Source organism: Sorex fumeus, unplaced genomic scaffold (genome assembly GCF_029834395.1).
Source record: "Sorex fumeus unplaced genomic scaffold, SorFum_2.1 ptg000003l, whole genome shotgun sequence".
Lineage (NCBI taxonomy): Eukaryota > Metazoa > Chordata > Mammalia > Eulipotyphla > Soricidae > Sorex > Sorex fumeus.
Window position 1 is genome coordinate 4,930,561 of NW_026606060.1, and position 263,336 is coordinate 5,193,896.

Sequence of the window (263,336 nt, forward strand, 5' to 3'; positions counted from 1 at the left end):
AAATCTAGACCCAACCCCAATGAGACAGAGCCTCTACAGCCAGTTTTCATCATGGAGTGATTCCCTAGGGATCGCTGTACCAAGTAAACTCTGGAGTCTCTGTATCAAGTAGAGTTCACAGGCAGTTCTGGGGAAAGAGATGAGGACATGGTGGCCAGGGAATTCAGAGCTGGACAGAGACGTTCTGTACCAACTGCCTCTGCCCCCATTCTGTTCACAGCTGTCACTATTAGGCAAATCAACTTGGTCCGGTCTCAAGTGTCTGACTAGAAAATCCTTGGCTGCCTCAGCCCATCCATCTCCACCACATCTCAGAGAAGTAGGAGTCAAAAGGGAAGAGATCGAAACATGGTGGGAAAGAACCTAATTCATGAACTTGACTTAATGAGCAAGCAGTGCTGCCAGGCATCGCCAGGCATGGGAGAAACAGAAAGAGATGGAGAAACTCTTGTCTGGACCCTTTGAGAAAGACAAATCCAGTTAAGAAAAGTTCTCTGCCTAAGCAGTCTACCAGCCTGGGAAACAATATAAAAACACTTCCCTTTAAGGCTGGAGGAGAAAAATACTGACCATTTCCTTGAGTACCTGTCTCTTTACAACAATATTATTTCAGAAGGCTTGGCTGGTGCTCATGATAAGTTTCGGCTACCACATGGTGACCACAAGTTAGCTATCATCACTTAATCACTTAACTTCCCGTTAGTCGTCGATTTGCTCGAGCGGGCGCCAGTAACGTCTCCATTTGTCCCTGTCGCGTGCTAGTGTAGCCCAATGGCATCTCTTCGCTCCGGGAACATGGAGGGCCTCAAACCGATCGTTCATGATCTTGACAAAGAAGTCTGACCATCTGGTAGGTGGGCGGCCACGCGGTCTCTTGACATCCCGTGGAATCCAATCAGTAACAGCTCTAGTCCAACGGTCGTCTTTAAATCTCATTACGTGACCAGCCCATCTGATTTTCGACACCTTGGCAAATGAGACAGCGTCCCTGATCCTTGATCGTCGACGGATGTCAGAACTCCGGATTCGTTCTCTCATTTGAGTGAAACGTGATATTCCAAGCATAGCTCTTTCTATTCTTCTTTGGGAGACCTGAATGGCGTTCTCATCTTGTTTGCGTAGGGCCCAGGTCTCTGAGGCATATGTTAATGCAGGAAGAACAGTGGAATCAAAGAGATGTGCCCGGAGCCGGAGGTTCTTCGTCCTCTTAGCTATTTCTTCGACGTTCTTGAAGGCGTTCCAAGCCGCTCTCTTCCTCCTGCGCAGCTCGGGTGCCAGGTCATTTGTCATGTTGACCTCTCGACCTAGGTACACATAGCTGTTGCATTCGGAGATGGTCGTTCCATTGAGAGCGAATGGGGCGTCAGGAACAAGGCTGTTTCTCATAAACATTGTCTTCGTAAGATTCAGCTGTAGTCCTACCTTTCCACACTCACGGTCAAAGTCGGCCAGCATTTGTGCCGCTTGGCTGATGTTTGGTGTTATTAAAACAATGTCATCAGCAAAGCGGAGGTGGTGTAGTTGCCGACCATCTATCTTCACTCCCATTCCTTCCCATTCCAGTCGTCGCATGATGTTCTCGAGGGTGGCACTGAAGAGTTTCGGTGAAATGGTATCACCCTGCCGCACCCCTCTCTTGACATCAACGATCACTTCTTTGTAGAATGGTGAGATCCTGGTAGTGAATCCGCAATACAGCTCACGGAGGATCCTGATGTATTGGGCTTGAATGCCCTGATTGGCTAGGGCTTCAATGACCGCTTCCGTCTCAACAGAATCAAAGGCCTTCTTTAAATCAATGAATGTTAAGCAGAGCGGCATCTTGAACTCCCGAGAAACCTCAATGAGCTTGGTTACCGTGTGGATATGGTCGATGGTGCTGAATCCTTTGCGGAACCCTGCTTGCTCGCATGGTTGTCCTTCATCTAGTGTTCTGCCAATCCTATTCGGGATGACTCGAGTGAACAGCTTGTAGATGACAGACAATAGGCAGATCGGGAGATAGTTGCCAATGTCATGGATGTCTCCCTTCTTGAACAGTAGTACGGTCCTGCTGGTTTTCCATTGGGACGGAACCTTGCATTCAGACAGGTAGTGAGTGAAGAGCCGAGCCAGTGTATTGATGAGTACTGACGGCAGGTTCTTCAGGTGTTCAGGTCTGACCTTGTCTGGGCCGGGTGCTGTTTGCTTCTTTACCAACGAAATGGCATGTCGGATTTCGAAAGGGAGAACGTTAGGAACGACATACCCATCCTGTGGAATTTGGTATGTCGGCAAGTGGACATGGCTATCGAAGAGATTTGAGTAGAAGTCATGGATAATCTTCTCCATTGCCGTTCTGGAGGATGTGATGGATCCATCAGGACGTCGGAGGGCAGTCATCTTGGTCTTATAGTTGGCGAAGGACAGGCGGGCATTACGAATACTTTTCCCGGCTTCTGCCGCATCTACCAGTACTTCTGCTCTTCTCTCTTTGAGGTCTTCCTTGATCGCATCTCTGCACTGCTTTGCGAGCTCGGACGTTAGCTTGCGGTTGCCTGAGGCATGCGCCAAACCACGCTGGCGAATTAGCTCAAGAGTTTTCGAAGATAGGCGACTTTTTGTGGCTATCTCTCTCTTGGCGTTCCTCGCACATTCATGGAGGTGCTGAACCAGTCGATCGTATTCCTCGTCAATGTTGTCAACAATGGCATCTTCCCATGTTGCCGCAATAGTACCAAAGAGTTCCCAGTTGGTGGTCATTCTGGGAGTTCTCTTTTTGAACTTTGCAGCCCTTTCTCCCTGCTCTGTGAAGTAGAATTTTGCACGAAGGAGACGGTGGTCCGATCCCGTTCGAAATTTTGGGACAACAGCGACATCAGTCAGGCAAAACCGTCGATTGAATATGATGTGGTCTATTTCGTTGTGGAATCGTCCACCGGGAGACTCCCATGTACATCGTTTAGATTCTGCCTTCTGGAACTGTGAGTTACCATGAATGGTCTTGGTCGACATGATGAACTCAGACAGTCTCTCACCCTGTTTGTTCCATTCTAGGCCATGGGTCCCGATGTGAAGTTCTTCAGCTGATCTTCTCGGTCCTATCTTGGCATTAAAATCACCCACAATGATCTTGTAGAAGGTGTGGTCTTCTTTATAGAACTTCTCTAGCTCCATGTAGAACTTCTCGATTTCTCTTTCATCATAATGAGATGTTGGTGCGTAGACAACGAAGATAGAAACTGCAGGCAGTGAGCCACATCTATTCAAATGTAAACGTCCGATTCGGGTTGTTAGGCATTCGAATGAATCAATGCTCTTGGCCAAGTTTGTGTTGACAAGGACACCGACGCCTCCAACACCTCTTTTATCGCATGTTCCGAGGAACAATTCTTCTCCGGTGTCGAAAACGGCATGGTGAGATTCGTGCCTTCTTGTCTCGGTCAGACCAATGATGTCGTACTTGATCATTCGCGCTTGTACCATCAGGTCCTCGATGGATGCATCTGATGATAGCGTACGTGCATTGAAAGTACAGACGATCATTTTTGTCTTCCTTCGTTGTGGCAGCCTAGGTCGGCCTTGAGATTTTGTCGGCCTCTCCTTTCTCATCCTTCTCAGTGCTGCCATGTCGGTGAAGCCTTCAGGGTCAGGTGAATGAGACCAGTTGTAGTTACTGGTTTTGGCATATCGAATACACAGCGGATAGCTTGACAGGCTCTTCCGTGCAGGCGGAATACTCTCGGTAGCTTGCCAGTCTTTCCGAGAGGTATAGAGGCTTTTGGGGTGACCTCTAATCACCCTTGTAGGTGTTACCATATTTGAACCCTATCAAATATGGTACGACAATTCCAGAAGATGGGTATTTAGTGTTTTATGATGTGTCGCGCAGCCGCTTGCGGCCGCGCGGGTCCGGAAAGCATCCTGGAGTGTGGCGACGGCTGGGTAGTGGAAGTAGTGTCGAGAGTGGAAATCTGCCAGTGGGGTATTTATCTGGGTAGGGTGGGTCTCCTGTGCACAATTCGATCCCTGGGTTGTTGGTGGAAGCAGACAGGGCAGGGTAGGGTGGGGCTCCTGATTAGAATCCCTTTGTCACCTGTGGTGGTGGGAGCAAGCAGAGAAGCTCTGTCCCTTGGTCCACCGAGCCTGGAGTCCAAGGTCTCAGAGAGTTCCACTTATCTTGTTCTGTGGGTCTTCAGTTGTGCGTGGGTCTCGGCCGGAGCTGCCGCGCGGGTCCGGAAAGCGTCCTGGAGTGTGGCGATGGCTGGGTAGTGGAAGTAGTGTCGAGAGTGGAAATCTGCCAGTGGGGTATTTATCTGGGTAGGGTGGGTCTCCTGTGCACAATTCGATCCCTGGGTGGTTGGTGGAAGCAGACAGGGCAGGGACACTACTTCCACTACCCAGCCGTCGCCACACTCCAGGACGCTTTCCGGACCCGCGCGGCAGCTCCGGCCAAGACCCACGCACAACTGAAGACCCACAGAACAAGATAAGTGGAACTCTCTGAGACCTTGGACTCCAGGCTCGGTGGACCAAGGGACGGAGCTTCTCTGCTTGCTCCCACCACCACAGGTGACAAAGGGATTCTAATCAGGAGCCCCACCCTACCCTGCCCTGTCTGCTTCCACCAACCACCCAGGGATCGAATTGTGCACAGGAGACCCACCCTACCCAGATAAATACCCCACTGGCAGATTTCCACTCTCGACACTACTTCCACTACCCAGCCGTCGCCACACTCCAGGACGCTTTCCGGACCCGCGTGGCAGCTCCGGCCGAGACCCACGCACAACTGAAGACCCACAGAACAAGATAAGTGGAACTCTCCGAGACCTTGGACTCCAGGCTCAGTGGACCAAGGGACAGAGCTTCTCTGCTTGCTCCCACCACCACAGGTGACAAAGGGATTCTAATCAGGAGCCCCACCCTACCCTGCCCTGTCTGCTTCCACCAACCACCCAGCTATCATGAGTCTCAGAAAATTGTTGTATGGCCCTTGAGTGACCGTCAATGTTCTAGTATTATAAAAGAGGATAGAGATTGGGACTCAGCTCTGACCTCAGGAAGACAAACACAGAGCCAGTGGTGAGCTATTATTACTCAGATAGGCATTTCATGGTAAAGCTGCCATGAGTGGGATCAACATTAATTAATAATGCTTTGGCGTACAGCAGGGAGTTGCTTGGTGGCCCAGAAAAGCTCTGAGAAGGCAGGAGAATGCCTGAGCATCAAGGTTGTAAATTTGTACCACGAGGCACCAGGAGGACCGGGGCAGATTAGGTCAGCTTGATGGAGATCACTGAATGATAGGCTCCGCCTGACTCTGAAGGACATGGGGAGAGGAAACTGTAGGGAACAGAGCATGTGGCTATGCCAGGTGTGGTATGCCACACAAATCAGCAGTATATTGATTCAGTGAGTGTCTTGTTTTTGTGTAATGATAGCTACTTACGCCACATATTTATATCCTGAGTGGTATTATTTTTTTCCAACGTGGATGAGACTGAGTATTTTAGGGATGGTGTTTTTATACCATCAGAGGGAGTTTATAGATAATGCATACATATGTACATATATTTATTTAAAGCTTTTTGACTCCTCAAATGAGGGGACTTTGGGAATTCATTGGATGGGTAAAGTTTTCATTCTCTGATATCTACCTCCTGGAAATATGCCCCAAATCATATTGTGCTTTTCACTAAAGCACAATTCCAAAAACAACAAATAGTTCCTGGGCTATAGGCACCTTGGTGCCTAAGCTTCCTTGGTGCTGGACTTTTGAAGTAGGCTAGAAACTCTTCTGAAAGCCCCTACCCTGTTTACTCCTTTATGAGATCCCCTGAATATTTTGGAACTCCTTTCCCTGGAGATGGTTTATCACCTGCTTCTCTGTCATGAAGTCTCTCCTAGGAAGCTAGAGTCTCCCTCACATTTGTGCTCACTGCCTTGTTAGCCAAGATTTCCCCAGAGCAGGACTCAGCTCTCTCGGACCCAGCCTTGCACGTGCAAGGGACTAGCTTCCGCTCCACTTCCTGCCTCCTCTCCCAGGCCCTTTCGGGTAGGGACTGCTGTTCAGTGGATCAAGCTCAAGGGACTGACCAACCAAATGGGTACAGCAGGGTCACAGCGAAATAGGCCTCCTCCTTTGAATGAGACAAACCCCATCATTCCAAGAATTGACCCACAGGCCATGAAAGCAAGGAGATTTCTGGGAGTTGTTTCTGGGTTCTCTGGAACATTCTTCTCCCTGTCCCCTTCTCTCTGACTCATGCTTATCTCCTGTAACCTAGTTCAGAATACCTTGAACATGGAAGAAAATCCTCTCTATCTGCCTTGTACACTTTGCACCAGCTAAAATAAAACAGAAACACAGAATAAAATACCCTGTGAGGCCCTGGCCCTTCCCTGGCGTCCTTGCAGTCAGTGGCATGGTGGTGCATGCGTATGAGAGTGTGGAAGCCTTTTCTCTGAGCTCCACTGTATCACACAGCCTGAAAGCATTTGGATGAATTTGGGGTGGGGGTAACTGTTGGCCTGGAATTGTTTCCTGAGTGCACATATATATATGAATATATATACATGCATATATATATATATAATTTTCAACGAATTGGCTGCATTTAGCAGAATAGAGTTAGTGTTTTTAATAGCCTGAAAAATGATATCCAGATGCTCCACACAGAGGAGGGGGCCCTTCCCTCTCATTCGGAGCCTGCCACCGAGATCCCTTGCCTCTCCCTCCCATCTGGACAGTTGCCCTGAGCTCCCTGGGGGTCTACCTTGGGAGACCGCCCAGGAGCTCTGACTGGCCCCAAAACTGGGGAAGGAAAGCGAACCATCTGGAATGCATTGTCCAGATCGGCTCCACACTGCCCAGGCACCCTGACAGATTTTTGGGTCTGTTTGAGGCTTGGATTGAATCCATCGGGCTCTCTAGTCAGAGGCCTGCAAACCTCTCTTTGTCTCCTTCCAGTATCTGGATTCTGCAGAGGCACAATCAGACCTACTTCTAAGTCTGTCTTTCTTAGGAAAAGGACAAAGGTGTGCTCCGAGATCCTTCCCAGCAGCTCCCGGATCAGGAATAGACACAGGACAGGGGAGAGTGCCCCTCGCCTTCCTCGGTATCCCCCCCGCCATATTCTGACCATCAACTTTAGCCCCAAGGATCGGCACTAACTTGGAGAAGAGAAAGAAAAATTTCCCCAATCCCGGACTCTAGCTGGGGCCTGGGGGCAGAGTTCAAGTCGGGGAACAAATGGCACACAGGTGTGACTCTGAGTTTGACCTCTGGCACCCAGGGCCCCTGGGTACCCTTAGGCCTGAGCAGCAGCATTGCTGTGTCTAACCTCTGAACCAGGAAGGGTGCACTACTTGGTCAAGGGTCTCTGGGAGCAGCCCCCTGCACCCCTAGAACAGTAGAGGGAGGGGGAAGGGTGAGAGGGAGGTGGGGGAGGGTCTTTAAAAAACAATGGCAACCTGGTTTCTAGATTCTCTCCCAGTGATGCAAGTTCTGTCTGGGGAGGTCTCATAGCCTGCAACAGGAGCGATGTTACCTTGCACACTGCCAACTTGGTTCATTCCTGCTCACCTCTATGGTCCCCTGAGCACTGTCAGGAGTGATCTCTGAGCACAGAGCAGGAGTAAGCCCTGAGTATCAGCAGCTGTGGGCAAGAAAAACTAAAACAAAAAACAAAAAAACCCCAAGAATTTTCAAAAACAAATCATAACGGCCTACAAACTATTTCTTGCTAATTATCATTTTGTACTTTGTTAGAATACAAAAAAAAAAAAAACAACACCAAAACCCAAAAACAAAGAAACAACAAAAAAAATCCCTTCAATGAACTGCTTCTTGACAAAGACTGGACATTCTTCCTCTCCGCTCATCTGCACTCCTGCTGTATTTCCTCACAGGTAACCAAAACAATTTCCCTTGAAGTCTTGACCCCCAGAGTCAGGGTCTGAGTTAGCTGGATCCCATGGAAGAGAGTCTCGGGAGTCTGGCTTCAGGCTGCTTCTCTCAGATGGTCAAGCCCCGTGACAAGGAGTCCCAGGATAACCCAGCACAACTCCCACGAGTGGCCTTGGGAGCTCAGAGTGTTTCCCAGACGGCGATGTGTCTCCTGCGGTTGCTTCTGCATCAAACACTCCTTCCTGCTTCTCCCAGCCCTGCTCTAGCCCTGCTTGCCTTCTGCAGTGTAGACCAACCCAGAACTGCACTTCGGGTCTGAATAGAGATCGGATCCAGGAGCTATTTCCGAGGGTCCAACAGGGGAGCCAAGCGCCCTGGTCTCTTCCTCTTGCATCCCCACCCCAAAAGCCCTGCAGATGTTCCAGTTTCCAGATGAAGGAGGGGGACCTGTGTCTCACCGCAAACACAGCAGTCCACACCGCCGGGGGGCTCGGGCCTGCTGCTCCTCCCACAGCTCCGTCTGTCCCCAGGATCCTCGCTCGCACTCCTTCCTTCCAGCCCGTCTCTCTCCAGGATCTTCCAATCCACTGTGCGAGCTATTTTGCTCACTGTTTGCAACCGGGTCTCGGGAACTCTGCTTGTTAGGGAAGAGAGGCCTCGCAAACCAGGAACGCATTCCTACTTCAAGTTGCGGGGAGGGCACCCTGAGTTCCATGACAGGGAATCTTCTGTGAGGAAGGTCTGACAGAGAGGGGGCCGACAACGGAGCAGGCATGAAGCTGGCGTGGGAAGGGCAGGTGCTGCAGGGATGAGCAGCTCCAGGCCGTGCCAACGTCAACTCGGGGTTGCAGTCTGGCAACAGAGCACAGCCCCTGGGGGAGAGCAAGGGGCGGTCAGGGCGAGAAGGCCTCTGGGTGGACCTCTCTCCCGGGGAGGCTTGCTCCTTGCCTGGTGTCCACCAGTTTGGATCCAGGCTAGTTCTACTGCTGGGAAACGGGACGACAGAAGCACAGTCCCGCTGGCGGCCGTGTGGAGCGGAAATGCAACCGCAGTGTAAGGTTGTCGCAAGGCAGAGTAAAGAAAGGAGATGCGTCCAGGCACCTGGGTCCAGCCTCTCGTGGACCAGGAGGGAGCAGGAAGACTGTACCTCGGGGCCAGTGATCCCGGCACTAGACTCCCTTCCCAGTAAGGACTCCTTCCTTCCAGTCCTTCTCTCTCTCTGAGGGAGGGAAGGACACTCCAGGCTCTGGCAGAGCTGAACCCATGCCAAATCCCAGTGGCTGGTGGGGTGAGTGCGCTGGGCCGGATTGTTTATCCACCAAAGCAGCAGTAAGGCCGGGGACGGAGGACTGCAGACCGGAGAAGAAGAACTAGTGCGGATACTGTGATCCTCAGCCCTTAGGGTAACGTGTTCATTATTGGGCCAGCACCTCCCTGGCCCTTGCACACACCAGCCTGAGGGGGTGCAGGAAGCACAGAACGAGAGAGAACCCCAAGTGTCTGGTCCCACCTGGATCTTCCCAGTCTGGGACTTGTATTTTGATGAGCTTCAGGGTGCCCCCCCGGCCCCATCCCCACCCCATGACATCAGGGGGTTGGGCCAAGTCAGCGGTTCTCAAAATCTGGTCTTTAGACCTGCAGCATCAGCTCCCCCTTGGAGTGTGAGAAACGCAGATTCCCAGGCCCAGCCCCGAACTAATGACACAGAAGACCTGGGAGCAGAAACCTATAGTCTGGTCTGCGCTTTAGTGAGTGTCCGGCGAGGCTGATGTGCCCTGACGATGGGGAAGGAGAGGACTGAATCATTCCGAAGTCTCTGATGGCCCTGTTCCAGGAGATGTCTCGGAAGGCCTGTCCCGGAGACGTCTTTCTCTCTTTTTTTTCTCTCTTTCCTTCTCCATTTCAGACACGCACACATGCGTGCACACACGCATGCCCACACACAAGCCACGAGGCACGGGTGACTCGGCCGGGAACACAGCCAGTCTTCTGATCTCCTGGTGCAAGCTGCCGGAGCGCATTTCCCCTCGGTGCCCAGAAACCCAGGCCACCCCCCGCCGTCCCCATCCCAGAACCCGCCTCAGAGAGGGATATTTTCATGTTTGACTTGGCAGGGGCCAATCCATGCTTGCCTCCTCTCCCTCCCGCCCAATTAGCCAGAGATAAGACAGGACGACTTCGCCTCTGACACAAGCAAGGTCACAACCTGAAGTGGGCAGAGAGGCTGGTTTCCATGCTGACTCGGGAGGCAGCTGCAGCCGATTGGCTGAAAGACAGGTGGATCTGCCTGGTAGCAGGGATTTAATAGGCAAAGCAGAGCAGAGGAAAGCTGAAAGGGAGGAAGAACTAAGCCTGTTACCTTCCACTTTAAAAAAACATTTTTTTATAGGTCTATTTATAGTCTGTCTTGCTCCATAAAGGACTGCGGGTGCTGCCTTGGTGGAAAATCCTTGATGCCTTGGCACCTGGCACCGTGGACTTACTGGCCTGGAGCAGAGGACCAGGTTTGGTTTGCACAGTTGCAAAGGGCAGTTCTAAACCTCTTCCTGCCCCAATCCTTCCTTCTGCCTGCTTCTACATAGAAGGAGTCCCCGTGATCCTCTTTTCAGTTTTACTTATTTGTTAGGGCAAGGGCATGGTTGGGTCACACCTGGAAGTATTCTGGTCTTCCTCTTTGATCTGTGCTCAGGGATCACTCCTGAGGTGCTCAGGAAAACTGGGATTGCAATTCAGGGAATCAAGCCAGGATCTGTCGCCTGCAAGGCAAACGCCTTAACCCCTGTACTCTCTGTTGAGCCCTTCTTTCTGTTTTTAAGCTGGGTAAACTGATTCTTCCTGTCTCCATTCAGGTCCAATATGTAAGATCCACTAGGGAGGATCTGAGAGCCCATTCGGGGAGTAGTTATCAAAGACTCGATCATAAAGAGAATTACCTAAGTACAGAGCAAAGAGATTACTTTTTCTTCAGTAATCTATTTCCTGTGAGAACATGCCAACTGACTAATTGCGGTGTGGAGGAGTAGGATTTAAATCAATGAAAAGAGAATTGGACCCATAGTGAATGCTTAGCAAGAGCTGCCTAAAATCCAACATACAATCCCAGACTGCACACGGATTTGGACTGAAACCATCTGTGTGTGCGTGTGTGAGCCTGTAACTTTTTTCTTCCCCTGTTAAGGACCCAACCCGCACAGGAAGGTACGAGTTCTACCGCTTGAGCCACATCATTGGCCTTTGATACCTGTTGAACTTCCCCAGACTCGCTGGTCTTGCTCTGGAGGCTGTGGCCCCTGGGCCTCGGGTGCTCAGCCCCTGGTATCACTAGTCATTGGCATCACAGCTCATGGTTTGGGCCCTACCCTGCCCATTTCTTTGCTCTGTTCTTAGGCAATCATCCCTCCTCCTTACCCAAGATGCTGCCCGCTGGATTCTTTTTGGGAACTTGATAAACCATTTAAACTTTTTACAGGGGAGAGCCAAGGCCAACGTCTAGACATTTTTTAAAAAGAGAAAAGAGGCTTACCCTAAAAGATATCAAAACTTGTTATTAAGCTAGAGAAATTAAATCTCTGTGGTGCAGGATATATAACTAGGCCGCTGGGATAGAAAAAGAACCCAGAACTAGACCCATATCCATTTACATGACAGAGATGGGACTATGGAACTCAGGGGAGACTCATTAAGTGGCTTATTATTAAGTGGTACTAGAAAATTGGTTTCCCTTATTATGAAAAGATGAATTCCTATTATATATAAAAATAAATTTCTGATAGAGTAAGAATTTAAATGTAAGGTAACATTTTTAAGTCTTTTAAAGGAAACTACTGAATAATTTTATAAATGCAGATTGGAAAAGAGAAACTTACATAAGTCACCAAAGGCAAAAGCTATAAAGGAAATTATTAATACGTTTTCTTCATAAAAAATTTAAACTTCTATTCATCGACACTCACCTTAAAAATAAGCTACAGAAGACAAGCAATAGACTGGGGAATATCTGCAGCATATATAAGCTGAAGATGAATAAGAGGGCTAAATGGAAAACACCAATAATCAAGAAGAAACACCCTAATAAGGGATAATTAATAGAGTCATTTGAAAAATATATATCAAATCTATAGTAAGATACCTGTTTTATACCCGCTATTCAAGCAAAATGGAAAAATTTTATGAAAATAAATGTTAGGAAGAATGTGGAGCAACCAGAATGCTCATTCTTATCAGCGTGAATCCAGATTGGTACAGATATGTCACTGGGTGACATTTCCTGCTAAGGGACAAGCTAGGAATAGCACGATAGCCCAGCAATTCTGCACCCAGATATGCACCGTAGCATCTATGTCTGTCTCTGTCTCCGCTTACATCTATATGTACATCCACAGCTACACTTAGAGGCATTATAAGAATGTTTTGTGCTATATGTTCAGAACTCACCTAAATAATCATCAACAGTAAATGAACATATACATTGTTCATTTGATGCAGCACTATGCAACACATAAAATGAACAATAGTGACACACATTACACAAAATATTGGATGAGAGAAATAGTACAAAAAGGACAAAATAGAAGAAAACACTGATATTTCCCATATGCAAAGATCAAAACCAGGAACGCTAAAAATAAATTTGTGGGGCATAGAAATATACTAATCAGGACCTTGGCAGTAAAGAGAGGACACGCTCAAATGAGGCGGCTGAGGACAATTTCTCTGCTTTTTGTTTTCTTTGGGTTTGGAGGTCACACCAGAGCTGGTTAGGGCTTACTCCTGGCTCTCCTGTTGGGGCTGAAGGTACCGCATGTGGTGCCAGAGATTGAACCTGGGTCCACCATGTGCCAGACAAGCATCTGACACTCTGTACTATCTCTCCATACTGAGAAAAAATTTAAAAGGGATTCTACAAGGATGTAAGATGGGTTGAAGATAGATTTAACATATTTTGCCTCTTTTTTCTCTTTTTTGAACACATTTTGAAATATTTTGGACATATTTTGCCTCTTTTTTCTCTTGAAGTGCTGGGGATCAAACCCAGATTTTCTGCATGCAAGGTATAATTAAAGTAATGGTTTGAGCCACTTCCCTAACTAACTGTGCATTCTTAGGGTAATATCACTCCCCCACATACACCAAAGGGAGTGAAAATTGGTGAAAATACAATATAAAGAGATCTATATCACATAACAGAGATACAGTATGTCCGTGGTTAACATTTCCAGGCAGGGAAGATGATTAGGAAAGGAAATTCTGGAAAAGCTGCTAAGAGGAGGTGAAAATGAAAAAGAAAAAAAAAGGAGAAGCACAAAATTGGTGGGAAAACCACATAGAATGTGCAGGAACTGGGAGATTGCTCCAAGGGTGAGAGCACAGACTTTACATGTTGAACTCCCAGCCCCAGCCTTGAGCACCACCAGGAATGATTCCTGAGCACCACAGGTGCAATCTAAACACCTACAGAAAGAGAAGTTTTCCTTATTCCTTTCCCACCCCTATGCTAGAAGGAGTAGGAAGATGCGGCCAGGGAAGGAATGGCCATCTGGAGGGGGCCCCCTGTCTTTGGCCCATCCAGGATGGAGGCAGGGTGCAATCACTTAATCTCATTCTGTCACCCTGTGGCCTCCTGGAAGTGCTTCATTCTGGGTAAAACCCATCAGGAGCCAGGGAAGGAGAGAGCCCCCAGTATAGACCACCCAGGGCAGCCTCATGGAGAAGGTTGAGGAACAGATCAGGAGGGTCAAGTGGAAATCAACCAGCAAACCCATGGGACCAAATGAGACAAGGGACTCCTTGGCTCCCATTTCAGGGTGGAAATTACCCCGGTAATCAGTGAGTGTGGGAGCCTTCAATCTTAAACGCATTTTCTCGTATATAAGTTGGCTAGTCACTTCCCAAGTGCTTATCCGAACCTTCCTCAACAATGCATAGCTATTCGTTACGGTCACTTGCATACATCACCCTCTTCCTGGAATGCTTTTAGACAGTGAATGGTGATGATGTAAATGAGGAGAAATAAAAGAAGCAATCTTGGAGGCAGAAAAGGATGGTGGCGCTGGAGTGATAGCATAGCGAGGAGGGCGTTTGCCTTGCACATGGCCAACCTGGGTTTGATCCCCAGCATCCTATATGGTCCCCCGAGCACAGCCAGGAATGATTCCTGAGTGCAGAGCCAGGAGTAACCCCTATGCGTTGCTAGGTGTGATCCAAAGAGCAAAAACTAAAAAATTAAAGTAAAAAATAAAGAAAGAAAAAGAAAAGGTGCTTGGAAGCAAGGCTTTACCATTAATTAGAATTCAGGGGATAGGAGCTTTTTTTCAGTATAGAGCCTTGGAATATTTAGAACATCACTCATGGCAGTCAGGCCATGGCAGGCCAATGAGAAGCATGTATGTGTGTTCTACCACCAGGGCCAGCCAAAGGATTTCATGGGCCTTATGTAGCCCACAGACCATATATTTCCCGTCTTTGATAGATGCTTGAGATTAATCAAAAAGTCTTTAATGAGCCCATTAGATGCCAAGGAGACGTGGTCTCCAGTCCCACTTGCTTTTGGGAATTTAGGATTCAGTAAAATGAAATATAATATAGGAATAATGCGGTACATTGAGTGGTGTGATTGAAGGTTTCCTCTTCCTATTCTACCTCTGCAACTCTGTGCCCTATTGTTTAGTGGTTTACGATTTTCTATGCCTCAACCAAACTGAGCACCACGCCCGGGCATGTGTCTGACTCTGCATCTACCCCAGCCTGGTCTTTATCCATCAGCCTGGCTCAAGTCCTACCTCAGTGGATGCCTTCTTCATTCCTCACAAATCGTAGGCACCAATAAAAATAGAGATGGAAATAATCTCGCGGACGCTGCCATCAAATGCCATTGGGACTCTTGTTGAAAAATTACATGAATATGTCGATGAGAGCAGATAAGCTCAAGAACAGTGAAAGGCAGCCTTAACCTTCCACTTTAACTGAAAACATAGCCATGTGGCTTTGCCAATCTTTGAATGAAGAGCCTCATTTTGAGTCTTCACTTGAGCGCAAATTCCTCAACATGTGAGAGCGTTGTTCCTCTCCCTCTAAGGTGAACTGTGAATGTGGGCCAGAAGCACAAGCTCACAGTGTTTGCGGCAGCCTGGCTCTGGCATGACTTTGTCACCCCAGGCATCATGCCATGCAGGGAGGAACACCCTATAAATTGAGGTGAATGGCACAGAATCATTTGGCTGGGTGCCCAGAGAGCATTGGAATGGGAACAGAGAAAACAGGAAGTGAGATTCGGGCAGGGCCTAAGGAGAGGGGACTTAAATGAAAACACTCAGGTGGACTCCCCCAGGGCACAGCTGCCCCACTGTGTGTCTGTGTGTCGACCCTGGTGTCCACATGTGCAAGCAGGCAGGTGCAATAGCTTCAAAGCATCTGTTTTCCTTTGGTGTGGCTGCTCACTAAGGTGGTGTGTGTGTGTGTGTGTGTGTGTGTGTGTGTGTTTAGGAGCTTTGGGCAGGGATGGTGAGGAGAAGAGGATTTGACCGCTTTCCTAAATTCAGATTTATGACCTCTCGTTCTCTGTATAGGCCATGTTCTGAGTTCAGAGAAACTGTTCCATAGATTCTCTAGAAGTCTTGGCTCCAGAATATTGACAAACTCTAGTAGAATAAGCTGCTCCTAAGGGTCTAAATTTCTGGCTTTCAAGTCTAGAGTGAATCACAATCTGTGAGAGAGACCTGCAGAGTCATGTGAGTCCTGGAGGACACATTGCCCCCACCCCAACCCGGCTGTGTCTGAGCTAGGGACACGTGTCTCCAGTCTCCGACATGAGCCACCCCAGAGCCACTCAACAACGCTGGGATCAGCCTCGGCAGCCGTGCCAGGATTGCGGGGCAATGGGGAGCAGCCTATGGATGTGGTAATACATAGGACACACACGTACAGAAACAAAAGCATCAGAACAATGTTCATCGGGAGGCCAGAGCAATAGTACAATGGGTAGGGTGCTGGCCTTGCACGCGGTCAGCCAGGGTTCGATACCCAGTATCCCATATGATGCCCTAGCAGCCACTGAGTAATTCCTTCGTGCAGAGCCAGGAGTAACCCTTGAGCATCGCTGCTGGGTGTGACCCCAAAACAAACAAAACAGAAAAACAAAACAAAGCAATGTTCATCTGACTTTTTTTCATAGCAGCAATGGAGAAGGCAAAGGTTCCACTATCCTGCTGTCTCATGCAGACTCTGTCACTCCATGCACCAGTTTGGGATCTTGCCTGCGTCTGCTTAGGCCAGGCGGCTGGTGGGAAACAGCTCACCGCACTCTGGCCACCAGTACTTCCAGATGCTTCTCTCCTGCACCTGTTGGTGGATCTTTTCTTAGTGATATTCTATTGGCAGCAACTTGCCTGCAGCCTGAGACCCCAGAAACCAGGTTTAAATGTCAAACACTGGAGGCACGAGAGACCCCAATGGATTGGAGCATGTGCTCTGCAGCACCTCAAAATCTCCTAAGCACCCTTGGGAGCAGTTCCAGGCCCTGATCCAGGGGTAGCCCCTGAGCTAGGTATGGATCCGAAACCAAGAAGAAAAAAGCGCATCAGACACCATCTGACCAGAGCATTGTCCCAAACACCGCCCCCCCCCCCCCCGCCCCGCAGGGAGCCCCAAGGTGAGGGCCCTGGGCTAAGGGAGTAATTTCGAAAGCAAGGGGGTAGATGAGGTCTATCACTTCCAGAGGCCAGTGATCTAGGGAAGGTGGCTTCCGAGGAGGGGGATGGAAATGAAAACCAGGAAGAGTTCAGTGCAGCCATCTCCTGAAAGACCTGGGAGAGTAGGAGAATCCATGTGGACACCAGCCACGCTGTGAGGAGGAATCTCTACGGCTACAGACTTGGCTGGACACAGGCATGCCTCAGTGCTCACTGCTCTGCCTGCTGGCCCTGGGAAAGGGTCACTGTGCTCTCCCTGATGACTCCGGCCCTCGAGGGGTTTCCAGAAGGAAGTGGAACGTGACTTCTGCGGGGTACCAGAAGAGCTTGGGGCTGGCAGTCCAGGGCGCTGGCCGCCCCATGGCCACCTCTCTTCTCAGAGAACTTCTTACCTCTTCAACCTTTGTCCCCAAAGAGCCTCTTTCCCCCACCCCAACTTGGGGCCCTGGGGTGACGGCTCTGTTTTGGAATCAGGAGGAACAACCAATCAGACTGGGTGCAGGGAGAGGGCTGACTCCAGCGAGGTCAAGGTGAGAGGGGACTTATGGAACCACGGAGAGGAGACTGAGGGAGTGGGGGGTCCAGCTGCAGAGCAGGAAGTGGAACCCAGCTTTCTGCAGCAGGAGGGAAGACACACCCTGCCCCGGCCCAGCCCCCCAATCCTGCATCTGTGGCCTTGAAGGACTGACTTCTCTCCAGAGGTCAGGACCCGCTGAGTACATGGAAATAAGACTTGGCCCCCGGGGCAGCTGTCAAAGTGCTCAAAGTGCTCTTCAGCATTGGCTCCCAAAGCTGCACATTCTCCCATGCAACGAAGATAGCTTAGTTGCTTTCCTCATCCTAATTTTTTTAAAATGTATCCCCATCCCACTACTTTTTTTGGAAATGACCAGATACATTTTTTAAAAAATAACATTGCAAGTCTATTTATTATTATTATTTTGCTTTTTGGGTCACACCTGGCGATGCTCAGGGGTTACTCCTGGCTCTGCACTCAGGAATTACTCCTGGCGGTGCTCAGGGGACCATATGGGATGCTGGGAATTGAAACCGGGTCGGCCACGTGCAAGGCAGACACCCTACCCGCTGTGCTATCGCTCTAGCCCCCTAGAGATACATTTTTTGAGGATTCAGGGAGGCCTCTCAAGTCCCAAGTTAGGGGACCCAGGGGCCACTTCTGGTGATTCTCAGCCAACAGGGTAGCAGGCCAAGGTGTAGGCCCGAGGATGTACTATCTCTCGGTTCCGGTGTCCTGGGGATTGCCTAGATCAGCCCTCAGTGCTGGGGACCTCTGAAAGATGCTTGGTAAGGCATTACCATCTCTGTGCTATCTCTCTGGCTTGAATATTTTTTGAGAATTGTAGCAGAGAGTATGTCTTGTCACTCCAATTCTGCAATAAGGTCCTATGTCCCCAATCCTTCACTTTGTGCATTGTATAGGTGGGGTAGGGCATTTGCCTTGCACGTGGCTGACACAGCCGACCTGCGTTCAATTCCTTTGCCCCTCTCGAAGAGCCCGGCAAGCTACCAAGAGTATCTGGCCCACACGGTAAAGCCTGGCAAGCTCCCCATGATGTATTCAATATGCCAAACACAGTAACAACAAGTCTCACAATGGAGACGTTACTGGGCCCGCTCGAGCAAATCAATGAACAACGGGAGGACAATGACAGTGACAGTGGATAGACAATGTCACCTCAGCAAATGATAAGCTAGGGGTTAGGCATGCCAACTTACTCTCTCTAGAGGGAACTCGGGAAAAAGACGTAAACAGAGGTGTCCAAAATTCCAGCGCCTCATCCCAGTCAGCAAGTCAGAGCTTGCCTGTGCCTCAGTCACCTCATCCCTAAAATGGGATGCTGAGCAATTCTTCATAGACAAGGTGTTTGGAGATTAAACAAGGTGCAAGAGGCAAAGGGCTCAGACCAGCATCTGGTCCACATGTGCTGTTGAACATAAATGAACATCCAAAGGAGAGCTGGGAGTGACCCAGGTGGCCCGCATGCCGCATATACAAATCTGTCACCCATGGCCCCTTTCCTGATCGAGATGGCCTGTTCTGCTTCTTCTCAAAGTGTTGGCAGGGTTCACTTTTACAAAGACAGGAAATGGCACAACGGAGGAAGTGATCAGGCCAGGACCACGCTGTGGCTTCTCTTTCTGAGAACTCCAAGATAAGACGTTGTTTTCCCCTGCATGGTGGTGCCAGCACCGAGGCTCACCCCATGCTACACATAGACTCTATCGCTGAGCCACCTGGCCGGCCCTGCCCTGTGACACTGGGTCTCCTGGGCCTGCATTATCTCAGCATTTTACACACAGTAACACACGCACAGCCCTGGGAGGGAGGGACTTGGATTCATCCTACAGAAGAAATAGGAGAAGAAGGCAAGGACCAGTCACTTGCTGCCATTATTTCCATTCACCCCCTGGGCCCTCTCTCAGGCCAGAGGCCAAGCAGATTTGTCCTCAGATCCCCAGCCAGGGCTCTGGGCTGGTAACCCGGGAATTTAGTATAGGAACTATTTTTTTTCTTTTTGGGTCACACCGGCTGATGCACAGGGATTACTCCTGGATTTGCACTCAGGAATTACTCCTGGTGGCACTTGGGGGACCATATGGGATGCTGGGAATTGAACCCGGGTCGTCCGCGTGCAAGGCAAACGCCCTCCCCGCTGTGCTGTCACTCCAGCCCCTAGCAAAGGAACTTTAACTGAAGAACAGATATCATCTTTGTCCCATTTTTTCTGCCTTGGTCTATGACCAAGCCCTCTGCTAGAACCCAGGTTTCAATGACAGACAGCTTTCTGGGTTCCACCCAATCTCCCAATTGGACTCACCTCTAAGGTGACCGCTATCATAGACTGCCCAGAAAAATTGGGCCACGCCTGGTGTGGCTCAGGGCTTACTCCTGATTCTGTGCTCAAGGTCACTCCTGGTAGAGCTCTGGGGCACACACTCATTGCTGGGGATCGAAGCAGAGCTGGCAGTTATAAGGCAAGTGCCTTAACCACTGTGCTATCTCCCTGGTTCCAGAGAAGCTCCAATTTTATGAAAATCTCCAAAATCTTTCACACCCTGGGTTAACCATGTTGAGTCTAGGGTCATCATTCTGATCCTGTGATCTTTTGCTCTAGGTAATCCTGGTGTCTGGCTCTAAGCCTCAAAAAAAAAAAAAAAAAAAAAAAAAAAAACCTCTCTTCTCCAAAGGATCCCCTGATCGGTTTAATTTAGCAACAGCTGCATCACATTTTAAGTCACAAGAGCTGAAGAACGTTACTAGGGAGACTTAGTTTCCCAAGGGAGAAGATCTCTTGGTATAATGACTTAAAAAAAACCCAAGGTGGTGGGTGCAACTACTCACATTGGCAGCTTCCTCCCTGCGCTCCACTCACGCCCCACCCAGCTTCTCTGTTCTTTTTCTTCACGTTTTCATGCCACCTTCCCCCAAGTTTTTCTCTGAACAGTTTCAGCCAGACTCCAGCAGCCTAAAGAGAGCTGGGTGTGGTGCTAGGGGGATGCTTGGGAAGAGAACAGACTCGCAGGGCGGAAAGATCGGGGTGGAGACCAGTCTCGGTGCAAGTTGCTTTTCCTCTCTCAAGACAGTCTGTGAAAGGATGCTCAGGCCAGATGGGTACAGTGGGGGTGGGGGTGGGGCGGGGCGATCAGTGCTAAGTGTTCGATGGAAGTGGTCAGGGCTCCGACTGGGGCTCCTGGGATGTGGCAGGACCCAGGCCAAGAGTAAATAGAAGGGGAGGTGTTCAGAGAAGGTTGCTGGGTGCTAGTACATGCCCGGGTGGGGGGGAGGGTCCTGCGGGCAACTTCTCTTGTGGCCAAGTCCACTCCGCAGGGAAGACCACTCCCCAGATCCTGTTCTTCTTTCTGCAGCTTTTTCATTGTTCGAATTCAAAATCATGTCTTCCCTACCTGGCCACAAACTCCCAGATGGCAGACACCACGTCTCTTGCTCACTGCTCCCCTTGCTGCAGTGAAACAAGCTCCTGACGTGTGGGAGACATCCAACACATGCTTGCTGAATGGCAGGAACAAATTGATCCCTGAGCTGGGCAGGGGTACTCGGGGGTAAGACATGGTTCTGTGAGGACGCCTAGGCCGTGGCAACCACTAGAGGGAGTGAATACCCTGCATCTAAGTATCCCAGGGGAGAAAGTAACAACTTCCTTAGCATACTGCAAGTAAGGCTGCTGAGATGATGAGGTTTAGTGATCACACGCTAAGCAATTATCTATAGGCATCAATTATAGTTCTCATAAGAACCACAGGAGGAAGCATCCTATTTTAGACATGAAGAAATAAACTTCCCGTAATTCAGAGTAACATTTCTAAGACAGCTTTTGTCCACTGGAGTCAGGCTCTGAATCCTGGCCTGTTGGCCTCTAAGCCCCCTTTTCCTTCCAACAAACACGCAGTGGTCCACACTTCCACCCCGGAAGTCTATGCAATTATTAAACATGCACTAAACCTGCCGTGATGTGCCCTTTTTAATTCTTTCCTTAGAGTCCTTTAATTCTTTGATCACATGGCCATTCCAAACTCTTCTGAGACCTCTGACTTCTAAAAAGTCAACATGCTTTTTATGTTGTGCATAATAGGCTTGATGCCGCACAATAAGCATTGAGGTCTTGAGCTTGTTGACAAGCTCATGGCAGAGTTCAGAGGAAGGAGGAAACAATCTTCATTTTGTCAATCATTTTTGTTGGATGTCTATGGCACATGCAAGGCTGAGCAAACACATATGGGCTTACAATCTGTCGTAGGCTCTAAGACATGTAGGCAGAGCATAAAATGCACAGAAGAAACTCTGTCCTATGGATGTATATCTGATAGGAAAAGGATGTCAGAGACCCACAGGATTCCATTCCTGCAGTGTGGTCATAGACCTGAAAATCAGGTTCACCTTCACAGAAAACCATTTACGAAAACATTAAATATTAGACACTTTCTGCTAAAGCTACAGACCAAGGGCCAGCATCACTGATGACTCTTGAGAGCATGTTAGGAATGCAGAACTTCAGCTCTGCTCAGACTCTCTGTCTCGGAGTCCACTGTATATGATCTGTATATGATCTCCAGGTGACTCACATGTCTTCGAGATTTTTAGGGACAAATTATTTGAATTCATCTGTCCCTTTAAAATGAAATAATAGTGCTGGAGAGACAGTTCACAGTTTAAGGCACTTGACTTTCATGCAGCTGACCCTGTTTAATTCCTACCATTGTGTGTGGTCCTCCAGGAGTGACCCCGCTGCAGGAGGAAGTCCTGAGCACTGCGGGGTGTGACCCCCAAATAAAGACAAATAAAGACAAACAGGCAGTTAGGACAGAGAAGGGACCACTATGACAATGATAGTTGGAAATGATCCCTCTGGACAAAAATTGAATGCTGAAAGGAGGTAAAGAGATATACATGATAACCTTTCAGTAATCTGTATTGAAAACCATAATGCCCAAAACAACAGAGAGAGAGAGAGAGAGAGAGAGAGAGAGAGAAAGCACATGCCATAGAGGCAGACTGGGCTAGGAGGATGGAAGGAGGGAAACTAGGGACATTGGTGGTGGGAAATGTACACTGGTGAAGGGACAGGTATTGGAACACTGAAAGACTGAAACCCAATCATGAACAACTTTGTAACTGTGTATCTCATGGTGATTCAATTTAAAAAATTAAAATTAAAAAAAGAAAAATGTCCTTTAATTTTTCAAAGTTTCTGCCTCTCTATAAAAAACCATCAAGATTTTTAATAGCTCACTTTTCTGTTCACCATCTTTCAGGTCCTAACACGTGCGCTCGTGGCCCACCTACCCGGCATGGCAGGCGAGACGGGGGATGGCAGGATGGGGGTGGGGGGCAGGGAAGGGGACGGGGATGTCCGGGAAAGCCCTAGCCACACAGGGTGTTCAAACTCTATACATCAAGATCCTCCGTGAGCTGTATTACGGTTTCACTAACAGGATGTCACCATTCTACAAGGAAGTGATCATCCAGGTCAAGAGAGGGTGTCGGCAGAGTGATACCATTTCACCAAAACTCTTCAGTGCCAACCTCGAGAATGTCATGCGATGACTGGAATGCGAAGGATGGGAGTGAAGAGAGATGGTCAGCAACTTCACCACCTCCGCTTTGCTGATGACATCGTTCTAATAACTCCAGACATTAGCCAAGAGGCACAAATGCTGAACGACTTTGACCGTGAATGTGGAAAGGTCGGACTACAGCTGAATCTCACAAAGACAATGTTTATGAGAAACAGTCTTGTTCCTGACATTCCTTTCGTTCTCAATGGGAAGAACATCTCTGAATGCAACAGTTATGTGTACCAAGGTCGAGAAGTCAACATGACAAATGACCTGGCACCTGAGTTACACAGGAGGAAGAGCGGCTTTGAACACCTTCAAGATCATGGAAGAAATAGCTAAGAGGGCGAAGAACCCCCAGCTCTGGGCACATCTCTTTGATTCCATTGTTCTTCCTGCATTAACATTTGCCTCAGAAACCTGGGCCCTACAAAAACAGGATGAGAGTACTATTCAGGTCTCCCAAAGAGGAATCCGAAAGAGCTATGTTTGGAGTATCACGTTTCACTCAAGTGAGAGGAAGAATTTGGAGTTCCGACCTCCATCGACAGTCGACAGTCGAGAATCAGGGAAGCCGTCGTTTGCCAAGGCGTCGAAAATCAGATGGGCTGGACACGTAATGAGATTTGGAGAGGACCGCTGGACTAGAGCCATTACTGACTGGATTCCATGGGATGTCAAAAGATCGTGTGGCCGTCCATCTACGAGGTGGTCAGACTTCTTCATCAAGACCCTGAACGATCAGTTTGAGGCTCTTTGTGTTCCTAGAATGAGCAGACGCCATTAGGCTACACTAGCATGCCACAGGGAAAAATGGAGACATTACTGGTGCCTGCTGAAGCAAATTGATGACTAATGGGATGTCAAGTGATCAAGTGATCACTTTGCTGTGGCTTGATGCTTTATCAGTAAAGGTAAAGGTAAAGGTAAAGGCCCTCCCGTTGATCATCGATTTGCTCGAGTGGGCCCAGGAACGTCTCCATTGGAGACTTTGTTGTTACTGTGTCTGGCATATTGAATACTCTCGGTAGCTTGCCGGGCTCTCCGAGAGGGGCGGAGGAATCGAACTCGGGTCGGCCATGTTGTCTGCGTGCAAGGCAAACGCCCTACCGCGCTTTATCAGTAATTGGGAGAAAATTTACACCAAAGCACCTTTCATGTACTTAAGCACTGTGGCACTGTCATCCCTGTTGTTCATCGATTTGCTCGAGCAGACACCAGTAATGTCTCCATTGTGAGACTTGTTGTTGTTGTTTTTGGCATGTTGAATACGCCATGGGAAGCTTGCCAGGCTCTGCCATGTGGGCGGGATATTCTCGGTAGCTTGCCATGCTCTCCGAGAGGAATGGAGCAATCGAACCTTGGTCAGCTGTGTGTAAAGCAAATGCCCTACCCACTGTGCTATTGCCCTTAAGCAGTGAAAATTATTGAGATATATATTGTTCAAAAACTGAGACCTTGAAAAATCCTAAACTTTTGCATCATGAAAGGATTGTGTTTGACCAAAGCTTGGTGCATTCTCATTATTTTTTTGTTTGTTTTTGGGCCATACCCAATGATACCTGGGGGTTACTCCTGCCTCTGCACTTCCCAAGTGGGGCTCACTCCTGGCAGTGCTGGGGGACCATATAGGACCATATATGACATAGAACCTGGGTTGGCTGCATGCAAGACAAGCTCCCTGCCCACTGTGCATCCCTCCAGCCCCTGGTACATTCTCATTCTTTGCCAATCAGTGTGTGGTAGATGATAAAACCATATGACTGTGCCAGGCCTCCTTAATTTCTTCCCTCTCCACGCTGTTCTTCTATCATCCTGGATAATTGAATGTTGCTGGACTATGAATTCCAAAACTCTGACTTAACTAAACATCAGCATGTTGATAAGATTTCATTTACAACCTCAACAAGAAGTGAGGGTGGTTCCAGGTCTAACGGGGTTCCCATTTCTCTTTTTCAGTTCCAGATATTGGTAGAGTCCATTGAGAAAGGAGGATGGGATAAAGGAAAGGGCTCTAGAGAATGAGGTGAAGAACCAGGCGCTCAGATCTGACATGTTGGCCATGTAGCATCACTTTTCTGAGTCTCCGGATGGATGAGCTTCTCATCCACACACCCAGAAGGCAGGGCCAGATCACTGCTAACGTTCTCTGCATGACACGAGTCTAGTGAACTAGGAGTGAGAACATGGGGGGTTATTCATTAGGCCCAAATTAAATATCCTCAAATGGAAATGGCCCACACTATCCTTAGAGATCTGAGTTGAGAAGGCTGGTTACCATAGTAACTCACCTTCACGGAGTCCTTCATAAATTCAGTTCTGTAAAGTGACAGCATTATGCACTGGCACCTGGCAAACTCTCTACCCCTTGCTTCCATTCGTACCCTGGGCCCCGGTGCCAAGAGTTGACTTAATCTGGCGAAACTGGGTTCTCCAGCAGCCTTTCAGTCTGGAACAGAAGGTGCTGACAGCGGTAGGAATGCAGGCAGGATCCTTTCAGTTTACTAATTCTGTAGCCGCCCTTCACAAACTCCAGCAAATATTTTGTGATGTTGCAAGGTGTTATGAGAAGTGAAAAGCAAGCTGTGATTCAGCTGGTATGAAGACTTTGCAAACACACAAGAGAGATCTGCTTTGCAGCAATCTATTATTTCTGGTTGAACTCTCATACTGGAGCACAAAGAGATACTTCTGCCAGGTATTACCATACTACATAGTGAATTTTCCCAAGAAGTCCAATTTCAAATTTACTGGCCGAGAAGACCAGACTCCTAAGACCTGGGGAATTCTTTCAAAGGATCTTCAAGTCTGTGGACATATTCTGAATGCAGCAAGGAGTGAAACAGGAACTCACCCACAGCCACCTGGGTTAGTTCTAATATCTGCATCAAAGTAATTGTGATGGATGAGACAAGAAATTAGCTTACAAGATTACGGACAATATCTTAGCTTTTTGTGCTATACTCTATTTATCCTCTGATACTAAAATAAAATAGATATCATGCTTGAATTTAATGGGGGTAAATTATCTGTGGATGTTGAAATGGTCTTCACATTTGTCAGATCAGCTGACCTGATTCTTGGGTAAATGTACACTGCATCATTAGGAGAGAAACTTCCCCCCAGTTCTTGGCTCTGCTTTCATGCCATATGTCAGAGAGTTACTTGTTCTTTGGCTTCTGAAGCCTTATAGAATCTGCTGGGAAGATGCGTTACAGCTTGAGCGTGCCCCCATAGGGGAAACGTCACCACAGCATATATGCTATGAGTCAGGGATACGTTTCTTAGCCTACACAGTTAGAGACGACCCAAAACTCTTTAATGTCAAGCTCCCAGTTCTGGGGGGATGTTTAGGATCTAGTTTTGTTTGGGTTGAGTGGAATTTGGGGACCACACCCAGCTGTGCTCAGGGATCACTCCTGGCTTGAGGGACCATATGGGGTGCCAGGGATCGATCCTGGGCTGGCCACATGCAAGGCCAACACCGCACCCCACCCCCACCATGCTGAAATATCGCTCTGACACTGGTGTTTAGAATCTGAATCTGTGTGAACTCATTGATTCCATCTTCCTCTTTTCTGGGAATTTTGGCTAGTCTCTGGTAGGGGCTTTGGAGGTACTTGGGCACGCACTGAGGAGCGGTGGGGAGGGGGTGTAAGAAATCTGGTCCTTGAGGTCATGCTTTCACCTTCATATTGATTGAACATGTTTGCATGAACAGAATCTCTGTTTTCCCATGTCCTCTTGGGAACAGGCAAGAAGCTTCTGTGTCTCACTAAGACAGTGAACAATTACAGCTTTGGGGAGCCCTCAGCATAGACCACACATGCACCCCTTTTTTTGGGGGTTCCACAGCCTCTCGGGTAGCTCACCAGGACACCAGAATTATGTCTCCTAGGTTCCTAGACCCCAAACAGATAGCGGCATTTTGTCCCTTCTCTGGGCATACTTGGTGATCTCTTTGCTCTTGGGGTTTCCTCCCATGGGCCCTTCAGTAGAGTCCTCAGGAATAGGGTATTCTTTCCTATTCTTATTTCTCCTCACTTCCTGATATGTTGTCCATGCCTCTAGTTTATTTTCCTTCGTGTTTCCCCTTTTTTTTCTTCCTCCCAGGGGCAGCTTCTGAAACCCTAGGTCGGAAGACACTCTTATTTCTCTGGTGCTCACTATCATAGCCTGGGCGGAGCTCAGCGGCGTGGCTGTGGTTAACCAGCCTCCTGGTGAGGCAGAGGACAGCAGGGAAGGGATGAGCAAAGGCCAGCTGATGGTGGTGTTCTGCAGTCCAGTTCCTGCACCCAGAGCCTGCTGGGGAGGAAGTTGCCTCACGTGAAATCAAGTGCTGAATGAAAGGAAACACTTTACAGAAGAACTAAAATAAGCCCTAAATGGGCATCATTATTTGGGGGGGGCTTTTTGGGGTCACACCCAGCAATCCTCAGTAGTTACTCTGGCTCTGCACTCAGAAATTACTCCTAGAGGTGCTCCAAACACCATATGAGATGCCGGGGATCAAGCCTGGGTAGGCCATGTGCAAGAAAAATGTTCCACCCACTCTACTATAATTCGGGCTCCCAGGGTACAGTTTTTCTAGGCAATTTCCCGGTCCGCAACACAAGGTGACTTTTGGATACAAAGGGTCTCTCCTGGTGATGGGCGAGCAATGAAAGCACCAGTGAGGAAGTTGGAGGCTCTCTGGCCAGTGAATGGACTCTGAGAGCAAAAGTGTGTGTGTGTGTGTGTGTGTGTGTGTGTGTGTGTGTGCGCGTGCACATGTGTATGTGTGTGTGCATGTGTATGTGTGAGTGTGTGTGTGTGTGTGTGCATGTGCATGTTATGTGCGTGTGTGCATGTGTGTATGTGCATGCCTGCATGTCGGGGGGATGGGGACAGGGCTCAGCTGCTGTCTTCTTGATCCCCTTCACTTAATCTTGTGCTCACACCCACCGAATTCTCTGCTGGACTTCATCCCTTCATCCATGAGAAACTACTTCAGCCAACTTGAGCCAAGAATCTTGTTGAAGTGAAACATAAGGACTCTGGATTTCAGGAATAAATAGGCTGGGTGAGGGAGGGGCGGCCCCCGGGAAGACAAGTCAGTCTCAGGATTAGGACGGGGGACATGCAGGGAACAGGGGACCTGAAGACGCTGGTCACATGTGGAGGAGTCAGAGAAGGCTTTCTGAGCAGGGAGAAGACACAGGCAGAGCTAGAGAGAAGGGGCACCAAAGTCTGGGGGGCCTAGCTGGGGGATCCTCGGACTAGACACCTCTTAAGTGTGACAGGGCTTGGGGAACAACGAATTTGGGCTAAATCAGACCCAAACTTCCAGCAGCAGTGCTGACTACACATTTCCAACCTGGTGATAATGAGCATGTGTCGCTTCTGTTCCAAAGAGCAAGGGCTGTGTGGGCAGGTGAGAAACAGACATTTCCCTGTTCCTGCTCATGAGTCAGGGAATGGGGGTGAGCCTGGGGTGGAGGGTCCTTCCCAACACAAGCAGCACAACTCTCCTCCCTCCAGCCCTGGAAAGAGTGGCAGCTGCCTTGAACAGTCCTGTGCTTCCGATGAATTTCTTGGCAAAGCCATGTCAGAGGCACCAGGCTGCTAAAGGCCAGCTTTGCAGCAGTGCATTTTAAAATCACTAACCCTTTGGCTAAAGCTCACGTGTGCCCTTCACTGAGGACACTCACTGAGATGTGCTCCTGAGATGTGTTCACTGCCAAGGGGCCACAAAGACACTGGGCTAGCATTTATCTTATAAAGGGAGCATGGTCCACGGAACTGAACGATGGAATAAGATTACACTTCTCCAGCTGTGAAGAATGAAAATCAATATCCACTGATTATATATTACGATCCACGTCACCTAAAGGCCAATTGCATGTGGTAAAAACAACTCAACTTGGCTGCATTTGGAGAAACTCAGACATTCCAGATTGCAAGGGAAGTAACTGCATACTATTATTCTTGAGTGAGTGTAGCAGGAAACTAGAATCCTTGAGCAAATAACCAGAACAGACTCAGACTGAACATTTGCATTAAACTGTGAACAATCATTTAGATCAAATTATTTAATAGTTTAAAGTTCCTGAACACAGAATAATATGTGCGCCATTTTTGCCAATAAGACAATCCTTTTAAAAAGAACTTATTGAGCTAACATCAGATTACATCTTTGTATGTATTTCAGGAGTTCTTTTTCGTACCTCTTCAAAAGTCGCATATCACTTCTGCCACCAAGGTGTTAACACCCCTCCATCCTGGAAAACCCCATCTTTAAAGATGTCTGAGTGATATGAGTCTTCAGTTTTGTCCACAAAGTGATGACAGTGTTAAGAAGCAATAAAAAGGGCCTGAGAAATCATTGTACTATGACTGAGTTGTGTCTAATCTTTTCCATTAGCCTAATATTTTCTTGAACATACTGAACATTTATCTCTAGGGGCTTCTAGAATAGTGGTCATCAAAGGATTTCTACAAAGGCCGGGTGGTCAATATTTTGGGTTTTGCAATTTTGCTTTTGTACCCAGAACAATGAAAAACAATCTGTTCGTGAATGGCTGGGTTCCATCGAACCTTTATTAGCAAAATAGGTGACTGATCTGTGGTTCATAGTTTGTTGATCCTCAATCTCAATTATGTAGATGTGGGAAAATGAGCGTTTTGGGAAAAACTTGGGATGTCTTTGGCGTTCCACAGCCTATTTGTTGTTCCACGACATTGGCAACTATCGCCCGATCTGCCTGTTGTCTGTCGTCTACAAGCTCTTCACTTGAGTGATCCTGAATAGGATTGGCAGAACACTAGATGAAGAACAACCATTCGAGCAAGCCAGGTTCCACAAAGGATTCAGGATCAACCATATCCACACGATAACCAAGCTCATTGAGGTTTCTTGGGAGTTCAAGATGCCGCTCTGTCTAATGTTCATTGATTTAAAGAAGGCCTTTGATTCTGTTGAGATGGAGGCGGTCATTGAAGCCCTAGCCAAACAGGGCGTTCAATCGTCAGAATCCTCCGTGAGCTCTATTACAGATTCACTACTAGGATATCACCATTCTACAAGGAAGTGATCATCCATGTCAAGAGAGGGGTTCGGCACAGTGATATCATTTCACCGAAACTCTTTAGTGCCACCCTTGAGAACTTCATGCAATGACTGTAATGGGAAGGAAAGGGAGTGAAGATAGATGGTCGGCAACTACACCACCTCTGCTTTACTGATGACATCATTCTAATAACACCAAACATTAGCCAAGCAGCACAAATGGTGGCTGACTTCGACCATGTGTGTGGAAAGGTCGGACTACAGCTGAATCTCACGAAGACAATGTTTGTGAGAAACAGTCTCGTTCTTGACGTTCCACTCGCTCTCAATGGAATGAACATCTCCGAATGCAACAGTTATGTGTACCTCGGTCGAGAAGTCAACATGACGAATGACCTGGCACCTGAGTTATGCAGGAGGAAGAGAGCGGCTTGGAACGCCTTCAAGACCATCGAAGAAATAGCAAAGAGGATGAAGAACCTCAGACTCTAGGCACATCTCTTCTATTCTGCCGTTCTTCCTGCATTAACATATGCCTCAGAGACCTGGGCCCTACAAAAAGAGGATGAGAAGACTATTCGGGTTCCCAAAGAGGAATCGAAAGAGCTATGCTTGGAGTATCATGCTTCACTCAAATGAGAGAAAGAATCCGGTGTTCTGACCTCCGTCGATGATCAAGAATCAGGGAAGCTGTCTCGTTTGCCAAGGTGTCGAAAATCAGATGGGCTGGACATGTAATGAGACTTGGAGATGACCGCTGGACTAGAGCCATTACTGACTGGATTTCACAGGACGTCAAAAGATTGAGGCTCTTTGTGTTCCTAGAATGAGGAGATGCCATTGGGCTACACTAGCATGCAACAGAGACAGGGACGCAAAGTGATCAAGTTATCAACCTATTTTTGTGGGACATGTGTGTGTGGGGGTGAGGGGTGGGGGTCCTGGTCTCCTGAGCTGTGAGCAATGGCCTTCAGCTCTGTACTATGCACAGGGCCTGCTGGAGGACCGTGGTGCTGAGAGGCCTGTGCCCAGCTGACTTTGAGGAGAGCTGCTGCTTGGAGGCATGGATTACTCATAGTGCTGCAATGAGCACACAAGGCCATCCTCACAGTTTCCTTTCAAGGACACTTTGACTTCTTTTGGGCAAGACCCCAAACATGCAAGACACAGTTACACTGAGTTAGGTCCCTGACTTAATACAATTACTTTGTGCGGGGGTGGGTGTGGGTGCAGGGGAAGGTACACCCAGCTATGCTCAGGACTTACTCCTGGCTTCTGTGCTTAGGGATCACTCCTGGTGGTGCTCAGGGAACCACATGGGATGCCGGGGATCAAACCCGGGTTGGTTACATGCAAGGCAAAGCCCTACATGCTGTACTATTTTTCTAGCACACTCAATACAATCTAAGTTAGTATTTGCTTAAAATACTTTTCGATCCATTTATTGTAAACATACATTCAGCCTATGCTGGACTTCTAAAGAAAAAATAATAGAAGTCAAAGTAACAATATTTGCATCCTTTACTTGGAATTTTATTATATTCATATCTACTGTGATTCGAAATAGTCTTGGATTTATTTACCCCATCATTCTTTGTCTCTTCCTTTCTTTATATTTCTTACCCTCTCTACTTTGATAACGTCCTTTCCACTGATCTTTTCTCTTATTCCATATAACTCTAATTTGGAAATTATAAAACTATATTGTTAAGAAATTTAAATATGTATTTTTAACATGACCAAGCTGAAAGTATATTAATCTTTTTTCTTTTTCTTGAATACTTAATCTGACCAATTTATTTTTTTTTTGTAGTATTTTCACTCCTATTAGCTATACTTATTAGATGTCACCTAATAACCAGTGTACCTGGTTACCTATTTTTTAGTTCCTGTGATTACCATCCTTTTTTTTTTTTACATTTTGCATTTTATAAGATGATAGAAAGTTCACTTTCTTCTTGAAGCAAACCATTTGGAATGGCCTCCAAGAATCTGTTGACTGTAAACTCATTAGCATACCAAAAATGTGTTCCATTTTAGAAAGCACTGTCCTCCCGTTGTTCATCGATTTGCTCAAGCGGGCCTAGTAACGTCTCCTTTGTGAGACATTGTTACTGTGTTTGGCATGTCGAATACATCACAGGTAGCTTGCTAGGCTCTGCCATGTGGGCAAGATACTCTCAGTAGCTTGCCAGGCTCTCGGAGAGGGGCAGAGGAATCGAACACGGGTTGGCCCAGTCGGCAGCGTGTAAGGCAAATGCCAGAGAATTTTTCTGTGTGACCATATCCTCACTATAGCCTTGGGACCAATGTCACTGTGACATTTTTGGGTCTCCCTTCACCTCTGCTTCCCCAATTTTCAAACTTAGTCACACAAGTAAAATTCAGGTATCTTCTAGGGAACCCAAAGTCTACTTACAGGAATCTCTACAAATATGAACTAAAATATTAAGCTCAACTTTTTCATATTAACTTTAACATTAAAATTGACTTCAATTTTATAAAAAGCTATTATAAAAATTATAAAATATAATGATCTGCAACTTTGTATGTATGTATGTATTTTCATGAGAGCTTCTCTTCCTACCTTTTATGTATGTGTGTATTTTCATGAGAGCTTCTCTTCCTACCTTTTATGTCTTAATTTCTATTTCATATTTTCAATCTCTGGATCTTTGGGTTTAGAGAAATTTTTTGTGTGTGGGGGCTCAGAGCTTATTCCTGGCTCTGCACTCAGGGCTTCTGGTGGAGCTCAGGAGATTGTTTGTGGTGTCAGGGATTGGACCCCGGTTGGTCACATAGAAGTCAAGTGCCTTATCCACTGTTGCAGTACAGGGCTTTGTCTGCCCTGTGTGTGATGCTCTTCAAAATGTGGGCTTTTCATCCAACAGACTGACAGATATTCCTGAAGGTAAGCACTGGGTTTGGTGCTAATTTCCCCTTTAAGTTAGCTCCTTTCTTCATTTCTGCCCTCTGAGGATCATCATTATTTTGTCAGTTTAACCACGCTCATATTCTAAAATTACTTACCTATAATAAACTTAGATAGGTTTCTGTATGTAAATGTCTTTTCCACGTTTTTTTTCTGACGGAGTGGTTAAGTTTCTCCACCACATTGACAGTACTGCTGGAAACTCAAGGTGATGCGCAGAGGTTACTCCTGGCAGTGCTGAACCATATGGGATGCCAGGGATTGAACCCAACTCGGCGATGTACAAGGTGAACACCCACCCCGCTGTACTATTGCTCCAGCCCGTTTGGTCTTTCATGTTGCTTATTACTACTGCAAATCTGCTAGGCTGGTAAACCAAAACCCAAGAAAGAGCAACTTTGCCATCTGGTGGACACACTCACCATTACAACACCTAAATGAGAGGGAAGCCTGGATTTACTCAATAACATCCTACCAATTTTTCTTTTACCACAGCACTGTAGCATGTCCTCCTGTTGTTCATCGATTTGCTCGAGCGGGCACCAGTAACGTCTCCATTGTGAGACTTGTTGTAACTGTTTTTGGCATATCGATACACCATGGGGAGCTTGCCAGGCTTTGCCGTGTGGGTGGAATACTCTCAGTAGCTTGCCTGACTCTCCGAGAGGGGTGGAGGAATCAACCCGGGTCGGCCGCGTGCAAGGCAAACACCCTACCCGCTATGCTATCGGTCTCCCCTTCCATGATCTTCGTGCCATCATAGTATAATTCCCAGTTCTAGGGTGTTTTGCTTGTTGTAAAATTGTTGCTTTTGAACCAACCTCTCTCAGTCTTTCAATACACACCTTCATTTAATTTTTCATCAGTTTGATGGGCTTCTTATCCAATTTTTTCTGGCAGCAGAAATTTGAAGTCAAGAACACCCAGGCTTACTAAAAATGAGAACAAAGCAGGGGGCACCATAACTGTGCTCAGGGCTCTGGGACCGTTTGTGCCGCAGGACACCCAACGCTGGCTGTACGCAGGGCAAGGCCAGCGCCTGGCTTCCTGTACAATCGCTGCAGCCCTTCAGAGCTGGTCTGAAACAGTCCTGAGTTTTCCCCTTTGGCACATTTTCTCGTTTGGCACATTTACCTGGTGGGCAGCACATGCAGAGAAGTTTCCAAACCTTCTCCTCTGTATTAATGGTTGGCGATTGACATTCGTGTGTAGAAAAACATGTTCAGAGTACCTCAGATGAGTGATGGGAACGATGAAGTTGGGAGTCATAGTTCTCACTGTGGAAAAAAGAGAAACCAGGGCTATGTGAGGAACCTGCTAATTCCAGGGCTGTGTTTGGGCCAAGGGCAGGGAAGAAAAGGTAACTGAATATTTTCTCTCGGAAAGCAAGGAATCCCTCAAGGAACATAAGAGCATGTCAAAAAAAGACTGGGAATCAGTGTACAAGGGTTCCTAATGGGGGGAAAATTGACGTTAAAAACAAATAAGCACATCAGGCTAATATAAATCAGTGAGCTCGTGAGAAGAAGAGAAAGTTTTTCCTTATGGAAAAATTCCAATTCATAAATGTAGAAGGAAGGAGAGAATTGGGCCACCACCAGTTGGCAGGCAGCAGAATAACAATTAACTCAGCCAAGAAATATCACTGGACGTTTGTGTGTGAAAGTCTGCTGAAAGAACATTTAGAGTGAAAGTATCTTCCCCCTAAATGCTGACTAACGGAAAAAAGACAAGAAACTTTTGCTGAGAGCAATCACTGAAGTTAGGAGAGGGACACAGAATGAGCTCGTCCATGTGGGACATAAAGAAATGTAGCAAGGGAATGACAAACGGGCAAAGTCAACAGAACTGCTCTGCAGAATTGAGTTTATTCTGGCAGGAGATGGGGTTGGGGACAGGGTGGGGCGAGGGGGGCAGAGCTCTGGGGCAGGGTGTGGTGTTGGAATGCTGCATGCATAAAATCCTCTCATTAACAGTCTTGTAGATCACAGTGCCTAAACTGCAAAGGAACTTCTACGGTGGAGAAATCGAGCAGACACAACTGAAATAAGCTTTCAAAACGACTCGCCTTGTCACGGGGCACTGTGGCCCTGTTCTGAGCACTGAGAAGTACGCACCTTCGCTTCCACGATGTTCCGGCCCCAAATTGCGTTTAAACGCAAGGTTATCGTGAAAAAAATCTCAGCAAACTCAAACGCAGGATCATTCTATAAAATAACTGGCTTGTGTGTTTCACAACCTGGACATTTCTAAAAGGCACACAGACCAGGGTGTGGCAAGTAAATGTGATGTGTTGCTCCGGATTGGGGCCTGGACCAGGTTTTGTTCTTCTACAAAGACCTACACTACTACAACTGGTGAAATAAGAGAACAGTATTTGCACTAAGGTTAAGTTTTGTGATTTTTTTTACTAACTGTGCTATGTTTTTGTAAGAATAACTAGATGGTTATTCTCAGGATATTTTATATCTTAAAATATAACTATTTTAGGATAAAGAGACTCCTTATCTGTAATGAACACTCTAATGGTCAGAAAAAAAGGCACTTGCTCTAAACTGATAAAGGGAACCATCCTCCCTAGAGTAGGAAGACATCTAACAATGATGTACTTAGAAAAGTGATAATTTTGTTAACAATTTAGCAAAACTATATTCAGCTACGAATCACCACTTGATTACTTGATCACTTGACATCCGTTACTCATCAATTTGCTCAAGGAGGCGCCAGTTAATGTCTCCATTTGTCGCAGTCGTGTGCTAGTGTAGCCCAATGGCGTCTGCTCATTCTAGAAACACGAACAGCCTCAAACCGATCATTTTGAAGAAGTCTGACCATCTCGTAGGTTGGCAGCCACGCGATCTTTTGATGTACTGTGGAATCCAGTCAGTAATGGCTCTAGTCCAGCTTTCGTCTCCAAATCTCATTACGTGTCCAGCCCATCTGATTTTCGATGCCTTGGCAAACGAGATAGCTTCCCTGATCATCGATGGAGGTCGGAACTCTGGATTCTTTCTCTCATTTGAGTGAAACATGATACTCCAAGCATGGCTCTTTCAATTCCTCTTTGGGAGACCCGAATAGTGTTCTCATCCTGTTTTTGTAGGGCCCAGGTCTCTGAGGTGTATGTTATTGCAGGAAGAACAGTGGAATCAAAGAGATGTGTCCAGAGCTGGGGGTTCTTCGCCTTCTTAGCTATTTATTCAAAGCTCTTGAAGGCATTCCAAGCTGCTCTCCTCCTCCTGTGCAACGCAGGTGCCAGGTCATTCGTCATGTTGACTTCTCGACCTAGGTACACATAACTGTTGCATTCAGAGATGTTCATAACATTGAGAGTGAATGGAGCGTCAGGAATGAGACCGTTTCTCATAAACATTGTCTTCGTGAGATTCAGCTGTAGTCCAACCTTTCCACACTCACGGTGGAAGTTGGCCAGCATTTGTGCCGCTTTGCTAATGTTTGGTGTTATTAGAATGATGTCATCAGCAAAGCGGAGGTGGTGTAGTTGCTGACAGTCTATCTTCACTCCTATTCCTTCCCATTCTAGTCGTCGCATGATATTCTTGAGGGTGGCACTGAAGAGTTTCGGTTAAATGGTATCACCCTGCCGAACCCCTCTCTTGACGTCAATGATCACCTCCCTGTATAATGGTGAGATCCTGGTAGTGAATCCGCAATACAGCTCATGAAGGACCCTGATGTATTGAGTTTGAATGCCCTGTTTTGTTAGGGCTTCGATGACCGCTTCCATCTCAACAGAATCAAAGGCCTTTAAATCAAAGAACGTTAGACAGAGTGGCATCTTGAACTCCAGAGAAACTTCAATGAGCTTGATTATTGTGTGGATATGGTCGATCGTGCTGAATCCTTTGTGGAACCTGGCTTGCTCGCACGGTTGTCCTTTATCTAGTGTTCTGCCAATCCTATTCAGGATGACTCAAATGAACAGCTTGTAGACGACAGACAACAGGCAGATGGGGCGATAGTTGCCAATGTTGTGGATGTCTGCCTTCTTGTACAGTAGTACAGTCCTGCTGGTTTTCCATTGGGATGGAAACTTGCATTCAGACAGGTAGCGTGTGAAGAGCTGAGTCAGTGTATTGATGAGTACTGATGGCAGGTTCTTCAGGTGTTCGGGTCTGACCTTGTATGGGCTGGGTGCTGTTCGCTTCTTTACCAAGGAAATGGTGTGTTGGATTACGAAAGGGAGAACCTTGGGAACGACATATCCATCCTGCAGAATTTGGTATGTGGGCAGGTGGACGTGGCTATCAAAGAGATCTGAGTAGAAGTCATGGATAATCTTCTCCATTGCCCTTCTGGAAGATGTCATAGATCCATCAGGATTTCGGAGTGCAGTCATCTTGGTCTCGTTATTGGTGAAGGACAGGCGGGCATTGTGAATGCTTTTCCTGGCTTCCGCTGCATCTGCCAGCAATGCTGCTCTTCTCTCTTTGAGGTCTTCCTTTATTGCTTCTCTGCACTGCTTTGTGAGTTCGGATGTTTGCTTGCGGTTGCCTGAGGCTTGCACCAAGTCACATTGGCGAGTAAGCTCAAGAGTTTTCGAAGACACGCGTTTTTTTGTGGCTCTCTCTCGGTGTTCCTCGCACAAACATGGAGGTGCTGAACCAGTTGATCGTATTCCTCGTCAATGTTGTCAATGACAGGATCTTCCCATGAGCCAAAGAGCAACAGTGCCAAAGAGCTCACAGTCCATGGTCATTCTGGGAGTTCTCTTCTTAAACGTTGCAGCCCTTTCTCCCCTTTCTGTGAAGTAGACTTTTTCATGAAGGAGACGGTGGTCTGATCGCATTTGAAATTTTGGGACAACAGTGACATCTGTCAGGCAAAACCATCGATTGAATTTTGTTGTGGAGATGCCCATGTCCAACGCTTAGATTTGGCCTTCTGGAACTGTTGAGTTACCATGGATGGTCCAGGATGACATGATGAATTCAAGATGGTCACTCACCCTGTTCGTTCCATTCTAGGCCATGTTCCATTCCCGATGTGGAGTTCTTTGGCTGATCTTCTTGAGAAGATCAGCCGAAGAATCACCAAAGGATGCTAAATCTACCATAAGCAGGTCTGAGGGGAAAAGAATCATCCTTAAGTCTCAATATATCTCCTCACAAAGTATCCTGATTGCAAAAGGGAAAATAGGAACTCCAGAGGAGGGATAATGGACATCTTAAGATTTCACGTCATCAATAAAGACAAATAATGGATTTTCTCTGAGTCTAGATGAGACAGTAGGACGGAACATCACTGTGTATTAGCCCCTACTGCATAAAATACCTACTTCAAAATGAAGGATGTTCTTTTTCTGCTTTGTCCTGTATTCCTTAAATATATGAATACTTCCAGACAAAAGAAAGGTCAAGGAACTGTTTCAATGAGGAATATGCTCCTGGCTACTCCACTGACAAAATTTACCAAGGACACACATGAAATTGCAACAGGAAAGGTGATCATGTGCAATAATTAATTAATTAGTAATGATACATCCCTGGAACCTATATGATGTTCCAATCCAGTGCAACATCATTGAGAAATAAAAGCAAGGGCAATAAAAATGAGGGAGAATTTAGGTGGAAAGACTAGGTGAAAGTATTGAATGCTCAATTAATAAATTTGACACTTGTACTGTGAATGTGGTTCTGAATAACAAATGATGTAGTAAAGAACAGAAGCGAAGAGGCCGGAGCAATAGTGCAGCAGGCAGGGTGCTTGTCTTGCTCATGGCTGACCTGGGTTTTATCCCTGGGACCTAGAGCTCACCAGGGGTGAGCCCTGAGCAACAGAAATCTCAGTGTCTGCAACACAGTCTCAAATGGGTCAAAGGGTGCAGAAAGGGAATGTGGTAGAACAAGTACAAGGAACAATAAAGACAGATGTTGAAGTGCAAAAAGATGTCTGTATTTCTTAAAATTCTCAGAACAGGTACATAGATGTGCAGTTAGTATTTACAGTTAGTATTCTTCGGCTCCCCCAGGTAAAGTATTAGGTGGCTGACAACTACAAACAGTCTCTCTCCACCTAAGTTCCACGCCACAGTTCTAAAAGCTTCAGTTTCCTACAAACACAAAGAAGGCTGCACATGTAATTCTTATACACTTGACAGCTCTATTTTCTATGATCCATATATAGGAGTGCTCTATTAGTATTTGCTCATATAGATATTCAAGTGCAGTCTGAGAGTCTATATTTTTCTTTTTTACTTTGATTACATTCAAGTTTTCGACAGAAGACCACTATTATTATTTGAAATTTCCCCCCCAACAATCAGACCTGCTGAAAAGGCATCATTAGATAATTTTTTTCTATTGCTGATAATGAAGAACATTTGATGTCGTGGCCACAAGATTCTGGATCTCTGGTATTTTAGTAATTAAGTCCAGAGGGATTTCTGCCAGAAGCTGCTGGGTTCCAAGATTGGCCCGTGTGCTTGTAGGATCACGGCCTTTCAAGAGCCAGAGGAGTTATTCGTGGGCGGCAACTTGGGGTCTCGTCTGGGCAGGGGGAAGGGCCGGTTGCGCCCCCCCTCCCCTATCCCGAGAGGCCCCACATGCCCTGTAACTGCAAGCCCATACCTCTCTGGCTCAGCTCTGAGAGATGGTGGTCACCATGCTGCAGCCGAAGAAGAAAAGGCTGAGGGACAAATACCCTTCCCCTCCTGGAGCAGCACAGGGCCATAGCTTAGTTCACAGTTCAGAAGCATTTCTGCCAGAAGCCGCTGGGTTCCGAAATTGGTTTGTGTTGAGTCTATTTTTTCATGTTTGTTTTGGGGACGTAGCCAGCAGCACTGAGGGTCTACTCTTGGCTCAGTGCTTGAGGTCCCTTCCAGCATAGGGACCAAACCTGGGCTCCTGCTTGCAAAGCGCATGCTCTAGTCTATTGTGCTATCTTGCCAAACACAATCTGAAATTCTGAAAAGTTTATCCTTTATTACTTTTACATTTATTTGGATAAAAGCTAACTCTGGCCTTAATTTCGTCTTAATGGATTCTTTTAAGTTCATGTTTGCTTTGGGAGCTTCCTTTAGGTACAAATCCTAGCTAATGTCTATGAAATGTACATTTTCCAAAGTTGGACAAATCAACTTCTAGTGGATCTGGACCACTCTTTATCTAAGTTCTTTATTAGCCCCTTAAGTTACTGGGGGGTGGGGGAGGCACGTCTGGGCCAGCAGTGCTCAGGGCTTACTCCTTGGTTCTGTGTTTGGGGATCTCTCCTTGTGCTCAGGGGACCAAATGCAGTGATGGGGATCGAACTAAGGGTCTATGGCAAGGTCCTTAACCTCTGTACTATCTCTCCAGGCCCTTAGGTTGATTTGAATTGGAAAAAATAGCACTGCACTGCACTGTCTTCCCGTTGTTTATTGATTTGCTCAAGCAGGCCCAGTAACATTTCCATTGTGAGACCTGTTGATACTGTGTTTGGCATATCGAATACATCACGGGTAGCTTGCCAGGCTTTGCCGTGCAGGCGAGATATTCTTGGTAGCCTGCCGGGCTCTCTGAGAGGGGCGGAGGAATCGAACTCGGCTCAGCTGGGCCAGCGGCTTGCAGGGCAACCGCCCTACTGCTGTGTTATTGCTCCAGCCTTCGAAAAAATAAAAAGTCCCAAATTGATTTACACATGAGAAAATGCTTCCTGTCCTCAGAGCTATTGCTATTACATTTTGCATTATTTTTGTCATCTTTCTGTAATAAGGTATCCTAGAAAAACACTTAAAAAACCTTCAGATAAAGTTAAAACGTTAAAAACTTTCTATAACAATTTAGGACAAATATGAGTACAGAATACCAAGCAGACCATATTGTCCATTCTATTACTGTGATACATACACAAGACTGCACTTGGTAATACAAATACTTTTTTTTGTTTTCCAAAATAGGTTTTAAAGGCCTAAGTTCTAAATCCCCAAAGGCAAGAAAGGAACAATCTTAGTTTGAAACATTAAATTTAGTTTATTATATATTTGAAAAAGTCAAAGTATTTGTCTTATTTATATATTTATTTCTTTATGGGGAGGAAAGGGAGGAGGAGGGAAAATGAAAGTTTAGGTTCTATTTAAAAGAGCTTTTCCAGAGAGTGGTGATAAGTTTTCATTACGCATCGTCGTGGAAGAACACTGTCCTCCTAGTTATCAAGAAACTTTGAATTTAACGTAATACAGATCATGTGTTTTTCTAAAATCCAGTGCATTTATTTGGGTATCCGTTGTGTTCTTGTTGATACCCATATGAAAGGTACTGACATTCTGGTTTCAAGAACAAATCTTAAAGGCCAATTAATATAGCATGTGTTTCATTGGGTCCAAGGTAATTACTGTGAAACCACTGGACAATAATGGTCTCAAATATTTAAATACCTTGTAAAACTACAACTAATCCAGCCACTACTGATTCGCAGGACTACTTAACCAACAAAGGCTAAGGATAAATTATAAATCTAAATGCCAAATCCAAAGCAAAATTTCAATAATATCCTGACTTTTGCATTAGCTATAGAGAAGACAAAAACTATATGAATAATGTTAAATAAAAAGTGCATACAGAACTGACAACATTTCCTTTTGTTAAATTTGCCACTCTTTCCAATCCAATAAAATACTTTTGAGGGAAAATGATGACCAATCAAGTACCCTGGAAAAACATAATTGTCATAAAGTGTTTTCTTTTGTAACTTGGGCATCTAAGTTATTTTCACAATTCAAAGCAAAAAATCATACAGAAAGCCAGGAGCGTCATCAGTACCACTAAACAGATGTTTGCTTGTAGTTTTTGGTATCCAAAACTTTTTTCCCACACATCGCACAGATGCCTAAAACAAAAGAAAACGTGAACAGTCAACTTAATACCAACAGTAACATCAAACATCTAATACCAATGACTTGGTCTATTTAAGCCACCCCTGAAATTGAACTTAATTTAAGACCAGAACACACATACATACATACAAATACTTTTTACTACGAACAAATTCTAAGTTATAATAAATCTTATGTTAAAAAAAAAAGGCCTTTGACTGTAGAATTTATAAAAAGCTAGCCCTTCCCCAAATCATTTAAATCAGTGCGGACTGAGGTATACTTGACACGAGCGGGGAAATGGGATGAACTTACCCTTCTTGTAGGCACAGCCCTGGCAGTAGTGAGAGCCAGGCTGGTGAACAGAACTTTTGCATATTCTGCAAGTGGAGAACTTGTTCTTTCCATATGGATCAAACCTAGATTTTTTTTTAGAAGGGGGGAAAAAAGGTTTTGAACAACAGAAACTCTTAAAAGAACCTCACTAAAGCAAATGAGCTTGACCCATGCTCCCCATTCCTTCTGTCAAACTCGACAACAGAGAGGCTTGGCCCTCTTTAGCTGACTACTCTCTGAAATGCCTGCCCACTCACAGCCATCTGAGCAAGCTGCATGCTGCCACAGAAGGTTCTACTTAATCGCAAACCTAGTTATTGCACACACATCCTGGTTATGATTAGAAAAATGAAACATTCTTTTGTCAGCATACTCAGCTGCAAAAGGTCTTATCTCAACATGAATGACTGATCAGTATGTAATGATGTATTTATTACAGTAGCAGATTCAACACAATGTCCTGTCCAAAGAGAGAATTTAGAATACTTAATTAATACTTAAGAGTATAAAGTAGCCAGATCTAACAAAAACTATGCAATCTAAATATAACAATGCTCAATAATCAAATGGTCGTAAAAGGGATCATCAGTAAGTTAGTGTGATACACTGCAGTGAAGACTAAGTCTGTCAAATTGTTTTAGGGTTGTTTTATGGTTTGGGGGCCACACTCAGTGGTGCTGAGCTCTGCGAGGGGCTGAACGGGGGAGTGGGGCATGTGCAAGGCAAGCACCTTCCTCCCTGCTGTCTTTTCTGGCTGTGTTGATTTTATGCCCATATTTGCTGAGCACCTTTATGCATGTGCAAGGCACCATATGAAGTAAAAGATCTGTCTTCACTTCTAAGCCTACGGACGATGTCAAGAAACAGGTATTTATGCATTCAACTTAGTGCCTGTGACTTGTCCTAAACAACAAAGAGGAATCTGATGACAATGAGCTGCCCTGACGAAGCTGACTTTATGGTGAAAGGAGATGGGAAATAAACATGTTTGAAAAGAAATGTTTCTCCAACAGTAGGTGAGGTTGACAATAGACATGCGTGCGGAAGCTGACTAGCGGCTCCGAAGGACGGGCTTTCTGCTGAGGCGACAGTATGGAGGAGGAGTCAGCTACACAGGCTGAGCAGGGCCTGAGTGTCTCCCCACAGGAGTGGGGCTGGCCAATCTGACGCAGGAGCGGGGAGGGCAGGAAGTCACAGAGGTGAAAGGGCCGGATCCTGGAGGACCTTGGAAGAACATGGTGGTGGGCTTTACATTTTATGCGAGAAAGAAAACCAACTGAGGGCTTGGAGCAAAGGAGCTATACGCTCTTTAAATAAGGAACCACTATGGTCACCACGAGACTGAACCCAGGGAAAACAGAGAGGAAGCAGGAAGGTAGAAACGCATTGCTGTGGCTTAGGAAGAAATACCGGGAGTCTGGAAGAGGGTCACAGCAGTGACACAAATGGAAGCAGGCACACAGGCAAGTTCTACTTTGGGGGAAGATGAGGATTTTGCTGACAGATACAGGATGTGAGGGAATGGGAGGAATCGAGGAATTGTAGCTGACAGAGCACAACTGCACTGGACAGAGGTGCACTAAGGCAAAAGACTATCAACGTGCGTCAGTCCACGCGGGTGTGTGTCTGAGGCTCAGGGGGCGTGAGCACTGAAGATGAACACCTGGGAAACACTGACGTAACAGTCTGAATTTCAGGCCATTGGATTAAAGTCAGTGGAGAAGAAATGATAAATTTATGTGAGAAAAATAAATATAGGACTAGTCCAAGTCCAGAGGAGCTCAGTAGACAAGGAATAGTCAATGAGCTGGGAGGAAAGAAGAAAGTAAGAAAAAAGAAAGAAAGATAGAAAGAAAGAAAATGAAATTAAAGGGCACTGAAAATGTACTAGATAGGCAGCTCTGTGTGTGTGTGTGTGTGTGTGTGTGTGTGTGTGTGTGTCTGTGTGTGAGAAAAGGCCAGAAGCCTGGAAATAAGGGTTGTAAAAGAGATGATGAAAGGTTTAAGAACTGAGAAGTAAGCAGCTCATGATCAATTTTAAGTCACGTGTGACCTTTACAATTAGTTTCAGGACATGGTGGGAATGAAAGCCTGACTGGTGCGGCTGGAGAAGAGAAGGGAGTGGAGGGGGACCAGAAAGTCCCCATGGCAAAGTCCCTGCCCTGACGACTGAGGATGACAGCTGGAGCTCTCGCACTGTCTGACACATGCTGTTATCCCAGAGACACTGGTGTGTGGAATTCCTGATGCCTCGACTAAATGCACAGGATCTGGCAAGCACTGTGACCAACAGCGTGGGAGCACCACCGTCAGGCATGTGGTCCCTAAGGAGCCCTGTGACCAAAACGTGCAGACGCACAACTGAAGACGCAATGGCCAGTGAGAACATGGGCAGCAACCAAAGCCCCAGGAGAACACACAACTGTGTGTGCGTGTGTGTGTGCATGTGCGTGTGCATGCGTGTCAAAAGGCTGGAGAATAAAAAAGAAAGAAAATGAAACTAAAGGGCACCAAAAACGTACCTAGATAGGATTTAAAAAACTTACTGTAAACAGAACAAGGAAATAGGGGAGCAAGTAGTAGGGTTTGTGGAATTTTTTAGATTAAGATACAATTGAGCATGGTATCAAAGCCTGATACTAAAACACGGAGGCCAGTGCTGTGACGTGCTAACTAACCCACGTCCAAGTGTGAGCTGGCAGTGCCACCAGAAGGCGGGAGACAGTTTTACAGTCATTTTCAGAGGGTAAAAAACAAGCCAGAAAGTTTAGAAATGGATTTAATTTGATGAAGGCCACAAAGGTAGGTAGAAACAGAGGAAAATTCAAATTGAGGTCTGACTCCAGGGCTTATGGTCGTCCTACATTTCTCTGTTGCCCCTGGTTTGCAGGATAATTAAGAACAAGCAAAAACAGAATCCATGTATTCTGGTGAAGTTATAAAAAAGATAAGAGCACTGGTTTCTTTGGATACTGATTCAGTGAGGAGGAAGAAAGCAAAAGCAGCAGATGGTAACAGACAGGCACTACTTGAGTCTTACTTCATCAAAGAGAACAGTACCACCCAATTCACTCCAGTAGGTTCAATATTACGGAAGACTGGGAATTCACAGGGCAGCTCTATGGATGGCCCCTCCCCCAAGCCCCACCTACCTTGCTTTTTTTGAAGTCAAAGCTTTATTTTCGTTCAGCTTTCTTCCACCACTTTCTGTATTGAAACACACACATTTTAGGGGCTTGTTGCAAGGGGGCTGGGGGTTGTTAGCTAAACATTTCTCATATAACATAGCACTGTAGCACCATATAACATATGCATATACATGTAACAATCAGCCTGCAAGTTCACTTTGTGTCTTCCAATCAACAGACTAAGTTTACATAAAAATTTTCAAAAACCCTTATTTAATGTCCAGGTTCTTAAGACACTCAAGAAAAATCAGCCCATATTTATTAGGAACATTTAAATTTGCAAAAATATGCATTGTGGTATTACTCAGATTCAAAATAATTACTTCCTACAATTAACTACTATAAATTCTAGGAGATAAAATTTAGCAGCCTGCACCACTTGCTCCCGGGGACAAGATATGTGAGAATCTTTGCACGAGACAAAAGGAGTAAGTGTACGAATTCGCCCGCACTGAGGAACAGGACAAAAGCCGCAGGGACCCCAAGCACATAAAATCACTCTAATCTCCCAGATGAGGATTTCATAGTTAAAACAATTAGGCTGTTGACTGAACCAGAGAAAACAACAGAGAGCTTCAAAAAATTAAAGTATAAGAAAACTTTTATCAGAAATCTCCGGTCTGAAAGGCATAATAGAACTAAAACCAAACCAAACCCAACCCAACAGAGAAAGAGAGACGGAGAGGAGCAAATCAGCATGCCAGAAGATGAGCTGCAGCATCCAGAAAGAAAAGGAGGGGGAAAAAAAAAGAAAAATGAATACAGCATCAGACATCTGTTGTCCTCTCCAGGGACAACCTGGAGAGAAATAACATCTGAATTTAGGGCCCCAGAAGGAAAGGAGAAACTGGGCAAGTAGTTCTGGTGAGAAAAATTACACTGAAACGTTCCAAATTTGTAGATAAGACAGATATCCAGCTCTAGGAAGCTATTCTGCCAGAATAATTCCAAACCAAAAAACACCAAGAGAAATGGTAATTAAAATGGCAAGAGCCAAAGATACATAAACTATTATTAGGGCAGCAAGAACACACCTGAACATTACTATAAGGGAACCCCCATAAAAATCAGAGTCGCTGATTTTATTTTTCAAATTTTATCTCAAATAAAATTCTACAAGAATTTTATGCATTTTTCTCTAAAGGGAAACATACCTGTGGTATTCCTAGCACCATCCTTCCAAGTGTCTGGAGTGATGACTCTACCAAGTTTCTTTTCACCTGTAACAAAAAAGATGGAAAAATTAAACCCACCACATCGTGTCGAAGGTTCAAAATTACATGAGTATCAAAGGAGAAGAGAAACCAGCTAATTCGGAGGTCAGGGCTAGTGAACCTGAAATTTTAACTGTGGCAAACAGTAATAGGATAATAGCACGCATAACTGACTAGAAGTAAAACTTATATATGGTTTGTGACTGCTTCCAACATACATGCATATTTTAAACAAATCTGACAAAACTATTCATTTCTTATTTGCTATGCTTCTATGGTGTATAAGCCTCTATAAAAATGCAAGAAAAAAGAAAAATCAGATGAAGGTTCTAGATTTCAAGGATCTTATAAGTATACTGAGATCTCTAAATGTAGTCCCCACAAGGTTTCATGGGTGAGTGCTGGAAGTTATCTGACTGGAAGCTGTAATTTATCCATACTGTTTTTGTACAGCCTGTTTTTCATCTGATTCTGGGGAAGGGCTCAGAGAAATTCACATCCCCCCAATTATTTTTCAAGAACCATTTAACTAAAATAGGTACTTGAATTTATAAACTTCTGTTGACAAAGGCAACAGTTTAGTCATGTGGCAGTGACACTGTGAAGAAAGAGGATAAAGGCAAAGTGGATAAAGCACATATCCTAATTAAAAAAAAAAGGCATATACTCCTCAAATAACCCTGAGGTTATTTCAAGTTACTCAGGTCATTCCAAGTAAAGATTCAATTTGATCCTTTGCCAGATCAATAATACACCAGTACTATACTCAATTTAGACACTGGTGGTGCTTACTCTCAGCCATGTCCTGGCATAGTGACGATAGTAAGGCAAGGTCCTTATCACTGGTCCTGATGTCTAGCTCTCTGTAAGAATACAATACTTTTTCCATGAATAAAATCGCAAGACGGAAGGTCTGGGTTTAATTGAGCAGTTTTATCTGCAAGAATTGATTAAAGATTCCAATAGAGATAAAAGAAAAGCAGCAACATAGGTTTTGGGAGCCCAGGATGTAGCCCTTGTCTGGCACTTTATCGGGGGGAGGGTAGGGGGCACACCTGGCAATGCGCAGGGGTTACCCCTGGCTCTGACTCAGCGATGACTCATTACTCCTGGCGGTGCCCAGGGAACCATATGGGATGCCGGGGATTGAAAGTGGGTCAGCCGCATGCAAGGCCAACTCCCTCCCTCTGTGCTACGGCTCTGCCTCCTTCTCTGGCTTTTTGAAGCCCTAATTTGGGGGAAGGAGGAGGACCTGGAAGAAACACGAAGGAACAGTGAAAAAGACAAACGTTAGAATTTGCCTTGAAAAAAGAAAGGGAGAGATAGATGAGCATGAGCGCAGATCTGTTTATGGGTATAGTATGGAATTGATAATGTGATAACCTTTTGATAACCTTTTCCTGCACCTGTAAGAAGGTATTTTTTTCCTTCTTTTCAAGAGAGGATGAAACAGCTGAGGGTCACTGTCACTGTCCTCCCGTTATTCACTGATTTTGCTTGAGCAGGCCCAGTAACGTCTCCATTGTGAGACAGTTGTTACTGTGTTTGGCATAATGAATACATCACGGGTAGCTTGCCAGGCTTTGCTGTGCGGGCAAGATACTCTTGGTAGGTTGCTGGGCTCTCCGAGAGGAGCGGAGGTATCGAACCCGGCTCAGCTGGGCTGGCTGCACGCAAGGCAAATGCCCTACTGCTGTGCTATCGCTCCAGACCCGTAGCTGAGGGTAGGATAAGTTTAAAAAGTTATTAGACGGTTTGTTTGGAATCTATACCAATGAGGAAGAATGAGAGAGCTGATTAAAGATGATTAATTGAGATCTTGAAGATTAGAAACTATGACGTTGTAGTAGCAGTGCGGACCAATTGGTACATCTGTGCAACTTCCCTTAAGAGCCCTTACTGGCATATAAAACAGCTCAGAGGACTAACCATGGAGCAGTGAGCAAACTATTCACGAGCAGGACTTCACCAATTCTGGGTTCTCATTTTTTGGGTGAAAAAATGGGACTAAGAAATATGAATTTGCTCTCTTGTCCAATCAGTATAAGAATTCACAGGTGTGTGGTCAGTTTCAGTTCTCAGGGAAATGTCACCTAGATTACGCTAATTCAATAGTAAAGGAAGAAGAATATTGGAACCTCTAGTCTGCAAGGCACCTGTTTCTAAACAGTCTGTGGATTGTGGATTCAAAAACACAATACAAAAAAGTCATACTATTTTCTAGAAATCTTTTTTTTTTTTTTGCTTTTTGGGTCACACCCAGTGATGCACAGGGGATACTCCTGGCTCTGCACTCAGGAATTACTCCTGGTGGATGCTGGGGATCGAACCCAGGTTGGCCATGTGCAAGGCAAACGCCCTACCCGCTGTGCTATTGCTCCAGCCCCTAGAAATCTTGAGTCTGCATTGGAACTGGAATAGGGACTAAGGGGTGGGTTCTAAGAGCCTGGGAGACTAAAGACAGATAGATTGGAAGGTGAAGTGAGCCCTCACTCTGGCCTCAGTGCTCAAGGGGCTGGCAAAAAGCACTCAGGCCACTCACGGTACTAGGCTTTTGACCCAGTGAAATGGCAATGATATCAGCATGAAAAGTATAATTAGTGCTATTATAAATCCTGATGATTCAATAAAAATGGTAATGCATTTTACCATTTTTACCAATATATACAATAAAAAAATAATGAGTGAACTATGTTCTAAAAGTAAATGCTTTAGGCCAAATCTTGGCTGTGGCATATGTATACTGAAATGTGACTCACTGTTTAGCTGAAATTCAAATTTAACCACGTCTGAGGTGTTTGCTCTGCCTGGCAAATTTATTTTTGATTTTTTTTAACTTTTTAATTGAATCACTATGAGACAGACGCTTACAAAGCTGTTCACGATTAGGTTTCGGCCATACAGTATTCCCACACCCATCCCTCCACCGATGTATATTTCCCAGCGCTCGTGTGCTCTCTCTCTCTCTGTCTCCTCTCTCCCCCTCTCCCTCCCTTCCTCCCTCCTTCCCTCCCTCTCGGTCTCTCTCCCTCTCTGTTTTCCTCTCCCCCCCCCACCCCCCCCGCCTTTAGAGTATTGTGGCTTGCAATATTGTTACTGAAAGGTTACCTTTACCTACTTTGAACCCTCAGAGCCTGTCCTGGTGACTGTTCCTGCCTGACAGCTTTAAATCCACGCTTCCGGTGGGGGCAGAGACTGGGGCTTGGAGGGGGCGAGGGGGATAAACAAAAGCAGGTGCAAAAAGAGGACACTCCCCCCAAGGCAAAACACACAGGCCTGGACAGGCACCGGGCGGGGCAGGAAGGGCCAAAGGGCACGGGCGGGGGGGACAGAGGCTGGCCTCGGAGATCCGGGCCGACGGAACAGAAAGGCCAGAGCTGCAGGCGACCCCCACCCCGGCCGGCCCCGGGAACTCACACTTCTCGCACACCATCCTGGCCCGACGCAGCCCACCAGCCCGCAGAGCCCCGACGCCCAGGCAGCGCTCGTCTTCCGGCCGCCGCCGCCACTTCCGGCCTCCGGCGCGCCGCCCCGCCTCCCCGCCTCCGGGGAACCAACCAGGAGGAACCAACCTCAGAGGGAAGGCGGGGTTGCCGCCTTCGCCCGCCCCTCCGCTCCTGCGATTGGCTTTCCGGCCCTGCGGCTCCGCCCCCGCGGGCCTGCGCCTGCGTGCAGGTCGGGGCGGCGGGTCGCGCTGATGCTGTACCTGGGGACCTCCCGTCCCTGCTCCGGGCGGGAGAGTTAGGTAAGCCCCGCGCGACCGCCTTCCCTCGGGTCGCTCCCCCCGTCGTCCAGTGCATCTGCCCAGCTGGCCGCGAGCCTCTCGGCCCTCCTGGCCCACCCGTCTTCCGGCGCAGGCACCCGGCCGTGGCCCGCAGGTGCGCCCCGCCCTCCACCCGGGCATTCCGCAGACGCGTGTCTGTCCCCTTCTCGCCTCTCGGCCCCCTGTGCTCCAGGTGCTCCCCCGGCTGCACGCCGACACGGGTTCCGCGAGAACCGTGCTCCGGAGCCCGCCGGGGCCTCCCGGGCTCCTGTCCGGGACCCGTTTCCCTGCTCGCTCATTCATCCGCCCTGCAAACTCGGGAGTGGGGCTGAACCGACTCGAGTCAGGTGGGATTTCAGGGTGGCGCGGACAGACGCCCAGAGTCGGGGTGTGTGTTGTGGGAGTGGATTCCGGATCCTCCCCCCAGCCCCTCAGGCTCCCTGGGGTGCAGACGGGCCCGGGAGCAAGGGCTGCGCTCCCTCGTGCCATCCGCCTCCTTCCCTGTGCCTCGCCCGTGCCGCCGGGGGCTGGCCCAGAACGTGCCCCAGCGCCGGGCAGCTGTGGAGTTTGGACTTCTTAGCCCTCCGCGGCGAGTTTTCCTTATCAGGAAACTGTTCCCCTTTGGAAGTTCCAGTGTGAATTGTTAGGAAGCTGTTAGGAGAAGGCTTGGATCCACCCTTTTGCACCAGTGGGTGTCCTCTGTGCTCTGTGCGTGCCTGCAAAAACGTGTTAGGATTTGTTTTGTTTCGCCACAGTGTAACACGTGCACTGTTAGTTGAAATCATTACGGTTTTGGCTGAACAAGTCTGTGCCATGTATATTCTCTCAGTAATTCATAAACAGAAAATACGTATTACGTAGAAGAGGAAGTAGATTGTCTGCCTCTCTGCTTTAGCTCGATAGTAGTCTAGCACTTTGCAACAAGACATTGCCAGTTCTGGAGACCTGGGATTCCTTAGTTTAGCATAATGTACATCCTAGCCACCACTGGTGTATTCATTTGTGCACTTGGTGTCATAGGTCAATTGCTAGGAACGATTGTCTTGTTGTTTGGACACGCCATCGAGACATAAATAGATCAAATTATTCAAAATTTGAGAGTTCCTGGGTTGCACAGGTTTCTTTTCCAGCAGGGGCAGACCAGTAATCCATTCAGTTTGTTTTTAATCTGTTATTGTACTCTTCTCGGCCTTCCACACGTGTGCACACGTAGGAGTAGGAATTACCCAGTTGTTCCCACATTGGCCCTAACACATGAGCCTTTTGCAGACACAAGTATTTAAGAAACTACTAAATTTGTTCTTTGAGGGATCTGGGAACTGTGTGTTTTTCTCCTATATATGTGCGGTTTACATGCATGCATTGTCCTTGCTTCTGAAACAGACTTGTCGAAAAGTCTGAAGAAAATTGACTTTGATTCATGGCTTATTTTTGAGTGCAGTTAGGAGAATGGAAAATCATTATTGCATATGCTTTTTTTTTAATGTTTTCATTAGATAGCCACTCAAGAAAACATCATGAAAGATACTGATATCAAGAGACTACTGTATACTCATCTTTTATGCATATTTTCAATTATCCTAAGCATCTTCATTCCATCATTCTTCTTGGAGAACTTCTCAATATTGGAAACACACTTGACTTGGTTGGGCTTCTGTTCAGTTTTTGTAACTGCCGTGAATCTAGTATTATACTTAGTTGTGAAACCAAATGTGTCCTCTAAAAGAAGTTCATTGTCACACAAGGTAAGGCTTATTTCTTTATACCTCATTTTTAGATTAAGGTTACATTTCTTGTCAGCAAGAATGAAGTACTAGTCAAGAACGCATTGGTTAATTTTTAATGAGCAAAGAGAGCCTAATGCTTCTTACATTAGTAGCCTCCTTTTGCTGAAAGACTGCCTACACATTTGATAGATGCTTGCCAGGCATCTGGTTGTAAAATTTGGATGCCTTCAGTAGATACGATAGCATTGAGTCATATTTTATTTCACATTGAAGATAAATACAGGTAGCAGTAAGATCTGAAAATCCCAGTTGTCTTCATTTATTTTTGCATTTTCAAAAGGCACGATATGTTTGTTTGTCTTTAATCATAAAATTAGCCTACTTGATCAGTCTCATTTCAAACATGGTTCTCCTTGAGTAAAGTTTGCTGATATAAGACTGTATTTTCAGTAGTATTCATCACAATGTAATACTTTGATTATTAGCTTAAATTAATATATCCTCACTTAAGATTCTTTAGTACCGTGTAAAAGCTCTGATAGCTTAAAGTGCATTCGCTTCTCTGTGAGTAAAAAGTCCAGTGTGTGTTTTATAATCATTCTTACGCTCCAAATCAAGTAGTCCCCGCACTGTATTACAGGCATAAAGATCTTTTTCACGTGGTTCATAGAGTTAAATGAAGATGATTTGATGAATTATTTAGTGTGCCTATTTGTCTCACTTTCCCTGTGAGTTTTGTTTTTAAGTGAAACAAATCATTGTCATTTTTTAGCATTTTTTGATGTCTTAGTGCATACTGTGATCTTTATCTGATCTTTATCTTACTTTGAATATTTCATTAATCTCGATGAACAATACAGAGGGAGGGATATGTGTGGGAGCTACAGGCCCTTTCTGCTTCTGATTTGGGTTGGGAGGGTGAGGGAAGGGGCTTGTTTCTGCTTTAGAGGCTTTTAAAAATAGGTAGGCCCATGTCCAAGCCCACAGCACCTAACTGGACTGAATCTGTCATCTGACGTGGATGTCCCTGAACCCAGAGAATGTTCCATTGCGTCCCATATTGTGGGGTACTTGATAATTTAAATCAAGCTTTTGTTGTCCTTTACGTGTTCTCTGGAGTTTTTAAATGTTTTGTTTCTTTTTTTAGATAACCAGACTCTTGAAGTGCTGTGTCTACTTTCTTATATCTTGTTGCTTCTTTCATATTATTTTTGTTCTATATGGAGCACCACTAATAGAGTAAGTTTTAAATTGTCATGGTAAGGTAATTATAATGTAAAGCAACCTTTTGTTGCTATTGTTTTGTTTGGGGGCCTCACCCAGTGGTTCTCAGGGCTTACTCCTGGCTCTACACTCAGGGATCACTCATGGTGCGGGTATTGAACCCACATGGCTGTGAGCAGGGCAAATGCTCAAGACCCCTAAAGCATTTTTATGAAACAAAGCACTGTAGTGGGGGGGGGAGGTTAGAGAAAAGCCCTAGGTGATGAGCTTACTGCATCACAGAAGAATACTAACATTGTTTTTCTTGCTTGATGGTATTATTTGCAATAAAAAAAGTATGATTTATGATGTGTAGATTGGCTTAATTTCAGAGCTAATTACTTAATTCCATTTGTATTCTTCTACTTCCTAGACTTCTACAATTTAATTGTATATGGGGTAGGATGGAGAAGTAGATGAGAAACCATGTGTATTTATGTATATATACAGACACATAAACACATGTATAGCTATGCATTATATATATATATATTTTTTTTTTTTTGCTTTTTGGGTCACACCTGGCAATGCACAGGGGTTATTCCTGGTTCTTCACTCAGGAATCACCCCTGACAGTGCTCGGGGGACCATATGGGATGCTGGGAATTGAACCCGGGTCAGCCGCGTGCAAGGCAAACGCCCTGCCCGCTGTGCTATTGCTCCAGCCCCCGATATGCATTATATTTTTAACTGAGCTAAGAATGCACAAACTAATACGTTATTTTTTGGAGAGGGGGGAAGAAAGATCTTTGTAATGGAAAATAGTACTTTTTGTCTAATCTGATTTAGACTAGAATGAATAAGTGGGGTAATGGTTGTCGAAAGTGTAGTTCTATAACCAGCAGCATTAGCATTTTTTCCAAATGCAAATCCTTGGGCCTTAAAACAATAGGTGAACTGTACCATCCTAATTTTAGTTTACCCAGCTCTCTAAGTAGTTTTGATAAAAGCTAATGTTAAACCACTAGTTGTAGAGGAATTTCCAGAGGTGGTTGAGGAAGAAGCTCATTTTCTAGAATTGAATTTTTTTTAAATGGAGAATTTTGTTATGGATTAATCATATGGTATTATGCTGTTCAGAATGCAAAAGTAAGATTTATGCTAGATCGTATTTTATAGTTTGTATTTTGATAATAAGTATAGTCATTAGGTTGGTCGGACTCATATTACTTTCAAAGTAACACTGTCATTGTCCTCCCATTATTCATCGATTTGCTCGATGTGGGCCCAGTGACGTCTCCATTTTGAGGCTTGTTGTTACTGCGTTTGGCATATTGAATATATTACGCTTAGCTTGCCAGGCTTTGCCACGCGGGCCAGATGCTCTCGGTAACTTGCCGGGCTCTCCGAGAGGGGTGGAGGAATCGAACCCGGCTCAGCCGAGCTGGCTGTGCACAAGGCAAATGCCCTATTGCTGTGCTATCGCTAAAGTATAAGAAAATATTTTTACATTAAATCTATGGAAGTCTCAAAGATTGTGTGTGTGTGGTGTGTGTGTTTACACTTTTGGAAATTAAAAAATTTAATGAAAGATTTTTTCTTCTCAGGTTGGTGTTGGAAACATTTTTATTTGCAGTTACATTGTCTACGTTTACCACTATTCCTTGTCTGTGTTTGTTAGGCCCAAACATCAAAGCATGGCTAAGAGTTTTCAGCAGAAATGGGTAAGTTTTAATTTTATGATTTTTTGACATTTGAAATTTCATAGCATTATGCAATATTTTTCTACTCATGATGGGTTGGTGGGTTTATGGTTCCAGAGGTACCTAGAGTCCTTACTTCCTTGGGGACTAGGACCAGGGAAGGGCTGATGTACATTTGAGGAGAACTTGGGGAAGCAGAAGTGTAGGTCCCTCCTTCTGCTTTAGAAAGCTTAGCTCTGCTTTCTTGATATGGTAGAATTCTACTTTGCCTTTTGTTAGAGAAAAGGTTTCTACCATCAAGCGAAAGCTTTGAAGATCATTCCTTAAGGGAATGACTGTCACTGTGAGAAAATTAGTTTCATTCCTCTTATTTTGTAAAATGTGGATCTGTGAAAAGGCTAAATGTATCAACTGAAGTTTCTTTTTCTTTTTTAGCATATGTTGTGGTAAGACTTTGAGTGCAAGTTTCATAGGACTAAGCAGTCATCTGTGTTTTCAGCATGCTGAGTTAAACTTGTAGCTTCTTGAAAGTCACTGATGGGATTTTTATAAGTCATTAAATTGTAACTAATAAAACTAATGTAAAGCTATCGCAGCAAACACTTGAGTATTTACTACTACTCTGTACTCCACGCTGTATAAAGTTGGTGTGGATCTGAGCAGTTTGTTTGATTCTCTCCCTGAGAACTTGCATGTTTAAGGGATAAGAATGAAATGAGCAAACAGCATGAGACATAAATTATATAAACCCAACTGGTAAATGTTTAACTGCTGTAGGAACTCAGAGAAGATCCTTGAAGAGTGTGGAGCTAGAGTGGGTGATGGGTATTCGCGGGTCAGGAGTGTAAGACTGGGTGACATTGAGGGGACAGGGAAGCAAAGTGTTAAAGCATGGAAACTGGAATGAGTGTGGCATTATTGTGTGACCTTGAGGTAGACAGCCCTGGAGAACAAAGGACACATGTTAGGGCGTTGAGCTCTGTGGATTATTTTTTTCTTTTTGAAATGAGTAGTTTGTTCCCCTTCAGAATCATCTACAGAGTCATAAAGTCTTTTTTTAAATTTACTCTTTTATTTATTTTTTTTCAAATACCCATCCCTCCACCAGTGCCCATTTCCCACCACCACAGATTCCAGTATCCCTCCCACCCTCCATGCCCCCAATCCCACCCTGCCCCTATGGCAGGGCATTCCCCTTTGTTCGCTCTCTCCTTTTGGGTGTTGTAGTTTGCAAAAGAGTTAAGCCTGATTTTCAGGGAGAAATGTTGGATGATTTAATTTCATTGATCACTTTGTATATATGGAGATGTCGCGTGGCCACGTACGGAAAAAATGTCCTGGTACCCGCATGCCAGAGCTATGCTTGTAGAAGCTCATGGTCACCGGGTTTCCATCTGGAGAAGGCGGGTCAGCAGCACCTACCCCATCTGGGACCTCCTGGTGATATTGGCTCTGTTTGGGACCTGGAGCATTCTCTGGGAGCTGTGGGGCCCTCCAACCGGTTTTCTTCTTTGTTGCTGTGTGCCGGTTTTCTTCTTTGTTGCTGTGTGTTTTCTTCTTTGTTGCTGTGTCTGTGTGCCCAGAGTCATAGTCTTTATGTAAGTCAGGAACTAGGAACTTTTCTCATGTTGGTATTGTAGCATCCCAAATAGAAGTAATGTTTCAGTTTGAAAATTTTGAACACTGAGGACTGGTCAACGCCTTATGGGTTTAGTTTGGTGACTTATCGAGCTTTGAGTTTTGTTTCGGTTGATGGCATTAATGGTTTGTTTAGTGGGGAAGAGATCTGATTCTACAGCTGCTTCTTCCACAGTGCAGTGTCTATTTTCCTGTAAATCTCAGTACTGTTAGGAAGGGGATGTCAAGAAGCAAGGTGTATCGGAAAGACGAAATTATGGGATAGTGTTGAAAAACAGTCAGTAATGTACTTAAAAGACGGGCACTTAATAAATGTGGTAGAACAGTATATATGTCAAATGGTTAAGAAATATACAAATAGTCCAGGATGGGAGTAGCAGACTGAAAGTAGACTATAGACCAAACATGATTGCCACTCAGTGCCTCTTTTGCAAACCACAACACCCAAAAGAAGAGAGAGAACAAAAGGGAATACCCTGCCACAGAGGCAGGGTGGGATGGGGGGATGGGGGGTGAGAGGGATACTGAAACCCGTGGTGGTGGAAAATGGGCACTGGTGGAGGGATAGGTGTTTGATCATTGTACAGTTTGAAGCCCAAGCACAAAAATTTGTAAATCTACAACTGTACCTCATGGTGTTTCACTAATAAAAATTAAAAAAAAAAGAAATATACAAATAGGTAAATCTGGCAATTTTTCTTCTATTTCCTCCTTTATTTAAACACCATGGCTTACAAAGTTGTTCATGATGGTTTGTTACAGGTAATCATTATCCCAACCCAAATCCCACCAACACAGTCACCTTCCCTCCACCATTGTCACCATTTTCCCAAAAACCTCTCAAGCCTGCCCCCACAGCAGGCTCACAACAATATTTTATATTGTTGTTACCATTAAATGGTTAAAAGAATGATCAAAACGTTATATATATATTAGAAGAAAATTTATGAAAATTGTTGTATTTCACCTTGGGGACATTATGTCCCTCTGAAGTTTTACTACGCTTTTGTTACAAGTTAAGCCTTCTGTGTTAATGTTTATTTATTTGACATTGGTTGGCTTCTGCGTTACGTTCAATCTAATTTGGTGGGCAAGTACTGGGATGTCAGCGTTGGAGAGTTCAGAGATGTCGTGTGGCTTCACACTCCAGAAAATCCAAAATATTGAACTGGGTAGTTAACTGGGCAGTTAAATACTTAACTGTGTGTGACTGATGGGTGGGTCTTCTGGAAGTATGGGTGGTGTGGGTTGGGGTCATCCACTGGCAATTTTTCTTGACAAACCCGGACATTTACATTTGGAAATAGATAGGGTTAGTGATGCCTTTGTGAATACTCAGGATAAAGACTGTCTGGAATCTGGTGGCAGGTTAAATCCATGTGTGAGAAGAGGCTTACTTTTTAGCATTCACTTCATCTCTCCCTCTGCTGTCCCCAAGCAACTATTGTCATTGCCTTGGAGAAGAGGGAGGGGTTTGGGAAGGGGTTTTCACTGAGGATGTCGTTGATTGTTGATTTCATTTTTCGGAATCTAACTAAGAATTTCATTATTCCTCTGTGGAACTGAAATCTGATTTATGCAGAAAGGTGTATTTCTGAAACGAAGCACAGTTTTCTCTCCACTTTGACCATTATTGTAACATTAAATTTACTTGTCATAAAAGTGGCCAGTCATTTTCTGTAGACACAGTAAGGGACTGAACGCATAATGCACATTTCTCTAACCTGTGACTTTCGATGTCCTCAAATCAGATAAGGCAGCTTTTCTCAAGGGCACCATGTCCCAGACTACAATACAGCCCCAAGCAGTCTGGTTTTGGGTCACATGACCCCTGAGAGTCCCTGGTGGGGGGAGATGTTGTGGCTGGAGGGGGATGATTGCCTGCCCAATCCTTTGAGTCCCCTGGCAGGACGCATGAGAGCTGTCAGAGAAACACAGACTAGAAATGGAGAAAAAACACATGTAAAGATTGTAGAAAATCTCCACTAATTTTTATTAAATACAGATCGGATAGAAATTTTGTACCCTGTTATAAGACTCTAGAGATGTGTGTTTCTCACTCAGCCACTGCATTTCCAGCCCATTTCATTTACTGGGCCAGATGCTTGAACAGCTCCGTGTAGGAACAAACCAAAAGTAAGAAGGCCGAACACTGTTAGACCCCAAAGGAACCCTTCGTTTTCATTAAAATTTCAGCTCCTCGTGAAAGAAAATACTGGAAGTGCCAGTGTTTGGATTTCATTTCAAGATGCTTCTCATTACTAATGCTGAAATTGTACCTTCATTTGTAAGATAAGCAGCCAGGCTCCTAATCAAAATTGACATGCAAGGTCAACCCTATAGCTATTGTTTTAGAGAAGGTCTTACTCTCAGTAGTTCCTAGACCCTTACCAGCCCATTTCACTTTTTTTCCAATCCTCAAAAGCTTTTCTTGAAAGTGGCCGTGCTCTCTGCTCTTTCTCCTTGGGCCTATGGCAGAGAGTAGGCCCTGCTGCTAGAGGCCTCCAGGAAAGGGTGAGAAATGAGCTGCTCCCTGGTCTTGAACTTGGGAGGCCCTGAATTTGGAGGATGGGTGTGTATCTGGCTTCTTTGGGGAAGATGATCTAATGGCAGCATGCTACTCCAAGTCTTGGGTAGTAGGACCTGAAAAATAACGGCACATTACATGAGCAAAGTGTGTGCTCCTGCTCAAATGGAACGATGATGCGGGCCCCCTGTGGGCATTCTTGTCTTTGGGCTGGTTAGGAGGCAGCAGCAGCCTCTGATTGAGTGCTCTTCGTTTAATTACTGGGAAAGAGAATGGGATTACCAGGATTTAATTAATCTAACCATCCGGAATGAGATGAAGCTTGGAAAATAATCATCACGAGTATTCTATGTTCCATGACTCATTTTATTTCCTATTGATGATTATAATCAAATTTTCTTAATGATAAATAATGTCATCAGGAGTGTCTTCGTGCCATTTAATTTTGTATATTTCTGTACTGGTTTCAGTGGCCTACTTGGAGTAGAATTCCCACCTCAAAGGAGTGTGATGGATGCTTTGTTCCACTGAAAATTCTAATTTGAAGAATATGTGAAGTGAACACCTCTGTATCTACTTACCTTTCCTCCTCCCCTTCCCTCCTCTTTATATATTTATCAATAGAGTTTATTCAGCTTTGCCCATGGGGCTATGTTGCAGTAGCTTCATCTGATTTCCTTTAGGATGTATAGGTCTGGTTTTAAAAAAAGATTAACTTTGATTTATGGAACAAGCATTTATTAGCTCTCTGCTGAATATTGCTAATTAAATTGCAGAGAATGTATTTCCTTTACCCTGCCTCCTTACCTCCATTCTTCCTTCTGCCTCTTGTTACGGAAAAGTCAGTAGAAAAATCACATCTAGTCCTCAACATGCCCCTCCAGGATAGGAAAGACTGGAGCTGGTTTAGCTGGGAAGATAACCTCCCTCGTTTCATCTACACACGGTCACTGCAGCCTCCCCAGGTGAAGCGTAAGGTGGAAAGAAATCATCTGTCAATGCTAAAAACACACAATTGAAGAAGAAAGACCAAAGACAAAGAATCCAGCCTGGAAAAAAAATGGAACTCAGGAACAAAAACCATCCAGCCACTCAGCTTCAAGGGCTCAGCCCCTGGAGCATCACCAAATAGACCGGCCTCTGGCACATGGTCCTAGCCCTGCAAGTGGGCTCCAGAGCCCTGGGCTGGCAGGTTCCTTCTGGGCGAAGACATGTCTGTGCCTTGAGGAAGAGTCAGGAGCAAAGCAAGGCCCTGGCTGCCGTGACAGAGGTCACGGACAAGAGGACGTGAATAAATGAAATCTTTCCCCAAAAATATAGAGATGAGTTCAATGAAACCAGAGCTCAGGCATAAGATAACAAAACAAGATATGTTGGAAGAGGTTGCGGGGCAAAGGAAAACTCTGCAAGTCCAAACCACACTGTCAGAAGCTATAAATCAGAAACACGGACTGGTCAGAAAAGCAAGTTCTTGAGTGGGAGAAATATATGAGGGGGAAGGAGATGAAGCTGAGAAGGAAGAAATGATTAGAAAAGAGCTGATAAAGGGAAAAAACAGAAAGGAGATTCAACTTAAGACCAGTTAATGCCCTGAAAAGACAAAGCAGAGAATAATTCTAAGATAAGAGCTTCCCCAAACAAAGGAATTCAATTTGTGTATTGTGGTTGCTTCTTCATGGTATCAAAAAAATTCATGGATTGGGGCTACAAAGCAGAATGCTAATGGTATATAAAGATAATAATAGAGTTAGTCAAAGTTACACAGTGGGGGAAGTGAAGATGGAAAAAACAAAATTGAACCTCCCGAGCCATTCACTCTGGCCCTCCCCAGGTTCCAGGCCTTGCTGGGCTTCAGGAAATAAGGGTGAAATAAAATATAAAATACTAAGCAGTTTCTTCTTCACCCTATCTCTAGTCCATTTTTCTTATTGTGTAGCCCAGGATACTGCTAGCAGGCTTATGCCATCTCTGCAGAATGCTGCATTATTTTCTTGCTGGGAATAAGAATACCACCCCAAAAGTTGCAAGCACCATATTTGGGGCTCCTCTAAAAAACCTGCTTCCTCCCCAGCTCCTGGTGCAGGTAAGCTCAGTGTGAACTTAGGCTACCTATGCAGTTAGAATCTTATTGTTTAAAAAGTTGAGATATAACTGCATACTATGAAATGCACCCATTTGAAGTGAGCATCTAATTGGTTATTGCTGAGTCCACCCATCATGTCTGATTTTAGAACACCTCATCACTCTCCAAAAGAAATCGTGGCTGTTAGCAACAGTCCTCCAGCCCCACTCTTCTCTTCCTCCTCCCATTGCCACTGCCCAGCCACACCCACACTATCTGCTGCATCTTCCGCCTCTGTAGACATGCCTGTTCTAGGATGCCCTACAAATGTTGGACTTTAAAAGGGAATAAGAAATCGAGAATCACAGGACATTTTATGACTACCTCTAAAATGAAATTACAAAGTGAAAATAACAAACTCAGTAGAAACAAAGAACTAAAACATCAAAGAATAGTTAAAAAAAATTGAATCCATTAAAAGCATTACACTCGTAAAAACCAAACAGGAGGCAATCAAAGGGCTATGCAGAGAATAAGCTTATGGCATTTAAAAAATATAATCAGAAAAAATTTCAACAGAATGGAGACAGAGTTAAAAAGATTCCTCAAAGTGATAAAATCAGAGGATTAATTCTAACTAAAAACATTCCACCAGAAAATTCAGGTTTTTAAAATGAAATTTTAAGAACAAGAGACCCAAAGTTCTGGATTAAGAAGATCCATACATTTCCACACATATCCAGCAAGATAGATGAAAAATAACTCACTCCAAGATGCATTATTTTTGAATTTTTCAACAAGAAGAACCAAGAGGAAAGAGGTGAACCCAAAGCCCCAAGGCGGCTGGGAGGGCACGTTGCCTGCAGAAGACTCGAGCCGGCGTGACGAATCGGAAAACAGTGGAGAGCCGAGGCAAAGTGATTTCCACTAATTAATAGTAATTTTCAGACTTAAAGTATCCCTGGGCTGGAAATGTAGCTCCGCAGTATGGCGGCTGCTTTGCACGTGAGAGCTCAGGGTTTGATCCTTGATGCTGCAGGAGAAAAAGGGGTCTATAAAATCTTTTCTTCATGTACCATTTCTTAGGGACTTATTGAATAATTTTTTTGTTTTAATGTCAGGATGGGAGTGGGGGAAAGAGGAAGTCTTGAAGAAGTAGGAGAGGTAGGAGGGCCTGACGTCCTGCGAGGGAAAGAGGACCTCACAAGCTGATGGGCAGGACTGACAGGGAGCAGCTGGGCCTCTGGCTCAGAGCGGCCAGTCCAGTGTGGAGCAGGGAAGATGCCTCCCAGGAGGGAGAGGGCAAATAGGGCACACACGTTTGGGGGTGATGGTAGTTTCCTTGGAATGTTTGAAGGCAGTTAAGTGAAGGAACGTGAATAAAGGATTCTTTCTTTAATGCAGTTGTGCAGAAGAGGTAGCCCAGGTGGGGAAGGTGCAAGAGGCCAACCCAAGTTCCATTTCTGGGACTGTATATGGTCCTCAGACCCCCCAGGAGTGATCCCTAAGCCAGGGATAAGCCCCAATACCTCCGGGTGCACCCCCCCTCCCAAATAATTGTTTATGTTCAAAGAAAATTACCTTCTTACTATAACAAAAGAGATGCAATCATGGCTCAATGTGTGGTTCAGCTGTGACTAATATTTTTATAATCAATAGAGATACCGTGTCATTGATTCTACTGTGGAAGAGACACAACCCTCAGGAGGCAGTGTAGATGAAGATGGGGAGGTTTGTGGGTGAAGATGCTAAATCTTCCATTGTAGAAAGAATGAATGTATTTTGAAAAATTCATATGTAATGCATGTTCTTTATTTTTTTTCTTTTTTATAAGTTTATTTATTGAATCACCGTGAGAACAGTTACAGACCTTTCGGGTTTATGTCTCCTCAGTCATACAATGATGAAACACCTGTCCCTTCACCAGTGCCCATTTTCCACCACCAAAAACCCCAGTATACACCCCATCCCACACCCTCCCCCTACCTGTGGGGCAGATGATTTCTACGTTACTCTCTCTTTACTTTGATTCAATATTTCGACCTCAGACACACCATTGTTATTTGGGATTTTACCCCAACACTCAGATCTGCCGAAAAGGCAACCATAGACAATTTGTTATAGACAATTTGTTTTCTATTGCTAATTATGAATAACATATGATATTGTGTGCCCAAAGTAATGGCCACATGATTTTGGATTTCTGAAATTTTAACAATTAAATCTGGAGGGATTTCTGCCAAAACCTGAGATTTGTTCCTGAATTTCTGGGATCATGGCCATTAAGCAGCTGGCTTGGGGGTCTCATTGTGGGGGGAGGAAAGGGCCAGCACCACCCCCATCCCGTGAGGCCCTGTGTGTCTCATCACTGTGGCCCAAACCTTATTGTCCAATGGCCTCTGGAGGATGGTGGCCACAGTTCTGCCAAGAGGGAGCAGGCGGAGGGACAGCGCCCTTTCCCCCTTGGAGTGACCTGGTGCTGGTAACCCACTGTGGGGACCGGACGCATTTCTGCCAAAAGCCGTTGGGTTCTAAGATTCGTTTCTGCATCTCAGGGATCATGACTCTTATGCAGTTTGATGAGGAATCGGAGGTCTTGCCTCCAATTATATAGCTGAGCCAAAGGTGGTTTCTGGGTGTGTCTCCCGCGTATCTAACTTTTGGCCATTTACTTTCTTGGTAAACTTGGCCCCAAGTTGTTGGGGTGTGGCCAAAGGCACAGCAGCAATTTTAGGGTCTCTAGAAGTCTGAAGGCACCATCAGGTTGCTGATGCACTCGCCTCCCAGGTACAGATTGACCTGCTGGTGGCACCATACCCCCATGTAATGCATGTTCTTTAAAATGCGAGGTATCTACACGAAGCAAGGAAGAGGAGGTGAAAGTTTCTGTTTCTGGAGCGGAAATCAGGATGGGGGAATGAGAGATCCAGGGGGGTGGTTTTTGTAGTAATGGTGCTGGTGATGATGGTGGCAATAGTAGTAGTAGTTGTTGTTTAAAACGTTTCAGCTTCAAGATATTTATAAATATTATTTTGATACATATAAATTTATTTTACAGTTAACAAAGTTAGTGTCTATTTCTATTTTTCCCTCAAAATTTTGTTTTATTAAAGCTCCATACATTACAAAGTTACTCATAGTTGGGTTTTTGACGTACAAGGAGGGAAATTGACACTGGTGGTGGGATTGTTGATACATCTGTATTTTTAAACAAAATTTTTAATCAAAAATTTTTTTTAAAGATACACTTGAGGATTATTCAGCAGTAGGCCTTTGATGTGTGAGGCTCTGGGTCTAATTCCTGGCACTGAAAAAAATATAAGCTACAGAGTTTTTCTGTCTTGGGTTCTTTTTTGTTTGTTTTGTTTTGGGTCACACCAGCAGTGCTCAGGGCTTACTCCTGGCTCTGAGCGCAGGGGATCACTCCTGGTGGCGCTCAGGGGAGCATATGGGGTACTGGGATCGAACCTGGGTGGGTCACATGCAAAGCAAACACCCTTCCCACTGGACTGTCGCTACAGCCCCAAAGAATTTTTCTGGTCTTAAACTAGATCTTGGTTCATTTTCTTTTTCTTGAGTTTATTATACATAGGATCATAAGTACTCTGTATACAGCACACGACATAGAGGAGAACCTTTTGGATGTTCTCACTTCTTATTTTGACATATAGCAGATGGTCACAAAGGTGCGTTGTGTAAAAAGGTATGACCATGCCTTGGAGTTCCTGGGACTTGGGATAAGAGCGTAAAGAAAATTCTTACGTTTCTGTTATTGGAACATGACTCAATCATAGTGCAGTCTTGATTTATAATCTTCAGTCTCTCCTTTACTTTGACTTTTTCTATATGCTCTTTATTTTTAAATTACTGGTGAGTTTTATCGCAGTTCCCATTGGTTTGAGTATTATTCTTGGATTCTCGGAACCCTGCACCATCACCCCCATCACTCGAGTGTCAGTACCCCTCCACTGCTCTGCACTCAGTGTTCTGCATTGAAAGGATCCATAAACTCCCTTCCTGTGTGTGTGTTGCATCCCCCCCCTCTCCCCTACATCCCAGGATCCCCTCTCTCCCTACCTCGGGCTTTGCAGCCTCAGTTCACAGCTCACTTTATACTATGTTTCTTTATACTACACATAATGAGTGAGAAGATCTGGCATTTCTCTTTTGCCTTCTGATTCACCTCACTTAGCATGACATCCTCGAACCTCATCCAAGATGCAGTGAACTGCAGTAGTTCATCTATTCTCATAGCTGAATAGTACTCCAGTGCTGTATATAAACCATAGTTTCTTTTTTCAAAATTGATTAATTTTTCATTGCCAAACCTCAGTTACAATAAATAGGAAAACACTTTGAAAGTATGCTTGAGGAGTGCAAAACATGATAGGAGAGATATCTTATCAATGATATCATGTTATCAAATGATATGCTATCAAATGATAGTAATATACTTCCTCCAATTTAAACTTAATAATATTTAGTATGTCTGAGTTTTAATGTCTCTACTTTTTTTTTTTTTGCTTTTTGGATCACACCCGGTGATGCACAGGAGTTACTTCTGGTTCATGCACTCAGGAATTACTCCTGGTGGTGCTCCGGGGACCATTCGGGATACTGGGAATTGATCCTGGATCAGCCGCGTGCAAGGCAAACGCCCTACCCGCTGTGCTATTGCTCCAGCCCCTTAATATGTCTACTTTTCAGCTATTTAACATTTTATAAACAAGTGCTTTAGCATTCTAGAAAGTTTTTAAAAATACGTAGTATATAAGTAGGGGCACACATTTTCCTCAGGGTCCAGCCTTGCATTATGGTGACAAGGCCAGATCTTATGGCAGCATCAAAGAAATTCACATGCTCCTTCGCTTGAGTCCACCGAGTACCACTGGGAAGATTTATCATTCGTGAAACTTGAGTGATGCCGGCCAGAGGTATCCACCATCTCAGCAACAGCCTGAGGATGTGTGACACAGGCAAGCCACAGCTGTTCACAGCTTCCCAGATCCTTTCCCCTGCCCTTTATTTCACACTGTGCTTTACAGAGTTCATGATACAGTTGTTTCAGGCATTCAGTGTTCCCGCACCAATCCCACCACTTTGTGTGATTTCCCTCCACCTCTGTCCTCAGTTCCCCTCCCTCCGCCTGAGCCTGCCCCCCCCTTCAGGCACAAAATAATTGATTTTATATTGTTTGTACAATAATGTGGTTAGTGGAGTTAAAAAAAAAACATACATCAGTTAAAGAAAAATGTGTGAAAATTGTTGTATCTCACCGAGGGTCTTTAATGACTTAAAGTCTGAGGGTTTACTAAGCAGTTTGTTGCTAGTTGAGCCTTCTGTGTCATTGTTTTTGTTTCTTGCGCTTAGTTGCCTCGATGATATTTTCCCATCTCATGTGGTGTGCTTCTACCGGGGTGTCAGGATCACGGAATTTGGAGATGTTGCGAGGACACATATGCAAGTGCACTCCGGGAATTCCAGGATCTGTAAAACTGGGCCAATGAGTTTCTGTGACTTGGGTTTGCTTGCATCTCTTCCAAGCTTTGCGGTGAAACCGTGGAGATGAGCTTGGAGGTAAAGCTGTGGAGGTGAAGCTGGGGAGATGAAATTGTGGAGATGAGCTGTGGAGATGAGCTGCAGAGGTGAAGCTGTGGAGAAGAGCTGTGGAGATGAGCTGTGGAGGTGAAACTGGCAATGGGCTGTGGAGATGAGCTGTTTCTCACCTGGAAGTGGGTGTGGGCGCTGGGGCTGTCAGCAGTAAGGGTGTCAGGGGAGACAGTCTGCCTCCACACCGAGAAGACCCCAGGGTTCTCAGCCCTAAAACTGGTGTACTTGGAATTTGTCTTTGGCTTGGAGTCTCTGCGGTGATTGGTTGTGAAGCATTGGAGTTGGGCTGTTTGTGTGGCTTGCATGGTGGCAGCTCTGTGGTGTGAGTGTGACTGAATGAGCCTCAGCAGGGCAGGGACTTGGCCTGAGTTGGCCTCAGGATACCCGGGAGTTTTCTCAGCTTGTCAGATTCGTAAACCATCATTTCTTTACTCACTTATCTTTGTTGGGCACTTGGTTACTTCCTGATCTTAGGTATTAAATAAGTATTGCTGCAGTAAACATATATATACATAGATCCTTGCAAGTTATGATTTTAGTGCTCTTGGGATCCCTGGATCATAAGGAAGTTAGTTCTATTCTTAATTTTTTTTTGTCTCCATACCATTTTCCATGAAGGCTGAAGCCACTCACAGTCCCACCGACAGTGAATCTGAATTCCTTTTCCATCACGTCCCTGCTGGCTTTGATGATCTCTGTACTCTTTGATATAGACCTTTCTCACCAGTGGGAGGTGATCAGTCAATGTTGCTTTGCTTGCCTTTCTCTGATACTCAGTCATGATGAGCACTTTCTCAAACACTGGTTGGCCATATGTATGTCTTCTTTGAGGGAGTGTTCTGTTCAACAGTGATAAAGAAATCAAGTGATCACTATCCACAGCTGACATGAGGTTGGACATAGTAAACCCTAAAGAGTTAAAAAACTCCTAGGAACAGTAAACATACAGCAAAGTAGCCAGCTGTAAAATCAGTGTACAGAAATCTGTGACATTTTAGAGGTAAGCAAGAAGATTTAAAAAAAAAAAGCCCATTCCCATTTATAGTTGTGTCAAAAAAACACTTGGGTAATAGTTGAGATAAGTACCAGGAGGTTTACTCCATGACTTGGAGGCCAGCCACATATGCTGGGGGAGAAGGCAGCTCAGATAGAGAGGGGAGCACCAAGTAAAGGGTGTTGGGAGGATCCTCCCAGGATGGGAGATGCATGCTGAAAGTAGACTATAAACCGAACATGATTGCCACTCAATGCCTCTTTTGCAAACCACAGCACCCAAAAGGAGAGAGAGAACAAAAGGGAATGCCCTGTCACAGAGGCATGGTGGGATGGAGGGGGGGTGGGGGGTGGGAGGGATACTGGGATCATTGGTGGTGGAGAATGGGCACTGGTGGAGGGATGGGTACTTGATCATTGTATAACTGAAGCCCATGCACAAAAATTTATAAGTCTACAACTGTACCTCATGGTGTTTCACTAATGAAAATTAAAAACAAAACAAACAGAAGAAAACCAATCCTTGGGTATCTAGGAATCATCTTAACAATAGAGATAAAAGAAGTGTTTAGTGAAAACTGAACTGTAAATCACTGAAGGAACTAAAAAGAAGACAAAATGAAATGGAAGCATTATTCCTTGTTCATGGATTAGAAGATTTGATATTGTTAAATGGACACCCTAATCAAAGAGATTTATAGATTTAACACAACCCCCATCAAAATTCTCAATGACATTCTTCAAGGCCATTGAACAGAATACCTGAACCATAAAATAGCTAAAGCAATTCTGAGAAAAGGGAAGATGCATTTTTCTGGCTTCCAGCTATATTATAAAGCTGCAGTAATCAAAACCACATGGTACTGGCATAAAGACAGACTCTTAGGAAAGTTGAATAGAACTAAGAGTTCGGGAGTAAAACCTTAGATGAATGAATAGTTAATCTATAGCATAGGGCAGGATAACAAAGTCGGGCTAAGAAAACCTCTTTAACAAATGATACTGGGAAAACTGATTAGCCTTGTGCCAAAAAAAAAAAAAAATCAGATCTGAATCACATCTTAATGAAGATATATAAGATAAAATGGATTAAAGACTCAACATCAGACCTTTATCTATAAAATACATGCCTTTTTTTTTTTTTGAGGAAAACATAAGCAGACATTTCAGTGATATTGACCCCAGTAGAGTCTAGGTGAGACAATTTCATTGGCCAAAAAAAAAAGGAAAGAAAGAAAAGCTATAATAAGGAATTACATCAAGCTAAAAATCTTCTGCTCTGCAAAAGAAATAATGGTTGAAGTCAAAACACCCAACTAAATGGGGAAAAGTAGTTACAACATACATCTGACAGAGGGCTAATACCTAACCATATAGTTTGACTTCTAAAATTACAAATATCAGGGCTGGAGAGATAGCACAGCAGATAGGGCATTTGCCTTGCACCAGGCCCGACCCCGGTTCAATTCCCAGCATCCCATATGGTCCCCTGAGTACCGCCAGGAGTAATTCCTGACTGCAGAGCCAGGAGTAACCCCTGTGCATCGCCAGGTGTGACCCAAAAAGCAAAAATAAATAAAACCTACCATAATGAGATACCACTTCAGACTTACATATGATATGCACAATAATAACATGTTAACAGGGTGTGGAAAAACTAGAATCCTCATTTGCCGGGAGTGTAAACAGATTCAGTTGCTTTGGAAAATAGATGGGCAATTCCTCAAAAGGTTAAGCACATAATTGCCCTATGATCATGCCCAAGATAAAGAGAACATATGTCTACACAAAACGTATACACGAATGATTATGGGATAACCATGCATAATGATCCAAAAGTGGAAACAGCTCACATGCCTATTAACCGATGGATGGAAAAGACAAAAATCTGGTATGCTTACACAGTCAAATATGATTTGGCAGCATAGCGCTACCAAATGAGTGAACCTTGAAGGCATTACGCTCAGAGGGAGAAGCCAAATAAGAGACCACATATTATATGCTTCTATTTGTATGAAATGTAGAATACGCAAATTTGTAGAAGCAAAAAGTAGGTGAGTGATTGCTTGGAAGGAGGGAGGAAAATAAGGAATGACTACTATTGGCTTGCATTTAGGCTTGGTGGTGGCACAGCTCTAAATACACTAAAAATGTTGAGTTGGAACACTTTAAATAAATGGCTTGGCTGGGAAAGAATTTTTGAAGGGAAAGTCTTTACTGAACTTAAAAGAGCTGTTGCCTTTTCAAAATCTTAACTCTCACATATTTTCCCAACATTATTTTTTTCAACTTTTTCACTCAGCCTCAACCAGTTTTACTTACATCCTTTTATTCTATATTTGCGGCTCCTCAGTCTTTAAGATCAAATGGTACCTGTTCTTCCAAATCCAGTTGGCTTTCTAAAATGAAAAAAGGAAACTCTTACTAGCAGAAAGAAAAAAAAGGTGTCTCTAGTCATGTCATCTTATTTATTGCAACGTGGAGAAGTTGTTTGTTAATTGAAGGCTAAACAGTATTTGTCAGCCAGATAAAAGAAAAATTATCATATTAAATTGTATGTATAGTATAGTTCTTTTTATTTTTTAATTGAATCACTGTGAGATACACGAAGTTGTTCAAGATTGAGTTTCAGTCATACAACGTTCCAACACCCAGTCTACATTTCCCACCTCCTGTGTTCCAGTCCGTCCGTCCGTCTATCCATCCGTCCATCCATCCCTCCCTCCCTCCCTCCTTCTCTCTCTCTCTCTCTCTCTCTCTCTCTCTCTCTCTCTCTCTCTCTCTCTTCTTTGGGGCATTATGGTTTGCAAAACAGATACTGAAAGGTCATCATGTATATCCCTTTACCTACTCTCAACACTCAGTTTTCATCCAGAGTGATCATTTCCAACTGTTATTGTATTGTCATAGTGGTCCCTTCCCTATTCTAACTCCCGCTCCCCTCCCCCCACCACCACCACTTGTAGCAAGCTCCCAATGGTGGACCAGTTCTCCTGCCCCCTGTTTTTCTGTCTTTGAATATTAGTCTCATACCATATTTTTTTAATAGCCCACAATGAATGCAGTCATTCTCTGTCTGTCCCTCTCCTCACTCATTTCACTCAGCATGATACGCTCCATGTCCATCCATTTATAAGCAAATTTCATGACCTCATTTTTCCTAACAGCTGCATAGTAGCAGTTTAGATATACCATTGTTTAGATACACCATAGTTTCTTTATCCAGTCATCTGTTCTTGGGCGCTCAGGTTGTTTCCAGATTCTGTCTATTGTGAGTAGTGAATTAGGAGTGCAGAGGGCGTTTCTGCTGTGTGTTTTGGGGTCCCCAGGGTATATCCCAGAAGTGGTATTGCTAGGTCAAATGGGAGCTCAACTTCTAGTTTTTTGAGGAAAGACAATATTATTTTCCAAAGAGTTTGGACCAGTCTGCATTCCCGCCAACAATGGATGAGAGTCCCTTTCTTCTCTTATCTGCGCCAGCACTGGTTGTTCTTGTTCTTTTGGATGCGTGCCAGTCTCTGTGGTGTGAGATGATATCTCATTGTTGTTTTGATTTGCATCTCCCTGTTGACTAGTGATGTAGAGCAATTTTTCATGTGCCTTTTGGTCATTTGAATTTCTTTGAAGAAGTTTCTGTTCATTTCTTCTTCCCCATTTTTGATGGGGTTGGATGTTTTTTCTTGTAAAGTTCTGCCAGTGTTAATATAGCGTTGATACCAACCCCTTATCAGTTAGGTACTGGGTGGGCTGCCTTTGGATCTTGGTCACCATTTCTTTTGAATTGCAAAACTTCTTAGTTTAATGTAGCCCTATTTGTTTCTTGAAACACCACTGACCAAACAAGTTGAATATAGTACAGTTCTTTATGTAAAACAAGCAACCAGACCAACCAAAAAAACCCTGCTGGATCTCTCTAGCAGACAAGTGACCCAGCACCACAACTAAATCTCCAAAAGTACATAATTCCATCAGATCTTCCCGGGGCTGACAACTCTGGGAGGGACCTTCTCAAGGTGGGAAGATTCCCCTTCCTCCTGAATGCACCGCAGGGACATCCCACATCCTTCAACATGGAAAGCCCCCAGCTCCACAACTGAACCCCGCCAAACTGCCAAACACCAAATCACCCAGCTCCATCGTGCCTGGACCACACAGCTGCATATGCCACTGCACAGTACCTCTGAAATTCATAGTTCTGTCAGAAAAGTAGGGGGACAGCAAATCTGATGGGAAAGTTGCATTTAAGACCACCGGGCTCAGCGAGTGAAAACAGTAATCCAGAAGGCTCAGTTCGCACCAACGAGCCCAGTTAATTTTCAGAAATTACATCAGTATTGTGAGATGTAATAATGATCAAAATTGACTTATTGATCCAAGTTTTGATAATTCCCTTTGCCTTTGTGCGGTAACCAAACAATATGAAGTACATTTATTTGTGCCTGCGAAGGGGGCAGGCTGGGGTTGCGGGTGGGTAATTGGGGACGTTGGTGGAGGTAAGGGCACACAAGTGGTGGAACATTGAATGCAACTGAAATCAACTCGATTCATGAACTTACGAACACCTTGGTAAATAATGGTGTTATAATAATTTTTGAAAAACTGCTGTGTTCTCCCTCCTCTCTCCCCAAAAAGGAGTAGAGCTCTATTCTACTGAACGCTAATTGGAGAAACTGACTGGCATTCTGAGGTACTGAGTAGCATAAAAAAGAATAAAGCCCAGCAAATACATCAATACATAAAACAAATATCTAGTGATTGGATCCTGCCTTTTCTCAGCTCTAGTTAGGTGGGGTGGGAGGGCAGGGAGATGGGGGAACAATGAGATGGGCAGTTGGTAAGTAAATTGGCTTAAGAACTGACTTGTCATTTGCAGCTTCCTTAGTTCAGTGTACATGTTGTGTGCAGTGGTTGGCATACATCTGATAAAACAAAAGTTTTCCCATTTGTTCCCCATGAGCTGCATGAAACTACTTTTCATTAACTTCATAATAAGTCCACCCTGCATTTTAAACACTGAATGATCAGATACCATTTCCTGTACTGTGTTTCATTCTGTTGTGACCAGACTCATCACACTATTAGCGGAACACCAAAATTAAGACCTACCAAGAGAATGGCAGAATTACATCTTTCTTCCTTTATACTCTAATATGTGCACTTAATAAATTGGAATGGAATTTGGATTGACAGTGGTAGCACTGTAGCACTGTTCACCTGTTGTGCCTTGATTTTCTTGAGCAGGCACCAGTAACGTCTCCATCGTGAGACTTGTTACTCTTTTAGGCGTATCGAATACATCACGGGTAGCTTGCCAGGCTTTGCCGTGCAGGCGTGATACTCTCGGTAGCTTGCCGCGATCTCCGAGAGGGGCGGAGGAATTGAACCCAGGTCGGCTGCGTGCAAGGCAATGCCCTACCCGCTATGTGTTGCTCCAGCCCAAACAGGAATGGGAGGTCAAACATTTATAGCATCTTCTAAAATACTTTGTTTTTGTTTTCTGCTCCTCCCCACAAAGTGGAGTTGATTTATTCTAACGGAATGTGTACGAGTTGAATTAATAGTGCTCCTTCCCCCACACAATGGAATACTAGTGTATTATTAACAAGGGAAATGCCAACTCAGGTGGTTATTGTTTAGAAGAATAGATACATGTGTACATATGTACACATACGAATATATTCTTCGAAACAGTTGAATGTGTCTCCGTTTGTACCTGTGTAAAGTAATTTTGGGAGCGAGAGCCCACACCAGGTGATGCTCAGGGCTCTGCAGGAATCATTCCTGGGTGGAATTCGGGGTTCATATGGGATGCTGGGGATCGAACTAGGGTTGGCTGCGTGTACCCGCTGTAGTGTCTCTCCGACTCTCCTGTGTAAAGTACTTCTGGAAGGTCATGTAATAAACTCATCACAGAATACAGAGTTGTGGGTGAAGGGGAGACTCATGCTCATCTGTGTTTTTGATTCTCACGATACATATGTCTTACTTACCACCTAAAAAACATGGTTAATAGTCATAGTAAATATTTGTCAATCTGAGACGCTTATTTTAAGTGAGTGTGGAAAAAAATGCATAGTGTTAATTTGTGCTATCGCATAAATTGTGTTTGGATCTTTAGCAGCTAAGATACTTCCCCATGACAGATTCGCGCATTTGTTTTTACAGAGTGACCTCCATTTGGGAGAACAGTCTCCAGATCACTACAGTTTCTAGTCTCCTGGGCAGCTGGCTGGGTGCGTTTCCTATTCCACTCGACTGGGAGAAACCATGGCAGGTTGGTTTTTCATCCTTAAAGCCATCGTATAAGGTACAGTGATAGACTGTTGAGACGAGAGCCAGCTAAGTAGGCCCTTGAATAGTGTCACTCTTAAAACGTTAAGGAGGAAAGGAAACTCTTGTCCGTGTGAAACAGAAGCATGCAACACCTGCTTTCATTGTAAGTTTTGCTCAGTGTCCCATGGTTTCTAACAGTATGCCAATAACCTACACTTGAACCTGGCTGTGTCTGTAAATTATTTCGTTCAGTCAAGTTGGGAATCCTTTTCCCCTGTCACTGCCAGAAGCATGACTCTTTTGTGGGTTTGTTTGTTTTGGTGTCATACCCAGTGATGCTCAGGGGTTCCTCTTGGCTCTAAGAGGTCTCCTGGGTTTGCTCTGTGCCCACTGTACTGTTACTCTGGGCCCAGACGGGTGACTTCTTTTGGGAGTGAGTCTTGGCGCCATAGGTGTCAGCTCATCTTGTTTCTGTCTGCCAGTACTATTTTTATGCCTGTGTAGTAAAGAAACTTTACTTTGTAATAGTGTAAAAGAAACTTACTTTGTAAATGTGTCTTGGAGTTTTCAAAATGACTAGAAGTTGAAGGAATTCATATCTATAATTTTTAGCAGATTTTTTCTCTCTTTCAAATTTTTAAATTACACCTGGTGATGCTCTGGGATCACTCCTGGCTCTGCACTTAGGAATTACTACTGGCAGTGCTTGGGGGACCATATGGGATGCTGGGGATTGAACCCAGGTCAGGTGTGTACAAGGCAAGCACCTTACCCACTGTACCCTTACCCACTGTACTATCTCTCCAGCCCCTGTATTTATAATTTTTATATATCCTACTCTTAAGGGCCTTAGATTCATAATTTCTTAACCTGGCTGATGCCATCTGAATTTGGTTTGTTTAGGTTTTGGGTTTTGTTTTGAGCCATACCCGGCAGTGCTCAGGGCTTACTTGTGGCTTTGCGTTCAGGAATTACTCCTGGAAGTATTCTGGGGACCATATGGGATGCTGGGGATCGAACTCGGGTAGGCTACATGTAAGGCAGCCCTCTTACCCGCTGTACTCTCTCTCCGGCCCCTCCAAAACGAATTAGGATCTTAAAATATATATATATATATATATATATATATATATATATATATTTCATTTAATTTTTGATTCACACCCGACAATCACAGGGTTACTCTAATTTAATTTTTGATTCACACCCGATGATCACAGGGTTACTCCTGGCTCTGCACTCAGGAATTATTCCTGGCAGTGCTCGGGGGACCATATGGGATGCTGGGAATCGAACCCAGGTGGGCTGCGTGCAAAGCAAACGCCCTACCTGCTGTGCTATTGCTCCAGCCCCTTGAAATATTTTTTTTAAAGCGAAAGGCAGGCTTTGAAATAGGGATATGTTGTGATACCAGAGGAAGCTGATAAACGTGGTCTTTTTGTATTCTTTGTCTCAATGTTCAGTGGGAGATAGGGATTCATATGTCGTCATCCCTTACCATCAGAGGACAGTCATTGAAGATGATGCACAGAAATTGTTCTGATTTACAGTAGATGCATTACTTTCGGATACACACAAAAAAATTTAAATACAAAGTAGTGACACATGCCATCAGTATGTCCTGAGTTGATAAGGAAATGTGCATTCATAGAATATATTCGAATGTGAAGGTTTGATGCCTTATACTTGGGGAAGCAGACATTCTTTTGTAAACTCTGGATTTTGGTTTGTGTAAAAAATATATTTCTCTTTACAATTCACTTATCCATCTTTTTTTATTCAGACTTTTAGTTCCTGACTTACTTTTCTACGTCAGTGCTTATTTACAATAAAAGAGATGAGCTGGACCCAAATCAGCAATATCAGATTTGTAAATGGAGCAGAATTTCCATTTTTTTTTTTTTTCGCTTTTTGGGTCACACCTGGCGATGCACAGGGGTTAGTTACTCCTGGGTCATGCACTCGGGAATTACTCCTGGAGGTGCTCAGGGGACCTTATGGGATGCTGGGAATCGAACCCAGGTCAGCACGTGCAAGGCAAACGCCCTACCCGCTGTGCTATCTATCACTCCAGCCCCCAGAGTTTCCATCTTAATGGCTTTTTAAAAAGACTTTTAGCTAGCTAATTTAAATATGTAACAAGTATTGGTCTTCATTAAAAAGTTTGATTTGATTGGATTACTGGTGGTTTAATTATCTTTGCAGTTGGGTTTTTAGAGTGTTTGAAACTGTTTTTCCACTTAATGTAACCGTTTAAAATTATTTTGTTGGTAGCTTAAATAGAATTAGTGTATAATTCATCATTGTTTGTTCAGTGATAATCACCTATACTCCCTTTTAGCCAGTTTCTTACTAATGAACTAGAGAAACTGAGGTTCCATTATTTTCTTTTGCTGCATTACTTTTAGCAAAGCTTTTTAGTTTTATTTCTCATAATTCTTAAACACAGAAAAAGTGATATAAGTAGGGAAACTGTCTTCTTTAGTAAGGCCTATGAGGCCGACAGAATCTGCCAGAGAAACAGATAATGGAATAAAAATATTTTGAGATTGGATATTTCTTTCTAGAAATTAAAGTTTCACAAAAGATACTAATATTTAGGCTTTATTATCAAAAATATAATATTGGCAATGTATTAAGAAATATTAAGATACTTTTAGTTTCCTGTTTCTTATAACCCAGATGTGATATGATCAGATAACAGCAAGTATTTCTGAACTGTAAGCTGGTTTATCTTCTAGACAGAGAAATAAGACTGGTTGAGCAGTTCCACCTTCTTTGAAGGCAGGGCAAGGGCTTACGGGGCTGGAGCATCTGGGCCCCAAATCGCCCCTGAGCACCAGACCAGGAGCACAGCCCTAAGGAACTGTCAGGTGTGGGCAAGACACTTAAAAAAGAATTATTTTTATGTGTTTTAGTTTAATTTTTTCTACTTGATACTCACATATGACTTTGTGTAAAGTTCCAAAAGCAAAACATAAGATTACAGTGTTTAATTTTGCATTCATAACTTTTTTTGTGCAATTTGTTCATCAGTAAATTCCCAGTAAGGCCCATTCAAAAGATGTAGTCTGAATGAAAACAATTTTTTTCCTCACTTGCTAACATGAATTTAGATAATTGGTAAGTAATGATAAGGAAGCCTTCCGTCTCAGAGGAGGGAAGAAGAGGATGTTATTATTAATCATCTTTGTTGTTTCTTAAAATCATCTTTTGTTCCTGCCTTAATGATTCTCCTTTAAATATTAGCAAGAAAAGAAGCATTTGAATTGCTCACAACTCAATTAGCCTTCTCCAGTCCTAGGGAGAACTTAATGATAGTTAATGCCAAAGTAAATATTTGGACTATGGAAAGTTGTACACTACAATTCAGTTTTTTATCTGATCTAATTGAATAGCTAGTCTATAACTATTTTAGTTTTCACTTGGTACAAAGCATATATATGTGTGTGTATACACATATATACATACATACATAATATGCATACATATACATACATATATGTGTATGTATATATATGTGTATACACATGTATACACACAGATATATCTTTCTGTAAGTATAACAGATGCTTAAATATTATATGGACTGGGATTTAACTATTTAATAGTCATTTAGAGCAAATCATTATTCATATTTTGTATGTTCTGAAAGATTTTATAGTCTAGATAATTGTGAGTTTTTTTGTGAAAAATGTCTTGTATCAAAACTAGCTGGTATTTTTATATTACAGAAAATAAATGGGTAATAAGAAATATTGGTTAATCTGAGCAAGGGAAATTGGCCATGAAAATCTTAAAACCATGTGTTTTATTAATATGTTGATATCTAAGATCTGTCACTTACTAGTGAGGAATAAATAGAATTATTTTTCAGGCTATCGAATGTAGCCTGCCCACAGGGCAGAGTCTGGCAAACTCCCCGTGGCCTACCAAATATGCCAAATACCAGTAACAATGATGGGTCTCATTCTCCTAAATAGCCGTGAATATAATCTCAGGGCTAGGATGAAAGAGACGTTACTGGGGCCTGCTCGAGGCAATCGACGATTAACAGGATGATGAAATGAAATGAAAAATTTTTCAGTTCAGCATCTGACACAGTTACTGCTTAATTAATGTTATATACAGTAGTGACCTATTAAATTGGTTACTATCTTTAGCAGTACAAAAATTCCATTTGAGTTCTCAAGTGTTGAGAGTGTCACTTGTCTATTCGACCATAGTCCTTCAGTTGCTAGAGTATATTGTTAAATTCATCTCTGTTTTCTCTGGAGAGGCTCAAGATATTTGCCCCTCACACAAGTGTCCCTTCTGACTGAGGTTTTTTATGGAATAGAAAGAAATGGAACCTTCGTGTATCTTCTGATGTTTCTAGTAGGCGGGACTCGGCACTGTCAGCGCAGTCACTTCATCCTCACAGCAGCTGTGCAAAGTGGGTTCCATTCCCGTTTCCACACACAAGAAATGTCAGAGGGGACAGAGGGAGGGGACATGTCCGCTTGGGGTTCCAGTCAGGGCCCCGTGTCACCATCCCTCCACAGCTGGAGACTCGACATCATTGCCTTTCTCCACACGAGAATCTTATTTAACTGGCGTGATATGTGTACATTTTAGATCTTTAAATTTAATAAATTCACATGTAGCACTTTGGCGCCTAAAAAAAAAATCCCAAACACCTTTGCACTCTGGGCTTCACCTGTTCTACCTCTTGGTGTGAGCCAGACAATCCTATCTCTTCTCTGTAGAAATAAAAAGGCAGAATTAAGTTTGGGCTGAGCACATGCGGGAGGGCTGGTTTGATGGATCCCCGCACCCTGCGGTCCTGGAGCACCCAGGGGCTACCCCAAGCCCAGAGCAGACCCTGCGCGTGCATCTGGAGTGGCCACTGCACCTCCAAGTTAAAAGCTGATTTAAGATTGTTTCAAATGACTTACCCTTATTCCCAGTCAATACAAAAATAGGTAAACACTGTTATTATGAAATACACTTTTTCCTTTTCCCTAGTTTTATTAGGTTAAAATTTGTCTGTGAAACATATTTTCGAAAGTCACAAGTCCCACAAGTAATGGTTTTATGAACCAAGACTAAAGATCGTAAGGATTAGAACTAAATGAATTGCTGCAAGTAATGCGGATGAGGGGTACAACTAACATTAATGGGCATACTTAAGAATTGCATGATTTTAGGGTAATTGGTATTTCTGATACATTATATGCAGTGATATTATACAGTGTTTGACAGGCCTGAAGATTAATGTGATTTGATTTGTATGATTATAATGTATGTTTCAGGCATGGGGAAAAGTTAGGGTGACTAATGAAGGGACTTGAGATCTAAAAGGTGGGTTCATTAGAGGATAATTACGATAATCGTAGTCCCAGCTGATAGGGCTCAGCTAGTAGGTCTTGCATCTGAGAGACTAGTGCTGGCCTAGCTGACTCTTTTGCATAGTCTTGGCAAGGACTATTGTCATTTGTTTTGTTCCGTTTTGGGGCCACAGCTAGATGAAGCTCATAGTTCACTTTTGGCGGTGCTCAGGGACCATATGGGATGCTTGGGATCGAACCCGGGCTTTTGCCACATTCAGCAAAAGTGTCCTACCTGTTTTACTCTCTGGCTCCACAAAAAGATTTTTTGAGTATTTAAAATTAGGGCAGGATCTTTCTCAAATAGTAGCAGCTTTAGAAATACCCTAGTGGGCAGCATTTAAGGAGGTGTATGATTCTGGGTAACAGTGTTCTAGACTAGCATGATAGCATTTAGCTCACATATCTTAGAACACCGTGAATGAAAAGCTTGTCATCACTAATAGCTTGCATGCATCAGGCTGGTGCTGTGCCAGAGAGGATTACCAGAATACACCCATTCACGTCACTGTCATAAGAGGAGAGTTTTAGGGTGGGGCCCATTGTGCAGATGAGACACCAAGGCCCAGAAAGTTCAGGAGACTTTCCCAGGGTCACACGTTTAACAAATGGCAGGGTCAAGACGCCTAATACAAAAGTCAAAGTTGTTCATTCTAATTCTACAGTATGTAAAATATGCTTGAAAATATAATTGAGAAATATAGAGTATTATAGTTAAATGAATACATTTTCCCTAAAATTATCAGCAGAATTTTATAGTGATCCCTGATTAGAATATGGAATCTTCTTCACATGTAAAAAATCTTGTATAACTAAAAAGTCTTTCCTGTGCCAATAATATTGATTTTAGAAAGATAGCATACATACCTATTTGTTTATTATGGATTTTTAGCTTACTTGGCTAGAATGTTGCTTGAGAAAAAAAACTTAATTATTGGTACCTGAACTCTGTAATATTAAGCCTTTGTTAATACTGATTATTTTGAGAACTTTTTTTTTTTTTTTTTTTTTTTTTTTTTGCTGATTGGATCATACCCGGTGATGCACATGGGTTACTCCTGGCTCATGCATTCAGGAATTACTCCTGGTGGTGGTTGGGGGACCTTATGGGATGCTGGGAATTGAACCCGGGTCAGCCTCATGCAAGGCAAACACTCTACCCACTGTGCTATTGCTCCAGGCCCAACACTTTTAAGTGATGAAAAATATAGGAAATGTTTGATGAGAGAAAGAATAAAAGTATTGCTTTAAGCCAGGGACCTTTTCATACTATGTAGCTATTCATTTTTGTAAACGGGCTTTGGTTTTTCACAGTAATTCAGCAATTTCATACTTTTATTGTATAACACTTTATTATGCAATAAGATTTTTACTTTTAGTGACTAAATAACCTTTAAAATTCATTTTTAAAATGGATAAATAGAAGATGGTCACTCTAGTGGCTAGCACCTTTGAATGACTTCCTTTACATGAATGTCTTTGTTCTGAGTTTTTCTGAAACAGGTGATTATAGGTAGCCACCTCAGATACCAGAATGCAGAGAAATACAGTAATGCAGATGAACTGTCCAATAGAAGATGCCATTTAAAAAAAATTCTATTTGTGTTATGAGAAATGTTAAATAGGAAGATCTGATGGTGAGATAAGGAGATTGTTCTTTAAGATCTAATTATGAAAATGCATGATTATACTTGGAGTGCTTGACAAATCAGAAATGAATTTTGTTGCCATGGTATATAGTTAAAAAACATTTAAGTGCAATTTCAGGTCGTAGGAAATAGTATTATTAGTGGACAATCTCTCCAATACCCTTTTCCTCTTCCCCTTCTTGATCCATATAAATCAGCAAAGTAGTCCTTTTATTTTAAAAAAATTCTTTTTTAAAAAACAAGTGTTCCAGTTGAGGACTTATTTTTTGAAGCCTGTCATGAGTAGACTCTTAAGTCATTCCATCATTTAAATTTGCTCATGGCAAGGGTTTCTTGAGATGCTGAGTATTAAATGTTCCCAATTCTAATCCCTCACTTACACTTGGTTTAGGTTTTTTGGGGGGGTACATCCGGCAGTTCTCAGGGGTTATGCCTAGCTCTGCACTCCAGGAATTACTTCTGGCGGTGCTGGGGGACCACCTGGGATGCTGGGGATGATACCCGGGTTGGCCGCGTGCAAGGCAAGCCCCCTCCCACCATGCTATCGCTCTGGCCCCTAGACAGCCCTTTCTAACCAATATTAAACTTTTGGCATTCATTTGGAGCCAAAGTATGGCAGCTTTTTAAAGAACATATATGGAAATATGTTTATGTGTTTGTAGACAAAGAGTCATACTGAAGTTAGAAAGTGACTGAAATAGAACTGAGTAACCAGGTGGGAATTTAGCTGATGTTCTTGAGGGCCAGTGACTCTCCCCACACGAAACAGTGCTCACCCGCACACAGGTGGACGCTCACATGTTGCCAAACAGTAAGAGGCCCAGACGGCCGCTGCAGGGGAGCTGGAGAGTGTCGTCCCCAGGGCTGACAGAGGATGCTGAGAAAGACTACTGAGGGAAGAAGTCCAGTGCTTGCCAGAGATAGTAAACTATGCAGATTATTTTATTTGCAACCCCATATATGAAGAAGGGACACTGTTAAAGTAACATTCAAGAAGCAACAACCAACAAACCAGTGACTTAAAATTAATAATTAAAAATCATATGGAAGCAATGCCTAAAGTAACTAAGATAATTCACAATAAAAACCATTAATTCAGGCTCAATGCATTGGAAATATGATAATTCAACATGAACTAACCGAAAAATGTACCTTTTGAGATAGAATAGGGGTAGCGGTTAGCAAAGTCTTAAAGAAAATCTCAGGGAGACCCAAGAATTATTTCTAAGAACTTTGTAATACCTATAAGCAAAAAAAAAAGGGAAAAAAAGCTTCTTTTATGTTCATACATGACCTTATTTGAAGCAACGTATCTGCATTCCCTCACAAAACTAGTATCAGTGAGATTTTTTGAAGTACTTTATTGACCAGAAGATTTCATTACTTTGATCTGTTTGTTCCAGCGATAAGTCTGAATTTCTACTGAAACCTAAAAATTATTTAATGAAGACATGCTTCTGAAAATAAGGCAGTTTTTCTACATTCCGCTCATGAATAGAAAACAAGTCTTTGGTTGTTTTTTTTTTCTGTTTTATTATGTTTTGTTTTTAGTTAAAGGGCAGAAAGTATTTTTGCAAAAAAGAAACTAAAGAACCGAAGCCATGGAAAGGTTCTTGATCAGCAACGGGAAACTCTACACCCCAGGAAGGTCAATAGAGCACCTAAGGCACCTCAGGTTCGGATGAGACAATCATCTTTGCTTAGAGTTGTCATAGTCTATGTACACAATATTTACCATCTTAGGAACGTGAAGCTAAAAAATGTGATGTCTAGCAACGGTTATAGTGAAGGAGGAGGAAAAGGAATCACGAGAGTCGATAAATGGGAGTGACCGTGTATCTGTTCTGCCTCCCTTTTCAATGGAGGAATCAATTAGAGCCCCGGTCCAGAAATGGGGGACATCCAGAAGTGACACTTCCAGACACTTAGTCCATTTCTCTTAGGACAGGAAAAATTCTAAATTTTAACTTCATTACCTAGTAAACCATGTGTGAAGAGTTTCTGAGGTGTGAATTTGAGGAGGAAAAAACCAAAACAAATCCCCATCAAACCCCCAAAGGCAGGTTGGAAATATATAATACTTTACTGTCTTAATTCTTTTATACCATGAATTGGACAATTTAACTAATATATGCTAGTCGGTGTATACAGTTCCTTTCAGTTCTATCTAAAATAGCAGACCAAAAGTAAATGAGAGAATTAGATATGATTTCATGTGCGCATACATAAGGTCATGACGCGTTATGTGAGCCGCTACTTCTTGGGAGAAAGGAGAAATCCACAGAGAAACCTCGGTCCATGTCCAGTGGAGAAAGCTCCTGTCAGGTATCCAGGGACCCCACTCTTCCGCAGGAGGACTGATGCTTGGATTTAAAAAAAAAGAATCTCTACAAAGCTTACATACAAGACAGTACATCCTAGATTTGTGACTGCTAGGAGCATTTAAGGCTGTCATTTTCAAGTATAGAAGTTTAGTGTTTCATTACCCAATCTGTGCAATAGGTAGAGCTTTCATCCTGGAAATCGATAGAAGCTCGCCAGAGACAATGTTATCCGTTAGTGCTACCCCACATTTGAAGGTGGGAAAAGCTGGGAGGGGGATTCTGGGTTAATTCTGCTTCTCTGAGCTGTAGTAGTTTGTTGACACTGAAACTTTCGTCTACCGCTGCTGTCTGTTGCGTGGTTTTTGAACTAAGGCAAAGACGCATTAAACAAAGATACTTAATCAGGTAAGTGTGATGGTGCGCCTCTGATACACATGTATGGCTCGTTCCCCCAAACAAAGCTTAGCATTGGTTCCTGTGACCAAATAAGCTTCACAATGAACACGGCAGTTTGGTCTCTATCTCTCCCTCTCTCTCTTAAGCAGTCTTTCACTAGGAACCAAATTGCACTGCTTGTGGGTGAGATAAATCAATATTATTTACTTCTAGCTTGATGATATAATATAGCTGGAGAAAACAGGTATTTGGAAGCCAGTATTGTGTTAACTTACACTCTAGAACATACATACATTGTGGTTCTACAGCTTCTGCGCTGGTTCCAAAATCTGTCCGCAAGGTGGCGTTTCATTAAGGAAGCAGTTGCTCTGAGCTTCATGTAGCATGCTTGAATTCTAAGGCTTTGCTTTCCAATTGATTTAAAGGAAGTTTGTTGCATTTTGCGTAGCATATACACTCCTCCTTTCATTTGATATACAAAGCCAATATGGAAACTAAAAAGATTTACCAAATTACCAACCGGTTCAGAGAGCTACATTGAGTCCAGAATTATGGCAAAGTCTGACCCAGATTTTTAATTTGTGATTTTTGCATGTGCCTCATGCATTTTGGGGAGCATCAGACTAACTCTACAGTTGCCAGAAGCCTGGTTACAGTTGCACGCATCTTAACTAAAACGTGTACATTTTTAGTGTTCATGGTAATGGATCTAGGACCTTACTACACTTTTGGCATTCTGTAGGAAAGCACATTAAACTGCAATATAGAAATATTTAGGTTACACTTAACTTGTGCTCAAGTAATAAGAAAACATTTGTTCTCTTCTCCTCATCTCATTTATTCTCTCCTCAGGTGTGGCCCATTTCCTGTACACTGGGAGCGACCTTTGGCTACGTGGCTGGCCTTGTCATCGCACCACTCTGGATATACTGGAATAGGAAGCATCTTACATACAAGAACAATTAATCTGTTGGTCTCAGGCAGGCAGTCCCATTTACAGCACTGCTGTTTTCTGTTTGTTTGTTTATGTAGTTACACTATGATGTGATTGTAGCTTTTTAAACTATGAAACCCTGAGAGATTGTACCTTCTAGCTGAAATAAAATATTTATAATAGATTGTGGCTTCAGGTGCTGTTGGCTGCTTCTTAGACCGATAAGAAACATTCTCAATGAACTTGATAGAATTTTGAAGAAAGGGTTGTTTTTGTTTTGTTCTGCTTCCTTCAAGTTTAAATTGCATCACTCTTAAGAGGTCTGGGTTCAGCTGTAGCCTTTCAGGTGCCTTCTAAGAGGAACAGACCTGTCTGCCACTGAAGACGTTTCTCACGTAATCAAACAACAGTTTATACATCTGGATCCTATTCTTTTTTTAACTGTGTGTTTCTTTGGAGTTAAAATGGCTATGATAGCCTCATCAAAAACAGTCTTCAATCCCTTCTGGGTTAAAGCTGAACATTCCACGTAGCAGCAAGCCCCTATCTGAGAGGGAGAGAAAGAAAAATCACACACACATAAAACTTACAATCTGATATGATGCAAACACACTCTTTCGATGGAAAATGATAAAATACAGCATTATAAAAAAAATGCAGTCATCATCCACAATTGCAATACCCTGGAGTAGATACATGCTTGTGATTGGTCTTTCAGAAATTTTCTATGAAAAAATGTATTAATTATTTACCGGGTACCGACTCTATGCCAAGCATAGTATTAGATGCTAGGGGTATGCCAGTGAACTGGATGGAAATGCGGGGTCCCACAGTGTGATGCTCTCGTCTGCTTAGTTCTTCCAGAGGAGGGAGCCACAAAAAAGGGAATTCAGGAAAGATGGGTAAGAAAAGGGAGAAAAAAAAGAGCAAGGGAGATGAGCACCTGGGGCAACTGTGGGAGGGAAACTCAGCCAAGCAGCGTCTAAGGGGTGCATGGGGAAAGGGTCCCAGGCAAATGGAGCCAGATGCCAAGCCCTGGGGGTGGGGGGTTTCAGCTGGGAGCCCTCGGGGAACAGCAGTGCAGCAGTGAGGGGGAGAGAGGCAAGAGAAGGTGCCAGGCGGCCTCTGTGCTCCTAAGCAGACCTGTGTCTGAGACCACCATTAATTCAGTCACTGAGAAGTACTCAGCACTTTGACTTAGCAGACAAGAAAATTCAGCAGGGAATAGACTTCAGTCACAATCCTGTTCTTTCAAAGCTTACACTTCATGGAGCAATGGGGGGAGGGGGCACTGGGGAGGAAGGGTGGGGGAGTTGGCTTTTATGGCTACCCTGGCAGTGCTCAGGAGACCAGATGTGATGCTGGGATTCAAGGTAAGTACGAGTATGAGGTCAGTGCCTTACCTATATCTCCCCTAGCTTACACGTTAAAGTGAAGACTATGAGCCAATATAGAGGAAGAATGTCAGGAAACAATACGTGGCCTGGAGAACAAAAGGAGAGATGCAGCCGGGGACCAGAGGTGGCAAGGTCTTGTTGAGAAATGTTCTTTTAGCGGAGATCGGAAAGGAGTCAGGGAGAAGAATGTCCACAGAAGGAAGAACATCCCAGATAAAGGGAACCACCCAAAACAGAGGCCTGAGGTTAGAAAGCCAGATGAATAGAAAAGAGTCTGCTCATAAGCAGGAAAGAACAGGCTACAGGGCCGTCTGCAGCACTACTCACAGTAGCCAGAAGCTGGAAACAACCCGAGTGCCCAAGAACAGACGACTGGATAAAGAAACTATGGTACATCTATACAATGGAGTACTATGCAGCTGTTAGGAAAACTGAGTCATGAAATTTGCTTATACGTGAATGGACATGGAGAGTATCACACTGAGTGAAATCAGACGTAGAGGGACAAACAGAATGATTGTGCTCATTTGTGGGATATTTAAAAACAACATAAGTATAATACCCAAAGACAGTAGAAACAAGGGTTAGGAGGACTGGTCCATAGTAGAAAACTTGCCACCAAGGGGTAGGGGGAGCATAGTTAGGACAGAGAAAGGGCCACTATGACAATGATAGTTGGAAATGATCACTCTAGACAAGAAGAACCGAGTGTTGAGGTAAAGGGATATACTTGATAACCTTTCATTAGCAATACCACAAATCACAATGCCGGAGAGGGAGGGAGGGAAGGAGGGAGAGAGAGAGAGAGAGAGAGAAAATCATGAACAATTTTGTAACTATCTCAGGATGATTCAAAATAAAAAAATAAAAAAAATTTTAAAGACTACGCCCCAGGAAAGACTTCAGCCTTATTTGCTCCGAGTGTGCTGGGAAACCACGGAAGGATTCTGCGCAGAACAGTGACCTGATTTGAGCTCCTGTTTTAAAAGATTTGATCTGGCCTTGTTGGAACCCGACTGACATGGAACACAGCAAGAGAAAGGTCAGTCAAGATGTTCAGAAATCCAGGCTTAGGAGAGATGGTGAGCAGGCTGAGGATGCTGGCTATATTCTACAGTAAAGCAATCTGGAGTGCCCAAGGTTTGACTGTGTTATGGTCTGAAAAACATCAAATGCGGCCAAGTGTTTGACCTGGGTAACTTGGAGGGTAAAATGAGAAACTCTCGGGTTTAGACACATTACATTTCAGTGCTTTGCTACTCAAATGGGATTATTAAGAGCTGAGAAATAAGTTCAGGAAATAGGTTCAGGCTCAATGCAGACATTTAGGGAACTTGAGACATCAACAGCAAGACAAGTTCAAGGGCTTGAGAATGAGGGGCACAGAAGGAAAAAGAGGAAGCTGAGTATTGATCCAACATTCAGAGATGGGGTTGAAGAAATGAAGACGAGACAATGAGAGTGGGGGAAACCTTCAGGGACCCTTTCAAGGAAGCATCCAAGGAAGCCCATTGAAGAAGTGTCTCAAGAAGGAAGTAACTGCTCAACGCAGCAGACAGATCTAGAATGGGACCATACTGTCTGGTAACCACTTAACTTTTTCCTTAGCAGATGATTAGTATGCATTTTTAGTAGATACACTGTTGTTGGGGTTTTTGTTTTTGCCTCTATAAACAATTCAGCATCTTCATAAGCCATCTCCCAAAACAAGATCCTTGCTAATTCTCTAAGAATAGAATGTCTGAAAGGATGTCTAACTTTTTTTTTCTGTTTTCCTTTGTGGGCCTCACTATAAGCTTCTTGCACATGTTCAATGATCATCAACGTGATCGTTAGTAATAGTACAACAGTGCTCATTTACTTACATGCTTGGAACAGAGCTGTTAAAAGACTTCTCCCCTTTTGGGTGATAATTTTGTACACAGAAGTTGAAGTTTTGACCAAGGTGTCTGAATCTACTTTCTCTCTTTAATTTTTAAGTAATTTTATTTAGGCAATGTAATTTACAAATTCATAGTTGGGTTTCAGGCATACAGTTTTTCAACACCTATCCCATCACCAGCGTAAACTCCCTCCAACCAATGTCACCAGTTATTCTTCCACTCCCAAATATACTTTCTGTCTTCAAGGTCAATCTGCAGTTTTTAACTGAGCTTCCCATTTATGGTCCTAGCCCATTTTTCTACTGGGGTATGCCTATCAGGTTTATTTCTGAGTAATCCACTGCAAAAGGTTTCTGTATACTAAAAATATTAATTCACACTTTTCTGCCATACCTGTCAAGTTTGTTATATGACTTAATTTTATTTCTGGCATTTCATGTGGTATTATATTTTTATGTAGTTAAAATCATCTACATAAAAATATAATACTACAAATATTTTTATTTTTATTTTTCCTTTATGACATTTAGACATTCCTTCTCTTCTCAAGATCAAAAAATTAAATATGTGGAGTTTCTAGCGTGATTTGTGAGTGAGGCTACTTATCTATGCCTTAGGAAAACCTGTCATCCAAAAAGTTTTCTTGGTTTCTTCTGCCTACTGATAGTACATTTTAAAAGAACTACTCTCGCCTGCACGGCAGAGCCTGGCAAGCTCCCCGTGATGTCTTCTATATGCCAAACACAGTAACAACAAAGTCTCCAATGGAGGCGTTACTGGGCCCGCTTGAGCAAACCGATGAACAACGGGAGGACAATGACAGTGACAGTGACTCAGCTAGACGCTGTCTCCACAAAAGTGCTATAAGAATCACAACATCTAAAAAATAGGATTCAATAATGTTAGTCACTTGGCAGAAAAGTAAGCTTAGCTTTGGGGTGAGGGAGAATATACGTTAGAAGGTCTTAGGTATAACATATTCTTTCTGTAATGGGAGCATTTTCTAGTCGCTTTTACTAAAGAGTTAGAAAACTCAACACACTTCACAGCTACTGAATTATTTTCTGTTTTGTAATTTTTTTTTTCAGGGAGAGGTCTTCCGTGGAGCTCAGCAAGGCTGGAGTCATCTAAGCCACCTTCGACCTTTGTGGGACTCAGAGCTTCCATGATGCCCGGGGGACCCTGTGGTGCCAGGAACTGAAATGAGGTCAGCCAGAAGGAAAGCTTTAGCTCCTACACTACCTCTCTGCCCTCGAGGTTTTGTTTTGGGGGTGGGGGTCACACCCAGCGATGCACAGGGGTTACTCCTGGCTCTACACTCAGGAATTACTCCTGGCGGTGCTCGGGGGACCATATGGGATGCTGGGAATCGAACCTGGGTCGGCCACATGCAAGGCAAACGCCCTACCCACTGTGCTATCGCTCCAGTCCTGAGGTTTTGCTTTTAACTGCAGGTTTAAACCATCTTCCATGCCACTCCAGGATTCTAAGCTGACGACAGAGCTTGACCAGGCACAGTGCAGATGTTTAAGTGATGAAGAAAGGCTTCCTGAGCAAGAGCAAGAGATACTTATTTCTGGCATCTCGTCAGACACAGAACTTAACTGGAAAAAAAGCTCTTGATGGTGTAGCCCAGGGTCGGAGCTGGGCCTGAGTCAGGCCTGGTCTGAAAACAGCTCGCCACTTACGAACCGCAGAACCTCACACAAGGAAGCCCACACCACTAAGCCTCTTTCCTGGGTGTGGAAGGATTTAACGAGCCCAGGCAGAGGGCACTCCACACAGTGCCTAGCAGACATGAGTGCACAAGAAATAATCAGTAGCTTCTATTACTCCTGGAGCTTCATTTATGCTTATTTTTAAATTTCATAAGGATTCCATTACCTCTTTTGCTAATTTCTGTCCTTGTTCCACACATATGGGTTTTTCTTTCATATCATTCAGTCTTGCTAAAGTTTTGGGATCATCTCGGAGATCAATCTAAATTGAAAACATCAATAATATTCCAGAATATCATAAGTTGTTAAAGATAAATCCCCACATTAATTTAATCCCCACATTTAAAAAAAACTATTTAATCCCCACATTAAAAAAAACAACAACCATTTAATCCCTACATTAAAAAAAATAAACAATTTAATTTTTATAAACTACTACTGAAATTGCCCTTGGTACAATTTCTTCCCCCAAATGCGACTCAATTTGTTACAACTTACAACTGAATTGAAACAACTGTTAATCCTTACAGTGTTAGTCTGAGAGGCACAGGTCAGGCAGATCACTCTTTGGGGACAAGGGGGCCACTCCCCGGGCAGTACCTGAGCCAGAGATGGAGCACAGGGTTCTCGCACACATGGCATGCGCCTTACCTTTCGGGTCACCTCCATCGCTCAGAGGAGAGTATTCATTCTCTGTTTGTTTTTGTTGTGGGGAGGGCACTCTGCAGTGCTTTGGGGCTACTCCTGGCTCTATATTCAGGTCACTACTAGTGGTGCTCAGGGGCCCATACAGTGCTTCTAGCTCCCAAATAAAGCAAACTGCACACTAGTTCCTTGGACTCTCTCTCCAGCCCAACCTTAAGTGGGTAAAATCAAAGACCTACCTGAGTTCCAATCAACAGAAAGGGTACATTTGGTGCGTATTCCTTAAGTTCTGGTACCCACTCCTCTTTCACATTTTGAAATGAGGCTGGATTTACCACAGAGAAGCATATAAGGAAGACATCAGTCATTGGATACGATAAAGGCCTCAGACGATCATAGTCTTCCTGGGGAGGAGAGGAAAAGCTCATTATTTCCATTTCAGCTCTTCTGGGGTGCTAAGAATATGTCTATTGCATCACTTGGTCCAAGAAGCAAAGATAGGTGTTTACACAGCTAGAAAGTAGCCCCCTGCAAAAAGACAAGTTTTGTTAATTGTCCTTTTGAGGCTCTGAACACCAGTGGGGTAAAAGTACAGTATTAAGAACCACAAGAGGCTGGAGCGATAGCTCAGCGGGTAGGACATTTCCCTTGCACGCAGCCAACCCGGGTTCAAGTCCCAGCATCCTATGTGGTCCCCTGAGCACCACCAGGAATAATTCCTGAGTGTAGAGCCAGGAGTTACCCCTGTGCATCACCAGGTGTGACCCAAAAAGCAAAAAAAAATAAATAAATAAAAGAAAGAAAGAACCACAGAAGACAACCTTGAGAAAAGACTTTGGGGATTACAAAAACTGACTAGAAACATCTATAGCTGAGAAGTTTGCCCAAAATTGATTATTTCTTAGATATTGTCTATTACCACAGATAATACCAATACACTTGAAATACTATGTGTAAAGTATCAATCCTTATGTTCTCCCATGTAATAATTTCATATTATTATTTAATATTTCTTAATTACTTAGTAAATGAAGGAGAAAAGAAATGGTCTCTGGAACCCTTTCCTAACCTGTTTATCTCTTTATACACAACTTAAATCCTTGCTTTTACAAATAGTTTCTTTATTATACATTGCAAAAACATATAGAATCAGATTAAATCTACAAATATGTCCCCCTTCTCCCCAGGTTGCATTCTCTTCCCCAAATGTAGCTGACTCCTATATTTTGTTCTTTTTTCCTGCGTGTGGATACCTATAGCTATGCATGTGCAGGTATCTATCCATTGATGAGACTGTGTCACCCACGTGGCCCTGGGCAATTTTGGAAGTCTTGGTGATCTTCCCAGACCAGAATCGACTGAGCTTCCAGATGATGAGCTGCTTCTATTTTAGGCATGTTCTCTCCATGGCTATTTGGGCCCAAAGGCAGCAAAGGCTCTATTTTTCTTTTCTTCTTTTTTAAAAACATCGTAACAGAGACACAGAAACGAATCTCGGACCCGAGCAACTTGCTGCAGAGAGGGCTCTTGACTTTGCAGTAGGCCATTTTTGCCAGGCCACTCCAGTTGGGGGCAGGTGCCATCCCTCTGCCTGCCCTCTAGGAATGCCAGCGACCACCATCTTCTAGAACTCAGCAAAACTCTCCGTGTACGGGTGGCGGTGGTGGGAACGCTAGGCCTCATGGGACAGGGGAGGAGTTTGTCCTCCTCCCGCACTCAACCCCATTGGGACTCAGATGACGCCCACACCTGGCCACGGTCTACTTAAGCTCCCACACGGCCATGATCCAGAGACACACTAACAAATGTTGGACCCCAGCAACTTGCTACAGTGATCTCTCCAGACCCTAATTATTAAAAATTTAGAATTCCTAGAGCATTATATTGAATCCATAACAAGCAATACAAAGCACACTGTCTAGGACTGCATTTTCAGCAGCTATGAGTGGTGGTGGGCTGGAGCGATGATAGCACAGCAGTAGGGCATTTGCCTTGCACGCAGCCAACATGGCCAACCTGAGTTCGATTCCTCCGCCCCTCTCAGCAAGCTACTGTGAGTATCTCGCCCGCACGGCAATGCCTGGCAAGCTACCCGTGATGTATTTGATATGCCAAACACAGTAACAAGTCTCACAATGTTACTGGGCCCGCTTGAGCAAATTGATGAACAACAGGACAGTGACAGTGATGAGTGGTGGTGGGACTGGGCTCAGATATCGAAGGTAAACAAAGTAGAGAAGGAGAGTATTGTGCAAATTATCTGCCACACAGGCAGGGGTAGGTTTGGTGGGTATTGGTGGAGGAAGGGCACAGTGATGGTGGCATTGATGTTGGAACATTGGGGACTTTGGGGACTTTGGTGGTGGAAAACGTGCACTGGTGAAGGGATGGGTGTTTGATGATTGTATGATTAAAGCTCAAATATGAAAGCTCTGTTACTGTACCTCACGGTGAATCAATAAAAAGGGGGAAAATAAAATAAAAATAAAAATAAAAACACTGTGACTTACCAAGTTGTTCCTAATACAATTGTTTCAGGTATTCAATGTTCCAACACCAATGTCACCACCACTGTGCCCTTCCTCCACCAATACCCACCCCACCACCCCAGCTGCCCCCTTAGCAGGCACAAATTTACTTCATATTGTTAACAACACAAAGGCAAACGGAATTGTCAAAACTTAGATCAATAAAAGTCAATATGTGATCTCTGTTATATGTCATAAGATATTACTGAAGTCACTGGGTATGTACTGGGCTGGTTGGTGCTGGCTGGTCGCTGGAGCCTTCTATGTCATTGTTGAGGCTCAGTGAGCCCTGTCACAACTTTGCAATCAGATTTGCTGTTATCCTACTGGTCTGACAGTACTAAAATTCAGAGGTGTTGCATGGCTGCGTATGTGGCTCCAGGATGATAGAGCTGGGCCGATTTGGTAGTTTGGCTGTCTGATGAGGTTCACTTGTGGAGCTGGGCCATTTCTATGTCAGAGGAGTCAGGTGTGGCTTTGGGCTGCTGTTCCCTCAGGCAGAAAGGGGGATCTGCCCACCCCCATTTTGAGAAGACTCCAGAGTTGTTGGCCTGGACCAGTAGACCAGGGAAGATTTGGCGGCATCATGTCCTATTTTGCAGTGAGTTGTAGAGCTGGGCCATTTCTCTGCCAGCAAGATGATGCTTGGACTATTTCCAGTGACACCAAATGCTCCTTGATCACAGCCCAGGGAGGGAACACAGTTAGGGTTTTCTCGTGTCAAAACCATGCTCAAGTTCTGATGACAAGGAAACATTCTGGCTTCAGCCCCTGCCCTTCTTAAATGACTTGCAACAGACAGACATGGAACTGATAGAAGAGTAAATAGCTGCAAGTTCTGCTTGGAGCTTTAGTGGAAACATTTTGGGGGAAGCTTTAACTTGGAACATTTTTCTTTCATGCCACTTTCTGATAATGTCCTTAACTCAAGTAAGTGGGTGCATCCGACTCAGTGCTGGGGTTCACCCTTCTGTGCTTCCTTCTGCCACACTCCCGAGGGCATGCCCGCAATCTGGAGGCATTGAAAGATTTCTTAGGTGCTGTCCATTATACGAGAGATGCCATCCCCAATCTTCCTGACTTTCTTTATAAAAGTGAATACCTCTAATTGGTTGAAAAAGCAATAATGTAAAGAAAGAATCAATGAACCAAGTAATGAGAGTCTCAAACATGGGCATACACTTATGACAGTGGGCTACCATGAAGAAGATACTGTGTTTTCATTGTGTGTGTGTGTGTGTGTGTGTGTGTGTGTGAGAGAGAGAGAGAGAGAGAGAGAGAGAGACAGAGAGAGAGAGAGAGAGAGAGAGAGAGAGAGAGATGTGAGGCAAACCCATTGGTGTTCATGGACTATTCCTGGCCAGACACTGTTCCTGGCGGTGCTCAGGGGATCATATGGGACGGTAGGGATGGAACCCTGGTCGGTTGCATGCAAGGCAAGTACTAGCTGTACTATCGCTTCAGACCAAAGAATGTTCTGAAAACATACCCCGTTTTAAACCCTGAGGGCTAGAGAGTAGAGCTGGGTACATGAAACATATTTTCTCTACTGTCTTTTCCAAACTCTGTGACAGGAGAGGGGCAAGAGGAACAACCCAGAAATTCTCTATTCCTGAGAAACCAATGCTTGGCCTAGCCAAGGAACTGGGGGAGCTCATTAAAAATGTCTTCCTCATCATATTTAGATTTCCCACTCTCACAGACTAAGAAATAGGGGTTTTGCTATCTCAGAGGCTTAAAGGAATAAAGGAAACAGTGCAACGAAAGCATCTGGCTGAGGCCAGACACACAGAGCCCCCATCCACGACTCCCATCGAGTCTGTCTCCCATCACATATGGAGCATCTGTGCCTCTGCAAATCTGCTCTCTCCTCACTCCCACCAATCCTGTCTCTGCTCTTCCCACCATAAAGCCAAAAATCCTTTCGTCACAGAATCAAAGGTCGAGACCAGCACCACAGCAGACAAATCAAGTTGAAGTCTTATGAGGCCAGTATAGTTTTCAGAATAATAAAAGAAAATGATATCACTGTGTTGCTGAGCTATTTGGGAACGCTGGAGCTTAATGATCTTGAAAAGATGACAAAATCTATTCTTTTTCTAAAAAAAAAAATCAGGTTAGACATTTTAATGAAAACGATGCCTTTCAAACATGTCTCTCTCCTCAGGGAAGTGGAAGATAAAGTCTTTGTCTAGACAGATATTACAAAAAAATAACATGTGAAACCAGAGTTCTCTAGACATGCTTGATAATAGTGATCAGAATACTGTGCAGAACATCACTCGGTTGGACGAATCGCTGTCATAACTGCAGTGAACACTGGCTGAATTTCCTCTGTGGGAAATTCAGGTGGGCAGAGAGCAAGGAAATTAGACTGTCATTTCAAGCGACTGGCGAGCGTGCAAATTTCACTGGAATAATTTAAGTGCAATGAATTGGGGTTATAGAGAAGTTAATTGGGCGAGAGTGATAATACAGAAGTTAAGGCATTTGTTTGCCTTTTATATGGCTGACCCTGGTCTTACCTTCAGCAGTGCATATGGTCTCCAAGAATGCCAGCAGTGACCCCCTGAGCATAGAGTAGGGAGTAAGCTCCCAGCATAGCCAGGTGTGGCCCAGACACCAAAAGGATAAAAAAGGCCCAGCAGGAAAGGGCCCTAAAGATGGCTCAGTGGGTTCAGCACATGCCCTGCACTCAGGACACTGGAGTTTGGTCCCCAGTACCGCAACCCTCCCCCTGCAGCATGACCAGGAGTAACCCCTGAGCACTGAATAAGGAGTAGCTCCTGAGTACCCTGCTGCTGCATTTGGCTCCAAAACCAAAAATTAAAGCAAGAACTCCTTGGGAAGGAAGGGATGCTACTTCTCAGAGTCTGAACTACTTAAAATGAACTCCTGCTTGAGATCTCCAGATAAATAACTGGCAGTTATTATAAGAATGAGACCATTCTTATTTCACCCAGCCTGAGTAATTAGGAGTCTAATAATAGATACCAAATTAAAAGAATAAATTTTCCCCTCTGCATACAGTAGCCTGTATGTATCACATAAATTGTTTATAACTATGCAGTATACTGAGTGAACTTAAAGTGAAAATTTGAATTCGGGGATAAATAAGTTAAACGGGCAGAACATTTCCTCTTCAGTCACAGAGTTTAACTTTGATGATACAAAGGCAGTTAATTAGGGCTCGGTCATCCTAACTTCTGAATAGCCTACCAAAAAAGTCAGTTCTCAAAGCCAGCTAGTTCTCTAGTGATGTCCTAATTAACAAATCAATATTTTAGTTCTAAGAAAAAGATGTGTGCGGAGAGTGGTCTCAGCATGGTGGTGGCTGGTCCTGGAGGTCTTCGGCTGCCGGAGCCCTGGTCGGGGCGGGGAGGAAAGCTCAACCCGCTCCCCTCCAAGGGGCCCCGGGAAGGAACTGATGAAGGAACACATGAAGGTACTGGCAGAGGGACAAAGCCACGCGGGTTCCGGGGCCGAGACCTGCAAGCCTACTCGGATTGGAGTCGAGCATCTTTCACCCAGATCCTCCAAATTCCAGTAGGCGGGGGTCACACCCACCACCTGGCCCCCTGGCGCCGTGTAATCTCATCAGCGGCCAAGACTCAGAGACTATAAAATCCAGATCCCGGCGAATGTGGCCACGCGACATCTTATCAGAACTTTTTTATGACATCTTATTGTCTCATTCCTACTTTGGACAAACTTGCAGGCTATCGAATGTAGCCTGCCCACAGGGCAGAGTCTGGCAAACTCCCCGTGGCGTACCCAATATGCCAAATACCAGTAACAATGATGGGTCTCATTCTCCTAAAGAGCCTTGAATGTAATCTCAGGGCTAGGATGAAGGAGACGTTACTGGGGCCTGCTCGAGGCAATCGACGAATAACAGGATGATGAAATGAAAATGAAGAAAAAGATAGATAAGTACTGAAACTTCTCAGTGTGGCAACTGAAACATTCTCAGGAGGAGAGAAAAGGCATATTTTTGTTGTTGTTGTTATTATTTTATTCTTAACTTTTTAAAATTTTTCGGCAACATGATTTGCTGTGGTGTTGATGTAAGGGACTCACACGTGTTTCAACACTACACCCTCCACCAGCATGAGCATATTAAAGATAACTGTCTTCCAGAAAACCGTAGAAAAACCATGGAGAGTACAGCCAAGCTGATTGTTGGATGCTTAGTCAAAAGCTTTAGCTTCTTGGGTAGGGCGTTTGCCTTGCATGCAGCCAACCCAGATTCAATTCTTGGCAACCCAGAGGGTCCCCTGAGCACCACCAGGAGTGATTCCTGTATGCAGTCAGGAGTAACCCCTGAGTATAATCAGGTGTGACCCCCAAAACAAAAACAAAACCAAAAAAAGCTTTAGGTTTTTTAGGGGTTTCATTTGGCTTTTTGGGTCTCACTCAGCGATGCTCAAGGCTTACTCCTGGCATTGCTCAGGGAACAATGGGATGAAAAGGATGGAAACTGGGTCGGCTGCATGCAAGGCAAACACCCTCCCCGCTGTATTGCTCTGGCCCCATGCTTTAGTTTCTCAAGCAACTTAGCAGCAGTTTTGAAGAAGTACATTCTGTATCTTAGTGACTTGGCTCTCCCTTCTCCTCAGGGGTACCGGATCTGTCAGGATGAGTACCTCAGCCCTTGGAAAATATCACACTTACAGGAATTGACAGACGAGGGCTGAAAAGATATACAGTGGGTAGAGCGCTTGCCTTCTATGAAGGCGACTGGGATTCAATCCCCAGGACCCCACAGGGTCTCCTCAGCACCGCCAGGAGTAATTCCTGAGTGTAGAGCCAGGAGTGACCCCTGAACACCAGTGATGTGGCCCCAAAACAAAAAAGAACCCCAAATCAACAGAAAACGAGAGACGAAGCAGCATGCCTCTGAGGAACAAGACCACCAGCAGGGACCCCCGCTCTGACTCATCAGCCAGGGTGCCTGGGAGCATCTGGATGTGTTCCCTGGTATTATGCCCTGCAGGGGTGCCTGGCTGCCTCCCCCTCCATCAGGGAGCTCTGCTTAAAGCGTTCCAGGAGTGATCCCAAAGCCAAGAGCCAAGGGAGAGCCCAGAGCATCAGCAGGGGTGACCCCAGCAAAACAAAAACAGAAAACACGCCTAATGACTAGAGAGGCTTAGAGGTTAAGGTGCTGGCCGACCCAGGTTCAATGCCTGGCTCTGCAGAGGGTCCCCGGAGGCCTGGCAGGAGTGGGGTGTCGGCCCTGAGCATAGAACCAGGAGTCAGGCCTGAGCACTGCTGGGTGTGGCCCACAGACGATAACCACAAGCAGCAAAGCAAAAGCACATGCCTTTTAGGGTGTGCATGCCTAGTTAAAATACACAGACAACACATGTTTTATATTTAATTTTTTCCACTCTCCCCTTCATGACTCTTGTGGGTGTGGTGGGATGATGGGCACTGCCCGCATACCCCGGGCTGTGGTGCCGACACAGTTTTAAAGCCACAGTGCTCGGCAGGGCCCCCAGCAAGACGCTCACCGAGGTGTGCACATGCTTGGTGACGGGTGGGGTGGCCATACCCTTGGTGCAATCGCACACATCGTGGCTATTTTGCAGAGAGCTCAAACTTCCTGGCAGGGGTTCTTGTCATCTTTCGGGTTGTGGTGTCCTGCAGAGGTCATGCTCCTTGTGGTGTCTCATACACACACACACACACACACACACACACGCCTGGCTGCAGTATGCTCAGAACCTGGTGCCAGGGGTCCTAGCCATCCTAGCCAGCAGCACTGCCCAGATCACGCTCGGGGACTTGGCAGGAGGCAGTGTGCTGGCAGGAGTGCCAGTCCTCCAGGGCCTCAAATCTACATTTTTGACCAAATAACTTGGCTCGGATAGCCCAGGCCTCACCACTGCATTGTTAGCTGGTATGCTATTCCGATCTGGTCATTTAAAATGAAAAGCAAAGATTTCTGGACATTACCTGCATGGGGACATTCTAAGGATCCCTACACCCAGATAAAAGCATGGTTCCCTCTGCAACCCATGGTTTGGTTAGACATTTTAGGCGTTTACATAGGAAAAGAAAGTAATGTAGAACAAGGAGGAGAGAAAAGTGTAGACTAGAGCAAGTGCAGACACAGAAGCTTGAAGAAAGTTTATCAAGCAACTACTCTGTGCCCAGAATGGGGTCAATAGCAATCACCGGGGAAATGAAAGAAGGGCACGCGGCAGGTCAGTGGGTCATGAAGATTGGCACATGCGCACAGTGGAATTTATGCACCTGCAAGGAAGGATGAAATCTTGCAATTTGCTGCAACATGGATGGAACTGGAAGGGATCATTTTAAATGAATTAGAGGAGGAGGAAAGCACAGGATGATCTCACTCATATGTGGTGTTCAAAGAAACTGGCTGAGGAAATGCAATACGGTTTTGGGGACGCCGGATGCCTACATCTCCTTGACACCACAGTGCAGGGGTGGAGAAGGAAAGAAATAGAGGGAAGAGGAAGAGGAGAGGAGAGAAGTGAGAAGCAACAGGACTGGGGTCAAGGGGACCCAGGTATACTGGTGAAGTTAGGGAATGATAGAGCTAACTATCCAAACCACGGAGTCCATAATACTGAAGTCCTGAGACCCAAACTTTAATATCAAATTTAAAAGGCGCCTGTCAAGACAGCAGGCTGGGGCTGGGATGGCGGTTAGACGGGTAGGAGGAATGTGGGAACATTTGTGGAGGGAGTCTGACACTGGTGGCGGGCTTGGTGATGGAACACTGAACGTCAAAATCCTAACTACAAGTAACTTCGTAATTCACTGTGCTTTAATAAAACTCTGAAGGACAAAAAAGGACAATCTTCAAATTATATCTGATTGGTGAGAAAGCAGACAGTCGCAAAGCTCTCTTAACATACAGATCTGTGGGGCTGGAGCAATAGCACAGTGGGTAGACGTTTGCCTTGCACGTGGCTGACTCGGGTTCGATTCCCAGCATCCCATATGGTCCTCTGAACACCGCCAGGAGTAACTCCTGAGTGCAGAGCCAGGAGTAACCCCTGTGCATCGCCAGGTGTGACCCAAAGAGCAAAAAAAAAAAAAAACAGATCTGTTAGGAATAAAGCAAGTGGCTCAAACGAGTGTCTGTAACCCCACGTTGGTGCTTCTCTCCAGGGCTCTGCAGACTGCACAGCCCAGAAAACAAAGGGCAATTCAGGTGTGGAAACACTCAGGCCAGCACCAGGGAGGGAGAAGACCTGACAGCTGGGAGGTGGGGGATCTGGCAGAGGCGTTTCTCATGGTCTTCTGCTCTCTACGCTTCGAGGTGAGGAGAAAACACGCGTGAACACTGAGTTACTGAGTGAGAACTCGGTAAACACAAGAGTGCAGGTGCTAAGAAGGCTTGTCAGAAGCAGCGGTACTTGAGCTGGCCCTGCAGAGAGATGCAGGTGAGCTGGTTGTGAGGTGGCCTTGGCACCTTAGTGTTTCCATCTGTGAAATGGGAGCCTGTGGCCAGTGCTCTGAAGGCTGTAAGATCTAGAAGAGTGCATTATCGGTGTGTGTGTGTGTGTGTGTGTGTGTGTGTGAGAGAGAGAGAGAGAGAGAGAGAGAGAGAGAGAGAGAGAAAGAGAGAGAGAGGCCAAAAAAGTGGGACCACAATTGAACAATTCATTTCTTATGGGGCCACCTCCAGCAGAGCTCAGGGGCTCAGGGGCCACTTCTGGGAATGCTCACCCAGCAGTGCTGGCCTGATGGTTTGGTACTGGGGCCCAGTTACACACAGGGTCATCAGGGCTACACGTAACAGTGCTTGGAGAGGGGATAAGCTGGGCAAGTGTTCTGCCACTTGAGTCATCTCCCTAGCCTGAATAATTCTTTGTCGCACTGACTGTTCTAAGACTTTTAACTCCTTATTTAACAGACAAGCCATAAACGTCTGAAGTCTGTAGTCCTGGGTGACTTAAAAGATATATAAAAGCAGGAGAACTCTGTCCGGGTGTCCTGACAACTATAGTCTGAGGCCCAGGAAGTTGCTTCTCTCCACCGCTTCCCAATCCCACAGCAGTAAGTCCATCTGTAACATCTGTTTCCAGTGAGAGCCCTGATTAGGCATGGCTGGTGAAATCGTCACACCCCAAAGGGGACTCAGCTGGGGCCACGAGGACATGTGGATAGAAGTCAGCATGTAAAAATGCAAAGGGCATACGGGAAGTCAGTATTTGAAAAGGCAGGCAGCAGCCTGTGAAACTTCATTTATTTTGTATGTCTTTTTTTTTCTTTTCGGGTCGATGCTCAGGGGTTACTCCTGGCTCTGCACTCAGGAATTACTCCTGGTGGTGCTCGGGGGACCATATGAGATGCTGGGAATCAAACCTGGGTCGGTCAAGTGCAAGGCAAACGCCCTACCTGCTGTGCTATCACTCCGGCCCCTTGTGTCTTTTAGTCACTTTTTTTTTTTATGGAGGGTGGGGATATTTGGGCCACACCTAGTGATGCTCAGTACTTTCCTCCTGGCTCTGTGCTCAGGTATCACTCCTGGAGGGGCTCAGGGGATCTTACGGGATGCTGGAATCGAACTTGGATTGGCCGGGTGCAAAGGAAGTGCAAGACACTGTAACCTTTTTTGTCACTTTTGAGTTCATTTTTAAATTTTCTGAGTTACCCCCTTAAAAAGAAATTTTCATGTATACGGCCCTGGACAGTTTGTTCCTAGCACCCAAACCCAAACTGTTTTTTTTTTTCTTTTGGGCCTCTCAGAATTGCTCAGTAGGTCCAGAGGGCCCACCTTGCTCTTTTCAGTCAACCAAACCATCAGTGACATGAGGGATTACCTGGTCACCCAATGGTGCCTGGGAGTCCCGAGGGCAGCACCCAGAGGTACTTGGAGGACCCCATGGTTCCAAGGCTCACACCAGCACTGGCCGCTCACAGGTGTGTACTTTAACCTCTGCACTATCTCTCTGGCCTAGTAAGTTTGGCTTAAAATACATCAGAGATTGAATACATCAGTGAAAAGTGCATCAGTTTATTGAATCTGTCTCCCATCTCACAACCTACGTAGCACTATAGCACTGTCCTCCCGCTGTTCATCTATTTTCTCGAGCGGACACCAGTAACACCTCCATTGTAAGACTTTTTGTTACTGTTTTTGGCATATCAAATACACCATGGGGAGCTTGCCAGGCTCTGTTGTACAAGCAGGATACTCTCGGTAGCTTGCCGGGCTCTCCAAGGGGGACTAAGGAAACGAACCCAGGTTGGCCGTGTGCAAGGCAAAAACGCCCTACCCGCTGTGCTATTGTTCCAGCCCATAACTTACACTAGGGAAAATTTGAGATTTGTTTTCCTCTCAGAGAATGTGAGAATTTTTCTAAAGTGCAATCAATACCCAACAGATAACTGTTCTTTAAAAACTTTTTAAATATTTAGCTTCTTTATCCCCTCCCTCCCCCCGCAAACTTCATGTCTTCATCACTGACCTAATTCTGAGGGAAAAGAATTCTTAAAATGGAAGGTCTGGCTCTAACTCTCAGCCACTGTCACCTCTCTATAAATTTCTAATGTCAGGCTCCCAATGAGATGACGAGTTATTTGAGGGTGACGGAACAAGATCCTGAACTTCCTTCTCTCACTGTCTTCCTGTTGGCTGCCTAAGCATCATCCCTCTTGTTTCAAGTGCTTTAAGAAGAGGGAGAGAAAGTGAAATTGTGGTTGAGACAAACTGAGTGTGGCTCTGCTAGCTCCCAGCACTGCCAGGAGAGGAGGCTGAGGAAGAAGCCAACTCTTTACAAACGCTCTTTACTCTAACGTCCTGCTGACAGATTTCAGGTGGGAGCCGTTGGATAAAGATCAACTTTCAGGATTCTGTTCTATCTAAGCTGACCCGCCAGGCAGTGATCAAGACTTAGCTAAATATGGCCCTTTGGCCAGCTTCACTTCCCTGTCGGTGAAGAGGAGATAAATATAGCATACACATGTTAAGATAAATGAGAGAGTTGGTCAAGTGTTGTGAGCTCTTGAACAGACAAGCCCAACTTTCCAAAAAAAGCAAAAAAAAAAAAAAAACCCACAACTTCAGAGGCAGAGCTGCTTCTTTGGTGCATAGCGCCGTGGTTTCTCTTGTTGTGGAGGACTTTAGAGCGAAAATTCGTCATTGTCGGGAGTTGCAATTATAAGTCTCTTTCACTAACACAGGGGTCAGCGGGTATAAGGCCTACAGAAATAAGGTTAATGTCAGGGCATACTTGCATGTGGTAAGTTTCTTGTCTAACTCTCTGGGCACAAATTTCATGTAGCAGGAATATTCCCTCATTTTCTTATTCCAACAAATCTCTGCCAATGAGGAGTTGAGCTGCTCTTGTGGGGACGGGACATGGCCCTCTTGGTGGTCACCTGTCATGGTGAATCCTCAAACAGAGCAGGCAAGGCAGCGGGGGGGCTTGACACCTCCCCAAAGTAGAAAATCCACACATGACTATTTTTTGGCTTTTTGGGTCACACCCGGTGATGCACAGGGGTTACTCCTGGCTCTGCACTCAGGAATTACTCCTGGCGGTGTGCAGGGGACCACATGGGATGCTGGGAATCGAACCCGGGTCGGCCGCATGCAAGGCAAACGCCCTACCCACTGTACTATTGCTCCAGCCCCCACACATGACTCTTGACTCCCGCAAATGTCACATAATTGCCTGCTGTAGGTCAGAAGTCTTACTGGGAAATTAGTCAACAAGTTTTATATGTTCTCAAAAAACTGCATTCCTTTTCTTTTTTGCTTGGTTCTTTTGGGCCTTGCCCAACAGTGCTCAGGACTTACTCCTGGCTCTGTGCTTGGGAGTCACTGCTGGTAGGTTTGGGGGACCATATGGGGTGCTGGGCTTGAGTTCTGTTGGCCACGTGCAATACCTGCTGTACAGTTGCACCAGTCCCAATCCGCTGTATTCTTACAACAGACAAAGACATAAAAAAGAAAACAGGACGATAGTCACAAGAGGGCCAGAGAAAAAAATCTATGGGCTGAGCACAGGCTTTGCATTCTGGGGCCCCAGGTTTGATCCCTGGCACTGCTGGACCCCAAGGATGGCTGGGAGCGACCCAGCAGCACAGAGCTGGGAATAGCCCCCCCAACGTGGAAGGAGAAGGGCAGAGAGCACTTTCTTTTGCTCAAAACATTGAAGGAAGTAGCTGCCATTAGAGAATAACATGTCACCAGCAACTCTGCACTTTAGGATCCGAATCACCAATAAATTCCAACAGCATCTGTTACCATCTGGAGCCATTGTCTCCACAGTGAAGCTGCCTGTGGGTTTAGGAATCTGCATGATGGTTTCTGAGCACTTGGCCCTGGGAGTTGATGACCTGAATGCTAAAATCATTACTTCGTTATGAATTAATATCCTTGCATTTCTCCCTCACTGTTAGGATTCGATACTGGCTTAAAATACAATGTCTTCAGAGGTGCATCTACCATACATTTCATTTGAAGATAAGGAGAAATCTTTCATAAAAGGGAGGATAGATCAGATACAGTTGAACTCCCAAATATTTCACAAAATAGGACAAAAATGAGTCCAAGTGTAAACTAGGGTCAGCATGATGAAGTGGAAGAACAAGGAGCTGATTAGCAGAGTAACGAGGAGAACTGGGTGGCCACCATTAGTGTGAGGGGGCAGGAAAGACCTCGCGGGAGGGCGTGACGTTGAACCTGGGTCTGAGGACAGGGCCGAGGATATATGTGTGTATGCAGGGCAGAAAAGCCCTGCAGATGCTACAGGAACTTCCCAGGAAGTGGTGCCAGCCTGCAAGGGTCCCGGGCACCGTACTCTGGCTTCAGCCAAGCTACTCCTCCCAGCTCCTACCTTCCCCCTTCACCCTGATTCCCCACTGAACTGCATCAGCCTGCGAGGGGGCAGTTCCTGCACTTCTGATGAGGATGCAGAACTGAGGCTCAAGAACCTTCCAGAAGTCCAAAGCCCAGGAGAGCCGGGCAGAAGGGAAGCAGGAAGACAGCGCCCCCCCCCCCCCCCCAACAGCCCACTGGAGAACACCTTCCCAGCCCCTAGGTTTGAGCCAGGCTGTGGTCACAGGACCCTATAAACCACCCATTTGCTAGCAGTCGGCCTGGGTGTCTCTTCTGTTTCCTGCCCTATCAAGTGGCCTGGGCGGCTGGGAAGATGCTGCATTCAGCTGAGCAATGCATTCGTGGTGGCCCTGGTGGGACCCATGCTCAGGAGCACTCCTGCCCGGGTCCAGCATTGCAGATCGGGGGCAGTGGGATAGACGAGAGAATGAGGACAGACAGCAAAACTGATATAGTGACAAACGTACAGAGACTTGCTGGCCGGATGGGTACACATGTTCAGAGTGCTGCTGAGGACTCGAGCCAGTTTTATTAAAATAACTGAAACATAGATAAGCTGATATATATTTTGCTTTGTGGGTCTCACCCAGTGATGCTCAGGGGCTACTCCTGGCTCTGCACTCAGGAATCACTCCTGACGGTGCTCGGGGAACCATATGGGATGCCGGGGGTTGATCCCGGGTCAGCTGTGTGCAAGGCAAATGCCCTACTCACTGTTCTATCACTCTGGCCCCAAACTGTTATATCTAAGCTCCGCTATCTCTTGGTTTAGAGGGTGAATAATGAAATCAGAGAAGCTTAAGAGTCAAACATACGTGGCCATGGACGTGGGCCCTGGCCAGCGATCAAGGGCTGACCGGGAACTGCTCTTGGACACACGTGCACACCTGCCCTTTGATGTTCTAAGAGGCACAGTCAACCCGGCAGCTCAACAGGACTTCCCACTACAAAGAGCCCCGCTGCGTGGGGAGCTGACACTTCCTGCAGGGCGCTGAGAGCCGGTGGAACCCCATCAAACAGACACAGCACTCCAGAAGTTCAGACAGAAGCCCAGCTCAGCGGCAGCCGTGCCCAAACCTTCCAAGAAAAGCATCTGCTCACAGGCCATCCCCAGAGGTCTACTCTCTTCCTTCGGCGCATCTCGGAAGACTCGGGGGCCTCATGGGGACAGATGCTGTCATCCCCCAGCCCTAGCCCCTGCGCAGTGAGGGTGTCTGAAGTGCTGGCAAAATCTGGCTGTGGTAACTGGCTGGGCAGCGTGGAAGTGGGCTGGGGTAGGGGGCAGGGGAAGGATTTTCATCCTGCCTCGAAAAGTCATTCAGAACTGGAGGTAGAGCTCACGAAGGCAGGGGGACCAGAGTAGGACCCCCTTGGAATTTGTGATAAGACTACATTTCGAGGGATGAATGAATGAAAACCAAACTATTGAGTTGCTTGTCCCCTGCAGTGTGGAACGAGTGTGTGTGTTTCAGAGATGCCTGGAAACACACACATCTCATCAAGGGGACTTGACATGTAAGGAAGCAAGCGGGAGCTTAAGAGAGTAGGTTTTGAGCTTTCTGCAAATGGTCTTAGGAGGCCTGGACCACACAGACTCTACATCGAGCACGAGAGAAAGTGCGTGATTAGAATCTAAGCATCTGGGGCCAGAGCAGATAGGGCATTTGCCTTGCATGCGGCCGACCTGGTTTCGATTCCCAGCATCCCACATGGTCCCTTGAGCACTGCCAGGAGTAATTCCTGAGTGCAAAGCCAGGAATAAACCCTGTGCATTGACAGGTGTGACCCAAAAAGCAAAAATAAAATAATAATAATAATAATAAAGAATCTGAGCATGTGTCCAGCAATGCCACCACTCCAGCAGTAGGATATGGGTCTGGCCCTGGACAGCTGCACTGTCTCAGGGGACGAAAAGTTGATCACATCAGGGTCTTGCTTTGCACACAGCCAGTCCAGGTTGGATCCCAGCACTGCAGATGGTGGCCGGAGCACTGCCAGGATCCCTGAGCACAGAGTCAGGAGTAAGCCCTGGCCCCAACCCCCCCCCCCCCCACACACACACACAAAGTTTATCACACAGTACCAGGTCCAGAGGAAATGCAAATCTCCCATAAAACTTTTAAGTCCTTTTGTTTCAAAGTCTGAATCCCAAGCGAACTTTTCGTGAATTTGTTTTCCTATGTTTTCCCCCTTATATATTTTAATACAAAGGGAAAGTACTGGTTAGCAGGTCCTGAATGATATCCATCACCATAAACCTTGTTCTTCACATAGATGTTTTATAATTCATGGTCACGGTCCTCCTGTTGTTCATCGATTTGCTCAAGCGGGCCCAGTAACGTCTCCATTGGAGACTTTGTTGTTACTGTGTCTGGCATATCGAATACGTCACAGGTAGTTTGCCAGGCTCTGCCATGCAGGCAAGATACTCTCGGTAGGGCTGGAGTGATAACACAGTGGTAGGGCGTTTGCCTTGCACGCAGTCAACATGGCCGACCCGAGTTTGATTCCTCCGCCCCTCTCAGAGATGTTTTATAATTATTAAAAATAATGATTCCATTACTTTAATAATTTAATAATTATTTTAAATGGTAGAGCGATAGCACAGCGGGCAGGGCATTTGCCTTGCACGCAGCCGACCTGGGTTCAATTCTTCTGCCACTCTTGGAGAGCCTGGCAAGCTACCGAGAGTATCTTGCCCACACAGCAAAGCCTGGCAAGCTCCCCGTGGCGTATTCGATATGCCAAACACAGTAAGTCTCACAATTTGTTGTGAGACCTTACTGGTGCCCGCATGAGCAAATCGATGAACAATGGGAGGACCGTGCTACAGTGCAGTTAAGTCCCAACCAATTAAGTGTGTGCATGTGTTGCCAATCTCTCCAAAATTCTTTTGCTTTTATAGCATTTGGGGGATGAAAAGCACAAATTCACAAGCACAAAACTGACAGGAGAGGAAAAAATGACTTGGGGAACTGGAGAGGTAAAGAACTGTGAGTAACTGACATAGCAGAACCAGGGAGCATGTCCTGGGGCAGCGATGGGGGGCCCACCTTGTTGTATGTGACCCACCCCTCTTAAAGGGTCGGAGGTCGACAGCTATGTTCTTCTTCAAGTGCGTTGAAGATGGAAACACAAGCATGAATGTGAACTGAAAGTCAGCCAGTGGAGAAGTTAAATCCCAGAAGCCTTTTCCTACAGTGGCCGATACCATACCAAACCAGACAGAAAGGCAGAGGGGAATTATTCTCCAGAAAGTACAGAAAATACATGAAATGAATCAGAAAGAGAGGTACAGACATAAAATGACTGCTCTCGTTTGTGGAATATGAGATAACATGAGACTGATACCCAAGGACAGCAGAGACAAGGACCAGAAAGATTGCTCCATGGTTGGTCACCTGCCTCCTGAGCTAGGGGAGAAGGCTGTTGAAATAGAGAAGGGATCACTAAGTCAGTGACGGCTGAGGAATTCGAGATGGGAGATCTGTGCTGAAAGTAGATAAAGGACCAAACGTGATGGCCTCTCAGTATCTGTATTGCGAACCATAATGTCCAAAAGTTGAGAGAGAATAAGAGGAAACTTGTCTGCTATAGAGGGAGGGGTGGGATTGGGGGTGGGGGATCCTGGGGACATTGGTGGTGGAGAATGTGCACTGGTGGAGGGATGGGTGTTTGATCACTGTATGACTGGAAGTCAAACATGAAACTTTTATAACTGTATCTCACGGTGATTCAATTAAATTTTTTTTTTTTTTAAGAAGAAAGGACAGTGGCTGGAGTGACAGCTCATCGGGTAGGGCGTTTGCCTTGCACACGGCCAATCCGGGTTCGATTCCCAGCATCCCATATGGTCCCCTGAGCACTGCCAGAAGTAATTCCTGAGTGCAGAGCCAGGAATAACCCCCGTGCATTGCTGGGTGTGACCCAAAAAGCATGACTGAAACCCAAGCACAAAAGTTTGTAACCCTGTAACTATGCCTCACGGCGATTCACTAATAAAAAAATAAATAAAATTTAAAATTTTTAAAAAGTGGCACATTTTAAAATAAATTGAAATCTCAAGAAAAAAAAAGATACTTGGTGTCAAAAGTTCTATCTAAATGTACCTTTTCCAAAATTTAGTTCCACCAGACTGAAATAATAAACTGAGATGGTATGGAAAGTAAAAGCAGGGACCTAATACAAGAGAGAGCTCACGGGGAGCCCAGGCCTGGTGAAGGAATTGCTGGGATGAATCAGGCGGCAGGGGACAGGCAAGCAGCAGCCCTGGCCAGCAAAGAAGGCTCAAGAGACAGTTTCCAGGAAGAGACTCAGGGAACACGGTCCTGTTGGACCATGTGGGAAGGCAAGCTCGCAATGAAAGCGTGAGGCAAGCAGAGAAACTCAGTGAGGAACAAGACGGGATGATTGTTCACTTCCGGGAAACAAGAAGCAGTACAAGAAGGGGAAAAACAGAAGGGCATGAAGTGGCTCAGCTGTGAGAAGAAAATAAAAATACAAACAGTGGTCAAAGACCAAACAGAAACAATAGAGCTTCTGGGAAAAGGTAGAGGGGAAGTGAGAGGTACGTGTCAAACAGGGCTCTCGCGGTGTCAGCAGATGACAGCTACTGAAATAACTGACTACAAGTTGACACCGGTTGCCTCTGGGAGTGGAAAATGGCTTTTCTGTGGCGGAAGTGGAGAGGGGGTCTTTGGTTTCTCTATAATAAAAGTGCCTGGTACTGTTGACTCTTTAAACCAAATATCTCTATGAGTTTAGTAATTTAAAATGACACCTTTAGTAAATGGAGGGAAACAGAATGATATATAGAGATAGATTTTTTAAAAAAATGTTCAATATCACCACCTAGAGCCAAGTGCTTTACCATTTTGACAATTCTGCTCCCATTGTTCCCTTGGAAATTACACATATGCATAGTCTTCCAAGTTGTAATCATGCTATATATAGTCTGGCTTCCTGCTTTTTTTCACACTAACACATCATTAGCCTTTTCACATATCTTTAAATATTTGTTGAAAGCAGTTATTAATGGCTATGATTATTTTAAAATGCCTCATGCTATCATTTAACAACTCCCTCTTTCTCTGTACTAATGTGTTTATAATTTATCACCATTATAAATACTGCTGTAAAGAACATCATTTTATGCAGATCTTTGCATACTCTGAACGTTTCCTTGGCACAAATTTACAGAAATGATTCATTGAAAACATAAAGGGCTGGAGAGCTAGTACAGCGGGGAGGGCATGTGCCTTGCACGCTGCTGACTTGGGTTCAATCCCCGGCATCACATACAGGCCCGAGCACCCCGGAAGGAGTGATCCCTGAGAGCAGAGCTAGGGGTAAGCCCTGAGCACTGCTGAGTGTGGCTCAGAAACAAAAGCAAACCAAAATGGAATTGTAAGGGGTTCACCAAACTAACATGCAAACAGTGTGTTGGTCTTGACCCCAACTTTAATGACAGGGCACACGCCAACTCCTCACCTGACTCCTACGTATCAACTTTTCCTACTGATTCATTTTTTTAAGTGACCATTTTTTTCAAAAGCTTGTTTTTGCACAAGTTTTCACACTGTGTGATTACTGGCTAGTTTCTTTTTCTCTGGTGACATACGATGAGTGTCTTTTGGCCATTTTTTCTACCAAGACCACATGCAAATAATCCTTCAGCAACCTCATTTATGTTGAGTTAACACAAGTCAGACCTGTGGCACTGAGCGTCCCCGAGGACATGAGTTGATCACATTTCTGCATCGAGAGAGACCCTTGGTACCCTGCCAATCCGGAAGACATGCATCACAACGACTTCTACCTCCTCCCAGAAGGTAATGTAGATGCTGCACTTTCTACTTGCATTCTGGTCATGGGTTTCCATCTGTTCTTCTCACTGACTCGAAACTCATAAAGGAGAACCCTGACTGGTGGCTCTCTGTGTCCCTCCCCATGCCCGTGTTTGACAGACACATCTTCAGTAAGTAAAGACAGGGCAGAGAAGTACAACAAGAAGGGCACTTGCCTTGTACACAGTTGGGGTCAATACCTGGCACTGCATATGGTCCCCCTGACCCTGCACGAGTGTTCCCTGAGTGCAGAATCAGGAGCAAATCCTGAGCACACTGGGTGTGGCCCAAAACACAAAACAAGAGTCAAGATGTAAGGCAAGGAGTGGGGAAACCAAGAACAGAATTGGAGAGAGAACGGCATCGGTCCCTGGGAGGGTTGAAGGGGCAGCAGGTGGCCGCTGAGGCAGGGATGGAGGCAGCAGCAGGGGTGCTGGGCAGTGAACTTCATTTCCTGCCTTGCAATTCAGAGCACAGTTCTGAGGCAGTATCCATGGGATCAATGCCGACAGAAAAGCAATTTGAAGGACAAGAGTGTTCGAAGTGGAATGATGCGCACTGCCACGGGGGTGAGGCCTAAAAATGTGCCAAGTGAAAGCTGCCAGCGCCAACGGCCACACAGGCACGGCTCTGTCTGGACGAAAGGTTCAGAAGCAGCAAATCCAGGGACTGGTGCAAGAGTATAGCGGGGAGGGTGTTGGCTTCGCACAGTCAACGAGGGTTCAATCCCTGGCATCCTGTATGGTTCCCCGAGCACCACCAAGAGTAATTCTTGAGTGCAGAGCCAGGAGTAACCCCCAGGCATCACTTAGTGTGGCCTCTCCCAAAAACAAAGGAAGTAAATTCATAGACAGAAAGCAGATTCGTGGTTGCTAGGAGCTGGGGAAGGGGATGGTGGAGTTTCTTAGGGGGTAATGAGAAGGTTTTGGAATGAAATGACTGCACAACTTGGTGAATATATAAAACCCACCAAGTGTGAGATATATCTCAATTTTGATGGAGGACAATTTGTTTGGGGGCCACATCCGGCACTGCTCAGGGCTTACTCCTGGCTCTGCACTCAGGGATCACTCCTAGCAGGCTTGGGGACCATATGAAATGCTGGGGATTGGTCAAGGCCAACGCCCTCCCCACTATGCTATGGCTCTGGCCCCTAAAGTTATAAAAAGCAAAGCAGCGGAACAAATGCTAAGCAGTCTGCGCCCCCAACCCCCAACTTGGGAATTTCTCAGTAATTGCTTTCCTCACCATACACAGCCCTGACAGTGGGCGCAGTGCGCAGGCTCCTGTCTCCAGGCAGGGCTGGCCGCTCACTGTCCCTCCACTGTCTCTGCCTGAATGTTTTGATTGATGGATGGTGAGGGGGCAGGCCTCAGGCGATCTGGGGGCCCTGCCAGCAATTCTGGGCCAACTGGGGCAGCATTTCAGTGAGCGGGCCCGGGAAGTCATGCCAAAGATGCCCAGGCTACCTGGCAGCACCTGTGGGGCTCCGGGGACAAGGTGGTGCCAGAAATCGGACCCAGACTCTAACCACTGTACTGCCCTGGCTCTGCTTTTAACAAGCATCATGGGTACTTTGGAGGAACCCTGACATAAGCCCCTGAAGGATTCCTACAGATCCACTGTAAAGCACCACACCTCCTGACCTCTATTTTCTCCAAGTCGACCAGCAACACCTAACAGCCCTCCCCTCAGCCCCCGTGTTTAGAAATGAGCTCTGCCGTGCTTTAGCGAGGACCTGCCAATGGCTGAGAGCCTTTCAAGGCACATCACAAAGCAGAGTCTCCACGAAAATGAGCGATAAAGTCAGCACAGAGGCCATACAAGTCAAGGGAAAGGTTAGCCTCGTCATAATCTTCCTCACAAAATTCCTGAATCCAGCCCACACCTACTCCCTTCGGAGGCCCCCAAACCCTTGTGTTTAGAGCTATGCGTCACATGCAGACCCCCTCCAGGAGATTGCAAAGGGGTAAGTAAAGGTCACCAAGAGCCAGGCCACAGGCTAGAGTGCAGCCTGCCGACAATCTGTCATGGTGATACTCGAAGAAGGGGTTCTACCTCAGAGGACAGGGGCCACGGGGGGGGGGTCCCTCAGCCTGAAAAGACCCTTTCTGAAGGCTTCAGGGTCCCCAGCTCGCTCCTCTGCCCCGTGTCATCCTTCCAGAGCCCAAGAGGCACTGAGAGACGTTCCTGCAGAAACTATGGACCCTGAGCCAGCCAGTTGCCAAGGTAGCCTATGGGTGCCCGGGACTCGGCGTTCTCCAGTGCTTCCTCTCCAGGGCCACACTTTGGTCAACAGCTCTAAGCCCAACAAGGGGCAGGACGCAGGTCTCCAATCCATACATCTGCTCAACAGAAGTCAGCAAAAACAGAGCAAAAACCACGGCACCCACTGACTGTGTGCACAGCCCTTAGCCTTTCAGCATACCCATGGAACCCAGGGCAGCCCGGGAAGTTCTGCTTCTATTCTCCCGGTAATTTCCTGGCGTCATCTCCAGGGGAGCAAAGTCAGGAGACCCGTGCTTGAATGATTCCATTCATCCCCACAAATATAGTTCTTTGCGTATGTCCTTTTCAAGCATACATGAGGAACCAGGAATGAGGGCGTGTGAAGGGGCATTTCATGTGGTGATTTAATGAATAAATGATGTTCTCTACACTCTCGCGTGTGAGCGTGTAGATGACGTGCATGGTGTGATGTGGTAGTGTGAGCAGGTGTGCATTTGTGGGTGGTGTAATTCCTGAACCCCAGGACATTTCCCACGGCTAACACTGAACAAGTCTGCATGGTGTGGTGTGTGGTCTAGAGGTGTGTGAGGGTCGTGTGCATATGGGTATGTGTGTTGTGGAGTGTGGTGTGCATGGTACTATGGGGGGGTATGTGCATTGTAGCGTGGCTTGCTACAGAAGGTATGTAAGTACACAAATCTATATTGAAGCAATGTCTCTGATATTTCAAGCTGCTTGAGAATCAGCTCACAGGGGCTTGCTCCTAAGTTTCTGAGGAGTTGCTATGAGTCTGGATTTCTCACAGCTTCCCAGAAACACATGCACAAAGGAGAACACACTGCAGATTCGGTGCAGTCCTCGAAACCCCAGCAGAGCACCGCCTACTGTGCCAATCCAGTCGAGGACATTTTCCAACTACACAATCGGCCTGCAGCATCAGGCCCTCAGGCAGCCCTGCTCCTCTGAGTGGCTGGTGTCCTGGCTGACTCACTCGGGCAATCCCTCCCAGGCCTGCACTGTATGCTCAAGGGAGCAGAGCCTGACACAGGCCGATGTGACCCCAGTGAGGTTGTCAGCGGGGACCTGCAGCCCAGCAATGGCTGCTGGGTGAACAGCGGCCGTTTCCGGGGCTCCTGCAGATGCTGTTCCGATGAGCCGCACAGAGGTGGGGTCAGCGCGACAGTCCAGGAAGGTGTCAGGCCATCTCCTGATGGAAGAGGGGCAGGGTGATGGGCAGTTCCCATCTAAGCAAGCTCTCACAGGGTGGAAAGCAAAAGCAGACACCTGTCTCAGTCTCGGGCAGCAAAGACACCTGCCAGCCGCGGTTCCGTATACAGCAGGCTGAGGGCAGGTCTAGGCTGGCAGGCAGAACCGGGGCAAGAGGGCAGCGTGGGTCCTGCTTATGCCAACACAGAACACCCTGTCTGTCTTCCCTGCATTTGCACACCTCTGAAGCCGTGGGGTCAGCTGGGCCTCCCTTGTTTTTAAAGCCCGAGTAAAGACAGATGAACAAAATGACAAGGAGCCTCACCTTTGGGGGCTGGGGTGTACCACGGGAACAGGAGGCTACCAACATCCTCTCCCGAGATGCACAGGCTGGGAATGCGCTTTCAAGCACAGCTGTGCCAGCCAGGGGTCAAGCTGCGTCATGTGAGTGACTGACGAGGGTGCCCAGGCCTGGAGATGGGCAAACTGCCCTGGAGTCCCAGGGTTGCCTTTTGGGGGGAGGCGGCATGAAGGGGAAAAGCTGGACCATACTGGGCCGTGCTCAGGGCTTACTCCTGGTTCTGTGCTCAGGGATCAGTCTTGGTGGGGCTTGGGAGTCCATATGGGGTGCCAGGGATCAATCCCAGGTCAGCCGCACGCAGGGCAATCTGGCTTTGCTTCCAGGCAGTTCCGGTCTTGAAGACTTGAGTGGTCTGGGCTTTGGAGTCTTCTCACTTCTTCTCCCTCTCCTTGCATCACTGTTGATCTGCATCTGAGGCCCACTTGGTACAACATGGCTGCCGCAGGCTCCCGGGTCACCAGTGAAGCCCAGCCCCCGTGGAGAGTGGCTCAGTTTTTTCTCTTTGAATACCATTAGGTCTCTCTCCTGAGACCTCAAATTCCATAACTGAACCTCAGACACCCAGTTGTCCTTCAGGCCTCAGACACATGAGTTTGAAACAAGGCTTCCCCTGGCTGGACAGGGAATTCCCAGCTGAGCACGTGTCTTGCCTCCAGAAAGCCCGGGGCAGGCGGGGGTCGGGGGCAGCTACTGGTCCCCTCCACTGATCCTGGAGAAGCTTGTGAGTGTGTGACCCCAGAATAACAACAACAATACAACGCCTCCTGCCTTACTCAGCAAGTGGCAACAAAAGCCCAGCTTCTCTAAGGGCTACACAACCCCCCACAAACCCGCACCCATCAGGAGTGAGGATGGAATTTGTGAGCACATGTGTACAGACATGCACACACACACACACGCAGAGGAAGCACCATTCCTGCTGCACCTGCTGGAGGTTTGGGTTCCCGACATGTGAATGTCATCGAACCTCGAGAGACATAAGAAGACATGGAGAAGTAGAAGGCTGAGCAGGCCAGGGGGTGGGTGGGACCCAGCAAGGCCACAAAGAGGCCCTACTTGGAGCCAAAGAGGCCTGTCCTCACTGCCCAGCACCCTGCTGGACCCGGGCCTGAGCCGGTCCATTCTAAATCCACACCAGAGAGCCAGGAAGGGGGCCGGGGGCTGTCACAGGCACCAGCCCGGGCGCCCACCTTCTCGTGCAGGAAGGCAAAGCAGCATTCCTTTGGAGGCTGCGCAGCTGCAGCTATAAATAGCTTCTGGAAAGGTTAGCAAAAAGCACAGAGGAGTCTGGAGTGGGTTTCCAAGGGAGACCGGGATGCTCGCGCTAGCTTCTCACCTGTTGCTTCTCCTGCTGGCTGGCACCCCGCTTCTCCTCTCAAGCTCTGCTCTCGGGCCCCCCACACCTGCGACGCCCCCACACCCACTCCCAGTGCAACACGAGGCTCCGGGGGACAGGAACCTGCATGGCAGGAGCGGGCCCAGACGTGCCCTGCAGCCCTCTAAGTGAGGAAGCGCTCTCCTCAGCACCTCGCTCCCTTCCCAGAAGCCCACACACTTGAGTATTCCCCAGGGGAGTTCCCGGGAAAGGTGCGGTAGGGATGGGGGGGGGGGGGGAGCAGGGAAGAAGGGCAGGGCCCGCCCTTTCCTCTGCCCTGCCCAGGCACCAGCTGCTGGGGCTGCCCAGGCAGGGAGCTTGGGGACAGCGCCTTCCTGGGGGAAGTGCCTCTGCGCCCCTAGAGTGTCCGCAGGACTAGAGTGTCGGCAGGACAGCCGCAGCTGTTGGGTTCTGTCAAGTGAGAATCAGTCTCACTTGTCACTGAAAAAGCCACCCCCCCCCCCCAACACACACACATACACACCTGCACGGGGGATATTTATAGCACTCGAGGGTTCATCCTTGAACTGCCTGCGTTTAAATGAAATCCCACCCTTGCCCTTGGAGCAACAGCATGCCTCGAAGCACTTGGACCTCTGACCGGGGTTTGAGCTGAGAAAGGCACAAAGGCAGGGAACTCAGGTTCACCCTGAGCACAGAGGCCCAGCGGGGCGGGGGTGGGGGGGTGGGGGGGTGGGGGGGTGGGGGGTGGCATTCTCAGTCCTCCTGACTGTGAGGGATCAAGTTCGCAGTGGCTGCCAAGGATTAAGGGGCCAGGCCGCCACTGCAGCTCATCTGCAGAGCACCCAGCTCTGCCCAAGGGACCTGCACCCCACCTGGGCCAGGCAGGAGGGCAGTGCGTCTCCCTGCTGCCTCCAGGTGGTCCGAGCGGCACTGAACCCCAGCTGGTCTCCACAGACATCCAGAAAGGAAGCGCCACAAAACTGCCCAAGGAGGAAGAATTCGACCTGGGCTCCCCCACCCCACCCCCACCCCGCCAATGCCAGCGATCAAAAATAGCACTGAGGCTGCTTCTGGGCCGTCCTGTGGAGAGGGTGCTGCCCTTCCTGGGAAATGCTCCAGAGCGTGCTGGGGATGCGGAAGGGTGTCCCCCGGCAGGACAGGTGATGGGCACCCAGGCTATACCACGTATGTGTGTGTTCCCATCACACACACACACACACACACACACACACACACAGCTACAGCAGCAGAGGTGAAGGGGAAAGCAGTCTGCTTTGGAAAGAAAACGGCCATCCAGAATACAAACACCCCAACTTCCTAGAGGCACCAGATATGTCAGTTGGATGATCACCTTAAATGTGATTGGGGGGGCATAAAGACAAACCCAGAGCAGTCTGAAGCGAGCAGCTAGGGTTAGGGTGGGGGAGGGGAGGGCGGGAGGGAGCTGTGGCTAATAGCCCTGAGCGCCCACCTGCAGGAGGGGACCTGGGGGAGAGGAACCAACTGCTCAGTGGCTGCACAGAGCTGCGAGCTTCCTTCCTCGCCTCTCTCACCATTCTGAAAGTGGAACTGCCTGGCACCCATTCTCCTCTCTCCAATTCCACACCGCACTCTTTACTCTTCTAAGAGTTTCTCTCACAGGGCAGGCTCTGATGACACAGGAAACCATCCCCCACCACAAGGCACTGTTGGCAGCGGCTGTGCTGGGCTGGCCAGGGGTCCAGCGGGGGGGGGGGGGGGGGGGGGGGTACAGCCAAGCTGACTCAGCAGCTTTCTGTAAAAGGACCTAGGGTTCTGGGGTCTGGTGGGATTCCATTAAGTCAAACTTGTTCCGTGGTTCCTCTCCCACTGGCAACCGCTTCCTCTCACAAAACCACCCCCAAGGAGGGTACCAGAAGGCCTTCCACGCTTCCAACAATTCAAACGAGCTCCCGGCAATGAGAGCGCAAGCGTAGCTGTCCTCCACAGGCTTGCTTAGATCACAAAGGTGGTGAATGACAGCTGCAATCGCAGGCCCTGGGCAGCAAGAAGATCCTCAGGCGTCCGGGTGCTGCCTGTCAGGCTCCCCGCGCTGGTTGTAGGTCTGTGCATCCAATTTTCATTATTGTTACAGAGACACAGGGTCCCCGTGGCCAAGTACAACAGGGGCCACCTACATAGCCAGGCTCTTTCCCGCCGCCTGCCGCACCAAGGCAGACACGGGTTCCAACCTATTCCTTTTGGGCACCGTGTGTAGCAGACTCGCCTTCACCGAAAGATGGATTATCGTGAACTTGGATCCAAAAATAAATGTCTTGGGCACTAGGAGAAACACGAAGGGAGCTGAACAGGCATCTGGGCTGGCAACATCGCACCCCACCGCAGGGCAAGACAGTAACATTTGAACTCTACTCTTCAGTTCTTCCTCGACATCGCTCTCACAGACTCCACGGAAAAGAACAAGGATGAGGATGGACGAGAATTTTTTGGGGGGGCGGGTTCTGACTGTGGGCGACTCTTTGGATCTGGGTCCTCTCCACAGACGCCACGGAACCCCCACTCAGACCGGCCGGGCAGACAGCAGATAGCACGCCTCCAGACACAAGAGTCACCCCATCGGGCGGGGCTCCAGGCACCTCCCAGGCACCCACCCGGTGCACGCAGCCCCCTCAAACTGGGGCACACACAAACCCACATCCCAGCGCCAGCACTGCTCCTCGGCACTTTCTGGCTGTCTGCAGACAAATGTCCCGACTCCTCCCCCGCACCCTAGTTTCCTCATTTGCAAAAATGGATCTCTCCTCTCTTGGCAGAGTAAATAAGACAAAATTTACATGGGGCCAGCACATGGCTGGCATGTAGGGAAAACTTGATAAAAAGGCAGGTGTGAATGTGCAGAGAACAGCCCTGGCACACACATATTGTTGAGTAAGGTTTGCAGGGGGGCGGGAGGGGGGGGAGAAGGAAAGCAACAGAGACGGTGACAGTAAAGGAGAAAGGGAAGAGGCGGCAGTAAGAGAAGTTAAAATTAGACGATGTTTAAAAACTTCTCTTCTTCCAACCAACTGTTCCCGCCCAGTGTTCTAGCCACCGGGCACTTATAAAGTGCTCTTCCTGACCTGAGTTCCGCCCCTTGCCTTCCCTAGGTTCAGATAAAGACAGAAGAGTGACCACGAGGGCAGGCAACCCAAGGGGAAGCTCACTCTTTGTACTGGCCTGGTACAGTCTGGTGAAAGGAGGCAGCTGCAGGCAGCGGGCGGTGCCAACCGTTTTGCTTCTTTGTCCACAGATGCACCTGCCTCTGGCTGAGAAACCAGAGGCCACATCAAGGGGCCCCGCCTCTCCATCCCAGCAAAGACATTTTCCAGAGTCGACCCAAAGCCCCACCATTCTGGAATCGAAATCCAAAGAACAGTTCCCCTGTACTGAGCACTGAGAGCGTGCCAGCCCCACTGCAGAACATCTGGCAAAGAACACACACAGAGGAAAGCGGGCTGGAGTGTCTGTTTGGGGGACACACTCGGCAGGGCTCAAAGCTTGCTCCTGGCTCTGCTCCTCGTGGCTTCAGGACACCAGACACAGTGGCCAGGATGGAGTCACAGATTGCCAGTTGCAAGGCAGGAGCCTTCAAACACCCCCATTGCCCGCCACCCCCCCCCATCTTGCAGGTCCTGGGTTGAAGCTTGTTAACCCCACTTTACCCAGGAGAAGACCCTCGACACGACATCACTCTCTACTACCCTCAGCCACTCACAGGTCCCATGGACTTGTGTGCATGAATGACACAAGGAAACTTCCGCCCCAATCCCTGGGCTAGATTCTGCAAAACTTCCTCCCACACAATCAGATCATCCCAGCCCCTTGGCACAAGTGTCTGGGAACAGAAGGGCACTGGGACAGAGAAGGAGGAGGAGGAGCGGGGTCTTGAGTCCTTAGGGGGCACATCCACTCCACAAGCCGTGAAGCAAGACTGCCCCAAGGAGGGTGCGCTTCCCCCCGCCCCCCCCAACGACCAAGAAAACCAAGACAAGTTCGCAGGTTTGGGGGGCTGGGGGTACTTCCCTTAGGATTCCCGCTGAACTCCTAACCCTTCCTCCTCCTCCTGCCCCAGGGCGTGGCTGGGTGGTGCCTGTTTCTTTTCTTTTTTTCCCCCTGTGGTCCTCAGCTAACACCACAGATTACGTTTTCAGGGACCAGAGTCCCAGAGAGCGGTGATGTTGTAATAAACATAACCAGGACCAAATGCCTTCCCATCAGATTAGATGATGCCATTTCCCACCAATCAGGCTTCTCGGCTGGCCGAGCCCTGGCCAATGAGGGAGCAGACAGAGGCGGGGGGGGGGGGCGCGTTGAGGGGAGCTGGGGGGGAGAGACCTGGTCATCTGCAACTAAAAATAAGGGCACTCCAGGATTGGCCGCTGCCACTTTGCAACAGGAGTTGGGACCCACACACCCGAGCGCACACACAGGCGGAAACTTTCCCAGCCCGGGGGTGCCGAGCGGTGGGCGGCGCGGGGGTGGGGGTCCGTCCCCCTTCGGGAGCCGCAGGTTTGAGGACAGAGAGCGCCGGGCGCGCTCCGAGGGGGGCCCGCGCGGCGCCCGAGACGCAGAGCCCGGCTGCCCCGGGCCCTTCTCGCCGCCGCCGCCGCCGCCGCCGCCGCCGCCCGGCTGGGCGTGGGCCAGCGGCCCGGGCCACTCACCTGTCCGGCCGTGTCGTAGAGTCCCAGGAGATACTGCTTGCCCCCCACGGTGACGCTCACTGCAAGGACAGAGGTGGGGGCGGGGAGAGAGGCTCGCAGCTGCCCGGGCTCCGGGGCGCTCCGGAGCCGCCCCGGGGCCGGTCACCCCGTGCCCGCCGCCCGCTGTCCCCCCGCACCCGGCAGCCCACCTCTCCCGGGGGCCCGGGGCCGGCGCGGGGCCGGCGCGGGCGGGGGGCCGCGGAGCGGGGCGCGGGGGCGCGCCGGGGGGCGGCGGGGGGCGCCGGCAAAGTTGCTCCAAAGTTCCCGGGCGCGGGCAGCGGCCCCGGCCGGCGGCCGGCGCTTACCTGCGTAGTGGTCGAAGACGGTGGGCACGTACTCCTCGGGGAAGGCGTCGTTGGCGTAGCTCATGAGCAGGCACGTCTTGCCCACCGCCCCGTCGCCCACCACCACGCACTTGAGCATCAGCGCGCCGGGCCCGTGGGCCATGCTGCATGGTCCCCCGGCTCAGCCCCGGCCGCGCCCCCGCCCCCATGCAGCGGCGGCCCCCGGCCCAGGGCAGGGGGCGGCGGGCCCGGGCGCCGTGCCCGCCGCTGTGCCCGCGCCCGCGCCGCGCCCGCCCGCTGTGCCCGCGCCCGCGCCCGGCCTCCCCGGGAGCGCCCGCCGGATCATAAGACTGTCGGGCCCCGGGGGAGACGGCAACTTCGGGGAGGGCCGCGCGCGGAGGGGAGGCGCCAGCCGTGTCCCCGCCCCGGCCCGGCGCGGCCCCGGCGAGGCGGGCCCGGCTCCGACGCGCGCCGCCCGGCCGGGGAGGCGGGGAGCACGGCGGGGGGCGCCCGCAGCGCGCGGCGGCGTGCACAGGCCCGGCGCGGGCAGGCCCCGAGGCCGCGGGGCGAGCGCAGGACCCCGGCGATGACGCAAGAGTCGTGCAAAATCATAGATGTGCAACGCACGCGCGCGCGCGCCCCTGCGTGTGTGTGTCTGTGTGCGTGCGTGTGTGTCTGTGTGCGCGCGTGTGCCTGCGCTCGCGCGCGCGCGCGCGTTCGAACCCTACCGCAAGGCTCGGTCCTGTCGCTAAGTGCGCGACACAACTAGAAATCAGCGTGGAAGGAAGGCCAAGAGTTAAAAAAATACGTGTTCGATGGGAGAGGGGCGGGGGGTGGGGTGGGGCCCCCTGAAGTGTGGAGGAGAGACTTCTGGCGAACTGCTGGGCTCCACACACCCCCGGCGCACCCCACCCCCAGCCCCACCCCCGCGCTTTTCACTGCAAGAGCTTGAATCATTTACTACCGAACGGGTGACTAAGGGAGTTACCGCATCCTGAGCTGCGCTAGCACGCCCACCGCCGCCCCCGCGCGCCCCCCCACAAAGCCGGGAGAGCTAGACCCTGAGGGTGCTGGTGTGCGGCAGGTGGACCCGAGCTCCGTCTGGAGGCGATGTGTCCCTGGAAAGTGCTGGGGTGTGATGCTCGGCTCAGAGAGGGCCTGGGATGGACCCAGCTCCCCTGGACTGCTTCAGGCCAAAGCCTGGACGCGTTTCCTGAGCAGCTGGAGTGCACTGGCCAGCAGCGATGCTCCGAACATCAGCACCGGGAGAGAAGAAGGGAAGAGGATGCCTCCATGCTGATATCACTAGCCCCCTACACACACACACACACACACACACACGCTCACACGCTCACACACATACACAGACTTGCTTGCTGGAAAGCATAAACCTGGTCCTTTTGTTCAAAGGGTTAGAACCTGCCCTGCTGACAAGTGCAGGGGTCACCAGGACCATCTCCCTTAGGTTGTGGGTACGCAAACTGACTTCCAGAGACAAACCAGTCCTTCCACCCGCTTCCAGGAGCCAATTGCCAAGCGCTTGGATCTTACTTTGGGAAATGCTGGTTGTAGGTCCCCTGGCCTTTCTTCCCTGACTCCAAATCTGACTTTGTAGCTCTCCACCCCACTCCCATTAGTTCAGGGGCTCTTCCTGAAGTCTCACCAGACCCTTCTCTGCATCTGAGAGCATCTCTCTGCACCCAGGGACGCTCACTGCGTTTCCTTCTGCAGTGAGTCGGTAGGAAACTGTGTGTACTGAGGGCAGGTAGGGGAGGCTGGACAAGGCCTGGGAACCAGAGCTTGGTTCAGGATTCTCCTCAGTGTCCTCTGGAGGAGGAAGAGAGGCTGGCTTTCCCCATCATATGCTGCAAGGCAGCAGTGCCTGCTGAGCTCCAGGAAGAGTCCAGAGGAAAGAGAGAGGGCTGGAAAGCGCTCCGCCAGGACAGCGAATATGCTCCCGGCTCAGCCACTGGTTTGCAGTGTTCCCTTGAGCACCCACTTCTCTCTCTAGCCTTTCTGGGCCTCAGCTGTCTCGTCCACAAGTAGGGGTTGCACATGGGTGAGTCCTGCTTTCACCTACTTTTAGACCATTCAAAAGGTGTCTGGGGGGAGGTCCTGGACATAAAGTGTAGGATGGGGGGGAGAAAGAAGAGACTACTGGAGATGGTGTGTGTGTGTGTGTGTGTGTGTGTGTGTGAGAGAGAGAGAGAGAGAGAGAGAGAGAATATGTGTGAGTGAGTGTGTATGTGAGTGTTTGTCTGTTTGTGTGTGTGAATGTCTGTCCCATCACTGGCAGGTGGAGGCTTCCCCAGTTCTGCTGCTGCTTTGTGTGAGAGTCACTTACTAGGACCCAGGAAGCTGGAGGGTCTATTCCTGAATCTTTGAGAATAGCAGAGACCCCCGTCTGGGTGCTTTGGGGGAAGGCGCTGGGAACGTCGGAGCTCTCCAAGTGGGGACCGCTGCCCGATGAATCATGCACTGTGACTTCATCGGTGACCTCATTCCTCTGGCCCACAGAAAAGACAGAACTGACTGCCAGGAATATTCTGGACTCTGGGACCGACCCCAGAGTGTGTTTGTGGGGGAGGGGCGGGAGCGGTCTTCATCTGGATATCCCAGGCTAGTGTGCAGCATGCAAAAGGGGTTAACTTGGAAGGACCTAAGAGACTGCAAAAGAAATCTCGCTTTTATGTGGCTAGAAAGACGGTGCCTCAAGTGGTCAAAACTGTCAAATCTCAGATTTCAGAGATTTGAGGAACAGGAACCAACTTTATTTCAAGGATCCCGTAGGCTCGGTGCTGACTTTTCTTCATTTGTGTCAACTGCTACTGTCAAGACACACAAAGGTCTGTGTGAATACAGAGAAATCTCTCCCTAGCCTTCTCTCATTCCTCTGCTTCCTCCTCGTCACTGATTCATCAGATGTTTTATGTAACAGGCATTTATCGAGGTCTACTAGATCCCAGGCCTTATTCCTGAGCAGGGGACAAAGAGCTGGGAAGACACGTCATTGGAACTGATGAGCAAACAGATAATTACTGTATAATGCGATCAGTTCTGTGGTGGAGGATAAAGAACAGGCTTCTGGAAACAAAGGGGAGTGGCTGGTCCCTAGCTCTGGGTGAGCTGAGGAAAGAGTTGCAGAAATGCATCACTGGCCTGGGGCTTCAGTGGCTTGTAGGAGTAAGAAAGCTTAAAAGGATAGCCAGACACCGGGGCATGAGAAAACAGTATGTAGTTTCTTGGGAGTGATCAGCTGTCTAGAGGAGAGATTAGTGCACAGGGTCTAGAGCTTGGAGAAAGACGCGTGTATTTAACTGGGGAGTGTATTCTGCACCTCATTCCTGGACTCCCAGTATCAGAGTAAGGAGAATGCAGTGCCCTATCCACACTTAAAGGAAAAATCTGGCTCATGGAATACTTATAAGCTCTGACCCTGGCTCATTGGGAAAGGGGGCACTTACTTTCGCTTTCCATTGGTCAGACATGTACCCATGGAATTGCCTAATCAAAGGAGGGCAACTTTTTCTATATAAAACAAGACAAAAGCAAGAGGTGGCTCTGGGGCTGGGATGTATGAAGGGAGGGAAGACATATTTGTGGAGCATTTATGGTGTCAGTAGCTGTCCAATGTGCCTGGGCACTATCCTGGGACTTCGCTCAGTTACATAGGTCATCTCATTCCACCTCCAAATAACCCATGATAAAACTGGTGGAGAATATTGGTTTATCTAACCAGCACTGCACCAGATACTTCTGCCAAACGTTGTGTTTTTTCTAATTTAATCTCTCTGAGATCCTGTGGTTTGACTGAAAGCTATTATCTTCCTACACATCCTGACCTGAGCCCTTTAGATGAGTCCTGGTGAGCATCTGAGCCAATCTGCCCGAAAGGTCTGGATTTGGGCTTCTGAACAGGAGTCTCTCCTTTTTGTTAATTAAACTGGAAATGTGAGCCTGGAAACTGTTGGTTATTCACATGTCCTGTCTTAATCAACCACAAAGACCCACCGCAAGAAAATGAAGCTGAAAAGCAGAGAGAAGCAAAAATAGAGAAGTGACTCCCCTCCCCCACCCCCGCAGATGACACAGACCATTTGTGAGTTCCTGCTTCTAGTTCTCCTAAGGGCCCTGCTGCTCACTGTCCTTCTTTGTTACTGGTCTTAGTAAGTTCCCTCTCCCTTTTTTGCCCAGTCAGTATAGGTTAGTCTTCTATCACTAACCTCCAGAGGAATCCTAGCTATTCTAAATATCGCCACTATCACTGACAGGAGGTATGCAGAGATGAAAAAAATCTGTCCAAGTCTCGTTGGCTAGTGGCAGAGCTAAGCTGCCCAAGGATCTGCCTTTCTGAGCCCACCTTCCACATTGAGGCATCAGTCTGGGAAAATGACAAGTTTAGAATCATCATTTGAGAAGCTCATTGGGAGTGGTGGGGGTACGGCTTTGCAGGGGTAAGCCTGAAAGCAGACTTGGCGGAGGGGAAAGTGAGGTTTCAGCCAAGCCTGGCAGTGAGGAAGGAGGCCTTGGGAGCAGGGGACTTGGATGACAGAATCCCCAGGGCTCAGCAGCACAGGATGGGGCGGGCCAGAGTGATGCTGAGGCTTCCGCATTGAGTCCCTCCCCTTCTTCCCTCCCTCTCTTCCTTTTTCTTTTCTTCTGTTTCTCCCCTCCATATTTCTTAGAGCTTCGTCCTTCAGTTTTTTTTTTCACTGTAGCACTGTCCTCCCGTTGTTCGTCTATTTACTCGAGCGGGCGCCAGTAACATCTCTATTCGTCCCAGCCCTGAGATTTTAGCTGCCTCTCCTCACTCGTCTTTCCCAACGATTGGAGGCTCTTTCAGGGTCAGGGTCAGGGGAATGAAATCTGTTATAGCTGCGGTTTTTGGCATATCAAATATGCCACTGGGAGCTTGCCAGGCTCTGCCCGTGCAGGCGGGATACTCTCGGTAGTTTGCCGGGCTCTCCGAGAGGTGTATAGGTGTATATATACATTTTTTAATTTTTTTAAAAAATAAAATAAAATCATCACATATTTGCCACCCCCACCCACCCACCAGCCTTCCTAGCGCTGCTGTTGCCCCCCTAGCATTTATCATACTCCAGCATATCATGTTAGTTATTGTGTCTACTTTGTTTTTGTTTGGGGGCCACACCTGGCTATGTTCAGGACTTACTCCTGGCTCTGCACTCAAGGATCACTCTTGGTGTGCCCAGGTCTTTTTTTTTTTTTTTGGTCACACCCGGCGATGCTCAGGGGTTACTCCTGGCTTTGCACTCAGGGATCACTCCTGGAGGTGCTCAGGGGACCATATGGGATGCTGGGAATTGAACCCGGGTCAGCCGCGTGCAAGGCAAACGCCCTAACCGCTGTGCTATTGCTCCAGCCCCAGGATCTTCTTCATTTCACAAGCCATTCCTTTCTCCTGTTCGGTTCTTAACCATGTACCCAACTACCCAAATCAAGCTAAGAGAGAACTCCAGCACAGTAAGATGCCAGAAAAATTTTATTTTGGCTGTGTGTGTGTGTGTGTGTGTGTGTGTGTGTGTGTGTGTGTGTGTATCTCCTCACATCTGCCTCGGACATGGAACAGTGTATTCTTAGTTGCTCATTCAGTGTCCTGGTGGGAAGCACTGGTTGCTTAGTAAAATCTTCCTAGGGGCTAGAGAGAGAGCACGAAGGCTAAGGCATTCCTAAGTACCCCTGGTTCTTATGGACACCCCCTTCCCCCACCCTAGCAACACTGGAGCACTGTTGAGTGGAGGGTCTTCTGGCTCTTAAGCACTGCTGAGTTGCCTTAGTGGTCCCCAGCGTCACAGGGTCTGAGCACTGTTGATATTCCCAGGTCCTCACACTGAACCGCTGGCCTGTTTGGTCAAGAATCACCAGGGTGACCCCCCCAGTCCACCCCCAACACACACACACATAGACTCCCTGAGCGCCATTTTGGAGCTCCCCTCCTAAATAAACAAGATACTAGACTGGCTTCAACAGCAAGTGGATGGATCTCTGTAACAGAAACATCCAGGAGTAGCTTGAACTCAGATGTGGCTTGATCAAAATTCTGCCTTCATTTTTCTTCCAACAATTTTCCCCACGATTTTTTTCTTTGTTGAAATCGATTTGCTCCTGGGGTTGCCTTCTCTTCTGTAAGCAAAATGGTCGTACCAGGCTCAGGCGGCAGTGCCCTTCCCGTGTCTTCCCAGGGAGAGCACTGTCTGGGCTCGTTCACGGTACAGACGTCTTGGACTTTCTGATTCGATGAGCTTTGTTCATCACGGTCAGCAGGATGTCAGGCGGCTGTCATCTTAGGCCGGATCTTCTACCTGTCTCTGTGACAAGAGTCGGGGAACTCTCAGAGACACCAGGAGGCCAGGCTTTTACTCTCACTTAGATTCTGTGGTCCTGGCACAGTAAATGAGGGTATGGGTGGGGGGTGTATGCTGGGGAGACATCCAGCAATATCATTCCTTGTGGGCTGTTCACTAGTAAAGTTTCTAGAACGCCACAAACTAAAGAATCCTATGGAAGTATAAAATGTCAAGGGAAGAGGGAAAAAGAAGGGTCCAATTCAAAGCCTGTTTGGTTCCAAAATCCTACCAGCGGGATTGTCCAGAGAGGATCCCATGCTCATTATGACTCAAATTCTTGACCTGTACTAGGCATTCTTGTTACCTCTGAGCCTCCTCCTTAGAATTATCATTGAGAGGGCTGGAGTGACGGTACAGCAAATAGGGAGTTTGCCTTGCACACGGTAGACCTGAGTTCTATCCCCGGCATCCTATATGGTCCCCCAAGCACTGCCAAGAGTAATTCCTGAGTGCAGAGCCAGGAGTAACCCCTGAGCAGAGCTGGGTGTGACCCCAAAAAGCAATAAATAAATAAATAAATAAATAAAAGAATTATCATTGAGGTGGTGAATGTGTTTTTTTTTTTTTTGTGGGAGGCGGTTTCTAGGACTACACCTGGTGATGCTTAGGACTTACTCCTTGTTCTGCGCTCAAGGATCACTCTTGGTGGTGCCCGGGTTTGAACAGGCTTTGGCTACATGCTAGCTAAGTACCTCACCCCCTGACCTATCTTGGTGCCTGAGGCTGCTCTCCTTTCCTTATTATGCTCGTTTCTTCCACATGTGCCCAGTGTTTGCATATTGCAGCCTCTCCACTTCCCAGGACTCTTGGGCCACCCCATTGTATCAGGCCACAATCCTCTCCTAGTCCTCAAGTCCTCTCAGCCATCCAAGACTCCCTTCGCACCTTGATCTTTTAGAGCTGAGGCATTAGATGCGCTTTTCTAAAGGCATTTTCTAAAGGCTGATGGTCCAGATTCATAAGGAGAAATAAATTCAGTAAGAGTGGCTCTTTGACTTACATGTTTGGTTAGTGCTTCTAGCACTTTTCCTTTTCTGGTTGATGACACAAAAGAAACTCGGGAGCCTGCTCAGCATTTGAGAATTTGGGCTTATCTACCTAAGCATTTTCCCGGTTTTCATCTGTGACCGCGTTGTGCACCGTCCCCAGCTCAGGAGACCGGCCTTTAGAACTGCTGGGATTGCTGGCCATTGCCGATCTCTGGCAACGCATTTATTTTGTGCTTGCTTGTAAGAAAGGCTCATAGGGCCCACCTCTCATAAGGTCTAGACTAAGGTTAGACCTAGTCGTCTTCCAGAAAGAAAATGATTTTATTCCACTCTTGAGTACTCCACATTCACCCATGGACCACTCATGAATGTTTCTCCTCCATAGTGGATAGTTTGGGCAACTGAGCATCATCACAAACACATCCTGAGTTGGGGGAATCTTCCCCTTGGTGAATCTCATTGGGAAGAAAGATTGTCCCTTAGGGATGCTGAATATTGCAGGCTCTGGGTTTCTTCGTCAGACTCGAGAGCGGGTGTGACTTACATTAAGCAGAATGCACTCGAGGCTGTGGTCTTAGCAGTGGGCACACAGTCTAGTTCCTGGCACAGGAAGTGGCGCATCTGAATAGGTGGCAGTCATACTTGATATATCATGTTTCCAGTGCAGGGAGGACAGCGATGCATGGTGGTTGTCTAGAGTTCCGGGCCAGCAGTGGTCCCAGAAGTACATTTCTTGTTGGAGCTTGTGGTAGGCACATTCCAATCTTGAGCAACTTCTTAGCCTGCTCAAACTCCATGGACTCCTCATGATCCATTAAACATTCTTTTCAGTTCAGTCAGACACAGACAGCTCTGTTGCTTTCAACCAGCTTCCCTGAGAAGGAGGTGCAGACGCATCACTATCCGTAACGTACTTCATGCAGGGGAACTAGAGACATCCACTTCCACACTGGTATGAGACTCATTTCCTGCCCCGATCTGCTAAGGCTGATGGAACAAAATATCCCAGACTAAGGTATCTTGTAAGCAATCGAAATTCATTGGGACCAAAGAGACAGCTCAAAGGGATGAGCGCATGTGTGAGGCTCAGTATCACACAGTCCCCCATCACTTTTGGGAGCAGTTCCCAAACACAGAGCTGGGAGTACCTCCTGAGCATTAGTGAGTGCGACCCAAATCCCAGAATAAATTTATTTCTTTTAGTTTTGGAGGCTGTAAGTCCAGCATCAGGGTAACGGTCAGGCTGAGGGCTATCTTCAAGACTGCAGGCACTTTGGTATTTTCTCATAAGAAGGAAGGGATGGGGGAATTCTCTCAGGCTTGATTCACAAGGCCACTAACTCCATTCATCCAGGCTATACCCTTCAGACCTAATCATTTCCCAATGTTCTTCCACTTACTACCTGACAGTGGGTATCAGCTTTCCCCTCTCAATTATGAGGAGACACTTATGAGGAGAAATTCATCTTGTAATATTTTCTCAAGCAAGCGACTCAAAGATTGAGCAAATTGTAGGGAATCACTATTCTTAGAAATCAGGCAACACATAGCATAGACCATGATTCTTGAGACGAAGGCAGAAATGAAGCAAACTCTTTGTGGCCCCCGACTTGACAATGATTTTATAGATATGACATCAAAAGGACAAGAAAATAAAAATACATGAACTGGACCTCACCCAATCAAAAACTTTTTGCATCAAAGGACATGATCGAGAAAGTTCAAAGAAAACCTGCACAGTGGGAGAAAAGATTTGCAAATCATACACCTGAAATCACGATCATGATCATGATCATCCTGTTGTTCGTCGATTTCCTCGAGCAGGCACCAGTAACATCTCCTTCTTTCTAGCTCTGAGATTTTTAAAAGAGCCATTTCAATGCTCTTTCAGGATTAGGAGAATGAGACCCATCATGGTTACTGGTATTTGGCATATTGAGTACGACATGGGAAGTTTTCCAGACTCTGCAGTGCGGGCAGGATACTTTTGGTAGCCTGCCAGGTTTTCCAAAGGGGAAAAAAAAAGATAATAAGATGTCACGTGGCCACAAATGCGGCCGCACACTTCCGGAAGCTGGGTTTTATAGTCTCTGCGTTTTGGCCGTTGATGGGACCAACCTGGTGCTGGCGGCAGCTGGTGGGTGTGACGCCTACCTACTGGAAGATGGGGGGTCTGGGTGGAGAAGGCCCAGTCTTAATCCGAGTAAGCTTGGAGACCTCAGCCCCGGGACCCGCATGCCTGGGTTCCTCTGCCAGTTTTTTCATGCATGAGGCCCATCTGGATGTGTGGAGCGTGGTCCCAGCATGGCCGTGGCTGGCTCCGGAGGTCCTCATTGCTGGGGCTCTGCTCAGGGCGGCAGGGGGTGGGGGTAGAAACAACCCTCCACCCTCCAAGGGGCCCCGGTGAGGACAGCTAGGCGTGGGGGCAGGAGACCCTGCGCTGTTCTCCTCCGGGAGCTGGGTTTTATAGTCTCTGAAATAGGTACCAGAAATATACCTGAACTATATACCTGTGGAATATATGAAGAACACTTAGAACTCAGCAGCAAAATGACAAATAATCCAGGTTGTGAAGGTAGGTCAGTGGTAGAGCACTTGTTGCTTTCTGTGAAGACCCTGGGTTGGTTTTCCAACACACCTAACAAACCATCTAAAACACAATCTTAAAAATAGCTTGAACTGGGCCCTGACAGAGAGTACAGGGGATAGGGTGCTTGCTGATCTGGGTAGGAACCCTGGAACCCCATCTCATCCACTGAGCCCACCAGAAGTGATCACTGACTGCAGAACCAGGAGTAAGCTCTGAGCACTGCTGGGTGTGACCACCCCATCCCCTCCAAACAAAAACAAAGAAAAACAAACTTAAAATGCTCCAGATTAAAAGTAAGTGAAGGGGGGGAGGGGGGATACAGCAGGTAGGGTGTACAGCAGATAGTACAGCAGGTAGGGTGCTTGTCTTGCACAGGGCATACCCAGCTTCTATCTCAGGTATCCCATGTGGTCCCCCAGCCCTGCCAGGAGTGATTTTTGAACCCAGAGCAAGGAGTAATCCCTGAGCATGGCCCAGTGTGGCCACAAGATCAAAAAATGTAAGTGAAGGAGTTAAATAGACATTTCACCAAAGGAGATATTCAAATGACCAACAAACTCAAGAAACAACGTCCAACATCATTACTACCGTTGCGTAAATGCAAATAAAAGTCACAGCGTGACACTGTCCCATACTGCCAGGATGATTATGGCCACACATAAAAAATAGTTAGTGATGATGAGTAGGCGGTGAAATTGGAACCCTTTTGCCCTGCCAGTAGGAACAAAACATGCCCCCTCCCCTGTGAAAAACAATTTAGAAATGTTGTGAGAAAGTTAATCATAGACAGGACTGGGGAGATGGTACAAGGTTTGAGGTGCTTGTTGTCACGTGCAGCCAGCCTTGGTTTGAATGCCTGAACACCACCCACCAGAGGTGACGCGTGAGCACAGAACCGGGAGAGCTCTTAAACTTTAATTGAGGTGTAGACCCCAGCTTCTCCCCCACATTGATCAGAGGGTCAATATGTGACCTAGCAATTCTACTTCTAGACACATATTCTAAAAAAACAAAAGCAGACACTCAAACACGTATGCATGCATGATATGAAAGCATGATTCATAAGACCCAAAAAGTGGAGGGGCAGGGATGTGGCCCTTGAGTTCTGTCCCGTGCAGGCAGGGATTAAAGGGAAAATATGCTATGTAAATGCAATGGAATATTATTCAGTCAGAAAAAGAAATATTATATTTTGTCATACCGAAATATGGCTGCCTGTTGAAAATATGTGAAATGAGCCAAACACCAGTTCCAGTTGTGTGATTTCAAAATAGATAAAGCAGTTGGTGGTTGCTGTGGGCTGAGGGAGGGGAGATGAGGCTGCAACTGCTTAATGCCTCCAAGTGTCCCGTTGGGGGTGATACTAATGTCTGGAAACTACGTAGAAGGAATGGCTGCAAACACTGTAAATAAATTCAGAACGAACATATTGTTTCAGATGGACTATTACTATGAAATTCACCTTACTAAAAAGTAGTGTACCGGAAGACAAGTAAGAAAAAGAAAAAAGTAAGGCAGGAAAAGAAATAGAAGAGTGGAGACTCGTAGGAATCAATAGCAGGACGCCAGCCTTAGACCAAATCCTCCTGGTGATCGGAGGCTGGCACTGGGGCAAGGTGCAGGGTAAAGGGGGAGTCTAGAGTGAGCACTTCAGGGGTGAGAATGCAGAAGGCAGGTGTCCGGCTCTGAAAGAGGGCTGGTGAGGGGCCGGGGCTGGGGAGCCGGGTGTGCCTGACCGACCTTGACACGTGAGTCAGCACACCTGTGGCCTGCTGTGTGCAGCTTCCATCCATTCAGCCCTGACCTCCCCCACAGCCTCCCTGCGCCCTAGCTGGCTCTTGGGGTTCCTGGGGATCCTGGGGCCCAGGGCGAGGGGGCTGGACCCCGAGTGCTCTACGCTGGAGATACCCACGCAGCGCCTGTGTCACGGGCCATGTGACTCTGAGGAGCCTGCTTCACGTGGGGATTTCCAGCAGCTGCACAGAGCCTGGGCTAACCTTCAGCCCTTCAACAATGTGGCTGAGCGGGTTGCAGAATGGCTGAAACGATTTCCTGTTGGTTGGTAAATGTTCGTGCTGGGTGCTCTCAGGGATGCCCCATCACTCAGGCCTCTCTACTAGGTTCCCTCTGACCCGATTCAACATCTTTCTTTCTTTTGGGGGGCTGGAGGTGGGGGGAAGAGAGTCATCCCAGAAGCACTCTTGAGCCCAGGGGCAGCTGGCAGCAGAGCTACCCCAGGTGGTGCCAAGGGTGGGTGGGGCAGGCAGTGCCAGGACTCGACCTCAGGGCCTTGAGCGTGCCAGGCAGAAGCTCCAGCCTGCTGAGCTATCAGCCTGGCCCCTGATTCAACAGCCTTTTTGTTTGTTTGTGATTATGTTTTGTTTGCTTTGGCACATAGGGTGGTGCTCAGGAGATCATACGTGCTGTGGGGACTTGAGTCAGTGTCGGCTGTAACTGTGTGCTAGGAAAGCACCCGAACCTCTGTGTCATCTTCCCAGCCACTTCAGCATCTTAAGGGTTAAGACCTGGCAAATTGGGGGGTGGATGGGTGGGAGCCTCCAGACTGGCTTCCAGTTGAGTCAGAACTCTGGTTGCCCCCTTGTTACATCTGTGGAGGTAAGGGACCGGTGGGGGGAGTGGGCACCTCCCAGCTTTCCGGTCACTTCTGTGCCCACAGGTCCATTGGTTAAACACTGTCCAGTTTCTATCTTCCTACTGGAGCTCCGTGTTCAGGGGCATCGGGAGGAGGTGGGCCTCGGGACTGGGCCTTGCGTCAGTGCTTCCCATCTGGAAGCACTTCCCCTTTAGAATCTGAAAGAGGGTTTTGAATTCCTAGGCTTGCAACAGTCTAATGGGAGAACCATAAACTGTTGGAGAGCCACCAGTCTATGAAGTGGCACCAGCCATCCATTCATCATTGTTGGGTCCAGCAAATTGCTACTGAGCTACAAGTGCACTAGACCCTTTTGTGTTTGTTTGTTTGTTTGTTTGTTTGTTTGGGAACCACACCCGGTGTTGCTCCGGGCTTATTCCTAGCTCTGCGCTCAGGGATCACTCCTGGCGGGGTCCTGGGGACCATATGGGGTGCTGGGGATGCGACTCAGGCAAGCACCTTACTCACAGTACTATCCTACGTGCCCACACACTGTACCCATTTTTCTTTAAGCAAGCCAGTGTAGATGTCCCACTCTGTAGCGGGACTGATGGGGCTGAAGACACTTTTTTTTCCTTACAGGATTTTCAAGCCTCTTCCAGGTTGAGCCTGGGAAGCAGGGGGAGAGCTTCAACACTGACACCCCAATGTTCCTTAAACCAGGACAAGTAGCAGGTGTGGCTTCTGTGTAGCCCTGGTTACGCGGGGCCCTCTTAGGTGTTCCTGGCCTCAGGCCCCTGGACAGAGGCTGAATCAACCAGCTCCCTCTGAGGGGCTTATGTCCAGGGACTCCTGGTCAACTTCACACTCTGGTGCCTTTCTAGAGCTCTGTCCTCTGTCCACAGGAAGCTGCAGGAATGTAGTTTTGGAAGGACAGGAAGTGGGACAGGAAGGTGGTGAATGACAGCATCTGATCCGTGCTCCCCTTGGCACGGTCTGTGGCCTCGCAGCCCTCCTGTGAGCTGGGACTGGTGGCGGCACTCGGAACACGCATCTTCATTTTTCTCTTGAGGCGCCAAGATGGGCAGCGTGCTTCGTGACTGAGTTTCAAGCATAATTGTGTCCCTCCACCACTGCCCCCAGTTTCCCTCCTGCCCCGCAGACTGCCTCTACGGCAGCAACCTTGTTCCTCCTTTAGGCACTGTGGTTTACGTTACAGCTATTGATACGGTTCACGCACATCACTTTACCACCTTTGAGCAACCCCTTCTCCTCCAGAGCGACCCCCATTGTCCCTCGTCTCCCCCGTACCCCAGCCCTAACCCCAGTGGCAAGTTTCCTGCTGAAGTCCAGTTCTCATGTTCTCTGTTTCTGTTGCCTTTGGACATTTGTCATACCCCTGCTGTCACTGTCACTGTCACTGTCCTCCCATTGTTCATCGATTTGCTCGAGCGGGCCCAGTCCATTGGAGACTTTGTTGTTACTGTGTCTGGCATATCGAATACATCACGGGTAGCTTGCCAGGCTCTGCCGTGCAGGCGAGATACTCTCGGTAGCTTGCCGGGCTCTCCAAGAGGGGCAGAGGAATCGAACTCGGGTCGTCCATGTTGCTGCGTGCAAGGCAAACGCCCTACCGCTGTGCTATCGCTCCAGCCCCATACCCCTGCTATGTTTCTTTATATCACACATGAGAGAGCTCAGTCTGTATCTCTCCCTCTCCTGACTTCACTCAGTGTAGTAGCCTCCAGATCCATCCACATAGCAGCAAACTGCTTGATTTCACCTTTTCTTAAAGCCAAAGAGGATTTTCATTGTGCATATGTCCCACAGTTTCTCTACCCAGTCACCTGTTCTTGAACATTTGGGGTGTTTCCAGATTTTGTCTGCTGTGAATAATGCTACAATAAACATAACGTCTTCCCTGAACTGTGTTTTTGGGTCCTTGGGATATATTGCCAGGAGTAGCATTGCTGGATCCTATGGAAGCTCAATTCCTGGTTTTCTGAGGAATGTCCTTCCTGTCTTCAAAAAAGACTGGACCAGTTGACATTCCCACCAATAGTGAATCAGGGTCCCTTTGTCCCCGCATCCATACAACATGGGTTTTTTTGTTTGTTTGTTTGTTTTGTGACGTGTGCTGGTCTCTGTGTATGCATCTTGACCTTGTGGTCTCTCTGGGCCATGTCTGGATGGACATAACTAATGTTCACTGGAGCCGTTCTCCAAATTGTGGACAAAGAGGCCTGAATCTTAGAGACTGAATCCTGCTCACTTACCGCTGAGGCATCTGAGGCTGGGGGGATCCTGGCTAATTAGGGGAACTATCTGGTTCCCAACCTGGTAGGAAGGGGGAGAAGTGGGTCCCACCCTGCGGCAATTCCATGACCACTGGTGTCTGGGGTGTGGTCCATGAATGCTGGTCATAGGTTCGGAGGAGATCCAGTTAGAGGCCCGCCTTGCATGTATAAGGCTGAGTTCCAGCAACTGAGTGCCCATAGGGGAGGTCCTACCAAATTAAAGTTTGAGAAAAGGTCAGTATAGATCCTGTTCATACATCACTCAGCCTGAACTCACACTAGTACCAGCCATTCCCACTCTCCCCCCACCTTAGAAGAGACCTTTCTGGTAGACAAAACTTTACTGAGTGGATTGAGTGTGTATCTAAGCCCCGCCAAGGGTCTGCCTCAGTACTAGCATCACTGTCACTGTCACTGTCCTCCCGTTGTTCATCGATTTTCTCGAGCGGGCCCAGTAACGTCTCCATTGGAGACTTTGTTGTTACTGTGTTTGGCATATCGAAGACATCACAGGTAGCTTGCCAGGCTTGCTAGCATGGGTATTTTGTGTTAACTTTTAAGACAGTGATTTTCCAACATTGCAAATCACGGTGACATATATTTGCTACGATCCAGAATATATGCATGTGTGCATATTATATACATAGTGAAAAAATATTATATATATATATAAAACAAGTTCCTAGGATGATGAACTCTGAATATTTATTTATTTGTTTAATTTTTTATTGAATCCTGCTGAAATACAGTTACAGGATTATTCATGATTGAGTTTCGTGCATGCAGTGTACTAACACCAATCCCCTCACCAATGTCCACTTCCCTCCATCAGTGTCCCCAGTTTTCCTCCTGCCCCTCGATCCCAAGCCTGCCTCCATGGCAGACACTTTTTCCTTTCTTCCTCCCGCCATGCCCGTTTTGGCACGGTGGTTTACAATAATGTTACCGAAAGGATATCATTCATGCCGCCTTTCCTCCTTTCAGCATCCAGCCCTTGTGCAGAGCGAGCCCTTGGTATTTCAATTTCATCTCATAGCTCTTTAAGAAACCCTGCTGGAAGATTGTTTGCCCTCTGGCTACCAGAGAGGTTGGTGTCACAGAGGGGTAAAGAAATCTTCCAATTAACTCAACAGCAGCAGGAAACCAACAACCTGATGGGAAAATGGACAAAGGACCCGAATACAAATTTATGTTCATTGATAGACAAGTGGACAAGAAGCATGTGACAAGATGATCAATACCACTAATATTGGGAAAACTGCAAATCAGAACAGAAAGGAATGCCATCGTACACATCAGGATGACAATGGCCAAAAGGCCCAGAAAATAACAAATACTGGTAAGAGAGATTAGAACCCTCACTGTGTGTAGCTGGTGAGTTGTGAGAGGGTGTGGTACTTACGGGAAATGGTCGAGCAGGGCTTCAAACAAGGAAACAATGACTTGCCACAGACCCAACATTTCCACTTCTAGATATTTCATGAGCACTTCCATTGTTGAGCATCTGCTCCCAAGAACGGGAAGCAGGGGCTTAAACAGATATTTGTGTTTCTGCAGCCTTATTCCCAGTAGCCAAATGGCAGGAGCAGTTCAAGGAAGCAAACCATTCATCAATAGATAAACTGAAGTGGTAACTACAAACAACGGGGTGCTCTTGGCCTTGCCCAGGAAAGATATTTTGATATAGAAGGGGTGAACCTCGAGGACATTATGCTGAGTGAAGTAAGCCAGTCCCAGATAGTGTCTGATTCCCTTCATTCATTCACTCATTCATTCATTTATTTGGGGATCTAGGCTCACATCTAGGTGTTAGGGGTCACTCCTGTGCATTGCTGGGGATTGAGCGGGCACAGTCTGAGGCAGGCAAGTCCCTTCGCCTTAGTACTCTCTCTCTCCTTCCCTCCCTCTTGCTCTCCCCCTCCCACCATCCCCCCGCCCCCCCCCCCGCCCCCCCCCCGGCTCCTGATTGATATGCTCTACCTAGAGAGGACATATTCTTGTCATAAAGCGGAAGGATGGTTTCCTGGGCTGGGGTTGTAGGGTTGGAGAAGAATGGAGTGTCCTATTGAAGGAGTTCAGTTGAGGAGGACGAGAGATTTCTGCAGGCGGATGGTGACCAGGTGGCACGCAGGGTAAAAGCACTTGATGCCTGGCGATGAGACACTTGAACGTGGTTGAAACAGTGAAGTGTATGTTGTGTGTATGTTTCCACCTTCAAGAAAGATAAGGCGGATTTGCTTTGACAGCAGGGCTCCCAGCCTCTCTGAGGGCTCATGGCCCCATGCCCACACTTCCAAGGCGGTAGAGGATCTTCAGCCCTTCAGATGGGGCTCGGGGGTGGAACCAAAGAGTTTGGCTTGCTGGGGAGAAATTATCACACATTACCCATGGGCTGAGCCTAGTGGCTTTGAAGTAAACTTCCCGCAGATGCTCGCAAAGGAGAAATTGTGTTGGGGCTAATCAGTGAAAATAATGTGTGTGTGGGGGGGAAGTGCTTCTCATGGTGCTGATGCCCCAGAGGTGCGTGCTCTCTCCAGCTCACCTGCACGGGTGCGACTCTGGGAACAAGCTCTGAGTGACACTCCCTCTGCCCCATCGTAGCCAGCCCCAAGGTGGGGGGAGAGACAGAGAGACAGAGAGAGACAGACAGATAGACAGACAGAGACAGAGACAGAGAGACAGAGAGAGACAGAGACGGGGGGGAGAGAGAGACAGAGAGAAAGAGACAGAGAGACAGAGAGAGGTGGGAGAGAGAGACAGAGAGGGACAGAGAGAGAGAGGGACAGAGAGACAGAGAGAGAGGGAGAGAGACACACAGAGACAGAGGAACAGAGGAACAGAGACAGAGAGAGAGCAAGAGATAGAGAGAGACAGAGAGACAGAGAGAGAGAAAGAGAGAGAGAGGATCCTGGGCACTTGGGCTTTCTTCTTTGGGCAGCTCCTGGCTGTGGCTTGCTCTCTCTCCCGTGCTCCGGGGCACTGCATGGGCCAGCCCAGAGCTGTCGGACCCGTCTGGCTCTTATCTCCTTCCATTCTTGCACCTTGTCCAAGTCCTCACCCAGGCACCGTCCAGGCACGGCATTTGCCTTCCACCCAGGCTCTCTCGCCTCTGCCCAGGGTTGAATCAACTCACCACCCTTCGATGGGGCGCCTTTGCCACCGCTCCAGTGCCACTCCAAAGGTCTAGACAAAGCTCACCCCCACTGCCATGGCATGGCTCCCTGCTGTCCCCAGACCCCCTCTGCATTCCCTCCACTCCCGGTGCCTTTGCTCCCAGTGTTCAGACCACCCTCTGCTCCCTCTGCTGTCTGCCAGATGGCTCAGCCTTTAAACACTGCCTTCACGGCTCCCTCCTGGAGAGATTCCCTGCACCCCTCCCCGCCCCCCGCCATAGCCCCCTTCTCCCCTGAACCCTGCAGCAAGCATCCAGTTCCTTTTTTTGCCATGACTCCCATCTCAGAGGCAGGGAGCCAGGCCTCCCTGGACAAACCCAAGGCATTGCTGGGACTTGGGAATTCAGAAAGACTCAACTGATCCTAGTCTGGGCAGATACTTCCTACTGGCTGATTGCTCTCCATGCCCTCCCCCAGTGGCTTCTCCAAATTACGACATGGAGGACACAGTAGGCGTGTCTCGTGCCATCCACCCACAGGCTGACTGTCTTTAGGCCACTGTCTTGTACACTGATGAGCTGGAGCCCCTCATTTGTGTCATTTTCTGGACGATGCTGAATCTTAACATGCCACGTCCACGTGTGCCCCAAGCCCGTGGTACCATCCGTGCCACATCGGCATGAAGTCGCCTGCTTGCTGCTTCCTCGCTCCCTTTCTGCTATGGGTGTGGGAGACAGGCTGGTGTCTCCCTTGCTCTCTCCTGGGCCTGCCCAGTGAGCGGCTCTGTGGTAAGTGGCCAACAAGTAGTTGTGGACAGATGGGAAAAGCGGCTTCCTCCTGCCCACATACCTGGACTTGGAATCACTCACAGGAGTCAGTATTTCTTTAAATGTCCTAACCCAGTTCCCTGTTTCCCCAAGTTGCCCTGTACTCTAAGCTCTAGGAAGCACCCCTGCCCCCCTTCTGCCTTCTGCAATGTCCCGTGGGTGGGGGTCCACAGGGAGGGCTGTTTCTCTTTTGGCCTGGGGTAGAGAGCCCACACCCAGACCTGTCTGCTTACAGATCCCAGCTGGAATGGAAAACAGCTGCTTCCCAGGCTGGGCTGGGCTTCAGGGTGACAGACATGCATCCCCCATCAGCTCCCTCCTCCCGACCACAGGGCTGGATTCCATACTTCCCCAGCGTGTGCACGGGCCCACGGAGGGCCTGAGAACAGACTTCCAAGTTTGGGCCTCCTTGAAGTACCCCTTCAACGTCCATGAGTGCAAAAGCATCGATTTGGGGCCTGCGGGGATGGCTGGGGGTCTTGGAGCACTGTCGTGGTCATGAGTTCAAATCCCTGGTGCCTTCCACATGCTGGGCAGGGTCCAGGCAGCACTGCTGTTTGAGCCTGGCAGCTCTGCCGTCTAGGATCTCTGCATCTGCAAACAATTTCTAGCCACAAAGCAGCCAGGTGTGTGAGCAATGCTCCTGGGTGTGACCCTCAGAGAAGCTATAACTAAAAAGTCATGTGAACCATGGGCAGGAAGTGAGGCCCCCAGCCAGCACACGTGAGAGCCACAGCTGTGTCAAAGAGTGAGACTCCCAGCCAGCGCATGCACAAAATCTGACTAACCTAGCAAATCCTGGTGAGCACACACCCAGCCTGATGTGAAAACCCCCAGTGAGCCTCAAGCAGACAAGTGGCAAAGTTGGTGTGTGTGCATGAACGCTCGCATGTCACCAACAACGGAGAGAAGCGGGGAGGAAATAAAACACACAATCTGTTTGGTCTGGGGCCTCCCACGTGGTGTTCAAGAGACACTGGGATGTTGGTGCAGATCATTAGGATGAGTCCTTGGACGCTGCCCTGCAAGCAGGAAGTAGAACCAGGACCCCACTTCGAAGTGGGCAAGCTGAAGCTTGTGAGTCTGATATGGAAAGGGTTAACAAGTCTTCCTACTTAATATTCACACAACACAGGGGCACTCCCAGCCACTGTCAAGCTATCAGACTGGTGATCCAATACAAGGGGACACCACAGCAGTGCGTGGGTGTCTCCTGGGTTACACCTGGTGATACTCTGGGGGTCAGGGGTCTCAAGAGTTATATTCAGCAATGCCTAGGAGACTGTGTAACTGCTGGGGACAAAATCTACACTCTAATTTCTATATTATCTCCCCCGGTCTAGTCAATTTTTAAAACATCTCTTTCCCAGGGTCTTCTAGAGTGAATTTGGGAGTGTTGGCTGCGATCTAGTTCCTTGTTTGGGTTTTGGACCACACCCCGTGATGCTCAGGGCTTGCTCCTGGTTCTGTACTCAGGGATCACTCCCATTCGTGACGCTGGGCTGTCCGCAGGCAAGGTATTGCCGTGACCACTGTACTCTCTCTTCCTGGCTCCAGGGCTCTATTGGTTGACCTGGGGTGGTGGTCTTCAAATCTTGGCCCCATAATTCACTGTTGCTCACTTACATTCTCTATACTTTTGCAAATGTTTAATATTTAGCAAAACAAAAGACAAAGCAAAAAAAAAAAAACAAAAAAAAAAACAATGAAAAAAAGAAGTTCCTCCCGCAAGCCAGTCCCATCCTCCACCCCCACTGACCCTCCACCCCACACCCCAGCCCCTGGCCCTAATCCAATCAGTTTAGGTTTGCCTTGTTGCCAGAGTCAGGCAGCACTAGTTTAGCGAGAGAGCCAGTTTCTTGTCCTCAAGGCATTTCTTAGAGAAAGCAAGTGGTCGGGCAACAGAAGATTCTGGGTCCAGCTTGAATTAGATCTTCAAAAATAGGCCGTGCAGTCATCCTCAGAGCCCAGAGGTCAGGGAGGCAGGAGGCTCACAGCGGCTCTGGAAATAGGGCGGATTTCAGTCGAGGAGAGAGGCCAAGGAAGTATTCAGTCTAGAGAATGGAATGAGCGAAGGCTGTGCTAGTTTGGGTGGGGGCAGTGGGCAGGGAAGGGGGCGGGGGGCACGGCTGAACCACGAAAGGACCTTGGTGGTGAGTATTCCAGCAGAGCAGGGGAGCTGGGAGGGCCGAGATTCTGGACCCTGAACCCGAGTCAGAAGGGGGGTGGTTGGTGATGGGGACCCGCCGTGCCCAGTCCTGAAGTGAAGGGCCTGCAAGCAGCCTCTGACATGCGCGTGTCCCGCTGCTTGCTGTTTTTGTTGCTGTGCCCCGGCCACAGGCCCGTGTGGATTTATAATCCCCATCCCAGACAGGCTGCAGGTTCCGTCTGCCAGACACATTCTAGGGGACCCGCATTCCTGCAGGGATTCCTTGCTCAATCCTCAGCTCTCTTTCCTGCTCCACCCCACAGCTGCTGTCTGTCTGGGGCTGCAGCCTCAGGAATGGGGTGGGGGGACGGGCTTCGGGGGCCCGCCCGGCTTCAGCCCACGAGTTTGGGCATTTAGGGGCTTCCCTTTCCCAATCACGAACGGGGCTGGCCACCCGAGACTGTGGCCACGGAACCAGAAAGAGTGGGGGTGAGGTCCAGGGGGTAACTCGGCACTGAGAGTGATCCCTTGCAAGAACAAAGCCAGGAATCCACCCCCAGGGCCACCGACACCCACTCTGTGCCCCCAACAGGCTCCCTAATTAAGGATATGCGAGCACTGTGACCAGGAGTGTGGCCCCGTGGGCTCACAGCCCCCAGCATGTGGAAGTGCACCCCAGTGAGTACTTGTGCAGACAGGCCAAGTGTGTGTCACCCCGAGATCGCAGCCGCAGCAATGACCAGGGGAAGGGAAGGGGAAAGCAAAGGTTAATCAAAATGAATAGTCAACGATTCTTAAAAAAGAAAAGAGAAGTAGTTACTCCGGACCTCAGGTAGGACTGCTCAGCGTATCTTTCCCTTCTATTTATTGGAAGGGAGTGGGTCACACCTCAGCAGTGCTCTGTGCTCAGGGTGACTCTGGGGGTGCTCAGGGGACCATGTGTGGTAACAGGGATTAAACCAGGATTGGCCACATGCAAGGCAAATACCTTACCCCCGGACTGTCTGGGGGGGCTGCTAAGTTTGGTAGGAAGAGGAAGCCTTAAAATGTACTTCCGTGTCTTCCAGGAAGTGGAAATCACACCAGAGTACTCTACATGCAAAGCAGGGCTGTACTGGAAGAACCCTAGAGCGCAGAAGAGCTAGCTCAGAGCAACAATAGTGACAATGACAGCAATAACCAAACACGAAGAGTCACCATGTGCCTCCGTAGCTCAGCGTTCCCTGCTTCCATTTAGCTCTTCCGTTATGCTCTCGTGTGGACGCTAGAGGTGTTCTCTTGACACAGAGAAGGAAACTGAGGTCTCCGGCCGGGGAGATGCACTGCTTTGTCCGACACATGCAAATACTAAGTGTAGAAGTGGGATCCCAGTGTCAGCAGCTTGATCCCAGAGCCCACGCTCAAGCCCTGTCTGGGTGTGAGAGGAAGTCCTCCCGCACCAAACCCCAGCACACTGGCCCCTGGGCATGGCTCTCTTCGAGACCATCTGGCAAATTTTGCTTGCCCTGGTTTCTTATTAAGCCATTTTGGGATTTGGCTTTCCATGCAACTCCCATTCCGGGCCAGAAGGCTACGTATGATCTGCCAACACAACAGCTGAATTTTCCATCCTCAATTAATAAATGTGTCTGTGTCCACATGTCTCTCTGCTCAGGGCCTGGTTAAGGTGAGCTCACCTCAAACTAAAGCTCACCACAGGCCAATCATTGAGATGCCAAGCACACAGGCCAGCCCTGGCCTGAGTCCCTGTGCCAAGGAAATCCCTCTTGGCTTCCCCTTGGAGGACTTGGCCCGCCTTCTCAGTGACAGCCTGGGTCTTTGGATGCGAACCATGGGAGGGCGGGGGAGGGCGGGAGAGCTGAGGGTCTCTGCAGAAAGAAGGAAGCAGCAATACCAGATTCCAGGGTGAGTTCCAGGTTCCACATTCTGCACGCAGGTGCCGGTGCCAGGGCAGAGCTGGGCCTCGGCTCGGACCGGTAAGAGATCAAAGCTTCAGTTTCCCTTACAGACAGCCTGGGGTCCCTGAGTCCCCCACGACCCACCCTTTCTGTGACCAGGGAAAGGGCCTCCAGAGCTGGGCCAATGAAGCGTTTCCCAGGGAAGCCTCTTAACAAATAATTAAAAGGACTTGCCTTATTTAGAAGCAGACATTGTCTTGCTTTATTTAGAAGTCTTAAAAATCATCCTACAATAATGGGGGAATGGGTAATATAAACATCATATTATATATATAATATAACGGGGGTGGCTGACTTTGAATCACAGCTTGTAAATGTGATCCCCTCGTCTTGGTCTTTGTCATAAAATCTGGGTTGTTTTCTCACCCAATCTAAAACACTATTATATCTTAAAATCGGTGACTCGTCTGGTCTCGTCCCCAGAGACTTGCCTTCCTCTCATGGGCTGTTTTTAACATCATCGGAACTTGTGCTCCAGCGGGCCGGCCAGTCAGCTCCGCCTCGTGACGGCGTCAAAGCGGCACTGGCCCTCGGGCAGGTCTCTGCTCTTCCCCTCCTGGACAGCTGGGCCACTGTCTCAGGACTCCTCTCTTTGGTCCAAACTCCACCTAAGAGTGAAAGAAAGGGTAAAAATCACACAATCTGAAATCTACCCACTTAACAAAATTTTGCCATGCTGCACAGTATTATTAACCACATGTCTCGTCCTTCGTCTTGTGCCAACAAGGCATGTACCCACTGATCATCAGTTCCCTAATCCCTCCTCCCCTAGCGCCTGGCAACCCTCATTCTACTTCTTTTTTGCTTCTATGACTCTGACTACTAGATTACACCTCTTTGAGTGGATTCATGCAGTATTTGTGACTCATTTCACTCAGCTCATGTTCCTAGAGTTCATCCATGTTAGAATATATGTCAAAATTTCTTTTTTGAAGGCAAAATAATATTCCATTATGTGTCCATACAACAACTTTAATTTTTTAAAATTTCTTTTTTATTTTTGGGCCACATATGGTGGTGTCCAGGACTTACTCCTGGTTCTGTCCTAAGGGGTTACTTCTAGGGGAATCGGGGAATCATATGTGGTGGCAAGGATCAAACTGGGATCAGCTGTGTGCATAGCTTGTGCCTTAATCCTTGTACAGTCTCTCCAACCCTATACAATATTTTCTTTGTCCATTCAATGGCCAAAGAACACTTAGGCTGTTTCTATGCTTGGCTACTGTGAATGATGGCACAATGAACTTGGGAGTGCAATGAACTTGGGGATGTCTTTTTTGAGATTCTACTTCTAATTTCATTCTTTTAATGAATACTCATATGTGACATTGCTGGATCCGTTATAGTTCTATTTTTTTTCAGTTATTTCCACTGTTAAAAAAATAGCCACACCATGTTATATTCCCACTAATCTTGTTCCCATTTCTCCGTATTCTCACCAATAGTTATTTTACATCCTAAGAGGTAAAGATGATAGAGCATAGTGATTTTAATTTGCTAATATCGAGTGTATTTTTATATACCTTTTGGGTATTTGTAGATCTTCCTTAGATAATTGTCTAATTCATTGCTCATTCTTTTTTCTCTTTCTTTTTTAATTTAAAAAATATATTGAGTTGTAGAATTTTCTTACCTACTTTGGATATTAACCCCTTATCAGATGACTGGTTGCAAATACTGTCTCCCATTCCATAGGCTGCTGTTGTAACTACATCTTTGATTCCCTCTGTCCTGCAAGTTTTGAGTTTAAGGTAGCCCTTTAGTTCATCTTTGTTGTTGTTGCTGTGCTTTTGGTGTCTTAGCCAAGAGATCACTGACATGCCTATTATCAGGAAATCTTTCTCCTGTGTTTTTTTTTTAAAATTTTACCCTTCAGAGTTTAAGTTTTCAGTACATTTCAGGTTGAGTTTATCTACCAAAAACTTAGAGAAAGGGCCAATATCTTTCTTTTGCATACAGATAATGGCCATTATTTCTTCAAATAAACTTCCTGTCCCTTTCTCATTCTCCTTTCCCTTTGGAACTCCTAAATGATATGGACTTTGGATTTTTTTAAAAAAATTTTTATGTAGGAGTACTGCTATTTATTCAGCCACTGATTAGCTTATTGAATTGGGCATGAATGCCACCTTACTTTTTTTTCATTTTTTATAATTTTATTTATTGAATCACCATGAGAGCAGTGACAAAGCTTTCAGGTTTAAGTCTCGGTCATACAATGAAACACCCATATCTTCACCAGTGTCCATTCTCCGCCCCCCAAAACCCCAGTATACCCCTATCCCCCAACCTCCCTCTACCTGTGGAGCAGATTTCTCTCTCTCTCTACTTTGATTACATTCCATTTTTTGACACCAGACCACCATTATTATTTGGGATTTTACCCCAACACTCAGATCTGCTGAAAAGACAACAGTAGACAATTTGTTTTCTATTGCTGGTTATGAATAACATGTGATGTCACGTGGCTGCAGTAGTGGCCGCTTGATTTTGAAATTCTGAAATTTTAATACTTAAATCTGGAGGGATTTCTGCCAAAACCTGCTGGATTCCGAGATTTGTTCCTGAGTCTCTTGGGTCATGGCCATTGGGCAGCTTGAGGAGGAGGGCAGCATCAGGAGCCAGAAAGGCCGTTCGTGGGCAGCGACTCGGGGTCTCATTGGGTGGGGAGGAAAGGGCCGGCTCCACCCCCATCCCATGAGGCCCAAAATGTCTCGTCACTGGGGGCCCAAACTTGACTGTCCAATGACCTCTGGAGGATGGCGGCCACCGGGCCGCCAGGGGGAACAGGCCAAAGTAAGAAACCTATTCCCACCTGGGGTGGCCCAGTGCCAGTAACCTACTGCAGGGACTGGACACATTTCTGCCAAAAGCCGTTGGGTTTCAAGATTTGTTTCTGAGTCTCTAGGATCATGGCCGTTAAGCAGTTCGATCAGGAACCAGAGAGGCCATGCCTCCAATTATATAGCTGAGCCAGAGGTGGTTTGTGGGTGTGTCTCCCACATACCTAACTTTTGGCCATTTACTTTCTTGGTAAACTTTGCCCCAAATTTTTTGGGTCTGGCCAAAAGCACAGCAGCAATTTTGGGGTATCTGGAAGTCTGAAGGTGCCATCAGGCTTCTGATGCACTCGCCTCACAGGTACAGATTGACCTGCTGGCGGCACCATACCCCCTGTACTTTGGATTTTCATCAGTCTTTTCAAATTTCCTTCTCTGACCAGCAGGTTTCAAATGATCTATTTTTGAGTTCATGAATCCTGTTTTCTGAGCAATTTGCCACTGTAATAGCAATCAAGTTTACCACTGACTACCTCTAGTGTATTTTGTACTTTTGTGGTTGTGTTCTTTAGATGCAAATTGTCTGATTCACTTGATCACTTGACATCCCATTACTCACTGACTTGCTCTAACGGGCACCAGTAACGTCTCCATTTGTCCCTGTGAAATGCTAATGTAGCCCAATGGCGTCTGCGAGGAACACGGAGAGCCTCAAACCCATCATTCAGGGTCTTGAAGAAGAAATCTGACTATCTCGTAGGTGGGTGGCCATGCGATCTTTTGACGTCCCGTTTGGAATCCAGTTGGTAATGGTTCTAGTCCAGCAGTCGTCTCCAAATCTCATTACATGTCCAACCCATCTGATTTTTGATGCCTTGGCAAATGAGACAGCGTTCCTGATTCTTGACCATCAACGGAAGTTGGAACTCCGGATTCTTTCTCTCATTTGAGTGAAACGTGATACTCCAAGCATAGCTCTTTCAATTCCTCTTTGGGAGACCCGAAAAGCATTCTCATCCTGTTTTCATAGGATCAAGGTCTCTGAGGCATATGTTAATGCAGGAAGAACAGTGGAATCGAAGAGATGTGCCTGGAGCTGGAGGTTCTTCGTTGTCTTAGCTATTTCTTCGACGCTCTTGAAGGCGTTCCAAGTCGTTCTCTTCCTTCTTGCGCATCTCAGGTGCCAGGTCATTCGTCATGTTGACTTCTCGACCTAGGTACACATAACTGTTGCATTCGGAGATGTTCGTCCCGTTGAGAGCGGATGGAACGTCAGGAGCGAGGCTGTTTCTCATAAACATTGTCTTCATGCGATTCAGCTGTAGTCTGACCTTTCCACACTCACAGTCGAAGTTGGCCAGCATTTGTGCTGCTTGGCTGATGTTTGGTGTTATGAGAACGATGTCATTAGCAAAGCGGAGGTGGTATAGTTGCCGATCATCTATCTTCACTCTCATTCCTTCCCATTCCAGTTGCCTCATGATGTTCTCGAGGGTGGCACTGAAGAGTTTCAGTGAAATGGTATCACCTTGCTGAACCCCTCTCTTGATGTCAATGATCACCTCCCTGTAGAAAGGTGGACCCTGGTAGTGAATCCGCAATACAGCTCATGGAGGATCCTGATGTATTGAGTTTGAATGCCCTGTTTGGCTAGGCTTCGATGAATCAAAGGCCTTCAAATTGTCTGATTGGATCTCTTTAATATTTTCTATCTCATTGTTGCTAATCTTTGGTTCTTGGGGGGGGGGGGAGTGGGACGGTGTTTAGAGTTTACTCCTGCCTCTGTGCTCAGGAATCAGTCCTGACAGTGACTAGGGGACCATATGTGGGGTCGAGGATCAAACAGGTTAGCTGAGTTTAAGACAAATGCCTTAACTCCTGGACTGTCTCTGTCTCTGTTGTGGCCAATCTTCTCTTGTCATGTGTCAATTTCCCCAGTTTATTGATCATCCCAAGGAAAGGTTTTAGGATAGGGATTCCCCAACTGAAATTCTGGTCCTGTGGTCTGGAGGGCTGAGAGTGCTGTATTTCTGAAAGGTTTACAGACAATACAGGTTTCCACAGATTTCATTTCCAGTGAGAGACCACCCTTAACCCCTCCTACTAACTAGTGTCTTACAACATGTTACCATTCTCCTACCTGTATTTTGCCTCTTTATTTGTGAGGGATTTTGAAACCTCTGTCTTCAGCCAGCCTCCCAGGATTAAATCTTGTCTGACTGTAAATTTTCTATGACTCTTCCAAATCCTCTTCATCTGAAAATGTACTAAACTATCCATTTGTGCACAATTTGGCATTTTTATTCTCTCAGCTCATTATCTGTCTATTGAGTCATCAATAGCTATAAAACTTTGAGACTAGGTCTGTCCCAATTATCTCATTAGTTGATGACAGCAAAGTTGGCAGATGTAGTAAGCATGGAATGCCAGGAACTTAGGGCTGAATATGTGGGCCTCCATGAACAGTACTGGTCTCCATCATCCTTCTTTCTGGACTCTGACTCACTTTTTCTTTGTATATATTTCACAGCCAAAGAAGTGGAACTCCAGAAACTTCCCTATATAGAAAGAGCCAGAGGGTCTACCAGTTGTACCTTCACCTCCCCCTGTAAGAGCCCACGATGGCCCTCAATGATGTGGATGTGCAGAAACAGATCAAACACATGATGGCTTTCATTGAGCAGGAAGCCAATGAGAAGGTAGAAGAAATAGATGCCAAGGCTGAGGAAGAGTTCAACATTGAGAAAGGACGCTTTGTGCAGACCCAACGGCTGAAGATCATGGGGTACTATGAGAAGAAGGAGAAGCAGATAGAGCAGCAGAAGAAAATTCAGATGTCCACCATGAGGAACCAGGCAAGGCTGAAAGTCCTGAGAGCCCGAGATGACCTCATTTCTGAGTTGCTGAATAATGCAAAGCAAAGACTCAGCAAAATTGTGGAGCATGGAGAAGCCTACCAAGAGTTGCTAAACAAACTAGTGCTCCAGAGTCTGCTCCGGTTGCTGGAGCCTGTGGTAGTGGTGCGCTGCAGGCCACAGGACTTGCTCATGGTGAAGGCAGCAGTGCAAGCAGCAATTCCGGAGTACAGGATCATCTCCCAAAAACAGGTGCAAGTCCAGGTGGATGAAGAGACGCACCTGACACCAGATATGATTGGAGGTGTGGACATCTATAGCCACGATCAGAGAATCAAAGTTTCTAATACTCTAAAGAGTCGCCTGGCTCTCCTAGCCCAGCAAAAGATGCCAGATATACGAACGGCCTTGTTTGGAGCGAACCTCAACAGGAAGTTTTTTGTGTGACCTCCTGAAAAGTGAAGTTCCAGCTGAGAAGCATTAGGGCAGAGGAAACTAGTCATGGTTCCTCCACTTTGTTGTTCTGCTACTATTCTGTCCTCTTTCATAAAAATACCCTTTGAAGAGCTGAAGACATTATACTTTGCAATAAAGCCCAATTTGATGCTTAGAAATCTAGTTCCAGTTCATTCATACATCCCACAACTTCTGCTGTTCTGTGGCCGGGGTGGGGAGGGGGTGGAGATGTCCGTTCTTCTGTTCGGCCTCTTGGGGAACTGTGAATGGTATTCTTGGCCTGTGGGTCTGAGTGCTTTACATTTCCTTAATATGGATAAGAAGTGTGGTTTCTAGCTTCTGTTTCAGCTTCCTGTACTTATGTTAATGAGGCTTAGACATCTTTCTCCTGCGCACAGAGCCAACTTCCTGAGAACAAGACCAGTGCAGACCTACTGGGGCTCCATTCTTAGAAGAACCTGGCGGGTGGGGTGCAATGCTCTATGGCTGATGCCCTGGAATTCTGCGTTTTACCTTTAAATATGAGGTTACTAAGTGAAGTCCCATGGGGCATCGGAACTTGGACCAAGGACTCAAAGCCTGGGTTCATGTATGGTATCAACTCCCCAGACCTCTCGGCCACCCACCTCTCAGAACCCCTTACCCAGGGAATGCTGGTGACCGTGCCTGATCTAAGCTAGCAGGTATCTAACAGGTGATTTAGTACGAGTGAGTATCGATCTCTTGCCCTCAAGTGTGGAACACAGTTTGCTTTGAAGATCTCAAGGTTACTTGCTTGCTGTGTGTTGGAGCTGCTGAGACACTGGAAGGGAGATATCTGACACGACTTCCCTGACCTCACAGAAATCAGAGAAGGGAGGAGGATCAGACACACAAAGGAGGAGGATCAGCCACTGACAAACTTGCTGTGTCTGCACCTAGGCAAGATTCTCAGGAGTTTAGGAAGCTCTGTGCTTGCCTGGCGCAGTGTCTCCGTGCCTGCCGGATGGAGTTCAAACATCAACAGCTGTATGTTGGTCAACAGCTCAGTGCCTGGGGGAGTTGAGCTCATCTCCCCTGGCCAGCCAGAGGCATTTCCCAGGAGAAGCCAAGAACGACAGATTGTGTAATTCTGGTGATTCTCTATAGAGGCGTTGCACAATAGAGAAATGATAAAAATCAGGCAAATGCGTTAAATGCTCCTTTTATTGTTTAGTTAGACATCAAATGGCTGATAAACACCACCACAGGTCAAAAGACAGACTGAGAATGAAACGGCTTTATATTTTAGTCCCATTTTAGCTGAGCTGCTTTTAGAATGAAGATTCCACATTTCCATTTGCACCAGGCCCTATTCTGAGCTCCGGCTGCACTAGAGAGTCTATAACTGGGCACGATTTCTGTATTAAACTTAAAGACGTCCAGGCAGTGCCCAGGAGGCCTCAGGACCCCACTGGGGGTTTTCGGCCAATGGGACGATCAGTTCAGCTCAAGGGCCCAAGATTGCAGTGCTGCTCAGACTATGTGGTGAAAAAGATACTCAGGCTCAGGGGCATCTACAGCTGCACCTGAGATGCCCCAGGGACTATAAGGTCCTGAGAATCCAACCCCGGCCCAGACATATTAGGCATTGTCAACTGGTCCTAAATTGAAAGACTCTTTTTCTTTTTGGGTCACATCCAGCAATGCTCAGGGGTTACTCCTGGATCTGCACTCAGGAATTACTCCTGGAGGTGCTTGGGGGGCCATATGGGATGCCGGTGATTGAACTTGGGTTGGCCAAGTGCAAGGCAAATGCCCTACCTGCTGTACTATCGCTAAGGCCTGAAAGAACTTTTAAAAATTATTTATTTATTATTTTTCATTATTATTTTTTTTTTAAATTTTTATTAGTGAAACACCATGAGGTACTGCTGTAGACTTAGAAATTTTTGTGCTTGGGTTTCAGTTATACAATGATCGAGTACCCATCCCCCCACCAGTGCCCATTCTCCACCATCACCGATCCCAGTATCCCTCCCACCCCCCATCCCCCCCATCCCACCCTGCCTCTGTGGCAGAGCATTCCCTTTTGTTCTCTCTCTCCTTTTGGGTACTGTGGTTTGCAAAAGAGACATTGAGTGGCAATCGTTGGGTCTATAGTCTACTTTCAGCATGCTTCTCCCATCCTGGGAGGATCCTCCCAACACCCTTTATTTGGTGCTCCCCTCTCTGAAAGACTTTTTGAAGAAAAGAAACTCTAAACAACTCTGTTAAGGCCAAAGGTCGACTTGTGTGGTCAGGATTGTGAAAGGGCCAGATGGTTCTGGAAGCTCAAACACCCAGGAAGGGGCCAGGAAGGGAAACAGAGTCAGAACCTGGAGTTGTGCCTCTGTCAGGGCCTCAGCCAAGGGTCCACATTGAGACTCGCAAAGCCACTTGAAACATGTATCCAGCCGCTTCATTTCTTCCCCTAGGAAGAAGTGACTTGCTCCACTATCCTGTTTCAGTGGCAGAGTAGGTAAACCCACAACATTTAACTGGCAAAGATGACATGTCATAGCTCCAGAGACAAATGTGCATCCCTTCTGGACAATCCCACATTCCCGAGAGGGAACCCGTTTGTCCTGACTTAGATTACTAACTCTGGTCCGGTCGGTGCCTGGGGACAGGACTCAGGGAAAAGGGGGTCTTTGTTAGCCAGGCAGACTCCCAACGGGTGTCCTCTGTGGCCTCTTGAGAGTGGTGGATTCACACATTCAGCAACTGTCCTTGAACGCCAGCCATGAGCGGGGCCCTGTGCTAGGTGCTGGTCTGCACAGAACACGGTCTGTCTTCTGCACTCACTGGTCCCACACATCAGCAGAGGGGCACTGTGGGAACGAGACGCTGTGCAAGAGCCAGCCTGGTGCTGGATACACAGTTCTGTGAAAGCTGACACAGGGAGAGAAGGTCACGAGAGGCCGTCAGCGGTTGGAAAGGGAGCTGGGGAGCACTTTAGGAGGGGTTGGTGGGCGGGAGGAGAGCGTGCGTGCGGAGCCCTGTGAACAAGCTTGTGTCAGAAGTCTCGCTGGTTCTTCTGAGTGTGATGGGGCGTGAGGGGTGAGGGAAGGCGATACGGAGGCACCCAGAGACACGAACAGAGCCTGATTAAGTAAGAGTGCAAGCAGGAGAGCCAGACTTCTGAGAGATTATTCCAGTGTCTTGTACGCAGAAGACACGTTGGAGGGAGGAGGAGATGAGGCAGGAGTCTTGACTGGGGCCAAGTGACATGATAAGTAATTTACACGCTCTTCTTGTGCTTAGGGTCCAACGCATTGACACAGGCTGGGAGAGATACGAATCCGCAGTCTACTTCCTGTCCACTCCCATGCCCTCTCTCTCCACCGCCCCCGCAACCTCCTTTCATTTGTCCGGGGTGTCAGGCTTTTGTCACATCAGTTTCCACCATCTCTCGGCATTTCCTTATGAGTCCCCTGATCCACGGAGTCCCCGCTTCTCTCCTTGGCCCCTTTGCAGACTGGGCAAAGCATCCCCTTCTCAGCTGACCCAGCTCCTCTGGCTTCCACTCACAGGAGCTCACACACGTCCAGGTACTCCCCCCCCCCCCCCAATGTGTCCTGAGCCCCTGACCTCGCACAGCTCTGGTGCTCTGAACCAGCCTCAGTTCACTGTTGGGGCCCCTGACGTGAATCTATCTCCCAGATGCTGATAGTCAGGTAGGGCTAGGGAGACTGAAGCTTTTCACAGTGCCTGAAGGGAAAACATTCCAAGTCTCACTTGAACATATGTTTCCCCAAACATTTCTCTCTCCCAGAATTGTCAGATGCTATCTCTTTGTCCCTGAACTTCTCCTTCTCAGCCTCTTCCCCGCCCCCCGGCTTCTATCCTCCTCCCTCATAGCATCCCCCAAGAATGTCAGGCCCCCCTTCCCAGGACAGATGGTGCCTGAGCTTCCTGTCCTTGGTCTTAGCTGCTTTCCTGGCCCACCCTTGCAGACGGTGTCCATGATCAGGGACGTGGCCGTTACTCCTTGCCTTCCTTGCTGCCTTATGCCAGCGCACGAAGTGGCTGTGCAGCAGGAGCGAGCACTATGGTTGGAGCACTACACATCCCCAGCCTGACTCTGCTTGCTGGAGGGCAGTCTCTTCTCTCCATCAGTTGATGTGCAGGAAGGGACGAACATGTGAGTTGGCAGGGAGAGGAAAAGGAACCAGCAACACTCACTATGGACAAGAAAATCCTCTACACGCCAGGGTGATGTGGGGTGGAGAGGCTGCCACTCGACAAGGCCTGAACTTCAGGAAACTCTGTGGCTCCAATTTCTCTGGTGTGCGCGGGTGTATGTGTGTGTGTGTGTGCATGTGAGTATATGTGCATGTGTGTGTGCATGACTGTGAGTTGTGAGTGTACTTTTACGTATATGCATGCATGTGGGTGACTGTGTATATGACTGCTGTGAGTGTACGTGCATTCATGTATATGTATGTGTGTGGCTCTGTGTATGTGAGTGTAGTGAGTGTCTGTTCATGTATATGCATGCATGTGGATGACTATTTGTATGTGTGTGCACACGTGCATGTACACACGAGTATATGTGTATGTGTGCATACATGTGCATGACTGTGTGAGTGCATGTGCATGTGTGTACATATGTGCACATGACGGTGTACGCATGTGTGAGTATGTCTGTAGCAGGGCAATGCATCCCTCCTCTCACTGGGAAACGAAGGAAACCTTTCCGGTGCAAAGGTCGGTGCTGCAGAGGCGCTGGGAGCTTTCCTATGCGATGGGAGAAGGGAACCATCAGCCCCTGTTTCTGTTCTGCACCCAGCCCTGCTTTAGCCTTGTCAATTCTGCGGGAGATCTCTGGGGAGTTTTGTTTAGTGCCCTTGCAGCGGGCCCTTCCTCTGAGCTGACTCCCTGCACGTGTGCGGACTTCTGTGCCACAGGAGCTCCCAGAGGAACCAACTGCTGGAGCCAGACGGGGTGGGCGCCACCTTCCTGGCAGCTCTCTTCATTAGCACTTCCTCCCGAGGTGCCAGGGAAGCTGTTTCTGCTGCAGGCTGGGGCTGTGCTGCTGGAAGGTGCTTCTCCCTCCCTGCTCGCAGAGGCCTCCACGGGGAGTCCTGGTTTTTTGGGGGTGGGGTGGTATCAGTTGAGTGCAGATTTGCCTGCAGCCCTGGGTTGCCTGTGGAATCAGAAGGCCAGAGCAACACAACCGAAAATGTTATGGGGCGTCCACTGTGTGCCTGGGGTGTCGGGACCCCCAGACCCGGGGCAGTCCAGCTGCTCTGGGCTCCAGCCAAAGTCCACACGTTGGGAGTGAGCGTGGCCCTGGAGAGCGTGGGTGGCAGGGGAAGTGCTCCAGACCCCTCCCCATTCTGCCCTTCCCTCCATGCCTTCCCGCCACCCTCCTCATGCACTGCCTCCTCTCTGGAATCCTGCAGATTCTTCTGGAATGTCCCAGAAAGAGACAGTCCTTTCTCCCACTTCCACCCTGCTAAGGCCTTTCTCCAGCAGCGCCCCAGGCCTCCTCCGGCAGCTCCCAGCTCTCCCAGCAGCCCTTTCCTGCTTCCACAGGAGGCGGTTTTTCTGCTCTCTGCAGATGCAGCCAAGCTGGGAAAGACAGCCGGGTCACTCCCGGGCCAGCTCTCTGCTCTCTCCCACACACCCTTGGAAGGAGGGGTGGAGCACACGCTTCTCAGGGCAGCTGAGGCCCGCCAGGAGTCCTGACCGCTCCCAGACCCGAGTGCATTCACATTCTGGGGGATGTGGAACGTTTTGAGTTCAAAGGAATCAAACGTTCATTTAATTCTGAAGTTCAGAGGAAGTAAGGAAATGGTACAGGGTCTAAACACCTAAAACGAGACTTACAAAAAAAAAATGAGGACCAGATTGTTGTCATTTGCTTGATGAAAGACTTACTGCTCCAGAATTTGACCCCTAACACGACAAATATGTCTGCACATGCGTGGTCGCTCATGGTTCCACAGACATCCTTCTGTTCTCGCTCCCAAGGTGTTCTGACCCCAGAGCCATGGGGACGAGGGATGGGGTGGGGGAGGGGGGAACTTGCAGGTATAGATGGCGTGAGAGGTGGACTTCTCCTGGGAAAGGTTAGGCTCCTGAGGCAGGGCATTGGGGGAGACAGGGAGACAAGAGTGGGTCTGAAAAGTTGCCTGACACACAGCACCTCGCCCGTGGGCTCAGGGCACGCATCTGCTAACTCTCTGTGCCAGGAGGAGGGACTTGAGGGAAAATGGGGGTGGGGGGGTGAGGGGTGGATGTTCTGGGGCTCCAAGGGAGGAAGAGAGCAGAAGGCAGTGTCTGAAGAGTCTTCTCTCTCCTTGTTTAGGATTCAGTGTGCTGGGTTTTATTTTTCACTTCAGCTAAATTCCAGCCGGCACACCTCTTACTCATTCCTTCCTTCCATGAATATTTATTGAATGGTTGCCAGTTGTTGGTGCTCTGCCAGAGAAATGGACACTTCAGGCTCCAGCGTGTGTGTGTGTGTGTGTGTGAGAGAGAGAGAGAGAGAGAGAGAGAGAGAGAGAGAGAGAGAGAGAGAGAAGGGCTATAGAGGGATTGTCTTAACAGGTAGGTGATTGGTGATTGATGACTGATGGTGACTGATTGGTGACTGATGGATAAGTAAAGGATTATGGAAAAACTTTGCTATGAGCCCTGCAAACTAGAGCTCATGGTCCTAAAGGTAGAAATGAAAAGGAGGAGGAAATGGAGGTATATGGGGGGGGGGGTGCAGGCATACAGATTCTTGTGAATGGCTTTTTAGCAATGTGAAATTTGTCTGAGTATAATAAGAAGCCACTGAGGGAGAGCAAGCCTGGAAGAGCATGGCCGCCTTCATTTTGTGCCAACTTTTCTGTTAAGTTCCTATGATGCCACTTATTTGCACAGAATCAATCTCCCTGGCTGGGGAGATAGCTCAAATGGCTAGTATGCATGTTTTGGCTAGGCCTGGGCTTGATCCCTGACACTACAGGATCTCTTGAGCAGTGCCAGGAGTAGCTTCTGAGCATCACACTGGTATGCACCCCCCCCCCCCAAAAAAGGAGGAAAAATGAAATCTCCCCAGTTTCATAAAAACAATAAGCAGGGCCCAGTCATCAGCCAGTTCAGAGTAATGGACAGGCAGGGTTTTTCACCAGCACCATTTTCCCCCCATGGAACTGTAAAGAGCATTTAGGGTCAAGTGATATCCTTTCTTTACAGAAAATACCCATGAACTTCACCTTGGCTTTCAATAGCAGGCACGGCCAATGCACAGGTAAGTACCCCCTTTCCTCACCAATGGGGGGGTGGCAGTGATTCAGATGCATGGTTTCCCCAAATCACCAATTTTTCTTCCTCCTTCTTGGGGACGCTCCTACCAATCAGAAATGGTGCATCTGTGTGTAGTTTCTGCTTATAGCTCTAGGTGCTGTGACCAGCTCTAGAAAGCCCTCTAGTTTTCTCTAAGTGCTTTACAGCATGTCCATCTTTGTGGGCTTGTGGGCTATGCAAATTTGGATTCTTTCTGGATCCTCCTTCTTTCTAAAACTTTCCTATCACTGGGTGTCATAACCTGGGCATATCCCCAGACTCTCAACCCTGGGGTTAGTTTCATGTGCTCAGGAGGTTGGGGTCATTGTCCTGGAGAGACAGCTGCCTCCTTATGACTTCCAGAGGTGTCCCTTCTGACCCCAAGGGGGTGGAACCGGGAAGATGGCACTCACTTTGGTGTATTTGGTTTTTTTTTTTAATTTATTTATTTATTTTTATTAGTGAAGCACCATGAGGTACAGTTGTAGATTTACAAATCTTTGTGCCTGAGTTTCGGTCATACAATGATCAAATACCCATCCCTCCACCAGTGCCCATTTCCCCCCACCCCCCCTCCCACCCTGCCTCTGTGGCAGGGCATTCCCCTTTGTTCTCTCTCTCCTTTTGGGTGTTGTGGTCTGCAAAAGAGGCATTGAGTGGCAATCATGTTCAGTCCATAGTCTACTTTCAACATGCATTTCCCCTCCTGGGAGGATCCTCCAAACACCTTTCATTTGGTGTTCCCTTCTCTATCTGAACTGCCCTTTCCCCTAGAATATCCGTCTGGCCTCTAAGTTATGGAGTAATCCTCCTGGTGTTGATCTCAGCTATTCTTAGGTATTGATCTCATATTTTGTTGCTTTATATCCCCCAGATGAATGCAATTTTTCTATGTCTATCCCTCTCTTTCTGACTCATTTCGCTTAGCATGATACTTTCCATATTGTACCACTTGTATGTAAATTTCATGACTTCATCTTTTCTAAGAGCTACGTAGTACTCCATTGTGTAGATGTACTTTGGTGTATTTGAAGGAATGAATGAAGCCTGGCTCAGCGGCAGCTTGCTTTGAGGGTGGGGCTAACTCAGCCTTCTCTGGCTTCTGGCTGACCCCAGCAAGTCACATTTGCATCTGTGAGGAACCCAGTGACCAAATTCCCCGGGGAGTTTTAAGCCAGAGTTCCCTTCCGTGGGTTTTCCCCAGCACCAGACTCAGACAGCCTCTGACCTCTCTCCCAAGGTGGCCTCCTGGTTACAGGCCCCTTCGGCGACTTTCCTGTGGTGTCTCTTCTGCTCTAGTGCAGGGGGCCATGAGCTGCGTCCCCAGGCAAGCCTGTCCCTGGGAGCCTGTGTGGGGGACAACGGTGGCTGTGTGTGTCCAGAGGGGCTGTGCCGGGCGGAGGCTTCTGGAGGGAGGTGGACCTTAGGCGTCTGTGCTCTGAAAACAAAGCGCATGATTGGGACGCGCTTCCTGCCTCTTGGATCCCACCCTTTGGAGAGGAGCCACTCAGGCCTCTCAGCGTCAGGGGCTTAATAATAGCAGTTTGTGCTCTGCAGGCCCCGCCTGGCAGCCCTGTACAAAGAGGAATCAGTGTGCTTGACAGGCCGAGCCCGGGGGGAGAGCGCAGGGTTAACTTGAGTTCTGTTCATTTGCTACTTTCAATAGAAGATGCTATTCCTTAGCTTTCCTATTGACAAAATGGGAGAACAAACTTCTGTTTCACTGGAGTAACTCCTTTTGGGGGCTGGGTGGGGCACCCCGCCAGTGCCCAGGAGTTACTTTCAGCTCTGTGCATGGGGTTATCCCCGGCAGTGCTCAGGGGACCAGGTGGTGCCAGGGACTGGACCAGGATCAGCCACAGGCAAGGCAAACGTCTTAACCTCTGTATTATTTCCTTGGGATGATTTAACAACGAAATGGGATAAGACAGAAAGTCAAGAGCACAGAGACTTCTGGGCTAGGGGCGAGGCGCAAGTGTTAGAGAAAATGTGGTGGGCCCTGGCCTCAACCCGCTGTACCAGCAGCGGCAGCCCTTGATCAGATTGACCCTAGTGGACGCTGCGCACAGCTGTCAGTGCACTCCCAGCTTCAAAAAATAGTTCGTATGTGTTCCATTCTAATGTTGGCACTGAACTTTAACTCAGCTCAAATATTATTATCCGTTAGAAAGCACGATAGAAGTTCAAAATTTTAATTATATATAATTTTACCATCCTGGTAATGGCTGTCATTTTCTCTGCCTGAAAATTTCAGTGATAGACTCAAATTATTAAGCTCTAGGTGGCGACCATTTTGTATATAATCATTTCACCTGCAGTTTGTAATCTTCATTTTTAATGTCTATAAATTATTGTGCCTAATAGGTTCCTAAAAGTCATATAACTACTCAAACAGTAATTGATATTTAAGCTACTTTTTAGCTTTCATGATAACAAATAACTCCTCTTAACCTGAGTGCTCTTAACTGTCTTCTGCAAAATGACTGATGAGGGCTCAGCCTGCAGCACAGCATGGGTGCCCCTAGTCCAGATGGCATGTTCATACACACATGTGCCCCTACGTACAATACACACATAAAAACCAGGACACGTGCCCTTGTTTTCACCATGACATTTCTCAATGGCATAAACACTTTGTTTTGTTTTGTTTGTTGGCTATAACTGGTGGGGTACAGGGCTCACCCCTGGCTCTACCCAGGGATCCCTCCATGTGGCTAGATGGACCACATGGGAATCATGAGATCGAACCTAGGTCAGGTCACATGCCAGGTGAATGTTATCCCCCTGTACTGGGCCCAGGTCCTGGAAATTTTCCTTATATATTTTTTTGATCTTTAAATTGTTCTACAATGTGTGTGGTGACTTAACAAGGAGATAAGAAATGGGTCTACTAAAACACCATGGGCTGATTATAATTTATTACAATGAGTTTATTATACAATTTATTATAATAAAAACTTGAAAGCAGGTCAAATGTTAATTATTGACAAGTTGGTTGTGTTAACCTTAAGAAAGTACTTTGTCTAGGCACAGTTTTCAGAAGGGCAAGAGTGTCTCTCTCCTAAGGATGTAAGACTCAGTCCACAGGACTCGAGATGGTTCAGTGAGGGGGGTCCATTGAATACTGTGTTGGGAGTGGCCCCTGAGCAGCTCAGATATGGTCCAAATAGAAACCAAACAACCCAAACCCCAAAACAAAGTCAACAAAAAGAATCAATTCACACATAAAGTACTTAGCAGGACATCTGCCGCATAGTAGGTGCTCAACAAACACTTCCTGTTGTCACTCCTCACGCTTCTTCCATGCCATTAAAAATCCTTGGAAATCACCATTTAAATATGTCCAAAATGAAATATTTTAAAACTCAAATGTATTCACCTTCATCCTATGTTCTGTTAACTTCCATTATCTGTTGGTGGATTTTGTCTCTGCTTGAATGATTGCTGTAGGCAAGCATCCTAAAACTGGCACTAATGGGTTAAAGAATAGGACTTTTTTTTAAATCCTCTTCAAACACATGCTGAATTGCTTTGGCAGAAAATATTTTAAAGCTGGTTTAAGCATGACTTTCAAACTGCAGCTGCAAAAAGCAGTCTTGGACTTTCTCCCTTCCTATCTTCACCCGTGCCAGGAGCCAAACACTTCAGGGTCCTAGACTTTTGAGACAGTCCCTAGGTGCAAAAGGGGCCAGCCCCTTTCGCCTTCCGACTTTCAAGGGGGAGAGGGGAAGGGAGAGAGAAGGATTTGAATGTCACAGGCTCCTACAGTCTTAGTAATTGTCCCACAGTTGACAGATGCAGCGCCTGTCACGTGATCCTAGCATGACCTCATAGCTCTTGGATTCTCCTCCTTTTCCTCTGTCCTCCTCCTCCTCCTCCTCCTCCTCCTCCTCCTCCTCCTCCTCCTCCTCCTCCTCCTCCTCTTCCTCCTCCTCCTCTTCTTTTTCCTCCTCCTCCTCCTCCTCCTCCTCCTCCTCCTCCTCCTCCTCCTCCTCCTCCTCCTCTTCCTCCTTCTCCTCCTCCTCTTCCCCTTCCTCCTCTCTCCTCTAGCACCCCGAGCTGCAGCATCCAGGGAATTTTCATCCTCCTAAGTTGGCAAGTGACTTAAAGGAGTATACTTCCTGGGCAAAGCAAGAGGCAGCCGGCAGCCTGGCTGCTTCTGTGCTCCTAGCAGAGAGAGCTGAACTGCAGGAGGATCTGCAAACAGCTGCTGGCTGCAGACAGGGGCCCAGTTCTGTCGATGTGTGTGTGGGGGGAGGGGGGCGGGGGGGGGGGGAGGAGAGGTGAGGGGGGGAGGTAGGGGAAGGGGCGGGCAGGCGCTGCACAGATTGCATCTTGCTTCCTTCTTGTCACTCACATCTTATGCTGCTTAGGGAAGAGACTCTGGAAGACACAGACAAGGAACCCTAACTGGGGCTTGCCGCTAGCCCAAGGAAGTGTGCTCCTTGGGTGTAACTGCAGGTAATTGCAGGGAGCCGTGGGTACAGCCGGCCCTGGAAGTTGCCCTAGAAGCTCATTGAGGTAAGAGAAGGAAAGGAATGCAGGGTGGACACAGTCGGAAAAGAGCACCCACTGACCTCATAGGGCCTCTGGGGTGGAGAGAACGGGGTTCAGGTTGGGCAAATAACACAGCGCTTACCTTGCATGCACCTGAGCCTGGTCTTATCCCTGGCACCCTACATGGTCCCCAGAGCCCCACCAGAAGTGATCCCTAAGCACAGAGTCAGGAGTAAGTCCTGAGCACTGTTGGGTGCAGACCCACCTCCTCTCACCCAGCCCCTTAGTCCCTGCCCAGAGGATGCTTAAAATTAAAAAAGCACCGAAGGCTGAGAGCCTATAGGATGGAGGGCAGACCATGGCCAGTTTCCCACATGTCCAGCATGTTGAGACCCCTGTGACCTTCTTGGTAGGGACCCACAGACTCTGCAAGACCTCGGCGGCCCGTCCTAGCTGTTGCTTTTGGACCCATGTAGGCCCACTCACCCTGCAGCCCAGAGCCAGCCCCCAGGACCCAGTGTTCCAGCTGGGTTTCCTGCTGACTCCCTAAAGAATTCTGAAAAGCTGTGTACCCTCCTATGCAGTTTTTAGAAATAAACATTCAACATTTTTTATGGGTCTGTTACATAAGGTGCACTTACTGGTGTACTCAAATATTGATATTTTAAAATAAAACTGTTACAGCCGTCTGAAAATGTCTGTGAAACATCAGAATTGGATCCTCACCATCATCCTTTTAAAAGGGGACAGAAGTTTTCCCTAACAGCAAGGAAAATGTCATTTCTTTCCTTTCTTTTTTTCCTCCTGGAATTTATATTCCTTCTGTATTCCCTACAGAATTTATCCTATTAAAAAAATAATGGAATGTCTTTTGTGCATTCTCCTATCATACTAGTCTCCAACTAAGCTTAGTCTATAAAATGAATTGTATTCTTTTTTTGTGCCTGTCAGAAAACTCTTTGTCTGAGTTTGTATTATGATCACCAACACATAGTTAATCAAAAAGTGCCGTTAGACATTTTAACAGATACTAAAAAAGCAAAAGAAATAGTTCAATTAAAAAATACATCCACTAATAAGGTGAAGTTTTCTCTTCCCGCCCCTGCTAGCTGATCTTCCCTGGATTAGCTGTTTCCAGGCAGAACTGGGATTCTGCATTAATTCCATTTCTCCCTGTGTGAGTTTTTCATGTTGATGCAAAAACTGAGCTCGGAAACCTTTGCCTGAATCTAATTATAAAGAAGTGTAAAGAGTCTGGTTACAGTCATGCCACCCACTTTTATAAACCCCTTTGAGTGATAGGCCATAGATCTTCTGGGTAGAGCTCTTAAAATCTAGCATTTGACACCTAAAATAAACTCTCCTTTCCTGGGAAAGGGAAGCCGAGAACCAGAAGCTGGTTGGTCGGGCCTGTCATGAGTCCCTCCTTTCTCAGCATGGATGCCAGGACTTAGCTCATCCCTTCCTATATTTATTTATTTATATATTTATTTATTTTTAAGACAGTGATTTGCAAAGTTATGCCTACTTGGGGTTTTTTTTTTTGAGATTTTTATACATTTTGTTTTCATAAAGTAGTTCACAATAGTTCATTACAGATAATATTCAAACACCCACCCAACCAACAAGCATCTTCCCACCACAATAAGAGGGAAATGTGTAAAGGTTGTTGATTTCATTCTGGGGTCCTTTAATCCCATATATAAGAGAATACAAGCAAGTATGTTAAAACCAAAAATATGTGTGCTGCTTTAGGTACATCAGTGGGCTACAGTATAAGAGGTCGTGCATTTGCGGCCACACGCAGGAAAAACTGTGTCACGCTCTTCCGGGAGCTTTGCTTTATAGTCTCTGGGTCTTGGCTGAAGATGAGATTACATGGCGCCGGGGCAGTTTGTGGGTGTGACTGCCAAGCTACTGGAAAACTGGAGATCTGGGTGGAGGAGGCCCAGTCCCGATTCAAGCAGGCTTGGAGATCTCGGCCCTGGGTCCCGCAGACCTGGGTTCCTCTGCCGGTTCCTCCATGGGCGAGGCTCGTCTGAGCATGTGAAAAGTGGCCTTGAGCATGGCTGCGGCTGGGATCTGGAGGTTTTCAGCTGCTGGGACTCTGCTTGGGGCAGGGAGGGAAACTCAACTCGCCGCCCTCTGAGGTGGCCCCGGTGAAGACAGCCTGATTTGGGGGCAGGAGATTCTGCCGCCTAGTTGAGTTTTTAGGCTTGCAGTGTTCCAGCACCAATTCCACCATCAATATCAACTTCCCTCCACAGTGCCCCCAGTCTCCCTCACCCCCTCCTCCTCACCTCGAGAGGCACCTGGGCACCTTTTTAAGTTTGGTTGCAGTGGTTTGAATCTCCTGCTTCGGGGGCTGCTGCCTCTGCTGTTTGAACATACAGCTCTACCGCTCTCTCCACCACCGAGGGATGCTTGACCCTCCTCCCCTCACCACCCATTCACCTCTTCTTTATGTCTCCCCTCAATTTCTTTTCTTCTCCTTCTGACACCTTTCTGTCAAGGGTGATCTACATTGAGGTCGCCCTGTTTATACTTGTCCCGAGTCCAGGCACCAATGGTGCCGTGAGGGAGGCATGTGCTCTCTTTCGGGAGGAAGGTGACGGTGCAAAGGGAGGCAGGAGACACAACCAGTGGCATCCGTGTGCTCAGAAAAAAAGCCCTGGAGGAGAGCACGTGTGTGGAAGGGGAAGACCCCTGAATGACTCACGCCAAAATGTGTACCCCAGTGGGATGTTCTTATGTATCCCCTCAGCCACCTGGATCTCAATTTGTAGTGGTTCACTGCGGGTCACTGAGCAAAGGAAGGCAAGGCAATGGGGTGAGAGGTACCTACCGGGCCTCCTAAGCTGATAGGAGGGAAGGCGCTCTGGTCAGGGGGGACCCTCAAAGGTGCATCCTCCCGAACAGGGGGCAGAAAAGTGACCTGAAGCCCAGCCCCTGCTGTTCTCTCTCCGCCCCAGCCCAACTTCTTTTTTCTTTTTTAATTTTCATTAGTGACAAACCAAGAGGTACAGTTGTAGACTTACAAATTTTTGTGCTTGGGTTTCAATTATACAATGATTAAGTACCCATCCCTCCACCAGTGCCCATTTTCCACCACCACGGAATCCCAGTATCCCTCCCACCCCCCCTCCCCCCCCATCCCACCCTGCCTCTGTGGCAGGGCATTCCCTTTTGTTCTCTCTCTCCTTTGGGGTGCTGTGGTTTGCAAAGGAGGCATTGAGTGGCAATCATGTTCGGTCTATAGTCTACTTTCCGCATGCATCTCCCATCCTGGGAGGATCCTCCCAACACCCTTTATTTGGTGCTCCCTTCTCTGAGCTGCCTTTTCCCCTAGCATGTGTTGCTGGCCTCCAAGCCATGGAATAAAACTCCTGGTACTTATCTCGCCAGCCCAACTTTTCCTTGAAGTCCCCTTCACTCTTGGTTCAAGCTGCTGGGGACTCATGAAGGACCTTCCTCCTCATTCTTCCAGGGACCTGGGGAGGGTGTGAGAGGTGGGCCACAGTGCTCAGAGCAAGCTCCCCAGGAGCCTGGTGTGGTGTTGGCTGCATGGCCTCTTGCATTCGTGCAGGTGTGCCAGCCTCTGTGGCACCCTTGTGTTATTGAGAAAAGACCCTTCTGGAGATACCAGGCACCTGGGGGTGGAGCACAGAGATAGGGCCCCTCCCTCGGGACTGGCTTGGCCCAGGACCAAGAGGTGTGGAGTGGCCAGGGCAGGGGGGTGGGGGCGGGGCGCTGCATTTTAGCTCCCATGTGTCTCGTCTTGGGGCACATTTGGCATGCCACAACTGTACAAACTGAGGAGTTCTCTGCTTGGTCCAGCTTCTCTGCCATGGAGCCCACTGGTGGCTGTACCAGGAGGCTACTTCCAGCTAGATTCCCCCAGACCCACCCCAACCTTGAGGGTCAGTTCAGGTGACCGGGTCCTCAGAGACTGGCTCACACACTCATGTCCCCCTTCTTGGGCATCTGCAGGGCTGGCCCCAGAGCCTGGAGCCCACTGGAAATGATGGGGATCTCTTGGAGTCGAGGTTCCCACTAGGGCCAATTGTCCCCCTCAGACATACTTGACAGTGTTCAAATGCCACAGCAGACTTGGGGACCCGTTTCTCGCATTTAGTGGTAGGATCCAGTGATACCATTATATATTCCCTAAGGTACAGGATGCCCCCACTCCCAACACACACAGGTAGTGACCTACCTGCTTGGCCCCAGAGTCAACTGAGTCAAAGCTAAGATCCCCCCGCCCCTGCGTTCCATCCTTACCATCTTCAATTTTCTGAGAACAATTACAAAGCTTTTGGGTTTAAGTCTCAGTCATACAATGATCAAACACCCGTCCCTTCACCAGTGCTCATTTTCCATCACCAAAAACCCCATTATCCCCGCCCCCCGTCCCACCCCCTTCCCCTACCTGTGTGGCAGATAATTTCCACATTACTCTCTCTCTGCTTTCATTACATACAGTATTTCGACACCAGTCCCACCATTATTATTTGGAATTTTGCCTCAACACTCAGATCTGCCGAAAAGGCAACAATAGACAATTTGTTTTCTATTGCTGATTAAGAATAGCATATGATGCGGCCGCACGATCTTGGAATTCTGAAATCTTAATGATTAAGTCTGAAGAGATTTCTGCCAAAAGCAACTGGGTTCCAAGATTTGTTTTTGTGTCTTTGGGATCATGACCATTATGGAGCTTAAGAAGCAGCAGAAGGACCATCTGAGGGTGGCATCTCGGGGTCTCATCGGACCCATGTTCAATTTTCCTAATGAGAAATAACCCTCTTCCCACCCCCTTCTTCTGTGGCTTTTGTGGTTTCGATTGCAGTCGGTGCTCACACACTCAGCCATAGTGCTCCAGGGGCTGCTCTCATCGACCAGTGCCTGCTACGCTCATTCTGCTGCTCACTCGGGTCACTGTGGTGCTCACACGCATTCCTGGCTGAGTGCTCACGCATGTATCAGAGCATCTGTGTTGGAGATCACAATGATTTGACACCAGAGCTTCTGGGACCATGGTCAGCACAGGTGAATGGCACCAGAATGGAACTTGTAGTATGATGTTGTTAAGGCGGGCACTTTCTGGCCTGGGAGACTGAACTCTGGTCTTGAAGAGACTCGATAGCAATACGCTGAATGAATAGCGTAGGTTTTCAGCTTTGTGATTTAATGACTTCAGAATCAGTGGCATTGTCTCAGCCAAATGGGGACCACGTGGCCTGCAGGTGTGTGTGCTTGGGGTACTAGCACAGGACCTCCAGTGGGGTGGCCCTCCAGCCACAGATAGAGGCTGAACAAATATTCTCGTCTGCCTCCAGCCCTGCTCTCAGATGTTTCTCTTGAACTTCTGCTAAAATTCCCTGCCAGGGGACATGGTGACTTAAAGAACAAAACAAGAATTAGATAGACACAAAATTCTTTACTTGGATTCATAGATTCATGCATATCTCTAGCTTCGTACCTCCCTTCATGGCTAATCCCAGCTAGCTGAGACATCATTGAGAGAAATCGTTGCACTCCAAGAGTGGGCACTCATGAGTCAGCTTTATAGTCTGACACAAGGGATCCATGAACGATGTTTCTCAAATCCATATGTGTGGCCTGGGAATCCCCCATACCAGGATTCGTCAGAAAAAGAAATGTTCTGGTGGGGCTAGAGAGATAGTACAGGTGAAAGGCATTTTTCTTCTGTGTGTCTGACCCGAGGTCAATCCCCAGCAGCCCAGAGGGTACCCCAATTTCTGCCAGGAGACATTTCCGAGAGCAGAGCCAGGAGTAGGCCCTGAGCACCAGGAGTGGTGATCCCAAAACAAAACAAATAAGCAAAAACCAAAAAAAGCCTTGCATGTTGACATGTGAAGTCTGCAATCTGTGTTGCTGAAGCTGTGTTCAAGAGCGAGCCACTGGAGGTCTGAGCTGGTGTTGATGTATTAAAGACCATCTGCTGGCAGCTCGGATCCCAGCTCTCGTGTGGAGGTTCAGAGTCAGGTAACAAATGGACGTCCACTATCCAATGTTTTAATATGCTCCAACTCTAAGGGCAAATGAGCAGATTGCTAGATGTTCCAGCCTCTTATCTTGACAAAAGACTTTCATAGCGACCTGGAAGGTGAAACCTGGATCAAAGAATTTTCTTACTCTTACTCTCTAGACCACCACACTGGGCATGGCAGAGTTGGGGGCAGTTGACTCTGTACTCATGGCCCAGGATCTGCTCTGCTCGACCCTTCAAGGGCCTAATGTGGAAACTCTAGCTTAAATATCTAAGTTCCAATCACTTTGTCCATTCACCACCAATTCAGACTATGGCTTGGGAAGAAGGGGTGGGCAGATGGACATGAACACTTGCCCCCATTGCCTCCTTACTTTAGGGACAACAGGGAGGCTAAGCAGAGACAGAGTGCAGCTTTCTGAAAGGCCAGCGAGAGAGGCCCTCTCTCTAGACTGCTAAAGGCAGTCTATTCTCCCAGGGTAGACTAGAAACATTCTTAATATACAGTGGGACTCTGGGAATTGAACCCCTCAGCTTCACCCTATCACTTGTAGACTAGGAATCTCAAGAGCTAGGAATCTCAAGAGCATTTTGGAAGGAAGGATAACAGTTTTATTGAGAGATAATTCAGACAACTCACCCATTTAATTGTAAAATTCAATGACTTTTAGACTATCTGGCTGTACAACCATGGCCACAATCAATTTTGAACATGTTATCACCATAAAGGAAACCCAGAATCCTTAGCTGTCACCTCCATTACTCCTGTTCCCATAGTCCCAGGTAACCAGTAACCTACTTCCTTTCTATGTAGATGTGTCTATTCGGACATGTATTATGAATGGAACCATACACAAAAGTGGCACAATACAACCATACCACCCAGGGTGGTCCTGTGGGATTGGCTTCTTTCACTTAGCATCTTGTTCTCAAGATTCATTACATTTATAAGGAATAGATGAATGTTTTATTTCCCTTTTCGTTGGTCAAATTATATCCCGGTGTACAAACATCTCAGTTTATTTGTCAGTAGATGCACTTTCAGTTCTATTCTTGACCTTTTTCTAATTGAAGCAACATTGGTTCATAATATACAGATTTCAGGTAACAACGTTACAGCTTAATATGTATACATGCTACCTTATAATATTTACTCAAAATCTAATTTCCATCCACCACCATGTCATTGATTGCCTTTATTCGTTAAGTCTACCCCCCCCCCCCCCATCTCCCTTCCCCCTTGGTCCCTAGTATGTTCTCTTGCTTCTAGACCTTTCAAGATCTTTCATGGCTCCCTCGCTGACTGTGCAGGATTTTCTTCGCTGGGGGGCTTTCTGCCAGGCATCCTCTTAGGTTCTGCTACCATCTCGCTTTTCACCACCCCAATGCCTCACTCCCTCACACTGCTAGAACAAAGTGTTTTCCCTCCGAAAGTGAAGAAATGACTCCCTTTTTATTTGTGAATTATCGCAAGTGCCCATAATAATAGCTCCACCAAGCTTCCTGGCTTCCTTGCTTCGGTTCATCCCCACATTTTTCTCTGTCGAACAGGATAGTGATTGATGCCGTGATTTCTTGTTTATTGCTCTGCTCCAATTCCACCTCACAGAATCCTCTTGTCTTTAGTCGAATGGGAAAGCCTTTGCATGTTTCAGAACTCTTGGTTCCAAGTGACAGGAATCAATGCAAATTAAGGGAAATAGCAACTGACAAGGTTACTGATATCTTCTTTTCTTTTCGGTAAATTTAGAGACTCTAATTGTGCCAACAAGACTTACCTTTCCCCCTTTTCCTCCCACTCTCCCTCTATCTTCCTCTCTGTCTCCTCATCTCTTCTTGACTCTGCTTGTCTCCAGATCAGCTTTATTCTCAACTTTCCAAGTCCCACTTGACTTTCCCAAAAGAGGTAAAGTGGTCACTAAATACTCCACACATATTCTCCCAGCTTTATTGGAGAAGCAGGTAGTCTCATTCCACACTTATGAAAGGGTTTCTCTTGCCCAGAAGTTCCAGCCAAAGTCCTGGATTGGAGCTTCATGGGCCTGTCTTGGGTCCTGCATCCACACAGAAGGAATCCTTTTAGGTAGGATACAGAATGCCTCATTGACTAGGTCTGGGTATCGGCCCAATGTTGACTGAGTAAGCCTGCGTGGACCTCATGGATAAAGAGGGAGGTACAGGGAGGGTTCCCTAGAGGAAGTAAACCTTGTTGGATTTCCAGAAGAGATATCTCTATAACCATTTTATGATCAGAACTCTCTGGGCTGGATTTCACCAGTACATCCATTCAGATATGTTTGAATTCTTCTAGTGGACATTCTAGGCTGAAACTACCAGTTCCATGTGATAAACAAATCCCTGAGAGATTCTAGACATCGACAGCCACTATTACATTACTCCTTCTAATGACTATTTGTAATAGAACACAAGCAAATCCTGAGTCCAAAAAATGTTGTCCTGATGTTGTAATAACTGACTTTGTGGCAGGAAAGGGGAGAAAATACTTCTGGGGGACTCCAAAGCACCAGAAGTAGGTACCCATCACCCCATGCAACACTAAACTCATGTTTAGGATCTAAATGTCCTTGATAAAATTTTATAGCAATTTATCTGTGCTAGGAATGAGCAGAATTATGGGGTGTATGTGGGAGGGGGTAAGGGAGAGGTATCAAGAATATCCAGGCAATTGTAGCTGAGTGCTTGGATATAGAGAAGAGGCTTCTTTCCTGAGATCCCGCTCATCTTTCTCCCCCTTTCCCTATTCCTTTGTTGTCATGGCAACTAATGATGCTTCCTCCTCCACTCACTCTGGCCCCTGGGCTCCACCACGCTCACCACCTTCACAGAGCTGACGCCAATTTCTCTCTGCATCACTCAGCCTGGGCACTCAAAGTCCCCCTCTTTCTATCCATCCCAACACACTCTCCCACCTCACTCTCCTGCTTCGGGGCCCACCTTACCCCTTCTTAATGCTTGTCTAGACTCAAACCAAATCTTCACCCCATTCCATACCAAAAGTTGTATTGGAATTAGATTTTGCTATGTCTAACCTGATTTGAAATGCATTAGGAGGTCTGTCTGTTGAAGCAGTTCAAGGTGAGGCAGTTTGTGTGTGTGTGTGTGGGGGGGGGGGGGGGGGGGACGGCTTCCTTCACTGCGGCTTCTGGGCTTCCATGCTGTGCCAGTGTGAATCACGTTCTATTTCTGTAGGAGGAGTGCTTTCTGTTTAGAGACCCCCCCCAATCTCTCCAAGTGAAACACACTCCATACTAAGGAAAGTAACATCTCAGTTTCCCATATTACGAACCAATGGGCTGCAGACTTTTGATAGAGGTGCTTAATATATTAAAAATAAATAAATAAAATGGAACCAGGAGCTAAAAATCAATAGGAATACCACTAAATTTTTAACTTTTTGGGGGGGCGGGGTCCCACCCGGCGATGCACAGGGGTTACTTCTGGCTCATGCACTTAGGAATTACTCCTGGTGGTGCTCGGGGGACTATATGGGATGCTGGGGATCGAACCCGGATCGGTAGCATGCAAGGCAAACACCCTACCCGCTATGCTATCACTCCAGGCCCCCATTAAATTTTTTAATTTTGCTTTTGTGGGTTTATTTTTTGGCCACACCTAGCAATGTTCAGGGGCTACTCCAGACTCTGCTTGGAGCTTATTCCCAGAGGTGCTGGGGAGTCGGGATTGAATTTGGGGCTTCCTGCATATAAGCATGTGTCAACCCACTGAGCGAGCACTCCAGCAACAGGGTTTCTGGGGCTAGAGAGACAGTCCGGGACATAAGGCACTGGCTGTGCATCCTGCTGACCCTGGTTCAAGCCCCAGCAACCCATAAGGCCCCCAGAGCACCTCAAGGGCTCACCCCTGAGCACCATTGGGTGTGGTTCCAAGACCAAAAAGATAAATAAAAACAAAAGACTGGGTTCCTGGCTGTTGAACAACAGGATGTGGGACCTGTGAGTGTCCTTACATAGTGACCAGGGGTAGAAGGGAGGCCAACACGGGGGCTTCCTCTCTTCCTCTTGGTGCTCATTTCCTGTTTGCAACACCTGGCCAACTTCCTTCTCCTACCTCCCCCACCTGACCCTCTGGAATCCCTGACAGATCAGAACCAAGCCGGAGGGGGGCAGGATGTGGGGGTGTTGCTCGGCTCAGTCACCTGGAATCCTGGAACTTAGCCTGGGGCAGGAAGTGAGCATTCTAAGCTTCTCTTGCACCCCAATCCCAGGTTTGTACCCCAGTCTGAGAGGTGTGTGTCCATGGGAGGCCTGGGGTAAGCCCGCGCATCCGTTTGCTCTCCAAGACATTTCTGTGGGAGGCCATGAGAACACAGAGAGACGTAAAAGAGTTTTTGGCCAAGTAACTGCCCCGAGAAAGGCGCATAGGTGGACACTGGGCACACAGAACAGCAGGGGATTCGACAGCACACCTTCCTCCCCGACCAGAGCAGCCCCGGATCTTCACCCTTCAAGCCAGAGGTGAACCCCGGATGGTTTTGCTTCCTTGATGTCAACTTTCAGTGCCTCGCTCCCCGGCCCTTGACCTTCTGCTGAGTGAGCTCAGGAACCCCTGGAACTGCTATTTCCCCTCCCCCTGCTAAGAGAGAAGGGGGCTTCCCGGGTAGAAGGACTCTGCAGAACTGGGTGCAGAGCAGGGAAAATGCACGTTCTCCCACTCGGCGGCGACTGCAGGGAAATGGGGCTCACAGAGCCTTTGTGGGGAGCCCGTGGCATTCTTTGGTTCACCCTATACTTGATTTGTTCCTGAGTATTGAGCCAGTCCCCACAGCCACTCTTTGCTGCTCTGGCATCTCCTGGGGGGCTGCCAGGGCCGGGGAGGGGCCAGCGGGCACTGTTCCTTTCCGTGGAGGGAGGCTGCTGGACGCCCCTGCCTCCTGCGCCCAGGATTTGCTGGCTCAGCACTTTGTGTCCTGATTCCTGGTGGCCCCTTTCCAAGGCCAGCTCTGCCCCGGGGCCTGACAAAGCCTCCTTTCAGGAAAAGTTTGAGGCAAAGCCACTGAGTCATTTCATACAAGTGAGGCTCATGGGGGTCTGAAAAAATGTAGCTTGATTCCAGTTGGGGGTTTGCTCGTGCAGAGGAAGAGGAGCAAGTGAATGGAACGCGGGGCAGGAGCAGGGGGAGAGAATGCGGGAGAACCCAGACTCCTCCGTGACCCAGTGGCCCAGGGCTGCCTAACCAGGGTGTGCCCTGCGTGCCAAGGGAAGCTTCTGCTCAGCTGATTCTGCTTGTAGAGCTGGGGGTGCAGAGCGAGGGGCTCACCTGCCCCCAGCACCCCACCCCTAGACCTGCTGCAGGGTGTCTGCCAACACACAGCCTGCTCCCCTCCCTCCAGGACGGCCTGGTGGGGGGGCTTGCAGAGAGCCCCGAAAGCCCCTTCACAGGAGAGTCTCCCTCAAGACTGGCCTCTCAGATGCCATCCCCAGCCTCCGCCCCCTCACCTTGCTCAGGACAAAGACCCCCCAGTGCTTGGCGCCACCCTTGGTTTTGGGTTCCACCATCTCCTCTAGAGAACTCCGCATCAGTTGTGAGCCAGGGCCTCTGCATTTTCCGTTACCGTTGGGGTCTGCAAGCCCTGGACCGTTGTCTCTACTCCTCCCGGTTCTTGAAATGTGGGTGGCCACTCCCTACACGCTCCGCCCGTCCCTCACCAACACTGTCTTGCAGAGAGCCTGGCCCCTGCTCCCTTCGCCTCTGTCACCTCAGGCTGTTCTCAGGATTCCACAAGTGCAGGGCTTCCGCCTGCCCCTGCCTTTCCCTCCTTAATGAACCCCCAAGCAGGTCCCCTGGGACCCCCCACAATCCCCTCCTCTTGCAGGGTAGGAAGTGCCCAGCCTCTGCCTTGCTCTCACTGGCCCGCAGAGCCTCTGAGGGAGCTTAATAAACACCAGCTAATGAACCAGCAGCTGCTGCTTTTCGGGCTAATTAAATCTAACTAAGTCACAGCCATTAAATTATGCAACGAGGCTTAGCCAAACCTGCTTAAAAATGCGAGAGCCCGGGCTCTCCCTCGAGCAGAGCCGGTGGGAAGAGCCCCTCTCTCTGCCATGCTTCACCTTCCTGGGGGAACAGAGGTAACCTTTAAATAATGAATCAGGGCAGGGAAGCATTTCCCCAAAGCTCCACGCCTTGGAGCCAGATCAGCAGAGACAGAGACATGCCCGGGGGCATTTGGAAGTTTCTGGTGCATCCTCTAGGTTCCCAGACACTGTGGAAAACAGAGGAAGGAGGGGCCCAGAAGCTGGCTACAGTCTGGACGGAGGTTGATGGAGGCCCCTATCCTAATGGCAGAGGGTTCTGCTCTCCCTTATCTGCTCTTCTCCGTAAGTTTGGACTCTGCATGCGTTCCTGCCACCCCCATGAAGCCTCCCAGTCGAGCACAGCCAGACCTCAACAGTCTTTGACAACACCTAGCCTTACCCGAACCCCAGTGCTAACCCTGCCCCGACATGAGCCTTAGCCCAGCTAGGTCTAAACCTACAAATTAGCCAAAATCGAAATTGCTTGTGACCTTTGAAGACAGTCACCTAAACTTTAAATAACATTGTGTGTGACCTTTGAAAACGGTCACTTAAACCTTAAATTGATTGCAAAACCTAACCTTAACCCCAAATGCTAACCCTAAACCCAACCCCACCTTAATCTTTCCTTAGCCGAGGTGAAAAACTACCGGTTCACCTTTATTGTACAATAACTCTATAAATGACACCAATTCGGTTCACCTTTATTGTACAATAACTCTATAAATGACACCAATTTTTATACTTTAACAACTTAAACCTAAGTCCTAATGCTACCATAAAACCAACCATAACCCTGGTTTTAGTCCTAATATAAACCTCACTCTAGGTCAAAATGCAAATTGTCTGAATTTAGTAATCACCCTAATTCATTTAACAATTTAACAATCAATATATATATAGCATTGATTTTAAAATTTGAAGACAACGAAATTTAATCCCTAATCTTATTACAAAAATTAACCCTAACCTTCACCTCAGTGCTACGCTAATCCTATGTTATACTTAAAAAGGCATAGTTTGAAACATATCACTTAATCCAAATTTGGCAATTGCTCATAAATAACATTGGTTTTAATAGGGTTAGGTTTGAGCACAGCCAAACCTAAACCCTAATCCTATCCCCAAACCTAACTTTAACCCTGATACAAACCCTAACCTAACTGTATGAACTTTACCCCAGCATAGATCTAGTCCCACCAATTAGTCTAAATTTAACAATCAACCTATCAATAATGCTGATTTTTTTAACTGTGAAAACACCCAATCTTAAATCTCTATTGCACAACCTTTCCCTAACTCTAAAGACAATATTAACTCTAACCCTGATCCAAATGCTATATTAACATTACCACAGCTAGGTGCAAGCCTACCGATTAGCCTAAATTTAAATATCACCTTATGAAAAACATTGATATTTAACTTTAAACACACCAAGCCTAAAGACTGGGACTGGAGCGATAGCACAGAGGGTAGGGCATTTGCCTTGTACACAGTCAACCTAGGTTCAATTCCCAGCATCCCATATGGTCCCCTGAGCACCGCCAGGAGTAATTCCTGAGTGCATGAGCCAGGAGTAACCCCTGGGCATCGCTGGGTGTGACCCTTCCCCCCGCAAGAAAAAAAAAAGATAAAAAATGTAATGGTATTCCTGATGATTTTTAGCTCCTGGTTCCATTTTGTTTATTTATTTATTTATTTTTTAATATATTAAGCACCTCTATCAAAAGTCTGCAGCCCGTTGGTTTGTAATATGGGAAACTGAGATGTTACTTTCCCTAGAACAGAGTGATTCCTGAGTGCAAAGCCAGAGTAACCCCTGAGCATCGCCGGGTGTGATCCAAAAGCAAAAAAATACTGTCACTTGTCACTGTTCCTGTCACTGTCCTCCTGTTGTTCATTGATTTGCTCGAGCGGGCCCAATAACATCTCCATTGTGAGACTTGTTACTGTGTTTGGCATATCGAATACATCACGGGTAGCTTGCTAGGCTTGGTCATGCGGGCGAGATACTCTCGGTAGCTTGCCAGGCTCTTCAAGAGGGGTGGAGGAATTGAACCTGGGTTGGTCGTGTCGGCCGCGTGCAAGGCAAATGCCCTACTGCTGTGCAATTGCAAAAAAAATTTAAAAAAAGACTAATCCTATTAGAATCCTTTATAAAACACTAATCCTTTATCTTAAACCCAAACTCTAATGCTAACTCTAAAACCAACCCTAAACTTAGATTAAATTTATCCTTCCCTTTTATGACATCTTATTGTCTCATTCATACTTTGGACAAACTTGCTGGCTATCGAATGTAGCCTGCCCACAGGGCAGAGTCTGGCAAACTCCCCGTGGCCTACCAAATATGCCAAATACCAGTAACAATGATGGGTCTCATTCTCCTAAAGAGCCTTGAATATAATCTCAGGGCTAGGATGAAAGAGACGTTACTGGGGCCTGCTCGAGGCAATCGACGAATAACAGGATGATGAAATGAAATGAAATGAAATGAAAATCCTTCCCTAGGTCTAAAACTAGCCCAAGTTTTAGCAATTTTATTTCAAATAGCATTGATTTTTAACTTGGAAAAACTGACACCCATATTTTCATTTTTTTTACTTTTATAAATTTATTTGCATGGAAGAGCCTGGCAAGTTACCTGTGGCATATTCGATATGCCCAAAACAGTAACAATAATGGGTCTCATTACCCTGATCCTGAAAGAGTCTCCAATATGGCAGCGTTGGGAAAGACAGTAAGGAGAGGCTGCTAAAATCTCAGGGCTGGGACGAATGGAGATGTTACTGGAACCCACTCGAGTAACTCGATGAACAATGGGATGACAGTGATAGTGAAATTTATTTAATTTTTAATTGAATCACAGTGAGACACACAGTGACAAAGCTGTCATAATTGGATTTCAGTCATACAGTGTTTCAACATTCCAACATTCATCCCTTCACCCACCGGTCTACAATTCCCATCACCAATGCCCCCAATTTCCCTCCTGTCCCCCCAACCCCACCCCGCCCTGCCTCTGTGGCAGGCACCTTTCTTTCTCTCTCTCCTTTTGCCAAACTTAATTGTTAATACTATAGGAAAACCTAACTTTACCCTAGCCAAAGTGCTAACCTTAACTTTATTAAAAAATTGAATTTCCCAATGGAATACTGTGCAGCTGTTAGGAGACATGAAGTCATGAAATTTGCTTGCAAATGGATAGACAAGGAGAGTATCATGCTAAGTGAAATGAGTCAGAAAGAGAGGGACAGACATAGAAGAACTGCACTCATTTGTGGAGTATAAAACAACATAACATGAAGCTGACACCCAAGGACAGTAGATACACGGAACAGGTAGATTGCTCAACAGCTGGAAGCCTGCCTCATGAGCAAAGGGGAGAAGACAGCTGAAATAGAGAAAGTATTACTAAGAAAATGATGGCTTGAGGAACCGGTTGGAATGGGAGATGTGTGCAGAAAGTAGATAAAGGACCAAACATGATAACCTCTCAGTGTCTGTACTGCAAACCATAATGCCCAAAAGTAGAGAGAGAGTATGCAGAATATTGTCTGCCATGGAGGCAGGGGGAGGGTGGGAAATGGCAGGTATACTGGGGACATTGGTGGTGGCCAATGTGCACTGGTGGAGGGATGGGTGTTTGATCATTGTGTGATTCTAACCCAAACATGAAAGCTTGTAACTATCTCACAGTGATTCAATAAAAAAAAGTTGAATTTCCATAAGATAAGTTACAAAACTGTTCATGATTGGGTTTCAGTCATACAATGTTCCAACACCTGTCCCTTCACCAGCATACATGTCCCACCACCAGTGTCCCCAGTATCCCTCTCACCACCCCGCCAAGTCTGCCTCTATGACAGGCACTTCTCTCTCTTTCTCTCACACACCTTAACTTTAACACTATATTAATCTTGCACTCATTTATACCTAAAGCCTGCAATTAGCTGAAATTTAACAATCCACCCCCCCCAAAAAAAATGATTTATAATTCTAAACGAGTCAAACCTAAAACCAAATCCTATAGCAAAACCTAACCCTAACTGTAAACTCCATACTAAACCTAACCCTACCCTACCCACGCCTAGGCCTAAAACTAACATTAGCTTAAATTTAATATAATAACGTTGTTTTAAAATTTGAACACAGCCAAAGGTAAACATATTGAGAACATGCTCCCTAACACCAATGCTAACACTAAACTTAATCCTAACCCTATATTTACCAAACCCTAGGCTAAGGTAATGCTCATATAAGTTTAATTTTTTCATTTGGGTTCAGGTTGTGGTTTAAGATAAGAGATTATATTATTTAACACAGCCAAACCTACACCCTAATCATTTCCAAAAAATGAATTGTAACCCTAACTTCAATGCTAATCCTAACCCTATATTAACCTTACCTCAGCCTATAACTAATACTGCACTTTAGCACTGTAGCACTGTCCTCCCGTTGTCATCGATTTGCTCGAGCGGGCACCGGTAATGTCTCCATTGTGAGACTTGTTACTGTTTTTGGCATATCGAATACTCCACTGGGAGCTTGCCAGGCTCTACCGTGTGGGCGGGATACACTCGGTAGCTTGCTGGGCTCTCTGTGAGGGATGGAGGAATAGAACCTGGGTCGGCTGCATGCAAGGCAAACGCCCTACCAGCTATGCTATGACTCCAGCCCAACTAATACTAATGAATTTAATAAATTTAATAATTTCCCTGTAAATGATACTGATTCTTAACTTTCAAAAGAGCCAAACATAAATTCCAATAAGTGCAAAACCTAACCCTAACACTAACTTGAACCCTAATCCTATATTACGCATACCCTTGCCTAAGACTAAAACTGAAACTTAACTGAAACTTAACACTCACCTAATTAAGTAACATTGATTTTCAAATGTAAACACTCCAAACCTAAGCCCTAGTCCTATTGTAAGAATATCCTAAACCTACCCCCAATACTAACTCTAATCCTAATCCTAACCCTACATTAACCTTACATTAACCTTACCTTAACCTAGGTCAAAACTAATGAATTAACCTAAATTTAACAATCACCCTATAAATACATTATATATTCTGGTTGAACACAGAACAACCTAAACCTTAACCCAATAGCAAAACCTAATTCTAACCCTAAACCCAATGCTTAATCTTGATCTTACATTCGAGCCTCCAGGTCACGCTTCTGGACCCTTTCCGGACACTCGGGCCGAGACTCACGCACGGAGTGAAGCCCTACAGAACCAGGGAATCGGAACTCTGTGACCTTGGACTCCAGGCTCAACGAACCCGGGAACAGAGATCCTCTGTCTGCTCCCAGCAGCCCAGCAGACCTCCACTACCTCCACTACCCAGCCGCCGCCACACTCCAGTATAACTTTCCAGCCGCGACACATCATAAAACACTTAATACAAGAATACCGCACCATATTTGATGGAGTTCAAATGTGGTTTGAACCATGGGAACACCTGCAAGGATGATTAGAGGCCGCCCTAAAAACCTCTATCCCTCTCAGAGAGCCCTGGCAAACTACCCGTGGTGTATTCTGTATGCCAAAACCAGTAAATACAATGGGTCTCATTCCTCTGACCCTGAAGGAGCCACCAATATGGCAGCATTAAGAAGGAAGGAGAGGCTGATAAAGTCTCAGGGCCGAACTAGGCTGCCAAAATGAAGAAGGACAAAAATGACTGTCTGTACTTTTAATGCACGTGCGCTGGCATCAGATGCATCCATCAAGGACCTGATGGTGCAAGTGCGAAAGATCAAGTATGACATCATTGGTCTGACTAAGACAAGAAGGCATCAATCACCTGACTCTATTTTCGACACTTGAGAAGAACTCTTCCTCGGAACATGTGACAAAAGAGGCGTTGGTGGTGTCCTTGTCAATACGATCTTGGCCATAAACATTGATTCATTTAAATGCCTAACAACCTGAATTAGATGATTACACTTGAATAGATGTGGCTCACTGCTGGCAGTTTGTATCATCGTTGTCTATGCATCAACATCCAATTATGATGGAGAAATTGAGAAATTCTACCTGGAGCTGGAGAATTTCTATAAAGAAGACCACAACTTCTACAAGATCATTGTTGGTTATTTTAATGCCAAGATAGGACTGAGAAGATCAGCTGAAGAACTCCACATTGGGACCCATGGCCTTGAATGGAACGAACAGGGTGAGAGACTGTCTGAGTTCATCATGTCGACCAAGACCATCCATGGTAACTCACAATTCCAGAAGGCCGAATCTAAACGTTGGACATGGGAGTCTCCTGGTGGACGGTTCCACAATGAAAATTGACCACATCATATTCAATCGATGGTATTGCCTGACCGATGTTGCCTTTGATTTTGCTGAGACTGAAGCGGTCATCAAAGTCCTAGCCAAACAGGGTGTTCAAACTTAGTACATCAGAATCCTTCATGAGCTGTATTGCGGATTCACTACCAGAATCTCACCATTCTGCAGGGAGGTGATCATTGACGTCAAGAGAGGGGTTCAGCAAGGTGATACCATTTCACTGAAACTCTTCAGTGCCACCCTCGAGAACGTCATGCGGCGACTGGAATGAGAAGGAATGGGAGTGAAGATAGATGGTCAGCAACTACACCACCTCCACTTCGCTGATGACATCGGTCTAATAACACCAAACATCAACCAAGCGGCACAAATGCTGACCAACTTCGACCTTGAGTGTGGAAAGGTCAGACTATAGCTGAATCTAACGAAGACAATGTTTATGAGAAGCAGCCTCATTCCTGACGTTCCATTCACTCTTAATGGAATGAGTATCTCCGAATGCAACAGATATGTGTACCTAGGTCGAGAAGTCAATGTGACCTGAGTTGCGCAGGATGAAGAGAGCGGCTTGGAACACTTTCAAGAGCGTCGAAGAAATAGCTAAGACAAAGAAGAACCTATGGCTCTGGGAACATCTCTTCGATTTCACTATTCTTTCTGCATTAACATATACCCCAGAGACCTGGGCCCTACACAAACAGGATGAGAATGCTATTTGGGTCTCCCAAAGAGGAATTGAAAGGGCTATGCTTGGAGTATCATGTTTCACTCAAATGAGAGAAAGAATCCGGAGTTCCGACCTCCGTCGATGATCAAGAATCAGGGATGCGGTCTCATTTGCCAAGCCATTGAAAATCAGATGGGCTGGACATGTAATGCAATTTGGAGATGACCACTGGACTAGAGCCATTACCAACTGGATTCCACGGGACGTCAAAAGATCGCGTGGCCACCCACCTATGAGATCGTCAGATTTCTTTGTCAAGACCTTGAACGATTGGTTTGAGGCTTTTCGTGATCCTAGAACAAGCAGATGCCATTGGGCTACACTGGTACAGGACAGGGACTAATGGAGACGTTGCTGGCGCTCACTCGAGCAAATCGATGAGTAATGGGATGTCAAGTGATCAAGTGACCTTAGCCTAGGTCAAAACCTACCAATTAACCAATATTTAACAATTATCCTTTAAATAACACTGATTTTGACTTTGAACACAGCCCAACCTATACCCTAATCCTATCATAAAACCTACATCTAGCATTAATAATCCTAAAATTACCATGTTAACCTTATCCTAGCTAAATTATAAACCTGCCAATTAACCTAAATATTACAATTTCTCTATAGATAACATTTACCTTTGAACAGAGTAAAAGTAGTTCCCAGTCCTATTGAAAAGCACGACACTAACCCTCACCCTATTAATCCTAGCTGTACCCCTATACTAATCCTACCCTAACTTAGGTCTTACCATACTACTAATCATACATTTCACATTTACCTATACTTAAATTTCATTTCAAGATTGGACAAAACCAAACTTATTCCCTAAAACTAAATAAATTTTAACGCAAATTCTATACCTAAATGTAACTTTACCCCTAACCCTATACTGCCCTAACTCTGGTCTAGGCCTAAACCTAAAGTCGTCACTCTTCACCTAACTTCAGTGTTCAACTTTGAACATTGCCAAAACTAAACCCTAAACCTAACACGGACACTGACTTTATTTCTAAACCTCACTCTAAACCCTAATCCTAACTCTGTATCAATTCTACCCTAGCCTGGGTCTGAACCTAGCAATGGCCTAAATGTAACAATCATCCTAAGCCTAACTTCATTTAATTCTTTTGGAGGGAGGGATCACACCTGGTAATGCTCAAGGGTCACTCCTGGCAGTGCTCAGTGAACCATATGGAACTCCGGGGGTTGAATCCAGGTCGGCCACGTGCATGGCAAGGGCCCTTCCATCTGGAGCATGTACCCAGAAGCAAAGACCAAGATTGTGTCCTATGGCTGCCTAGTTTTACCAATGGATTTGACCTTTCTGGCCAATATCCTCCACCCTCATGTCAGACCATTGAAATGGGAATTTCAGCTTTGGTTCTCCTGCTCTCTTCCTACACTGAGGTAGTTAGGACACCTCACAGGTCACCCAGACCAGGTCTGAGAAGCTTGAGCTGCGGTTCTTGGGAACTGGACTGAACAGAGACAGGGCAGAGGTGTGGCCTCCAGAAGCCAGGCTGAGCTCTTCCCGACTGTGGCTTGGATGCTGCCTGTGTGAGCAGAAGACGGCCCTGCTTTCTCTTCCCAATCCACCTGCCACTATCCTCTGAGGGTCTTTCTGGGCTGAACTGAGCCAGTGCAAGCAGATCAAATCTATTCCACACCCAGTATTCAGCGCAAGAGGCATGGGCTGGTAGGAGAGATGGGGTGGGACTGGACTGTGTCCTGGGCTGGGGTGGGGGTAGGGGGGAGATTGGGGGGATCTGGGACTCAGAGTAGGAAGAGACTCTGGGCATCCAAAGTAACCCCTCTTGCAACTTGGCTGAGGGCACCCCACATGGGGAAGGGCAGGTCATTCTCAGCCCTGCTTGTGGATAGCCGAGAGACCTCAAGAGGTCAGGAGGAAGAAGGTCAGCACACCATGACCTTGCTCCCATGGTATGTGGACAAGCCCTGACGGCCCCTAGGGCAGAGGGCCAGCTGGCCTGGCCGCCTGGGCCCAGGGAGGCTCAGGTCAGCCAGGGAGGGAGTGGGCTGAGGACTGAGGCCTGGCTTCTCCTCCATCCCTCCCCGTCACAATCCCCATTTGATTCCTCTGCTGTATCCAGCTCAGAGGCCCTGCGGTGGCAGCCACGCATCCCTGTCTACCCGAGGACACGGGTGCAGAAGTCCCTCCGTGCGTCTTTCTGGGTCTTCCCTCACTTTCTTGGAGCTGACTGCCTGATACGGAGTTACAGTCAGTAGAGATGTTGAGAGGTTAAGAAAGCTGGTCCTTCCTCTGGAACATCTGGAGCCACCCCCCTGCATCCTCACAGTGGTCCTTTGGTGATGGTGGATACGGGACACATCAGCCTCAGTTTGGTTAGGCCCCAGGGTCTTCATCCTTTCACAGGGGAATGAATCCCTCATCCTCAGGACCTTATATAGAGTATCCTGCATTGGCAACTGGGAAGCGAGGGTCAAAATAAGAACATGGTCTTGTTTTGTTTTCATAAACTTCTTTTTCTTTTGAGATGGGGGAAAGGGTAACCCTCTCACTCTCTGATAAAAGATTTAATTCCATATTTCTCAAGTCTTCAGGACCATATTCAAGACTATTAAGATTTGGCCCGAATTAGGTTCCCCAAACTGTCACCTTCAATCTGGTGCAAGGGTGGTCCTCCCCCATCCTGAATGCAGTGTGGACACTCCGGCCCTGACCTTTCCTCACAAGGTGTCCTTCTTCCCTTCTAGCGATCCCAGCTTACTTGCCCCTGGGATGGCCCTTTCTGGGAAGTTTCTATCGTGCTGGGCCCAGGGTTCTCCTTGGTGTCTACAGCCCCTGAGGCGCATGTGTTGATAGCTGCTTTACTTTTTGGGGGTGTCACACCCAGCTATACACAAGGGTTACTCCTGACTCTGCACTCAGGAATTACTCCCGGAGGTTCTCAGGGACCCTATGGGATGCTGGGAATCAAACTCGGGTCAGCTGCGTGCAAGGCAAACACCTCCCCGCTGTCCTATCGCTGCAGCCCCGCTGCTTTGCTCTTTCATGTGTGTTTGCCTCCCCTCCCCAGACACCGAGACCCACCAAGGATTGCAGGGAGCCTGGGCAGGTAGAAAGGTCATGCTCTTAGGAGTCCCAGTTGATTCTGGGTCAGTTGCCTCTCCTCTCTGAAGCTCACTACCTGCATCTTTGACTAATATGTCATCTCCTCCCAGGGAAGACTGTCATTAATAAAGTGGCCGGCGGGTTGGAGGTACCTAAGCAGTTTTTTTTTTCTGACTTTATTTAAACACTGTGGTTTGCAAAGTTGTTCCTGATGATTTGTTGCAGGCATTCAATATTTCAACACCAATCCCACCTCTGTCACCTTATTCCCACCACTGTCTCTGTTTCCCCAACCACCCTCAAGCCTGCCCCCATAAGAGGCCCACAAGAACCCATTTTTTGTTGCTTATTATCATTAAAGGCTGGAGTCATAGCACAGCAGGTAGGGCGTTTGCCTTGCAAGCAGTCAACCGGGTTCGATTCCTCCATCCCTCTCAGAGAGCCCGGCAAACTACCGAGTATCCCGCCCTCACGGCAGAGCCTGGCAAGCTCCCTGTCATGTATTTGATATGCTAAAAATAGTAACAACAAGTCTCACATGGAGACATTACTGGTGCTCGCTTGAGAAAATCCATGAACAACGGGAGGACAGTGTTACAGTGCAGGGCAGTGCTACCTTATCATTAAATGGCCAACAGAATGATCAAAATATCATTTCTGTAGGAAAAAAGGCCCTCCCGTTGATCGTCGATTAGTTCGAGCGGGCCCAGTAACATCTCCATTGGAGACTTTGTTGTTACTGTGTCTGGCATATCAAATACTCTCGGTAGCTTGCCGGGCTCTCCGAGAGGGGCGGAGGAATCGAACTCGGGTCGGCCATGTTGGCCGCTTGTAAGGCGAACGCCCTACCCGCTGTGCTATTCACCATGGGGACATTAAAACCTTGTCTGAGGTTTGAAGCCTTCTGTGCTATTTTTGTTAGTTGATAGGGGTTGGTTTCTGCATTACATCCCATCCAATCTGGTGTACTACTACTGGGTTGTCAGTGTTGTAGAGGTTGGATGCATTTGTGGCTGTGTGCTTCAGAAAACCCAGAATATTTGTCGGGCAATTAATTAACTAACCATGGCTGCCAGGTCTTGCAGAGGTCTGGGGTGGAGGTTGGGGAGGTCACCTACCCTGACTCCAAGGTTTGGGGTTTTCAACCACAAACACCTGTGTACCTGGAGTTTTCATAAGATTAGGTTCTCTGTGGAACTCAGTCCTGAGGCTGTGGTGTCCGGCCAGAGGCGTTACAGTAGCGTGGGGGTGTGGGAGCAGCTGCTGGGCTATGTTAGGACAGGTGCTGGCCCGTCCTGCTTCGAGATCACTCTGGAGGTCTCAGCCAGGAATGGGTGTCCATGAAATTTTGTGGCTGGTTGATATCTTTCAAGATCTATTTGTGAGTCTCTGGACAAGCCGGTAGATGAGCTTTCATGGCAGTGTTGCTGTGGCGTGTGACTGCCAGGAAGTACGAGGAGACGGGGGAGGTCGCCCAGACCTTAGCAGTTCTGATGTTGTCATCTCCTTGGCAGTCCTTCAGCTGTCCCTTTCTCTGGTCCTTTGCATTGCTTCTTGCCTTGGAGTTATTCATTTGGATTTTGGAGCCACACCCAGTGCTGCTCAATTGTCATTCCTGACTCTGTCTAGAGCAGGCCCTGGTGGTGTCTGGGAGCCATACATGGTGCCAAGGCTTGAGTTGGAGCTGGCAGTGCCTGCTGTGCTGTCTCTCCAGCTCATTCTTCTCCTTTGCATTTGACCTAGGGCTGTACCAAGAGTGATCACGAACTGTTCTTATTTTCCAGACTCTGCACCACTGACTTGTCTTCAATAAAGGAGGGAGGAGGAAGAGAGTCTGTGCCCATTGCTAAGCATGAGAGATGAGATTAATTTACCTGCTAAGGGTGATAGGTGAGATGCTAATTTGCTTGTGTGAGGAGTTAAATGCCACTGAAGGCTATGAGAGAGAGATGTTTTCTTGTCCAGTTTTTCCTGGCAAGAGGTATTGGACTAAGTGGACTTTGCTATCTGTCATGTTGGGATGAAATCCAAGCCCCATGCACACGGGCGAAAGCTGCAGCATCAAGCCTCACCCCTGGCTCCCTAGTGTCTTGTTATTCTGACAAACTCCCAATTGTACTTTCACAAGCTAAACACCTAGATATTCATTTTTGTGATATCCCTTTTTGGGTTTTGGTGTTGGGTTTTGGACCACACTCAGCTGTGCTCAGGGATCACTCCTGGTGGGCTTGGGGAACCATGTTGGGTGCTGGAGATGGAATCTGGGTCAGACACACAAAAAGCAAGTAGCTTGCCTACTGTACTGTCTCTCCCTTTGTGAGATATTTGTCTCCTCATTCCTCTACTCCCCAAACCCAGTTCAAGCAAGATGACTGTGAGAAGTGACTGAGACAAAAGTTCAATCAGTGAATGTGTAATGAGAAATAACTATTTTATTTGGGGAAGGCGTTTTAGACCATGTTGGAAGTACTCAGGGCTTACTCTTGATTCTCTGCTCAGGGATCACTCCTGGTGGTGCTTGGAGGACCATGTATGGTGTCAGGTGTTGAACCCGGATCTTATGTGCATAAGGCAAGTGCTTAAGCCTTGTACTATTTCTCTGGCTGAGAAACAAGTTTCATTGCTGCCTATAGAGATCTCTGTGGATATGCTGGTAGAAACCAAGTCAACAGACATAAATGGCATAATAATGTGTGTGACCACTGAATCCCACCCTACAGTGTTTTCACTCGATACAGAAATGTATTCCTGTGTCTCTCTTCAGGAAGAGCCCTACGCCCCAAAAGAGGTGAGGAGAAAGACTTGATAAAGTACTGTTTTTTAAAAATTTTTTAAATTATTTATTTTTTGTGTTTTGGGTCACGCCTAGCATTGCTCAGGGGTTACTCCTGGCTTTGCACTCAGGAATTACTCCTGGTGGTACTCAGGGGACCATATGGGATGCTGGGAATCCAACTCGGGTTGACCACATGCAAGGCAAATGCCCTACCCGCTGTGCTATCGCTCTGATCTCAAGACTTGATAGTCTTGAATAGGCGGGAGAAATCATAAGGCACTTGCCTTGCACAGACTGGCCCTGGCTCAATTCCAAGCATCCCATATGGTGTCTGAATATGGCCAGTAGTGATCCCTGAACAGAGTCAAGAGTAAGCCCTGAACACCCCTGGGTATGGGCCCAATCATCGCCCCAAATAATTTTTAAAAATAATAAAGACTGATTGACAAATGCCTATTGCATTTCACCCACCCAACGCTCCTGCTTCCAGCTGCCTTCTGGATATCACCACTGGGCACGGCCAGTGTGGTGGGGGGAGAATGGCTGATAAGCAATTTAAGGGTGTGTGTGTGTAAGGGGTGGGAGAGCCGGCTTTTCCTTCTTATCCACACAGAAACACACAGGCAGCTGCATTTGGTGACTGTGAGCCCAGGGCCCTCTAGTGTTTAAAGTGTGTTCTTTCTGCTCCTGGTTGCCAGCTCCTTTGAGGGATAGTGGTGACCTTGGCTGTCCGGGTAAACATCTCTATTGTGGGCAGCTGTCTATCTGCTCTGCGTGCAGGGCACACATGTGTGTGCATACTTGAGGACTGGGCTTGTGGCGCCTACTCTTTTCTCTTCTGACTTCTCTACTAGAGCAACTTACTCTGAACTCAACCAGGCATTTCATTTGTTCTTCTTGATGTCTTCAGGATGATGCCCAGATTTTTGCCACCGGAATCACCCTGGCATGCCCTGCTCAGCAATAGATGTTCTCTTCAACCATATGATTCTGCTGGTATGTGCTGGAATCCCTGGAGTTGTTGTGTCTCTGAATTGTGTCTTGTCCGAGGACAGGTCCCAAGCCTGCATGGTTAACTGTGAGCCGCTCTGCTCAGGTCTGGAGCTGCCTGGAACTGCCAATGTCCTGAGGTATGTGCCAAGCTGCAAAAAAGCTCTTGCAGCCTTGGCTTCTTTATTGCACCTGCAGCTGCAATTCAACAAAGACTTATTGCAAAGTTAGTGACATAAGCGATTCATATTCATTCTCTTCCAGGGGCAAAGTGGGCTTGCAGGACTGCATTCTTTCTGGACGCTCACAAAGAGCATCCATCTTCTCACTGTCCTATTCTTGGGCTTGTGGCCCTGCATCATGGTGCCTCAGTGTCCCTATCTCATCTGCTCTCAGCCTCTGCCTCTCCCTCATGCTCACCCTGGATGACATTGGGCCTCCTGCAGTGTTCAGCATCTTCTCTTCATTTTGAGGCTCATGACTTAATCCTGGTTTGAAGTCTCTTTGGCCATTGCTAGAAACATAGTCACAAGTTCTGTAGATTGGGACATGAACATCTTGGGGCAGGCTTACTCCCCCAAAGCTATCACAACTTCCCCCACCTCAGAGAAGATTGTTGAACATGAGTGAATATGGGTCCCATTTCTGATTACTGGGTGATTTGGGGTGATGCCTGTGACTCTGGGAAAGCTTTCTAAAGCCCTATCTCCCTACAGATAACCTCCCCCCCAACCCAGAAACTTCTGACAGTCTCCTTTTCAGAAATCAGACATCTTCATCTGTAGGGAGAACTCAGGCTCGGCACAGGGACTGGACTAAGAGAGGAAAGGCTGTGCCATCCATGATAGCGTATGCCCGGAGCAAGCACCACGAGAAGGCAATGGGTCAGGGGTCAGGGAGGGGCTCCCCAGGACGGGGTGAGTAAAGGCACTTGAAAGTATGACCACAGTGTTTTAATCAAACAGAGCAAAATGGCTGCGATGCAGAACAGGTAGTGCTTGGAGAAGAGAAAGAAGATCATCTCCTTGGTGACATAGATTATGTGTATAAAGATGAAGCAGTACAGGAACATGGCAAACTGGTTCTGGGGGAGCAGGAGGTCCTGGAGGCCTCCCGAGAACTGTGGGGGAAAGAAGACAGGCAGCTGACGGAATCGGGGCTCAGTGTTGCAATCCTGCTCCTGTCCCTTCCTGGATGTGACGCTGGGTGGGGAGACAGGCCTGCCTTGCATGATGATGGGGAAGAAGAGTGAGGCAAGGACCCACAAGTTCCTGGCCCCTTAACTGACATGTGGAGGGAACTCAGGGATGTCACTTCCTGAGCCTGCTCTCATCTCGCCTGACCTGTCCTCTGAACCCGCTTCCTTTCCGCTGCCCTCTGGCTCCCGCTGAAAGTCTCCCTCTGCCTATGAGATGCCCAGATCCCAGACCCTGCTTCTCGGGCCTGTTCTCTGGGTGACTTAGCTTGTTTTGTGAACAGACACAGCAAAGCTCACTCTTCCCCACTCTCTTGGTCTTGGTCCACATCACAGGGAGTCAGTTCCTTGGCCTTCTGCCCTCAGGGTTTGCCCTCTCCTAGGGATGAATGTTGAGAGATGGGCAAGGGACCCCCCGAACCTTCACTGTATTTGGTAAGGGGGAAAGCAGTGGGAGATCTTGATCTCACTGCTGGCATATGTATTTATCCAGAGTTTCTATGAAGAGGCCTAAGAACAACACATTTGAACCATTTAAAGCATTGACATGTAGCTAAGGCAAAAGCCAATGAAACTAATTCGGTCTATAGTTAAGAAGCATCATCTTAACTATAGGGTTTGTTGTTTAAAGTGTCTAAAATGGTGCCACTTGTTTCATAAACAATCATATGGCAGGAGATGTGAGAACCCAAATTAGCAAAAAATACAGGTAATATATATGTATTTTTTGTCTTGGGTCACACCGGGCTGTGCTTAGCAAGGCACAGGTCTTAACTCCTGTCTTTTCCCTCCAGCTCCACAGAGGTATGTTTTTCAGACAATATTTACTTATCTATCCAGGAGAAGAAAAGCTGAGTCGACTATCCACCTTTAAGCAAATGCAGGAAAGGTAAACTGTTTTGTAAACTCTTAAAACAGGTGGGGATTATGGACAAACCATAGTTGTTCCTACATAAAACAGGAAGTCAACTAGATAAAGGGAGCAGGAAGCACCCCACAATGCCATCTCTCATCTGACTATCGAGGGAGGGACTTCCTGCCACATTTTCAGTCCAGTGTTTTCAATCTGAAATGCTGATGGTTGATACTTACAATTTTGATAGGATACGCATTTTCAAAAGCTTTTAGCCTTTCCCAAACATTTTCAGTGGTATATATTTTGAGCAGAAGACAGAAAAGATAGGATTACACGCCAAGGGCTTCCATGTCACCCAGCAAGGAGACTAACAAACTTAAAAAGGAAAAGTAACTATGGCTGGGAAGAGACATAGATGGAGGGCTAAGACCATAAGACCACACCATCTCTACTTGAAAACCTTCCAGATTCCAACTTGTGACAAATGCAATTCCAGCACACAAGTTTAGAAATGGAACTTAACTGGAAGGATTTAGAAATGTGCCCGAGTCACAGACAGGCAAATATTTACTAATTATTAAATGGTGTGTGTGTGCATGGATGGGGATGCATTCTAAAAATCCCAGTTCAATAAGCTTGACTTGGCCTAGCAAAAACTAATGTATAATTAAGCAGGCAAAAAAAAAGAGAAAGAAATAGAATGATCATTGTTAAGCCAGCAGTGTTCATTGAGAACAAATCATGTCAAATCAATGCTGTGTCCTTTAAAAAATTGACCAGCCCGTATCTTAATTCTGAGAAATCACTTGGCACTGCTTTTCAGGTTGGTGTTTTTGGACAAGGCAGAGAAATGTGAGCTGGGTAGAATGTAACTCAAGGGTGCTGATGAATGGAATACTGGCTAGCCTGGGGGAGCTCGCTCAGTGGTTCCTTTCCCTCCTCTCCTCAAACGTGATGACTCGGGTTAAGGCAGAAGGCCGATTTCTCAGAATTGAGCATGACTCAGAGCCGGGAAGCGTAAGGAATACGTTACACTCCGCTGACATGGGAAAGTAATGAATGTCGGTTAGAGCCTTTGGGTCAAGGAGCGCCTTGCATGAATGCATAAAAGCGCCCTCCTCAGGGCCTGGTGATGGCTCCTGCAAAACTCACTGGCCAGACCCTACTGGGGGTTTTGGGTCTTTTCTTATTTATTTATTTATTTATTTATTTATTTATTTTAAAAAAGCCAGCACAGATCTGGAGTTGACCTCGTGAGCCAGCTCTGTAGGAAGTGCCTGACACTCGCTAAAGGGGCTTCCAGGAGATCCTGGAGTTGCCCACTGTTAACGTTTCTGCGCAGTAGGACCCGGATTTCAACCTCGGGCTGTTTGCCTTTTAAAGTCTAGACAACATCATTACTTTACACAATAACATCGTTCATTATTGATGTGCTTGATGCTAAGCACTTCCTTTCCCTTCAAACGCAAGGGGGGTTCTCTCCACTCAGTAACAGGGGAGAGCCCGTCTCTTGCCAAAAGATGCCTACGTTTCAGTGGCCAGCCTGGCCGGGAGATGCACCTGGGCCCTCATCAGGGCCCTGCGGATGGTTCCTGCAAAATTCACTGGGCAGACCCTATTGGGGGGTGGGTGGGTGGTTTTTTTCGTAATTTTTAAGAAAATTTTAATTTTGGGCCGCCCCTGGTGATGCTCAGGGGACACTCCTGGCGCTGGGCTCACGGGTCACTCCTGGCAAACTCAGGGAAGCTGAGAATGAAGCCCGGGTCAGCCCTGAGCGCGGCAAGTGCCTCTCTCCCGCTTCCTACGGGAAAAGAGGGGGTGGGCGGCGGAAAGGCCGTCAGAGCCACGTCCTGGGGAGGTCAGGGCGGGCGGTGGTCACCCACCAGGCGGGGCGGCGCCTGCTGCTGCAGCTGCTCCATCACCTCCTCGTGCTGCCGTTGCCGCTCGTTCTCCTCGTGCACGTACTTGAGGCGCGTGAGCTCGAACTCCATGCGCACCTTCTCCAGCTCCATCTCGGCGTTGCGCTCCGCGTCCGGGGCCCCCGAGGGACAGGGGGGGATCTCGGCCGGCTCCGGCCCGTCGCCCGCCTGGCCCTTGGTGGTGGGGTCGGCCTTGGGAGGCCCGCTCCTCGGAGGCCCCAGACAACTGTGGTCCTCGCAGGCTTCCATCTCGTCCTGGGCGTCGGAGGAGGAGTCTGGCTTCGGGGCCTCGGCCTCCTGGGGCTGGGGAGAGAGGTGGGGTGGGGGGGTAAGAGAGGGGTCTCCGGGGCGCCTGCTCTCACTGCGCCTTCCCTTCCACCCTACCCCTGCCACACCCCACCGCACCTGCACCCGCGCTGCACCCCCACTGTATAACACAGTGCATTCCACTGCACCCCACTGCATCCCCACTGCACCATGGGGATGCAGTGCACCTTATTGCACCATACACCTTATTGCATCCCCACTGCACCTCCCCACATCCCGGGTACCCCACTGCACCCACCACCCACACTGCATTCCGCTGCACCCCCAGTGACTCTACTGTACTCTGCTGTACCTCACTGCACCCCACTGCATCTTCACTGCACTTCCGGGCACCCCACGTGCCCTACTGCACCCTGCTGTACCCTCACTAAACCCTGCTGCATCCCACTGCACCCCCACTTCACCCTCACCCCCCCACCACCACACACCCACACCCCCTCAACCCAGCCACATCTCGGGGTTCCCAGAGCACCAGGCCACAACTCAGAACAGTTGTCTCTGAGTGTAAAGGCGAAGCCTGGGCTCTCCAGAGAAGTGGCTTACACAGACTCCTGGGCCCTGAGCGTAAAGAAGGTGCCAGTAGCCCCACTTGGAGGAGTGGCACCCCAAAGTTGCCAGGAGAGGCATTGGGGTGCAGAGAAAGACTCTTCCTGGTGCTTTTTGAATCCCTGCCCAACCTAACTCTGAAGCCATGCAGATACCCTCTTCTCCAGGGGCCCGGGAGGGAGGGAGGGAGGGAAGAACCCCAGTTCTATTGAGAGAATCCCGACATGGGGGCCAATCAAAGAGCTGGAGTGGGAGTAGGGGCTCCGTCCTGTCCACAGAGGGAGGAGGCACTAAAGCAGCTTCAAGTGACTTCACTGTGTCATCAGGGGACGGCTGGTGCCACTGTGGGGATGGGTCCACAGCACCCTCTGTTCTTAGCAGCTCTCAGCGTCTGTCACATGTCCCAGAGCAGCCCTCCACCCCTGACAGACTGTGTGGGATCCAATGAGAATGCACCCTCTTACCAAAACCCTTGACTTCCCTTCTGACATGGGATCTTCAGTCACCATCTTGGTGTAGGTTGGACAGCTTTCACCTGCTCCCCGGGCTTCCATGATCTCTCTGTCCTCTGTTGCCATCCAGAAACCCGTAATGCTGCCAGTTAAAGCCAAGGGGCATCTTTTGAGGCACAAACATTTGGTCTCACCACATTCCACAGCCTGGACACCATCACAATCTCTGTCCTCATAATAACCTGCATTCTACCAGTTGCTAGGGCCCCTTTGCTAGATGGTGTGACACTTTTAAAGACCATTATTGAGCTGTCATATGACCCAACAATTCCACTCTTGGGTATTTACCCACCAGGACAGAAAAACATTCTTTCAGAAAGACATGTGCACACCATTATTCATCGGAGCTCTTAGTCCAATAGATTTGGAATCAACCTGGATGTCCAACAACAGATCAGTGAATCATGAAAAAGTGGTAGAGATATACAATGGAATACTATGCTGCTCTAAGGAATGACAGAATGGAATTCACTTCTACATGCATGGAACTGAAAGGTATTATGTTAAGTGAAGTAAACCAGAAGAAGGATAAATATGTGGAATTAAGAGTAACTGGATGAGGAAATGCAATGATTTAAAAGGGGGAGGTGCTGGGGGTATGGTGCTGCCAGCAGGTCAATCTGTACCTGTGAGGCAAGTGCATCAGCAGCCTGATGGTGCCTTCAGACTTTCAGGCACCCCAAAATTGTTGCTGTGCTTTTGGCCAGACCTCAAAAACTTGGGGCAAAGTTTACCAAGAAAGTAAATGGTCTAAAGTTAGGTATGTGGGAGACACACCCAAAAACCACCTCTGGATCAGCTATATAATTGGAGGCATGGCCTCTCTGTTTCCTGATCTAACTGCTTGATGGCCATAATCCCAGAGACTCAGAAACAAATCTCGAAACCCAGTGGCTTTTGGCAGAAATGCATCCGGACCGTGCAGTAGGTTACTGTTGCCGGGCCACCCCAAGGGGGAAAGGGTGTTGTCCCTCCGCCTGCCTCCCCTTGGCAGCTCAGTGGCCGCCATCCTCCAGAGGCCATTGGACAGTCAGGTTTGAGCCCACAGTGTTGAGACACACGGGGCCTCACGGGATGGGTGTGGAGCTGGCCCTTTCCTCCACACCCCAACGAGACCCCAAGTTGCCGCCAACGAACAGCCTCTCTGGCTCCTGATCAAGCCGTTTAATGGTCATAATCCCAGAGACTCAGAAACAAATTGAGGAACCCAGCGACTTTTGGCAGAAATGTGTCCAGTCCCTGCAGTAGGTTACCAGCACTGGGCCACTCCAGGTGAGAATAGGTTTCATGCCTTGGCCTGTTCCCCCTGGCGGCCCAGTGGCCGCCATCCTCAAGAGGTCACCAGACAGTCAGGTTTGAGCCCGCAGTGTCGAGACATGCAGGGCCTCATGGGATGGGGGTGGACCCGGCCCTTTCCTCCCCGTCCCAACAAGACCCCGAGTCACTGCCCACAAATGGCCTCTCTGGCTCTTGATCAAGCTGCTTAACGGCCATGATCCCAGAGACTCAGAAACAAATCTCAGAACCCAGTGGCTTTTGGCAGAAATGCGTCCAGTCCCTGCAGTAGGTTACTGTGGCTGGGCCATTCCAGCGGGGAAAGGGTGCTGTCCCTCCAACTGCTCCCCCTAGGCGGCTCGGTGGCCGCCATCCTCCAGAGCCCATTGGACAGTCAGGTTTGGGCCCTCAGTGATGAGAGATGCTGGGTCTCACGGGATGGGGGTGGAGCCGGCCCTTTCCTTCTCGTCCACAAAAGACCCCAAGTTGCCGCCCACTAACGGCCTTCCCTGGTCAAGCTGCTTAACGGCTATGATCCAAGAGACTCAGGAACAAATCTTGGAACCCAGCAGGTTTTGGCAGAAATCCCTCCAGATTTAATTGTTAAAATTTCAGAATTTCAAAATCGCGTGGCCACTACTGCAGCCACATGACATTATGTGTTATTCATAACCAGCAATAGAAAACAAATTGTCTACAACATGTTGACTTTTCAGCAGATCTGAGTGTTAGGGTAAAATCCCAAATTTAATAATGGTGGGTCTGGTGTCAAAATATTGAATGTAATCAAAGTAGAGAGAGAGTAATGTGGAAATCATCTGCCCCAACAGGTAGGGGGAGGGCTTGGGATGGGGGTATACAGGGGTTTTTGGTGGTGGAAATTGGGCACTGGTGAAGGTACGGGTGTTTCTTTGTATGACCAAGACTTAAACCTGAAAGCTTTGTAACTGCTCTCACAGTGATTCAATAAAAAAATTATAAAAAATGAAAAAAAGTGGGGGAGGTGCTAAGATCATCCCTAGACTCAAGAGTAGAGGCAGAGGAAGGATATAGAGTGGCAATGAGGATAAAAGTTAGATGGGAAGCAATGGGGGCAAGGGGCAAGGGGATTCAAGTACATCAATGATGCTAAAGAATGACAGAGCTAAATATCCAAACCACACTACAACAAAATCATGAGACTCAGATTCAAACAACCAAACTTCAAAACAATCAAACTTAAAAAGGTGCTTGTTAAAAGCTAGTTTGGGAGGGGGTGGGGTCCGTAGGAGAGTGAACCTGGGGGATACTGAAACTTGTGGAGAGAAGTTGACACTGGTGGCAAGATGGGTGATGGAGCATTGTATTGTAAAACTTAAGTATGAATAACTTTGTTACTTATGGTGCTTTGATAAATAAAATTTTTAAAAAAGAATTTGAGCATGAATCTTTGCCACTCTTTGAAATTGCTTGAAACTGCAGTTCTACCACTTGAAATCGAATCTCTTGGGTACCTCTTAAAAGCAGACATGGTCCTTTGTGGGATGGAGCAATAGCACAGTGGGGAGGGAATTTGCCTTGCACGCGGCCAACCCGGGTTTGATTCTCAGCATCCCATATGGTCCCCTGAGCACCACCAGGAGTAATTCCTCAGTGCAGAGTAAGCCCTGTGCATCGCCAGGTGTGACCCAAAAAGAAAAAAAAAAGCAGACTCTCTTGGAATGAGCAGCAATTAGATCCCTGAACCCAGCTATGGTCTTGTGCCCCCCTCCCCAAAGAAGAAGAGACCCAATCACATATTAATGTTATAACACTCAGTAGTACCACGTAATAGGACCTTATTAAGAGATATGGGGTTTACAGAGGTCATTAATTTAGTGAGTTCAGTAATATTGGTCAATTCAATGCGAAGAATATTCTGGTTAGAAGTCAAAACTTGGACACAGTCCTGTGCAGAAGGAAGATGAAGAAGATGGACATCTACAAACCCAAGTGAGACATCACCAAACCCAGCTTTGCATTAAAGAGCTATCCAGAAGCAAAGTCAATAAGAAATTATAGTGAGATTTGTTATAAGGAATTGACTTGTGTGAATGGAGGCTGGGAAGTGGATATTATGCAAAACGAAGCCCTAAGAAATCAGTGGTGTGATTCCCAAAGGATCCAAGGACACTGGAACCAGGAATTCTGGTGGCTAAATTCTGCTCAAGGTGAAAAAGATACGTTGGTTCAAGGGGTCAGGCGGAGAGAACCAATTTAATCTCTCTCTGCATCTACGTTTCTTTCAAGACTTCAGAGAATTAATCCTGTTCTACTCACTCCACCAATTTAATCTCTTCTGAAAACACTGTAAAGACATATACTGAAACAATGTTTAACCAGGTACCTGGGTGTTTTATGGATCTGTCAATCTGACGTTAAGATTAGTTATTATAGATCTGGGAAAGATCCTGCCCTCCTGATCCTGAACATGTAACCTCAAGAACTACACAGTAGATTTCTGTTGTTTAGGCCACTTAATAAGTAATAGCACAGCGGTAGGGTGTTTGCCTTGCATGCACAACATGCCCGGCCGACTGGTGTTCGATTCCTCTGCCCCTCTCGGAGAGCCTGGCAAGCTATCGAGAGTATCTCTCCCTCACGGCAAGACCTGGCAAGCTCCCCATGACGTATTTGGTATGCCAAACACAGTAACAACAAGTCTCACAATGGAGACGTTACTGGGCCCTCTCGAGCAAATCGATGAACAATGGGAGGACAGTGCTACAATGCTACAGGCCACTTAGTCTGGGTACTTCCTTAGAGTAATTCTAGGCAAACTAACACAATTGTCATTATTCATAGACTGAAGGGCAATCAGTAAAACAATGGGAGGATTCGAAAAAACTTTTCTTTTTCTGTTTTGCAAAATAACAATAAACATTTTTACTAGCTGGAGGTGGGATTAAAGTATAAGAAGAGAATGGACTGCATTTGAATTCTGGTGTTGCTATTCTCTCTAGTTGTAACTCCAAGGGGACATTGTTCTACCTGTCTGATATTCAGTGTACTCATTTCTAAATGGAGATAAGGATCTAGCCACTTCCTTATATTGCAATGCAACCATGAAAATAAAACTATTTTCCACCACCTGCCTCTCCCCAGGTAGGTAAATGGTGAACATCACCGTTATTGTCCTAAGGGCTGAATTTGTCCCCAGGAGAAATACTCAAGGACAACCTTGCAAATCTTTGACTGCATTCAGCCTCTCCTGTCCTGGGATTGTGATGGCAGCCATGTGACTATCTACAACTTTCGTGTAAGGGGTCTAGCCTGCCATCACCTCTAGGAGGAGGTTCACCAGATACATAGAAAGTGACCAATTAAGTTAGAATTTTAGAAAATAATTTTCAGTGTAAATATGCTCTATGTGTGAGAGAACTTACATGAACAAAATTATTTCCTGCTTATCTAAAATTCAAATTTAATTGGGGATTCTGTAGAAAACTTTATTTACTAAATCTGATCTACCTGAAGAAATTTTGTTTGATCAGTGAATAAGCTATCAAAAATCATCAGGTGGTGGAAATTAATTGTAAGTGATACCAGGTAGTTAAATCAGCTGCAGATACAGCAACTGTAGAGTCTCAGTGACCTGCGACACCTTTGCTTGACTCAGACATCTAAGAGTTAACTGATCTTAGCTGGGGTCACCTAGGTCTTAACCAATATTTACATGTCTGTCATTCTCTTCTGGGAAACAACAGACTAGCCTGGAGTGCTCTTTACATGGTGATGCAAGAAACATAAGAGACCACAAAACTGCAACATTTTAGGGGATGATGAGAGAATACAGTAGCTAGCTTGCTTTGCTTGCAGCCAATTATTGTTTCGGTCCTTGGCATCCCATATGGCATCCCTTAGCACTGCCAGGAGTAATCCTTGAACATTGATGGGTGTGTCTCTCCCCCCACCCCCACCAAAAAAATAAACAAACAAAAAACCAAATACAACAATTCCCAAACCAAAAACAAAACAAAAACTAGAACAGCTTATTCTTCACTGGCTTTCACAAATAATTTAAGATAGTCACTTGGCTAGAACCAAAATCAAAGGATAGGAAAATTGATTCTGTCTCCCAGTGGTGAGAATATAAGAGACATTGGGTAAAAGGTCTGGAAATGAAGCAGGATGAAGAGAAGGGTCCAGAAGGCAATCTACAGTCGTCGTCAAGAAGGTTGGTGCTGAGATGGTGGGAGCGACCGTGGCAGGCTGGTGGGGAGTGGGGGGCAGGAAGAGGCGATATGAAGGGTCATGGGTGAACTGTGGGCAGGAGGGAAGGATCCTCCAGCATGAGCAAAATCTCTTGACTGATAATTATCCATTTGCTTCTACATGTCTGTCCTCTGCCCTTTTCTACCCTGGCCTGTCCCTAGGAGGCTGCCCTCCTCACACTGCAATAACTCTTCAAGACAAACAGCATGCCAAGGGCAAGATTCCCTGTGCAAAGGCAAATTCACCACAAACATTCCTTCAGGAAGGAAGTCAGGATGAAGGGCTCACTGTTTTGGGGGTGGTTTGGAACTCCTGGCAATGTGTAAAGAATCTATCTTTGTTCCAGGGAGCCCAGGGAAAGGAAGGTTCTAGGAAGGTCACAGGTGGGCCAGAGGCCTGCCATGACTGGACCTCATGGTGACTGCTGGCTTTGGTGGTTGAAACCGGTGCGACTTGACTTCATATGCTTTGATGGGTTCTGTTATTGTAAAATTACATCTACAACATCATGTCATTGCTGGTTCTCAGAGATCTGGTTCTCTCTGTCTTCCCAGTTCTCACACTCTTCCTCACTGTCTCTCCTCAGTGGTTGCCTAGGTTCTGTATCTCCCATGGTTCGGGTACTTATGACTTCAGCTTCCAGGGCTCCTTCAGGGCCCTGCTGTGAGGCCGCTCTCTGCTCTCTGGGTTGTGTATTTTCTCGATTGTAGTCACTAGTGACTTCCAGTAGACTTATGCTGGAGCAAGAACCCAAATGACTGCTCTGTCTCTGTCAGTTAGACATTTTAATTCTTGAAACTGAGCAGCCCACGGACTGAGAAATTCCCTCAGGTCACTCAGCAGTGGAGGAGTGGAAAACCATGGAAGATATGGTGTTCCTATATATGCAGGTCTGATTGGTACAGTCATAAATTTTGTGTGTATAGGGAAAAAGTGGAGGGTTATTTTTCCATAGGATAATGTGGTGTAGCAGGTGCATGTTGAAGACTGATGGAGACCATCACTGTAGGTCCTCATCAGCTGTAAGTTTTTTGTTTGGGGGCCACATCCAATGGTGCTGAGAGCTTACTCCCAGCTCTGCACTGAGGGATCAATTCTGGCAGACTTGGGGGGCCATCTGGGGTGCTGGGGATTGAACTCAGATTGGTTGTATGCAAAGCAGACACCCTACCTTCAGTGTTATTGTTCTAGCCAAACTGTAGGTTTTTAAAATATCATTTTGGTTTATTTTTTAGTATATGTGCTGCCGAAGCGATAGCACAGCAGTAGGGCGTTTGCCTTGTACGCAGCCAACATGGCCGACCTGAGTTCGATTCCTCCACCCCTCTCGGAGAGCCCGGCAAGCTACCGAGAGTATCTTGCCCGCTCGGCAGAGCCTAGCAAGCTACCCGTGATGTATTCGATATGCCAAACACAGTAACAACAAAGTCTCCAATGGAGACGTTACTGGACCCGCTCGAGCAAATCGATGAACAACGGGAGGATAGTGATAGTGATAGTGACATTTTGGTTTATAACTGCTTTACAATATCAATTGCAGGTTTTGGGGAGCTTGTTTTTCATTTTTACCTGGTATTGCTCAGGGGCTTCTTCAGGCTCAGTGCTCAGGAGCTATTCTAGTTGAACTCAGGGAACCAGGTGGCACTGGGGCTCAAACTCACAGCTCTAGCATTAGCAAAAAAAAGCCTGCAACCCAGCCCTCTGAAACATCTCTCTGGCCCCAAATTTGCAAGTGATGGGAGTAGAAGGCAGGTGTGTTTGCTCCGGAACATCCCTATTTGCTCTTGTGTGTCTCAAAATGCCTCAGAGAAGACATGCAGATGGCCATTCGGCATATGAAAATGTCTTCCCTGTCACTTATCAGGAAAAGAAAATTGGCAATAATATCTCATACCAGTGAGAATGGCTAGTATCCAAAAGACTGTAAACAATGTTGGTGAAAAAGCAACAGAAAGAAATCCTTGTTTGCCATTGATGGGAATGACATCCAGTTTATCCTTATATAAAAAGGAGCAAAGATGTCTTAAAAATCGAAAATAGAACTGCCATTTGATAGAGTGATCCTTCTTCCCAGCATCTATCCCCAAACTCAAAACAGTCATTGGGAAAGACACATTCTCTCCTGTGTTCACTGCAGCATGATTTCCCATAGTCAAGATATGGAAGCAATCCAAACGTCTAATGACAGATGAGCAGAGAAAGAAATTACAGTAGAAATCAGTGGAATACTACATAGCTCTGAGAAAAGATGAAATACCATTATTTGATATTATTTGGAATGGGCTAGAGGATATCACGTTAGGTGAAATTAGTCAGAGGTAGGACAAATATCAGAATATCTTACTCATAGATAAAGAAACAGTAAGAAAATGGGCATTATCCAGTGAAAACAGCAGAGAACAGAACTGAGGCTGTTCCAGTGATTGTGGGGTTAGGGGGTAGGGAGGAAGTTGGAGCACTAAAGTGACAGATGTGACAGTGGTTGAGGGGCTGGGGCACTTTGGTGATGATGAAGGTGGAATAAACCTGTACCCCAAAAGCATAAACATTAACACTATTGTGACCATGTGATTACAACAACAAAAATACACCTATTCAAGAATCTTCTTTCCTAAAGCACTGTACAGATTTGATGCAGTTCCTATGAAAAATACCTGTGATTTTTAGAAAAAGACAGATCAAATGTCACAAGAATTTACGTGGTGTTATGAAATATAAATTGAGCAATTCTAGGAGAAAGAAGGTGAGAAGCTTTTCTCTCCCCAGCTTCAAACTATACTATAAATCTGTAATAATCAAAACAGAGTGGTGCTAGAAAAAGGACAGACTCTAATAGAATTGAGAGCTTGGTGAGAGATCCTCAGGTATAAGGAGCGTCAATTCCTCCCTCCTGCCCCCCTTTATTCAAATATGGTGGTTTATAAAGGTTTGTTACAGGCATTCGATATTCCAACACCAATCCCACCACTGTCACCTTCCTTCCACCACTGCCTCCATTTCCCCACCCACTCCTAAAACCTGCCCAAAACAATGTAATTTATATTTGTTACCATTAAACGGCTGTTGGAGTACACGGAGCTTAGGTTTATCAGATTGTACCCATCACAGTGCTCCCGGGTCACTCCCATTACTTTGTCTGTCTGTAACCTCTTCTATGCTCTCTTCCCCAACCAATTTGTAAGGTCTCATCCTTCTTAGACACTGAAGCTGTACTGTAAGTTAATATTGCCTTTCTCCTCTCCTTATGTCTTTTGAGCAGTTTACTTTAATGCAATGTCCTTTTGTATAGATACAGGAAGACAATTAATTAATATGCTCCATAACTTAGGAATTGATTGGCTTTGAATGTTATTCACTCCTGGGCATCTGCCTTCTCAACTTAAGCCTCAGTTGCCCTCACTTCCTAGCATCCCAATGGCAGGGTCCCGACATGGGACTGGATGGAACCAGGGCAAGCCGGTAAGTTATGTGCTACCCTGGCATCGCGATGGGCCGGGCCAAGGTGCCACGATTCTTAACTATAAGTTAAGAGGTTGATCATAGGCAAATAATGTCATGATCCAATAGTAACGACGAGACTAGAGCCCTGCTGCTAGGAATAGGAAAGATATCTGGCCTGAGCACTGCAGTCTGAGATCGAGATGGCCCTAGGAGAGCAATTCTATAAGCCCAAAATATTTCTTACTGTGTCCATACAAAATGATTAATATTATGTATGCTTATATGTTGGTTGGACAAGGAGAGGAGAAACACGTCCTAGAAGCAGTTTCCTGTGTGTCCTGACTAGCTTGGATGAGACTGCTTTCTCCCCTTCAAACTGTCTTCAGTAAATGATTTCAGCATATTGAGACAGTTTCCCCCTTCTCTCAGAACCCTGGCTGGTCTTAGATATGCAGATCTTAGGTGGTAGCCAGGCTAGTCTTTGGGATGCAAATTGCATCAAGGTGCTTGCAACTTGTGAAAGTGCTTGTGAAAGGTTTCAGCTTGGCTTTGTATCTTCTTTCCGGAGGCCAGTATTACTGGCCTGGGATGTAAGGAAACAATGTGGATGTAAGGAAACAATGTATGGTTTGCCGTCTCAATGTTCTTTCTGTAACTCCTTTTGATGACATCATTATATTGCGCCCTTTAGAGGTACTATGATCTATATAAGGGAGATTTCAGGGCTCTCTGGGGGGACACGTGCATCAGAGAACCTGGCAAGATGGGGCTGAGGACAGAAGCTGAGAGAACAAAGGCGCACGTGCTTGAGGATTCCTGAGGCCTCCATGACATACATCTCTTCCATGTAATAAACGGCTGCTAAGACCAACCAGCTTGGCCTCGTTTCCTTCCTTCGCCTGACCATCGCCATCGACCTCCCTGGAGTGGGGAAGCGGCCTGACCGCCGGCCTTTTATTTTTTGTGTGTTTACACAACGGCTAATGCAATGATAAAAAAATTTTGTAGAAGAAAATTTGTGAAAATTGTTGTATCTCAAATTAAGTCTTTGTCTGAGGGTTTGCTAAACTCTTGTTGCAAGTGAAGCCTTCTGTGTTAATTTGTTAGTCGACATTGGTTGGCTTCTGCGTTACATTCCCATCTAATTTGGCGTGCTATTGCTGAGATGTAAGCATCCTCCAGAAAATCCACAATATTTAAAAGAGTCCAGCTGTGGACACGGCAGCAGCTTTGGGGCGTGGGAGTGACTGCCAGGTTTTGCTTTGGGTGGGAACTGGCTTGCCCCTGGAGAGTCAACTTTTGACAAAGGAGCAAAGGGTATGAAGTGGAGGAAGGAAAGTCTGCTCAACAAATGGTATTGGGAAAACTGGTCTGTCACATGCAAAAACAAATGACTCAGACCCCTATATCACAGTGTACACAAAAGTCAAATCACTTAATCACTTAATCACTTAACTTCCCGTTAGTCGTCGATTTGCTCAAGCGGGCGCCAGTAACGTCTCCATTTGTCCCTGTCGCGTGCTAGTGTAGCCCAATGGCATCTGTTCGCTCCGGGAACATGAAGAGCCTCCAACCGGTCGTTCATGATCTTGACGAAGAAGTCTGACCATCTGGTAGGTGGGCGGCCACGTGGTCTTTTGACATCCCGTGGAATCCAGTCGGTAACAGCTCTAGTCCAGCGGTCGTCTTTAAATCTCATTACGTGACCAGCCCATCTGATTTTTGACACCTTGGCAAACAAGACAGCGTCCCTGATTCTTGATCGTCGACGGAGGTCAGAACTCCGGATTCTTTCTCTCATTTGAGTGAAACGTGATATTCCAAGCATAACTCTTTCTATTCTTCTTTGGGAGACCTGAATAGCGTTCTCATCTTGTTTGCGTAGGGCCCAGGTCTCTGAGGCATATGTTAATGCAGGAAGAACAGTGGAATCAAAGAGATGTGCCCAGAGCTGGAGGTTCTTCGTCCTCTTAGCTATTGCTTCGACGTTCTTGAAGGCGTTCCAAGCCGCTCTCTTCCTTCTGCGCAGCTCGGGTGCCAGGTCATTTGTCATGTTGACCTCTCGACCTAGGTACACATAGCTGTTGCATTCGGAGATGGTCGTTCCATTGAGAGCGAATGGGGCGTCAGGAACAAGGCTATTTCTCATAAACATTGTCTTCGTAAGATTCAGCTGTAGTCCTACCTTTCCACACTCACGGTCAAAGTTGGCCAGCATTTGTGCCACTTGGCTGATGTTTGGTGTTATTAAAACAATGTCATCAGCAAAGCGGAGGTGGTGTAGTTGCCGACCATCTATCTTCACTCCCATTCCTTCCCATTCCAGTCGTTGCATGATGTTCTCGAGGGTGGCACTGAAGAGTTTCGGTGAAATGGTATCACCCTGCCGCACCCCTCTCCTGACATCAACGATCACTTCTTTGTAGAATGGTGAGATCCTGGTAGTGAATCCGCAATACAGCTCATGGAGGATCCTGATGTATTGGGCTTGAATGCCCTGATTGGCTAGGGCTTCAATGACCGCTTCCGTCTCAACAGAATCAAAGGCCTTCTTTAAATCAATGAACATTAAACAGAGCGGCATCTTGAACTCCTGAGAAACCTCAATGAGCTTGGTTATCGTGTGGATATGGTCGATGGTGCTGAATCCTTTGCGGAACCCTGCTTGCTCACATGGTTGTCCTTCATCTAGTGTTCTGCCAATCCTATTTAGGATGACTCGAGTGAACAACTTGTAGATGACAGACAATAGGCAGATCGGGCGATAGTTGCCAATGTCATGGATGTCTCCCTTCTTGAACAGTAGTATGGTCCTGCTGGTTTTCCATTGGGACGGAACCTTGCATTCAGACAGGTAGCGAGTGAAGAGCCGAGCCAGTGTATTGATGAGTACTGACGGCAGGTTCTTCAGGTGTTCAGGTCTGACCTTGTCTGGGCCGGGTGCTGTTGGTTTCTTTACCGACGTAATGGCGTGTCGGATTTCGGAAGGGAGAACGTTGGGAACGACATATCCATCCTGTGGAATTTGGTATGTCGGCAAGTGGACATGGCTATCGAAGAGATTTGAATAGAAGTCATGGATAATCTTCTCCATTGCTGTTCTGGAGGATGTGATGGATCCATCAGGACGTCGGAGGGCAGTCATCTTGGTCTTGTAGTTGGCGAAGGACAGGCGGGCATTATGAATACTTTTCCCGGCTTCTGCCGCATCTACCAGAACTTCTGCTCTTCTCTCTTTGAGGTCTTCCTTGATTGCATCTCTGCACTGCTTTGTGAGCTCGGACGTTAGCTTGCGGTTGCCTGAGGCATGCACCAAACCACGCTGGCGAATTAGCTCAAGAGTTTTCGAAGATAGGCGATTTTTTGTGGCTCTCTCTCTTGGCGTTCCTCGCACATTCATGGAGGTGCTGAACCAGTCGATCGTATTCCTCGTCAATGTTGTCAACAATGGCATTTTCCCATGTTGCCGCAATAGTACCAAAGAGTTCCCAGTTGGTGGTCATTCTGGGAGTTCTCTTTTTGAACTTTGCAGCCCTTTCTCCCCGCTCTGTGAAGTAGAATTTTGCACGAAGGAGACGGTGGTCCGATCCCGTTCGAAAAACGGGACACAAAAGTCAAATCAAAATGAATTAAAGATCTTAATATGAATCCTGCTGGAGCGATAACACTGCGGGTAGGGCATTTGTCTTACATGCAGCCAACCTGGGTTTGATTCCTCCATCCCTCTTGGAGAACCTGAAAAGCTACTGAGTAACAAGTCTCACAATGGAGACATTACTGGTGCCCACTCAAGCGAATGGATGAACAATGGGAGGACAGTCCTGCAGTGCTACAGTGTAATTTGAATCCATAAACTATGTTATGGAAAACAGACTATTTCATGACACTGAGTCTAGAGTCATCTTCAACGATTGATAAACATATGGAACTATATCAAACTAAAAAGCTTCTACACCACAGAACAAATAATCACCAGAATGAAAAGACACTCCACAGACTGGGAGAGAAAATTTGCTCACCACGCATCCAACTAAAGGTAAAAATATCCAAGATACACTGATATAGGAAGAGTCAAAATTGCAGGTTTAATCTTCATGTACTCTTTCAATGTTATTACTTTTTGCTTAGGGAATGTTTCATTCTGATGCATTGTGGATCTAAACCACCAGCCTGAGTGCAGTGGGGAAGTTGGGGGGTGAGGATAGGTTGCTAAGCAGATAACAAGGAGGCAGGAACTTTGAGTGATCTGTTCTAGGCACTGGGCAGAGATGAATGGGTCATAAATCATTGTTATGACTGAAAACAGAACAGAAGAACCAGACCAACCTGTCACCTAGGCAGGAAGAGGAAAGAGGCCACCAAAACAATTAGTAAATTAATACATGTCTATACAGGACCCAAAACAGAATATATCCACCACAGAGATCCCCAGTGCCCTCACAGTCCCATGCTGTGCCGCCTCTGCCTCATGTCCCTCAGTGGATTGTCATGAAGCAGACAATCAAGAAACCTCATCCGTTGAGTCTTCTCTTCTTTGTCCCTCAAGTGTGAGATGCTGCCCACAATCTTCCTATAAGCTCTCTATACCCTTATTCTGGGCCAGAGCTTCAGGTCTGTTTTCCTAGCTGCGGTCCATCAAGCCATTAATAATAAAATCTCCTTCCTTTTGCCTAAAAATGGTTCCTGTGTGATTGATTAAGTGAACTCCATTACAACAATATAAAGCACTGGTAGAACTTGACAAGAAAAAAAAAACTGATCCTATAAAAAAGGGGGGTGGGGAGGAAATGAACAGAAACCTCTTCAAATAAGAGTATGAGAGACCAGTAGCTATAAAACGGCAGAACTTATCATCAGACAAATGCAAATCAAAATAATGAGATATCGTCTCAGACCGGTGAGACTGGCCCAGGAGAGAGAGAGAGAGAGAGAGAGAGAGAAAGTGACAGAGAGAGAGAGAGAGAGAGAGAGAAGGCAAGGGAAGGGAAGGGAAGGGAAGGGAAGGAAGGAAGGAAGGAGGAAGGAAGGAAGGAAGGAAGGAAGGAAGGAAGGAAGGAAGGAAGGACAGTCAAGCACACAGACAACCATGCAGACTTGAATGTGGGGGGAAATGAACCTTCATTCCCACCACCTTCACTGCTGGTAGGAATGTCAACTGGTTCAACCTCTTTGGAAATCTAAGTACTGAGCTTTCGTATAACCCAGCAATTCCACTTGTTGCTTCTACTCCAAGGAAAACAAAATTCTATTCAGAAAAGGCATTTGCACCCCTGTGTTCATTGCAACACTATTCACAATAGCCAGAAACTGGAAACAACCCAGCGTCCAAGAAGAGATGACTGCATAAAGAAATGATGGTACATATACACAGCGGAACACCACTTGACTTTAAAATAAGATGAAATCATGCCATATCCTGCTACGTGGATGGAGATGGAGAGGACTCATGCTAAGGGAAGATGCAGAATAATATCTCTCATATGTGGGATGTAAACAAGCCGAGAAGGATGTAACAAATGACCAAGAGCAACAAAACTCTAAGGACTGGTTTACAGAATAGAATTTGCCCTGACAGTGAGACTTGGAGGGTGGGAAGCGTGGAGGAACCCTGGGACAATGGTGGGGGGTGGGGGCGTGGAGGAATCCTGGGACAATGGTCCAGGGGAAAGAACCTCTGGTGGTGGTGGTGGTGGTGGTGGTGGTGGTGTGAGTGTATGTGTGTGTGTGTGTGTGTGTGTGGTGTGTGGGGAGGGGTGTTGGAATATCATTAATAGTATTGTAGAATTGTTAAAAAAAAAGAACAACATACAGGGGAACACCCTCGGGGGTGGTGTTGAACTTGCTAGGCAACCATCTTTTCTGGGAAGCTGCTGGCCCCGCAGGTGCCCGCTTTGCGGCTCTGCAGGATTAGGAGAAAGAACGTGCATCAGAACCTGGAGAAGCCGCTTCCGGCTGTGAAGGCTCCCCCGCGCCCTCTAGGGACAGAGCCTAGTACTGCAGCTCCAGCGCGGGACAGGGGAGGGAGGCCGGGGCCAGCGGTCAGTCCTCTGGTGGGCAGGTAAGTTCTCGGCCAGTTTAGTTCCTTCCTGGCCGGGGACGGCTGCGGGGCGCCGAGGCTCCTGGAAACATTCGTCCGGACAAGCGCACACGGAGCGTGCCTGCGAGCATCCCTCTCACCTCCAGGGAGTCCGGGGCAGGAGGACACTGTCCAGGGTAGCCCCGGTCACCTGCGGACCCTGCCGCAGTGCGGGGTGCCACTCTCTGGGGACAGGTGAGGCCAGCCAGAGGCGCTGCAGCGGGGCCTTGCATGGCAGCTCCACCCATCGCTGGGAGAGACAGCTCAGGGGCCTCATGCCATGCCCTACCCAAGGGACAGTTACTGTCCCCCGCCTGTGTGTGACGGACCTACAGCTCAGGGAAGCTGAGTGGTTTTCCCACGTCACACAGCTACTACGGAGCCCAGCGCGCACTAGCGACAAGCCCTGACTCTTCTTTTAGTCTAGCATGTGGAGTTTTCTTTCCTTTCTACCTAAAAGCCAACTGTCCCTACCTGTGGGCTGAGCCAGTGTGCCCAGCCCCCACGGGGATCAGCCTCTAAGACATGGCATTCAGCTCACATATCCCACGTCCCTGGATGCCCCCTCCAGCTGCCCAGGGCCAGCAGCCCCTTTCTGGGTTCTGACCCCCGAGAGAGAAGGTGTGATGGAGGGTTGTCACTCCACAGGCTTCCTTGTCCTCTTTCTGGCTGGCTTCTTCTGGGATCTGGTCCACCCCATGTGGTGTCAGCTACGTTGAAATATTACTGTTGGCCCACACGATATATATGTATCATCGTTTCTGAAGCTCCAGACTTTATACGTTAGAAAAATAGTCTCATTAATTTATTGCAGTAGCAGGGATGGAACCCAAGCTGTGAGCTTACCAACGCAGAGTATCTTGTCCTCTATTTTTTAAAATAGGCTGTTTTCACTCGGGGCCTCCCAGAGTGGGGCAGGTGAGAGCCCTCCCCACCTCAAAGGACCCAGCCCCAGAAGTGGACCTCCACTACCCAACCGTCGCCATGCTCCAGGCTGCTTTCCGGACAGCGCCGTTGCTTCACACCATAAGACACTTCCTACCCATTTTCCATAATTATCACACCATATTTACATATTTGATGGGGCTCAGACATTAGGCAACAAATCATAGAGAGAAATAATATATATATTTCTCGAAGAGCCCAGCAAGCTACCAAGAGTATCCCGCCTGCATAGCAGAGCTTGGCAAGCTCCCTGTGGTGTATGCCAAAAACATTCCCCTGACCCTGAAAGAGCCTCCAATTGTTGGGAAAGATGAGTAAGGAGAGACTGCTAAAATCTCAGCGCTGGGATGAATAGAGATGCTACTGGCACCCGCTTGAGTAAATCGACGAACAACAGGATGACAGTGATACAGTGATCAATTTCCCCCCCCAAACACCCCCTTTTTAATTTTAATTTTTTTATTAGTGAAACACCATGAGGTACAGTTGTAGATTTACAATTTTTTGTGCTTGGGTTTCGATTATACAATGATCAAATACCCATCCCTCCACCGGTGCCCATTTTCCACCACCATGGATAATATCCCTCCCACCCCCATCCCCCCCATCTCACCCTGCCTCTGTGGCAGGGCATTCCCTTTTGTTCTCTCTCTCCTTTTGGGTGTTGTGGTCTGCAAAAGAGGCATTGAGTGGCAAACATGTTCAGTCCATAGTCTACTTTCAACATGCATCTCCCCTCCTGGGAGGATCCTCCAAACACCCTTTATTTGGTGCTCCCTTCTCTATCTGAGCTGCCCTTTCCCCTAGAATGCCCGGCTGGCCTCTAAGATATGGAGTAATCCTCCTGGTGCTGATCTCAGCTATTCTTGGGTATTAATCTCATATTTTGTTACTTTATATCCCCCAGATGAATGCAATCTTTCTATGTCTATCCCTCTGTTTCTGACTCATTTTGCTTAGCATGATACTTTTCATGTTGTACCACTTGAATGTAAATTTCATGACTTCATCTTTTCTAACAGCTACATAGTACTCCATTGTGTAGATGTACCAAAGTTTCTTTAACCAGTCATCTGTTCTCAGGCACTCAGGTTTTTTCCAGATTCTGGCTATTGTAAAGAGTGCTGCAATGAACAAACAATTGCAGATGTCACTTCGACTATACATTTTTGCCTTTCTGGGATATATTCCCAGGAGTGGTATTGCTGGGTCAAATGGGAGCTCAATTTCTAATTTTTTGAGAATCGTCCATATTGTTTTTGAAAAGGGCTGAACCAGTTGGCATTCCCACCAACAGTGAAGGAGTGTCCCTTTCTCGCCACATCCACGCCAGCACTGGTTGCTTTTGTTCTTGTGGATGTGGGCCAGTCTCTGAGGTGTGAGATGGTATCTCATTGTGGTTTTGATCTGCATCTCCCTGATGATTAATGATGTAGAGCATTTTCTCATGTGCTTTTTTGCCATTCGGATTTCTTCTTTGAGAAAGTTTCTGTTCATTTCATTGCCCCATTTTTAAAAAAAATTTTTTTTGTTTCTTTTTTTTTTTTTACAGTTGTAGATTTACAATTTTTTGTGCTTGGGTTTCGATTATACAATGATCAGATACCCATCCCTCCACCAGTGCCCATTTTCCACCACCATGGATAATATCCCACCACCCCCATCCCCCCATCCCCCCCTGCCTTTGTGGCAGGGCATTCCCTTTTGTTCTCTCTCTCCTTTTGGGTGTTGTGGTCTGCAAAAGAGGCATTGAGTGGCAAACATGTTCAGTCCATAGTCTACTTTCAGCATGCATCTCCCATCCTGGGAGGGTCCTCCAAACACCCTTTATTTGGTGCTCCCTTCTCTATCTGAACTGCCCTTTCCTCTAGGATACCCGGCTGGCCTCTAAGATATGGAGTAATCCTCCTGGTGCTGATCTCAGCTATTCTTGGGTATTAATCTCATACTTTGTTACTTTATATCCCCCAGATGAATGCAATCTTTCTATGTCTATCCCTCTCTTTCTGACTCATTTCGCTTAGCATGATACTTTCCATATTGTACCACTTGTATGTAAATTTCATGACTTCATCTTTTCTAACAGCTACATAGTACTCCATTGTGTAGATGTACCAAAGTTTCTTTAACCAGTCATCTGTTCTTGGGCATTCAGGTTTCTTCCAGTTTCTGGCTATTGTAAAGAGTGCTGCAATGAACAAACAAGTGCAGATGTCACTTCGACTATACATTTTTGCCTTTCTGGGATATATTCCCAGGAGTGGTATTGCTGGGTCAAATGGGAGCTCAATTTCTAATTTTTTGAGAATCGTTCATACTGTTTTCCAGAAGGGCTGAACCAGTCGACATTCCCACCAACAGTGAAGGAGTGTCCCTTTCTCGCCACATCCACGCCAGCATCGGTTGCTTTTGCTCTTTTGAATGTGGGCCAGTCTCTGAGGTGTGAGATGGTATCTCATTGTGGTTTTGATCTGCATCTCCCTGATGATTAATGATGTAGAGCATTTTCTCATGTGCTTTTTTGCCATTCTGATTTCTTCTTTGAGAAAGTTTCTGTTCATTTCATTGCCCCATTTTTTGATGGGGTTGGATGTTTTCTTCTTGTGGAGTTCAACCAGTACTTTGTATATCCTTGATATCAACCCCTTGTCAGATGTGTATTTGGCGAATATCCTTTCCCATTCTGTAGACTGTCTTTGTATTTTGGTCACTGTTTCTTTTGAGGTGCAGAAGCTTCTTAGTTTAAGATAGTCCCATTTATCTATCTCTGTTTTCACTTCCTCGGCCAGTGGCGAGGCATCTTTGAAAATACCATTAGCTTCAATGTCATGGAGGGTTTTGCCAACTTTGTCTTCAATGTACCTTATGGTTTCTGGTCTGATGCTGAGATCTTTAATCCATTTTTATCTTACTTTTGTACATGGTGTTAGGCAGAGTTCTGAGCCCATTTTTTTGCATGTAGCCGTCCAGTGATGCCAGCACAATTTGTTAAAGAGGTTTTCCTTACTCCACTTCACATTTGTCGCACCTTTATCAAAGATTAGATGATCATATGATTGAGGGGAGATGTCAGTGTATTCAACCCTGTTCCATTGGTCTGCGGTTATGCCTTTGTTCCAGTACCATGCTGTTTTAATTATTACTGCTTTGTAGTAGAGTTTGAAGTTAGGGAGGTAGATTCCTCCCGTTTTTCACCCCAAGAATTGCTTTAGCTATTCGTGGGGAATTATTGTTCCATATAATTTCAGGAGTGTTTGCTACATTTCTTTGAAGAATGTCATGGGTGTCCTTATAGGGATTGCATTGAATTTATACAATGCTTTCGGTAGTATTGCCATTTTGACAATGTTAAGTCTCCCGACCCACGAGCAGGGGATATCTTTCCATTTCCTCATGTCCTCTTTTATTTCCTGAAGTACCGTTTTGTAGTTTTCTTTGTACAGGTCCTTTACTTCCTTAGTTAAGCTGATTCCTAGGTACTTGATTTTCTGGGGCACAATTGTGAACGGGATTGTTTTTTTCATGTCGCTTTCTTCTCTCTCATTGTCTGCATATAGGAAAGCCATGGACTTTTGGGTATTGATTTTATAGCCTGCAACTTTACTATACAAGTCTATTGTTTCTAGGAGTTTTTTGGTGGAGGTTATTGGGTTCTCTAAGTAGAGTATCATATCATCTGCGAATAGTGAGAGCTTGATTTCTTCCTTTCCTACCTGAATGCCCTTAATATCTTTTTCTTGCCTAATTGCTATTGCAAGTACTTCCAGTACTATATTGAACAGCAGTGGAGAGAGTGGGCATCCTTGTCTCATCCCTGATCTTAGAGGGAAGGCTCTCAGTTTTTCCCCATTGAGGATGATGCTTGTTGTAGGCTTGTGGTAGATGGCTTTAACTATGTTGAGGAAAGTCCCCTCTATACCCATTTTGGCTAGGATTTTCATCATAAAGGGGTGCTGAATCTTGTCAAATGCTTTCTCTGCATCTATTGATATGATCATATACTTTTTATGTTTTCTTTTGTTGACATGATGGATTATGTTGATTGATTTCCGAATGTTAAACCATCCTTGCATCCCTGGGATGAATCCTACTTGGTCATGGTGTATGATCTTTTTGATGAGTAGTTGGATTCTATTTGCTAGCAGTTTGTTGAGGATCTTTGCATCTGTGTTCATCAGGGATATTGGCCTGTATTTCTCTTTCTTTGTGTTATTTCTGTCTGCTTTTGGTATCAGTATGATATTTGCTTCGTAGAAACTGTTTGGAAGTGTTTTTGATATTTCAATTTCGTGGAAAAGCTTAAAGAGGATTGGGAGTAAGTCCTCTTTAAAGATTTGGAAGAACTCACTAGTGAATCCATCTGGACCAGGACTTTTGTGCTTGGGGAGTCTTTTTATTACCATTTCAATTTCCTTCATGGTGATAGGTCTGTTCAGGTATTCTAGGTCTTCTTGTTTCATCCTTGGGAATCTGTAGGAGTCTAGGAATTTATTCATTTCCTCTAGGTTTTGATGTTCTGTGGCATAAAGCTTCTCAAAGTACTCCCTGAGGATCCTTTGAATTTCTGTAGTTTCTGTTGTAATGACCCCCTTTTCATTTCTGATTCGGTTTATTAGGGTTTTCTCTCTCCCTTTCTTTGTGAGTTTTGCTAGAGGCTTATCGATCTTGTTAATTTTCTCAAAGAACCAGCTCTTGGCTTCATTGATCTTTCGGATTGTTTTTTGGGTTTCCATCTCGTTAATCTCTGCTCTGAGTTTTATTATTTCCTTCCTCCTGTTCGGGTTGTTCTCCTTTTGTTGGTCCTTCTCCAAACTCTTAAGCTGTGAGGTTAGGTTATTTATGTGTGCTCGCTCCTCCTTCCTGAGGATTGCTTGTAGAGCTATAAACTTTCCTCTTAACACAGCTTTTGCTGTGTCCCATAAGTTTTGGTAACTCGTGTCCTCATTTTCATTCGTTTCGAGGAATCTTTTGATTTCCTCTTTGATTTCCTTTCTAAGCCGCTCGTTGTTCAACAGCGCACTGTTTAATTTCCAGATGTTTGATTTAGTTTTCTGTTTTTGTGTGTGATTTACTTCTAATTTCAGCGCATTATGGTCTGAGAAGATTGTTGATACAATCTCTATCTTCTTAATTTTATGGAGGTATGTTTTGTGGCTCAGCATGTGGTCTAACTTGGAGAATGTTTCATGTATGCTTGCGAAGAATGTGTAGTCAGCTTTTTGAGGATGAAGTGTCCTGTAGATATCGACTAAGTCCCTTTCTTCCATTGTTTCCCTCAGATGGAGTATGTCCTTGCTAAGCTTGAGTCTGGTTGATCTATCAAGAGGTGACAAAGCGGTGTTGAAGTCTTCCACTAGTATTGTGTTGCTATTGATGTCTTTTTCCAAATCTATGAGTAGTTGTTTTAAGTACTTTGCTGGTCTCTCATTAGGTGCATATACATTTATTATTGTAAGTTCTTCCTGTTGTACAGATCCTTTGATCAATAAGAAATGGCCTTCACTGTCTCTTATGACCTTCCTCACTCTGAAATCGATGTGGTCTGATATAAGGATGGCTACCCCAGCTTTTTTATGGGAGCTGTTTGCCTGTAGGATTGTTTTCCAGCCTTTGACTCTGAGTCTGTGTTTGCTGTATTGAGATGTGTTTCTTGCAGGCAGCAGAATGTTGGGTTCAATTTTCTAATCCATCCTGCCACTCTATGTCTTTTAATTGGTGCGGTTAGCCCATTAACATTGAGAGAGATTATTGTTATGGGATTTTGTCCCATTGTTCTGTTGAAATTTGGTGTATTTGAGGGGCCTGTCTTGCCTTAAAGTAGCCCATTTAGTTGTTCTTGTAACCATGGTTTTGAGTCTATGAAATTCCTTAGCTGTTGTTTGTCTGTGAAACTGTGTGTTGTTCCTTCTATTATGAATGAGAGTCTCGCTGGGTAAAGTATTTTTGGAGAGGCATTTATTTCATTGAGTTTTTTCACTATGTCCCACCACTGTTTTCGGGTGATGAGGGTTTCATCAGACAAATCAGCTGTGAATTTTAAGGATGCTCCTTTGTAAGAGATTTTTTTCTTCGATCTTGCTGCTTTCAGAATTTTGTCTGTCTAAGGTTTTGGTCATTTTGATCAGGATGTGTCTTGGGGTATTTTTATTCGGATTTCTTATAGCTGGTACCCTTCGGGCCTCCGGAATGTGGTCACAAGTTTTCTTCAGCTCTGGAAACGTTGTAGCAATGATGTCTTTGACAGTTTCTTTTTCATCAAGGTTTTCTTCCTGTCCCTCTGGGACTCCAATAATTCTTATGTTACCCCTCTTGGCTTCATCACTATCTTCTCTTGCCATCTGTTCCCGAATTGTGAGTCTCTTTTCCATTTTCTGCTCTTTCCTGGAGAGTCTCTGAACTTCATCTTCGAGCTCACTGATTCTGGTCTCAGCAGCTGTTATTCTGCTGCTGAAGCCTTCCACTGAGTTTTTCAATTCGCCTACCAGGTTTTTCAGGTCTGACATTTCCGATTGCATTTTCCTCATTTCTGCCTTCAAATCCTCTTTTCTTTTATTAGCATTGCTTTCCATTGTTTCTTTTAGTTACCTAAGCATCCTAAGTAGCTCCCCTCTGAATTCCTTGTCAGAGAGGTTGTCTAACACTACAGTACTGTTGGTGTCTTCTGGGCTAGACTCTTCAATAAGAAAGTTTGGTGGGCTTTTGCGTTGCTTTACCATTGTGACCAGTGTGGTTTAGTCCTTCACGTTCACTGTTACTATTCTGCTTGATATGCAGTGTGAGTTGAGATAGGCTTATGAGTTATTGGCTACTGTGTTTCTAGTGGCTGAGCTAACCCAGAGAAGTTTCCATCTAAGAGGAACTTATGGTTATGGTTCCTATGGCATATGTAGTGGGAGAATATTTCGTGGCTGCTAATGCGGCCGCAGCTCCAGAAAGCGTCCTTGGCGCTGGGTGCCGGGCTGTACCTGATTGAATCAGGAGAGAGTACCCGGAGACGTTCAGCTTTGTTGCTGAGAGATGGGCCTCTGTTCCCGTCCCGCGCAGATCAAGGGAGAAAAACGGCTGTTCTAGGGTATAGAGCTAGCTGCACATGCTCAGAGAGAGTCCCAAGCCCTGGGGGCAGGCTGTACCTGGTTGAATGAGGAGAGAGTACCCGGAGATGTTCAGCTTTGTTGCCGAGAGATGGGCCTCAGTTCCCGTCCCGCGCGGATCAAGGGAGAAAATCGGCTGTTCTAGGGGATCGAGCTAGCTGTGCATGCTCAGAGAGAGTCCCAAGCCCTGGGGCAGGCTGTACCTGGTTGAATGAGGAGAGAGTATCCGGAGACGTTCAGCTTTGTTGCCGAGAGATGGGCCTCAGTTCCCATCCCGCCTAATTGTAATGTTATAACTTAAAAACTTTGTGTGTGGGGGGGTTGCTGGAGAGACAGGACAGGGTTAAGGTGTTTGCCTTGGGTATGGCTAATCATGGTTTCATCCCTGGCACCACATATGGTTCCCTGAGCACTGCCAGGAGTGATCCCTAAGCATGGAGCCAGGAGAAAGCCCCGAGCACCTCAAGGCATGGCTCAAACCCTGCTTCCCATATTTTCTCCATTTTAAGAAGATGATTGAGATAACATAGTTTATAGTGAATGTTGCTCTTTATGCACTATCACCATCACTGCCACGAAAATGTCAAAGACCCTCCACCACTACTCTCTGTCACTTCTTTTTGTTTGTTTGTTTGGGTCACACCAGGCGATGCTCAGGGGTTACTTAGGGCTCTGCACCCAGGAATCACTCAAGCGGACTCTGGGGATCAGAGGGGATATGAACCCTTAGTGTGCAAGGCAAGCACCCCGCCTGCTGCCCTATCTACTGCCTGTCCTCATCTCCTTCTCCATCTCTTCCCTCCCTCCCATATGAGACTCTCGGGTTGGTTTTCCCTCACCACCACTGGTCCCTTTCTTGGTTCTGTACACCAGACAGGGGTGACATCATCCAGTGTTTCCCCCTGACTTATTTGTCTTAACACCTCACCGTCTGGTTCCATCCACTTAACCTGGTTTTAATTTTTAAATTTTTTAATGTAGACAAAAGCCACAACTGTTGATAAAACTCAGCGAACAAAGCTCCAATATTAAAACCAAAAAGTGTAAAAAATCATTTCTTATGTGAAAATTGTTACAGCTCATCACGGGGTTGTTAAGCCCTTGTGGAAGGGTTTACTGAGCTGTTTGTGGCTTGCTCGAGCCTTCTGTGGTACTGTTTTTGTGTGTTGAGTTTAGCTGGCTTCTGCATTACTTTCCCATCTAATCTGGAATGATCCTACTGGAATTTCAGTATCGAGGAGTTAGGAGTCCAGAGACATCAGGTCCTATGGTCTGGGCCAATGGGTCAGCGTGGCATCGCCTTTGGGGAGGTGGGACTGGCCTCCAGGGCCTCAGGAAGTACAGGGGCAGGGGTTGGACAGGCGGCCCACCCGAACGGCCCCAGAGTTCTCAGCCAGGGCACTGTGTACCTGAGATTATTCGCAGTTTGGCATCTGCAGAGAATATCTGTGAGGCGTTGGAGTTGAGCTGGCGGTGTCTGCAGCGGGCGGATGGGTGCTGCAGCTTGACCACCCCCACCTGCCACCCAAGGGCGCCAAGGAGCTTCCAACCAAAGGGGACCTAGGGTGCTTCCTGATTTCTAGCTGCTCAGGCGCACCTTCTGGGAGGTCTAGACAGAGTGGGGTGGGCGAGTGAGTTAATATGACCCTGAGTTTTCAAGGGAAGGTTTAAGTTCATAGAGATTTCAGTGTTTTGGTCTTGTTTTGGGGTTACACCTGGGAGGGCTTGAGGGAGGTGCCGTGCCTGGGGATGTGCCAGGTGACCGCTGACTGAGCCATCCCCCCAGCCCTTGTCTGAAGACCAGGAGTGTTGAGTTCAGCCCTAGCCCAGTGTCCACCCTGGGGTAATCAGGGAGCAGTGGGGCTGACTCATCAACAACAAAGAACTAGCTCATTAAAGGCATCCTTGGCAGCTGCACACAAAGGCCCTTTGCTGCACAATGCATCCTATTTTTTCCTTCTCTTTTTTGGGTCACCCCTGGCAATGCACAGGGGTTACTCCTGGCTCTGCTCTCAGGAATCACTCCTGGCGGTGGTGGGGGGACCATATAGGATGCTGGCAATCGAACCCAGGTCTGCCGCGTGCAAGGCAAATGCCCTACCCGCTGTGCTATTACTCCAGCCCCACAAATGCATCCTTGCTGCAGAAAATGAACTACATTTCAGGGCTCTTGGCATTTGTTTTAAGTGTATAATTTTTTTTTAGTTTTTAAATTTTTTTTTTAACGAATCACCAAAATCTGGGAAAAACCAGAGTGCCTGAGAACAAATCACTGGTTAAAGAAACTTTGGTACATCTGTCACTGTCACTGTTACTGTCCTCTTGTTGTTCATCAATTTGTTTGAGTGGGCCCAGTAACGTCTCCATTGTGACACTTTTAACTGTGTTTGGCATATCAAATAGGTCACGGGTAGCTTGCCAGGCTTTGCTGTGCAGGCGAGATATTCTATACTTTCAGTAGCTTGCTGGGCTCTCTGAGAGGGGCGGAGGAATCGAACCCAGGGCGGCCGCGTGCAAGGGAAACGCCCTACCGCTGTGCTATCGCTCCAACCCCTGGTAGATCTACACAATGGAATATTATGCAGCTGTTAGAAAAGATGAAATTATGAAATTTGCACATAAGTGGATCAACATGGAGAGTATCATGCTAAGTGAAATGAGTCAGAGAGAGAGGGACAGGCATAGAATGAATGCACTCATCTGTGGAATATAAAGTAGCAGAATGGGAGACTAACACCCAAGAATCATAGAGATAAGGACCTTGGCTCTTCAGAGTAATTTTCATGGATCTCCCTGTCTGATTTTCCTGGCAGAGCAGCCTTCCCGGTCTGCGCTTACCACCTCTGTCCAGAAGGTGGCGGGCAAGGCCAGCAGGAAAGTCAGTCTGTGCAGGTGACATCCCATACCGGGAAACCCACTTGCTCGCTCTGTAAAGTGCACACAGGAAATAGAAAAAAAATCCCAGGATTTTAGAGATGAATCCTCCTGGAAAAAGGGGCTTGAAGGGAAAGTGCGGTAGATGCTCTCGAAGGGGCTGATTCTCGTACTGATTCTTGCACTCCCCGCCTCATGACCCCGTTTCTGCAGCCAACTCAGTCTCACATGATAAATGCCTGGGAAGCAGCATTTGGGGGTCTTAGGCAAGGGCTGACATCGGCTGGGGAATGCCCAGCATGACCAGGAATTTGCCAACTAACAGCTCTGTACCAGAGGGGGCCTCGGAACAGTGGCTCCTCAAGATGGTCATCCCTGCGCCCTCGTCACCCAGAGGTGTGACCCTGAAAAGAGAAAGGCCTCTCTTCAAGCTTGTGCCAAGACAGATTTAAGGCTGCAGCACACCCCAGCCCCGGCCACAAGCACCCCCCTCATTTTCCTTCTGACCTAAATCCTCCCCTCAAGCTGGGCTGGGCTCGGGGCCAGCCTGGCAGCTGCACACAAAGGCTCCCTGTTCGGAAGGGCTGGCTGTGTGTCTTCCTTGCAGTCTGACAAATAATGTCGAGCCCCCCCCCCCAAGCCCTTGCCATGACAGAAGCATGAAAGATGGCAGCTGCCTGGTGTGGTCCTGCCTCCCTGGAACCCAGCAAAACTGCCCCCCTGGATTTGGGGACACGGGGCATGGGCAGGGGGGTCGGGGGGGCTTGTTGATGGAAAACTATCCACCTCGCTGTGCAGGGCTAGGCTGGCCATGTGGTGCACAGAAAACTTTTTGCGGGGGGTTGTTGGAGAGAGGTTGAGGTCATCTACAGTTGTACTCAGGGCTTAATCCTGGCTGAGTGCTCAGGAATCACTCCTAGGGGTACCGGAGATCAAACCCAGGTGGGCCGTGAGCAAGGCAAGGGCTCTGTGCTTCGTACTAACTCTCCAACCTGTTATTTTCTGCTTGATTGGGAGGCAACCCTTGATCACTTGCCCTCCCTGAAGAACTCCCGCTCTTCAGGCAGTTTCTGCTCCTGCAGACCTGGAGAGTAACGCAAACCAGCGCTGTTTGAGTGGTCAGTGGTCTGCAGGCCACGGTCATATAGACGTGAGATGGCAGATGGAGTGAGCATGCAAGCCGATGCGAAGGCAGTGTGCATCTAAGACGGGCAGCATGCTCTGCCCTCCGGAGGCAGGCCGGATGGTGGGAGGAGGAGGGGAGGAGGGTCAAGCCAGCAGAGACCAGGGGGTTGGTGCTTGCTGTCGGGGAGGGAACCCAGGTGGAAAACAGTGGCACGAAGACTCCAATCCAGGGAACATCTTTTAGGACAGTGGTGATGCCTTTCTGGCTTCATCAAATCCATCAAAGGCGTTACATGTGTTCATCTGTACATGCATGCAGGCAGACTTGTATGTACCCACATGCAAGCCTATGTGGGCCTGTATGCATACATATACGTGTATGCACCCACACACAATTGTGCATGTGCATGTATGCGGCCACATGACACTGCACACATAGTGAGGAGGCAAGTTGGGAATTTTGAGGTTCAGTGACCGAGGGTCTGGTAGTCTCCGCTCATAACTGTCCCCAAGAGTCTTGCAGGTTTGCTGGGGCCACGAGCAGAGTCAGGAGGAGGGTTCAGGCATTGGTTGACAGGAGTGGGCATCAGAGATCAGAGTGAGGGCCCGTTGCCATGACATAGTGAACCTAGGGTCAGTGCGGTTGGCCGGGCCCACACTCAGAGGACAATAGAGAAGCCCGAAGAACCTCCAGGGCTTGGCTGCATTCAGGGCCCAGGGCTGGGCCGGTGGCGCACCCAGGGGAAAGCAGGCGGGGTGGAGAGTGAAGCCCGGTGGGAGAGAGTTCTGCCTGGAGGGGATCTGGCTCCGTCTAGCTGGACAGTCCTGGAGAGGGGTCGCCCCCACGCTCCTTCTACCCCGCAGGGCCTGGCTGAGGGGCGTCTCTTGCCCCGGAGAGTGCCAGCCCGGCTGGGCACTGTCCTCCGTGCAAAGTCACAGCTCCAAAGGCGGAAACATGGGCCAGGAACCTGGAGTCCTGTTACGAGGGATCAGCCCACAGAGGTGGGTTTTCTGGGAGGCCCTTTGTGCCCTGGGTTCGGGCCTTTTCAGCCTCTCGTCCTCTGATTGATGGCGACATTGAGTGCCCGCTGCTCTTGCGCCTGCACCCCGCCTGAGAACACTGCCAGCATTGTGAGGGGACATTGCCATGCCGAGGGAGTCTCAGAGGCGGGCCAGGCACATTGTCAGCTTAGAAGTGGTGTCGGGCTGGGAGGTGGGGTCTGTGCGGGTGGGGAGGGCAGGGCAGGGCTGACCAGGCCTCCCGCCTCCCTCCCTTGGCCCTCAACTTGTTGCCCGTGAAATGAGAGCACTGGGCTGGAGCTCCCTACGCCGCCTCTTCTACCACAACGTTCTGCCGTTTGCTCTGTGTGTCAGGGCCCTGGACTCTGGGCAGTGACAGGGAGGGCACAGGCACTGCTGTCAGGAAGTGGTCACTCAGAACGTGGCCCCTCTGGTCCGCCCAGAGCTCTGGGATTGATTGTTTGCACTGAATTCAGTCAAATCCAGTGGGAAGGGCTGGGCCTGGCATTGCCCATAGCTGGACTCGGACAAAATCTAAACCTGGTTCTAACGTCTTCCCTGAGAGATGGGCAGAGACTGTTCTTCGGACAGATTTTAAACAGTCAGCTGGGGGCTGTCCAGAGGGCAGGGCACTCTTCTGGCACACTGTCCAGCTGGGGTCGATCCCAGCATCCCACAGGGTCCCCCGAGCACCACCAGGAAGCACAGAGTGATTCTTGAGTGCAGAGCCTGAAGTCGGCCCTGAGCACCATAGGGTGTGCCCCACCCCTGCAAGAAAAGACATTTAAGCCCCCCCCCCACCCCCCGAGTGAGTTTTATATGGACTTGACGCCTGGTGGTTTCAGTGTGAGTGGCCTGGAGTCTCCTCACACTGGTCTAGGCCCTGGCACCTGAGGGGCACAGAGAGCAGGTGTGTCTGCCAGGAGCTTCCGACTGAGAGGCTCAGGGAACTTCGCCATGTCCACAGGGACTGGCCCCCTCTGGGAAATTCCTCTCAGCCATGATAGTAAGAAAGTCCTCTCCACAGGAGGGAGAGATCCACGGGGCTTTCTACTGTTCACAGCACTTGCCTCCCTTGCAGTTGACACTGGCTTGATGGCTGACAATCCATATGGTCCCTCCAAATTCTGCCGGAAGTGATCCCTGAGTGCAGAGTCAGGGGTAAACCTTGAGCACTTCCCAGTATGACCCCAAATCCTTCTCCTACCTTCCCTCCCTAACCACAAAGGAAAATCCTTTTCTACCTGGGAACTAAAATACTATTCAGTTCTTTGTTCTAAAACAGTATTTCCCAAAGTGGGCTAAGCCTCCTTACCCTGGGCATTTGCCTTGCACGCAGCCGACCAGGGTTTGATTCCGCTCTCCCTCTCGGAGAGCCCGGCAAGTTACTGAGAGTATCCCACTGGCAAGGGCATAGCCTGGGAAGCTCCCAATGACATATTGGGTATGCCAAAAAACAGTAACAACAAGTCTCACAATGGAGACGTTACTGGTGCCAGCTCGAGCAAATGGATGAACAATGGGAGGACAGTGCTACAGTGCTACCCTGGGTACAATTGACAGCTTTCTGTCTGCTTGCTTGAAGAAGACAAAGTTTCAGGAAGGGGGGATGAATGTCACGAAATCTTTTATGTTTATTTTATTTTTATTTTGTTTTGCTTTCTGGGTCACACCCAGCGATGCTCAGGGGTTACTTCTGGCTCTGCACTTAGGAATTACTCCTGATGTTGCTTGGGGGACCATAGGGGATACTGGGGATCAAACCCAGGTCGGCTGCATGCAAGGCAAATGCCCTACCTACTATGCAACTGTGCTATTGCTCCACCCCCACCCCTTTCTCCTGAAGGGCCAGTAGACAAATAAGTTTGGGATCCTCTGTTCACCCAGTGCAGGGCAGGAGAGCAAGTAGCTGGAGCATGTGCCTGGCATGTGAGCCCCGAGTTCATCCCCGGCACCACCAGATCAAACTGCACCATGTTGCTGGTCTGAAAGCAATCCTCAAGGTGGCATTGGATGGATGGCCCCTGGGCCCTGGAGCCCTGCCGGGAAGCTCCTCCCTCCACAATCAGCACATGAATACATCGTCCGCCCCAAGAGGAGGAACACCATAAGGGTTTCTCTTCATGTGTGGCTCTCTTGTGCTGTGTCGCCTCTGACACGTTGTGTGCTGGGAGTTCTGCACAGGTCTCGACATCATTTCCACTTCCTGCCAGCACCTTCCTAGAAGTGAGGCCTAGGAAGCTGACAGTGACATTTCCAGGAGTCTTCCGCTCCTAGGTTTCTCTTGTGAAGGCATTTCTGGAGGCAGTTTCTGGAGGTGGATTGCAGGGAGGCCATCTTCTGGCACCGAGGGCTTCCAGATGAGGACTCTGGGTACCGATGGTTCTGTAGCTGGGACTCAGTGTCCAGCCTCGAGCTCCTTGGCGGCTAAGTTAGGGGCAGAGCCGTGCAGGTTATTTCTGATGGCCCAGCCCAGGAATGTCTGCTCATTCCACCGTTCTTTCTGCAAGCCCAGGTTTCTTAGATGACAGCAATTTTGCTTAACCGACGACTAAGTATGGATTCTGCTTCTTGGATTTGCACTGACCATGTCTCTTGGCTCTCAGGATGCTTCGAGTCTTTTCCACTGACTTAGAATCCCACCCCTTGTTGTTGTGATGATGAGGGTCCTGCAGCCTTGGTGGTCATGTGTTCTGTTATGGTGCCAGGAAGTGGTCAGTGGGCTTGTGGGGGCATGCCAGAGGGTGGAGAGCTCAGAGGTTGGCAGCCGCCCTATCTCTCGGTTGTCCCGAGGCCTCTTGAATTCCAACCTTTTGGTTGCCCCTACAAGTTGAAGTTATTGGGGAATCTCTGAGCCTCAATTTTGTTTCTGTAACTTGGCGGCAATAGTCATTTTGTCGTGTCATTGTTGGGCCGTGTCTCTCACTGCCTCCAGGATGACCTTTCAGAGGGTTGAAACTTTGCGAACTTTCCCCTGACACACACAGTCACATGGGAGGGTGATAGGGAAGAGGAAACCGAGGTGGAGGAATGTGCAAAATGCCGCCAGAGAATGGTGGAAGGCGCCAGGCGCCAGGGATCTGAGTGGACTGGAGGAGAATGTAGCTCTGAGCTCTGTGGAAACTTAGTGTTGAAGATCAGATAGGCGGGGGGTGGGGGGGTGGGGGGGGAGGAGCATGTGCAAAGGCTCGGAGGTATGGCTTGGCATGGCATGTTTGAGATACCAACTCCTAGGAGAGTGTGGGCGGGAGGAGAGGCGGGCCCTGAGGGTGTCTGTATTCCTGCCCGCCCTAGGGGTCATGTAGATTCCCCCAGATGATGACTAAGAAGCAAGGGAGTCCTGTGACACAGTGACCTCACTGACACCAGGTGCCAGAACAGGGCGGGTTAAGAGCAGGGCAGTTCAAGTGCGAGGGGCTGGTGGGGGGATGGGTGCGGTCAGGTGGCTGACCGGATGTGAGGGTGAGAGAGCATGTGATCCAGGCTGACCTCTGGGTTGCATTAGAGGGAAAGAGAAGTCCAGGAGGAGAGCAAGTTTGGACACATTCAACTTGAGGTGACCAAGTGGCCCTCTTGCTACCAAGGCCTGTCCCCTGAGAGGGACGCGTGTGGGTGTACCCGGTGATACTGGCCAGTGTGCAGGTGCCAGTCATGAGCGTGAACTAAAACCTTAGCCCTTGTATAGGTAGAGTATAAGCTGAGGTGGAGGGAATGGAGCGGAGAGCCTTGAGAACACCCTCTCCATTTCCGGGAAGACAAGTCTGACGGGGCAGGGGTGGACGTGGGGGTGCCCAATGCAACAGCAGATTGCTCTGGTCAACATATCGGTAGGAAGCGTGCCTCATGAGCTGGGGAAGGAGGCATCTGGGATGGAGAAAGGATCACTAAGTCAATGATGGTTGGAGGGATTGCTCAGGATGGGAGATGTGTGCTGAAAGTAGATAAAGGACCAAACATGATGGCCTCTCAGTACCTATATAGCAAAACATAATGCCCCAAAGTAGAGAGGGTATATGGGGGAAATTGGACATTGTCTGCCATAGAGGCGGGGGCGGGGGACGTTAATACGAGTGGCGTTAATACCATTGGTGGTGGAAAATGTGCACTGGTGGAGGGATGGGTGTTTGATCATTGTATGACTGAAACTCAAACATGAAAGCTTTGTAACTGTATCTCATGGTGATTTAAGTAAGAAAAAAAAGTGTTATAATTGCAGCAAGGACTGGAAATATTTCTTTGGATCTGGCAGAAGGGGCTCGGGGACCTTGGTGACTCAATTCACTTGACTCAGATCTAGAAGAAATAATTGCTATATGCCAGACAGTTTTTTCTTTTTCTTTTTTAAGAACTTGGGATATATTGGGGACCAGAGTGACAATACAGTGAGTAGGACCTTTGCCTTGCATGTGGCCAATCCAGGTTTGATCCTGGCATCCCGTATGGTCCCCTGTGCTCTACCAGAAGTGATTCCTCAGTACAGAGTCAGGAGTAAGCCCTGAGCACCTTCAGGTGTGGCCCATAAACCAAAATGGAAAAATAAATGAAATCAAATTTTAAAAAAGCTTGGGATATATTAATAAATAATTCCATACTTGTGAGGGGGACAACTAATAATGAACATAGCAGCTAAGTATATTTATAGCATCTAGAAGGCGGTAAGTGCTATGGATAAAGAAATGAGTCAAACAGGAGTGTTGGGTATTGGTGGGGGGAGGTATTGAAATTCTCAATATGGTGATCAAGAATATGAATGCTGAAATGAGGTAAAGGAATAAACGTGATAACCTTGCTGTACCTGTATTATAACCATAATACCCAAAAGGAGAGAGGGGGAGAGAGAAGAGAGGGGAGAGAGGAGAGAGAGAGGGGGAGAGATATAGGAGAGAGAAAGGGAGAAAGGAGAGAGGGAGAATGGAGAAAGGAAGAGAGAGGAGAGAGAGGGAAAGAGGGAGACAGGAGAGAGAAAGAGAGAGAGAGAATGGTGTCTGCCACAAAGGCAGGCTGGAGGGTCATGGAAGGAAAACTGAGGCATTGGTGATGGGAAATGTATACTGGTGAAGGGACGAGTGTTGGAACTGAAATTCAATCATGAACAACCTTGTAACTGTGTATCCCACTGTGATTCACTTTTTAAAAATGATATGGTCTAACTCAGGTTTTGGAAAGGTTATGGCTACTCCACTGATAAAGACTATCAGGCAGGTGAACTATCAGAAGGGACACTTGCTGAGGGGAGTTCACGCCAGAGAGGATGGTTCCCTGAGTCAGAATGATGACACTGGAGGTGGCCTGGAGTGTCAAAATCTGAATATATCTTGAAGGTGGAGACAGCGGAGCTACTGAAGAATTCTGTGAGTGAGTACCAGAGAAGGAGGGGAAGGATATGTTCAAATCTCTTAGCCTGCTTGTCTGGAAGGCATTTCTGTTGACTAAGATGGTGAGAATTGTGGGGTGAATATTTAGTTTCTCTGATCAGAAGTTTTCTTTTGGAACAATGAGTTGAAGCTGTCCAGTAGACATGCAAATGGGGCCTGGAGAGCTAGTAGAATGGCTAAAGTCCTTGTCTTGCGCACTGCATAGGGTCCTCCAACACTGCCAGGAGTGACCCCTGAACACCACTGGGGGTGGCCCAAACTCCTGGACCCTCAATGGTCCATAGACATCCCAATGTAGATATGGCTGTCACCCAGGCATTTTCAGGCCAGGGACAAGTGGGAGCCAAGTCGCCCATGGTGGAGAGTCAACTGGAGGGGAGCAAGTAGAGACCAGAACTGTGGGCTCTATCCAGTTAGCTTGTCTGTGGACAGAAGCTGGGCTGCGTTACTGTGAGGAGAGGGAAGGATTGGAGAATATGTAGAGGCATGCGCTTGCTTACAGGAAGAAGGGGAGGATCCAGTGGGAATCCGTAGGTGGATGGGCACAGAGATAAGTCGTCCTCATAGAACCTGGCTCTGGAAATTCATGCTAATGACCACACCTGAAAAGGCAGATCTTTCACTCTGAAGAGGATCAGGCAGATGTTGATGGAGTTCTAGGTAGTGGTGCTAAGAGGGGCAGGAAGTTGATAAATGTTCATGTTGTAAATTTGTAAAGTAACAATTGGCATCAACACAGAGAGAAGGACCTTGAGTGGGGGAAGTTGAGGCAAACCAAGGCCTGAACCAGGTCCATGGGGTCAGAATGGGAATAGAAGGAAGCTAGACTTGGGGTGGTAATCAACACGCGTTGTTTTCAGGTGTAGAGGTAGAGCATTGTACACCCACCCCCCACCCACGCCAACTTATATCATGTTAAGAAAAAAACCCAACAACACAACCTCTATAAAAACATGTTTTCAAAAGGTAACATAGGGCTGGGGCTGGCTCAAGTGTTAACACACATGTCTGGCCTGTGCAGGTTGTGGGTTCGATCCCTGGCACCCCTACATGCCCCCACAACCATCAGCACCGGCGGGCATGGTTCCAGTGCATCCCCAAGCACTTCCAGGCCACACATCCCCTTACTGGGCCCTTTCTCCCGTACACCAGACCAAGCAGCACGAGGGACCCCTGTTAAGTAGAAGGTGACACAAAGATTTAGAGGAGGCCCTGGAAGGACTTAGACAAGTTGTGGCAGCTGTGGCAGTGATGCGGATGGAGCAGACGCTGTAGTTTGTAGCGAGATTTTCTCCAGTAATTTTACAAGGTTCCCTGGTAAAGAGTGTGGATTTTCAGGTCAATCTAAGATTGAGTTTATGGGGTAGATGGGATGCAAAGACGAGCAGTGATATGAGGTGCTTGAGGGCTGGAGCAGTAGCACAGTGGTAGGGCGTTTGCCTTGCACGCAGCCAATATGGCCAACCCGAGTTCGATTCCTCCGCCCCTCTCGGAGAGCCCGGCAAGCTACTGAGAGTATCTCGCCCGCACGGTAAAGCCTGGCAAGCTCCCCATGACATATTCGATATGCCAAACACAGTAACAAGTGTCACAATGGAGACATTACTGGGCCCGCTCGAGCAAATCGATGAACAACGGGAGGACTGTGACGGTGACCGTGAGGGAGAACAACTGGTGTGACCCTGCAGGGCTTTGCCAAAGAGAAGTGTTGTGAGGGGCAAGGGGCGCTGCTAGTAAGGGAGAGGGGAGTAGAGGAGGGACCCAGAGCCCCAGGTGAGGTCAGAGAGCAGGGTTGTGGGCACCTGGGAGAACTCTGAAGCTGGGACCACAGAGACAAAGGTGGTTGGTAGTGAAGACGGAGGTGGTTGGTGGTGGTTGAACATTGAAGATGGCATCAGGGGCCAAGCAGTGCAGTGTAGAAAGGAGGTGAAGGGCAGGGGAGCTGGGAACATTACAGATCCACATGGTGATTTCAGATACCATTCACACAGACACAGCCCCTCCTCCCCATCAGAGGGAAGTTGGGGGTGGGGTGGGGAAGGAAGCAAGTGTGTCTGGATGATAAACTCCTTAATCTAAGTTGGTGAGACTTCAGACAGTACCTAAAGAACCATGATAGCAGGACCGACAATATGATGCCTTGCTTAGCCACCAAGAAAAGGGTGGTGGTAAATCTGTCTGGTAGATTTGTCCATCTCTTCAGGTTCCTCTGCACAGTCTTGCACTACTGTGACTGCCTGTATCTCTTTTAGGCCGCATCTATTACAAATTTTTTTTTTGCTTTGCTTTTTGGGTCACACCTGGCGATGCACAGGGGTTACTCCTGGCTCATGCACTCAGGAATTACTCCTGGCGGTGCTCGGGGGAACCATGTGGGATGCTGGGAATTGAACTCAGGTCAGCCACCTGCAAGGCAAACACTCTACCTGCTGTGCTATTACTCCAGCCCCCACCCCCCTTACTAACTTTTTGTTTTTTTAATTTCATACTAACTTTTAAGAGTCTCTTCTATAATGTTATCAGATCTTTGGAGGCAGGTATAACAACTTCAAACCTTGGAGGTACTTGAATGTCCTTGTGAAAGTGGAAAGTTGGCCAGATCCTGAGCTGTGTCAGGCACTTACTTAAAGCGAATATCTGGGAGCCTTCCTTTCACTTCATTAATTTGTTTTTCCATGGAATCCCCAGCCGGCAATGCAAGGGTCCGAAAATGGTTGGCCTCAACTTAGAAAACCAGAGTGACATTACCTTCCCATCCATGCCACCTCTGGGACCTCAGGACCTGGAGGTGTTCCTGAAACCTGAGTTTTCTCAGACTCCCAGTGACCTGCAATTGAAACACGGAACTGGAAAAGATGCCAAAGCCAGAAGAGGCTTCTAGAAACCAAAGCCACAAACAGCAGAGCAGTTATGCAATGAACAGCAGACTAGATGCAAAGGCAAATATTTAATTTGAGGTAGAGTTTTATTTTTCCTTATATAAGAATAATACAGACTTTGGATCAAAGCCTTGAAAACTAATGACAAAAAATTAAATTAAGTGTAATTATATGCCATTCAAAGACTCCCAGGGAGACATTCAAATATGCAAGTGTTCTTTGTGGAAAGCGAGGTGATTTCTTCCTGATTGAGAAAGGCGACGAGGAGGAGGAGGAGAGGAATGGGGTTGAGTGGAGGTAATTTTATTTGATAAACTCAATTACCACTTCTCCACACTGTAATGGGTCCTGCTCAAACAAAGGGAAAATGATTATGTGTTATATCCCTTTGATCGGAGTGAATAAAAGGAGAAATAACAAAGTTTCTAGTACCTGGCAACTTCAAGGCCAGACCAGATGCCAAATTATGAAAGGTACTTCAGAATCTATTAATGCATGTTGGACTGACTCAGTTAACCTGCTGGTGGCCTAGAGGCTATGAAAGTCGCACGTACAGGGGGAGGTTGGTGTCCGGCAGGAGGTGGCTGCTAAGCTCAGCATTCTGGTCCCTTCTGCCTGTGCCCCCAGGGTTGCTTCAGGAATCCTGTTTTGCTTCTCCGAGTAAGGGGGGCCGCTGGTTTTGCTGTTCCTGCTGGTAGCGATGGCTCTAGACTCTTCTCTTTCCATCACTTGGTAGAAGCAGGTTCACGGCACACATCAACGGCTCGACTGGCAAGTACAGGCCCTATTGGCATAAGCCCTGGGTTCGATTCCTCACTCCAGGAAAACAAACCCCCAACCTAAACTGAAATGCGTCTCTCACTAATCCATGTTCGAAACTCAGAGACCAAGATCTGTCAGAATGAGCATCCAGGAAACCAAGATGTCCTGTTAACTAAGACCACGGTGTGAGATGAATGGGCTTAAACATTGGGTTAAAATCTGCCACATCACAATATTTCTCATGAAACTAATAGATGTTTCCCTGCCCCCCACTTCTAAATCCCCACCACTTCTAAACCTTCAGCATTCCGCATACCCTGAAGTTCATTGACTGCTTCCACAGATGCTTGTCTATATCCCCTCTTCACCTTGCTCCCCTCCCCGCCCCCAGACTCCCTGGTGCCCCTGCCCCACCCTCACTGGAACCCAGGGTCACATTTTTCCTGCTAAGTCTAAGCTCACTCTCCCAACTTGCTCCAGACATCTGTCCTCCTTGGCCTGGAACTCAAGAGGTTGGAGCACTTGCATGACATGTGAAGGCTCTGGGTTTTATCCTTGGCACCTCGGGGTGGGGAGCACTGCTGGTGCCCCCTCACGGTCCCTTCGTGCACTGGGACCAACGGTTGTCAGCGATGACCACACTGGGCTCCTGAGAGCTTCTTGGGCTCGCCCTTGTAATACAATCTGTTTTCTTTTCTTCGGCTCTTAGTCATACCGTCCTCACTGGGGCCCTCGTCACCCATGAGAGACTGGGGGCAGCCATTCCCAGCGGGCCCCTAAGTCTCTTCCTGCCCAGCCCCTCTCTCTGTTTGCTCCTCTAAAATGAAGGCAAACAAAATAACAAAGGAACCCCACGGCACGTGGCACGGTGAGAGCGCTGGATTGAGGGGTACTGGGCTTGAACCCCAGCTGAACCACATCCTGGCTGTGACCCCGAGGGAGTGATTTAACTAAACTAGCAAAACGGGGATAGACTTAATCCCTGCTTCTCCCAAGGGGGTTCTTGTGACAAGCAGTGTGCCAATGAATCTGCGAGGAGCAGTGCCCATGCCCTGCCAGCTTGCAGGGAGGATTAGCGCTCATTAGCTCTCCTTAACCCGATGAACACCCTTTGGGCACAGCCTGTGGTTCACAGAACTGGTTTTCACACTGTGCTTTAGAGTGTGAAAGTGGAGTGAGGGGTGTTCCTATGAGTTTTCTGCTGTTCCAAGGGGAGAGGAGACCATGTGACTAAGTATTTAAGTTCTACTTTGGTTTTACAGATCTTAGCACCGGAGCTACGGAGGAAGCCAGCCCAGAGGATCAAGTTTAATGCTTTGTGCTGGAGGCTCAAGTTCAATCCCCAGCACCACATGGTCCGCTCAGCTCCTCGAGGAGTAGCTTCTGTGCCCAGCACTGCTGACTTTGACCTCAAAACAAACAAATGTGTATTAATACAATTTTTAAAAAAAGTCTGGATTTCCCTTAAGCTTGTAAATTTACTGTGAAAGTTTCATAATTCTATTTATGAATCTAATAAGTATCTAGAATTATCCTGAGGGAAATTCATTATAACTTCTTCTACAATGTTTAAAAAGTTTTTGGGCTGGGGTGATAGCACAGCAGGTAGGGCATTTGCCTTGCACGCAACTGACCCGGGTTCGATTCCCAGCATCCTATATGGTCCCCTGAACACTGTCAGGAGTTATTCCTGAATGCAGAGCCAGGAATAACCCCTGAGCATCGCCAGGTGTGACCCAAAGAGCAGAAAAAAAAAGTTTCTAAAATTCAATGTATTCTGGGGCTGAGGAGATAGTACAGTGGGCAGGGTACTTGCCTTGCATGTACCTTGGCTGACCAGGGTTCAATCTTGGACACCCCATATAAGCACCTGAGCACTGCCAGGTGTGGCCTTTAAACAAAACAAAACAAAAACTTTCAGTGCATTCTATTTTTAATTTTTAATTTAAAATGCCCTAATAAATAGTATTTTCCATAAGTAGAAGTTTTTTCTGTAAATATAAAAAATATATTAAACTTACGTATAGCTTGAATATTCTGTAGAAACCTAAGAACAGATCTCAAATTTTCAACTTTAAATCCTACTTCTAATCAGCAATACATTTTGAGCTAGAATCTTAAGTCTAATTTTTCCTCTTGTATGCAAATTAGCTTAAATATCATCTAGACTCTCCTATCATGCAAAGTGTTTTCAAATTTAATATCTTATCTTTTTATTGTTTTTTTTTGGTTTTGGGGCCGCACCCTATTGTGCTTAGGACTTAGTCCTGACGCTATATTCAGGAATCATTCCTGGGGGACCTCAGGAAACCATGTGGGATGCCGGGGATCAAACCTGCTTCATCTGCAAGCAAGGCAAATGCTCTCCCCACTGTATTATTGCTCCAGCTCTTAATATCTTTTGTCAGGTTTGATTTATTAGGTTGGAGAGGTAACACAGATGTTAAGACACTTGCCTTGTACAAAGCAGCTGATCTGGGTTCGATCCCTGGCATCCCATGGTCTTGAATGGGGCCAGAAGTGATCCTTGAGCACAGCCCTAACTCAGCCCTGAGCACAGCTGGGTGTGTCACCAAAACAAAACAAAAAATCAAAGAATTTCATGATGTTTAATTTTTTCCCTAAGCGGCCAGGTAAGAAAGGCACTTATCCAACAAGAAAACAATCGTGTTCTTTCAATTCAGGTGACTTTACCTTGGGCTTGGGCTCGGCCACGAAATAGTACTTGCTTCTTGTCTGTGGTATTACCCCAGCTTGAGCCCCAGACCTCCATATCGGCCCTGGGGCCCTTTGCTCTAGACCAGCATTTTCCCAAGCCAGGGTACGACTCCAGTGTTCCACCAGACAGTCTCAGGGACAACTAGGGGCCTTTTCTGTTAGATCTCTTAAGGAAGGGAGGGATTATTTTTTCCCCTTGAAAAGGATAAGGTACTTACGTTTAGAAACCTGTATATTCTGTATCAAGGGACACATTGCCTAATTTTTTGTGACATCATTACTTCACTAAGCAATTAACTCCAAATTTGTATTTCTTGGACTGCAGGTATTTAAATGTGTTTTGCTCCTGGCTCTTTTGCAGCATGGCAGAATCCGGTTATCACCTCTGAATTTTATCTCCTCATCTAGAAAATGTCCTCACCCTTGACTCCCACAACATGTTCACACGTGTTTAATGAACCCCCCTTCCCCGCACCGGTCTGACGGACATTTCTGCCCAATAGGAAATGATAGGGATCGAACTGACCTTTCCATAAGTAATCCCTGAAAGACAACAGCAGACAAGGCAAGTAAGCAATGACCTCAAACTTACTGATGGGAGAAAAATTCCAGGCTGTGGATTTAGGGAAGGATAAGCCAGAGACTGTCCTGAGTCTCCCTGGGTGAAGGAAATGGAATCAGGAGTCACAATGGCTGTACTTGGCAGAAGAGAGAGCTGGAGACTAGAGATCCTCAGAAAGACTTGGAGAGATCAGTAACATCCTGCCAAGGAAATGACCTGGGACAGAACCACCTGGGAGGAATGGAAGGAGCACTCACCAGAGGGCACCCAAGGTCAGGGCGGTTCTTCACCATGCAGCCACACCCAAGCACTCATAACCCACAGGGTGTTGTTGAACTGAAAAGAGTCTTTCCTTGGTAATGGGAAAAATAAACTGTAGGCAAAATGCTATTCTGGGGTATGAAAGGGAAAACTGTATCCCAGATGAAGTTAAAAAAAAAAAGACAGGAATGCATGGAGAGATGGCTCAGTGGGCTATCTTAAAATGCATACATCTTTGGATGCAGAGGCCCTAGTTAGATGCTCAGTACTGAGTGATCATCCGAGCACCCCCAGGAGCAGTCCTACAACTGAGCCAGGAGTAGCCCCTGAACACTGCTGGGTGTGACCCCGAACCAAAGAAAATCCCCGTCACCACCACTCCCCACAAAGAGATACAGAAATATTTAGCACTCAACAAGATAAAAATTCACAGCATCTAACAACCAATACAAAATTCTCAGAGGTTGAAAGAAAGAAACAAAAAACCCTGACTCATAATAAGGGCAAAAATTAGTTTGTTGAAAATAAGAAATGGCACAGATGACTCCAAGTAATCATTGTAACTATGCAATATGTTACGAAGCTTGAGAAAATATTTTGCAAGTTATGTAGAGACATGGAAAAATGCTTAAAAGGCCTATAGGAACAAAATGAAATTATTCAAGGAGAAATCTATAATGTCTGAGATAAAAATATATGAATTAGAGGCATAAGAAAATGCTAATGAACTTGAGACATACTAATGGAAAGTATTCAAAATGAAAGTAAAAACTTGGAGGGAGGGTGGGAAAGACTGAGCTTCAGTGAACAGTGGGAAAATTTAAAGTAGTCAACCCTAGATGCTTTTACTATCCCAAAGAAGAGTAGAGAGAAATGAACAATGGCAGCAAAAGTCTTTAAAGGATCATTGTCAGATCGAGTTAAAAAACACCAGCAACAACGAGACGTAGGGTTCCAAATTCATGCTGCCTATAAGAAACCCATTGAAATATCAATCGTTTTTGAAAACTATGAGATGTTTTGTGAATTTGCCATTCTTGCGCAGCAGCCGTACTAACAACTCTGTGTCAAAGTGTCGCTAAAGCAAGCATTTCTAATATACTAATTATAAAAAAGAGGTTTAAGGAAAAGGAATGGAGATACTCCAAGTACGCTAGCTATATTAAAAATAGTAGATTTCAGAAGAATAAGTATTATCTACAATCACATGAATCATCTTATAATGATATAGGAATTGATTCATTAAGAAGACAATACTTCCAAACATTTGAATCTGATAGATTCAAAGCATATGAAGCAAACATTGATAAGATTACAAACAAGGACACGAAGAAAGCTTCACAATACTAATGACCTGGGCATCTTCTCTCTCAGTATTGATAGAACTAGTAGACAGATAGACCATTAAGGAAATCAGAGACTTACACACTGTCTATCCACACTAACTCACTGGTACTTTTTAGAACATTCTACTTAACAAGAGAAAAAAATACACATTTTGATCAACTGTCCATGGAATGCTTGACAAGATAGACCATACTCTGGGCCACAAAGCAAGGCATCATACATTTTAAAACTCAAATTTTACAATGTCTGACCACAGTGGAAGTACTTTGAATGGTGCCAGGTCTGAGACTCCCCCTCCCACCACCACTCCCAGTGCTACTTTAGTTGCATTCCACAAAATTGGAAATCTTTTTTTTTAATTCAATGTCTCATATCCTGTTATTTCTACAACCAATATGTCTTTTAGAAGTATATTATATAGTTTTTAAATCTCTAGGGAGTTTGCATTGCTGACCTCAACTTTCCCTTTCAGAAAGCAGCAAACATGATCTGTAAGTGGAAGAGGAATTATAAAGACCAGAGAATAAATCTGGGGGGAAAAACACAATAGAGAAAGTAAAAACGAGAAAATGAAGAAGAGTTAGCCTTTCAGAGGAAAAAAGAGCAAACCTACATGACCAATATTAGGAGTGAGAAGGGCGATAGCACAGGGAGGAAGGGACATCACACGAGTGAGTGGACAACCCAGTTGATGTGGACACATTTCTGGAAGGACAGACTCATCATTTTTTGGGATTCATTCAAAAAAGAAATAAAAATATTGTAAATAAAATTAAATTTATAATGGACCTAAACTATGTTGTTTTCATTTTTTAAAGAAGCTGCTGATTTTCACTAAGTTGTCTTTCCTTCTGTCTTTTTTTTTTAATGAATGCACGTACTTGCAATCATTCAATGTCTGTTCCTCTCCTTCTGACTCATTTCACTCGAATGATGCCCTCCATGCCCATTCATTTGTAAGCGAATTTCAAAACTTACATCGTGTAGATGTGCCATAGTTTTTTTATCCAGTCGTCTGTGTTATGGGGCACTCGGCTTATCTCCAGATTCTGGCTATTGTGAATAGTCCTGCAATGGACATAGAAGTGCATAGCACATTTCTGCTGTGTGTTTTTGGACCCCTGAGGTATATTTCCAGAAGCGGTATTGTTGGGTCATAAGCAAGTTCACTTTCTAGTTCTTTGAGGAATGCTCATATTGTTTTCCAAAAAGGTTGGACCAGTTGGCATTCTCATCAACAATGAAGGAGAGTCCCTTTCTCCCCACAACCACACCGGCACTGGTTGTTCTTTTCTTTTTTTGATATGTGCCAGTTTCTGTGGTGTGAGATGATATTTCATCGTTGTTTTAATTTGTATTTCGCTGATGATTAGTGGTAGAGAGCATTTTTTCTTGTGTCTTTATGCCCTCTTTAAGACCCTGTGCTTTTCAAGTATTAAGGGAGATTAAGAGCTGTGTCCAAGCCTGCACTGGAAAACCCAAGCATGCATGTGAGGGCAGTCAAGGCAGACCTGCCCAGAGCTTTGCAAACCTGAACTTCCTGCTTCTGTCTTCTGGAAAGGGCTGGGGATACGGAAAGCACAGGGAGTGGATTTCCCAGTGTCTCCAAAAATTAGATTTATAAATGGTCCCACTTTACCCTTTTCATTGTAAATGGTCCCCCAGCTAGAAAATTAGAAGTATTCCGAAGGAAATCTCCCTTCTACTACTTGTGTGTCAACAGAAAAATAAGGCCACAGTTGAAGAAGAGGCCCAAAGTGGGGATGGAAAAGGCCTGGGGTAGTTAGAGAAGGAGGAGGATGGGGCTGGAGTGGGGAAGACTCAACAGTGGATTTCAGGGGGGCTGTGCCTCTAGGACTGTGTGGGCTCTGGAGCCCTGGGGAAGAGGCGGCCAGCAGGGCCTTGGTGCTCTGGACATGCACGCTGGGGTGATTCTCTGCTGTGTAAACTTTTGTGGTTCCTCTGTGGTTAGGGGACTCACACTGTACTTCAGTCACCCGAGACCTGGCAATGGGGAATGTGCAGGTCAGTCCTGATCCAGACGCTTTGGGGGACAGACAAACTTGCTTTGAGTGTTACTTGCTTACCGATCAGCTCTTGGGTGATGTTTCAGCTGGGCTGTGAAGGGGAATTCTCTGTTTTGGTTCAATTCCATGAGTCCCCCTGGCCTAGAGTCCCAGGATCTTGGTCCCAGGTCCTTCTAGCAGGTATGTTGTCAGGGTGAATAAGGGGAGACTCAGAGGGAGGCACAGACGAATTACAGTTTACAAACGTACATTTACATTTATTTTTGCTCAGGTACCTGTAGAGGCCGGGCCAGGGTGTAACTCATGGTGTGACTTAGAGAGAACTCTGTTTGGCACCTGCAGAGGCTGGGTGGCTGTGGTAGTGTCCCAGAAGGCTGGAACAGATCTCAGGGATCACATATTGGGTCGGATGGTCTCTCGGCCCAATACAAGATGTTCTTCCCTGTTTTATAGAGTGCTCAACATCCCCAGAACAGTTTATACAACAGGAGGAGTTAGTGTCCTGGGCTTAGCATTTAAGGCCTGTGTGGCTGTCTAGAGAGACCCTTTGGGACCATGGTCCAGGCCACATCAGGCCCTCTGGAGTGGACGGTGCGAGCAGCCCTGCTTCCTTCTCTGACATTTCCAGATGCTGTTTCTCCCTCCCCTCCCCCGCCCCCAGGAAGATGGGGAGTAGCCCAGTGACCTAGACTTGCCCCATTGAGATTCTCCAGACAAGTTCTTTGACTTTGCCTAAGAGGAGGGAAAAGGGAGCTCCCAACCCAGCTTGTGGGGGATATTGATATGAAAATAGCTCAAGAACTTTGTGGAAAGAGGTTCCCATTTGGGATTCTCCCATGGTTGTGTGTACCTGTGGATCTCACAGAGTTACAAGAGCCAAGATCTGGAAGCAGCCCAAGAAGTACCCAAGAAAAGAGGAATAGATGTGGAAACTGTGGTACAGAGACATAAGGGAACACTAGCAGCTGTAGGAGAAGATGAAATCATGCAATTTGCCACTTCATGGATGGATCTAGAGGGCATTATGTGTAGTGAAGTCAACCGGAAGGAAAGGGACAAATGAAGAATGTTCTCCCTCGTAGGTGGGATAAAAAGACACACACCAGTAAGAGAACAACCGATGACCAAAGGCAACAGAAGCAGAAGTTCTGCAGAACTGAGCTTGGCAAGGGCAGGGGCAGCGAGTGGCTCAGGGAGGACTTGGTGGAGGGAAGCTGGCACTCTGGTGGAGAGTGTGGTGTGAGAACCTAGGATGCAAGAGGCCTTCTTATGCACAGTACTCTAAATCATGGTCTTCAAGTTAAAAAAAAATTCTTTTTGGAAGTAACTGCATTCTAAAAGAAATGCTTGATGGACAGGAGATTGAGTAAAGGTTCAGGGAGTTTGACTCTCTCACCAGAACTAGCTAAGCACATGGCAATTCTGGATTCAATTTCTAAAGTGAACTGGGGTCCCAGTCTTGCATTTGGGGGTTGGTGGTGCTTAAACTTTGAATGCAAAACAGAGCACCAGCTCTTCCCAAGGGGAGAGTGAGCTCAGAATATGACAGGTAGAGTGCCCACATTTAGGATGGTGAGGATTTGGGTAAAGGTGTCCCAGCAGTTAAGTTCTTTCTGTTATAAGGTGTTTAGAGCATCTCAATTGCAAGGTTTATTACCAGGTTTTGAAAGCAAGGATTCACTCATACATGTAACCCTCAGAGAGAACAGGCTGTGGCCACTTCAAATAGAAATTAGATTAACCAAAGAAGCCCAGAGTACACATGAGTATGTTTGAGGGTGCTGGGGGGAAGGGGAATGGAGTGGGCTGGCGGAGGAAACTGGTCTTCAAAACGCAGTGCTGAGGACTGGGGGTAATGCTGAAATTATTTAAATCGCTACTTGCCTTGCAGACTCCTTTAAGACTTAATTCTGAATACCTGTCTGTGGAGGTGAGAGCAGGGGAAGAACCTGTCCTTTAAATAAGTCTCCCTGAGATTATTTCAACATTTTGTCTTAAACCATTCTCTATTTGTTTATTTTTGGGTCACACTAGGCAGTGCTCAGGGACTACTCCTGGATCTGTGCTCAAGGATCACTCGTGGTGGTCCTAAGGGGACCATATGGAATGCTGGGGGTCCAAGCCAGGTCATCTGGGTGCAAGGAAAATGTCCTCCCTACTGTACTATCACTCTGGCCCCAAACCATTTTTTTTAGAAAACAATTTCATCAGTGTATGTATATGGTGTGGGGTATGTGCACTTTTGCTGACTTTTACATGGCTCTGTGTATTGTCACTGCTTCTTGCTCAGGGCTGCCAGCATTGCTTTGCGTGAGAATCAGTTCAGGGCTTCTGCAATGCTGCTCTGACATCAGAGAGCGAGGCTGTTTCTGTTTACAACCTGAATTGTTATATCTTGAAGAGGAGTGTCTGGGTGCAAATCAGTGAGCAAATGAAGAAAGAAAAGGCTTAGCCAAGAACTCCAAGAAGGGGCAAAGGCCCTGAAGACTGTCTACCCGAGAGCCATACTCAGCTTTTTCCTGCCTTCCCGCAGCCTGCCAGAGGTTTCCCCTTCTCCTGCAGGCTGTGCCTGGTCTTCGTCCAGCTCAGGGGCTGCCCATAAGAGCCGTGTTCTTGTTCTATTCTTCCAGGGACAGCAGCAGAAGCACGCGCTTCTCTCCAGCAGTTGGTCAGGAAAATCCAACCTTAGACTATGTTTTACTCTGCAAAGGACTCACTGCCTGCATGGAGCACTTTAACCACGGATCTCTTTGCATTAGGGCTGATACAGGTGGGACTTCAGGTAGAGGCTAGGAAGGCTTGACACCAACAGCAGCCTTGAGTGTCACAGAAAAAGGAATAAGTTAGAGCCTGACATCAGAGGATATGGTCCATAATAGTTCCAGTAAGTAAAACACTAAAAAAAAAAAAAAGTCAGCCCTGCATCAGAATCATCAATTCTCAGCGTGAGAAAGTCTCTTGACCTACTACTGAGGTCCCCGGGTGGATGGGCATGGAGCCTTTGGGGTTAGAACATTTCCTGGGGCAAGGAGGTCATTACCCACCCCCCTCCCCGCCTACAATCAAGAACATCCCTCGGATGCTCTTGGTTAGAGGCAAACATTAGGGGCAACTGTTTTCACCCAGGTCTCGAGCTTGTTCTGGTGGCTCCCCACACTGCCTTCACTGTCCACTCAGCTTGTCCTATGGCCACTCCTCACACTTCTCTCGGCCTGGCTCCTTGACCCAGACCAGTACGATTCCAGTCAGACACCATGTAGGAACCTTCCTGTCTACTGCGGGAGAGTGGAGTACAGGAAAACACGGAATCTACCCAACTATACTTAGGCATCAGCTCTCCGAAAGGGCAAGTTACTTTCTGGAGTCATTAGGGCCGGGAGAGGGGAGAGAGGATCAACGAGCATCATGGGAAATAGCAAGGAATGAAGAGTTGGGTTAACCTGTGTCTTCCCAAAGCTGAAACAGACTCTCCTTCATTTGCAGCTTTAGGATGTAAGCCCGTGGGTTCTCAGCTCTCCCCAAGGATCGCATGCTTTCCCCCAGAAAAATTCTCAGGCCCTTCATTCAGGCCTCTGTATCTTTCCATTCATTCCTGCGGCCTAGTGTCTTCCTCTGCATCTCCTGCCCGAACGCAATTCCCAGTCCTCTCTGTCCCCATGTCCTGGCAACCAGGACTCTTATCATAAAAGGTTCAGTTTTGAAAACACAAGCACCAAAGTCAGAAGATGCCTTGGCACCTTTTTTTTTTTTCCCATGAGAATCTTTTACACTGTGGTTTGTGGAGGAAGCTGACTTTAGCAATCTAGGTGACGTGGTGGTTATCAAGAGAGCACAGTGGCCGTTTAAGATCATGTATATGTCTAAATATGTCAGCAGGTGCACGAGCTGTCTTGTCCCACTGGGGCTACAGGAAACGTCTTCACCCAAACATGCGGGTCACAGATAGGTTAGGCAGATAGCAGAGTACCAGGGGTCAAACCCACCACAGTGTGGTTTCCAGAGGCACGTGGCTGCCCCCTCTGAGGCCAGCGGAATAGCAGTGCCCATCTCTAGCATAGACCCGAGCCCGCACCTGGGCACCAAGGAGAAAGCTCATTCACACGTTTTTGCAGGCAAGAGGCATTTTTCATTTCATTTTTTAGAAATTTATCTTTTTGGTTTTGGGGCCACAATTGGCAATGCTCAAGGGTTTCTCCTGGCTCTGCACTCAGGAATTACTTCTGGGAGTGCTCAGGGGACCATATGGGATGCTGGGAATTGGACTTGGATTGGCCACTTACAAGGCAAGTGCCTTAGCCACTGTACTATCACTCTGGCCCCAAGGGTCATCTTTACTTTTAATTTCCAGATTTTTCACTGTCTCTATAACTATCTTGGACTTTCCAGGGTTTTATTTTTATTTTTTTGGGTGCATTTCTGCTTTTCTTTAATTCACTCCGATTATCTTTGAGTGCCTCCTTGATGCCTCCAACTCTCCCTTCTTTTCTACCTATTTGAATTTGGCTCTGAATCCTTTCACTGGATTCCCACTCTCTCTGGGTCAGCGGCCTACCTGGTCCACCCCAGCCTGCTGAACTCCTCCTTTGTTCTTTGAACATTCTGTACCCCTCATCTGCTTAGGGCACTTGTTGCTTTTATGTCCAAACTTGTCTTATTCCAATAGCCTTGCAGGATCATCAAACTGAACATTTGTTAATTTGTTTGCAGCCAACCAAGTTCAGGTGTCACATACCACTTTCACAGTATGTGTGCAGTATCATTCTCTTTGCCAATGTGAGAAAGCTGAGTGCTCAGAGATTAAAACTGCCATGAAGCAGGAGGATATGCTGCAAAACTCAAAACCCACCTTGGTCCTTCTAATTAGAAATCTGCTTTAGCTTTAACTTTCAGCTCACGAGGCTTGTCTTAAACTGTCTTACACTCTCTGTTTAGGTGGCTTTCACCCTTCACTTTCCCGCACACCAACATTTGTTCATAGGTCAGTGGTTGAAAACTACTGCTCTGTTGAGTTTTACACCCTGTCGGCAGGCTACTAAATTCTCATTGATTGAATTTTCAAGTTTTCTACTGCAGCTTGCTAGTAATAAAGAATGTGTGGACTTGGAAACCATCGCAGAAAGGTAAACAGAATGGTTGAGTTGTGTTAGGACTATTTTTGTTTGTTTGTTTTTATTCTTAGTATTATTATTCTAACAAATACGAGCTGAACAGAATATGAGGAAGGGGAAATGAATACATTGTTGTTATAAAATGGCTTATTAGTACCCAGCTGTGGTACGAGGTCCACTAGGTCAGAACTCAATTTCTGGGTGGAAGAAATCCATTTCTGCAATGGAGTTGGCCCCAATGAGAAAGAGGTCTTGACGTCTGACAGCTGCTGAAGTTTCTTCCTTCCCACCTACCTGCCTTTCCATTCCAATCTATTCCGTTTCAGTTTGCTTTTGAAGCTGGGAGTTTGGCTTTATTTAGTTACTTTTCTTTTATATGTGTTTTGCTACATCTCTACTCAAGCATGAGCTCAAGAAGTTAGTTCTACTCTCTAGATTCAGAATTAAACGCTTTAGGGCCAGAATGATAATACAGACGGTAGAGAGCTTGCCTTGCATGAGGCTGACCCAAGTTCTATCACTGGCATCCCATATGGTTCCCCCAAGCCCTCTTGCAGTGATCCCTGAGTGCAGGTGAGGAGTAAACCCCAAGCACAGTAAGGTATGCTCCCTTAAAATAAAAAAAGAGTACTATTAAATTAGTAAGGATGCCAGGATGATATATCTCCACCCAAGGCTACCCTAGCACGTTAGAGTAAAGACAGCTTTGTTTTGTCCATCTATTTCTCTTTGGTTCTCTTTCCTTTTCGTATTGGACTTGGAAACCATCACAGAAATGTAAACGGAATGGTTGAACTGCATTGTGGCCATTTGGGGGGGGAGGTTGTTTATTTTTAGTGTTATTATTCTGACTGATAGGAGCTGAGCAGAAGATGAGGAAGGAGAAATGAACACGTTGACCTTATAAAGTGACTTAGTAGTACCCAGCTATGACACCAGGCCCACCTCAAGGATACCACGAGGACTTTCAGTGTGAATGTGGAGAGTGAGAAGAGTGGATGTCCTTGGCCCTCTTCCTGGTCATAGTGAGAAAGCCTCAGTTTCTCACTTTAAACATGATATCATAGGTCAGAGGTTTGGGGCCACACCCAGGGATGTGGCTAGAGATTTTTTTTAAGTTATTTTTTCCCCCAGTGACCAGACTGAACTCAGGGTTTTATATTTTCAAGGCATAAGCTGTTGAGCCACATTTCAGGCCCTAAGTACATTTTTTTATTTTTAAAGGAAGGGATTAGGCCATACCTGACTATGCTCTGGGATTAGTCCTGCTCTGTGATCAGTGATCACTCCTGGTGGGTGTTGGGGGCCATATGTGGTGTCAGAGATCAAACTGGGGCCCTCTGCATGCAAGGCAAGCATCTTAACCCCTGGACTATCTCTCTGTTCTCCTAAGTAGATTCTTTTTCAAGTTGATTAAGTACCCTCCATTTCCTTTTTATTTTATATTTTTTGGTCGTCAACTGGAGTTGGACTTTGTTAAATGCTTGTGTTGAATTAATACCATATCATTTCTTCTTTAACCTTTTGGCATTGTAGATTACACAGATCTTTGAATAGTGAACCACCCTTGGACATCTGGTATAGATTTTACTAAAACACAGTTTATGATTATTTTATACATGGCGATATTGGAAGGAACATGTATATTGTTAATGTTTTCCTATGGATTTTGATTGATCTATCTAAGAGTCAGCTGAAAATAAATTGGTCCTTCATTAAAAACCTCAATGACTCCCCAAACTGAGATCCAGACCCATTAGCACTAGAATGGTCTGATAATCTGCCTCAGAAGCCCCTGCCGGTGTCCCCACTGGTCCTGTGATGTTCTGATCCCCCTGGGCATTGCAAAATGGTCTCTCACCAGCATGTTCAGACACAAGACTCCCTTCATTTGGAATGAGATCTAAGATTAAACTCTTTCCCATTTTATTGAAATCTTATTTTCTTTTTTAAAAAAAATATTATCAGAAGATTATTACTACTAGAATTTATATTCTACAATTTCAAAAGTTTTTTTTTGTTAGTTTATACAGGCATTGAAACATGCAATTTTGTAGTACAATGTTATTTCAATAGAATGTTTTAAAATAAAAATTATTATCATTGTAGTTTAGGCAACCAGTTTACAATAGTGTGATATTTATGCTACGATGTATACTTATTATACCTCCCCACCACCCATGTGCCCAAGACTCTCCATCAAGGTCTCCATGTTCACCTCTTCATCCTGTCCCCATTGTCTCCCCCCATTGCTTAGTAAATCCAGATTTATAATCCAGAGCCGAGAGTTTCTCATTGTTCATCCTACCCATCCCTTCGTTTTGTTTCTCTGTATACCACAGATGAGTGTAATCATCTACTAGTCATCCTCTCTCTTATTTCACTAAACAGGATCCTCATCAATTCCACCCAAGTTTCAGTGAACTACAAGGTGAAGCCCTGTTGTCTTCGATGCTCAGTTCACCCTCAGATTATAATGCTTCCTCCACAATGGGAGTGTGTCCTCCCTAATCTCCGCATCTTCTGAAATGCAGTGTCTCATCTATAAGATGTTTATGCAATTCGATGGAAGTCCACTTTAGCCTCCTTTATCACATCCTGACTTTCAGTATTTGTTTTAGATTTCAGATATTGAGATTTGCTAGTCCAGCTTTTCAACCAGAACCGGGATATCTGTCTGACCTCAGCCAGAGGGCCATTTCTGCGATGAGGCATTCATTACCCTCAGGGTCTGGTGTCTATGATTCTGAGCATAGCTACCTACCTAAGCCTCCTACCACTGGCTCCGTCATCACTAGAGAAGCTTGTCACTTTCATAAAGGGTTTTTATGGAAGCAGCATGATGGAGTGGAAAGATTTAGGCTTTAGTTTGGGGCAGATTTGGCATCAACATGCACACAATCTGCTCCTTGCTAGTTTCACTGTATGGTGACAGCCACTGACCCAGCGAGTCTCTGTTTCCCCATCTTTGAATTAAGGATGTTAATCGCTTGCTAGGAGAACTGATAGGCTAAAACAATAAAATGTGTAAATGAAACTAATTTTCAAATTATACTTCAAGTGCAGCGCCTGAAATTAAGTAATTATCCACCACTAGTTGATGGCAATTATTGAGTTTCTATGGCATATACAATTACAATGGAATCAAAAGTATATAGACTAATCCTTTCTTTAATTGGCTGTTTTGTTTGTTTTGGGGGGGATAATACCCAGCAGTGCCAGGAACTAAATCTGGACCTCCTTTATGCAGTATGTATGCTCCATCCCTTTGAGCTCACTCTCTGGGACCACTTGATCATTCTTTCTTAACAAACTGATGGTAAACTTGAGTTGGCTCCTAAATTCATTGTTGCAAATGAATCAGGGAGACATTCTGTTCCTTCATTAGTGGAATCAGCCCAGTCTGGCAGATGCAGGTTATGATTTCTGATCGAGACATTGTTATGGTTTTATGGTTTCTTGAGATCAGGACTGTCTTCCTGGAATGAATTGATACCATATCAGTTCAGTTGAACTTGTCTGTGGTGGTTTAAAAGACCAAACTGTCAGTGCAGTGCTTGTGTGGGAAGAAAAAAGTGAAACTGAAGTGGTCTCAGGCGTAGTGGGTGAGGAGAGCAAGCTGTGGACAGGGAGGCAAGAGGGGGGAGAAGTCAAAGAGAATTCCTCAGAACTTTCTTTTCACGTCATCAGAAGGACTCTGTGGGGAAAAGCATCTATTTTCAAAGACAGTAATTTGTAGGAATAGCCAACATTTGTGGAGGTTCGGCTTTCTAAACATTGGTGTACACTTCCCCCTTCTTTCTCATGCTCAACACTCTCATTTTATAACTGGTAATGATAATTGTTTGTAGGGCTGGAGCGCTAGCACAGCGGGTAGGGCGTTCGCCTTACAAGCGGCCAACATGGCTGATCCGAGTTCGATTCCTCCACCCCTCTCGGAGAGCCCGGCAAACTACCGAGAGTATTCAATATGCCAGACACAGTAACAACAAAGTCTCCAATGGAGACGTTACTGGGCCCGCTCGAGCAATGATAATTGTTTGTAGTTCATTTTGGTTAAGATGTAGTTTGATTTTTTAAATTGAACTTAAAGAATCTAAGCATCCCAGAAATTTCGTTAAATGTTTGATGGTCGTGTGGGGAAATAGGTTATGACTCCTTTGAACATTTTAGAGGCTATAACATACCAGCAGTGGATGCGTATGACATCCTTTTAAATTTGTTTTTGTTTGGGGGCCACGACTGGTGTTGCTCAGGGCTTGCTCCTGACTCTTCCTGACTCTACCATATCCTGACTCTGTACTCAGGAATCACTCCTGGTGGGGCTCAGGGGACCATATACAGGTGTCAGAGATTGAGCCCTGGTAGGCTGTGGGCATGGCCAGTGCTTTACTTGCCATACTATCTTTCTGACTGACATCCTTATGATCTCTCTGACACCTTTGGGACTTTGCCACAGGTTGGAGTAGATGTGAAACTAATCCCTGTGGGAAACTTTGCTGTTCTTCTCAGCTTCTTTTAGGTGGAGATTTGGTGGATTTTTATGTTGGCTCCAGTCCTGATTTGGTTCCTGAACTTGGCAAAGGGGGCCACTGGTCCTCCCCTCTCCATGGCTTCTGGCCAAGTCTATCCAGTCTTCCTTGAACAGGAGCTAGAGTTCATCTGAACCCCAAGCTTCTTCTGTCTTAGAATATAGAGATGAGCAGCAACTTTATTCTTTTTTTATTTTGGGCCACACCCCATTGTGTCCTGGCGGCGCTCAGGGGACCATAGGTGGCACCAGGAATAGAACCTGGATTAGCCATGCACAAAACCAGTTAAGACCTCTGTATTTTAGTTCTGACCCACACAGCTCTGTTCTTGTCAGAAACTCATGTTCCGGACATAATGTCTGTGGTGGGTGGCTTGAAGGATGAGGTATATCCCTGTTTGTTTACTCTCACATTACGCTCAGGTCAAAGGATACCATCAGAACAACCAACTTGAATTGCACTGTTTTGGTCTTTCAAAGAATTCACCTTGACCCATTGAACTTTGACCTATGCCCCTGATCCTTTTGGGAGAAGAGCCCTTGAACCCAGCTGTTGCCTTCATTGGTTCATGACTGAAAATAGAATTCATTCCAACCCACAGTTGTGTGTTGCAGAGAACATTCTCCTTGGGGCCACCAAGCTTTTCTCATGCAGAAGCCAGGGAAGGCATGGCGTATTATCACCATCACACTCTGCGTGTAGCCCAGGGAATGCTCTCTCCCTTAATACTCTCTTTTTTCTTGTTTTTATCTCTTTTTTGCCTAAGTCATTTTTCTCTCAACCACGGTTTTGCCCTGAAGTGGAGCTCTGGACTGTGTGACCTTCTGTAACTGGCACAAATCCTTTCCTGAACAGGCCAGGGCAAGTCTAAAATTTTTCTTAAAAACAAAACAAAACATCTCCCTTGATGAAGGTCAACATGGCATGTGGAAAATTCCAGAGGAACGCGCACAGGGAGAAGCATTTTCCTTTGAGAACAAAGGTTAGCGTCTGTTTGCATCGCAGTTCTGTGGCCCTCCTCTCTCCTTGGCTGCATGGAGTACACACAGGTCACTAGGTGCAGCTTCTTGAGTAGTTGTGCAGTTCCAGAAAGGACACATTGACCAGAACTCCGTTCATACTTAGTGGGTGTTGGGGGACACAATCAAAGCCAATCTCGCCCTTCTCATGGACCCCAAACCTTAGTAAGTCTCCGGGATCACCCACAGATCTTCCTTCACCCTCCCGTTTTCCCCTTCTGCCCCTGCACAGCAGAATCTCCCCAAGCTCCGCAAATCTCCATGTCTCTCAGATGTTTGTGCGTCTTGAGTTTTGTTTTATCATTCCCCTGTTCCCTATCAAGAGACAGATGGGCTTGTGAGCAATGTGCAGTCCTGATGAGGTGGTTACAGTGACAGGAAGGAGCCCAGGGGAGTCAGTCACACACTCCAGAGCAGAGACGTGGAGCCCTGACCCCTCTCTGCCCAGCCCACAGCAGGCACCATCAAGGTTACTCAACCTTTGAAAAAAATTAAAGACTTAATTCAAGTTTTTAACTCAAGTCCACACTAGGAGTCACTCAGTTCTGGAGCACGCACCACCCTCAAACTCTGCTTTCCTGCAGATTCAGAATAAGCTCTCTCATGAAGAGATATCAAGAAACGTGGTAAGGGAACAGTAAGTGGCCAAAGATGCCGGAACTGGAAAGTTGATCTATAGAACTGAGCTGACCTGGTTTTGTGGGGGTGCAAGTGGGGACGAAGACATCCCAAGAAGACGGATGGGAGGGGCCTCGGGACACTGGTGGAGAGACACAGGCATTCTGGTGGTGGGTGTGGTGCTGGAACCATGCACGCATGGAACAATCATTAACAGGATTGTAAGTCACTGTGGTTTGGCCATTTCTTTTATCCTCGGCTCTGCTCAGGGCTAGATGGCAGCTTTATTTGGGGTGTGGGGACACAAGCCTATTTGGACCTTGTCCTCTAGTTCATGTAGACTTAGCAGAATTCTAAGCCCCTAGAGGCTCTTCACATCTCTCCTCTCAGCGCTGTGCATCAGCATCTTCCTCTTCCTCTCATTTCTCCTTTCACTGTGAATCATCAACTTTGCTGCGGTAACATGTAAACTCCCAACCTCAGTAGCGTATGAAACATACTTTATCTCTGTCTTGTAGACTCCAGGTCCACTGTAGCCCTGATTCTTCCCCATCTTCTCATCTGGGACCTCTGCTGATGGGGGAACATGTGCCTCTGCTCAAGGCAAGAGTCAGAACTGGAAGAAATTCACCTGGTCCTTTGGAACTCTTTTGTATCATTTCTACTTATGTCCCATTGTGAGCAGTTCCACGGAAGAGCCTAACCCTGTCTGTCGATCCCTCTCTAGTCCAGTAGTTGTGTTGGGATGCAACAGAGATTTTCAAGGGAGCCAAGAGCTGGCAACAATGAGACGCAGGGAACATTTTACCAGCTTCTCATGAGGAGGCTGACCCCACCTTGCGTCTTGGACACAGGAGTAAATGGCAGGTAGTAAGTTTTGTCCTCTTCTGGAACAAGGAAAAAGCTCACACATTTTAAGCAGCCTTCAGAAGAATGAAAGACTGTCTGCCTTTTATTAAGCTTGTCTTGCTGACTACTAATATTCAGGCCCCATAAACATATCTACAGAAGTGCTGACAGTTTCCCCTCAATCCTACAGAAAAACATTTAGTAGGTCTTAGTAGGTCAACTGGCGCCTTTAAGAGATTCGAGTTTTATTTTGTTTTTAGTTTGGGGGAAAGATGAATCTCTTAAAGGCTGGAGCGATAGCACAGTGGTAGGGGCATTTGCCTTGCGCACAGCTGGCCCGGCTGAGCCGGGTTCAATTCCTCTGCCCCTCTTGGAGAGTCCGGCAAGCTACCGAGAGTATCTCACCTGCACGGCAAAGCCTGGCAAGCTACCCATGACGTATTCAATATGCCAAACACAGTAACAACAAGTCTCAAGATGGAGACGTTACTGGGCCCACTTGAGCAAATCAACAAACAATGGGAGGACCGTGACCGTGACCGTGATTGGCTTGGAGGCTCAGGGGCTACTCCCAGATAAGTGCTCAGGAGACCAGGTCGTGCTAGGAATTGAACCCAGGCCTCTCACATGCAATGTGTGTGTCCCAGCTTGTTGAGCTATCTCCTTGGCCCTGGTATTTATGTCTTAAAGGGAACTTTCAGAAATGTGTCTGCCCCTTAGGCAGAAACTTTAGGCACTACCCATAGGTAGGACAAAGGGAGGCTTGTTGATAATACCTCTCGATAAATCTTCAGATTCTCTGGTTTAAGATCGCTGGGGAAAGAGTTCAAAAAGCTGGAGCCCGTACTACTCTGCATTGGGAGAGCCAGGCTTTATTCCCCATCCACACGGCTACCTCTACACTACCTGATGTACTCCTAAAATTAAAGTAAATAAAATGAAAGCATGATGGAAGGGGGCATCACAAATACATTAGATATTAAAATATAATGGAGGAAAAAGTATCAGCCTACCGCCCATAATAGGAATATTGCTTCATCGAACATGTCTCAGGTCCGCCCTGTGTACATTGTATGACTAGCAAATCCATAATGCAAAGTGTGCTTCTTAAAGTTCCCACGGAAAAAGTTTGGAAAGTCCCTGCTAAATATTGCCCCTCTTCCTGTTCCTTCCCAGGGATCCATCTTCTCTGAGCCCCATTGCAATGAATAGTCTTAAAGGCCAATGTCTGTTTTCAGGTCCATGCTATCACGGATGACTGACTTAGATGGTAAGGGCAGACTCTTCCTCTTTTGCAGGTACCCTGGCTCTAGCTGAGGATGAGGTTTCAACAGCAAAAAGGAATCGTACTTGGAATGTCACTTTCCGTCTACAAAGCGAAATAGTTACTGAGCATATTTGTAAAGTCCCATTTCACGATTTCAGCCCTGTGACATTAGGATCCTGCCTCTTTAATTAGAAACTGAAGCATCTCACCCAAATATCTCATTTTATCGATAATGTGAGCCTCCTACATCTGTTACATGGTTTGTACTCAGCCCTTGTGTCTGTGTCACTGCACGCTTTCAAGTACCCAAATGTTTGCCAGTTCGTGAGGAGAGTGGACATTTACCATGTATGTCTGCCTACCCCACTTTTCCTGCCAGTTCTGCTTTTTCTCTGTATCAGCACCATTCGACCATAGCATGCAGACAAAAGATAAATGTGTGGTCCTAACACAGTCAACCAGAAATGCCAGAGATATTCTACCATCACTTCTTTTCTGACTCATAGTTGAGAATGCTGCTAACACGGAGCCTTCTGTCTCCGTCTTCTGAGGCAACAGCGTGCAGAGACCATGCCGGCCACCTTGAGGGGTGGGTAGATAGCTGGCAGCATGAATGCACCGGGGAAAACGGCACCAAGCTTCAGAGACCATGCCCTGAGCTGTTAGATCCACCCGACCTGTTCCAAGTCCCCAATGTAAGCTACTGCCAGCTTAATTTCTCTTGTTTGCATCTACAAGGAGCCCTCACCAACTCAATGACTCTGCCATTTAGACAGTTTTCTGAAAATGCCACTTTTTAAAAAGTTGAGGTACTATGAGGTACCATGATTTACAACACTGTCAATGATAGTTTCATACATGCATCATTCTGACCCTACTCACTGTCAGAGTGCTGACACCCTCACCAATGCTCCAAGGACCCTTTCCATTCCCACCCCCACCCGCACCCTTCTCTAAGAAAGCTAGTACTGTAGACCAACGAACTCTCCGTGGCCTTTGGTCATTTATTGCTGCTCACTTACTGTGGTTTTGTTTTTTGTTTTCTTTATTTTTGCTCTTTGGGTCACACCTGGTGATTCACAGGGGTTACTCCTGGCTCATGCACTCAAGAATTACCCCTGGCGGTGCTCAGGGGACCATATGGGATGCTGGGAATCGAACCCAGGTCTGCCACATGCAAGGGTAAATGCCCTACCTGCTGTGCTAACGTTCTAGCCCCACCATGTTTTTTTTTTTAATATTCCGTTTTGGACATCTTTCTGTATCTGTCCTTCAGACTGGCATCATCAGCATGATATGCTGTACTTATTTCCACAACATAGTGGTGAATAGCATGATTTCATTTTTTCCACATAGCTGAGTAGTATTCCATTTATATACATTGTACATATTTATATACCGCAGTGTCTTTATTCAGTCATCTGTTCTTGGCCTCTGGGTTATTTCCAGATCTTGACTACTGTGAATCATGCTGCAATAAATATATGGGCACAATGTCATTTCAAAATAGCGTTTTGAGGACCTTGGGAGTAGATGCCAAGAAATGGTAATTGCTGAGTTGTATGGAAGCTCAGTTCTTAGATTAGTTTGTTTTTGACAAGTGTCTATATTGTTTTCCAAAGGAATTGAACCAGTCAACATTGCCAGCAACAGTGAACGTAGGTTCTTTTCCTTCATGTTCCCACCAGAACTGTTTTAGTAATAAATTTTAGTTTTTTAAATTTTATTTTATTTTTATAAAGTTTTTCATTATGATTTATTGCATTCAATATTCCAACACCAATCCCACCACCATTATACCTTCCCACCACCATTTTTTAAAATTAATTTATTTTTTTATTAGTGAAACACCATGAGGTACAGTTGTAGACTTACAAATTTTTGTGCTTGGGTCTCAGTCATACAATGATCAAGTACCCATCCCTCCACCAGTGCCCATCCTCCACCACCACGGGTCCCAGCATCCCTCCCACCCCCCGTCCCTCCATCCCACCCTGCCTCTGTGACAGGGCATTCCCCTTTGTTCTCTCTCTCTCCTCCCACCACCATTATTTCCAATTTTCCAAATCACTACCCAAGCCTGCCCCAACAGCAGGCCCTGAATTATTTATTTTGTATTACTTGTTATCATTAATTCACTAAAAATGATCAAAAGAGATTTCCTTAGAAGAAAGTGTGTGAAGATTGTTGTAGCTCACCCTGGAGCCATGAAGCCCTTGTGTAAGAGATGACTAACATGTTGTTACAGGTTAAGCCTTGTGTGTTAATATTTTCTTAATCAAGACTGGTTGCTTATAGTTTACATCCCATCCAATGTGGTGTGCTACTCCTGGTATATCAGTGGTGTACAGTATGCAGTGTCTCACTGTTGCAAATGCAGTCACGTGCTCCAGGAATTCTAAAATTTTGATGGGGTGATACAGCTGGAGTTAAATTTTTAACTGGATGGTGACTTTGGGGTCCAGAAGCATCTCTGCAGCTTGCCGACCTCTTTTGAGATTTTTTTTATGAGTCTCTGGATCACGGCCAGTAAATGAGCTCATATGACACCAGAAGCAGTACAGAGGCATGACTGCCAGGCTCCGGGAAGAACAGGGGGATGATGGGAGGTCACCCATTCCAAACTCTGTGAGATCCTGGAGATTTCCATCACAAAACCCACATACCCGAGTTTTTCAACAGATTCATTCTTGGATGAAGCTCGTCCAAGACTGTAGGGTCTGGCTGTGAGCATGGTGACGATTGGGTTCTGGAGAATTTTGACTTCCAAGGCTCTGTTTGGGCAGGTGGGGGGGACTTACCTGCCCTCTCTGGGATGCCCTAGATATGAGTTTCAGTCTGAAGCAGGGTCTCGAGGCACCTCTGTAGCTTGCTGATCTCTTTTAAGACTTCTTTATGAGTCTTGAATTGATTTTTTTAATGTGTGCCAGTGTCAGTGGTATGAGATAAATTTTATTTTAATTTTGATTTGCATTTCTCCGATTATGAGCGGTACAGAGCATTTTCCATATACCTATTGGCGTCTATGTGTGTCCTTTAAGGAAGTCCTTTTTCATTTCTTTGCCCCGTTGCTAGGTTTTACAGGGACTGTGTATAATTTAGATGTTAACCATTTGTCAGATGAGTGGTGGGTAAATATTTCTCCCAGTCTGTGGGGAGTCTTTTTATTCTAGTCATCTTTTATTTTGTATTTCAGAAGTCTCTTAGTTTGATGTAGTCGCATTTAGAAAACACCACTTTTGATCTGATCTGTCCACATAGCTTTTGTAAAACAAACACGGTCACGGTCCTCCCGTTGTTCATTGATTTGCTCGAGCGGGACCAGTAACGTCTCCATCATGAGACTTGTTGTTACTGTGTTTGGCATATTGGATATGTCACGGGTAGCTTGCCAGGCTTTGTCGTGCGGGCAAGATACTCTCGGTAGCTTGCCGGGCTCTCTGAGAGGGGCGGAGGAATCGAACTTGGGTCGGCCATGTTGGCTGTGTGCAAGGCAGATGCCCTACTGCTGCGCTATCGCTCCAGTCCTGTAAAACAAACAAGGCAACAAAAAGATTCCTTCTTCCTAGAAGTATTTACTGAGCACAGAGAAAGATGCCCCATGCAATTCTGGATCTGGACACTGGCCATGGCAAGGCATATCTATTATCCAGTTGTCCTTCGTATAGAATAATGTAGCACTGAAGCACTGTAGCACTGTCCTTCCGTTGTTCATCGATTTGCTCAATAGAATAATGTAACGTCAAAATAGAATTTTCAGGAGTAAGATTTATTTCTGTTTTCACCAATTCAGTCTTTGCAGTTTTCCACATCTTTTTCATGTAGTTTGTCCCTGTCTAGTGAAGATACAGTTTTCAGTGGTATAATCATGGTGCATCCCTTTGGGAATGCTCCTTTATCTTCTATTCATAATATTTCATTTCTCCATTATAGACTTTTTCACTCATTTATTCTTGACATTCTGCAGCTGTCCTATGCATTAGAGAATATTTGATAGTATCTCTGCATCTACTGATGCCACTAGAACTTGTTCGTCTCCCATCACTTGGACAATCCCAAATGTCACTAGATAATGTCAAATGTTCTTTGGGGAGCCCCCTGTTCTCCCTCTCTGACAACATCAGTCTAAAGCTTAAAGCCCTTAAAGCCAAGAGTTAGCTTTGGATTGGTTTTATCTGTCCCCTTGCTATATATTTTTTATATTTTTAGATTCTCACATGTGAGTGAAATCATCTCATATTTGTCTTTATGATTTTTTAGCTCAGACTCACACCTTCCATTTCTATCCCTGTTGTCACAACTGATAAGTCTTCATCTTTTATTACAAGCAGGTAGTGTTTCATTGGGCATATGTAACACACCTGATGCATTCATCCATAATTGGGCACTTAGGTTATTTCCAGATCTTGTCTATAATAAACAGAATCACATTGAATATAGGTGTGCACAAATCGCTCCCAATTAGTGGTTTTGCATTCTTCAGATAAATACCCAGGAGTGCAATTGCTAGATCATATGCTGAGTCTATTCTTAGCATATTGAGAAAGCTTTAGACTGATTTCCAAAGAGACTGAGCTAGTTTACATTCCCACCAACAATGTAGGAGGGATTTTTCCTCCCCACATCCTTGACAACACTTGTGACTGATCTTTGTGATAGAGGCCTTTCTCACAGGTGTGAACTGATATATCATTGTAATTTTTATTTGCATTTCCTTGATAAGCGATTTAAAGCATTTTTTTTGCATATGCCTTTTGCATGTGCCTTTTGACTTGTCTTCTTTGAAGAAGTATCAACTTAGCTCTTCTGCTCATATTTTTGGATGGGGTTATTTGTTTTTGTAGTTGAGTTTTCCGAGTTTCTAAAAATCATATACTTGGGTCTGGAGCGATAGTAAGTGGGTAAGGCATTTGCCTTGCACGCAGCTGACCAGGGTTCGATTCCCAGCATCCCAAATGGTCCCCCGAGCACCACCACCAGGAGTAATTCCTGAGTGCAAAGCCAGGAGTAACCCTGTGCATTGCCAGTTGTGACCCAAAAAGCAAAAATGAATAAATAAATGAAACCACTTCTGCAATGAATACATATAAAAATACAAACAAAAAATCAGATACCTTGAATATTAGCCCCTAAACAGAAAATGTGTGTACTGTAATTAATTAGTATTTCACATCACTTAGCTATTTCCTTTTTTCATTTAAAAGCTTTTTAGTTTGATGTTACCCTAATTGTTTTTTTATTCTGTTCTCCTTATTAGATATTAAATAACCAAAGATATCACTGAAGCCAATATTGTAGAATGCTTGACTTGTGCTTTCCTCTTTGTATTTTATGGTTTCTGGTATATACAAGTTTTTCATTGACTTCGAGTTAATTTTTATGAGATAAATTAATTTTTCTAGTGGCCTAGTATTTTCTGTAACTGACTACTCAGTCTTTCTAGAGCCATTTGTTGAAAAGACTTCCCTTTTTCTGTTGTACAACCTTGACTTAGTCAAGGTCTATTGTTTGAATATTTTCCTCCTTCCGAGCTCATTGCTGTTATAATGAATGCAGACATGAATCCATCATATAGGTGTATATTTTTATATTAATAATAATAATAATAAAGGTCCTCCCGTTGATCATCGATTTGCTCAAGCGGGTCCAGTAATGTCTCCATTGGAGACTTTGTTGTTACTGTGTCTGGCATATGGAATATGTCATGGGTAGCTTGCCAGGCTTTGCCATGCAGGCGAGATATTCACGGTAGCTTGCCGGGCTCTCCGAGAGGGGCGGAGGAATCGAACTCGGGTCGGCCATGTTGGCTGCGTGCAAGGCAAACACCCTACCGCTGTGCTATTGCTTTATGAAATTTATTTCCTGGTAGGGACATTGTTAAGGATTTGACCCATATTGTCAAGTTGCTTTTCAAAGAACCCCACCAGCCTTCAGGATGAGACACAATATCAGCTCATGCAATCATTTCTCTGCCATCTTGTCAGTGTAGAGGCTAATATGTTGCAATTTCAATGTCACTTAACTTCATGTGGTGACAGGAATCTAGAATTTGGAGTCAGACAGGTCTGGATCAAAACACTTCATTAGCATTCACGGCATGCTGACCTCGGGTTGTTCCTGAATCTCCCAAAGTCTCTGTCCTCCTGGGGAAAATTGGTACAGCAGTCCCTACCTTGCAGGATCGCTGGGCTCAGAAACAGCCTTTGTTGTTACTTAGGAACTCCGGGGAAGCTCAGAGAGCCTTGGCTGTGGCTGGGATGTTCGGGGTGGGGGGTTGGGGGGGTGATGCTTAGAGAGCTTTGGCTGTGGGGAGGGGGACTCAGCCTTCTCACACCTGGGATGTTCAGAGAGTCTTGGCTGTGTGTGGGGGGGGGTGGGGGAGAGGAGGGATGCTTAGAGAGCTTTGGCTATGGGGAGAGGGGGCTTGGCCACCTCAGTCCCTCTCATGCAGGTCCTTGAGAGGATTTACTACACTCACAGAGATCTGTGCTGTTACACTGTTGCTTCATCCCAGCCTGGCAGGGATCTTGGTAGAATCTCAGAGGACAGAGCTGAGGCTAGAGTGAAAGAACCTGGTAGAGAGAGGGGGCTGCGGGTGTGCCCAGAAGGATGAGAGTACTGAGGGTCCAGGCCCAGAGAAGATATTGGGGGGACTTGTGGTCCCCCATCTAGATAGGGAGGACGCTAGGAGACACAGCTTGGCGGGGCTGGAGAGAACAGCAGGAGGGCACTTACAGTGCAGGTGACCTACCTGCTTCAACCCCCCACTCCACGTATGTTTCCTAAGCATCACCCGGAGTAACCCCTGAATACAGAGCCAGGGAAAAGCCCCCAGCACTGCTGGTGTGGACGAAAACAAACAAAAGAAGCAGAATGGAAGGTCAGGAAGGCTGGTAGGGTGATAGAGGAGTTAGCGTAAGGTGACAGGTCTGGTCTGGCAATTGTTATTTGAATGATTAAGACCAGGTTCTGGAAGGGAATTGATGGGTTGCTAAGTGAACACCCAAAGTGACTTATGCTCACAGCAGCAGTGTTTTCTTGACAAAAGCATCAGAAATATGGGGTGATAGTACAGCAGGTACAAGCAGCTCACCTGGGTTGGATCCCTGGCATCCCACATGGTATCCTGAGCACTGCCAGTAGTGATCCCTAAGCACAGAGCCAAGAGTAAATCCTGAATACATCCAGATGTGGCTTACCCCTACAAAAACAAAACAAAACAAAACCACATGCACATAGACACACACACACACACAAACACACACACACAAGCAACGGGAATATACCGTGCATAAGTTTAAGCCAAAAGCAAAATGCCACTAATGGTAATTCCTCAAAATTTTGAAAAAAATTACCATATGACCCAGCAATTCTACTCCTCAGTATATATTCCAGTGTATTCAACACAAGAATTTCAGTTGAAAACCTACTGCACCCATTTTCATAGCAACTCTACCCACAATAACCAAAAGGTGGGGCCTACTCATATGTGGACTAAGCAAAATGTGGTGTCCAGCACTGTCACTGGTCACTCTCTTTTTTTTTTTGCTTTTTGGGTCACACCTGGCGATGCTCACGGGTTACTCCTGGCTCTGCACTCAGAAATTACTCCTAGCGGTGCTCGGGGGATCATATGGGATGCTGGGAATCGAACCTGGGTAGGCCGCATGCAAGGCAAACACCCTACCTGCTGTACTATCACTCCAGCCCCTGTCACTGGTCATTCTTCTCGGATGTTTTCTAAGAATGAACCGCTTGGTGATGTCATACGAAAGTCACGGTCACACAGTGAGGTGGGAAATGTACTGCTCCTAGCCCCGGGGACAGCCGGTTGGGAACCAGGACCATTATGTGCGTGTTCAGACACTGATCAAAATGTTACAAAATATATAAAAACATTTTATAAACTTATTCAGCTAGAGGAGGAAAGACATTAGTTTTATTTTTGAAAGTAGAAAAGTTTATTGGAAAGTAGAAGAGAAAGGAAAAGAAACTTCCTAATGTAGGGAGGAATTTAGAGTAGGATGAAGTTTGAGGAAAAGACACCTAGGAAAGAGGCTACAGTGTGGATGAGCCTTGAAGGCTTTCTGCCTTGTGAAAGAACCTAGAGATAAAAGCCATGGGCTGTATGACTCTACTTACACAAAATCTCCAGACTAGCTAGATCCAGAGAGACAGAAAGAAGATTAGAGGTAGCGAAGGGTTAAGGAGAGGGGGAACTGTTCTTTGGGAGTGATGAAATGCTTTGGAATCAGATGTTATGGCTGTTTGACACTGTGAATGTGCTCAATGCCACTGAATGGTCCACTAAAAGATGATTCTATTTTTGTTATGTGAATTGTGAATTTCATCACATTAAGTGCCACTCCCCAAAACACACGGAAGGCAGACACATGGCCGGTCCTCAGAAAAAGCTTGAAGCAGAATTTGAAGGCATAGGGGCATCCCTCTTCTGCATTCTGTGGATCTCATGTCCCCCTTCCCAGGGAGGAAATTTGCAGCTGGAGTCCCCAACAGCCTTTCTGGCTCAGACTGGATCAGCTGGCCTAGTGCTTTCTGGGTCATTCAAGTACAGTGGGGACACAACCATGGGGAACTTTGAGGGAAAGGTGGAGAGCAACATGGGCAGCCCTCTATGGATTTGATTATAGGGTAGAAGAAAAGATCTTGTCAAAGTAAGTCTGCACTGCAGTCAGCTGCTCCAGGCCCTTCCCTACCCCAAGTGACTATGGCTAGAGATTCTCCCCAAAAGAGCCAGATTTGTAGAAGCAGCGTTGCTACAACTTCCCATAATGCTCTGCAGGACCAGCTCTGCACACAGTAGGTCTGAGACTCCCAGACTCCAAGGCCTCATCTGGGCCTTCAATCCAGCACCTCACCCTTGAGTAATCCCAGGTAGCCCTGTGCCCATCATCCATCCTGGTTCTGGTCTCTCTCTCCTGGACACTCCTCATAGTGCCCTTGTTCCTCCTCCCTCCATGGATCACATTCCACAAGCACTGGTCCTTGAAAGGTAAACCAGTTAATCAGACTTTCCCCTAAGCCTTTCAATGCTTTTCTTCTGCAGGTAGAATTCAGACAGACGATCTACAAGGGTGTTTTACTTCTCTGTATCCAGTGTATGTGTGAATGTGTGAGATCATCCCATATTTGTTTCTTTCCTTCTCACTTTAGTTCATTTGTCACAAACCTGTCTAGTTCCACCCTTGTCATGGCCAAAGGCAAGATTTCACTTTTCCTTACAGTTGAAGAGTATCCTGTATTTAAATTTTACTTATCCATGGAACACTTTTATTATTATTATTAAATTTTTATTTAGGGAAACTTGGTTGACAAAACTGTTAACATAAAGTTTCATGTGCAAAACATTTCAGCATCATTCCCTCCAGGAAAGTTTCTACTTTCCACCGCCATTGTCCAATGTCTCTCCTATCCTTCCCCACTATCCACAAGCTTCCTAGAAAAGACCAATTTTCAGTTTCTGTTGCCTTTGATATTTGTTAACCCCCCTACTATGTTTCTTTATGTTCCACACATGATAGAGATCAATCTGTGTCAGAAAGATCATTCCCTTTCGCTCTAACTTCACTCAGCATGATACTCTAAATCCATCCACATAGCAGCAAGTTTCATGACTTCATCTTTTCCTGTTCGTTCCATTCTAGGCCATGGGTCCCGATGTGGAGTTCTTCGACTGATCTTCTTGGTCCTATCTTGGCATTAAAATCACTGACAATGATCTTGTAGAAGGTGTGGTCTTCTTTATAGAACTTCTCCTGCTCCATGTAGAACTTCTCAATTTCTCCTTCATCATAATTGGACGTTGGTGCATAGACAACAAAGATAGAAACTGCTGGCAGTGAGCCACATCTATTCAAATGTAAACATCTGATTTGGGTTGTTAGGCATTCGAATGAATCAATGCTCATGGCCAAGTTCGTGTTGACAAGGACACCGATGCCTCTGACGCCTCTTTTATCACATGTTCCGAGGAACAATTCTCCAATGTCTAAAATGGCATCGTGCGACGACTGGAATGGGAAGAAATGGGAGTGAAGATAGATGGTCGGCAACTACACCACTTCCGCTTTGCTGATGACATTGTTCTAATAACACCAAACATTAGCCAAGTGGCACAAATGCAGGCCGACTTTGACTGTGAGTGTGAAAAGGTCGGACTACAGCTGAATCTTACGAAGACAATGTTTATGAGAAATAACCTCGTTCCTGATGCTCCATTCACTCTCAATGGAACGATCATCTCCAAATGCAACAGTTATGTGTACCTAGGTTGAGAAGTCAACATGACCTGAGTTGCACAGGAGGGAGAGAGCGTCTTGGAACGCCTTCAAGAGCGTCGAAGAAATAGCTAAGAGGACGAAGAACCTCCAGCTCCGGGCACATCTCTTTGATTCCACTGTTCTTCCTGCATTAACATACGCCTCAGAGACCTGGGCCCTATGCAAACAGGATAAGAACACTATTCGGGTCTCCCAAAGAGGAATTGAAAGAGCTATGTTTGGAGTATCACGTTTCACTCACATGAGAGAAAGAATCTGGAGTTCCGACCTCTGTAGACGATCAAGAAACAGGGACACTGTCTTGTTTGCCAAGGCGTCAAAAATCAGATGGGCTGGACACATAATGAGATTTAGAGACGACCGCTGGGCTAGAGCTGTTACCCACTGGATTCCACAGGATGTCAAAAGACCACATTGCCGCCCACCTACCAGATGGTCAGACTTCTTCATCAAGATCATGAACCATCGGTTTGAGGCTCTTCGTGTTCCTAGAACGAATAGACGCCATTGGGCTACACTAGCATGCAACAGGGACAAATGGAGACATTACTGACGCCTGCTGGAGCAAATCAACGATTAAGGAGAAGTCAAGTGATCAAGTGATCATCTTTTCCTAGTAGAATTCCATTGTGTATATATGCCATAGTTTCTTTATCCAGTAATCTCTTCTTAGACACTGAGGTTTTTGCCAGACTACAGCTATTGCAAATAGTGCTGCAGTTAATTTAGAGTATAGCTGTCTCCTTTGAGTAGTTTTGGGCTGTTGGGGTAACTGTCAAGAAGTGGAATTGCTGGGTCATATAAAAATTCTTAGTGTTTTGAAGATATGTTCATATTATTTTCTAAAAAGGCTGGCCCAGTCAACAATCCCACCAGCAGTGAATGAATGTTCCCTTTCCCCTCATATCTATGCCAACACCAGTTGTTCTTATATTTTGAGATGTGTGCACCTGGGCATAAATCCCAACAATGCTCTACCTGTCTTTTTTTGTTTGTTTTGGATCATACCAAGTGGTGCTCAGGGGATACTCCCAGCTCAGCGATTGGGAAACCATGAGGTCCCAGGGTTCAGCTTGGGCTTCCTGTATGCAAAGCATGAACTCAACACACTGCGCTCTCTCCTCCAGGCCTTCACTGATCTTTTTATTTACCAGTCATGTTAGTGCCATTGTGAAAACTTGGACCATGACAATATTTTAAATCAATTTCTTCTCAAAAGCAGTTATATATATTTCTTGATTTTATTGTTTTGATAAATTAAGGCTTTGTTACACAGATTTTCTTATGTCTTTTTAATGTAACTTTATATTTGTCTTTTTATTCTTCTGATCTGTTTCTTTTTTTTCTTTTTTTTTGGGGGGGTCACACCTGGCTCTTCATTCAGGAATTACTTGGGGGACCATATGGGATGTTGGGAATCGAACCTGGGTCGGCTGTGTGCAAGGCAAATGCCTTACCCGCTGTGATATCGCTCCAGCCCTGATCTGTTTCTTTTGAGATACCATGGTTTATAGCAGTACTATTACTATTGCATGCTTGATGCTACTACACTATGTTCATCACTTAAGTATCTTGATCTCTCTACTTTTGTCTCTAGAATTCTCCTCACTCCCTCATCCTCTCACTCTTTTAGGCTTTGCAGATCACAGTTCTATTGACTGTATCTCAGGATTTGTTTCCAGTGGGGATTGCCTCATTCATTAGTTTCTCTATACGCTCCGTATGTGAGAGATCATCTAGTATAAATGTCTTTACTTCTGATTATGTGCACTTAGCATGACTTTCTCCAATCCTATCCAAATTGCGGCAAACTGCAAGAATTCATCTTTTCTCATAGTTGAGTAGTGTACATTGTGTACATACCACAACCTCTTTATCCTTTATCCTCTGTTGGTGAGCACAAGGGTTGTTTCCAGATCTTGACTATTGTAAATAATACCACAATGAACACAGGTGTGCATATATGTTTTCAAATTAATGTTTGTGTTTTGTTGGCACAAAGACTCAGGAGTAGAATCTCATGTCATATAGAATCTCTATTCTTAATTTTTGGAGAGGTTTTAAAACCATTTTCTTTTTTTACTTAAATTTTAAAAAATTGAATCACAGTGACAAACACGTTTACAAAGTTTGTGATTGGATCTCAGTCACATAATGTTCCAACACTCTTCCCTTCACCAGTGTACTTTTCCTACCACCAATGGTCCCAATTTCCCTCCTACCCTCTACCCCCTCCCCTGCCTGCCAGTATCTCAGGCAATTTCTCTCTCTCTCCCCGCCCCTTTCCTTCTCTCTCTTTTGGGTCTTATGTCCAAACTATTTCTCAAGACATTGAAACATACACCATCTCCTGATAGTGAATGATTGGAATGATTATTTACTATTTTTTAAAATTACATTTTTACTAACACTTACTATCTTGAGACTTTTGGATCTAAAGATAATGATGATGAATCTTTTTTCTATTGACCATCTTGAGGTTTTCTTTGAGAGAGCATCTTTTCATATCCTCAATCCATTTTTATGTTTTGGGGATTTTTTTAGCTTTGAGAATTCCTTAAACGTTTTGGATGTTGATCCCTTGATGTATTATGTGCAAATATTTTCTCCTAATCAGTAGGATAATTTTTAATATTTTTCCTCATTTTTTTTGCAGTAGAGAAGCTTTTTAGATTGATGTGATCCATTTTATTTGTTTTTGGTTTTGTCTCCTTGATATTGGAGTTGTACCATTGAAGATGTAGGTCAATATCGTGGAGAATTCTGTCTGTTTTCCTCAAGAAAATAGAGATCATGTCAAGTATCTTTTCAGATCACAATGCTTTAATGATGGAAATAAGCCACAACAGAAAGCTGGGAAAGAGTGAAACATTTGGAAGTTGAACAGCACATTACTAAATAACAACTGGGTCAAATAGGATATCAAAGAATAAATGAAAAGATTTCTGGATACAAATGATATGAAGATATGATGTACCAAAATCTGTGGGACATAACAAACAGCATTAAAAGAGGAAAAGTATCACAGGTATTCATGAAGGAACAAGAACAGGTGCGAATAAACCATCTAACTTCACATCTCAAGAAAATAGAAAAAAATAAAGAATAAAGGGAATCCAAAGAAAGTGGAAGAAGGGAAATAATAGAAATCTGAGCAGAAATCACTGACATGGAAGTAAAAAAATTACA

The 263,336-nt window shown here is 46.7% G+C and overlaps 5 protein-coding genes across 6 annotated transcripts; 2 read left to right on the forward strand and 3 right to left on the reverse strand.

Annotated features, from left to right (window-relative positions):
- Nucleotides 1-40,611: 40,611 nt before the first annotated feature.
- On the reverse strand, nt 40,612-49,712 carry CRIPT (CXXC repeat containing interactor of PDZ3 domain). The gene is made up of 5 exons (XM_056114665.1): nt 49,622-49,712; nt 46,145-46,210; nt 44,955-45,009; nt 41,782-41,885; nt 40,612-41,480 (listed from the first exon to the last, which is right to left on the reverse strand). The coding sequence occupies exons 1-5, from the start codon at nt 49,635-49,637 to the stop codon at nt 41,416-41,418; spliced, it is 306 nt and encodes a 101-aa protein (XP_055970640.1). The 5' UTR covers nt 49,638-49,712; the 3' UTR covers nt 40,612-41,415.
- A 139-nt stretch (nt 49,713-49,851) lies between these two features.
- On the forward strand, nt 49,852-84,564 carry PIGF (phosphatidylinositol glycan anchor biosynthesis class F). Its single transcript, XM_056114639.1, has 6 exons — nt 49,852-49,949; nt 51,464-51,712; nt 52,842-52,933; nt 54,505-54,621; nt 73,596-73,704; nt 84,294-84,564. The coding sequence occupies exons 2-6, from the start codon at nt 51,485-51,487 to the stop codon at nt 84,405-84,407; spliced, it is 660 nt and encodes a 219-aa protein (XP_055970614.1). The 5' UTR covers nt 49,852-49,949; nt 51,464-51,484; the 3' UTR covers nt 84,408-84,564.
- On the reverse strand, nt 81,643-120,652 carry RHOQ (ras homolog family member Q). Its single transcript, XM_056114651.1, has 5 exons — nt 120,381-120,652; nt 120,037-120,095; nt 90,258-90,422; nt 89,540-89,635; nt 81,643-84,922 (listed from the first exon to the last, which is right to left on the reverse strand). The coding sequence occupies exons 1-5, from the start codon at nt 120,520-120,522 to the stop codon at nt 84,767-84,769; spliced, it is 618 nt and encodes a 205-aa protein (XP_055970626.1). The 5' UTR covers nt 120,523-120,652; the 3' UTR covers nt 81,643-84,766.
- On the forward strand, nt 119,995-149,422 carry ATP6V1E2 (ATPase H+ transporting V1 subunit E2). Of its 2 annotated transcripts, none has more exons than XM_056114619.1 (2): nt 119,995-120,109; nt 148,557-149,422. In XM_056114619.1, exon 2 carries the CDS (start codon nt 148,648-148,650, stop codon nt 149,326-149,328), a length of 681 nt encoding a protein of 226 aa, XP_055970594.1. In that variant the 5' UTR covers nt 119,995-120,109; nt 148,557-148,647; the 3' UTR covers nt 149,329-149,422. The 2 variants fall into 2 exon arrangements, with proteins under 2 accessions (XP_055970594.1, XP_055970602.1); XM_056114627.1 differs by lacking the exon at nt 119,995-120,109 and adding an exon at nt 143,163-143,264.
- Nucleotides 149,423-187,979: 38,557 nt separating this feature from the next.
- Nucleotides 187,980-192,508, reverse strand: TMEM247 (transmembrane protein 247). Its single transcript, XM_056118874.1, has 3 exons — nt 192,395-192,508; nt 191,022-191,360; nt 187,980-188,207 (listed from the first exon to the last, which is right to left on the reverse strand). Exons 1-3 carry the CDS (start codon nt 192,506-192,508, stop codon nt 187,980-187,982), a joined length of 681 nt encoding a protein of 226 aa, XP_055974849.1.
- Nucleotides 192,509-263,336: the final 70,828 nt, after the last annotated feature.

Excerpts from the sequence above, each read along its gene's own strand:
- CRIPT (XM_056114665.1), bottom strand. Across the intron at positions 45,010-46,144 it reads TGGTGCTAGGAATACCACAG|AAAGTGGTGGAAGAAAGCTG; the intron begins GTATGTTTCCCT and ends GTTTCAATACAG. Across the intron at positions 41,886-44,954 it reads TTGACTTCAAAAAAAGCAAG|GTTTGATCCATATGGAAAGA; the intron begins GTAGGTGGGGCT and ends AAAAAAATCTAG.
- PIGF (XM_056114639.1), top strand. The coding sequence starts at position 51,485 with ATGAAAGATACTGATATCAAGAGACTACTGTATACTCATCTTTTATGC. Across the intron at positions 52,934-54,504 it reads TATGGAGCACCACTAATAGA|GTTGGTGTTGGAAACATTTT; the intron begins GTAAGTTTTAAA and ends TTTTCTTCTCAG. Across the intron at positions 54,622-73,595 it reads AGAGTTTTCAGCAGAAATGG|AGTGACCTCCATTTGGGAGA; the intron begins GTAAGTTTTAAT and ends TTGTTTTTACAG.
- RHOQ (XM_056114651.1), bottom strand. The coding sequence starts at position 120,522 with ATGGCCCACGGGCCCGGCGCGCTGATGCTCAAGTGCGTGGTGGTGGGC. Across the intron at positions 90,423-120,036 it reads TCTACGACACGGCCGGACAG|GAAGACTATGATCGTCTGAG; the intron begins GTGAGTGGCCCG and ends TCTCCTCCCCAG. Across the intron at positions 89,636-90,257 it reads TTCTGTTGATTGGAACTCAG|ATTGATCTCCGAGATGATCC; the intron begins GTAGGTCTTTGA and ends TTTTCAATTTAG.
- ATP6V1E2 (XM_056114619.1), top strand. The coding sequence starts at position 148,648 with ATGGCCCTCAATGATGTGGATGTGCAGAAACAGATCAAACACATGATG.
- TMEM247 (XM_056118874.1), bottom strand. The coding sequence starts at position 192,508 with ATGGCAACAGAGGACAGAGAGATCATGGAAGCCCGGGGAGCAGGTGAA. Across the intron at positions 191,361-192,394 it reads AAGGGAAGTCAAGGGTTTTG|CCCCAGGAGGCCGAGGCCCC; the intron begins GTAAGAGGGTGC and ends CTCTCTCCCCAG. Across the intron at positions 188,208-191,021 it reads AGCAGGCGCCGCCCCGCCTG|TTCTCGGGAGGCCTCCAGGA; the intron begins GTGGGTGACCAC and ends TTTCCCCCACAG.